The 288358-nt window shown below is 29.1% G+C and overlaps 2 protein-coding genes and 1 long non-coding RNA gene across 4 annotated transcripts; 1 reads left to right on the forward strand and 2 right to left on the reverse strand.

Annotated features, from left to right (window-relative positions):
* Nucleotides 1–42966: 42966 nt before the first annotated feature.
* LOC129958540 (sodium/hydrogen exchanger 3-like) lies at nucleotides 42967–189781 on the reverse strand. The gene is made up of 12 exons (XM_056071083.1): nucleotides 188920–189781; nucleotides 100880–101337; nucleotides 86623–86879; nucleotides 86142–86359; nucleotides 81020–81222; nucleotides 77896–77985; nucleotides 75240–75313; nucleotides 73066–73269; nucleotides 58665–58818; nucleotides 51485–51683; nucleotides 50007–50102; nucleotides 42967–47263 (listed from the first exon to the last, which is right to left on the reverse strand). The coding sequence occupies exons 1-12, from the start codon at nucleotides 189227–189229 to the stop codon at nucleotides 46704–46706; spliced, it is 2823 nt and encodes a 940-aa protein (XP_055927058.1). The 5' UTR covers nucleotides 189230–189781; the 3' UTR covers nucleotides 42967–46703.
* Nucleotides 98708–139275, forward strand: LOC129958541 (uncharacterized). The gene is made up of 3 exons (XR_008783239.1): nucleotides 98708–98839; nucleotides 114344–114443; nucleotides 138883–139275. It is a non-coding gene; the product is annotated as an uncharacterized LOC129958541 (long non-coding RNA).
* Nucleotides 189782–226203: 36422 nt separating the features above from the next.
* LOC129958735 (1-acylglycerol-3-phosphate O-acyltransferase ABHD5-like) lies at nucleotides 226204–252812 on the reverse strand. Of its 2 annotated transcripts, none has more exons than XM_056071391.1 (7): nucleotides 252394–252812; nucleotides 251463–251614; nucleotides 249368–249652; nucleotides 245808–246065; nucleotides 243717–243831; nucleotides 227858–228044; nucleotides 226204–227695 (listed from the first exon to the last, which is right to left on the reverse strand). In XM_056071391.1, exons 1-7 carry the CDS (start codon nucleotides 252444–252446, stop codon nucleotides 227504–227506), a joined length of 1242 nt encoding a protein of 413 aa, XP_055927366.1. In that variant the 5' UTR covers nucleotides 252447–252812; the 3' UTR covers nucleotides 226204–227503. The 2 variants fall into 2 exon arrangements, with proteins under 2 accessions (XP_055927366.1, XP_055927367.1); XM_056071392.1 differs by having other exon boundaries at nucleotides 226205–227695; nucleotides 251463–251539.
* Nucleotides 252813–288358: the final 35546 nt, after the last annotated feature.

A 288358-nucleotide genomic window follows, 5' to 3' on the forward strand; every position in this document is an offset into this window, starting at 1 on the left:
AACCCGGAAAATTGAGCAAAATAAAAAACGGTTTGCAGGTTTAGCATGTTTTGTTAGTGGTTTAGCATATAGCACGGGATGTTTTTTTAAGATAGGAAAAAATAATTAAAAAACAGCCAATAGGTGGCGTGTCTTACATAAGTGAAGCAAAAACACGCAAATATCAAAAATATTAAATAATTTATTATAGAAATATGTGTTCCACATGTCCATTACCACAGGTGATAGCATATTGCAAGTCAGTCACAAATCCAGCAACGGCAGAGTGCAGTGTATTCGGCTGCATACATGACAGCTCTCGGGTATTCTATCTTTCAATTCCGAACAGATTGGATGGACGGGATCGATACACCCGGGATTTTAAATTTCCCCATAACCAAAAGTCTTTTGGTGTCAGATCTGGAGACCGAGGAGGTCATGGAAACTTGCAATGTCTGTTAATGATTCTCTCTTCTCCGAAGATCTATAGCAGGAATTCCTTGACTGGAGTAGCAGTGTGACTTGTTTCTCCATCTTGCATAAACGGAACAGTAGAAGGCTCTCCTTTTCACGCAAACATGGAACAACTTTTTCGCACAGAAACATTAAATAACGCTGAGCATTTACCTTTGGCCGTTTTCAAGCCATTTACTGAACATTGTGTTTCAAAGAAGAGGGGCCCTATCATGAAGGAACCTATGAACCCACACCACACTGTGACTTCGGCGGAATGCAGTAGTTTCTCATTGTACACTCTTGTGTATTAACGTCGCCATGGAGCTACAAATGAGCATCAGTTGCCCACAAGATTTTATAAACCCAGGAGGGATCTTGTTCAATTTTGGAGCGAGCCTACCTCTCAAATTCTTCTCTCTCTACGGTATCTGACGGTAAAAGTTCATGGCAAGACAGTTTTTCTGGATCAAGATCGTAGGTATTTATAATCGCCTGCCTCATTTGCATATTTCCAACTCGTACCAGCTCCATCTGTGAACTGTTTTTTTTTTCTTTTCCTCATCTTTAAAAAAAATCTGTGACCTATCAATGCTAAACCTGCAAGCCGTTTTTTATTTTGATTATTTTTTCCGGTTTTATGAATTTTTAAAGTTTTTACGGATTTTTTGCCCACCCTATATTAGTGAGGAGTTATATAATTGAGATAAAGCATATGTAGATGAATATTTTGTCATTACAGAGTAAATTGTATTTCAATTTTTTTTGTGTCTGATTTTTCAAAATAAGAAGCATTGTTCATTTCAGTTTGTTTTAATTTTTACATTGCTTCTCATTCAAAATAGTTAACTTTTGTGCGATATTTACAAAAAGCAAGCGAGTGAGGTACTGACAATGATTTGAAAGAGTATTTTGGAATGTGGTTCCTAAATACAACTTACAGAAAGGAGCAAATTGTTTCAAACTACGCTTTTAAGCAATGCCGTCATAATAAAGTGGCTAAAATTTCATGTTCCACATGACTTTTTCGTTAATTTTTTAGAAAGTATCCATCTGTTAGTTGTCTTTTCTTTAATTCAGTCAAATAATATAGATGTGAAGTCTCAAAGGGACTACAATCAACAAAATCTTCCAACAGTCGAAATGATGAAATTTATGAAGACATAATAACATTCTGAAAGCCAGTAACAACTACGCTGTGAAAATAAACATATTTCCTGTATTATTTCACATATCTATTTATCAGATATCAATGATGTGCGACTCTCCATCAAAAAACATAGCTGCAAAAACTTATCGGTAAGCCTTATGGCATAGATAGAATAATTATTATGCTACTGAAAGTTACCCGCGTTTTTTTATTCCAACTTAGTATATAAAATGCGATCCCATGAAGAATCATCAGGAATAATTCTGGATATCTCAGAAATGATGAAAGAACTTACTTTCAGATTATTCAACATTTGCAGATATAATTTATTGAAAAATAATTTCTATCATAAAATATTTTCATTCAAATTTAAATGAAATGAAAGATTTATTTTTATTTATCTTTAATTATATCTCATTTTCGTTTTATTTTCAAATTTCATGCTCATGAAAAATAACAATTACCCATCACATGTTATTTCAAAAACAACACAAATCCATCACATTTGGGTCTGTGTGTCATAGTTCTCATAACAAGCAGATTTCCGAACACGATACTTTCGAAGTTTTTATATTGAGTTTCACTAACTATTAACTACCTTATTATGTCCGTTCGTGTCTTTTCAATTCACATAAAAAAATACACCAATTATGCATAGTGCTTCTTACTAAAATTAAAATTTTCTTTCAATTCAAAATTGTTATTTTGTGAAGTAAAGTAATGTTTATGAAATAGTGTTTATTTAATTAATAATTCATTCCTTTTTATAAAATTATTCAATAAATAGTTACAAGAAAAGAATATGGTGTTAATTTATTAATTAATTTAAATACCTCAAAGGTTTTATCCTGAAAATCAGTCGCACCTTTAGTTTTTAAAATCAATTCTTTTAGACAATCGTTTAATTGTACTTGTTTATAATACAACACCTTCTAAGATGCACAATTGTTTCATTGTCACGTTTTCATGCATAGTGTTAGATCATGCAATGATACAGCCATTCGACAAAAATATTATAAATCTACCTTTTATCTAACGCTGTGTTACGCCGTGTTGTTATTCAGCGTTACATGCAGCTAATAAGATTTCAAAATTAAATTGGAACGGTGCATCTATTGTGTATACCGGGATTATGTATTATTAAAAACCTTTATTTTCTCTAAGAAACAGATTCTAACTACAGATTTTTAAAATAAAATATTCTAGTATTTGCTCTTTCCATATTTGGAAACTTACGCCAGTGGAGTTATAAGTACACATAATAAACTTCTGTATACTTGTAATTGTTACCAGTGAAACAAACAATCACTAGTTGTCATAATATTTACTTATTTTACTAATTTGTTTTAAAATGAAGAAACGTTCGTCACGAGAAAAGCCTATATGACATTTTTTTTTTAAATTGTAGAGTCGATGCTATCGTTTGTAATGAAAATAATATTGATTAAAAAAAGGATATATTAATCAAACTTTTATAAAAAAAATAATAACTTTCTATCATTCAACTGCTTATTCTATTATTTTTAGAACTATTTTGCAGTATTTTTCTCACAATATCCAATTGTGGATTTCAACGAAGAGTAATTCCATTACTTCATTCACTATACAGTTACAAAACGTTAAACTTTAAACCTAAACGTTTATTGAAATGGAAACAAAACAAAAGACAAGTAAAAGGTAATCTTCAGTTTATTTACAAATGCCACAACATATACATGCATGGGCAAAAGACTGTTGCTGTTCGTTAAAATAAAATCTGAAATCAAACCAAAAACCCAAATAACGTTAAGATATTGAACATCCTGTCGTACAACAACACAGAAGAAAGCCTTAAAAAACGAAACCTGATAGTTAATTTCAAGAATCTTCGTTATCTAATTCTAAAACGTTTGCTTTGTAGTATGTTTCATTTAATATTTAAAAATAGAATCATTAATATTTAAAAGTCATAATATTTATGTTTTGACATTTGTGTCCCTTCGTAATAATAAATAATTTATTTTATGGCACTTAACAGAAACCACTTATTTATTATTTTGTATTATTATCCAAAGAAAAATTAAGTATTCACATCTTATTCAGATATCTAAAAATATCAATAATATTTTTTGTTTGGAAATTATGAAACATGTGTGATTAGAAATAAATCATGTTATACATTTTTTTACAACGAAATTGTTTGATTAGAGTGCTTTATCACACAAAAGTATAAATTTACAATCAAAAACAAAAATCTCAACACCAAGAAAGATAAACAAGTTGTTGGAAATTCCCATGAACTTTAAAAATAAGAGTTTCCGAGAGCCCAAACACAAGAATACATGGATTCATGATTAGCAAATTTTCAAAAGCGTTTAAAGTGAAGGAGATATAGAATAAAGGGAAATTGTTTCTCAAAATCGTGTAATCACCATTTTGCTGAATGCAAATACTAATGCTTGCATGAATTTGATTGTACAGAGGTAATTCTATGAGATACTTGTCTATCCTTTTTGTAATCATTTTAGTAAGATGAGAGCAAATTTGTCGTCATGATTTATTCTTGTTCAATAATTAATCGTTTTGGTAAAAGTAGAGTGGTGACATCCCTCAAGGCAAAATATATTACGATTGGGTATGTATAGAGCTTAACGTTTCCATTCTCCTGATATTTAAATAATTTTACAATATAGAAAATAACTGATAATTTGTTTTAGATAATTTACGCATTTTCTTTTAAAATTCTCGTAAAATTTTAATAAAATTAGGAGAAATAAAATATACAGGGTATTTCAAAATGAGTGAAAAGAGTTTTAACGTTTTACATATTGGAGATAAGTAGGCACTGTAAATTGCGAGAATGTAAAATAATGTAAGTAATTAATTTACGATAATGAAGCAGATCTGTTATTAATTTTTTTTTTTTTAAATTAGTTTTCAGATTTTTATACAATCGCTCTGCGCAAAATAGGGTTATTAGTAAAATTTCTTTTTTCTGCAACTTCATCATTATAAAAAAAACTGAATACTTTATCTTGGAAATTGTTTCAATTATGTTTTATTACAAATTATTCGGGTCGTATGTTTAATTATAAATTGAAGTACATTAAGGACTGAAAGCAGAAACTGCAAGATAAGACATAAGAAAAAGTCTTGTGGATTAATTCTGTCTAGACTGACAATGCATTTTTTAATTTTCTGTACTTCCACATTAAGGGAAGCCATTTTTAATTGAAAAATTACATTTCATTCAGTTGCAAGTCATTAAAAGTTCTCGTAACTGAATTTACTGGTGGTTTATACATTTAAATATAAAAACTGCATACTCACAATATGAAATTAAAATGAAGGCGACGATTCAAATTTCGACAATACGGAGCATAGATTTAATTTTTCTCGAAAAAATTTCTTTCTTAATTATAATGTAAAAGATTTTGTTAATGGAAATAATAATTTATTTTTTTACTTACTGTCCTACTTCGGTAATTTGATTTCCTTTCCATGCAATAATTTTAATTAAGTTTTGTGGCATTTATTAATTCTGAAACGTTATCTACTGTTTAAAATATATTTTTTATGTTGAATTCCTTTATTTCAGTCATATTATTAGAATAAATCAAATTTAAATTGCGGCAGAAATGTTTTAATTAATTATAACTTTAATTAGATTTCCTTCCGTTTTTAACAGACTAATTTTTATTTTAAAAGTTAATTAATGATAATGCATTTGACTATATTGTAACTGCCTAAAAAAGCCCAGCGTAGTATAAGATTCAAGAAATTATTATAGAAACTTCATATTTCATGTTGATTCAGGATCGTATAACGGAAAAGTAAAACCTTTTAGCTTATTAATTGTTTTATTCTCTCACACTATTGAAATCAAAATCCTAAGAATAAATTCAGTATTTTCTACACAAAATTATTATTCAAGGGCAGACATGTTAGAGCCATAAAATGGGGATACATTGGTTAAGACCTACCTGCACAGCTACTTTCGCCGTTGGATTATAACGCCATATGAGATAATTGCTTTCAGTTTTATATATATATAAAAAAATTTTACATTGCAAAATATTTTTAAATAAAAATTAACAATAACGGCAAAGGATCAATTAAAAAAAATACTTATTCACATCTGTAATATTCCATCGAAATGCATTTTTCTACTGTGAAGATATAAAAATAAAACATATTCATTCAGAGAGCTTTCGGTATGTGTGCTTGTTATTCGACGGATCGATGAACAAGCTATCGAGCAACAAGTCATGAAGTTTTAGCGACGAACTGCATTCCAGTAGACAGAACGTTCTTTGGAATGAATGCATGTTTAGGGCGGATAGAATTGAGTCAGAAATCAGAAGCATGATAATGGATTTTTTTTTTTTTTTTTTTTTTTTGTATTTTTATGTTAAGTGTTTAATTAAAGGATTTCTTTTCCGGTCGGTGGGATACTTAAAATGAAGAATTCCGTGATTCATTCATTCCTAAATGCACTCTTGCAATTGGAAAATATGATAAAGAAATGTACAATTGTCATGCAACTGATCTGAAAATCGCCATTTTAATAATGCTTACTGTTTTTATTTTAGCTATTTCAATTTCGATACAGTTTTTTTTAAATTTTTTTTAATAATGATGTAGTTGAGAGAAGATTAATTATTTTTTAATTGGGCATTTTTTTCCCCTCTCAGCTTTGTATAAAAATATAAAAATGTAGCCTTTTGTGAATAAAAGCAGGACAATTTTGTGAAAGTGATTTGATTTCTTATCGTATTTTGAAAACTTTTGCAGTTTATAGCGTCTACATATCTCCAGTAGGGGAAAAAATAAAATGCGTTTTAACCATTTGAAAATCATGCTGAGTCACGTGCTGCTTCGCTATCGTTGTTATTACGTTTTTTAAGTTGCATTATACCAATGTGCTAAATGCTTTTCGAGAGAAAATCCGCTGTGTATCTAAATGCTTTTATTTTATTTAAATGTGCCCAAAACTTCTTTCCCAAAACTTTTTATTGCTAATAAATTTTATATATTTTGCAAAAGTTGCAAAAATGCTTTATATAAGCTATGTGATTCTGAAAGTGTGAAAATTAAATATCATTTTTTATGTACCATGTTACAGTGAAACACCGAATACATGTGAATACATGTTACAGTGAAAGACCGAACTTAGAGAATTTTAATATTTCCCGACTGTAAATTCTCATATACGAAAACTCTTCGTGGCTTTGCGCATGCTCAAGTAAGGGTTTATTTTTCCAATGCAGATGTGGCATGAAAGATAATGCATCTAACGGGACGGATGTCTAGGTTGAGGCCTCATAAAGAATTCCGGAAACGTGCATAGCTTACTGCGTATCCTCCCTTTGCGAAGTTAAATCGTTCTAAAGTGGAAACAAGGGAATCCTGATATGAACAGCAGTTTAATGAAATTTCGAGTATTATCCATCTGAACCATCCCACGAGGGGGGGGGGGGCACCTCGTAATTGAGGATGAAAAGCTTCTGGCATGGTGGTTGCTTCTTGCCACCCTTGTGGATATACAAGAAGACGGAGATTGGCTACCTCCCATCGATGACGGGACATACTTCCTTAGAGAAGGGTTGTATCGTGGCCAGTAATGGCCATTAGGACTCAACCACTGTTGTCGCTAGTGTTGCTGTTGCGGCGGTCCGGTCATTCAAGTTTTTCCGTGTGCCTTCTGGCGGGTAGTCAGATTACACATTCGAGCCATCGCCAGCATATACCGACAAGCACAAATAAATTTGGGTCGAGAAACAGAGAAAACACAGCCAAGGAGGCGAACGTATCAGTTTAAGCTGTTTCAATAAACAAATTGTATAACAATAATCGCATAAATTTCTGTGTAATTTATTATTGGAATTAATTTCTTTTCTGCCCTGTTCGCATGTGATTTTACTTCAGCTTTCTCCTGTTTTGATAATAATTATTATACATAATATGTTGAAATGTTAATTATTCACAAGGTTGCAGTTTTGTCTTAACAGAGCAAAAACCTTTTTATTCAACATTTATCAAAAGTTCATGTTAAATATCGATATTTGCCGCTATTGATGAGAAATAAAGATATTAAATAAATAATTTGGACATTCGCCAAGTTTAAGAGAGTGCTAACATTCTCCGGAGAATATCATCATTTGCCGGATATCGGTGTAACATACATTTCCAATGCACATACCCATCTATTTTATAATTGAAACCTTCCATAATTTCACATTTTCTTTTAATCAAATTCATAATTGCAGGAGAATATCATGTAAATCGCATCTCTAGATATTTATCTAAAATCCATTTCAAAACAGTATTTTTATTTTATTCCTTCAAAACGAACGTGACATTAGCATACAAAACAGCTTTTCCAACCAAATAGAGTTGTTTACCCACCCTCCTTCAATCGAAGTTTAGAAGATCGCTGTGCATTCTAGCTGTAAGTCTTCCTGCAATCGTTAAACGCCTTCAAGGCGAATACGAAAAAGGAAGAAAAATTGTTTGGGAATTTCAAGGATTTTTTTTTTCTTTTCTAGAAATACGACCATCATGGGAAAGAAATGTACAATAAATTTTGCTTAAGCCCCCGGGAATGGGAATAGTTCGAGTCAATTTTTTCCCTCGAATACAGTATCGGTAAAAGAAGTGTTACGTTATTTACATACATTTCCATGCACTCACGCAATACATAATAAACAATGCAGTTTAAAAGAATCATAAAAATATTTGAAAAAGTCAATAGAGAATTACCAGGGGATTCTTATGTAACACGCAAGAATGAGAAGACTTGTGGATGACAGTTTTTGAAAGAAAGTAAACTTTTATTTATCATTGCGAAATAACTTTCTGCAAAGAATAAAACTATTTTATTTCTTTGTTAAAAATATGAGAGAAGTGCAAGTAAATAAAATAATAAAATAAGCATATGAACTTTTTACGTTCAGTGGGTAAAATTTTGAGTTTTAAGGAAACGAACCGTTGATATACATGGTGTATTAAAATTAAAACTAAGAAATGTTACGTGAAACAAAAAACGCAAAAAATAAGCCAAAATCACATAGAAAAATATCACTTGAAAAGACTACTGAATGAAATAGAGAGGACTATTTTCCAGAGCTATACTTGGTTTTTATCTCCCATAAGTTAAAACTTTTACTGTTTATGAAGAATAAAACTTTTGTGATGCCTGTCATGCTGATTTTGCCGCTAGAATTTTCATCGCTGTTGCCATTTTACGAGAAATGTCCGATATTTTAAAAAGGTTTCACCAATCAATGTACAGTCTCATAAAAAAGTCATATTTTTCGCATATAAATCAAATCTACTGTAAATTAAAAAATATTAAAACATTCAATACTGAAATTTCGATAAATCTCGCATTGTATCCTGTATTTCTATTTAGACTTTTACTTTCTTTATTAGAGAAAATAAAGAAAGTTATTACTAATACCAGAAATATAATTATTTTAATCAAATTATCTTTTTGTTAAAGAATAATCCTTCTAGGAAATTTTGCAGTAACTAGAAATCAACAACCTGAGTTTGTGTGTAAAATTTTGCAAAACCTATGATAAGAAAGAAAGAAAAATTTCTTTTACAGTAAACAAATATTTTAATTGTTCTAGCTATTGAAAATATATTCAACTGAGGAAGTATTCCGCTTAGGAACTGGTGATATTTTAGAAAAAGTCAATACCATCGGTTATTCTCCTCAGGGTTTACCGAGTTGGTATCCAAAATTATCGATTTGATGGCTTATTCTTAAGGAACCTACTTACGGATCATTAATTTCAATTAAAGGATGTCGAATTATCGGTTTCTTGTCTTAGCTACGTGACTTGTAATGAGGGAAAACAAAAGAGAGTTAAAGATGATTAAAAGGGTCTCTTCACAGTGTGGTATTCGGTTCTGAACGGAACCGAATACCACACTGTGAAGAGACCCTTTTAATAGAAGAAAAGAATAAAAATATTTTGTTTTCCAATCTTTTTACGAATTCTTTCTATCACACATACTGGCAATGTTGCAAATTTTTTAAACTCATCCCGGGCGTTCTGCATTATATAAACTAAGGAGGTTAAAAATTTCCCTAAATTCATTAATGGCTTTTGATATTTTGTAAGTGATTTGTTACAATAGAAACAATTGTTAATACACTTGATTTTCATTATATTGAGCACTAATGCTCTCAAATTTTGGAATTACATTCAGTTACGCAACCAATATTGTTAATTTTGTGGGCAATTAATTAAATGACAAGTTTTAACTAGAAGAATTAAGCATCGCAAGTTTTTTAGACTTTTTGTAAGAAATATTTTAATGCAAGAAAAAAATAATGTATATTTAAAAAACAAATTATAAAATCATTTAATGAATAAACATGTCACATTGCATTAAAAATATATTAATTTCATTCAAAAATATGAAATTAAAGAGTTGGTGGAGAGATGATTTTTATATATCTTTAAACCAAATCCAAAAACCAACTTTAAAAAGACTTTTAGACTTTAAAAATCAACATGACACAAGATATAATATTTCCAACATAGCTATTAAAAATAAGCAACAACAATTCCCAACACATGGAATTGTGAATCAGTATATTTTATTTATGAATTAAACAATGTAGCATATATATTTAAAAATATTTTTAAAAGTTTTTCAAAAATATTTAGCAATAAAATTTTGGGAAAAAAAGTCAAAGTGACTCACTCATTAATTCTTATGTTAAGTATGTTTAAGTAATTGTTTTTTTTTAAATTAATGACTTCTTTGGCTTAATCATAAATATAAAAAATTCTGTAATTCGATCAATCAGTCAGATATGACGTGAAGTGTAGTGGAGTAAATGATTCTTCGGTTGAATATTATATTTACCCAGATATTGCACACTGTGGTATTTCAATAAATAAGTTTCTTAGATAATTCATGGAATGGATATACATCAATTAAAAATACAACTTTTAAAATACAGAAAAGCATAATTAGCTTTTAAATTTGGCAATCTAAAACTCTGTTTTTATTATAGATTTCCCATACATGCGTGTTAAAAAAATTGCTCTGATTAGGAATGAAGTATCTAATAATAGACTGGAGTGCAACTAACCATCGATTTTACAACATCAGAACATGACATTCTTTCTCTTCATATACAACAGCAGCTGGAAATGCACCGTTTTTCATTTCTATGTTCTTCCAGACAGAAGTAATCATTAAAGCTTTTCCCTTAATGATCACTTCTGTCTACATTGCTTTCAAAATGGTTGTGATGTCTTAAAGAAAAAAGCCAATTCTTCTGTAATAGTTACTATTTCTGTGATTATTATAAATGATTTTATGTATTTCTTGAAGTAAAAATCAATTGAATAAAAAATGGAATTTACGTCAGACGAGCTATTTGGTATATAAGATGTACAGGGATTTTTCATTAGAGATATTAGCAATGAATAGTAATTATATTTCTAAGATCAATATAATAGATATTTAAGAAAGTAGTTTCATTGTTATTACTTTTTAATTTTCTTAAAATAAAAATAAACAAGAAAAATAAAGTTTATATACGAGATATTTTAATATTTTTCAACATTTTCCATTCTCAAGGATTAATTAGGAATTTCTAGCTAGCATGTTCCGATTCATGAGTATATTTTACACAAATACATTTCTTATAATAACCAAAAACAGTGCTAGTTATTTTTCTTTCTTATTTATTTATATATGTGTGTGTGAGCGCAGTAATTTTAATTTATCTACATTCTTTAAATTAATCTTTTTTTCCACATGAATTCATATTTCATTTTAATTTCTGAGCTGTGTGGGCATCTAGTTTTCCAATGCTTCTTGGAACGTAATTTCTATATTTTAACGATCCAAATTAGTTGGATCGATCCAAATTAATTAATAACGATTAGTTGATTTCTATTAAATCCTCTTTTGGCACTATATAAACTCTGAATGCTTTCTAACACTGCTATTCCCCTTGTTTTTTGTCTTGCTTTCCTAGGCATGTTGCTTGAATTCCCGGTCATAGCTTTAACAAAGAATTTTTAATTGCGAAAAAAATTGCTATATAACGTAAAAAAAAAAAACAAAAAAAAAAACAAACAAAAAAAAAACCGAATAAGGAACTGATTTAAAGTGAGAAAGATTAAGATAAAGAACTGTTTTTATGTGCTTTTCTCTTCTGCTTATGTACCTGAAGTATTATTACAAAAAAATCGAAAAGATTAAATCCAAGTTTGAAAAAAAATCAATCGGATTATGAAAGCCACTGATTCTCCTTGTCCGTTCTTCTTGCTGGAATTCATCGTAAAATTGTGTTGTTGCTTGTGCTTCGGCTGCCCCCCTCCGAAAAAAAGCTTGCTCCCCTGTTTACTTGTGTTTTTGAGTTTTCGTCTTTAATTTCATCGTGTTTACAATAATTTCTTCATTTTAATATCTTCATTATGTACAAATTCTTGAGTCTGTGCTGTTTCTAAGCTAAATAATAAAAAAAATGTCCAGAAATATTTCGATAACAAATTCCTTTGTCTTTACTCGCCTCTACTATTTTCAAAGTACACAAAATCAAGAAAATATATGTGTGATAAAAGCAAAAGATAAATACAAATATGTTTTACGATAAATATCTATAAAAAATCCCCACTGTATTTGATTTTCTAAAATCTTCGAAAGATTTAAACAATTTCTTCAAACATTGAGTTGTGCGAAACAGTATAGTTATAAAGTGCAACTGCTAAATGGTGATAAAATGGTGTTGCATTTTACCGAATTTGGAATTATTTTCATTCAATATATTTTTTTTGGAAAAGTATGACTAGTTTGATAGCTTACTTTTTACAAAAATGGTTGATTTAAAATTTTTCTATTTGAATAGTTGCTATTGTGTTATTTTGTTTTCAAAGAAATTTTCATTGTTCACTGTTTTATGAGGCTGCGCATTGACTGGCGAAACCATTGCTTTAAAAGAAAAAGATTTTAATATGAATTGTAAATTTTTAAAATTCAAAAATTTTAAAATTAATTTTGAAATTTTGGAAAATCGGAAATTCTTTAAAATGTATCTTTATATTTTGCAATTGAGATTATCATGAAAATTTAAATGCAGCTTTTTAAGGTTTCGTGTTATAAAGAATTGCAGATTTATTTATTTTTTAAAAAAATGAACATTCTGCCTAATTATGAAAAAACGAATAAAGAAATGATTTTCGTCAAAAATTAAAAGAATGTTTATTTTATAATGTAAGGCCTCATTCTATGCATCAAGCGCTGCAATATCATGGATCTTTATTTTAATCATACACGCTGGCGGATTTTGGTATTTACATGCATATTATAAACAGAGCTTCAAAATTAATTTTAACGGCAGGAAAACAAATGTTTGTAAAATTATTTATTTGAAAAAAGCTAAAATAATTCTCTAATAAAAAAAAGTTTTTTTAATAAATTTTACCAGGATATCACATTTGTCAAAGTGGTGGTTTTAGTTGATTTTGTGTGACACAGTATACATAGTATTAAACTATTAGGATAAATATTTTTAACTTCAAAGAAACAAGCATTTATGATAATCCACGCTGCGCAATTTTTTCTTGTACAACATATATTGGAGGTCTCCAAAAAGTGGAACAAGTTTTATTTAATAAAATATTGCACTAAAGCATATACTTCTAAATGCAATGTTTCATTACATGATTACATGAAATGCGCAATTGTATGAAAACACTCTCGCCTCTGTGGGTGTTGATTGTAAAAAGCTAAGAAAAAATCAATTTTTTATACCATCCCATAATATCAAAGTGTCGTAAAATGTATATCTTATATTCATGTATTCACATTCCAATTTACAAAATGTACAGATAGATGTTTATTTCTGAATTTAGGGGGACCATTTAAATGTAAAAATTTATTTCATAAATTCAACTTCATTAAATGTCGAAAAATTGCTATATGCAAATATTTGTCATCATTAAATCAACATGACAAAAGAAATTTTATAATCATGAATAATGTTGTTCAATTTGATTGGTCAATACTTGCAGCTTCGACTTCATAAGGAAGGGAAGAGAAACCATTTAAGATTCCCAAAGAAATACTGGAATTTCGAATTAGAAAATAGAATAATTTACTTGCAACGATACACTTTCTAAAAGAATAACATATTCATAACCAGGAACGGCATGTTTATGGTGTATGTAATCATAATTCTAATATTTCAACTTAATAATGGTATCCATACAGCATTCGTGGAGTCTATGGACAGTTATAATAGTTATACGAACAATCACACAATCGATGTGTAATTTTACAGTTGGTCCCAATTAGTAGAAAAATCAGATCTTTGTTTTCTATGAAATGTAATTTGGATCGACGAATGTCACTTTAATCGAGAAAAAAGCATTAATCCCCAAAACGGTCACTTTTGGAATGTTAAAAATCCACCCAGCTTACAAGAGGCAAATTTTCGGCAAGAATTTTCATTAATCTATGTTATGGCATTTTTAAAAACTCTTTGGTTTATCCCATTTTGTAAAACAATTTGCTGAATGGTTACCGATATATTCATTTAGATTTGATTGGCATTATATCTGAATTAAGGGATGAATTGCTTTTGACAGTCCAAGTCTACAGATCTTTGCCGAAAAATTGAAAAAGCCTGTCTTTATTTCAAAAGTGATGAATTGATTGCATATACAAAAGCATTGTTAAAAGAATGCAACTTTGTATATATGTCGAAAAATGCATTATCATTTTCTGATTCTTTCGTGATATGTATATTTAAAAATTATTTCGCTTTAAAATCGTTTAAAAAGGAAAGGTTCGCATTAAAATTGCGAGAATTGATGAGAGACCGGTATGTAAAAATGGTATAATTCAATAAATTTGTTTGTTTTAATACCTCAGAAAATTTTACAGATAGAATAATGAAACTTCGTGTCCCTATATGTCCGTAAGAGAAACATTTTGCTCCTTCATAATTTTATGTTAGGGGGATCGACTAAAAATTTAATTTTTAAAACTTTTTATTATTGCCCTCTACAGAATTCAAAATATTTTCATACATTTGAATATTTTATTTAATGAAAATTTGTAATTCAGATATGTGTGTAATTATAATAGTTAAGTGAGTTAAAACGCTTGTTACACTTCTTCTTGACATCTTATATACTTTCATGTATTAACTGGAATTTAAAAACAAGTAGAAATGACAAGTGCTGTTACTACATTTTCTCATTCATCTACAAGACACTTTGCTACCAAATGGACCTGTTATTATTGCTAAATTTCAGTTAGATTTTTTTTAAAAAGTTACAATGACTTTATTTTACACTTATAGCTGCGGTTCAAAGAGCAAATACAAAAAAAAAAGAAATACAAGTTTTTCGAAGTGCAAATAATTCCTGTTTGGCCTGTAATGTATTTGGCTTTCCCTTCAGTGGGATATAAAATCAACAAAGTTTAAAAATTTTTCCTTCCAACAGGCATACTTAAAAAACAATGAGGAACGTGATATTTCTCATCCATGTATCATTGTTAATTTACAGGATTAAATGTTATTATACCGTCTTCGTGTAGGGGTTCTTATGCATCATTAAAAGGAATTAAAAATCTATCCAGAACTTGCGTGACAGCAGAAAGTGACCAAAGTTCTAATCTGCAGGATGATCAGAGTTATTCAACCCCACCCATGGATAAACGATTTTTATCACAAAAAGTATTCCGGTATTTTTTTATGGTGAGATGAAATTAAACGTGTCCAAAATTAGATGCTACACCCACTTGAATTGGTTGTTGACACTATATAGCACACCTATTACTATATAACTATTAAATAACATTAATTTAAAACTATGTATCAAATGCCCTATCATTTTGATCCTTATCATAATCAAAAACAAATATATGTCTTAAAATTTGAAAAAAAAAATATGATGAAAGTATGCGTAAGGAGAAGATAAGAAAATCTCAACTTAAATTAGTTTTACGGAAACGAGTGTATGCTACAGCTGAAGATCTTATATAAATACATAAAACTTATTTATAATAAGAGATAAAAATTATAAAAACCCACTTTTGTCAGTGTATTAAAAATAGATTTTTGTTATTTCAATTATTTTCTTTTATCTCAGAATTCAATTAATAATTCTTTAATTAATAGTTTATTAATATAAATATTAAGTAAGCAATTTTTCTCAAATTTTCTTGTGTGTGACTCGGGAGATTTAATCAAATAAAATCATTTGCTGATAATTAATTTAAAAAATGTAAAAGTAGTATATCGTCATAGAGAACATACAAGTGTACAAACTTCAAGCAGATCAGAAAATCAGTGAAAAATAATTAATAAATTGTTAATTTATGATGCTACGCATAATAAGTATTTAAAAACAAAATCAGGGTACCCCCTTCCTGCCAAATCATCCTTTGTAGTTGAGTAACTATCGCCGAGCGGCAGGAGAATCCTAATAGACATAACTGCCCAAGATACAGCTCTTACCCGTAGGTAATGCATCTTGCCATTGGAATGGAGAAACACCTTTGAGTTGACGATACTGGATACAAGAAAAAAGACATATCTTATTTCTGTTCAGCCGAAATTACAGAATTACATCTAACTGACTTTAAAGAAATTCATACGTGCTTAGAACAAATATATGTTACCTTCGAAGAGTTATTAGTCCAAGTAACAATAGCTCGGTGATATTTGAAGCTAAAAGTGTCCTGAATTTATTATAAGAAATGCATTTTATTTTAAATTTACAAGGAAGACGTACAATATTGTCAAAAAGTGATAGAATCAACAAACTTTGACAAGCAAAAATAACTGTTCTTAACTCTGTTTACAGTTTATTAAATAAGATTGAATCTAGAATCCAAAGCTTACGATAAAAATGTGACGCTTTTCTAGACAGCTAAAAAAAAGACAGCGCAAAACTTAAACATTTCAGAAGATTTTACTGAAAAAAGAATTCGAAGAAGGAAAAGGAAATGGGTTTGAGCTGGCAGAGTTCCGAACCAGCAGACAATTGAAATTCGACAAAGACCAAAAAAGGAATTTGAATGTTTTTAACGTCGTGATTTATATTATTATAGTACGAATAAGTGAAAGATTTAAAAATATGCAAAATGTTATTTCCAATTACAAATTAATTACAGATACAAAAACAAAAGGGAAATATATAAAGGAAACTCAATCAAAGAATTTTTTTTAAAATTTATAATGATGATGTAAATGAAAATCTAGTCCAGAAAAGGAATTTGTTAATTGATAATGTAAAAAAAGACTTAAATAGCACGTTAAATATTTTATAATACAATTAAGCAATAATTATCTTGAGCTTTTTCTACAAAATTTACTAATAGCATTTAAATTATTTTTTATACCAGTTATCATAGAAAGAGCAAAACGTTCTTTCCGTCAATTAAAATTAAACAAGAATACCCTCCAATCGAGTATAAGTGAAGATTATTAAATTATCTGACTATATATTACGCATTTTAAATCAAAAATTTCAGCCTTTCAAATATAATAAATATACGAACGAACAAAATATAACATATTCAACTAAATATCTTTTTTTTTAAATCAAATAAACATAGTGGCTATTTTGAATACTTTTATTTCTGTTTTTCAAAAAATTATTCTAAAGATCACAAAGATTGTTTTGCATAGGGATCCGGCTACAGAAATGACAAATCTTGTTCTGGAGGAGTGGGAAGGGAATCAGGTCAATGAATTTAGTTTAGATATATTAACCTCCAGTTTTAAAGCAACACTAAGGCTATTTTGGGATGGACCATTTTTGGAGCCGCGGTGAGGTGACGAGGAAAACACTTGAGTTAGCGTCCCTTTCTCCAAGCTTCCACGGCACACCAGTGAGAGGGCGTTTGGTCCCGTCTGATTTAGCATCCACCAGACCCACTTACACGACAGTTCTTCGGTAGAATCAGGTCTTGTACTCGAAACCTTCTAATTCTGAAGCAGAAACCATACCGCTAGGCCACCGAGTTCCAGGAGCATTGAGAGTGTTTTCCTTTTGAATGAAACTGTAAAATTCTCGCACTTGAATACTTCTGTTATCTGTTTTCTCTTCCTAGCCCCACCCCTATTTTGGTGTCAGGGACGATTCGAATTTTGGGGTAATAAAGGTGGGAACATGCCAAATGGGATTACTTTCTCTTTGACGGTGTTATTCATTTCAGGATCTCGAGACTAGCTCTTTTGGATGATTTAACTCCGCAGAAGGAGGATACACAGTAAGATGGGCGCGTTTCTGAAATTCTTATCCGTTTGTTACCATTTTTGTTCTTATATCCACCCCTCAACAATTAAGATCCATAGAAATTTCGAGCCATTTTTGGACAAAACAGGACCCGTGGAGGTACGTTAACATTTTAAGTACACGGATACATAATCCCACTGCCATGCTCGGAATGCGATGATAAGTGCATTCAAATTAAAATTTGTATAAAAATACGATAATTGAAGAATCCACAGGGAAGTGAAATTCGTGAAGACACTATGCAATGTTACTTTGAAATGCATTGATTTCTCAGATAAAAATATTCATCTCGGGCGGAATAGAAAAAAATTGAATTTAAGATATCTTTCGAAACGTTGTACCTGTGAAGACTTAGATCATTGGCAATTATCCAATTGACTCGTAATTTTTTTTTCTTTTTCCAAAAATATTTCACTCTTTTTTTTTTCTTTTGAGTTAACTAAATTTATTATCCTGACTATATGCATGCGAATTTATGCAATTAAATTATCTTTTTTCCATAAAGAAACATAATATTTCAAAAATCCACATAGAAATGAAATTTACGCATGTACCTCACAACACTCTATTGAGCATTCCGATAAGCTAGTCTTCCGCCTCGAATGGTATATTACGGTTGAGTGAAAAAAGCTAAATTCACCACATCATTAGAATCGAAATATTTCTGGTCTAGATGATAAAACCGTGTGATTCGGAGCCGATCGCAAGTCATTTGTCCTTATTCAATATTCTGATGTTATTGTTCTCTTTTATTAAAAAGACTTTTACATTTTTTTTGTGTATATGTGTGAAATCTAACCAATGAATTCATAAATGTAATCTGACGAGGTCACTTTATGTTAGACATTCAAATTAATATTTTTCCTAAAAAATATATATATATTAAGAATTTATCCAGAATCGGAACTCGTGCATCGAGTTAGAATTTTTCAGTTTGTACATTCTAAGAAGCTAGAACTCGAGGATGAAAAAGACAGGTTCGAATAGAAAAAGATGTGTTCAAAACATTGTTCGAGTTTATGTATCATTTGTCGGGCAGTTAAAAGTGTTTGTTACCTGTGCTTCGGGTATAATCCACTTCTCACCTAATTTTTTTTTTCATTTTTTTTCAAAATTTTTTAATTTTTTTCATTATAAAAATCCAATAGGTATTTCTTTTAATAAATATAATCTGGCGATGATCTCATAATTTTAGATATTTACATCAAAATTTCTCATAAGAAACCACCGAGACTCACTCATTAAACCACCGAGAAATGAATTCGCGCCCATTCGATATAATGTTCCATTGAAATATTGTCCATTTAGTGAAGTTGCTGTTCTCTGACGGAATATGTATGACCGTTGATTAGAAAAGGTTAAGTGCTGGAATTTTATTATTTTAACATTTTTCATTAATTTTTGCGAAAACTTAATTATGTTCATTTCATAACGATTTTGGTGATACTAATGAGATTTAACCCTTTAGCACACGTACCAATTTTTAGAAGATTAGCACAACTGTGGGTCAATTTTTTTTCGAAATTGCCAGTTACTACACCTTATTTTATTCCCTATTTGTAGAATGGTTAGTGTATAAGAATATGTTTTTCAAACAAATATGTTCTACTTAAGACACAAATAAGATTTTTAGTAAGAAGGAAATTGAACTTTCCAATTTTTTTCTATATTTATTTCTTTATTCCTCAGTCTATTCATATAAAATTTGCTATCTTTTAAAACAAGTACGGTTTTTTTTGTATAAAATTAATTGGTATTGTATATACATTTTACTTTTGAGATTTTTTGTAAAAATAAGTTAAACATTCAAATTTGAAAATTCACAACTTTAATTATTAATTTTAGATACCTGCACAAAAGAAACACTTTTATCTTTCATCTTTCAAAATTAGATGTATTTTTATCTTAAATTTCTAGACATAAATATTTACACATTTTTAAGAAAATGCCGATCAGAAAATGTCGATTTTCGATCAGATTTTCCAGGGAATTCAGAATTCTTCAAAATCTGTATAATGATCCCTTTCCGAAATTCAGACGAATTTATTACAATATTAGACGAATCTGAACTATAATTTTCACTTTCGATAGATTCACTTTCACTATTCACGTTTATGAGCTATCACAACCATTGTTTTTCTGGTTGTCGCTTCTCCTCCTTTCTTCTTCTAATTCTTCCATGAAGGTACAGGAAATAACAGGCGCAAACTTTTATGCATTCTTAGAATTTCTAAGCAAAAAAGAAATATGGAGTCAAAAATATGTTTATGTGTGCTGAACAGTTAATACCGAAAATTCGAATTTGTATGCACTTTAATATTTCCAGAATCGACCGAGGGCTGGAAATTACATCATGCAATGTTATATAGAAATCCACTATGCTTTTAGAGCAGGGGGGGGGGGCAGACTTTTCCAGAGTACGGGCTACTTCTAATTTTTTCAAGGTGTTGTGGTCCACCCTGTGACGTAAGTGTGGTGAGCTAAAAAAAAGTCCTACAATATTTATTATAACTTAATAATAAATACGTAATATATGCTGACTTACATAACTACAGCCATAATAATAGCCACAAATATAATAATATCAAATGATGCATTTAATATCAAACAATTCACTATACAATAAAAGAAAAATCATTTTCATATAAAGTTAGGTTAGTTATAGTATTTGCATACTGTCTAACAATCTTGAATATTTCGGTATATAATTACTAATTGCTAATCTTACTCTGGATTCAAAGAGGTCGTCAGTGAGAAGAGACGATATATTGCCTTAATTATACTCATCGTTGAAGATGCAGATTCACACTTGTAGTTACGATGTTAAATGATATGCAACTTTTTTTTAAATTATGATAATTCACTTCGTACATTAGATTCCATAAGTTATTCTACGTGGTTTTAAAATTATGCCATTTTGAAAGAGAAAATCTTCGTTTTCCTCAAGGGATAAAGAGAATATATAATTTATATTTTCAGTTATTTTTTCCACATCAACATTGCCAAAATTGGATAACACATAATTGTAACAACTGGCTCCAGTCAAGTAAATTCCTGAAAACGTCCTTGAAATTCGGAGTGAAGTTTCATTTTTTGATCATAATATTTCTCTTTGATTAATGTACCTCCTTTTTTAAATAACTAGTCAGAAATATTTTTGTAATTTTTCGTCGGGGCTCCATAAATATGTTTATTTTAGTATGTGCGTCTTAGGTCTTAGTAAAAGTAGTCACCCCAAAATGTCTTGACTGTCCCCTGGTCGATCACGATCGATTTAATGCCCACCCCTGTTTTATAGAATCTAGTGGTCTCTGATCCAAAAGAAAGATCCAAATTTCAAGCAATGGAGTACGGAGTACTTCTGATGGAGCAGACAAAACCGTATGCTTTCGGCAGAGCTCTTCATCACAGCTCCTGATTTTGTCTTCTCTTCGAGATATTTTTCTTTGTTTTTATTATTTTTAAAACATTTTTCTTAAAATTAATTTTTTTTTGCGATATAATATTTTAAAAATTGATTTGAAGCTGGTATTAAATCAGATATTTGATCTGATTGTGGTGATGGAATTATGTATTTTTAGACAAATCTTAGGCCGTTGATTGGAATCTATTTTCTCACCAAGTAATATTTTTTCAAAATATTATTATTTATTTTTTTATTAGAAGCTATTTCCTTTATTTGACAAATTTAATCTGTCAGTGTTCATTTTATTTCATTGATTAAAATTCAAATTTTTCATAAAAATAATATTTCCAGAATCATCTGAGAACTGGAACTCAAACCATTCAGCATTCAAAAAAGTACATGTATTCAAAAAAAAAAAAAAAAAAAAAACCCTACTCACGCATCTATGGCGAATGGAAATGGCTGGATTCAAAATGGCATTCGGATCTATATATCCCCGGATAACACGATAGAATCATCACTTCCATTATGGTCTTAGGTTGTTTTTATCGAATGTTTTCTACGAATTGTTTATTCTTCTGATATTTTTTTCTTAACTTTTCTATTTCATTTCTTGTTTATCCAAAGCAAATCCATTTCGATTCATAAATATATTCGAACGATGTTCACCCGATATTATACATTCAAATCATGATTTTATGAATAAAAATAGTTCATAAATACATTGAGAACTGGAACTGCGTGCGTGCCATGGAATGTTTCGCTGAAATAAACTGTGCATTCGGAGATGCTACTTCTGACGGATGGAATAGAGTGATTCAGTGGAAAATATTTTGATCAGGATATCAGGTATCTTGGGTCGACCAGAAATAAGTGTGTATATGTAAGGTAGACCTAGAACAGATCATACCTAGAACAGAGCTTGGAGGTTTTTTTAACAATTTTTTATTGTCTTGTATTTTGACAAAATTCATTTAATTTCATGGGTGTATTAGATTCATTAAATTCATTTAATTTCATGGGTGTATTAGATTCATTAAATTCATTTAATTTCATGGGTGTATTAGATTCATTAAATTCATTTAATTTCATGGGTGTATTAGATTCATTAAATTCATTTAATTTCATGGGTGCATTAGATTCATTAATTTCATGAGTGTATTAGAGCTATATTAACATGGTTTCATTCATGAATATTAAAATTTTTCACAGAAAATGTAATATTTCAGTAATCTACTGAGATGTGGAATTCGCTTACGTGCCATATACTGCTCCATTTAAATACATTGTGCTTTTTGAACGAAACAATTTTTAAATCAAAGATTTTCATAAGAAATTATATACCTCAGTAATCAAGTAAATGGACTATTCCTTAGCATTTGGAGAATGTGCATATTTAGTCATCTACTCCTAACAGTTGATTGAAAATCCACCATAATTTTTTTAATTCTTAGAAAAAAAGTAGCTCTAATAAAATGCCACTTGTAGTAATAATATACTAATGAATTAAAAGTAATAAAACACGCAGAAAGATAAAGTAATGGGATATCATTCAGAAAGTTAATCAATACATGTAGTACTTTGTACTAATCAGTTTAATGTGTGTGGGTTTCAATTCATTAAGATACGGAAAGAGAAACCTCGATTAATTAAATTAAAAGGATGAGAGATTGCTTTATTTAATTTGACGTCCTCTAAAGTGAGCAGCAAATGAAATTGACTGATTTCATGTCGAAAGTGATCGAATCACAAATGAATGATAAAATGCGTATTACTGAAAATCATGGAAAGAACTTCATAAAATTATTCCTGTTTTTGTTTTACTTATAGAGTTTTATTAAGCAGAATGTCAATCTTATGTGTTTACATTGTAATAAATTAATATATGTTTAATTACATTTCTATACGTCAGAATCAATTGAAGTCTATGTATTTGAACACAATGATATTTCATGCACCTGTCGCCTTGAGCTCTTATAGGCTGTAGAAAATTACCTTTAGTGAGATTTTTTTATCACTACTAAGACATTTTCATCTATTGTTCTTTAAAGAGAATGTAAACCAGTTTCTCCTATATAGTTCTCCAAACAGATATCCTTTTCTTTAAAAATATTGTAATATTTTTTGAGATAATAATTCTTAAGAATATTTTTAGTGGCACTTTATTCAAGAGTCAATATAAATATATCGTCGGCTTCATTTTAAAACTATGCAAATCGAAAAATGGAAATTGTTCAGGAAACAGAAATAATTGTTTAAAATGTCCATTAGGAACATTAATTCGACGAACATTTTTATGAAGAGTTTAAAATAATGTTCCTAGATTTTTTTCCCTATTAGAATTCAAATAATTCTCATTTTCATAAGTATTTGGAATTACAAGGTTCTGAAATCAAATTGACGATTATTACTTCCATTTTCCATTTCGAGTGAGGGTCGCATGTGATTGAGGACGACATTGGAACACAGTAATTTATTTTAAAAATTCCTATATTAATAAGACATTCAAATGCAAAAAATTTAATACCAACTAAGTAAAAAAATTATTTCTTTAAGATTACTTGTAAGAAAGAAATTTATTCAGCCATAAATTCAACCAACTTATTTCAGAACCTAAGATGAATTTTACCGTATTATTTTGCCGCAAAATATCTATTTTACACTAAAGAGTAACAAATATGTTTAATACGCAGAATTTCCGCATAAATAAATACACGTTACCTGTTTAAAACATAGGAATCTCTGAATAAATGACTTTGTAGGAAAAATTTCCCAACCGATAACTATTCGTCCCAAAAAAAGTTGTAACTTTGAATATCCTTCAGCAATAAATGAAGCATGAATTTCGACGGAACTTATCTTCAGGAGGATAAATGACACGATAAATATTCTTCGTATCGGAAACCGATACAGCTTTCGACTCACATTGTGAGACATAAATGACTTAGTGGAGCGAAAGCGGAGTGAAAAAAATACATTTCTATGCTATTAACCTAGATTGGAGCGAATTCTTAAAATTAGCGTGCTATGTATTTAATTGTTTGCTTTCCTAAAAAAGCATTTTGCCTGAAAGTGTTTCAATTAAACAACGATTATTGAACTTACCATTTGAACTCCCAAAGCTATTGGATTTCTCTAAATAATGTTCTATGCTTGGATGCATTTACATTTTGTAAATTCACTGTTTCAATAAACGGAGTTTTAATTTCATTACTGAAAATATGCGACTGCGAATTACATTTGTTGTTTTATAATGCCACCAGAAATGTAGTTATAAGCTCTTATTTCCCTATCCATTCCATGAGAATATATAGTGAAATAAAATGCAAACTCTGTTTGCGAAATTGGAGGTTGAAAATAATAAACATTTTATGTGTCAAGAAAAATTCAACCATCTTTTTTATTTTAAAGTACCAAATGATGAATGTATTATAATGTAGTCAATGTGAACAGTAGTTAGTAGCACTCCAAATCAGGGGCTCGCAAACTTTTAAGCAAATGTATAGCAATCCACTTCAATCTCAGCACACAGAATTTTTCGAAAACAAACAGCACACGTTCTTTCTAAAAGAGATTCTGAGGCCCAAAGAAGCACTTTTGTGAATTAAAAAATAATTATTATTAAATATAATAAATGTTTTTACAAATAATAACGAAACGTTTCAAAATTAAAGCTTATGTAAACTGAATTCAGCATTTATAGAAAAAAGAAATTTCTAATTAGATGGGCAAGTATGGCATGGAAACGTAATATCAAGTGAATCCGAGGATTAGATTTACAAGCGAAGACTCAAATGGATCGTATGAAAAAAGCCGGTTATTTTTATAACTCATCCACATGTTTAAAAGACCCTTGTTTTGTTTTTTTCCGTATCATTTGATACGAGTCGCTTGTTTCTGTATTGCGTTTTTTCCCCGTGTTGCTACTATGTGGCTTCGTAAAATTTCAAACCTACATAGCATTTTTAGAAATTGTATGAAGTTAAATATACATTCAAAATCTTATAACGGTCTGCCCATGGGTTACGAACCCTTCTATAAAGTAGTTCATAATAGTATGTAAAAAGATCGATTGTGTGAACAACCCTTTGCTGTTGGCCAATACTTTCGTTTTTGCTGCTAATAACATTTACCATTTAGAGTCCTCAGTTTCTATAAGAAGGTAAATGGAAAATGTCAGAGTGAGTTGAGTTCAGTTAAGAAAATTTCAGTTCATTGCGAGTATTTTCGTTAAGGTTTCAAGTTTGAAGCTGTCTGAGGGCAACTTTGGGGCGGTCCTCATAATTTATATTTGTGTCAGATAACGAAAGTTTTATAAAATCCAGAGCCTTATTCCTTAAATTTCCATGCCAAATAAACCATAAGATGTTTCATTCATATCTGCGTTTAACATGCGTGAGGCAACATCTACGGTCGATCTCAGAGTAAATATGCAAAATAAAATAAAATTCGTCTTGATCGCAACATGACATTCGTTTTAACCATAATATGACATGCTTTTGAATCATAACTCGATATTTGTCTTGATCATAACTTGCACAATAACATGAATTAGCATCATTCCTTTTAATTAATGTTGAATAATCTATAAATTGTTTATCACGTATATGGCATGAAGCAGGAGATATTTTTAATAAAGAGTTTTAATTCAACAATTGATTTTTTTAATTTTATTTTTAAATAGACTTTTATTCATCCTTACTCTAATTTGTGTAGGTTTACGCAATATTTAAAACATAAAATTCGTCGATTGCAGGATTTATGATTTTATTCTTAATTGTTATTTAAGACAATTGGTCAATTTAAATTCAGAGTTGAATAAATGATCAATCCAGTTTAATTCAAGCATCAGAAAAATCTAAATGACTCACAGAATACGCATTTTCAATGTTTTTAAGAAACTTTTTTTAAGAGTTAGGCTTATTCAAACTCAATGGCAAATAGAAATGAAGTGCACAGACATATGGATAAAATAAAAATATTCCAAGAGTTTTTAAATTAAAGAGTGTTTCATTATATCATGACGAAGATTATGTTTGTGATATAAGTAGGTATTATTTTGTGTTCCATCATGACCGGGTTATGCATCACATCTGAGACTACTCTTAAATTTTCCATATCAATAAAATCAAAACACCCACAGTTCGTAAACCGTCGCAATAAAGAAAATAGTATCGTCCGTTTAAATTGTAACACTCGCCTTTCACATTTATTAATCACTTTTTATTACAAATATTATCCAACAAAATGAAATGATGCAATATTAATATTGAAACAGTATTATTGGTCTAAATCATATCAAAATGCCTTTCCCAAACGAAAGGATTTCAATTAACATTCCCCTCTAATTACTGAGAGTCAATTTAATTTACACAGGTTCTGGCAACTTCCAAAGATTTTGTGCTCTCCTTTCTTTTCTTTCTTTCTTTTTTCTTTTTCTTTCTTTCTTTCTTGTTTTTTTTTTGTTTTTTTTTTTGCACTTACATTTAAATTGTAAATTTATATACGCATCTGAGAACTGATGCAGACCAGCGATACCAAATCAAAGACACGCTGTTACCCAATCAAAGAAAATCAGAGGGTGGTATTTTAAAAGATGTGAACTGTTGTATATACGAATTATTTTGTCTGGGTACCATAAGGCCTCTGGTGGATTTGAGGTAGCACAGACTTTTAATTTCGTCTCCATAGAGGGCTCACTGTAACATAGTGTTAGTTCTGGATTGCAGCTTCGTCGGAACTATTAATCGAGAGTCATTCATTGAAATTTTTGTAGTCTTTATTTAACGTTCACAAATGGTAATTCGAATTTCGCGAGAACATTTTAAGAATTTTTCATACTGGAATATTGAATTTTGAGCATTACTTGGTGTATCCGGGGCATTTCTCATTGCATCATGTAAAGATGGATTATAAAAGCGGCAGAAAGGTATGTGTGAGAAAGAGAGAGGGTTGAAACTCCAACGCCACTGTAAACGATCAATTTCGCTCACCAGTTACCACAAGAAAAGCATCTTCCCACTGTTCAAGGTCTGCTTATAGGTCTCAAATTGGTTCAAGGTTTTCAAGTTCTCTTATGGACACTAAGAAATTTTGTTCCAGAAAGGAGAATACACCGTCACAAAAGTAGTTCCCATTGCTTCGCCCTAAAATAGTCTTCATTACAAACATTGCAATGGTCTCCAATGCATACCTTCAAAAATTATTTCGGGGCAAAATTGTATCTAACACTGAAAACGTAATTCGTAATTGCTTGGGAAGTATACCTCAAAGGATATTTTAGGCCCCAGTTTATAAAATAAAGAAAGCAACGCTTTCCCATAATCCATAAATATAATACAATAATAATGCATAACTGCAAAAGGGCTACTCTAATCTTGTCATAGAACCTGGGATAAACTGGATGACCCTCTCATAGGAGATATGTCCCATCCTCAGCATGGAGTTAATAAGCGCCGCATCATTGCTTTGCTCACAAGAACATTGAGATCTAACCACCACACAGGAAGCGTCTTATTTCCATTTTTGGATGTCCTCGGTGGAATAATAATAATGCATAAATGAAAAATATCTGTCACAAATAAATCAAAAGAAAAAACATAGTAATAAAGTCGTCTCATGTTAGAGTATATTACACTTAGACAACAACTAATTCCCCTATCAGCGACACCATACCAATGGAATCAATTCATATTCCCATTATAAGCATCAAATAATAAACGCTAATTTAATTTCAAGACCTTTTAAGCATCTCGCAAGAGGAAAACTGACGCGACGGTGCAATGCAAGACAACCTTTAATTAAACATTAAATGACTTGAGCAATTACATTCATTATGTCAATCTGCCGTGTCAAGTTCATTGAAGATGAAAATAAGGTTTCAGACTGTTTCAGTCTTAAAGCTTGATTTCCACTTACAGGATTATCCACTTATAGGCATTAATGCGATTATTGATTGGTGAAGACTGATACTATGGAATGGTATTGTGTTCCCAAAAGGATTCCGTGCAAAAAACAAGTGGAACGCAAAATGTCAATTATCAAAGCATATTTCATATTCAACAAATTTCTCATATTGTTTTTCTCAGTAGGGTATATAAATGAATTTATTGATAAAAATTCCTTTGTTCATTAAAAGACTGATTAGGAAAATATGTTGCAAGAAACCTTTAACTTTTCTGAAATCTTTTTATACCGCGTTTTACGTGACAGATATTTTAGTATCGAAATCCTAATCAAAGGATTTCTTTAAAATGTTCAACTTTCAATGTTTGTTTCAAATTTATAATCGCAGGTGTATTCATGAATTTTTTTTTAAAAATTAGTTATGCAAGACTTTCCTTTTTACCGAATCGGGTGAATAAATTTATCTTTTTCTCGAATTTAAAAATGTAAATCTAAATACGTGTACGTACTCATTATTAACAAGGTCCATTGTATGCATTGCCCTTTTTTCTGCTTATACAAATGGATGGAAAATTTCGATCGATTGATTAATTGGAAATTATCTTTTTAAATTTAGAATTACTAGAAAATTTCCGAAATGGGCTTATTTTCATTCCTTTTACTAGAAATTATTTGAGAGAATAAATTTTCTGTATATGTATCATACAAAAAATTTAAAGCAGAAAGCAAGCACATATAAAATAAAAAAAAGTGATTATGGAGCCAGTGTTAACCCCTTCATTCACTATTGTTTTATTTTTGGTTAACGTAAGGAAATATTTTTGTTGAGAAAAAAAAGGGTGGGACTGATTTAATTTTTAACTGTTCACTTAGATCTTAATAATTCAAAAAGAAAACAAAAGTTTATAAAATATTAAATGACATGCGAGGAAAGCAAATGTGTCTGATAAGGAAATTCACCATTTGCTGAGATCTTTTGTCAAGAATATAAAGCCTTGTGTTTCCTTTTAGCTTTATGCAAAAGTATAAAAACCGTATTCCTAGCGCCAGGGATAGTGCCCTGGAATCATAACATTGCGTAAATCTGTTGCAGATATGCGCCTTGAGGGATAATAACCAGGTCAACAGAGTTTGTTATGTGAGTACTGATGGCGTAAACGAGGCATTTCGTAGGAAGCTGATGCAAAGAAATCGAGTGCATGTGAGGAGTAATGATGTAAATGGAGTCATAAAAGCTCGCAGCCGAAAGCACTCATGAGAATAAGCCTTGGAATAAACTCCCTATATTTTCAGATTACAGAAAGAGAGGATGAATAACTTTATGAATACTGTCTAGATACAGAATCATGAGACCTTGTAGATAACAAAATGCGGTATGATTCCTTAATCTCATTCAAATTTTAAATCCTTTGGAGAATTATATTCTATAGATTGGTTTAAAAAGTAGCCACGTTGTTTGCATTTTTTATTTCTGTGGATACATAAATAATTGTATTATTTAATTATATGAATTCAATTCGATCCGCTTTCTATCTTCGGTTTGTTATTACATGCATATATTTTTAATTTTTTGGAGATTTTAATTGAAGTCAACCATTTCTCATATCCCATATAGTATAAATCAATGGTGAATACACCAACAGTTGCTAAATGTAATATGGGTTAATGCTAATGTATATTATACATTTTGCTTCGTAACCATGATGATCGATTGTTTCCTATTTTTACATCATTCTTTTCTTCTCTTTAATTCAATAAAAAAAGTAGGCTTTGAATTAACGGTGATTCTTCGCCATTCTTTCCATGTCCAGGAAAGAAGGGAACGCCTAGAGATGAGTTAATTCGAAGAGGGCAGTATATATTGTTACGAAATTTCCGGGGTTCGTTTGGATAGTGGGGGGTTATATGGTGTGGAGAACGCTCAATCACCAGGCGGCAGTAGAAAATAAACAATGACGTTTATTTACACGAAGACACACGGGACAGCACAAAGACGACACTATATACAGCACAGAAGACGATTATCTTCAGCCGAGACGTGCAACATACAACAGTATACACAGCAGCTCTACTCCGTCGCTGCTCCGCTAGTCCATAGAAGACGAGTTCTTCACCGTCGATTCCGACTACTCTTCGACTCCACTGGTCCAAGACCACTCTTCTCTGTCGCTTCCGACTACTGAATTCACCACTGGTTCACACTACTCTGCTCTGCCACTTCCGACTTCTTCTCAATTCACCGTCCCGGTTCACGACTGCCCGGCAGCTGCGGCTGCTTCCTTTTATAGGTCTCAGGAGGCGGGGCTGGACGCCTCTCAACCAATCAGGAACGAGGCGTATATCCGTTCCTACTCGACGGATAGGGAAAATTCTCGATGTTTCGGGTATAATCTATTTTGGCGCCAAAGTCGCCACATTCGTCGCCAAGTCGCCAAGTTTGTCGTCAAGCTCTGGGACCTCCTATGGAACCAGCTATGCTGGGAAGCCGCATCACAGGTTCGTAACAATATTGTGGTACTTCCACTTGTTCTGATGAAACCAATAATCTAGTGTAAATCCATCGCCACTTTATAATCCATCTTATAGTTCCTTTCTTCATAGAGTTTCTCTATTATTTAAGTTAAAACCCTACTATGGTATAAACAGTGTTCAGTTATCATATAAAAAATTTGCTGAATATGCATTGACTATAGCTGCATTTCTATTTTTTGAAATAAATAGTCATATTTTACCTCCGATAATACAAATTTATAAATGAAAAGGAAATTTAACTTCTCTAGTTACTGAATTTTTAAACTGACTCACCATATTATCAATTATTGTTAAATTACTGAATTTGTTTAATTCAGCACTGAAGCATATTTTTTTGTTAATAAAAATTTTGGAAATTTTTGAAACTATTTGGAGTGCATAACGCTTATATAAATTAAAAATTGATCTTATGAATCAATAGTCTGAATCTCTGAATATGAACAACCTCTGAAGAAAATATTTTTATAACTTCCTATTTTTTTAGAAATTAATTACGCAATATTTGATAAGATTTCACATAAAAGAAGATCATATAAAAATACAAAAATGCCAGCTTACAAATTCATAAAGAAACTACAAATAAAATTAAATCCGCCTACGTTGTATCCTTAAAGTATCCGCCTACGTTGAAAAACCATTTTGGCTGTAGTTAACATTTTTTTTTTAAACTTTTTATTTCAAAGCCTGCACCTTTACATTTTCGAAATTGTTTTTACTTTATTTCTGCGATAATTAGGACTTCACTGCTGAAAATGGAACTGTAAAAAATGCTATAAATAAGCTCTTTTCATCGTTTTCATTCATGTTATTTAAAAATTGTTTCTTTATATTTCGTTTTCTTTACTATATTTTAGAATATATTTTGCAATATTTTCAGCACAAATTTCTTTGTTTTTGCTGAAATTATGGCCGGTGTTGTTCAGAGGCGTAACGATGAAAGGGGGCAAGGGGTTGCGACCTTCTCGTAAGAATGACTATGTACTGAAATTTTAAACACATAACTTCTAATAAATTTTTATTTAAATGAAAAATGTGTTCATTTTTGCAATAAAGGGATTCGCTTTTTTTTTAAATATATAAGTTTCCAAAAATTACGGAATTGGAAAAAAAAAAATAATGAAAAATTATTTAAATATCGCTAATGAATTTGGAAAAATCAGTGAAATATTCTTTGGAAACTTTGCATGTATGTAATGTTGAGCAATTTCTAACGCATAGAAATCTTATAAAAATCTTAAAAACCCTTTTTATATCTAAAGAACATCCTTTTCACTTCGATTATTGAAGCGAGATTATGATTGGTATCTGATAAACAGAATGAACCAAGATATAGTAAATGCTGAATTATATATACATTGTGATATTTCTGTTGATGCCTAAGATATTTTTTTCTTTTTAGCTAGGAACAAAAAAGTGCTCAGCAATTAGTTTGTAGGCTTACTAAAATTTTTGTTCTAAGATCTGATTCTTTTACCCTAATTTTTGTAAAAAATAAATTTATAACTTATATCTCCATTTCAAAAAAATTAATATTCGAAATCTTGTACTCCGCATAAACATTTTTTTTAACCTTGAAAATAAACAATGAAATTTGAAATTATCTTTGAGATACGAGTTGAAGTAGAAGATAAATGAAAAATTTCTCTCTTCGTCTTTGGCATTGTAGCAAATTTAGATAATTCTGAATCATTGAAATAGCTTGATTTTTCAGTGATGCTGTGGTTTCTGGCAATTATCGCATGGAAAATATTTAATTGGCACTTAAGAAATATTAATTGATAAAAGTATCTCCTTGTTACTTAGAAGAATTTTGAAGGTAGATGGCAGCAGAAAATTGCTTCAAATACCATTATTTAAACGAAGCTTCTTTATATTGAAACTTGACTTTCTGATACAAAATATTGACATTTTTTAAATTCATACGATATTAAATTTGCTACGAAATGAAGGATGTTATATCTTCCCAATTCTTCCATAATTTGTAAGCAAATTCTTTAAATTCCTTTCTTTCTTCGCTACCATCATTTAGAATTTATAGATCTTCTTTACTTAATCAAGGATTTTTCATGGTTTTGAAAAGATTATTTAGACCTTTGATTTACAATTTGATTACAATTCTTTTTAAATTTCGGAAACAAATAAATTACGATTTTGAAATCTGAGGCTTGAAAATTTGCTAAAAAATGACATTCTTGTTATTACAAAAGAAGTAATAAAATGGAAATAGAAAATTTAGTATGCATAACAATATAATTAACTTTAATTGCGGTGATGAAGGATTACATTATCTTCTATAAAATTTGGAAAAATTAAAAAATAATCATAAAATTTAAAACAATTTAAAAAGGAACAGTACTCTTAAAAATAAGCAGCATCTAATGATTTTATTTAACGTGATGTCGTAGTTCTGTAAACTTTATTAATTATCCATGATTTCCCCAGAGTGATGGAGAAGTTTGCCGGAATATTGAGTTATTTAATTAGTCAATCACGTCATGGAGCATGTTTAACAAAATATCATAATTTCATGAATACATCATAATTCATCATCATAATAATCATAAGCTTTATTACCATCCATGATTTCTTCCGACTGACTGAAAATTTTATCAAATTATTGAGGTATTTAAACAACCAGTTTACGTGACAAAGCCACAAGTCAAAAGTAATTGTTAATATCCGATTGTAAATATTTTACGTGGTGCTGTAAAGTTGCCTCCATTTCCCGCCTGCAATATGCTCGTTGAATTCCGAAATTTAACTGTATTGACGCATTTGATGTGTATCACAAGAGCATCAGTTGTCTCTAATACGAAAAGAGTTGTATAATTCTCCGAATCAATGTATGGAATACTCTAAAATGGTGGGAAAATATGTGTTAACTCCGAATCCAAAAAATTTCACTTTCCCATTCATCTTACTGCTATATCTATTCACGTCATGGAGCCTGTTTAACAAAACATCATAATTTCATGAATACATCATAATTCATAATCATAATAATAATAAGCTTTATTACCATCCATGATTTCTTCCAACTGATTGAAAATTTTATCAAATTATTGAGGTATTTAAACAGCCAGTTTACGTGACAAAGCCACAAGTCAAAAGTAATTGTTAATATCCTATTACAAATATTTTACGTGGTGCTGCAAAGTTGCCTCCATTTCTCGGATGCAATATGGTCATTGAATTCCAAAATTTAACTGCTATGACGATTTAAAGTGTATCCCAAGAGCATGAGTTGTCTCTAATCCGAAAAGAGTTGTATAATTCTCCGAATCAAAGTATGAAATACTCTAAAATGATGGGAAAATATGTGTTAACTCCGAATCCAAAAAATTTCACTTTCCCATTCATCTTACTGCTATATCTATTCCAAGGAAAAAAGTCTTACGATTTTGTCTAGTAAATTTTATAAGCTATAGAATAATTATATGGAAGAATACTCTTTTACATCTGGCACTACATATTTAATTTTTGTCACTTTTTTTTTACAATTCAGTATATTATGTACAGTCTCAAAAAAAATCTTCCAGTTTTATTTTGCTGTCTATCATCCTATGTGAAAACTAAAAGTGATATTTCAAAGGCAATAATGAATACTGAAATTTGCTGTGCCTAAACGTTTCTAAGGGGATTATCTACATATTTAAAATCGTACAAACGTTGAATGTTACGATTTATTCATATAATTTATTTTCATTATTTGACATAATACAAGTGTAGAATTTCTCAATGAACTATATTAAATAGAGTAATAAAATCAATAAAAGAATTGTAAATCGTAAAAAATTATCTGACTGAAATCTACTAAAAAGATAGCCCATACATTCTTAAAAATTTGAGAATATATGTAGGTTTAATTTTTGCTTTCGTTCTTAAAAGTTCGAATTTCTTTTGAAAAGGATATGAGAACAGCTCTTCAATAAGTAAACAATTGCAATTAGTAAACAATTGCATCTTATTTTTTCATTTGATCTACTTCTATTGTTCATTTAAATATTAAGAAAAAAATGCGTAATTTTATGCTGACAAAAGGAGAAATAAACTAGAATATTAATCAATATTTTACAAATGATAAAAATTATTTGAAATTCTTCGTTTTACATGTGTAGAGAATAACTGCAAGATATATTTTACAACTAAAATATTAATACTAAATACATTATCTAGTAATGGTTTGAAGTCTGAACTCTTTTACACCGTTTTTGATTATATACAATATTTTAATACAAATTAAACTTACAAAATTTGGGAATCGTGTAAGAAATATCGAACAAATAAACAATCATCAATATATTTAATCAAATACAAATGGCCCTTGTCTTCTTACAAAATATGAAATTCGTTATGTATTAATTATTTAAGAGGAATAATTAGTCAGAATGTTCTTAAATTGAATTCTACAAATTATATATTAAGAAATAAAATTCCCATTTTTCGAAAATTTCTTTTTTACTGAAAATGACATTATATGAGTAGGCGAGTAAAAATTCTATCTTGATATAAGAACACAGCTTTCCTTCACGTTTAAAAGTAGTGACTATTAATAAATTACCATGGCAATTAAAACTTTTTTTCTTTTATTTTATATTTTTTGCCGCTGATGAAATTTTCCTTAATGAACTTATATTTCAACAACGTGGAAAACGATATTTGCTTCCAAAAATACGTGATCAGTAGCATTTAAATGCCAGATTAAATGCTGATGCCATTTTGTGAATGTGCCCCAAAATTCATGGTTTTAAGAGCAATACAGAAAACTTAATGTGATGGAAAAAATACTCATAGAATTGAGCTAAAATTTTGAATGCGCCCATAAAAAAGGGCTTGCCTAAATGGAATTTAGGTGTATTTGCCGTTTAAAAATTTCTAAACTTTAATTTTTAAATTTTTAAATTAATTTTTAATGATAAATATTTGTGCAAAATGTGTAAAATAACTTATATTTTCATAACAGGAAAAACTGAGGATAATAATTATATAACTTCTTAATATATGAATAAACAAAACTTAATTTAAACATTAGAAAGTTAAAATTTTGTTACCTCATAATTCCGAAACGAAAAGACCTAGACTAACGTTCCGAAAATAACTTTTGATGTAATATCAAAATTTGGTGAAAAAGTAGATATTATCTTTGGAAATTCTGAAATTTGTCCCTATTTAAATATATAGATGGCTTCTTGTAAGATTTTTTTAACCAAGAGTACATTATTTCCTTTAGAATGATACTTTTCTATAATTGTGCGATGAACAATGCTTGAATAAAGCTCTTTTTTCCGTGACTGTTCATTTATTTAGCAAAAAGTACAAATTTTTTATGAAAATTGTCTTATAATAAATACCATTATTTAAAATTTCCCTCCTGGAAAATCAGCTCTTTTGGGAAAATACCTCAAATTCCTCAATCTCGGTTCTCGGAACCAACTCTCTATCACTAGATGACAACACTTTTAGGGATCGGAGAATTACCAAACATATCTTACGATGTTTTTATCCACGAATAGGGTTAACTTATAGTCTAAGGGGTGGTAGATGTAAAAATTCTTTTAGTGCATAAGTTGTTTAGTGTAAAGGGGCAATATTCAACTTATCTACATAATCCTTCTATCTCCAATATTTAAGAAATTACAGAAAAAGGAAAATTTTACCACTTCTTCTCCCTTTTAGATATCATGAAGTTGACAAAGTATTTCACCTCACCTTCAGCATATCTCTTCGCTTCGAATCCAATCAAAATTACTTTAGTTATCTTGCTCACAAAGTAACGTGATCCGTGAACGAAGGATGATTTTAAGTTCTAGAAATCACCCTTCACTCATTTCTAGAACTTAAAATCACCCTTTCTTCATGATCGGGAAGATATGCAAAAATATTTTGGAAGTCGTGTCATGAAAATCCTTATAATAAATTTATTAGAAGTTTACCCAATAAGTATTTTCACATACTGTTATCTTCCTTTCAGTATGTTTTTAAATTCCTGTGACTGTCATTCTTCTGTTTTAGAGAGTATCGAGTCCTTTTCTCTCATAGAAATTTTTACATTTTAATTTTTATTCCCAATTATATAGAGCTTTAATTTGTAATTAAATTTGTTCTATTAAGTTGCTTCTTCACTTTCCAACTTTAATTGTTGCTATTTTAAACCGGATCAATAAAAAATTATCCCGTTATTACAAGAATAACGTTTAATTTCTTTCTTCCTTTATTATTATAATGAACTTTAAAATATTAAAAGAATCAAGAAATGAGATCAAATGATTTAAGAATAAATGATTTCATTTTAGCCGAAAGTATGATTGAATTAAAACTAACAGTGTTTTGCGCATATGTTGTTTTAAAATTGTACAGAAGTCGATATTTATTTTAACGCAATTAATTAAAAACAAAATTTCGGGATATAAAACATTTTCTTAAAGTGAATATGGAACTTTCTCGTCCCCCGAAATGAATAATAGATTGTCTCTCAAGTACTTTGGGTTTCTTTAACGGGAAAAAGAGGGAGACATGACAGCATACCATCTTTCTTCATTATAAAATGAGAACAACATTTCTTGAGCTTCTAGCAGAGGGGTGTTGTCTATTTGTTGGTTTCACTAGTTGCGATCGGTATACGACGCTTTCTTTGTTTTTCTTTTTTTTGTGACAAAATATTCTACAGAAATTAAACTCCTGCGAAAAATTAAATTTTGTACTTTAAAATGATTTAAAACTATTTTCCGTTCGGTAACTTTTTCGGAAGCATTGGTAAAACAATGGCAAAAAATGTCACAATTTCACTTAATTTTCATATAATTAAAATGCATATAAAAAAAGGCTCTGAAATGTGTTGAACCGATGTGCGGTACGCTATCCTCTTTAACAATCTGATAATTCTTAGAATATCAACTGCCATGTTCTGGTCATTTAAAGTCTAATTTGAGTATTGAAAAAAAAAAATTATTTATTTTGTAACGTCGTTTTACTTTTAGTTGTTTTAAAGTATTGGATATTTGTAAGCAAAATTACATTCAATATGTTGATTATTATTTGAGATATGCATATATTGTGCATATTAGTCATTTTTCGGACATCGATGTATATCAGGTTTAGAGACACCATGACTTTCTTGGAGTTGATGGACAGTCGGATTGCGAAATAAAATCCTCGATATAGTGGCTTAATGACAGGAGCACTGGAAAAATATAGGTGCCCTGGAAAATCCTGGCTCCTTGTATCCTTAAGGAATACCAAGGAGACAAAATGTTAGTATGTTTATGTCACATTTTAAAAAAAGTATGATGAGGAGGCGAAAAAATACCATTACTCATGTGACATAAATATTAATTGAACTACTATTGATTGCGGGGTGCGAAAATTTAAATTCCCTTGTCTCTAGAGAAAAGAGAAATACTAGCGATGGCTACACTAAAGCCAATATCTTCTTTTTAAATATTAAGTGTAATGTATTTAAACTTTCATATTCCACCGCACATCCTGTTTCCTTTGCACATCCTGTTTCCTTTAACACACCGTGTAAAAAAAAATCATTAAAAAATATATATTTCTCATATCAGTTGAATAAAACGATTCATGCCAGTTTCCTGAAATAGTTTATATATGACAATATTGCCTTACTAATATGTTAAAACTTGTTTTCTGGATTAGCCCATGAAGAAATCAATCGATCTATATTCGTTTCCGATTCTATCATGCTGCCATCTATTATGAGTTATGAGAACTAAATACTATTGGCATTGGAAGTATTTTAAGATGTATCATATTTCATTTTTGAATTGAAATGCGTATATCTTAAATGAAAGATATATCTTCACATTTAAAGTGAGTTCATATTTTAGAATACGGCACATTAAAATTTTACTTGCACGGAATTAGAATACGGCACATAAAAAATTAAAGTATTAATTATGACTTTTCATTTATTTAGATTATTTTCTTTTAAAATAACTTTTGATTTAACGTTTTGAAAAGTAACATAAAAATCGACTTTTATCATCTACCATTACCTCTGATAAATAATTGGTTAATTAAAAGCTTCCGAACAATCGCAATTGTCGTAAATACTATTATAAGCTAGTTTCCCACTATTATTTAATTTCTTTATATGCAAATAAGTTCATCAGATTTATGGAAAGTTGACATTGAATGTAACTGAAGTTTAATAGATAAAACAGTATGCTACAAAATTTTTAGTAAAAACTTCACGTCTTAAGATTGGTTTCTAAAATTTATAACTATGTCTAGTTTTACATCAGGGTTATGTACAGCTGCATCATATGAAAAATGCACTAAAGAAATTTTAAAATAGAAAATTTTGCATAAAACACAAAACCCAATCTTACAATACATACTATGTCCATATACAATATAAACATTTATGTAGCTGTTTTACTTGATAATTTTCATTGCATACTTCTGAATTAAAATGGCCTTCTTTATTTATTTTTTCATTTTAATTGATATCGTAAGAATTCCTGGCAATAAAAAAATATGAAAAGAAATTTTAGATGGGTTTATTACCTTTTGATATATTTTTACCATAAAAGCTTTTAAAAGATGAAAGATCGAGCATGTTGGATGTACTGGTGTGTTAGATGTGCTGCCATCTATCAGTGTAATTTTGTAATAGAGATCATATGCAGACATTTATTTAGAATGACAAACAACTGATCATAACAATTATAAAATAAAAGATTATAATAAATTCTGTTATTCAAATATAATGTAAATTTCGTGACATTACATCTTAATAAAATTTCTTGTTAAGTATTTGAAACGTATTATATAAAAGTAATTGTGTTCATAACTGTAATATACTTGAACACATCACAACTTTAATTATTTTATAATATCCCATATAAGTTAAGATTACATCATTAAATTCAAGTTAATTTTATTGATGGTATCAATGATTTTGGAACAGTATATCATAACAGAGTAAGCTTTTATTCGCCTGTTAAATTCTCCTGTTTTTAGATTACTTATTGGACAGTGGCGGCTCCTGTGTAATATTACTGAAAAAAATTTAATTGAAATACAATCAAATTTTATATTGTTATCTTATCTTATTCTTATTACTTCTAACTAAAAAAGGCCCCAGAAATCATTATCCAGCCGCCTCTAAATTCAAGAAGAGGAAAGAGACCTTTTACTTTCTGATCTATCATTCAAAGGTACATAATAAACTAACTTTGGTTTTCAGAAATTAAACTGACGTGCAATCCCAGACCTTTATGCTTCTTAGATCTTCAGAGATTTTTATTCTTTTTTATTACTTTTTTCTCTTTCTAGTCGTTTATAAAGCTTTCAGAGTAAAAAATAATTAAAGGAGATAAAAAATAAAATAAACGAGATAAAAAAAAGCAGAATTATATCACGGATCCTGATGGAAGGACTGCCATTGGATTTTAAGTAATCTCGTATTTCTGATTAAGTATTTGATTCTGATTAAGTATTTTTTGCAACTTATTGCGAATTAGTTGTCTCAAAATTGTGCTATTTTATATATTTCAACCGGATTTTTAGGCACTTAAGGTTATGAAATAAGGAAATAAAATCTTTAGCCTACATAATCGATCATATATTTCTGTGTTTGATTACAAACTGTTGCCTTGAATACATACATAATAATGTGAAGGAAATTAAAAGTAACAAAACCCTTACAGATTAATTTAAAAAATATTTAAAGATTCTTTTCAAATACTTATATTTTGTTTGATAGACGCCACAAGACAATCGTAACAATTTTACAAATTGCATTTTAGCAAGTGCGAGTGATAGAAATAATCTAGTAGGTTCAGTAAAAAGTTTTTCGCAATTTTTATTTTGAAATGAGAAATACATACGATGATAATGGGGATAGTCATCTCTGTTCGAATCTTCAATCGTCTGTCAACATTTTGGCAACTTTACAACCCCTTCTGCGAAGAGCTATATCGTGTGCTAGTCCAGAAAGAGATTGACTTTCTTTATGACCTCTTCATTTGAATTAAAGATAGCGCCAACAAAATGCTGCTACAGATGTCAAAACAGATAGAAATTTAAAGGGCCATGCCTATGCTGTATACATGAAATCTCAATCCAGCTTGCAGAGCGTCCAGTCGGTCATCCTACTAACATATGACCGGACATTACCTTGATGATAGAGACCCGCCTTCCTACCTTGTTTCTTCGTTCTTCGCGAATGGTATCACGAACTTTGATTAGCGTGATCCTCTGTTTAATAATGTTGATAGTCTGCCCGGTTTTCAAGATCTCTTTGTAAATAATTCCATGGCAATCCCCCCCCCAAAACAGAGAAGCACCTTCTTGTTAATTAGAGCTCATCTTGCAACCGAACCTCTTGATTCCCGAGGTACTGAGCTCCTTACCTTACAGATTATATTTTTAAAGTAAACCATATTTCATCACAGATTACACTTCTATTCAGAATTTTCTTTTTCCTTTGATATCAGAATAGATTCAAAGAAGACATATTTTCTTAAGCTTGTATTCAGCTGTGAATTCTTCAGGCACCCAACATTTGAACTAAAACGTTAGATTTATGAGCTTCAGAGCTTTAACTATTGTTTTTTGGTAAACATCAAGCTCTAACGTAATAATTCGTGTTGAAACATTTCTGTCTAGATCAATGATTTGCTTTAACTATTGTTTTCTGGTAAACATCTAGCTATAACGCAATAGTTCGTGTTGAAACATTTCTTTCAAGATCAATGATTTGCTTTAACTATTGTTTTCTGTTAAACATCTAGCTATAACGCAATAGTTCGTGTTGAAACATTTTTGTCTAGATCAATGATTTGCTTTAACTTCTCATAAGCATCATCATTAGGCTCGAAAGGTTTTATTCATATCGAAATTTCCAAATTTAAACTTCCGAAACCAAACTTTGATTGTGCCATTAGAAATAGTATTGATACCTAAACTTTCACACATTTTTTGGTGGCATTTAGCCACATTGAGCTTGTTACGGACCTCCTAACACATAACCGTTCTGATCTGTACCATTTTTAATGTACAAAATAATAAATTTTTAACAAAAATCTACAAGTCGTGAGATTTTTCAGTTTTCTGCTTTAGAATCGAAAAACTCATCAATTGAAAGGCTACAATATCTGAAATGACAGCTGTTGGAATAGAGATATCTCCTCTTGGCGGAAAAGATTATACTCAACCCGATATTTTTAGCTCGAATGCTTGTATTCTGGCGTGAATTCCATGAAACATGATATCAATTCCATTACTTGAAGCGAACATGCAATTTTGCTTCACTGACAGATTTTTTTTACGTATAAACCGTTGTTGTGTAACTCGATATTATTAGATGTAAGGATCGAGAAACAATTATTTTAAATTTTAGATTCAAATTTAAAGGAATTAATTAAAAGACGGTGATTTATTAGTTTATATATTAAAAAATGCCCTACTCATACTCAAATTAGTGGAAAATTTAATAAATTATTTTATTAATCAATTAACAAAATCTTCAAAATTAATTTCGTAAATGGAAGAATATATATATATATATATATATATATATATATATATATATATATATATATATATATATATCTGTGTGTGTTTATGAAAGTATGTATAAGTTTATTTTTATATTTCCTTTATATTTCGTTTTTCCTCTTCCTAAGCAAATATAAATTTTTCATCCTGCTCTATATGATTAAAAATATAAATGCATCTAGTTGCAATAATTAAACTAAATACAATTAATTTCTAAAAGGATGTACAGAAACTTTTTCAGGATATGTAAATTCACTGCTGTTACTGATTGCAACTATTGGGAATCATTTTTGTGTGAATCAAGATATAAAAAAAAATATCACTTGTAACAATACTACTTAATCTTTTTAAAGATCTCTAGTGATATAGAAATGTGTGCAATATTCTTGTTAAACATTCACAGTATTGTACAATTCCTAAAATTCTCATAACAATGCTATAAATTATCTTAAAATTGGCAATTTATACCTCTCATTTCATATGATGAGTCTCAATTCATGATCATTCCTTTTTCTGGAATTTATTTGGAAAGGAAAACTACTAGAAAAAAATTTCATTTCCGCATTTTATTTTTTGATATTTCTTTTGAATCTTGAATTATTATAGAATTTGTTTAAAATTACAGTACGAATATTTTGTGTGCAACAGTTGAAAATAATTGTCACTGACACCGTTCTTTTTATCACAGTAATTTTATTTTAAAAATCATACAACACCTTAAATGGACATTTATGTAAGTTTGGTCTTCAAAATACATTGAACTGAACATGACTAAGAATTTGATATAAAATATGTTGATACAAAAATTATTCATTAAGACATTCATATTAAATAAAATTGTTTTTCTACCTTTCTTTAAGTAGTTTATTGAAGGTTTTTAATTTGTAAGTAAATTTCAATAAATAATGGCTGCTATATGTAAAAAAAATGGTTCTTTAAAGTAAATATTGATTAATTATAATATATGATACTTAAATTGATACGTTCACCATATTATTAGGATATTATTGAAATAAATATTAATACTCCTCCAACACGAAGGACATAGAACTCCATCAAATAAAATCAATTACAGTATCCATAATATGTCTTATTTTTACTGTGACATAAGACAATAAGTATACACTGTAGCAAGCACAACATTAATGACTTTTATCATCTATTACATTTATAATATTAACCGCTACGATAATACTTTGACAAAAAAAAAATGTTTTTAAGAAATACATCAATACATGAATTAAGACATTTAAGGGAATACATGCTTCAGTCTCACATGTTCAGGAAGTACCTAAGTGAGAAAAACCATTTGAAAGAAACATTTTTATTTTAAAATATAAGTTGACATGTGAATTATAAACGTTTTTCATTTCGCTAATGGTTTAGTGATTTGAAATGGAGTCAATACATGTTCAAGTGACACACGGCAAAAGTGCAATGCCATTTTTTATTTCAGAATTCACTCTGCTAATTTCAGAGTGGAAACGAATATGAATATGAAAGGGAATTACTACATAACATCAAACTACTAACATCAAATGCAAGGTGGCTATTAAACGGCATTCCTAGGTACATTTATCATGTGATTGACACCACCTGAATTGACTCCATTGCATATCTTTTGAAGTGTTTTACACAATGACATACCGTGACACGAAAAGAAAATTACCTTTGCCTCAAAATGTTAAAATTAAGGTTCATGCAGAATTTCTCTTAGCTATTCTTGTACCTCTAGGTAAATGCTAGGATTAATGAATTTATCATATAAAGGAAAAAAGTTGCTGGAAAATGACAAAAATGAGAACAAGAAAAATGAATAATAAATGCATGAAAATCTCTTTTTAAATTCTTGAAAGGAAAAAAGAAAGATTTCAGGAAAATTGTTATTACAGAAATGATAACGTCAGTATTTATTACAGGAAACAATGATTTATTAATAAAGTAGATTTGTAAAAAGTACAAATCTATGATTTGGAACTGATGAAACTCATAAATATTTATATTATTAGAATACTGATGCTATAGTCTGTGTATTTTCTGTAGGTGGTTCAAGGTCACATTTTCTACCTCGTAACCAGTTGTCTGCCTTGCAACGCTCAGGCAGATAATAGTGTCACTTTTTTTTTTTTTTTTTTTTTTTTTTACACAGCTGTTTAAGGTATTCCGAAGGTAAGTTATTCCCAAAACGTACTGGCGTGGGAAAAAAAAAAGCTTTATCGAAACCATGGCAACGGAGAAGAAGAAAGAGTGAAGAGTAGGGAAAACGAGTGTCCTTGAAACGCCTACAGAAAGTGCACAGACTATAGTAATTCTTTCAACCTTTCGCTTAAACCATTAATATTTAAAATTGTAATGAAGACATTCTCAAAAACGAAATATTTTGTTGCGAAGAGTAAAGATTCTGATTTGATTTATTTCCATACTTGTAAAAAGGAGAATGTTTAATTCTATCAGAAGAATGGCCAATTTTTCAAATAAAAAAAAAGATTCGAAGTTATCTTATAAACAGTGGAAAAGGGATATAACTTATTAATTTATTAGAAAATTTTTATTGATTCAATCAATAGGCTGGCAAAATTTCAAACTTTGTATAAAAGGAACTGGATTAATTTTACGTACTGTGAACTAAAAACAGTTTTAATATTTGCAGTTCGAGAAACGTCAGAATTTTTACATTAAACAAAGACTTAATTTCTTAAAGATTTTTGTTTAATTTTTAAGACCATAATTATTTTTTTTATGATTTAAATCTTGGAGAAATTTCATTTAAGAATTTTTGAGGAAGAATCAAATAATAAAGGGGGAGTTTGAGAATATTCTTCAAAGCAAGGTCAGTTATTTTGAAAACAGAAGATGAGATTAATTAAAGACAGTTCATTTCTTTCTGAAATAAATTTTGTGTTTCAAGACTGCAAAAAATATATGATTTCTAATAATCATAAGATATTAAAAACGGATAGTAGTATTACCATTTTTTTTTTCGACATACGAATCATTAATTTGAAATTTTATCAACACCTGCTGAGAGTACTGTTAATTTAATTAGTATAAATCCAATATTGAAGTAAGACAAAGACTTTTTAGTGCGAATCTCGCAAATTTGGACAGCGGTGAAATGAAGAGAATGACATCTGCATTCTGCACCCCATGTCCAAACTTCCATACCCTACCAGCCGGGGACACCAAATACCACTGACCATGAAAGAGAAGGCAAAGTTAAAGAAAGCTTGCCTGTTTCTCACAATACGGAGTGGAAGATGCTGTAGATTAATACTGTTTACGTTCATTATTTGCAATTTTTTTTTTGTCAAACTATGCAGTCATTTTAAAAGGTCGGAGCAAAATTGGCAAATAAAATACTGATGTTAATGATAAATAAATGTAAAGTAAGTAAATGATAAGTAAATGTAAATGTAAAGATCATTGCAAGTAGCTTCATTCTGAATAAATATTTTAAAGAACATAAGAAATATTCCATGCAAAATTCAATAACTACAAATAGGTAAAAATATTTCTCAGAGAATTTGAGTTTTATATGAGCTCTATACTAAAAAGTGAGTTTGTTATAAATGCATTTGAAATGATAAAAATGGAACAATAAATAATGCACAAGATGATAAATTGTTTCTTGTAAAATATAATTGATTCTTTGTAATGTATGAAGTACTGAATATCAAAATATATATATAAATACGTGAAAATGATATAAAATGGAAATAAGGAATTTGAGGAGAAAAAAAATGTAATGTTATGAGTGCATGTATATGCATGGCACTATAAAACAGGTGGTTTGAAATGATGGATTAACAAAATTAGGCATAAGTAACGTTCTGATTTTGTTTGCATTTTAATATTTTTTTTTTCAAAAATGATATATTTGAAACCTTTTCATTTCTTTTTTCTTATATTCTTCGTTTCGGTTTCCATTTTATAAATGTGCGAGTTACTCAGGAAAAGTAACTTCAACAAGTAATTTAAACTACCCTCTATGATATGGAAGACAATATTCGGGTCATATAATGCCCTACTTATTCCCTATCATACATCACCGCAATAATTAAACCTCATTTGTTCTATTACTGTTTCTTTGGCAAGGAGTTTTCCATAACTACCTAAAATGCAAAATCATTTCTAAAATGAGTTCTACATAACGACCTTTAGGAACTGTTGAAGACAAATGCAATTATCTTGTTTTAAAACCTGCGTTATTTAAATTTCATCTCTGTCTGTTAGAGATTCGATTTGATTACTTTTATCTGCAAAAAAATTAAAATTAAGAACCATTAAGCTCCTGAAACAGAGAGACATGACACTTTTTTCGATGATACTACAGGGGGCAAGACAAGGAACCACACACACACCTGACAGTAAGCTGAAGGTCACACCACAAATACAACAAATATAATATACACTGATCAAATAACACGGTCTCCTCGTCCCTCTTAAAACACGAAGAATAATACTGGAGAGAAAAAGAAAGTCAGAGTTTAGTATTCTTGCTCTCTTCTTCATTCTCTAAATCCAACACGACGTCTGGGCATTCAATGCTCAATTCTGAAGTGGGCCTTGAAAAATCTTCAGAAGGGACACTGGTCAAAGAAAATCGATCGGGCGATCTTCGTCCCAAGTTACGGAACATTCTTCTTCTCTCTTCATGAGTAATAGATGGGCTTCTGCTTTGCTGTGCTTCCTTCATTACTTCTTTGATGATATCTTCTTCCACTTGCCCGAAGCTGTGCTCATCAAATGCTTTGGTTGGATCAACAGACTTGGGCTTCTTCATCTCAGGCTCAAAGCAGTCATCCTCTTCTTCTTCAATAGAATCGGTGATGACAGATGCGCCTGGTTGATGATCTTTGATACTTTCCAAAAAGGTGGGAGTGGGGGATAAATACCCAGGGTAGTAATCACGATTGTTGACCCAAGTGGGAAATTCTTCTTGAGGTTTTGCTGGATCATTAGCGTTCACATCCTGATCTCTTTTCCAAGGTAAAACGGTTTCAGTTAAAGTGCGTTGATGCTCTTCAGTTGGTGGTATATCTGAAAGAGATAAAAAGACATAAAATAAATGAACCAAGGAAAAACATTTCTTAAAAATAATATTCTTAAAGCCAATGCAAAGGAAATTTCAATTTTTTCGATATGCTGTAATACAATTAAATGTGTACACTATTTTCTGCAAGAACAGATTTTCTCATGTATTTTGTCTGTAAAGATTATATACAAGTTTATATAATTATAACTTTGGAAGTATATTTGAAGAACAAGACTGTGAAAAATGTTGGAAAGAAAAGTTTTTTTCGTTTCTCGCATGTCGTCCATTAAGTTCTTTTTTTTCCTCTCAATAAATTTAATTTTAAGAAACATAACATGAAAATAACTTTTTTTCAGAAACACTGTTGTCACATGATTTTTATGTAAGAGAAAATAAATTATTTTCCTTTATTGGTCCAACAGAAACACACTACTACAATTGAAAGAAGATTTAATTTTCAGAAGAAAAACATACAAGGCTGTGAGGGTTAACAGTTTTGTAAACTAACTAAATCTACACTACTAAGTTGTGATAAATAGTCTCCTAAACTAATCAGAATTGGATGTGCCGATAAATAAACCAATATATATATATATATATATATATATATATATATATATATATATATATATATATATATATATAAGTTGACTAAATATTTAAAGATGCAAGACAAAGAAAACGTCAACTTTCTGTTCTAGGCAGTAGTGGTTCAACAGCGAAACTGAAAAACGAATAGTTTATCTGTTAAATTGCAAACGATAGATAGATAGATAGAGAGAGAGAGAGTGGAAAGCTATAAACATCTAGTTATAGAATTTTCTTTTCATATTCTTTTTATCACATACAGCTATAAGGTTACAACTATTTTTAACTGGATATGAGCTTTACGGATATTCATTTATTAGTATCGATATATATGGTACTGAATGAACCTTTTGAGAGTTTATTACGGTTATCAAAAGACAAGTATATATTAGATTCATAATGCTTAATCAAATGTACATTTTATTCCTTTTTATACATAACCAAAAAAAAAATACAAATTAGAAATTGAAAAGCAAACCATATAGATGTAGAATTAGTTATATGATATGGATACATTTTTCATATATCGATAAGTTCCCCAACTTAATAAATTTTATACAATTCAGCTTTTGTATTTCTTCTTTCCTTAGATTTCATCTGGTCTTAAGAATGTACTTTACACATTTACATGTATGTTTAATCACTGATGGATTTGTGCATGAATGTATAATCTGACGAAGTGTACAACTTGTGGTTCAATAATTCCAAAACACTGTTATTCATATTCAAAACTTTTGCAATCTTGATGAAAAAATTTAACTATATTAATTAAAACTTTTGTTTAAAAAGCAGAAAATCAGGAACTTATAAATTAATAATTTTGCTAAATGCTTATGAAATACTAAGGAAGTTTGTGAATTCATAATTGGATTACCCGGTTTTAGAAATTTATATTTTCAATATAAAATTAATAATATAAATAGTTTATTTATTAATATTTATATAATAAATTTATATTAAATAGTGATTCATGAAAATAAAGGAACACATCCGCTAATTTGGTTTTTTTTAACATCATTCAACAGGTGGCAATTATCTGGGCATATTTGAAATATAGTTATTTCCACAACTGTATGAAGATAGTACGGATTTTATTTTTATATTCAGATATAGATAGATTAAAATATTAAAGCTCATGAAATCAGTTGCAATCACTTATAGTGTATACTTTTCTTTTTTTTTCTCAAAATTTCTTTTTTGCTTTTTTTCCCGATGAATTTGCAAGAGGTCGTTGCTTTTCAATAATCAGCAATCATATTAATATTCCACCTAGCCTGATATCGCTTCTCAATTTCCTGTAAATCATGGTGTAATCTTGCATCATGTTGCATGATGGTACATAAATTTTTAGAATAATAGCTCATGTTCAAATCTGGAAAATGAACGTTTAAGATCACATTATATTCTAATTTCTTGAAATTTTCTAACGTGTCTCCTATATTTGATTTGTAGCTTTATTTCATTGACTTCCAAGAAAATTAGTTACTAATTTAAAAGATTTCCATTTTTTTTTTCCATTTTGAGTGCAAAATTTTTATTTTTAATCATATTTCAGATGTCAAGTCCTCCAAACAACATTTCCTTTAGCCTTATTCTGAATAAACTCTGGAATTGTTCATTAAAGTACCTCGGACATTTTCTGTCAAACCAGTGGCGTACCAACTCGCTGTAAGAGAAGTAAAGATCATCTTTAATAAATGCCGAGATGTACATTGTAGTTGACGGAGCGTATTTCAAACACATATAAGAGCAAAAACTTATACTGCTCGAAACACAAAATGTTTGTTTTCCACAGTCAAATTCATGAAAGCCACTGGTTATTTATGAAAGAACAGATATGATGATTTTCAAAATTATTAACTTCAAAAGTGCAAAAAAATTTATTAGTATTTTAAGCTTAATTGCTTGTTGAAAACGGAAAGAATTATTTCTGGAAAACATCTCTCAATGACTGACTGCTTAAGAAAATTGTGCGTATATAAACTTTTAAAAAGATAGTGTATTATGTGATGACTGTGATTCAGAAATATAAAATAATTGAATTAATTGAAATCTAAAATTATATTAGGAAATGCATATAAATTGATAATAAATTCAAAAAAATAAATATGAAATGAATAGTTGTAGTAATAGATAATGCGCAAATGAAGATTTATTTACCTTCAAATGCTGCGTTAGTAGCACTGAAAGTAATTCCACCTTCGTCATTGTCAGAATCCCCTGCTGTTGTAAGTGTAACTTGTGGGTGATTTGGTCCTAAAAAAACAGTAGAATTATCAGTAAATAAATATAAAAAACATAAATAATATGAGATGCATATAAATATGCACTAATGCAGCATAAAAAGGCTGCTTATGTAGGAGAAAAATTAAAGTCAGTTATTTAAACGTGTATAAAATTGATAATAAAATTTATAAAAAAAATTAAATTTAAAATGATTAGGTGTAAGTTTAGATTATGCACATATTAAGATATATTGATGGTAATGTATGGAGAAATCTTTCAAAAGGAATAAAGAGCAAACTAGCATTGTAATTGTATGTGTTTTAATGAAAGGTGAAGAGCTTTCCAAAGCTCTTCAAATTACTGTCTTCATAAATCTTAAATACAGACTGCAAAAGCTTTGTTTTGTATTCATTAAAACAAAAGTATATTATCCCATTAAAAACATAAAGATGTATCAAATTACTTCTGGGCTAGCTTTGTGCAGTTGCAAATTGCAGTATTGGATTGCGAATCTGAATTCAGTGACCTGAAATATTAATGAGACAGTGCTCCAAGTTACATCACTTCTAAGTTACAACTATAGTAGTAAATTTTATAGTGGTTTCTTGTGATCACATCTGTATGGCAGTTTATGATAATGTAGTAGTATTGAAAAGCTCTATAGTTAACTTCTTCAAGTATCAAATGCCAGCACAAGAATTTGCATGTAACAGTAACGATCTGCAATTTTGATATGACTGTTGGGACAGTGGCATCACTTTGTTAACATGAGGAATTAACCAATTCAATAAAAATAGTAGACTATCATGTGCACGTGTTCACAAAGTATTCCTAATTGCACACATTTTATCTCCGTGACACTCACTAATGTCAGCACAGCAATGTTACTAAGCATACTGTATTATCAAGACTGCAGTTAAATCTATATTCTCTCAAGTTGGACTTCTAAAGAATTGTTTCTGGAAATCAGATTTACTAGCGTAAATCATTTGTACAAAATTCTACCAATATTGCACATATTTTTAATTGTGGAAGATCAAGATTAGACAGTGTACCGGCTTCTAATGATTAAGAGGACGTATTTTATGTTAAAAGAATGTAATGAGTTCTGCGATTAGATTAACTTTCCCAAATTTTCCAAGTTGCATACACAAAGATATATTCATTCATTGCTTGATCATTCGTATTAATATATTCATAAAAAAATATAGAAACGATTAAAAATGGATAATTTTAAAAAGAAAATATGACAAGTTATATATTTTACATATCATGTTTAGCATTTTGCAAAATTGCTGGAAATTGGCGTATTTTAATGGCGCTTTCTCAGAGTATGAAGTTACACATTGTGATGATAGGATTGCTCATAATGAAATGATTAAAGATATCAATTAAATCAACGCGGCACTTACCGGAATGAAGATAAATTGTACTTATTGGCTGAATTTTATTGTCATTCATGGGACCATTATTGACTGTCAGAGTTCTATACTTTTTTCGGCGTCTTTTAGATTCGCTGACTAATCGTCGTATCTGCATACGCATATGATGATGAAACGGAGGGTGCCTGGGTTCATTTTCATCGAATTGTGAGTGACTATAACGGCGAGACTGAAAGAAATTCGTTTATTTAGATAAAAAGCATAAGAGCATTTTATAATAAATGTTCCAAAGATTAAAATATGTAGTAAGTAATGTGACATTCCAATAAAATAATATATATTCATGAGAAAACATTTTTAATCTAAAAGCATTAGTTGAATCCCTTTTTTTCGTCCATTTATATATGGAGTCTTAAATTATTCCCATTTAATTATAGATTCACCCTGCTCTTCAAAATGGAGGATTGGGAATTTTACTGATGATTTAATTAAACTTATTGGCAATTCTTTAAATACGTAAACCAAATTTTCTTCTACTTACAAAGATATTTTCCTTAATTTATTGTTTTTTTTAAACTACGAAAATTGCAAAAAGTTTTAATTTAGAGTACACAGGTTTCGAAAAGAAGTGAAAGTTCTATAACAGGGATTTTGTAGTTTATTCAAACTATTGTACATGCATCAATAATTATATTATTTGTTATATTACTTTTGATGGTGTAAATTTTACACAAAACATTTGAAAGAAAATTCGAAATAAAAATAAAAGGGTACTGCTTTTCACATTTTATTTTAATCTTTATTATACAGGCATATATTTTTTTTCCATTTTTTTTTTTAAGTTGATGCTTATTTCGGGGGCCACATTAACTATATGCGCCTATGGTTCTGAGGTTAACTACTTTCATAAAGATTTAAAAATGGAAGTTGGATAAGAGATCCGTTTTCTGTTTTGAACAATATACTATATAATATTTCAGCTCAAGAAAGAGATCAGGTTTTAGACATAGATCACGAGACAGAAATCTCATGAATAAGTTCAAAATAGATAACTTATGCAAATTTGGTTTCAACAGAAAAGACGAATATAAAAATATTTCAATGAAAGTGATTGAATTTTTAACACCTTTCAACACATCATATCTTTGAGGAACAGTATTTTCAGTCACGCTTTTAAATAAAATTAAATTTAAGACATGATTGCGACTTGAACCAGACTTACGCTTGAAATAAATAAAGGTGAAGTCTGATATTAATAAATTCGTTTCAAAATAGGCTCATTCGTCGCAATAATTTTCATCAATTATAATTTTTAATATTCGCTTTTATAAAATTATTGCCCACCAATTATTAAAATAGATGGAATATTTATTATTTATTATAATGTAAGCGTTTCATCTAGGAATATAAATGTGAAATGTTTTATTGATACATTGCTTTTATGATGAGCCGAGTATTTTTAATTCTTAATTACTATATAAAACAAAATTTTAAAAGTTTGGAAATTTATGTGTTACAGGTTGACGGCACGGCATTAATTAAATAGCACTACTGTCTCTAGATCCGGGCCTGCTGTATATAGATTTAAACCATTATTTTAATTTTAAATTAAATTAACGACCTTCTAGAGAAAAATGGCAATAAAAAGTTGATCAAATTACTAAATTACTCTTTCATATTGTTGATTTGTATGTTAATACAAGATCTATCCAAATATATATACACTATACATATGCAAAAATACATAAACTTTCAGAACTAGATAATTTTTTTTAAATGCAGAATTTTCCCAATTATCTAAATAATTCGAGGTTTGTATTGTAATAGTTAAGAGCTGTCACAAAACCACCCAATGGAATTTCAGTGACTGGTTAATTGCTGCTACTGTTATCATATAATCTCAATCACTTTCAGTAATGGTTTGAACAGTTGATTAAAATTGACTTTCTGCTATAAACTATTCATGCATGACTACAAAAGAAATACATCGGAACGAAATCCAGTGATTGAGAGTTCAATGATAGATCATTGCCCTAATCATTTGGCCACCAATAATCCATCAAAATATAACCACATGTTCACAGTAGCAATGTGGAGGTACTCCATCCTTCTGGAATTTCCAGTCATTATATCTTGATTGAGTGGCGCAACTCATTTCAATTTAAGTTTATGTTAACATCAGCAGTCATATTATTCTCAAAGCAGAAAATTTACCAACTAATCCTTACGTTACCGGATTACCTAAAATTATCAACTCCTGGCTAGCTCATATAATACGTATCCATGTCAGCTATCAAAATAATATTATCAGTTGTCAAGTAACTGAATTAATGACATTTGTTTGAGCCGTTATTTATGAAAGATTAAGATAATAATGCAAGAAATTATAATGGTACAAAATGAAGAATTATTAAATTAGCTTAAGTCGTAAAATTTCTGGTATCTCACAAGATTCTACAATTGCATTTATTAATTTGAGTAAGAGACTTTGATTAATTTCATTAATTACTTTGTAGCAGTTATTCAGAATATATATTCATTTTTCTTGTAATTAAAATTTTACTTAGTTTGAGTTTTTGAATTATTTCTAAAATCTTTGCATCGACTTACTATTTTTGTCAGTATTTAAAAATATGCCAATGAATTAGCTATCAATATGAATGCTTTACATGAATGCTTTACATTTTATTTTTTAGCAAATCCATAAAGAAATCTGGATTTAAAAAATTAAAATTTTCATGAACGAAATACTATTACAGAGATGTTATCCTTACGAGATAGATATGGTGTTGTTGTTGTGCTTTGGATCACTTTTCCATTATAGTACTAAAAACAAACAATTTACATTTTTAATTTATTTATAGATAATTTATTATATGTAACAATGATTAAAATTTGGCTTTTACAATTAATAAACAGTAAGAAAAGGAATATTAGTTAAAAAAGAAAAATTACAATCGCATGCAAAGTGATCAATTGTACAAAATGATGATCTTGTACTTTGGATCACATCCTCTTGTACTTTGGATCATGTTGTTGTTTACGTTATTTTCAATTCTGTTTCGCATTTATTCCAGATGCGATGGAAAAAAAAACCAGCTTTATGCCTTCAAAATTTGTAAATTTTGTTTAAATATTGGTAGTGCTGAAAGATGTTGCCCTAACAAAATATCTTTTTTGGCATTGTATTGAATAAATTTGAAGGATATCTGGTCATAAATAGACTCACCTATTCTAATGCAGCTGTTTTTTCCTACGTTCCACATAACAGATTTAATTTTATTATTGAGCTTTGGAAATTTATAAACCAGACACCGAACTCCTCTCTGTAAATCGTCTATACCTCTTTACTCACATACTCTTTTAAACAGAGCTCTTATTTTTTAGAAAATACTTTTCTACTGACGTACCAAACCTTACCTAGACTTCTTAAAAGCCACCAGAGGTCGATTTAATTACGTAAATTTAATATTTATGAATTTAATTTATAATTTCAAGACCGATATTTTTACTTTTCCTCCCCTCTTGTTCGTGGCATGATATATTATAACCTGAAAAAGGCCAGGATGATTATCATTATATATTCAGTGCATTATACATTTCGAATCAGTGATCTATGGCATAGGATGTGTTTGTGATCCATATTACAAGAGGTGATAATCTACAGATCTAATGCATGCTAATATTATGGAATACATTTGAACTTCGAAAATTATACTTACCGAAGTACAATGTGTAAACTAAAATAGGAAAAACAAGTTTTTAAAATAAATTTATTCTTCAAGTTTGTAGATAAAAAAATATAATGCTTCAAAAATGTTATTCTTTACATGTAAAAAATAATTTCACTTTTAAAAAAGACCTGAATGATAAACAATTATAGGTTTCTTCTAAGCACTTTAGACTTCTCTAAATTCAAAGATTCTCTATTGCTTTAGATAGTTCAATTATTTCGCTACCTAATAACAGTCCATAATTAGATTGAATTACCAAATTTCATTAAAAAACGTGTGCAAATGTAGAAAAACCTTTGGTTTCTGGAAAGACTAATAATAATAGAAAATGTAAAAATTAAATTCATATACGACCCCATAGAACAAAAGTATCGGTAAGTGAAATGTTTGTTGTAGCAAACATACATAAAATATTTCTTTAGCAACACAGGTTATCAAAAATTTAGATGGTGACATTTTTTTAGAAATACAAACTTATTCAAGATAGAAAAAAGTCCAATGGATACTTTGTCTAGTAATATATCATCCAATCAGCACGAAAAAATTTGTTAATCATGTATACTGCAATTGATCTACAGCTGCAACCTCTACTTCATAAAGAAATTTAGAAAAACTACAGTAATTGAATATATTTTAGAAAAGTAATGCAATACAGAACATGGAAATAAAATTCTTTGCTTACAGTTATGTGCGTAATATTACATAAGTGTACCTTTGCTACATATATGTTACATAGCTTTTTTTGAGAATGATATATTTCAAAAACGAAGGAAGTCTTGAGATGCGTATGATATATGCTGTATGCAATCGTAATGCTGGTCTAGCAACATTAAAATACAAACGTTTCGTTTTCTGAATTTCCATCAATTTTTCTATTTTCGTATTTGTACATCTATTCAGTAATTTAGAACTACAAGATTCTTACTTTTCCTGGGATACATAAGGATGATGAGGCATTATGTGATACAGAAACTGATATTTTGATTTATTTTTCAATATACTCTCATGCTTGTGTTCGAACAGTCAATTTAGAAGTCAACATTCTCAAAATTGTCGTGTAGAGAATACTTCAATAAAACGACTGGCAGACATACAGCATTTATTGACTCCATGGACTTTTACAATAAGGTGATTACCGAGGTCTAGAATTTTGCATTTAGGTCCTACTTCAGGTAATATGAAATCTTTTGTCCTGATAAATGTAACTTGGATAGATAATGTCGATTTAATACAGGTGGAAGCATCAGTTGTCACAACGATCAATTTGTAACGATAAAAATTCAATCTCCACATGAGATGTTTACCATCAGTGGCAGTTATATATACTATGTGTGTGTGTGTGGTGAGATATTTTCAGAAACTCATTGGTTGGTCTCATTTTGTGCTGTAGTATGCTAAAAAAGGGACTCATATATTCTGTTCGATATGAATGGCATTGTGTTTGAAATAATAGATGAATTGCCTTTGGCAGTACTTCCACACGCGTATTTGCTTTTAGATGGTGCTACTCCTCATCACACATTAATTGCAAGAAGATTGTTGAGTGCGAAATTTTCTGATAAATTGATATGCTAATTTTCCTTTTATATTACTTAACTTGACGCATCTTGACTTTTACATATGGAGTCATTTATGTTTTGTGTTTAACACTCCTGAATATGTAACAGATCTTTGTTGAGTAATTCAAGAAGGCTGCCTTATGCCACAAATGAAGTATTAATTCGTGTGTATGCAAGTATTATTATATCCAGGGTGTCCCACAAGGTATGCAGCGTCTAATATTTACATATTCGGATAGAACACGTCAAGACGAGTATTTTGATGTATAAAATGTGGTGGCCCCGAATATAGCGTCATAGTCCAAATATACGAAGAACGTTAATTACGAATCCGACAGTTTATATTCCACATTACGATGCATACGACCATTGCACCCTATGGGAGTTTCTCTAGGTGACTATGGAAATTTCTCGTAACAGTGAGAGGAAACGCTAGTCTGTAAGTGAATATGTAAATTCTTATGCGGCTCTGATCTCTTACAAAATTTAAATGAATTACCATTTACAGATTTGGATGGTTTAAGGAGGTTTGATTTTACAGACACGATGATTAATAAGGTTGAATGTATCGAAATTGATTTTAATCGGATCTGTTTCAGTGACGAGGCGTGTTTCCATCTCCAAGGATATGGTAGCAAATAGATTCTGATCACTGAAAATCTTCATCATGCAATAGTTCGACCTCTACACCCACTTAGGCTCACAGTTTGATGTGCGTTATCTGTCGAAGGCGTCATTGGACCAGGTTTTTCTTATCAAAAATCACCGGTGAAGCTTATTTTGACGTGGTGAATGAGGTGCCATCCCATTCTTGCATGGCATAAACTAGATAAGCAATTATTGGTTTATGTAAGATGGTGCTAAACCTCACCACACTCAGCGGAACATTTTCGCAATAAACTGTTCGGGTTGGATTCCGTTATGAGAACAGGCAATGGTAAAAAATTGCCACCATACTTGCCGGATCTTAAACCATGCGACTTTTTTTTTTGTGGGGATGTCTGAAAGACACAGTGTATCTCACATAGCCCTCAACATTGGGCAACTTGAGAGCAGCAATTGAAACCGAGGTCAAGGAAATTGGAACAGATGTTTTTCAGAAAGCAGTTGGTGGACTATTCCAGACTTCACCATGTCATTTGTTGGAATTGCCGATATTTCTAAACTCTGTTATATTGAAAGTTCTCAATAAACATTGATCTTCACTTGGTTTTTTTCTCATTTCTTGAAGTTTTCATGGCACAAGCTTCTCGCCTTAATTAGACTAAGACGCTATATTCAGGAGCCTTACATGCTATACATCAAAATACTCATCGTAACGTGTTCTATCCGAATTTTTAAATATTAGACACTGCATACCTTGTTGGACACTCTGTAAATGCAAATTTTGGTTAATATGGAAGGTGTTCACTTCGTACAGATTTTTTAAACATTTCAATTAAGATGTTATTTAACTATTTTTTAAATTAATAAGAGTTTATAAATGCATTAATATTTTCTGATTTCTTCCACCCAATCGATTGTGATATTATTGTTTCTAGAATGAAAGCATGGTCGTCAATAAATTTGCCTTTAAATAGTTAGACAATTTTTCAGGTAGATACATAAAACTGTGTGCTTATGGATGCGGATAATTAGAAATATTTTGCTAACTGACCCTTTTCAATTTGGAGGCCGTATAAAAATTTACTTCACGTAATTTTTTTTATTATTACCATCTATAGAACCCAAAGAAATGTCATACAATTACCTACCTTATTTAATGAAACATTGCAGTTAGAAGTATACGTCTAATTACAATCGTTAAGAAAATAAATACCTGTTTCACTTTTTTTGGGTACCTTATGTATCAAGATAAAAAATCCTAGCAATGTAGCTACTAAAACTAAAAAAACCGGGAAATAAAACGAGGCTTACCCTTTTCATAGGCTTAAACATTGCATCCTCCAAGATATGATGAATCTCCGAATCATTCAGATCTTTGAAACTGGGATTATAGGTTAGTTCTCCCATATCAAGATTCATAAGAGGCGAGTGATTCACAACACTATTCACCTCATCTGGAGCAAGACTATAAAGAGAGATTTTTGCGTTTATTTTGTAATTTAGGTTGAAACATAAATAAAAATATGTGAATGAATACATATGATAAATGACTGAAACTATTTTTAATTAAATGGAAGGTGAAATGTTCAGACGTTAATTCTGTTTTTCGGTATTATATTCGAGTTCTCAGATAATTTTCAGCAGGGAATAATAAAATCCTATTAATATGACATCATAAATACGTTTTTTTAACTATTTGAAGGATATGAGCTTATATTTTAGGAAAGATGAATCCTTCTTACTCGAGGTCTTATAGATTTTTTATGACATTGAATTCAATGTCTGTGGGAACAAATTTCTCTCAACTACTTGAAGCAAACACAAAAATCTAATTGTATCAGATGCTCATTCCAGATATACTCAAATTTAATTCCACAAAATTAAATTTTATGACTGACTATTCAGATTGTATGATATATTCAGGGAAATTAAAAAAATATGATCTGCACGAAAGAGTTATGAAGCGTGATCGTTTATGCAGTGTTGAAATATACAAGTATTTATTCAGCTTTTCTTCAATGTAAAGTTCAGTCTCGACGAAGGTGAAGCATAATACCTTGGTTAAACGTCATTATGCTTTTAAATATGTACTATATTAAAGTCACGAACTCTTGATATGCAAAGAATCAGAAATAACATTCTGATGATATTTCGTTATTGTAATAAATACATTGAATTTTATTAAACGAATGTTATTAATTTAACAGTATGTTAAGTCAATTTATCTAGAAGTATGTTTATATTGTCACGAAGATGCAGAGAATAACAGGTCACAAAGTAATACTATATCAAGTTTATCAGCTTTAAGCAACTCGTAACATGTAGGCGAAGAAATGACTCCATTGCTTGTTTAACTCAGAATTTATACCTTTACAGAATAAAGTAGAATTATGAAGAAGGTTATAGAAAGTTCTAAAACATTAACAAATGAATAATAAGAAATTAAAATTAAAGTTCAACCTTTAAATTAAAGCGACTTGACTGGGATTCGAACCCCCGACCTTGTACTTCGCAAGCGTGCACTTTATCTCTGAGCCACACCTACAGAGTGTGAATCGTCCTTATGTATTTCAATTATGTATTTATATATATCGGCAATTTTAAATGCAAACGATAATGGACGGACTGTTTAGCATTGCTTCCTGGCGCACGCCAATATCAGCAAGCAACACATTTACGAATTGTGAGGCGTTTTACTTTTTTCTAGAAGCATCAGTAAATAGCGAAACGTCCATGTGACGCTTATTTTCAATATTCATGTATGCGTTGTTTCTTATTTTAGGGAATGTTTTATTCAACATAGACTTTCATCGCAACGTTTATTCTTAATGATGATTCCCTAGTTCATAAAAAGGTCAGCACACATATAGGCTGGCTTATGAATGATTTATTTATATACCTTTATAAATGATTACCTACTTATGAATGATTTATTTTATATCTTTATAAATTATTATTTACTTATGAAAGATTTATTTTTATTCACATCAGGTATAAAAAAGTTTTGTGATATCATGTGTGTGCGTAACTATACGAATAAAATAAAATAAATTATTAATTAAAGTTGAAATAATAAGGTTTGTTCTTCATATCTATCTGAAAATTTTTAATGAAATCCTTGTCATTAAGACTGAATTGTTTTCGTTCCTGTAATACTAAAAGCTACATAGCGGAAACATTCTCTATATTCTCGTGACCACAGAAGTTAGTCATTTCTTCAAACTCTCTTGAGAGCAGAACACATAATTTAAGAAAGCCAGCATGAGAAAATCTATTTTTGATAATTATTAATTAACATTTTATGAATAATCTTTCTTTTTCCACACGCAATGATATTTTGCAGGCATGTGTCTAAAACAACCAAAGCAAATTTTAACATTCTACTTGTACACTCTGATTAGCAAGGCATTTAATGCATAAATTGAAATCTATCAAGCATATTAGAATGTATGTGAAACAACATCCAGAATGTAAATCAATGTATTATATGGTACATACATTCTCACTATCGGATATCAAAATGCCACTAAAGAGGATCTTTTTACACTTTTAATTATTCAGGCTTGTTACAAGATGGATTTTGATAAACGATTTTTCCCTCATTTTATAATGTGCTAGAGTTCTGCGATTCTGTACATTTACATTTTCTCGACGATAATATGCTTTCAGAACTTAATTTTTAATTAATCGTGGAATTTTATTGAATTTTCATTCCACACGCGTGACGTCATTTGATAGAAAACTTGAAAAAATTGATTTTGAGACTTCACAATATTTATAATAATAAATTATAAAATAAAAAAAAATGGAAAATAATTAAAATAAAAAAATCAGCATTTTGGTATTGTAATAAGCGCTTGATATCAAAAACTTTTTTTATTCGATATTTTTAGGACACTGATTAAGACTTCTTAGCCAGAATTTTTTTTCACTTGCATGAGGTTTTTGTAGATCTAGCTTTTTCCCATTCTAATTACATATTTTCTTTATACCGAAACGAAAGAGATTGCATTTAATGTAAGCATAAAATTGAAGGATTAAGAAATATGCACCGTAACATTTAAAATGAATTTTTTTTCTCGGTATGGAAATTTCTGATAAGAAATACCCTCCCTCAACAAGTAAATTATTTATATATTAAATAGTTCATTAAAAATCAATAATTTATTAACTAAGCCTTTTTGCTTGCTTCTATTTTAAAGTTATATTTTATTATGTTTGTAATCGATTTTTCCATCGATACCTAATGATATAGAGTAGTTCTGAAATTTTGCACAGCTCTGTATTGCAAATCGCTATACAGCATTTTAAAATTTTGAGAACTTTACTATAAATCACTCACACTTTATTTAATTTTAATTCAGTAAATATATTTATTATTAAACATAGAAAATAATAAAAAATTAAGTTTTTAAAAGTTAAGCTTACATTTCCCAAATGCCTGCTTTAAATATCAGAAATCTCTTCTAGCTCTTAATTGAAACCTTTGTCCAATGTCCTCTGCTGTCTTTAAATACCTATTTCTCAATCCCTTACATCCGAATAACCTCTCAACAGAATGTTAAAATGTATGAAGACGCCATTTTTGGTCCATTTCTGAAGTCTGTTATATAAAAAAATTCCAGAAACATCTATCTGCCTAATCTTTCTACAAAATAAGTTTTATATTTCGCTCAAATGTAATTGTAAGTTTAGACTAAATGATAAAAATATCTTAAAGGGAGACTCCTTTTCATGAAATTGCTTTTGCATATTTCTTCAACGAAGATTTGTAAGAAAACATATATAAGGTATCCATTAAATATGTGCAAAATTTTAAAAATGTTACGAGATTGAAAATATATACGACCGAATGAAATCATAAAAAGAGATTAAAAAAACTCAATCTATCGTATTTTCCTGTTCTATGGAATATATTTTAGAAATTTGATTAAAAAAATAACTTTTTTCAACATCTTTTGTTTTGTGAGTGATAAACTTTTGTTTCTCTACTGAAGCCATGAAACGACAAATTTTAACAAAAGAAGTAAATTATATGAGTTCAAAGTAAAAATAATGAAAATTTATGAATGGAAATAAAAAACGCCATACATGAATCTCTTAAATTTCGTTTAACCAATTTTTAAAAAACAGTTTTTAGTTCAAAATAATTTGAATTGCGCAAACTTAATGCATATATTACTGAATAGTTCTTTGCAAATCTTAATTATTTGCAGTACTTGTATCGCATGTTTTTATGTTTTAGGCGAATTCTAATAGAATTTCAAAAAATATTTATTAAATGGTTGCTAACTGAAATATATACCGATTTTTGGAAGCTAAAAGAAAAACATTTATAAGAAAACAACATGTCTGAAAGGTGTATTACGGGATTTTCGAAGAAAACTGTCGCGAATTTCGATGCTTTCTGAGAATAGCTTTTAGTGGAGATAAGATAAGTTAAAAAGAGTAGAAAATAATCTAATCCTAAGGAGAAATAGAAATCGTGGATTAAATAAATAAAAAGTATTGATCCATAAATTCGACTGCAGTGATGGTAAAAGATCTGTACAATTTTCAGTTCCATAAGAAATATTTGTTCCGTAAGAAATGTTATTCTTCGAAATAATAGTTATGCTATCATTTTGATTTCGTTATATTCGAAGCGAACGGAACATAGTATTTTTACATGTTCACTTGAAAAACTTGACATGAAAAATGATATATATTGTCTTCATAATTCTACCTTAGGTGTCATTCAGGTAGGTCCGGATTTTTAAACAAGCAAAGGAGGCAATTGACTATGAACCAACAGCATACAAACCTCGAAGTTTTAATACATTATTTGTGACATTTTCTGAGTGTGGAAGTTGGCCTTCTCTTCATTTGACCACTGCTCCAAAATTCCGAGAATCATCTTAAACTTATCCACGTATAACTTAGCCCACGTAGGACCATAATTTAACTAATCTAAAGTACATGAAAATTCTCGGTTGACTCGCTAAATTACTGACATCTCTTGTCTTGGGCAATGTCGATTTTTTGAATACGAGGCAACAGCTCTAAGATTGTTTTCATAAGGTTGTCATAATTTTTAGGTTGCCATAATTTTTTTAGCTTAGCACTGTGGTGCACGTTGAATGCGTTGAATATTAATATAGCATTTGCGACCGAGATGACCAATTTATATGAAAAAACTTCAGGCAAGAAAGAAATGGCTTTTATTATATCATACAGTTTGGCATCTACTTTGCTGTATCATTTCATATAAATATCAGTTAAAAGATTTAAACAGAAAAACTCTCCCTCCCTATTGGAGAGTTGAACTGTCAGCATATTTCGTCACTAAGCACGTTTATAAATTGCATAGTTTGTGAAGTTGGCTTCCCTGGATTATAAAGACATTTAAACCGTATGCAAATATTAAAAAACCACAGTAAATAAAATTCTGAATTATCCATTTAGAGAATAAAAAATCGAAATAATTATTAAAATAATAAATCAAAATGTTTGCTTATTGTACGCGTAATGAATAATGGCATTGAATCCGTCTTTGAATGAACTAACTAATACCAAAATTTATATGACATGCGAAACACTGAATTTTCTGCTCATCCTTCTCTTCTCCATCAGAGTCTTTATCGGTTTCCAAATCAGCTTCCGGGAACTAATTGATCACTAGAAATATAGTAGTCAGAAATAACATACATATATACTGTTACGAACTTGTAATTTTGCTTCCCATCACGAATAGTGTCATCGTGAGAAAAAACGTTTTAACGATCAGCCTGTGGGTGCTGATCGGGCGACGCATCAAGACCTCAGAGCTTGGCGACCATTTGGCGACGAATTTGGAGACTTTGGCGACAAAATGGATAATGCTGGAAACTTCGATAATTCTTACGATCCATCCAATAGGAACCGAGATGCGCCTTGACTGGCCCTGAAGGATTTCGGCCCGCCTCCCGTTAACTATAAAAGGTCTGCACCCTCAAGCTGTAGGCCGTCGTGAATTAAATTGTAGTCGGAGTCGCCGACAAGTAACGAGTCTTCGAGAGGATAGCGAAGCAACGGCGGAGTGCCAGCGTTGTGTGGAGCTATTGCTGAACTGAGCATCGAGTCCTGTTGCCTACTGTGGAGGCAGCGTCGTGTTGTGTGTAGTAGCCAGTTGTGTGAAGTAGTGAGCCGGCAGCTAAAGCGAAAAGAGACAGAGGAGTGTTTCAGCCGTCTGGAAAGACCGTAGAACGAAGCTTCGAGGATCCCCTCACCTGCTGGATTCTGTCTGGTCACTGTCGGATTCTGTCCGATTACTATTTGTGGGCTACTGTCTGTTGCAGAGTGCTGCTGTATGCTGTTCTGTGTTAGTATTGACTGTAAATATTTGTTGTCCGTGTCTTCGTGTAAATAAACGTCGTCGTTGTTTTCTAAGAAGGCCTGCTGATTGTGTTCTCACACCATACACCCACTATCAAGAGAACCCGGTGGTGAAATCCGTAACAATAAATTCAACTATGGAATTAAACTGTTTCCAACAGGAATTATAAATATATCAAACTGCTATATGATGAAATTAAAAATATATAAGTATTTAGGATTTGTTCTTCTTTACTCGAATTGCGTTCCATGTTTAGAAACTATGTAAAGATTATTTTGAGAAAGACTTTGGAATATTGAACCTCAGTTAATATTCTATGTAGACATTGGTTTAGTTTAATTATGTTTATGTCCCGCTTTGAAGAAAAAATCGAATGCTATTTTGGGACGTTCTAGGAATTTTACATCGAGGTTGGATGGCAAGGGCGACGCATTGGATAGCACCCCGTCCAATGGGAAGGCACATACATGATAAATCTTTATTGGTAGCAAGTCTCGAGTTTGCAACCTTCCGATTCCGAAACTTTATCACTAGACCACCGCTGCCCGTATCCTAGCTGAGATCCTCTTTCTCGAGACTTCCTTCGTGCAATAAATTTCAAGAGTTCAGATAGAGTACAAATCTTCAGCAAAACTGGCTCTGTAATCCGCAATTTTCTCGAACTCGTAATTGGGGTTCGTACAGGAAGGGAAAAATCCTAAAAGTTAGGGTTCGAGGCAAAGGAGGGAGGGTACAGACGTTAGATAGGATGAGAAAGAAGAGGGGTCGGTGTTATTAGGGAAGTTTCACCTGTGTGTGCGTATGGGGGAGGGGCACATGCCAGTTTTTTGTTCTGTGATTTGGCTCAGTTCTTGGTGCCCTTAACTTAGACTACGACCAGGCCACACGGATCTTCGGTTTTTAAGTAGAAATGTATGAATTAGACTCGAAGAAATGTCAGAGGAAGAAAACTACAGTTTCTTTCCGATCATATGTATTTTTGCCGATATTTGATCCATTCTTTTTTTTTTTCATTATGAATAAGTAATGTTAGTAATGCTATAAATAGGATGCAGAGTATTCGTGCTTGATTAATTCACTCATTGATTTACAATTATCTTGTTTGCTGGTGATGATATTTTCAAGAAATAGATAGATCAATAAAATCGTCACTAAAGATCTATAGAAAAGTAGGACATATTCTATCGATTGATATTGTTCTCATGCTGTCTTTTGTACAAATGCAATTATCCAAACATCCATAAAAAACACTAAGGCTAAACCGATGAAAGGAAATTAATTATTAATGGCATGCACAATCAACAACACGATTGCTGGAACCTCAACAAGATTATTGGTTTTGTCTCCAATGAAATTGTCTTTTTTAAATTCAATATAAATGCAGCAAAATATGTATTTTACGTAGAAAGTTATAGGCCATTTAGATTCAGTTATTTTTTCTGAATCTTCTAAAAACTGGTATCATACTGAAAATAACTAGTCAGGAGCATTTTGCTCATATTCGATAAAAATAAAAGAGAAGCTTCGTAAATAATGAGTAAAATGTCCACCCCACTCCCTATTTTAAAGAGTGTTCTTTGAAATCGGAGTTGTTTTTCCATGATGATTAAATCTGTTGTTTTCCCATTTTTTTTTAAATCATAAACATAATACCGTCTAGTTGTTATACTTTTAAAGATTCCCCCCTTCAGGCTTCATATTAAATATTTATGACGGTAAACAACAATGAAAATTATGACGAAGAAGCAAATTATTAAATTGAATAAATAAGCAGGGGGAAAAGAAAAAGTTTTAAAGAAATTTTGTTCAGAAAGCATACGTTCTTCACTCGCAAAAAGCGCAAATTCATACGAAACAAAAGAAAGTAACAATTCTGGTTCATATTCCCAAAATATGGGTACGTTTTTTTTTTTTTTTTTTTTTTTTTTAAATAATGCTAAAATTCTGTTTCAAGTTTGGCACTTCAAAGAAATATTTTAGCAATTAAACAGGTAGAAATTCTCATATATTATTTATATAAACAAATAAAAATGGTTATATTAAAATATATTTATTCTTAAAGGTTTTATATGGAAAGATTTTTTCTGGATTTATTTTAGAAGTATAAAAAAGCCTTTTGTAAAGTTATCTTGAACTAGAGATTCACTCATTTTTATCGTTTTACTGTAGGGTGGAATTTTGGAGTGAGGAGGATTTTCTCGACAGTTCATATGTCATCCAGGTCTTTTAACCCCAATTCTAAATTTTAAGGCCTTGTTAAAATTAGTTACTGTGCAACTTCAAAACGGCAAACGTAACCGGAAGCACTTGTCATTTGAAAATATATGAATTTAAAAAAAAAGAACCAGAAAAAAATTATTGGAAAAAAAACGAAAGAATATTTACAAAAATAAAGCGCTACACTTCATCTTCATTCTACAATATTGCAGAATATATATTGTTTATTTCATATTCTTAAGTACTTGCATTTCACTGTATATATTTCTTTTGAAAAAAAAATCCTCTTTTTGCATAATGTGTACAGTTTTATTTGCTTGAAGTACTTGTGTTATACTTTACTTATTTCTTTTGAAAAATTTGCCTGTTTTCGTATAATATGTATCGTTTAGCTTATTTCATATCTCTCATGAATTTATGTTAATGTTTTTTATATTTTAATTATTATTCTACCTGCTGATAGAGAGTAAATGAGCAATTTTAAAATCTGTTATAACATGTAACTTATAATTTTTTTTTTTGGGGGGGGGAGCTTAGTTAAAATTCTTAATTTAAACTTTTTTGAAATTTTATGTTTTATTTACATTCTATAAATGCACATTTGTTTCCTTTTGGTGTTCTTTTTTGGCACAATAAATACATTTAGATTTGGTTTATTTCATGTAGCTGATACATATGTGTTAATACATATTACTTTCGAATTACTATATAAAGAAGGAATTAAAAATTCTAAAATTAAACATTATCTGGCATATAATACTGAATAATTTTACTAATAAAATCTGATCCTTGATTAATTATTCTTATTAGAAACCTGTATAGCTCATTATAATACACAATTTTATCGGCTAACCAATTTTCTAAGCTTTATAAGCAATTTGTTTTCACTTTCACATGAAAATCGGTTAGCCTATAAAATTGTATAATATGATGAGCTATACAGGTATCTAATTAATAGACAATTAGTTACAAGAATAATTAATAGACACAGTGTGCCATAATTTTATAAAAACCGAACACGGTAATTAATTAAAAAATAATGAAAAGCCTTAAACTGGAAATCTTGTTTTTTACATATTATTTCATTTGCATTAGATTGCAATCCATGTACAGAATTTTCTTCCATTAAATCTGTTCACAAAGAGTTAAAATTAATACCTATGAAAATCAAGATTTATTAAGTATTAAATAAATTTTTCGTCCCTTGATATGCGAAAGAATACAGAATAATTATATATATATATATATATATATATATATATATATAATATATATATATATATATATATATATATATATATATATATATATATATATATGTGTGTGTGTGTGTGTGTGTGTGTGTGTGTGTGTGTGTGTGTGTGTGTGTGTGTGTGTGTGTGTGTGCAGTGAAGAGACTTCACTGAGATAGTTAGCATTAAGACTTAACATGGAACCTTAAAACATTATAAATGCTGAGTAAAAATTAAATTTAAACAGTTAAACAGATAGTAACTCAAATTCTTATACTTGCACTTTTAAGAATTAAATTTGACCCATATTTATTTTTATATTTCATTGACTCCGTACATCTCCTTTAAATTTACCTGCTCTGAATTCAACTTCATCTCAATGAAAAATAAAAATGTGTTTAATAGAAATTTTGAATACCCGATTCTCATCTCTATAAGTTGAAAACTCTAACGCATGCCACGCGCGCAATCTCCATTTTCCTTCTTTACCCACCTATGGTTTTAATAGACAGCCAATCTCATAGGGAGGTACTATTGGAAATATCCGCTAGTTTCTAATCATACCATATAAAAACAACAATAACACTCAATGTCGGCAGCGAATCTCGACAATCATTTCCGCAGACGTCGCCAATGGCGGCCAAAAATTACATCTTACCCCCAAGATAACGATTAATCTCAATTTAATTGTTATCTGAAATTAGAACATTTTGTCCACCATTGTGACGAGATGCCGAAACGTTATAATACAAATATGATACATATAAATTCAATACTAAATGATAAAATTTAACAATTGAAAAGAATTATAATAAAATGTACATACATATGCTAAAATTATAAATGAAAACACTATTTAAGTTCTTCAGTAAAGGCAGGCAATCTAGACAACGCATCTGCATTCACAAGTTTGCTTCCCGGACAATATTCTATATCTAGGTGATACCTCTGCAGGGCAAGAGTCCATCGTTGTAACTTTGATGACTACGGGATATTCTAAAAGATGTAAGTTAGGGGATTATGGTCACTGATGATCCTAATAAATGCTCCAAAAATCCATGATTCGAATTTCTTCAGGGTCCATACTATTCCTCTTCTAGCCTCCCTCTCTATCGTTGGCCATTGAGTTTGTGCTTGAGTCAATTTCTGACTCGCATAGCAGATAGGATATTGCTTTCCGTTGTAGCTCTGTGATAAACAAGCTCCAATGCCTTTTTGAGATGCATCTGTATGGATAAGGAAAGGCTGCTCCAGTAATGGCATTTGAAATTCTGCAGTTTTCGACAATTTATCTTTCAGTTCTTGAAAGGATTCTTGATGCTCTTCTTTCTAGTCAAGGACTTTCGGTGATTTTTTTCTTCGTCAATTCTGTGAGGGGATGAGCAGTTTCCGCGTAATTTGGGATATGATTTCTGTAATAGTTCAACAATCCAAGTGCACTTTTAAGCTGAGTTTTTCTTCTTGGGACTTCTCAACTGACAATCTTTACACGTTTTACAGAAATTTTCCACATCCTAAGAAAGTCCAGGCCAGAAAAATGAATAACGAATCCTCTCTTTAGTTTTTCCCATTTCCATGTGAGCACCAAAAATTGATTCATGAGCTAGCTTCAAAACTTGTTTTCGTCTATCTTTAGGAAGTACAAATCACCGGCTGTCCTAAAATTTTATCCCTATGATAGAGGAGATCATCCAAAAAATATCCATTTGTTTTCTTTTTCCCTTGAAGGCAAGTATCCTTTAGTGATTCACAAGTTCACCGAGCTTTTCGTAGATTTATTACTTTTCATTAGTAGACTCCATTTCAGCTTCCGGTGTTATGAAATCAATATTTTTATTTTCTTCTCCGTTTATACTGGCATGATTCGTACTGCTCCTTTCCTTCGGCGCGTTTAAGGGTGCACATTTAAGCTGTTACCTCGCTTGGTGCTTCGTAATTCACATTTGGCGCTTCGGTTTTACTACTCTCTTCGTTAAAACAATACTGATTAGCAATTCTTCCAACGAACTGATTAGCAATTCATGAACATCTGGTGTTATTAAGCAGGGAACATTCAATTTGTCGGTCACTGCAATTAGAATATCCACATTATTAAATAAATTTGTTTCATTCCTATAGTAAATGAGGATTCTACAGACTCTCGTCTCTATTTGTTTACCAAATGTAGGAATGAACAATAGAAATTTGTGTTCCAGAATCAATAATTGCTTCAATTTTTTTGAATTAATATAAACATTGATCGTCTTTAGAGGTGTAACCAGATTTTGATTCGGTTCCGATTGCAAGTGTGAAGACTCCACTTTAGCTACACTGCTTGATTCAAGGGGCTATTATTCCTATTAGAAATCAGATTCCCATTAGAATTTCTATCATGTTGTCCTGTAATTTTATTCCTTCTTCGATTATCCACATAATCCCTTAACAGATGCAAATGACTTCTACAGGAATAACAATGCTTTCGTTTTGGAATACTATCATTAACTCTTGTAATTTCTCTTCTGTGGTGAGGAGGAATATATTTACTAAATGAAAAGTTCGGCCTTCTAAAATCACTTCGGACCTCATCGAATGGTTTCTGTTTTGCTCCAAAGTAAATGTCACATTCCTTTGCGAGATCCTGTGGTTTGACCATTTTTCTCCCTGTCATACGGAAATATGAGATGCAGTTTCATTGTCCAGCGTGTCAAACAATTTATCCGAAATTATAAGTTCTTTCAGGGCCTGAAAATCTTTTACTTCTCTCAATTTACAATAAAATTCCCACATAGACTATAGACCACATAGGATATGAGTTTCTCCCAAGTTTCTCTTTGCTCTTCGGAAGTTTTCCAGACAAGCCTGAAGTGTTGGTTCGAATTCTTTGAAAATTAGAGTTTTCATTTTTGCAGAATCCTTCATATCTTCTTCATGAATATAGATCAGCACATTCGAAGCCTTGTCACCAAGTAATCTCAACAGAATTTACGCGTGAAATTCTTCTGAAACTTTCTTATGTCTAAAGGCGCGTTCAGTCGAATCGAAAAATATATTCCAAGATTCTGTCTCTTGTGGTACAGGAATTGTCAAAACTTCCACTCCTTTAATAAGTTTATAGAGGGACATTCCATTTTCATCTCCGTTGCGATCACTATAACTCAAACTTGCGTTTTCATTATTCCGCAATCTGACTAGTTCCACTTCGCATTGTAAGTCCTCCATGGTTCTTCTCCTATGGTTTTCCTCTGCCTGTTTTCGATTTTTTTCTACTCTTTTATTTTCCTCATCTTTTCTTCTATTTTCCACTGTCAAAATCAAATAATTTCTAATAAACTCTTCACCTTTCTTATATTCTTCACTTTCAATTAGTTTATTCTTTAGCTCAACTAACTTCATGTCAATCCTCGCTACTTCTCCAATTTCATTCAGTACAAACACTAAATCTTCTTTTCTAATGTTCTTAAACATTTTTTAAAGTCAAAATTCAAACTAGCAACTACACTTTACTAACCTCTGGTTGTCGAAATAGAGCGTGTTGTAACGACACGAGCGTATTCTTAAAGAAAAGACATATCTCAAGTAAAATGAAGCACTCAGACTTTTCGTAAAATTATCTATTCAAAACCAAAACATATACATAACCATCCTTCTCCCTCCGCTATACAAGCTCCTCTAATCATATCATATAAAAAAAATAGCCCTCAACGGCGGCGGTGAATCTCGCCAATCGTTTCCGCAGACGTCGCCAATGGTCGCCAAACATCACACCTTTCCCCCTTTAAATTAATCTCAATTTAATTGTTATCTGAAATTAGAAAATTTTGTCGACCAATGTGACGAGCAGCCGAAACGGTACAATACAAATATCTACATATAACTTCAATACCAAATGTTAAAATTTAAGAATTGAAAAGAATTATAAAATTTACATACATATACTAAAATTAAGAATGAAAGTACTATTTACGTTCTTCAGTAGAGACAGGCAGTCTAGACAACGCATCTGCATTCACAAATACCTCTGCAGGCCAGATAGATGCTTCAAAAATCCGAGTTTCTTCATGATCCATACTATTCCTCTTCTAGTTTTCCTCTCTATTGGTGGCCATTGAGTTTGTGTTTGGAGATATTCTGTGACGAAAGAAAGAAACACTCGCATAGCAGATAAGATGAAGTTCTGCAGTTTTCGAAAGTATTCTTGATGCGCTCAACGGCGGCGGCGAATCTGCAGACGTCGCCAATGGCTGCCAAACATCACAAACGCGTTATATTTTTATTTTTCTAAGAAGTCATTTGTTGTCATTTCCTTGTCATTTTTATAATATGTCAACAAAATGACATCTGTAACATTAATTGTTCTTTGAAATGCATTATATTAACCCGTAATATACTCATGCATTTTTTTACGATAATTTTTATTTACAGATTTTGAATATAACATTTAAAAAAAATTTTACTAATAATTATCTTTCCTCCTGTTGTCGTAAAACTAGTCGTAATTATGTCATTAAGAGCTAGTCTTCACCTCGGCAACATCTGAGGTAAAACTATACTTAGCTCCTTTATATGTTGAAAACATAATCGTTCTAGATAATTTTCAAAAGAAACTGGTTCACATTTATATTTTATATCGAATGAAATCAGAAAAATCTTCTATTACCAGCCCAGTCGCAGAAAAAAGTTCTTTTCTAAAACACAGGTTGGATTATCAGTTCTGAATAATGCAGTCAGGAGATAGAAGCCATAAATCTCTTCTGCGATTTATGCTTCTTAGTCAGACAATGTTTTATCTTATTATCTGACTTGTAGGTGATGTAAGTTCATACACCTCTCTTACTCTAAAGAACGAATTACTTACCAACCGACAATTCGGTTTCGCTCTTATTTTTTATTTACAAAGAGTAAGTTTTCATAATTCAAACTGTTTACTTACGTATTCAGATTAGCTGCCGTATAGTTTTTCAAAAGTGTTGAAAACGATACACCTGGTTCCGGAGTCAGTTTTGAGCCATTGTTCACCATGTTCATTGCATCCATCAAATTTAATTTGGAGTGAGTTTCAAAGATTTTTGGCTCATTGACTTCGGAATGGTTGGTAAGGTAGCGTCGAAGATACTTGTTATTAAAATATCTGAATCTGAAATAAATAAAAAAATTCAAACTAATGTTACAAAAATTGCACTGGCAAAATATTTATAATAATTTATTCAATTAAATTTTATAGCAATGCAACTTAAAATTCGAATAACTGAATCAGCAGTAGATGAATCGGTGATTTAATAAAAATGGCTTGTGCTTTACAAAAACAACCATGAAATTAAAGAAAAACATTCTTTTCATACACATTCATTGGATTTGGATTTCCAGAATTCAAAACTGAATTCTGATCGAAAGTAACCCTTTTTACTTTTAACAGACAGGTTGAAACGATATTTGTGACACTTTTAACTAGGCATAATAATAGTGTATATTAAGTGCAGAATGTTCGGAGACATTCATGCAATCCTCCTTCCCAATAAATGTGTCGTAAAAAAACTTTCTAATCATCTGTGCTCAGAATTGGTAAATTTACCAAGATATTCATTAGTTCTCCCATCACAATATTCATGAGAAACATTCTTTCAGTAAAGCAGGATTTAATTTAAGCCATTATTGTCAGTCCAGTATGATCCTGCATGTGCATAAACAACATATAGTTATCCCATTGAGACATGTACTTGCTATTTCCCGCTGTTTTTGTGCATGTGTGATTTTACATGAAAGTCAATATTGGTTTAATGTAAATCCTGATCATCTAGTTCTATACACCAAACTGATGATTCAGTCGAATGGTTGAATGTTCTGGAACATCCATTCGTGCTAGCATCCACTATCAATGATTTTTCTATTACTATTTTATTTATTTTATTATTTAAAAAATCTTCCTTCTTAACGATGCTTTTAATGCAAATCGCACCTCCATATCCTTAGTTTTTTAAATGAATTTTTTAAACGTTTACGATTTTTTTTTCAATGTATAGTAATATTTTACGAGATAAATGTGTATTTCATTTTTGGTTTTCATATAAGTATTGTCAGAGCTTATTTTAATATATAATGTTAAATTTTAAATTTTAAAAAAAATTAAGTACAATTTTCCTATTTTAGGGAAATTTTTCTGCTATTGAACCCTGCAAACATTGTTAAAATATTTTAAAATCTGAAAACAAAATTGCAGGAAAGGTATTTATTTGGTCTATCATTTTAAAATACATTTGATATGAAACGTGCTTATCTATTTTAAATATTTGTAACATATAGAATTATGTTTTCAATAGTTTATCATTGAAATTATGTTCTAACTACATAAATGTTTTGAATTTCCTATGAAAAATGAAAATATAATATTATCTATTTTATAGTAGTTTTTACTTTTTAATATCAACCAGAAAAGATACAGTTTTATTTAGGAAATTGAAGAGACTTTTTGAAGCTTGAAAACAAATTTATAGAAAAGATTCTCAATGGAGAACAATGGCTTAGACATATAAAATATTTTACATACATTTTAAAGGAAAAATTATTATGAACCATTTTAAACTTTTATTTCTCATTCGAAGAAGTTTATTAGATTAATATGGCCTCGTAAACTTCTTGATAATAGCATTTCCGTGATTAAATTGACTGTACTGAGATATGAATCGGATTTCATATGGCTTTTTTATTCAGTGAATTTTCGTCATAATTACGGTATTATATCTAAAAAGAACTCGAAATAGGGAGTTAGAAATATTTATACCATATCTGAAGTACTGTGATTTTCACTACTATTTGAAAATCATGGGGTTGCAAAATATCAATTTCTTTAATTACTGAAAATGATTTCTTTAATGGTAATACTATTGTATTGCTGTACTATATACTATATAATGATATACTTTATAAAAATGGTAATATTATTTTCAGTTCTAATTTGTTAAAAATATAATTCATTTAAAACAGTTTCAGTTTCATTACAATGAATATTTTAGTATATTTGAAATCATATTATTCATTATCAGATTATTTTGAAAATTCATTCTATGGTACAAAATGTTATATTTTTATCGAGAAGAATGCGATATATACCTATCTCTCATTTTATAGTTTCCGAGAAATTGATCAGCTACTTCTTCAATGCCACCCATCACATGATCTATAACCTATGATATAGAAAATGAAAGAATTATAAGTTTAATAGCTATATTGCATAAAAAAACTGAATACTTCCGTGCTACTTCAAAAATTAATAATTACATTATTAATTTTAAAAAGTGTTTTAAAATGCTGAAATCGTGAACAAAACATTTATTATTCACTTCTTCATAAAAAGAAATATTTTACTGACTGATGAACATAATAATTTAATGGCGAATGACATTTTCAAAGTAAAGATACAGACGTTTTGAAATATTTTCAAAAAATAATATCTCAAATATTTTCTAAACATGACTAAATATATAAATATTGAGTTTTGGAAATTTAATTCGGTGTATTAATGCTTCAGATTGATAGGCAATACTCGATATGAACTCTAATTATTAAGCGATTCAATGAAAATATTTTCGATTATTTTCAATTATACTGCAAAGATGCAAGAGTTGAAATCTTACTAAAATTCATACAATTTTTTCCACATTAAAAAATCATTTTTTTATGAGGATATTCGATCTTTAGAGACAGGATATCGGAAATGGATATTTTAAGAATGAAAAATCCGCATATTTTAGTGACTTAAACTCACTAAAATCCCTCAGGATTATTCGTGGAATCGCTCGATAAATACTTCATTTTTAATTGCTGTTCCACTGAAGTATAACAAAATGGTGCGTTTATATTTCTTTGCAGAAGTTGTTTTGAGGTCATTAAGGATTTATTTCCATTCATTTAGTATCAAACATAGAAAAATAAATAATTATCAGAATGCTGAAATATAGTACCTCTCTATAAGCGTGGGATGATCATGTGCTTGATTTTCTCAGAATAGCATAAAGACATTCCAAATTGCTATTAATCATACATTTCTGTTCTATTGTGTATGATTTATACGTACTGAGTTGTTTCATTGTGTAAAGCAAATATGAATTTTAATCCTTAACGTTCCTTTAACATCGAAAAATTAATTAGATGATTATAATGCTTTTATGGTCGTATTTGCTGGTTAAATTCCATAAAAGACAATGTAATTTATCTTATGAGCAACCAAAATTAGTTGTTGAGATCCCAGTAAAGGTGTGTCTGTATTGTTTGAATAAAAAAGTTGCATTACATGGGCTTTAAACCTAAAGCATTATTGCTGTAGCGGCGCCAGTGGAGTTCTAAAGATTAAAGGCAAAATATTTCGTTCAGAAGCTCGTAAATCATTTAAATTCTCTTCTATCTTTGCCCTAACTAATTATTAAATCCATGACAACAATATCCATGACAAAAATTATGCTTGTATCGGCACCGAGGAAATACAGTTCCCCAATTCTTTCAATATATAAAATCGATTTGAAAGAAAAGTAATCTAAGTTACATTTATTATTTATAAGAAAATATTCTGAATAATAAATAAAGTAATAGCCTGGATAATTCATAACGCAGTTCTAAATATGTTTAAAGAGATAAGTAATGTTATTATCATTGCTTTAAAAAGTTATTTTGAATTCTATGATAAAACATGGTTATATATGGTCCTCTATTTCATGCCTATATAATTTTTAAATGTAATTCATTTTACACAGTTTCAGTGAATAAATCTTCTTAAGACAGACCTGTATTTTGTTATTGTTTCTATTCGCATAATAGTTAATTTTTCAACTTCAGACGAATTTTTTTTCTTTGCATGGAATCGTAAAATCGTAAACAGTTTGTCATCACTATTTATATGCTACGATTGCTAATAAATTCAAATACATTTGCTATACAAGAAACTTATTTTCACCGCTATAAGAGGGTAAATGTCTGAAATGATTGATAAGCAATTTCTACGTTTGCAACATCAATTCACTTTTGGATTATGCATTAAAAGTGTACGAGTTTTTTTTTCCATGAAAATGACAATTCATCACTATCTGAAGGCAGCAAGAGTTAGTTAAACAGCTAAAAATAATCTAGTATTTGCAATTCAAATTTAATTTCTAAAAATTTAAATGGTAACTTTAATATTTTATTACGATGTTTTATTTTTAAACTTAACCAATTGCCACCTTGAAATAAATATTTAAAAAAAGTTATAGTTTAAAGTTTATACTTATTGAATATAATTAAATTAAAATCTAAAAATTTACGAGTAAATTCGAATTGTCATCATGAATAGTTACCTGATCTGTAGAATTTATTTCGTTTCTATGATTTTGATTTTCAGAATTAAAAAAATAACATTTATTTATGTTTTAACAGAATACATCATTTCATTGTCTTCAGTCTCTATGTTTTAACTTCCTCAAAATGTAAAGTATGACTTATATCATTGTTCTTTATAATGCATCACCTCTTTTCTGTTTTTTGCCATACAAGATCAATACAACTGCATTTCCGAAGTCGCTGAACTTGATTTTAATGTCATCCATCACAACACTCGAAAGTAAACACAAAAGTTCATTTGGACAAAATGAAATGGAAAAAAAATATGACAAAATATCAATAGAGCAATTTTTAGAATTGCATTGACTCGTAGTGGACTACCAAAACAAATATCCTTTGTCACGCATTCGCCACAATAAGCAATTTCCGAGCTGCGAGCTAAAAATTAGATACTTACTGTGCCATGAAGCCTTTCATTCATTGTTACTTCCTTTTCACTTTTCTGAGGAACTTTCAGAATCCGCACAAAATATTTTATGGTCATGCCCTATAATAAATACCAAAATAAATTTGATATTAACAATTTTTTAAAAAACACTTTTATAAATGTAGAAAAAGATAGTTTTCTTTTTATATTAACCCTTTTTTTTCTAAGTTTTTAAGATCTTTCATTTCAAATATTATAAACTCTTAATATCATTTTATAAATAAATTCTCTAAAAGGTGGCGCACCCATATGAAATCAAAATTGAATTAAGTTAATTCGATTAATTGCGATATAAGGGTCTGAAAATATTAAAATTGTGCATTTTTATCGAGAATTCTCTTGCACAAAATTTCAAAACAGCGTGCAAGGTAGTTATTGAGAAACCGATTACAAAATTCCATCTTCACAAATGAATCAAGTTAAATAAAAAAAGAAAGTATTTAATAAAGAATTAATTGAAAAAAGATTTCAAAAGACAAATGACTTTCAATGACTTTGAAAGCTTAATTAAAATGTTATATTTGAAAATTGCGTCGCTGAGATCTGCTTACAAAACTTGACATGATTTTTTTTCTTTTGCTTGTAAAAGAATTACACATCATATATTTTTTAAGGGATTAAAGGACTTGATGATATGACGAAAATTCGCAGTTTATTTAATATTTTTTACTCTAAGCAGAAAAGCTTTGTTTCTAACTCGAGACAAATGATCAAATAAAAAAAAAGTAGAAAATGATTTCACAGTTCTAAAAATAATTTTATCTGAGAAACATTCTGAATTTACTTCGACCATTTCTTTCGAAGGAAAGAATTAAAAAAAAAAAAAAAACAGCAACCCTTTTGTACATGACAGATGATTAAGAAACTGAAATTTATTGATTTAAATTAAGCGAAAAATGTTTTTGAAAACTTTTTATTTTCCTACTTATTAAAATGTTGCAATTTTTTACGATTTGAAATTACTCTAGTATATTAAAAATATTCAGTACCTGAAAATGGAAAAGAATTGAATGCATAAAAAATTAAATTAATTGCAGCAATGATTCAAAAAATATTTTAGGAAGTAGAATTTAGATCAAAAGATTTTAAGAATAAAATAAATAACTAAGCATCTAATAAAAGCTTTCGGTAATTATGTTTTTTTTTAAAGGAAACGTTGATAGAGATGTAGAAAATTAATTTTGTAGAAATATTATCAATTAAGTTCTCTATTTCCTTTGTATCGATACATTTAATTAAAAAACTTTTTGGAAGAAATTAATAATTCCAGGAATTTAGATTAATAAAAATATTTAATTCGTGATATTTAGAAAAAACACATTTCCGTCAAGGTTTGTTTACCATCCGCTGAATTACCATGGCGCTGAGATTCTCAACACCTTAAGCCTGAATGAAAAAAATATATATCTACTATATTTTTTCAGATATCTCAAAGATTTTGCTTTTGTTACGAACAATCAAAATTTGAAACGTATATAATGAATTTCCTATAAGGGGAAAATATAATTTCGCCACACTGAAACATTTGAGACATTTGATTTGTTCATTGTTTCACCGTTCTAGATGCTAAGATTATTCAATATTCTGTTATTTTTCTTTCTCAAAATTTAAATGATCAGTATTAAATCTTATTTTACGTATCAATTATGTGATATTTGAGAACCTGTCATTTCGTTAGGCAGTACAACATAGACTGTTCCTATTTATCAGGCTTCTGAATCTTATTTTGGTTTCTCAATTTCGTTTGTTTGTTTGTTTCTTATGGCACTTGCCACTGACAAGCCCACTGTTACGAAGACAGCGATTTAAGCCTGAGGGGGAACGTCTCTTATTTTTTATAGCAGCGCCAACTAGGGCCAAGAGTACTTGCACAACCCCTTTTTACAGGAGGGCACATTCACACATCTCACAGATAGAACAACAGAAGAACAACCATGCCCAAACCGGGACTCGAACCCGGGACGCCCAGATCACGGGGAAGACGCGCTACCCCTATGCTAGGACGCCGGCTCAATTTCGTATTATGTTACAGTGGCCCGTCTGTACAGTTCTCAGTTGCCGTAAGTGAATAATTCTTTAGGAACTCATTAGTTATCGGATGGAGTTTATTGCTGTATAAGGAATTCAGATCAACAAGCAATAATAATTTCATAAAATCTTCAAACATGGGAGATGTAAATTGAGAGATGTAACTGAGATCACGTGCGCACTTATCGTATTCGAGGCGTTTTATACTATTCGCTTATTAAAATTACATACTTGTTTATTAAACTGATTATTTATAAATTCATTACAAATTTTGCAATGATAAAATTAATAATTTATTTATTAAAACGATTGACTGATTTTGTTTAATTACCTATTGTTAACTAAAACTATAAAATACCAAAAATAAATCTTTACTTCCATTTTTTGTTTGCCGTTTTCTTTTGCTGTACTCATTTTTAAAACCAGTTTTTTTTTCCACGTGTGCGAATTATATTAAGCAAAAGTATGACAATCATCAAGAAATGCGATACACAAAATTTTAATGAATTTACATGTTTCAGAAATCCATAATATATTTTTTGAATTAAACTGTGAACGCGATGAGTCAAAAAAGCTTTAAAGTTTGAGGGATAAAATTTGGTGTACGGTCTTGATACCAAATACGTAGATTTCTGTCAAATGTTCAATGAAATCTATTCTCATGAAGTTAGTCTGAGAGCAAGTGAATATGATAAATATAAAACATAAAGAACTAGAGGAATGAAATTCGGTTTACAGTTTTACTATCTAATGTGCAGCTTCCTATCAAATTTTAGATTTTATCTGCAAAGTGTTGACCGTCTACCAGTCAAAAGGTCCCGCTGGATTTTCATTGGAATGTTCTGATCAATCGAATTTTTATTGTGGTCCCGTGAATTTCTTTCTGATACACTTATATATATAAGAATTCGTTCTAGTTACACTTTATTGTATGTAAGGATACGTTTCAATACTTTTTGTAAAGCATTTAGTATGGACATAAAATTGTAAATTTCTTTTAATCTGATGCAAGCAGGCCTCTAGAATTTAATAAAGGGCCAAAATTAAAAGTTGGAGACTTACTTACTTGAGCAAATACTGTAAAATACACAACAGCTATGGTAGTTGTTACCATCATGTCTTTACTTGGAACGATTTTTTTGTCAATAATTAAAGCAAGAGCAAAAGCCACAGCACCACGCAGTCCTCCATAAGACATGATGAATTGTTCCACGCCATTTAATTGGTGAAGGCGGAATTTGTTGAGAAAAGCGCTCAGTACAACCACGCCTGGAAATTAATAATAAAAAAATAGACTGAAAACTCTTTAACATGAAAACACTTGGCAGAAATTTAATATTTCCAAAGCATTATGACGCTTCTTACAATGGAGAAATACTTAGTTCAAATATTTGATTTTAAGTAAAGAAATAATAATCTAAGAATCTTTAGAAAATAAAAGGAATCTCCAACATCAGAAATGAATAACAACAACAACAATCTACTCCAGATCTGAACAAATAAATAAATAAATGGGAGATTGTTTTTTATTCTTTTTAAAAGATCTGCTTCGACTACTCAGTAGGCTGCTATTGTGTCTACCTTCATCTAACTACAGGGTGTCCCAAAAAAATGTATACACATTTTAGCAGCTGATAACTAAGTTATTTCTTCTTTCTTTACTGAACCCATTGAACCGAGTGATGGCAGACAGACTTGAATTTGAAGAAAGGAAATTTATTCTAAAATGCTACTGGAAGTATGAAAATGCAGTAGAAGTGCAAAGACAATTTTAGAGGGAGTTTAACAAAGAACCACCTACACGAGTTACCATCACTCGAATTAGAGATAAGTTTGAAGCTGATGGAACTGTTCAGGACGTCCATAAACCTGCAACAGTTGTTCAATTGAGGGCACCATTGAACATGAATGTACGAATATCCCAAGGGAATTGTTCCATCATGTGTGCTATTCCATCGCTTCGCGTTGTCAGCAGTGTCTGGAGCAGAACGGACATCAGTTTGAGAGCATGCGATAACAAGACAATAGAATGATATTTGTAGAATCTTTTACATGTTGAAAATTATTTGAATTATAATAACCCCCAAATTTACAATTATTTAAAGTGTGTATACATTTTTTTGCATATATAAAAATTAAAATATTTTTGTTTGTTTGTTTGAACCTTATATCCTTATTCTTATTACACCACATCGCTTGAAACATTCGAATAAAATTTGGCACACATGCTTCTTAGCACCTAAAAGAATTAATTGTAATTTTTAAAAGCTTCTACGACCAAATGAGAGTTTTACTATCAAAACTATTGAACAAAGCACCACACAAAAAACATTTTTACACCAACGTAAAATTCGTTTCTAGTGACATCAGTTTCATTGCCATACTATTTTCTTTTATTTTATTCAATTTTTCAAAGTGAATTTTAACATAATTTTTATTAATTCAATTCCTTTCTCGAAATATTGAACTTATTTCACTGTTTAATCATATATACCATCAGTGTGATTTTATTAATGTCAAATTGTTTTCTACAGACATTTTTAATTTAACGTTTAATACTTAGAGTAAAAGCAAAATTTTAAAATGCACGTGCTGTATTTCACCATTAAATACTATATTTAAAAACTTTTGTAATTTCTTTAATAGTTTGGCGTGATTTTGCCTCATAGTTTATATATATATATATATATATATATATATATATATATATATATATATATATATATATATATATATATATATATATATATATATATATATATATATATATATATATATATATATATATATATATATATATATATATATATATATATACTCTTCTGTTTAGTTTCAATTCATTGAATGAGATTTTGTTTCTCTTGGTAAGTTTGCGAGTTTTTAATGTAATGTTTTCTCTATTTCCTCACACCTGCTTCTATTTCCTACTTTTTAAAATGCATTAACAAGAATTTCCTTTTCGCTTTCCACTTTCCAATTACGAACTTTAGGTCTTTTTAATTTCTTAATATTTCATGCCTTTTTTTGCGCCTATTAACCATTGTTGCCATATCAGTTAATCCCTGTTACCATGAGATCAAGTTAAAAATCTAAGTATTGAATTATTATACTAAGAATCTATTATACTAACTAATACTAAGTATTTGAATATTTGAATACATGTTATAGAAAATTTGATTATTAAGGTTCTTGATATAGAACAAGTATGAACGTGGATCATAAAACCTGCACCAAATCAAAAATATTTCTGCAAAAAATAGTTTTTAAATATATACTTATTTAAATAGTGGTTGGAATTCTTAAAGGTTTCATTACATTTTACCTGGTAAATATTACTAATTAGTTCATTATCTGAATTTCTAACTTCTTGAACTGTCTGTTTAGTTTCAGTTTATATTAAGACTTCTACATGCGTCATTAAATCAAGTATTGAATCGTAAACCTATTATTTGGCACCAAAGTGCTTTCAAGTTGCTTTTTTTTTTTAAATTATTTATCTCTCAAAATAAAATCTAATTTCTTAAGAGGCTAGTTGGAACTTAAAAACAGAAATGTATCTCCAATGACCAAATATATGTTATAACTCCAAGTAATGTTTATACATATGTATAAAAATTGATATTAAGACTTTATTTACCAAACTCTTTAGATTTGTAATTAATTATAGCTGAATATCCTAAAATATTAAGGGTTCGAATACAAAAACTACGGAATAAATGTATTTTTTTTTCTTATCTACATATTTAATAGATAAATGCTGGCGAAGGCGCTGGTAAAGTAGCTAGCATGTATGAAACGCAATTCGTTTATAAGTGAATGCATATTTGTTTTTAAATTATTTCAGAACGTCTTGATTAAATTTGTTATAGTTTTGATTAAATTTGTTATATATCTGCTTCATTAGCCGATGAAAACACCAGAGGACAAATCTATTCCAACCCGATCCTTCAAGTAAGGCGGAAGGAACAGTTTATATACTTATAACGAATGCACCTATTATCATGAAATTTGGTTCAAATGCTTTAGATTTCTCGATTTAAAGATTTATTTGATGGGATTAAATATTCTTTAATCAATTTTTTAAGATAATAGTGGGAATGGGGAATAGGACTTTTAAATATCTATAATAAATGGACAGAATGAAATGAAATGAACATTTAAATATCATTATTTTTTTATTTCAAATAAATGTCACAAATAAAAGAGAAGAGGCTAGTGTCTTTCTAAGATGGTGGGAATGACTTAACTCATATTTTTGTCTTTAGAATCAATGGCATTTCAAAGATAAATATTTTGTTCATTTTCTGCGATAAGATTTTTTTTTATTTGGAATAATTTTCTTGTGGAAATAATCCGACCAGATAAAATCATTACAATAGCAGGGAATTGTTATATTCTGATGTTTTGTATATTCAGTCATTGAGATAACTAACTGGTGACAAAAGGTGACATTTTGTATTGCTTTTCTATGATGACATTTTTTTTAAAATTAAAATTATTTACTCATTATGGGAATTGTCAACTACACTAAAACATGCCATTAAAGCAAGGAAAGGATATAATTTTACCAAAAAGAATTTTTTAAACAGTAATAAGAAAATAAACACATCATCTCACACCTGTTATCATAAATAAACTATCATCTTACACCTATTTACCTGTGGAAATTTTCTGGCCAAAATGAATCATTACAATATTAAGGAATTATGATATTTTGGCGATTTAAACCTTCAGTCATTGACATCAGAAGCATTTGAAAAAGGGCAATTTTACTGCCTTTTAAGGTGAGAATTTAAAAAAAAAAATAGAAACGATTTACTCACTGTGGGAATTATCAAACTGCACGAAAAAACACCATTATGAAGAGGCAATGAAATTATATTGTTTTATCGACAGCTGTGTTTTTTTTACGAATAATAAGAAAATAAACATATCATAACACAAACTGCTATTTATCACAATATGCGTATCGCTGCTGTATATAAACGAAGGTTCAACGGACTTGACTGGATCGAAATTGCAAATTGCTCTTTGAATACCCAGAAAGATGTCATTAAAAGTAAAGAATACATTAAACATTCTGCAGAAGCAGGTGGATTGTACCAACACGCAACGAATATTTTTATCTGTGTGTTCACGATAGTTCTTGTTTCTAACAAGGAAAGTTTTCGACGAGATTAGTCTTTTTGGTAAATAAAATCTATACTTGTTTCTAAAGATTTTTATCGCTTTTTAAGATGATAACGACATCACTTAATACCATTTAATAGTTTCATTAAATATACGTAGCAATGTGAAAAAGTTGTTCTGTTTTTATTATTTAATATTATCCATAATGATATTTAAGAATATATATTTCTATTATGCTGTAGATCCCATAATTTATGATTCAAACGTCTGGATGCCGAACACAGACGTTTGTCCTGAATATAAATGCAGAGAATATTACAAACAACTAAGGTTTCATAAAATAATAATATTTTGTCTGACTGCCATCATTTGGATGCGTTTTAGACTATATGATCTATAAAATACCATTTGTAAAATACCACTTCCTAGCGCTTGGACCTTCTTAGTGGTACAACTTTGTTTTTGTGATTACATTTAATAACGTGTCTGATTTCCAACTTCTGACTCCATTTCTGACCTCATATCATTTATAGAATATTATTAGACCCGGCTTTTTTTTACCACTTCTTAATTTTTGGACTATGAAGTCTGGGACACCCTATATACATATATTTGTATTTTTTTTAATATATATGTGTAATATTTTAATAATTATAATCAGAGAAAACTCTGATTGATAGTACTGAAAAAGATGACGCCATGCTTTTCTACACCACTAAAATAATTCTGAGTCTGACCCTAATATATTGAAAATAATTTATACATTTGAACAGTATTTAGTTACAGCTACGGTAAATAATGTTTTTTATATTGAATTTCTTTATTCAAAATTAAAACTCTTTAAATGCAGATAATTATTTATATAGGTTTTTGGTTGGATATAAATATATATGTGATGTCATTATCTGATACAGTTGTACCTTTCTATGTGTTAGTAATTGGAGTTGTCAATATCTACAAAGTTACTCAGCGTTGATAGATGAAAAAAATTTCCAGAACGCAAATTACTGAATTATTTATATAATTTAAATGTTTGGCACAAAATAATTAATACTTACCAATGGCTCGATAAATAGTGCAAAACAGAATACTGAAGAAGACGAACCAAGTGTTCCATTCGTGGTTGTCGTTCACTGTAGAGACTCCCAAGACTACAAAGATTATTGTCTCCGACGCTGTTGCTAGCATTTTCGTAACGTACTTGACAGTCACATGGCTTTGGGCTGATATATTCTCCTCTACGTAATTTTTCATTGTGATTCCACAGAAGATAAGACTGGGGAAAAAAATTCGACATTGTATTTTTTCAAATTCATTATCAAGTTATGTTTCTTGTATAAAATGAAAAATTATTTAATTCAATCGATCATTAAATTCTGAAAAGATTAAAATAGCATTTTGTCATTGGTTATTCTAAAATGTAAATTTTTTTATAACTATAGCACATCGGGAAGGAAGTTAATAATCTACCACAAAATTCCAACTAAAGAAATATGAAACAAATCAGTTTATTTAAAAGAGAAAGAATGTAATACTTACGACAGTATTCCAGAGAGGTGGAACATTTCTGCAGAGAGATAGGACATGTATCCCATAATAAATGGAAACATGGGCTCGATGACTGGCACCGAAGTCGTGTGCTTAGAGAGAAATGCCGTTAACAGTCCGAAGAGAATTCCTATCATTGTTCCTCCAACGGAGACTACAAAAAAGGAGGCCACTCCCGAGAAGTAGTCGATTGGAAGAATATTGGGAATACCCATTTCGGTATAGCCTTCGAACATATGATACAGCACCTGTAAAAAACAAAGAAAAGGCATTAAAACTTGGATGCGTTTCTTACATAAAGTGTAATAAATTGTGTGTAAATAATAAATAATGTGTAAATAAATTGCCAATATACAGAGTGGGTACAAAGACCTTCTCTGTCTATGATCGGAGAGAATGGTCTCCATACAATTTTCTCGCGTGATCTCTAATAAAGTGTTGCCTCATTCCCCCGGCATAAAATTGTAGACCTTGTTTAAAACGGGGAATACCTTGCATGGCATTGGCGAACAATAGTAGAAAAAATATTGATCTTTGGCGAGAATTTAGCATTTTTATTATACCGAATCTGTGATCTTTGACGATTTTTTTCAGCGATTAATCCCTGGCATGCAGTTAAAACACAGGTTCCCTAGAATCGAATATGTAATTTAGATGTCTTTTTTCCCAATCAATTGAAACCAAAACTTGATATAGAACTAAATGATTGTCAGAAAATCCCATGCCAAATTTCATATATTTAAGTTTTTGAGTTATTTTATTTACATACATGGGAAATTATAGCCCGACAGACGGTCAACCCGTAGTCAGATTTCATTCAAAATTTGGAAAAAATCTGTACTTCAAATGCTAAACTTTGGACGAAATTTCATTCACCTAAGTTGTTATATTTTTGCTTTAATGCGACTAGATGTATGGTAAAGTACAGACAGACAGAATGTCAAATCCTTAGCGATTTTTTTCAAAATTTTATACGGATTTACATTTTAGATACCAAACCTTTATTCCAAATTTTATTTATCCAGCTCTTTACGCGTTGTGATTACAGTGTTCACTTGTACTCAGAAAGCCAGGTAGACAGACTTTCCCGGAAGAGATTTTGTACAAAATTTGATAGAAATCTGCAAATTTAGTGAAAAATTCATATTTTAAATTTCATTTACCTAGCTCAAAGCTTTTTTGAGTTAAAGTGTTCACTGGCAGACCGATGTGATTCCAAAAATATATTTTTCATATTCAGGGTGGTCAGGAATGTGGAGATTCTTTCAAATGTCAAATTTGAATATCTTGACGATCACAATATTTTTTATTCGTATATTTCGTATTCAAGAAAGTAAAACTTTATTGTTCAAAATTTTTTATACATAGATAGGTGTTACGTCTCATAAATTGCAAATTCTTTGATTAAATTTGTAACTAAACCAATTAGCTTAGCAAATTTCACCTATGCCCCTTTTGTAGCTCAAAAATTGCTAAGTGCTATTTTCATTTTCACCATAGGTTGTCTATTATTTGTCAGGTAATACTAGACACATCATCTGCTGTCTAAGCTTTCAAGGCAAGGTTTTATGTCAAGGAATTACGAAAAGTAAACGCCTTAAGCTTTTTCTCTCAACTCCATTCCTGTAAAAATGAACGTCCTCCCCTCTGGTGTGTTGTGGTGTAGAGAGGGGGGTGGGGGTGCCAGCTCAGGTGTCGTTCTCGTCATCTGACCGCGGTTTAAAATCTCAAAATAGCCCTAGTGTTGCTTTCAAATGGGACGTTAATATAACTAAACTAAAATAAACCGATAAAAATAGAGATTCCATGTACGGATCAGTTCTTACATGTACGGATTAGTTGTTTTATACAAAAGTTTGTAATCATGGCATGGTTTTGTACTCATCCTGTATGATACCATTTTTCTAAAAGCATCCTAAATCCTTGTTTGTTTCAAAAACTCATAAAGAAAAGTCATTCAGAAAATGCGAAATAAATTAATAATTAATGGGAGTATAATTTTTATCGAATAGAACCGACTTTCTTAATTTTTTTTCACATTATATTTACGGTGCCTTCAAAACCTTTTCCAATTCTTTTCTGTGTCTTACACTTTTGCGACTTTTGTTTTGATCTCCGGATTTTTCATAAATATTATATTTTTCTCCTTTTAATTCTTCGGTAAAACAATTTTTAAAGAAATCCTTTTATATTTATTATGTTCAAATTTTTAGTCGTTATTTCTTCTTATATTCATCGTGGCTTTTAAAAAAGACGCGAAACACCTGATTTTTTTTCCAGAAATTCAATCACTTGTTCTGCACCCTCATACGCAAGCCATTATGTCGAATCAGAATGATCACTTTAAATTTATATCCGTTTTTTAAGCAATCGTATAACATTTCATTGGGAAGAAAATTACCTACTGTTCACACTAATAACATTTCTGTTTTAAGAATAAATTTTTTGAATCTTATATTTTTCTAAAATTCTTTATCTTTTAATTTAATTAATTTTTTAATAAAAATATCGATGTCCAAACAAAAAGAGTGTGATTCTGGCTGAAATCACACGCTGAAAAGGCAAACTGTAATTTTAATCGCATTTACAATATATTTTAAAGTTAGATGAATATCGATTTTTTTCTTAGGATTTCGTTGTGTTTTAATCTCTTTATAATATTTTTTGATATTCGATAAAAACAATATTATTTCCTACTTTTTACTATAATAAAATCGGGTTTAAAACCATTTTTATTATTTACTATTTTTTATTACTTTTTTTTAAAACATTTTTTATTATTTGCTTTTTATTTACCATTTTTTATTGTTTACTATTTTTTAACTTTAATTTATCATTTGGTTAAAAAATTATTAAGGAATCTAAAAAATAAAATTTCTCAAGTTCTAGAAAGCGCAATTTCTTTGAAATAAGTTCTTAAGCATTTTCATATATTAATCAATAATTAAGAGCTCTAAACTTATTAAATTATTCTATTATCATCAAGAACTAGTAGCTACAAAATTCCGGAACTCTTATATATGAAGACGTGAGTGAGAATTCTATTTCAAAATTCCATGCTTATACATTCATGAAATTTCTAAAAGTAAAAGGGCATAAAATTTCAAACTAGGAAAAGACAAGCAAATATCAACTTCAATATTACACACTATATTTGCTTTAATTTAATTGATGTTTGAAAGAAATATATTATAACGCGAGTAAATCTTAATAAAGGATTTAACAAAAGACGTTTCCATAGCAATTAAGCATGACGGTGAAACCAATAAAATTTAAGTGAATAATAGAAAGGTATTTTATTTGAACTTTTCTCAAAAGAAGGAGGTGAGGAGAAGTAGACTGTTGTTCCAAAAGGCGCACTGCAGATTGAAAAAATAAAGATCTCTAAAAGATCTCAAAGATCCTTCAGAAAAAAGACATCATTTTCCAATTATGTTTTTTTCAATTGTGCCAATGTAAGAGATGTTTGAAAAGGAGGGAAACCAAATAAATGAGGAAGCCATATATATAATAATAAATACAATAGATATATATTATAGGTGTTTGAAAACTGTATTATTCCTACATCATAGTTTTTTTTCCGTCGCTTCTCAATGTAAGAAGGGTGATTTTATAAGGTTTGCAGTTTCAATACGTTTTCTCTGTATAGAAGAAAATAAGAAATAATTACGTATTTTTATATTATAATATCAATAATGTTTTTTCATATTTATCCGTTCCTTACTATTCTTGAGAGTATATATGGAAATTAAGGAATTTTTTTCTGAGATAATGGATGACTTCTTATATTATACCAGTCAACAAAAATCATAAGGAAAATCATTTTTTCTATACATTTTTTTTTTACTTTCTAGTACACGAAGTATATAAAGAGAAAATATTGTAATCATCAAATAATTCCGTCTCGAGATTTGAAGGAATTTCTACGTTTCAGACATTTTCAGAAAGACAGAGTCCTCAAAACACGTTTTTAGAATTGTTTCTGTCTATCTATCTGTCGATGAGCATGATAAGTTCAAATCGCTTTAAGTGAAATCTGGTATGTGGGCCAAACATCACATTTTTAAATTTTTGTTAAATTTTAAACGAAATCCCTTTACCGTAATTTTGTATGCCTATATGTGCAATTGAATAAGATAAATTAAAAGCCGTATAGAGCGAGATGAATAAAATTTGATACTTCCAAAGTGTTGATCAGTATAAAAGTTTGAGCCAAATGCTTCAAAGCATTGACCATCTGTGGGTTTGTTCATTCCCATTCATGTAAATGGAATAACTCAAAAACGCGATGACATGGATAAATGAAATTTGATTTGAAATGCAGTTCTGTGTCAATATTTGGTTTTAGTCAGTTAAATGTAGGCGTCTAAAATGCATACTAATCTTTCTTTACTATATTACGAAGTATAAAGCCCTCACCAGATCCAAAATTTTTGCACGGGGGAAAGGGGGATATCACATTTATTAAGATGAGTAAAAATAAAAAAATCTGAGCACTTGTAACATTCGCGGCCTTGCACCAGATGCAAAATTTTTACACGGGAGAAAGAGGATTAACACATTTATTGGGGAATATGCAGAAAAGTGTCTGAGAGATAGCTTCCGCTGGTGTCTTCAGATTAGTATATTTATAAAAGAAGTAACAATGGGAAACTACATTAGAGCTGCTTTAAATAGCTTCTATGCACAATAGAATAATCCTCATGTATATAGGAATTATCCAAACGTTTCGCTTTCTTATATCACAGGGAGAAGTGAAAGTTTAGGAGCTATTTTCAAAACAGACTGAAAGGAATAAAAAATCTTTCAGTAGGAATTACGATCAGTATCGGATACAAAAATAATGAGATCTATTTTAAATGTACTTATTCCTAATATCGCTGAAACTTAATTTACTTATGTCACAGGTTCCATGGGGATATGAGATGGACCTATTAAGAGACCTACAAAATTTACCTAATGGACCTACAAAAATGAAGTTAAGAAAAGTAACGGATTTTTGTTTCCCTTCATACATGTGAAACCTGAAACTCATGCAAAACTGAAAGGTCGTTGGGTATCAAGGAAAAAGGATTGTCAAGAAGTCAGTTTTAGATCAATAAAATATTTAATCACTTTCAGTAATACATAACTTATGGAAATAGCAGAGTCATCCTATGCTCATAATAATACCGAAAAAGGCTTGACGCTGCTCTAGATTTGATATTTTATCTATCTTTATTGGTGCCTAGTGTTAGAAAATTTCAACTTTTTGCAACAAACTCAAAATTTATCAAAAGATAAGATATCCATCAATTTTTTTTTAAGTTCAACTTACTTCCATTCAAGGTTTCGATTATGTTTTATTTAAATTTTATTTCATCTATTAAAGAATAGGCTTTCAAAGTAACATTTAATATAAATTCCCTTTGCATCCTCTTATTAGGCTTGGATTGAACTGAATTATAATTCGGTCATTCACTTGCTCAGATAGAATAATATCGATTCCCTTAGAGATAATCATTTGAACTACGACTGCTTAAACTACTTGATCACGCAATTATTCTAGCCGCTGATCGTTTATACACCACTTCACAAAAGCAGTTGATGAAAACAGTGTTGACATATACGCAGTCGTTATAATTTACAAAATAATCCGCCATTAATATTTTTTTCATATATTAGTAATTACTGCTGTTTTCTTTTTCCAATTATATATACGTATTAGATCCCGAAAGCATCTTTGGATCGAAAAGGTATCAAAATAAGAAATTAGCTAGAGTAAATCCTCTTCTAAGTTTTTCTCATATAATTCCACAATATGACGGTTTTCGAGTTATAGTTTCTTCGCATATTGAAAAGAACAGTATATCCATTTACAAACTGCAATTCTTTCAATTGGTCGATCTGTTTTAAAATAAAAAAATTTTGTTTACAGACTACTTGTTAACATTTTTGCGTTTTTGTGTTATCACAATATCATATACACGGATAGACGTACTAGTAGACAGTCAATGCAATGATGGGGTCTACCCAAATTTATTACGCAGCCATAATTCTGGATCATTTGATGATTTTATTTCTATGATCATTTGTTAAATTTATTTCACTAATTTGTTGTGTTTTTAATTGTCGTATTAATTGTTCGTATTTCAATTGTCGTATTACATGCACATAAACGAACAGCCAGGCTTAACTCCTGACAAATTTAATTCAAAATTTAAAAGAGTTTTACCATTTTGGTGCAAAGACAACTTACATATTTCATCCCCCTAGCTACTAAAGTATTCCTAACTGTCATGTTCAAAGACATACGAAATTCCATAAATGTTTTTTCGGGCTCAAAGAAGTATAAAACATTCAAATTCATCAAAATTTCAAGACTGAAATTTGTGATACTTCGTGTAAGAGACAGTAAAAATTTAAATGGTTCTGATTCAAAAATTAAAATCCTGAAAAGCTTTGGAAATATCAAATCAATCCTTTTTACAGTTTTTAATACAACACATACTTCTTTTTTATTCAAGACTTATTTTAACTTTTTCCGTTCGCCAACCGTTTAGATTATTTCAGTTACAAGAAAATTCCACGATTCCTTCTAAGCAAAAAATTTTTTTCTTTATCCCAAGTTGCACATAAATAGGGAAATAATACAGTTTAACGAAGCATCAAATAATGATAAATATAGATAAATTTATTTGAATAGCTTCATTTAAAATTGCTTTTTCATCTTAAATTGAGATAATTTATGGATTTTTTTGGCTGATAATATTAAAAAAAATCTGGCAGAAGTTCATATTGGCAGATCCATTTTCGTCCACTTTGGTTAAGGACCCGAAATTGAAAAAAGATTTTATCCAGTTTTTATTAAGCTATCTGATAAAACACGAAGAATAAATCTAAAAGAAACAGAAATATCATAATGATATAGATGGATGCTATTTAAGGTAGATTAATGGAAGCCGATGGGTCAAGTTCACGCTTCAGACTAATTGGCAAATAGGTACCATAATCTGTGTCTGTTCAACCGAATTTCTTCATCTATTATCATTGCCGAATTTATTGATCCATTTATCAATCATTACATATATGGCGTGTTCATATATGGAATGTTTCATTTTGAAAATAATTTGAATAAACAAGAAAGAATAATAATCCTAAACAATAGTAATTAAAAACTCGAAGTTCTGAGAATGAGTATTTCCACATCTCTGTTTCGACATTAAAATAAGGGTTACTTCTAAAAATGATACTTGAGAGATAACAATGGAAGTATCATAAAAAAGAGAAAAAGAAAATCGACTCATTCGAAGAAGCAAATCATTGTATCATATTATCAATAATCGGCAAAAATGTTGACATAAACATACGAATTCGATTTTATTTTATAAATGTTAATATCATTAATATATAAATATGGTTTATAAACTTTAATATCATTAATATTTTTAAATATGGATTATAAACTTGAAAATCCTTAATTAAACCAGAATGCATAAATTCAAAAGTAAATGAATAAGCTCATTTCCTATATTTATTTATAAATTTCTAGAACGAAGCACAATATATATCTGAATACGCTTATTCTTGGAAAAAATTATTATTTGATCAAACTTTTTTGGAAATTACTTTTTTATTCTCGGTCTTCTTCATGTATTCAGATGTAGATAAATAATTTACTAATAATTAATAATGTATACTTGTTTTATTTTTAAAAGAAAAATAACGCAAATTTATATTAACAAATTATGAACGTTAATATCGAAAAGATTGCTAAACATCAGCGTTTTTAAATCTCATTTGAAAATAATATTTAGAAGATATTTAATACGTGCAGTCTTTGAAAAGCTTTAATGAGATATATAGCATAAAAATTTAAAGCATTTTTTGAACTTAAAAATATTATTTATCTCTGAAATGATTTCATAATTATTTCTCCTAATTAGCTCCAATTCTTTTTATTAATTAAAAAAATTGCATTGGCCACTCAAAACATTCATCATTTAAATTATTATAAAATTCTTTGTTATTATAAGCAATTTTTTAATTGTTAATAATAGCAAAACTTTTTGTTATTATTAACAATTTTTTATTACATTAACCATATACTATAACATTATGCCAGATACTATACTATTATATTAACCATATTACATTAACCATAGTTTACTGTGGAAGTCTCTTATTTCAAATTCATTTTGAACCAACTCAGAAAATTTAAATTAAGAGATACATATTCCCCGCACATTTCAGTTGGGCAAGTAGGGCATAATCCTTGGCCGAACGGGCACATCATCGATGATGGGGCGCGCCTCCTTATGATTTCTACTTAGGCTATTCGAAATACGGCTTATTTTGTTTATATCATATTACTCTTATTATTTGTGATAATCCAGTTATTCAAGTGCCCTGTTGCGTAGATTCATTTAGAATTATGTGACTATGACATCATGAGATGTGACTCCATAAATGCTGATAAAAATATTTATTGCCAATTAGAATACGAAGTCGATTCAAAAATGATATTGATTATTGAAATAAATTTATTTTTTACCATTAAACTGAATTGAATCTGATAAACTTAATTTTTGTCTAAATAAAATAACATTTCTTTATTGGATAGTTACCAAATAGCGATAAATTGTTTAAACTTTTGTAAGGAGAATAAATAAATGTCACGAAGAAAGAAAGTTTTAGAGGTAATTAAGTGAAAGTGTGTGATACTATTCTGATAATCAAATAAAATGGGAAAAACACGATCCAGTTTCCAAAAGAAAAAATAAAATAGAATAAAAAGAAAGGTCAAGAACAGATCCTTGCCCTTATTTAATTAAAGAGTTCAAATCTAATTTGAAAAGCTGAAATCCATTCTAAAAATAGATTTATAAAAATCCCGTAATCAATTGAACGAGAAGCAAAACATGCTATTGAGTAAATTTCATTAATTTGCACGAAAAAAAAATCGGAAAGATTTTATACGAGTCATTTTCAAATTAAAAATTAATAGACAAACACTTGAATAAAATTTACCTCAGAACGAATTGCTACATTGTGTAACATTTATTGTAATCAAAGAATGGAAAGAATTCCAACTTATTTGCAAGTATTAAATAAGTCCTAATTTATTTTTTTTTTATCAATCAAAGATTAATTCTAATATTTTTTTTCTTGTCCCTATAAATGCTTTTTTTTTGTCTTTTTTTTGCGACCACGTTTCTAATTAAGAGTATTTTTCTGATCCTAAAAATAACTGCAAGATAATGTGCAAATGATGTTATAGGTTCCGGCAAATGAAAGATTTGAATTTATCCGCCAACATTTGGAAATATTTTGGGTTGTGAATGACGCCTTTTTTAATGCTTTATTTGAAAGCTTATTCCTTTGAGATTTAAAATTCCTTTTATTTTACTTTTAAGATAATCAAAAGGGAAATTAAACATTTTAGTAGATTCTGACAGCTGAAAATGGAAATGTAAACAAACTGAGCCTAGGAGACTTGGGTTTTGGTTATAGTTTCGGTTTGTCTTTCAGCTTCTGCTATGCTGCGCTGCTTTCATGTCGTGTATGTGTATTGGTGAAATGCTTGTATTAAAGATGTTGTTTGTTGTTTACAACAAACCTGTTGATTAGATTTTTAATATTTTATTTTAATTCTAAGAACCTGCTTAAGTAAATCATTCGGCAAAAATATTGCATCAAACACATTTTTCATTTTTTTTAATTTAATTTTTAAATATTGACTTTCATTACTGTTTGGAATCACTTGCTAGATACGAACTATATTATTTTCCCCGTAGTCATCCAGGCCCTAGAGCAAGAAGTTGTCATATAGGGAAGCAGGTTGGTTCTCAGTTCTTCTGAAAATACAAAAATGCTGATGTTGACTGGTTAGAGGTCCTAATTGATTCCTTGTGAAGTTTTGTCCATTCTATCCTCGTAATGGGGGTCTATTACATGCATTAATAAAAACGCATGGTATCTATTACATACATTAATAAAAATTTCAAGCGAGATCGGAATATCGGTAAATTTTACATGATTCCCTTGGCAAATTTATATGAAAATAAATAGTATTCTGAACATAAATTGTTAAAAAAAAACAATTTTGTAACAGATCATAATATTTTTGAGCAAATAATTTTTCACCATAAGAAGAATTATAAAATGTGTGATTAAATACGTGATCTATTTCTCAACGTGTTTTAGAAGACAACCAATTAGAAAGCAGAATTAATCAGCCATTTCATATCCGAAGAGAGGTCTAATTTTTATACAATTTAATCTATCCATAGAAAAAGCGCTTTCAGATTCCACATTTGCAAGTCTAATCATTATTAAAGAATATTATATTAGTGGAATATATTTCCTTCTTACATTATTCAGTCGAAATATTTTAATATTTTTAACAATATTTTGTTTGTGTCATAGCCCAATTATCATGTTGCATTTCTTTTCTGATTTTTCTATAAATTTAATTTATCTCCTTGGGAAACGTAATTGCAAACGTGGGAGGAGTTGTACATATTGAATTTTTGAATTAGCAACATTTATTATTTTTGTTTCAATTTAACTGATTGAAATATATGTATCGCTTTTTTTGTAAGGATATTTCAGGCAATTCCATGATTTTATTTTTGGTTGTAGCTCTAGTTATTTTATTAAAAATTGCATAATTGTCATTAGTATCGAAAAAGTATCGAAAAATGTTGAAATATATCTGAATAAAGAACCTGTCGGTTTTTTTTTTATCTGATGCATCGAGTCCCCCTTATATTCATTTTCCCTACAAATTGTATTCTAATTTGTTAGTTCTTCCAGCATGAATTTTAGTGTAACCATTAAAGAAAACTGCAACTCTGCCACAGCATGCGGGGAGAATTGAATGACTGCGCCGCCGCGACACGCAGCATTGGACACTGTAGCCGACACTTTTATAATGCTCATTATGAATAACACATGCGCCAACCTCTCGCACAGAGATATGATCTTTCATTGGCGATTGTCCCAGAAAGAAACACTATCATTTTTGTACCCACCAGAGTGGCTAGAACCAATCACCATTCTGGAAGTTTCTCGTCCTCTCACCTGAGGTGCCTTTCGGTAAGACTGAATTTTAATATAAATTGGCATTACAAAAATTAACATTTTAAGAACTAAGTTTTAATAGTAACTTTTAGTGGTATTAATGTTAACATTGTATGATTACCATTAATATATACTTTTAAATCTATTAGATTTTTTTACTCAGCTTTCAATTTTAGAAAGCCTTTTAAATAACATTTAAACTATTCCATCGCATTTCAGAATCATAAGTTAAGGAATGCCCCTTATCCATTTCTTCTTTTACATGTTTTTTTATATATCATCATTTTTTACGGTAATTTGCTTAATATTTGACAAATTACTTATTTTATTTACAAAAGTATGAAAAAGGGCACAGAAGTTGTTTAAGAAGTAGTTACTGTCTATTTTGAAACTAGTGATTCTTTGGTGCTAGTTTCTAAGTTTGTTGAATGCTCCCACCATGGTGAATAAATACAAAATGTGTATTATAGTTATGCTCATAATATTCTGAATAATCGGACATTGTAATATAGAATAATCTTTTTATTAATTCTTAGCATTCGAGATTTAGAAATTTTCATGAATGCAGAGGCATATTTTGCAATCAATTTGCAATCATTTTCTTATTCAATATTATATCGAACTCAGTTGATTTGGAAACATATTCATAGTTCAAATTTAAAATAAATGGATTAGTTTATATTCTATTAAGCAAGATCTGTATCATATTAATAGCTAGAAGTAATCTTTCAAAATGAAAGAATTTTGTAATTTAATGTACTTCCCATGGCAAACAAGTTTAAAATTAATCCATAAATATTAGATCTGAATTTCCTTTAATAATTCTGCTTCATTTAAATTTATAAGTATACTTTCAAAACAGGTACTTCTCTAATCAGAAGCGTAATTAATCGTTTATATCGAATAAAAGTGATGTACCGGACTAACTAGGTTGGCCACTTTTTTGCACTTTTAAAAGAAAAAAGAAACTCGGTGCCACAAATGATTTAGAGCAAGTGTAAAAACGAAAAGTCATCTACGCAGTGATTCTAGCCAAGGTTAGAGACGTGAAAGCGATGTCAAGGTCATTTTGGAGAGTATACACTAGAAGTCTGCGCCCGGAAACGCTGAAGTGGTTGGGAGTTCGAAAAAGGGCGTTTCAAAGGTACTATCATTTCTTTTCCTTTGTTTCAGTTGACTCAAGGCAAAATACTATATAATATTTGTAATCAAATTTCATAACACTGTTTGATTTTTAGCTGTGCTCTGTAACCTTTTATTAAAAGGTTTTATATACCAATTGCATACTAGGAATAATCCAAATAGAGGCGTAACGAGTAAATAGAAGACATTATTTGCACATTATAGCATTTGAAAATGAAATACTTCAGAAATTCTAATGTTGATTGTAGATAATGTTATAAACTTTTCTTTAGGCAATTAGGTTGTTAGAAAAAATTGTAACGTAATTACTTTAAAAACGTAAAGTTATATCATCTTCTATAAACGTAAAGTTACATCATCTTGTATAAAAGTAAAGTTATATCATCTTCTATAAACGTAAAGTTACATCATCTTGCATAAACGTAAAGTTATATCATCTTGTATATCCCGCTATTGAAGCAAGTAGAAGATGATCCATTTTCACTGCATTTCCATTTCCCTTGTCTAAATACAATTACTCCTTAATAATATAGCGTTGCATGTGAAAAATTGTTATCTTTGTTTCAAAATTACATGGTAGACTTTGCGAACTCTGTATCGAAATAATAAAAAATTCTGCTATTGGAAGGTTAATTTTATCTATCACATTTCAGAAACAAAAAAAAAGTATTAGCTAAAATATAATAAATGAAATCTAGCTACATTCTTATTGAAATGCGATTTTGTGTCATTATAAAAGTTTATTATTATTGTAAAATAAGCTCTTAAAATATACTTATTTTTAGATACATATAGTCTGAGGAAAGGATTGTGACTCAGTATCAAAAATCTGGGGAACTATCTCAGATAAACAATCTAAGAAGATTTCAAATAATATCAAAAATTATAATATGGCATGATTGCAATTTGAAACAGTATCATTCGGAAAGCTAATTATGTTTTTCAAATCCTTAAAAACAAATTGACGGCTTATGATATCATTTCCGAAAGCTACTTATTTATTTTTTTAGATTTCAAAATTAAAAAAATATGTGGCGTGTTTAGCTTTCTTTATGAAGGGAGTTTGTTCTAGTAATTTTTAGGAATTTATTTTTCTTTGCTGATGATAGAAAATGGTGTAAAATCGGCGAAACATTTTAATGTAGACTAAGGTTCAGATTATAATGTGACACTTAATCCTTCAAGTGTCAGATTATAATCTGATGTATGCGTGTTAACAGGTGTTGTAACTGGCGGGCAGCTAGTAGAAAGAATGATAGTGAAGAATTTTGAAAGAGAGTTATGAATGTGAAGAATTTTGATAATCTGTCTAGTTATTCAGTAAATTATGAAATCCTAGTGATATTCCTCTTGTATAAATACAGTTCTAACTTTCTTGCTAAAACTAAATTACAACGATTCTTATAGTCTTAATGCGTCCAGAAAAAATAGTTTTCAAGAGATCTGCTGAATCTTATCTTAAAAGAAAACTCTTCCTTTGTACCTTGAACAAAAAGCCACACATAAAAAAGACAAATTCTAAATCCATTCAAATTTCATCTCTAAATATATTATATGGGATTTATAAATTAAAAAGTTATATGCATGAACTTCTCCGCTCATTTTAGAAATTATTGTTTGATTGCTTTGAAATTGAAAAATATACGCTATGTTTAAAGGAAAACTTAAGGAATAACAAGTCATCATGCTTTTAAAGAAAGTGACCAAACATCCCGGATTTGAAATAGTCCCTTGAAAATACCCAATTGCCCTGTATATTGCACAAATTAAATAATTCTGTATTAATCAGAGAAATTCCATTTTTATTCTTTTTTTTATTTTATGCATTTCTTTTCTATTTTACACCCGTCTCTCCACATTTCAAGCGTCCCTGCCTAAAGTTCAGAAATTACAGTAATGGTTTTTTAAGTAATAAAAGGAGCTATCCATTTGCATCAAACTTTAATACAAACGATCATTTTTAAGTTCAAGATTAATATCATACCATATCAATTTTTTAAAGAATTTTTATTCCCTCGCAAGAATATCTTTAAAATCTTACCACTGTAACTGCATCATTCAGCAACGATTCCCCAAACACTATGATGTAGAGGACTTCATTCACATGAATTTCTTCAAATACAGCTAATACTGCAACAGGATCGACAGCGGACACGATTGAACTGAACAGCAGCATTTCAATCAAAGATACTTCGTATCCAAAAATGCCAGTCAAACCGATAGCCCATAAGGATACACCTATACTCAGTGTGTTCCAAACGGTACCAATAACGGCATATACAAGAATAGAAAAGATATTGTCAAAAAATAGTCTGTTTGGCATGAAATATCCAGCGTCGAAGACGATTGGCGGTAGCATGAAGAGAAAAAACACTGTTGGCGTCAGGGGACCGACTATCATTCCGCTATGGAATAGCACCAGTCCAAGGATCACACCAACTACTAACAGCATGCAGCTTTCTGGGCAGAGGTTCGCCAACCTCGGAGTTACGTGGAATACTGGAATAAAAAGAAAATGACTATTACATAAACGAAACAAAATTTTCATCACAACATTTTAAAGTAAAGCGTAACTTTATAATAAATAAATAGCTTTCATATTTTAATTAAATTTTTATATATACCTATGAATACTTGGGAGTTAATTATATTAAATGAATAGGTAATACATATGAAAGGGTAAAGTAGATTTTATTTAATTTTTTAAAGTGTAGCTTTGATGAAATAAATTCAATCAGACAAACTGTTAATTTGTGCTTTTATTTCAACATCTAAAAAAAGTAAATATTGTTCGCTGATTAGGATTCGGTTCATACACAGTTTCGCTGTATTATTTATAGATTGATACTTTTAACCTATTATGTATAGATTGACAGAGCAGGAAAACCTATTTTTTTTTTCCATCGGAATAAACCACGCACTCGGTGGGTATAGGTTTTGGTGCTTGTGTCTAGATTAAGACTTAATTAGTACCCTGTTTTATAGTAGAGGAGCAGACTACCAGTAGCAGATTGATACTGATACTCAATTGCATCTGATTCCTTTACCTGATTATTTTATAATAAATACGCTCAGTTACTGATCCCTTTACTATCAGACTTAGTATCAAATGGATTTAGCATCACGCGATTGAAAACGGATGTGGCCAAGAAAGTTTCATTCTGTATCAGTGGAGTCCAAATGCTGTTACCTGGTACTTGATACTCTTAGTCTGCATCAGTTTTTGTACCTAATACTTTTGCATATCTGATACAAAGTATCAAGCTGATGTAATATCATCCAGCCCTATAGCTTATTAAGATCTTACCGATTTCCTGTATGGAAATCTGATTCATATTAAATATAGACATAAAACATTTCAGCTGAAACAAGGATTTTAACATTTTCGTAGTCAAATTTTATCATTCTTGAGATCGATTAATTTTCATTTATGTAATAATTCTGCAGTATTTTTAATATCTTCAGTCCTTTTTACATAAACTTATTCATTTTATTACCTATTTAAGAGCACTCGCTTAATTTGGTGTTTATGTTTGGCACAGTTCATTATTTGATGAAATTCAGATCTATTTTTTTTTTTTTTTTTTTTTTTTTTTGCTCCAAGCATGTATTTTGTCTGTATAGACTTATGAGGTCATGCTGCATTGACTGGAAAATCATGATTTCTTCCTTTATTTAATTAAAGTAACTATGTCTCAATTTAAAATATGGTCTAGTAGTTATATAGTAAATAACTAAGACGTATTCTTGGCCCTAGATGGCGCTACTGAAACAAAAGAAAGTAAAACGCGGCTTAAAATCGTTGACTTCGTCAGCGGGCTACCCTATGACAAGTTCCATAAGCAATTACAACAGCATATGGTACCGGCGTCCTGGCATAGGGGTAGCGCGTCTTCCCCCATGATCTGGGCGTCCCGGGGTAGAGCCCCGGTTTGGGCATGGTTGTTCCTCCGTTGTTCTATCAGCGAGATGTGTGAATGTGCCCTCCTGTAAAAAGGGGTTGTGCAGTAGCAAAGTCGTACTCTTGGCCCTAGTTGTCCCGACTATATAAACAAGATGCGCTCCCCCTCCGGCCTAAATCGCTGTCTCGTAACAGCAGGCTTATCCGTGTCAAGTGCCATAAGAAACAACAACATATGGTCTGTGTAAGGCGTTTCGAATACATTTGGCTCCAAATATTGAAATGAAGACAGAAATTTTCAAATCGTAGAATAAGGCCAATGATATTCCGGTTTGATGTCAAAGCATGAAATCAAAGAAATAATAGTAAGATTTATTTATTTTATGAATAGGTGTGTGATATTTTCAATTAAAATACTAAATAATGAATCAGGAAAATGTTCATAAAAATATTAAAGATTTTTTTTTCTTAAGGTTTCTATTCATTTTTAATATTGATTTAAATATCGAGTTCTTTCGTTTTATGATTTTATTCTTTAGGGTCATTTTAATTCCTCTGAAACTTTTAGGTATTTAATTTCAGAAATCTTTGCTATTTACAAATAATAGAAATATAATTATAAAAATAATAATAATGCATTAAGGTACAAAATGATAATCTATAAATAATAAAATGTTCAGTTTGTAAACTGACTCCTTAATTTTACGAGCATCCACTTAATACGAATCACAGTTTATTTGACTATTACGATATTCCTTTTCTCAATTAACCTATGGCTCATACTATTTTGTCAAAGGCGTATAAAAAACTATATTTATCAAAAGGGTAGTTTTAATTGTAAATGTAATTTATAAAACGTTTATGATGCTTTTATTAATTTATCTAGTCACACTTTATTTAATATTTATTCGTTACATTTTTCATTCTCATTTATTTAAATTCTCATTTATTTAAAAAAAAAAGAAACTTTGATTTCTATTTAAATAATTAGATTCGTTATGAATAAGCTCACTGTATATTTCATGAACGTTAGTCCAACACGTCAAATCAAATCAATCAAATGAAACATTCTTAATGACGTACGCATAGTGAATAATCATGAACTCTTTAGCCCGCGAGTTCATTCAGCGAAATAATTTTTCACGCTTGCCAAGGCAAACATGTGTTGACTCGTAAAAAACAACATGTTAACTCGTCACAGCCGCAGGTGAAACATTTTTTTCACTGACTAATTAACTCATTATTCTGCTTTAATTGATGAATATCAGCTTGGGAGAAATAACTGATAAAAAAGAAAAAAAGATTTGATATCTAAACTATGCACTATTAATTAAAGCATTAGAAATTATTCCGAGTAAACACTAGTTTGTTCAATTAATTTCGGCTGTTCTTTTACTTGATAAAAAATAATTATTTAACTTCTTAATTATAAGAATTAATTTACAAAACGTCACAGTTATAGGAGAAACGGAACTTCGCAACCTCATTTGGCATTTGTGTGTTGCCACGTATTGTTATGTGACATCATGCTCTTCCTATTTCTCGAATAATACAAAATATAGATCCAAAATTGTATTAGCTTGATGTTGTTGTGGATTTTAGAATTGCGCGGCTTTAAATATTGCCTTCTTTATGAGGTCCTTCTTTTTGGTCAGTTATTTTCACGTTTATGCATATTTTAAATCTAATAAACATATTTATATTTATTTTAATTTTTTAACCTAAGCTTTGTAACATTAACTTTAAAAATACATTTTTGTAACAACAAAAATAATTTTTAATAATGCTAAATTTAAATTACCATTAACTTTGTAAAAATATATATGTTTTTATTTATTTTATCATTACTCAAGACATTTCTAAACCACTTTTGTACCCAATATTATTTAACCAGATGCTAGTATTACAAATACTATAATAAATGACCAAAATGAAACAGATAGAAACCTGATCAATTATACTAGACAAACTACAAGTGCCATCCTTATGTTTTATAGTTCAGGGAATTTATATTTTTTTACAATTTTATTTGGCTACTAAGCTGATAGCAAATTTTTTATCGTCATGCCTACAATCCCACATCAATCAAACAGTCCTAGGCAGTTGTCTAGTCGGAAATCCTCCACTTAATGGATTTATCGCAACACGCTAACGAAAAATAGTTTTTAACCGCATATAATGGGTTCGTGAATATCAATAAGTATTATCGATTTTTAATTTTAATTTTAATAAATTTAAAAATAATAAATTTAATTTTAAAAATTAATTTTAATTAATAATAAATTAATTTTACTAGCGCACGAATAAAGGATGAACTTCGATAACATTACACATTATATTCCACATGTGCTTGAATGAACTATTTTTATTTATTATTTTCATCGATAGAGCCAATTGGTGATGTTTAGACTGTTTTTCTGATTATTATATTTCCGATTGTAAAAAACTCAAATTTATTGTATCAGTCGTTATTCCTGATATATAAATTAAAATGAAGGAAAATGGAAAAGGAATCAACAAAATATCTGTCTGCTAGTCTGTCCATCTCTTTTTAACTATACACAAATTATAAGGAATAGTTAAGAACACCTGCATTTTGGAATTGGGATAAATGTTAAATTCTATTTGTTGAATGAAAATCTTGCAAAGAAAGTAAAAATGTCATTTTTAATGCGAATTCCGATTCGACACATGAATAATAAAACTAATCGATACATTTACTTTCTAGGTTAATAGGTTAATGTAACGTTTACTAGGAACTTTCTAAATTTTATATTTTCGTATGTAATAAAGTGAAATTGGTTGCATCAATCAAGTGTCTTTTCTGATATCCTAATTAGTGTCAAAGAAAGAAAGTATTCAGTAAAACATATGTTTGCAAATCTATCTTTTTTTTTTTTTTTTTTTTTGTAAATATACTCGAATTATAAGATATAACCAAGAATAAGCGTTGTTTAGAATCGGAATAAATGGTAACTAAACAATTGAATAAACATATTATAAAGAAAGCTCTCAATACAAATATCAATTCGACACATGGATCAATAAAACTAATAATTTTATTCTGTTTCTTAGTTAATGTTACAATTTTTTAAAAGAATTATATTTTGTTTTTTATCTCAGGCTTTGATTTTCCATGTATTAAAGAATACTACATTTGATTTCATTTATAAAGAAACGCAGAGAATATAAGAAGGAATTGTTTTCCGTGATGCAAATAATTTGGAGTTTGGACTGATAGAATTGATTAAAGGAAACTTTTGGTGGTTTTGTTTGTTTGAAAAATCAATCTATCTCGAAATACAGTAAAAAAAAATTTAAAAACTATTTATCAAACATAGGGAAGATAAACATTCAACTAAAGAATTCTACTAAAAAAACATTTTTTTCTTTATTATTTGCATATATTTACATAATTTAAAATAAATTTATGTAGCTTGAGAAATAAAAATAATATTCTTCTTCTCAGTTAAAGGACAAATGTTGCAGTAAAGTGCAAAAAATAGGCGACTAGAATTTTTAATCAAAGTCTGGAATAATGACAGAAAAAAAAATGCCAATCTTTCAAATACAATGGCTATAATATAATATGCAAATAAGGCAAGCAATATAAAGGTTTTCTTAGTTTTTCTAATCCTACTGAAAATGCTTTCAAGAGTTCTTAAGAAACCAACATTAATCTACTTTCTAGATTTGATAAGCATCCTCTAAATGAACTCCTAAACGAGTTCTTACAATAATCTTCACGAATCTACAAGTATCTTTGGATGACCCTAGATGAAATTATTCGTCTTAAAGAGTCATGGACTTCTTACTGCAAACATTTGCATTGCATCACTTTCTATTGTTTATAATGGAAGAAGATAGGGTTATATTTAATCGGCGAAATAATTAGTTCCATCTAGTGTAGAATAGGTTAATAGTTATGTTCACATGAACAGATCTCAGTTTTAATTTATTCCTCTATAAGAAGGGATTTCCTTGTAATTTATTTTATGGCTTAGTAACATTGTAAGTGCGTTTGTGTCTATCATAATACAAGTATGTTGGTAACTAAACATCTTGCATCTGGCAACGTAAAAATTCCTATTTTAATTTTGATTTCTCTTTTACAGTTATAGTTTTAATTTATATTAAACTATTGTATCGTTTATTTATATTAAATTATAAATAACTTTGCATACAAATAACAATCCGCTTCATTCCAAAATTGTTTCCGCATATTCGCTTTTCTTGCATATAAATAACAATTCAAAATAATTCGATAGTTTTGTATGATAATAATGACAATAAAAACTTTAACTCTTGCTTATTAAAAATTATTAAAATAAAAGAATTTTGCATTTTAGAACCATTTTCTGTGGATTAATAAAACTAATCTTAGCTTTTGTGCAAGGCAATGTACAATTTAATTTTACAATTACAATTTAATATTTACAGTGAGAAAATTCTGAGAATAGATGCAAAAAAAAAAAAAAAAAAAATGAAGATACGAAGGAATTTCTTTTTCTGCACTGATTTAAAAATAATCAAATTTCTTCAGCGTGTGTTTGAGAGAAAATCGATTTTTCGGAAGGTTTCCTGGAAAATTCTAACTTTAATACCTAGAAAGATGTTTCTATGACAACGGAAATATAAATGGATGTTTCTTATTTTGGCTTAGATTTTTCCGTGTCTTTATCAAAGAAGATGAAAATAGCTGTCGTTTTAGTTGGATTTTAATCATCTATTGTTTCTTAAATGTTAAAGAGACACAAGAAGTAAATTATATCAAGATTGTTTTATACAATATCTGATTCAGAGAATATAATTATTAAACACATATTTATAGAAGATAATTTTCATGAGAAAAAATTCCGAAAATAAGTATATCACACAAATGAAAAAATAAGTAACAAATCATGTTCAACGTTTTTAAATAATAGAATGCACAGACAAACCATTGTAATAGTCAAAGAATTCAACTCGTAATTTTGACGAATCTCCACATTTCAGATCTCTCTGAGCCCGAAAAAAACATTTTTAGAATTATGTCTGTTCATCTGTCTGTATGTCTGTGAACACAATAACTCTAAAAAGCTTTTAGCTAGACAGATAAAATTTGGTGTATGGACTTAAAAACAAATTTGGAGATTTCTATCAAATTTTGAAAAAAAAAATCCATGTGTAGAAATCTGTCGGTCAGATATTTTAGCACAAGTGAACTCAATAATTACTAAATGTAAAGAAGTAGATAGATAAAATTCGGTACACAGGCTTAGAATATATAATGTTGATCTGTATCAAATATAGAAACAAATCCATCAAGAAGTTCAACTGGTGGTCTGTTCTGTAGCATGTAAATGCTAGAACTCACAAATACAATGACTTAAATAAATAGAATTTGGTATGTGATCTTGTTGCAGTTCTATGATCAATTTTGGTTCCAATCAGTCGAAAAAAAGGCATCCAAAATACATACTCTATTTTCTGGTACTTGTGTATTAACCATATGTGAAAGATAAATCTCTCCAAAAAATCGCCATAGATCGCTTCCTCAATTCAGGAAAAATACTGGATTCGCGCCTCCGATAATAGAACTATCCTTCATAAATACTGTTCGACAGTGTCTTGCAGTCAATGCAGAAGTGCAATTAAAAAAAAACTCAACTACGAAGCAACACCTCTCATATGTGAAAATAAAAATCTTTGCACTCATGTGTTCACGGTCCACAGTTTTATGCAATAAAAGGGGAATAATTTCTTTATTGAGAGTCTGTCAAAAAATATAATGCCGAAAATTCCCACTGGTTTTGTTAAATGTCAAGGCCACATTTCTGATTAAAATTACTTGACCAAAAGTTTTACTGCATTTTTATTATAATTTCGAGTGTATATTTTAATAGGAATAAAAGAAGTAGCATAGTTGATTGATCATTCAGATGTTGAAGTTACAAATTGATGACAGGTTCAGATTCGTGTTATTTTCGTACTTAATTCATCGCAGTAAATTGTGATTTTTTTTTATTTCGGTAAAATTGGCGCTATTGAAAGTTAAAATATTTATGAGGTAATTGTTGACATAACTAATACTATAGAAATAAAATAATAAGCTCATAAATTTTTGTTGAAACAATCTAAAATTAAGATAATCAGTATGAAAGAAAAAACTTTAAAACGCGAACAAAATTCAATTAATTTAAGAAAAACATAGCTATTATAGGTTTAGCATTTATGATATTAAAAATTTTGAAAACCGACTTATGTATAAGGAATTTAGGGAAAAAATTATTTCGATATTTTTTTTCTTTGGTTTTTTAATTTTAGATTAAAAGATTTCATTTTATCGATTTAAAGATTTTAATTAAAAATTATTCTACTTTTTAAAATTACATTAAATTTTATATTATTTATTTTTCATTTTACAAAAAATGCCACTTTTTAAAATTTAAAAAAATTCTTTAATCGCAAGATCTAGATATATTTAAAACTGATTCATTAGAAACTGCATGTCAGTTTTTGAGGAAAATATGCAGATATTCCAACAGAATCAATATTAGAGCAGGTATGAAGTAACCAACAAACTTTCCTTTCTATTTCAACATAAACTTTTCCGTCTCATGTTTAAAACTGTAAATAAATTCTTCTCTGTTTATTTTTTCATTTCCCTTTCTTACCTTATTATTTACTTTATGAAGTAAGAAGGAGAAAAGATTAAACATGGTTGCACTTTCGTCGTCTGAGCCTTAATTTGTTTTTAAAAAGCGCATGCGCATTTCTTCTTACTGTCCCTGAGGATGATTTTGGGAAATGCAAGGGGATTGTTTCATTTCTTTAGTGAGAAAACCTTTAAACATCTAACATTTATAACTAAATCATTAAGATCTCTGGTCTATAGCCATGTGCTTTCATGCTATGAAGTTCTCAATTCAGTTTATGATCTTGATCAGTCTATGATCTTAATACGTTTCAATTGGATACACGGCAAAATCGGTTAGCAGTTAACTCGATAACACAGACTTTTTTACATTATATATTAAGCTAAATAGATAATTAGTAAGAGAAATATTTGAAATGTCTATGTGATCAAATTCTCATACCAATAAAAAAAGATAACGTTTTCTGGTTTAATAACACAAGAATAGGAACGTAACAACAATAAAATAAAAATAAAAACGAATTAGTTGCAAAATAAAGATAAGGTCGGAATAATTTCCTCAAAGAGTTTTAAGTATAAATCATACCTCCTTCGCGTACATATCACAAAAATCCACCGTACAGCCAAGCAGAATGCAAAGAAGCAGATACGTACAGCAAAAAGAAATATCTCAAAACATTTGCTGATTTTCTATATGTCATTATATTCACTGAGAACTACAAGTGAAAAAACAGAAACAAGTACGCGATATATCATTATGTCCCGTTAAATAACCTGAATATGATCCTGGACCATTCGAAAGCAATTGTGCATTTGAAAATAATTTATTTTTTAAAAGCATTAATCAATAACTTTTTAGAGAAAATGAATGCTGCTTCATTTCATCGAGATTTACCTGTAGATATACGGATTCATATTTAATTATCCACAGATAATAATCCTCTTAAATTTCTTTATGTTAAATTTGGTTGTCACTGATTACAGTTTAGAAATCATGGCTAGATTTACTTCCGGAATTTTACCTAATGGTATATAGAAATTACATTTAGTTCCCCAAGCTCTTTTTTAAATATCTAAATACAATAAGGAATTTATTAAATTACAACACTATACAGCTCACAAAATTTGGAGATATTTAAAAATGAGTATAGAGCTGCTAAAAAAAGAATATTTTAATTATTTGATTAAATAAGAAAACCAGAAAAGCAAGCGACATATCAAGGGAAATTGTTTGATTATGCAGATGAGATGCAAAACTACCTCTTTAGTGAAAAAGTAGAAGTAAGAAGAATCTGCACAATACATGATCTTAAAAATGGATATCCTACAATTTTCTAACACTTGCAATGCCCCTGCAATATGATCTGATCGAATGCGATTTCTGGACAGTCATAAACACATATTTACAAAAATAAAAACTCACATGACAATGACAACAACACTTAGAATATCTAAAGAAGCGATTAGCAAATTGGGAATTGTTTTTAAGAGATTGCACAATATAAAAAAGTCAGAAATAAGATAGTACTTTCAACACAATAGCTTTTCTGATGTTCTTATTTCATTAAAAAAATTACATGCTTTATTTTATTTCTTTTTAATATACTCTAACAGTTTTGAACAATGTATTTAAAATGTCTGTAAAAAATATACTATTAATAAAAAATACAATGCATGAATTTCTTCTGAAATAGTTATTGTACATACATACACGCTAGGTATCATCATTACATAATAACTAATGTTAAGAAATTATTCTTATATGATATTAATTCTATGAAAAACAATATAATCATTATATATTTAAAATATAATGATCCAGTTTTCTATTTTAAACTCCAAATTGATTGCCTGAAAGCTATTGCGATAAGAAATATTCCATTAAACTTTCTATAAGCATTTTATCTCGTTCTTTCAATCGATGAAAATCGTTCAAATTAGTTAAAAAGTTTTCCTTCAGAATCAAACACATATACAAAAAAACTAGAAATATATATATATATATATATATATATATATATATATATATATATATATATATATATATATATATATATATATATATATATATATATATATATATATATATATATGAACACTAATGAGATCCATCATGACGATAATGGTTTTATTTGCGCCTTGAAGCATTACTTTCAATTCATTGAAATGTTGGCATGTGTCTGTAAAAAATCAATTTTGAGAGCCACATAATATGCAACAACTGTGAGTATTGTTCAATTTCCCCCTCATTTTGCAGAAACAGTCTGATTTCTTCCAATCAGTCAACAAATCTTTGAAGTACGTTCCCGCGCTCAACTAGCAAACATTATTCTACAATAGTAAGCCATTATACACCGAGTTGACTTCATCCACAAAGCTTCATTTAAAGTCTTTTCGCGTACTTTAAACCTATTCCATTATTATTACTTTCGCTTATTTAAAGCCTACGACGATATGAGGTTGACTATTTTTGTGACTAGCGCCTTTATATTATCAAGAAATGTTAAACCACTTTTAGAAGACAAGGCTTGTTGGTGAATAATGCTGTGGAATTCAAGAATCGAATGCCCTACGTCTATTTGAAATAAACTAATGAAAACATTTTTTTTGCCCACCATATTTGAAGCACTATCAGTTACTGAAACAATTCTTTCTTTTCAAATCAATTTCTTTCTCAGCAAGCGAATTTTTAACAGACGTACAAATATATGTATTTTTAAAAAAATGGAATAGAAACACTCACGTTTGTTCGTAATACTTTATAGTGAACTTTGTTATTTTGGACTAAAATACAAAACGTTTTGATCGGCTGTGTGCCCAAAATATTGTGTCGCGTGCCATCAATGGCACGTGTGCCACTGGTTCGCCATCCCTGGCCTAAACGCTCCACATTAACGTATTTGTTCGCATGCACAATTTTTGTCGCATCATTTAACCCATCTGCAAAACAACTCGTTTAAGACCTACCATTAATACGAAATTATTGATCCCGATACTTCAAACAAGTTCCTGAAACAAGAGAAATCATTCAGGTCAAATAAAAAAAAGACAGAAAGAATAATATAAAAGAAAGATTTCGCTTGTTTTCGACCAAAGTAATCAATATTACGTTTTGACTACTATTTTTGTTCTTTTAATCCTATCATGAATAGAGAATAGATCGGATTCAAGCTTGAAAATTATGTTATACAAATCGAGTTTGTTAAAAGTTTACTCTAAAATAAATCTAAAAATAACAACCAATATAACAATATTTCAACCCTACCATATTAGAAATCCTTTAATAAAAATGGTTTAACAAAGATATTTCACTAGAAGAAAACATTACTTTCTAAAAAAAAATTGTTGAAACTTTCTGTATTGATTTCTTACTAAACGTAATGATTGCTTTTCTTGCATGAAAATATTTTCTGCGCTTAGATAATCTACATTTCATGAGCCAAAATAAAACAGTCGTCATAAATCTTATGATGGATTAAAAATAAACTTAGAATACCCATGATCTTTCATTTCCGAAAAAATATTTACTTGTAAATGTCCCAGTTGTAGCTCCATACAATAGATTCCTCCGATGCAATAGAAATTTCTTTCCATATCAACAAAAATAGCGAATTGAAAAAGTTAATAGCTTGTCTGACTAAAACAAAATTATATTTTTTGATACACAAAAAATATTTTTGGTTCATAACAGGTTTTGATAGCCAATAAATAAATCAAATCACATAAATTGTGCCAATAAATAAATATATATTCTGCCAATATATTCTTCCATAATATGCTGCTAATAAATAAATCAAATCACATAAATTGTTAAAATATTATTAGTTGAATAATAGATACTTCTTATGATGTTTTTATACTTAATATGAACCCTCTGCGCACAGGTTACTTTCATGCGGCACGAGGGATTAATTGCAGAAAACTTTACTTTTTATGATATAATAAGATTAGAAGTTAAATAAATAAATAAATGATACACAAGTAAAGTAACAGTTTTTTTTTTTTTTTTTTTTTTTTTACTCTTAAAATTGCACAAACATTTAAAACTCAGAAAATAAGGCTTAAATCTCAGCAGATTTTTTTTCTTGGAAGAAACGCATACACAATTTTAACCATAGTAGATTCCTAACAGAATATATTGTGAAATGCCGGTTTACTGTATCTTTTTTATTTCAAAAAATAAATTGCTCTTAGGAAATGCAGAAGTTTGCATAAAATTCAAACTTGCAAATCTTACAAAAACAGAAATCAAACAAACGAATACGGTATCAAATAAGTTACTAAAAAATCACGTGATATTATATAGGAACTTATAAAACTTTCAAACTTATTAAGTTATCAAAACTGAGAATCAAAATATATACGAATACATATTTTCTTGTATTCGTATATGCATTGGAAATACATATATCAATCTTTATTATTTCTCTTCTGTCTCTCACTGTATGTTTTACATGTATGTATCACAAAACTGATATGTATTTTATTAATATATTTATGTATTTTATAATGATTTCGAACAGGTGATAGTGGCGCAATTATTTCTAATTGTACCAAAGAATTGCACTGCATTTCTTCAATTTTTTTTTATTTTGAGATCTTGTTTATTGGCATAATTAATAGGGGCAGCTAGTTTCATATTCAAGCGTTATTGAGAGGATAAATATTTTTCGTAAGCAAGCTTTATGGTTGTGTAGGCAATGTTTAAGTTTACAATATCCATAAGTTTGAATAAAATATCCATAAGTAAGTTTGAATGCATTATCCAAATCTTCTAAAGAAAAGTCGTCTGTGATCTGGAAAGAAATTTTTTTCCTTCGAATAAAAGCATATTTTGGGCAATTATGATACCTGTATTCTTAAGAGCATTAGATATCCCCATTAGCCATCCATAAATACTTCGTTAAAGCCACGTGATATTTGTCCCGAATTGGTCTATTACATCAACCTCTTTATTTCTATTTTAGCTCATATTAATGCCAAGCGTTTGAATCTGCTCATCGATTTTGCTGCCGTCCTGTCCTAGGCTGATAACAAGAATATGACAACTGTAGTTTGATGAGTGAAGTAAGAAGCCAACTTAATAAGCTTTTAATATATCACTTTTCTGAAATTAATCTTAATTCCAAAAATATTTTAATATACCTTTATTAATGAAATGACTCTTCAAAGGGTTATTTTTTCCAAAACAGTGGCATATTGGTTTGGAGAATAATTATCCGGAATCTGGCGTATGGAATGCATTACAGAGTGTCTCAAGTAATTTCATTTCCGAGCAGATCGAACAAACTGTTTCAAGTTCACCGAGAGCTACGGAACAAGTGGGAGAAATGCTAATTAGTGGTTAGTGCGTTGGTGGCCTTTCCACATTCGCCGTATTTATTTGGGTTAACAGAACATACCCATTGACGCACTCTATTTCGCGGATCTGTGAACAATGGATCTGTGAATGGCTTAAACTTACTTTAAAAAATTGTCAAACTTTATGCCTTATTTCAGTCCAAAAGAACTTCCATTTTCAAAGCTAAGCATTTTAAAAATAACTTTATTTACGATTATTTAGGATTAAACTTTTTTTCCCCATATTAATGATTGGCGAGCTATTTGAATCATGTGTGCAGTAACTTAAACATAGGTATGCTTTAAAATAGAAAATTACTAAATGCACAGAAGGACATTCAAGAAAATGGTAATGGGAAGTATCCTCAGAGGGTGAATAAATGTAGAAATAAAAAAAGCAAAATTATTAGGCAAAAAACGTTCTTTTAGCAAGCCAAACTAAATTAAACTACTATTAAAGAAATTGCACTGCAACTTTTAAAGAAGAGACATTTTAAAGAGAGAAAGAAGAGAGCGTCTTTTTTATATCCTACCAATACGGCTTTGAGAACATCATATTTAGATAAAAGAAGCTTATAAATAACCTTCTACCATTTTAGAAGGGTTAGAAATGATTATAATGATCCAAAGAATAAAATTAGTAATTTCGATAGGACAAAAAAGAAAATATACAAAAATCAAAAAATCTTAATACCTTATTGCTAATATTATATTCGCTGAATATATTTCTAGAGCTAAATTTGATTTCCTTCATATAAAAGTTGTATGCTATTTCTCGTTTCATACCAAGTGTAAGAATTTCTGACAATCTTTATTCAAAAATGTCACTTACAAAATTCTTTATTCACTTATAGAATTAAAATTTCTCAAAATGGTTTCAGCAAACTTTCAACAAAGAATGTTTGGAGATCAATGGAACTTAAATATACACGATGACATTAATAAATAAAAGAATTATTTTAATCAATCTAGCGTATTTATTTAGTTATTGTTTATAATTTTTTAATTTCTAATTTATCAATAATTAAAAACGAAAAACTAAACTATTATATATAAAAAATTGGTTCAAGTTGTTTCAAAGAAGGATATTCTCAGATCAATTATGTTCTAAAATTTAAATGTATTAAACCTTCTCCTACCTTAGGATTAATTAATAATTATAAGAAAACATTAAACAATAAATTTCTTTGAGCATAGTCTTCATAAATCTTTAATAGGATACGACCAGACACTGGACTAGAGAGTTCGAGGTTCTTGACCCAATTCCACCGTAGAACCGTCGTGTAAGCAAGTCTGGTGCACGTTAAATCCGTTGGTCAAATGCCCTCCCGCTGGTGTGGCGTGTAAGTTTAGAGAGAAGGGCACCATCTCGGGTGTCGTGCTCATCACCTGATCGAGGTTCAAAATTACGAGGCCCGTGCCGAAATAGCCCGAGTGTTGCTTTAAAACGAGATGTGAATATAACTAGACTTCACTTCCTTCTATTTCAACGGTTCATGTGAAATTCTTTACAGATCTATGCTTCCAGTCGACAGTTTTGAGTGCTTAAATTCTCTCATGTCGCTTAGAGAATAATATTATATTCTCAATCTTGCAAAGTTAGAACAACAAGCAAAGATAAATTTACAATGATATTTAAACTTTGCAATATGCTGCAAAGAAAATATCGGTATAGATAAATGTTATGAGTTGAGTGAACAAAATAACTGTAAAATTCTCTCTATATTAATACTTCGACCATCTTTTTATAAAATTTTCGAATCAAGTAAAGGAAATGTCTCCAAAAGTTGTGTAGAAATATGACAGCAAGACAGACAGAAACTTTTCTTTTACAGAAAATATAACATTTATTTGCTGATGATAATATTTTTATTAAATTTTTTTTAAAAATATTTTCTAAATATTAATTAAATTTTTATTCTCTCAAATTGCTTCCTTTCTTTTAAAATTTTAACCACAAAATTTCTGTATTAAACATGTTTTGCTTGCAAAAATCCTTCCGGAATTGAATCTTTTTCTTTCTGACAAAACATTCTACTTTCTTGTGATTACAGGATTGTTTGATATTCTCCAGAAAGCAAAATTTTTCATACAAAAGTAGGCTACCCACATACCTGCGATTTCTTAAATGACTCAGTAGTTAGTTGGGTTATGTGCGCTACACAGTATCATCTCGACTAAACTGTATAGCCGGCAGGAAAGACCGTATAGACGATTTTTATTCGTAAAGCTATTAGATATTTGTTCATGACAAGCACACTTGGCATACGGACATGGATCCCCACACATGAGCTTGAATCTATTCACGAGCGTGCTTATTAAACAAATGATTCCCATGGGTTACACTACAAGTATGTGGATAAGTATGTTTTATAATATAAAATTTGTTTTATAATATAAATAAGCATAGTTTCGTTCCCCTGGTGAGTAATATGGTTTTGACATCGAGTTACCACCATCCCAATGAAAGAGCTTGCCCCATCAAACAAATAAACAGTTAGAAATAATTCTAGGAGAAATGTACAAAAAAGAGGATAATCTGAATTAAAGTTACAAATTTCAGAAATTCATTGATTTCCATTAATAAAATGCGAAATAAAAAAATGAAGAAAAAAACATGTATCTTCGTAGTCAGATAATGTGTTTGTTTTTTATTTTCTACTAATTAATGATTTCGAGAAAATTTTATTATCTAAATTAGAGAGAGAACCTGGTTATTAGATAACCTATGCTATTTAAGTGTGATAGTGAGATAGTCAGTATTGATTATCTGTTGCCAAGCTATGTTTTTGAAAACATTTCTCGCGTTTCTCACTGGAATCTGTATAATGTCTTTAAAACATTTTCTGTTGAAGCAAAAGAATCGATTTTATTGAAAATGTAATTGGTAAGTGAAAAGGGATTTCTGAGTAAAGAGCTTAGAAATACAATTTTCACTGATTTTACTGTAATGGTTTCATTTACTGTATGCGTGATCATACCAATTTCTGATACAACTCAAAAAAAAACCCAAATAAAAGAAATCAAACAACACGACATTACGATAATGCTGTGTGAAGTATCTATATATATAAAATTGAATATTCATGCTTTCGTGTGTTGTTTATTTGCTTGTTTGTTTGAAGCTTATAGAATTCCACAGCCCTTGTCAGAATCAAACAAAATTTGGCACATATGTCCCTTAATATATAAAAGGATTAACTGAGCAATTATAAAATTGCTATGTTCCCTAAAATGGGTGAATTGGGAACAAAAAGATTTTATGTTCTTCTGAAATAACTTTGAAGCAAATAAGGGCAAAAAAATTATTTTTAAATCCTTTTAAACTTTAACAAATTAGTTATTCAGTGATATAGATTTCTATTTTTCACAATTATTTCTGTACTTTTATTTGTAGAACAAAAAGACGCAGCCGGAGTCACGGATACAGCGGCTAGTAATATAATATAAATTTTGTGACAGCCGTTTCACAACACGTCTCACTGATTACCCGGTTTCCTCCTAACGAAGCTTAATATTGATAATCTCACGATATTTATTCTTTATTGGAAAATCAATACTGAATTTAGTGATTGTTTCAAAACTGAAAACACAAACTAATTTATTCTTCTTAAGACCTTGACCTTGAGTCAAAATTTGCACAACAAAAGATTAAAGTGCATGCTTTACATAAATGACAACAAACTTTCAATGTTGAACTTTTTTGCTCTTTTGTCAAACTTGCTAAAAATTTTATCTCACATGCTTCAGACAGTTTAAAGAGCAAAGCTATTATAATGCTGCAGATAAAAAAAAATACTTTGTTGCTTATGGATGGCATATATTTGCAAGCATTGCATATAAATAACGTTTTAAAACAAAGCATCATTTTAAAAGGAAAAAGTTTTTAAGCTCCAAATTGAAAGAATAAAACTTCAAGTGATGTTGGATTATGACTGCAATCATTTGGGGGGAGGGGAGGAAGGAAAATGTCAAGCATTAGATTTTCATCTACACCTGCTCCTTTAAATACAATTGTCAATCTTTATTTGATTAAAAAAATTAGAATTTGTGTGCACAAAAAGTGTTAAACACATATTATACATAACGGCAATAATGTAAGAGTATCAAATTAAAACTAGCTTCAATAGCAGTTAATGAGAATGGGTATAAGTGACATGAGTAAAGCGCAATGATAGCGATTACGAATAAAATGCCGAAATTAATCACTCAACTATAGTAAAAGAAATCCTCTCAAACTGCCCGAGGTAGCAGGAGGCGTAGCAAAATTGCATGCTTGTCGTGTTAATTTGAACTGACAGTGGAAGGAATGAAGAAATTATACTTTCATGAAAGAATTTGGAGAAAAGTAATGAGACTGCACCTGGAGCACATTCGCGCATTCTTTTTGAATGATTATTTGTTGAGAAATAGAATTTTTTGAATATGAGTTGTATATTCATATTAATTTTACACGCATGCTAGAAGTTATTTGACATTGATTATTAGCTCTTTAATATGCCATTCGATGTTTAATCGAAATACCTAATGTAGCAGTTCGTCTTATTTTAAAATACATATTTTCTGATAAAAAATATTTTCATCGGGAATCCCTCTTTTGAATAAAAATAACAGATTACAAAAGGGAAGAAGGAAATTATAGGGATTATATACCATTATATACTTTCTTTCGTTATTAACGCATATTGCCAAATGCAATCATACCTAGCCAAACTACTTTTTAGGTTCATTAATTTTATATGCATGCTAGAAGTTATTTGACAATGATTATTAGGGCTTTAATATGCCATTCGATGGTTAATCGAAATACCTAATGTAGCAGTTCGTCTTATTTTAAAATACATATTTTCTGATAAAAAATATTTTCATCGGGAATCCCTCTTTTGAATAAAAATAACAGATTACAAAAGGGAAGAAGGAAATTATAGGGATTATGTACCATTATATATTTTCTTTCGTTATTAACGCATATTGCCAAATGCAATCATGCCTAGCCAAATTACTTCTTAAGTTCCACCATATCTAAATAAAATTGGTAATGTAAATACTATTATTTGCTGAACTTAGAAAGATTCAATGAAGAATGTGGTAAATAAAGCTTAAATAAGTATATAGGATTAAGAAATATCACCAAATCTACTTTCGTCTGATTAGTCTTGTTCCATACATTAGAATGATAGTTGCATGATTTTTAGGACAGTTCACAGACTTGTCTGTTGTTAACCCATTATCGAAATCTGATGAATAATGACCCTTTAAGAATGCTTCATTTCAAGGGAGCCATTGAACTTATCTCGGAAATTATCTAGAAAGATTATTCAGAAAAAAATTCACAGTACTATGTATTATTTTGATAAAATATCTTTTACGATTGCCCTAATACCCCTACGATTCTAATCATTTACGATTTGCAATAAGCCATATACAAGGATGGCAATTAATATCTTCAGACATTTTTTGTAGTTTGCTTTATTATAGAATGTTAGATTTAAAGAAATGTTCAAAAAAAAAATTGTAGCAGGCACTATATGTTTCAAAGAAAAACTTTTCACGGTTACGCCTTATACGCTTACAATCTTTAATACCTTTTGTCATAAATTGCCTTTACATTCTTTCACGGTTCCTCTTTTGCTGTTCATTGTGGTAAACTACACATGCGTGTCACCAAACATTTCATTTCATAAATTCATTATTTCATCATCATCTTCATAAAATTCAAAATAGAAATTGGAGCATAAGCAATATAAGATGAAAAAGTTATCCAAGATAAATCCTATTTCCTTAAATTATCATCCTTTAAAACTGTTAAAGCCGGAAAGAAGGGAAAAGACAAAATCATAGTTTTTTTATTATATTTAATAACTATTATTTAAAGTATTCAGTATTATTTGGGGAAGTTACCTGATATCTGGCCGATGGAAAACTTGTAAAACATTTTCCATTAGGAGAAACAGGCGAAATTTTTTTCACTTCTTCCTTTTTAAACAAATAAAGAAAATTATTAGCAAAATTGCAGAATGTTATTGAAAAAAAAAATTAACGAGTTTACTTTTATAAGTTTTGATATCTTATTTTTATTAAGCTTTTCTAATTTAAAAGTAAGGGTTATTTTCAGTTAATGAATTTCTTTGTTTAAGTATAAAAAATAATTACAATCCCCTCCTAAACCTACTTAGCAAATAAAATATTAAGCCTGAAATCTTTCACACGAACATATATTGCATGCTACATTTCATGCAATATTTGGTCATACTCAAAATTTGTATTTTTCCGTTGAAGCTGAATAAATCAAAATATTTAAATAACATAGCAAGATTTATCGATCATGATTATTATTATAAACATTAAGCCCGCTCCAAACCATAATCAAGAAAGAAATTGGCCTTATCGCAATTTTTGAAAGATGTATAAGTGGAAAAACATTCATTCATGAACCGACATGCATTATGATGAATGGAAATAGAGCTACTGTTTTACCTTCCTCCCTCGATCATAGTATAACCACACCCATCGTTGTAACGACCGAGACTTCTAGCATTTCGCCATAAACAGATAGTAAGACATGCAGACGGCTGTTAGCAATTTGAACGTGCACCTCTTAACACACTGATTCCTTATATTTTTAGACACATATTTATCTGGTATTTCAAAGTTCTCTATCTGCCCTATAAACATCAGCAATATGATCGTAAAATATTTCAAATAATCCGTTTAGTAGCGATTCAGTTAGCACCAATTTTTCGGTAGAAAGTAGCAAAAAGTAAAAGAAAATTATTTTGTCCTTTATTTAAACTTTTCCCACGTGCAGGAAGGTGATAATTAATTAGATGCTGATTTATCAAAAACAATCCTTCTGAAAGGGCAAAGTTTCAAGTTCACGAAACCAGAACTTGATATTTGGGTCATAACACTCGATTTCATACGAGACATTAATAGTTAATCGTGGAACTATTTCATCAGAATGAATGATGCACGACAAAATCTTAAATCTGGTGCGTGCATTTTTGTATGATTATAAATTATTTTTCGGATTCTCCTTAATTATGTTCGGAGTGTGCCGATCCGATTTAAATTTCTGTTTAATTAGCTTATTTAATTATTTTAAATAATATTCCGATCATTCGTCATTGAAAATAATTAAATAAATGAATGATGATAGTAGCATATATTCATAAAAGAAGATATCATTTCAGTTTTCTTATGAAAATATTATTCGAAATGCTAAATATATATGCATATGATTGCTAATTTTAATTTTAGAGGTTTATAACTCTCTTTGAAGCCTTTTTAATAGAGTTATTCAAATGATAAGAATAATATGTTTTAATTTATCCAAACGACACTTACACTTTTCAGTAATCACACACATTCAGTTTGATCAAGGCTCAAACCTGAAGGGTTTATTTTTAAAAAAAATTCAAAGAAATCAATGCTGTTTAAAACGTTTTTTCCCTACATTTCAATCAGGCAAATGCAATATCTGTAAACTATTTGCTATTACAGATAATTCTTTAATTAAATTTTTGTTATAAAAGCACAGTTGTCTTTTTGAAAAATAAAAAATTTTTTAAACGAAATAATATCAGAAATGAAACTTGCCTGCAGACGTATATTTTTTTCCCAGGAAAAGGCCTATTTAAAAGTTAATACTTTTAAATAGGCCTTTAAAATTACTTAATTATATATTAAATTATATACTTAAATTTAATGAATTTAATACTTTTAAATTCATTTCATTAAGAATTCAGAATTTTTTATAGTTAAATTACAGATTTACTCTTTCTTTTAACTCAAATATAATGTTCCTAGGATTCTCAAACAATAGAAATGTTCTTTCCAACAAATTGTTTACCTTTTGTTTTATAGCGACAGTAGATATCGTTTTCAAATATTTCTTCCTGAATCATATGTTAGCATTGATATAAAATTATATACATTCTAATGTATGAATATATAAGTATTAAGATTTATATTTATATTTATTGAATAGTTTTATAATTTGAATAACACTCGAGAAGTAAAAAAAAGTTTTGAACTCAAAATTAATATATTTATCTCTTTACAAAATATGAAAATATATTTTTGAGAGAATATTTTCATTTCTTATTAACTATTAATTAGAGTATAACTGTTTGATATCTCATTAATTTTATTAAACATTTGTTAACTAGAATTTTAAAAAAAAATTCATATTCTCAGTATTTATTACATTTTAGTACAATATCAATTGCTGTTAACGAGTATAAGAAGCTTTTTTTTATCTTAATCTTAGTAACAATTGTTGTAGAAACATATTATTGCATTCATATTTTTCCACATTTATTATTTCATATATTTTGTTAATCAAATGTGTCTTTTTTTCATTATTTTTATTCCAAATTTTTTACTTCAGAAAACAAAGAGAAAAGAATTTTTTCGTTTTTTGATGATAATTTTGCAATATAGATATGAGACATAACTGTTATCAAAATGCAAGGAATTATAAGGCATCGCAATTTTTTATATATGATGAAAGCATAGATGTATCGTGACAACATTGGCGGGAACTGTGGTTGAATCCTAAACTCATCAACAGCCCCGGTACAATCCCTTCCGTTGAAGGCATATCCCGTCATTGACAGGGAATAGCCAATCCCATCCCATTTATGTAACCACCAGAGCAGCGAGAACCAACCACCATGCTGCTGCTCATCAGCATTTTTGAGGTGACCCAATATGTATCACCTCGGAGGGATATATACTTGGCATAAATAAAATCAATATAATATAAGAAATAAATAAAACATGTTTATTAAAGTAATTTTTTAGTCATATAAAAGTTTCGATATCAATTCAATCTACGCAAAAGAGCATAAAATTATAAAATATGTAGTTATAATAAAAGTAAAAATGATACATTATTAAAGCGTGGTTTAAATAAAATTGCAATATTTAAATGCGAGAGGAGGAAAAGACGAGAAGAATTTCTTTTTATCGAAGTTGGTGCTTCAAAATGATCATGAATGATGTCAAAATGAAGCAAAATATAAGACTGTATTTTTCTGGTATAGTAAAAATAAAGGTGAACCAATTGTAACCATTTGATCTAAATGATACGAAACTAATTTAACACAAAGAAATATAAGAAAAGGTCATCAAAACTCATATTTCAATGAGGTAAATCTTTAAAGTCAAAAAGACCTAGTTTGCAACAAGAACCATTAAGCTTTCTCCGAATGTTTCTTTGCCGTAGAGAAAGAAATCAAAGAAAAAAAAATTCATCGAGAGTAATGATTTAATAAAGCTGCAACGAGTTAATCAACACAAACAGCAAAGATGAAAAGTGAAACCACAACATCGTGACAACATATCAATCCGCAAACCCTTCGGGGATTATTAGTCGAGATTCACCTAAGATGCTGCTCAATTTCTGTGATCCGATGAACACAGATGTCGATTGCAAAACCGAGAAACCTCTTTCGAGTCAATTAATATGATGTAATTCGAAACCAAAATTAGTTGTGCGTCCCATTGCCCTACATTACAAAGAATCCGGTCCTTTCACAATAAAAAGAGCGAAAGTGAAATCCAGATTAAAGAGCAATTTGAGTCTGCTCCTCCCATGTGAGTCAATCGAAATAGTCAAGTATTGTGTATATTCCACACATCGTACACTTTTTAAACAGTAACCTCATTCAGGTGCAGACCTTAAACACACCCCAACGATCTTGACCTTCAAGGAAAACCACTTCAGGTCACGGCAGTAGCTTCGACTTTCAATAGAAGCTCGTTAGATCGAATCTTAGGCAATGCTGTCGGGAAATCAATTATAAAAACGAGATCTATTTTTAACACTCATTATGCATCTGTCAAGATGGACTTCAATGAAATAAACAACACGGAATGAAGGAATTCCTTTAATGTATTCAGATGTTATTGCCAGCATTTGCATTTTTTTTTCGGATAATTATTTGAATAAAAGAGCTCCGAAATCATTTTTCAGAAAGTCTTTCAAAGACATATACAAAATATTACATTCAGTTATTCAGCAGTTTTTGGAGTTACTGCGGGGAACATGTAATAAATACAAAATAATGGGCATAGGATTATATTCCTGTGTCTAGACTTAGAGGTCTTTAAAGTTATAAAATTTGGTATCATGTGAATAGAAAAACTTATATTGCCATTCTTGCTTCTATATGAAAAAAAAATTGATTACAAATGAGTAAAAAAAATTATCGATTAAAATCATAAAAAGATATTAAGAAAGTTCAAAGTTTCTAAAGTTGGAACAAAAATAATACAGCTTTTGGGAAAGGCAATTGCAGCATATTACATTCAGTCATTTTTTGAAATGATGATCTTCATAGTTTATTAAATAAAAGGCTATATACCTAAATTCCTACATCATCTGCAAAAAAACTTTCATTTTCTAAAATAATTATCACAGAAATAGCAACTCTTATCTTTAATAGTTTTTGTTTGTATATGGAAAAAATTAACTGTAAAAAAGAAAATATTTCTGTTTCAAAATCATAAGAAAGTATTGAGAATATATTTTTTCCTCCTTATTTATTTTCAATTATATCAATATTTTTTTCCTCCTTATCTAATAATTTTTATTACAGTTGGTTTGTAAAAGAATGAATATCAAGCTGAGAATTTCAATGTTTTCAGATGAGTGCATAAAAATGAAACTAATAAATATTAAAGTAAAAATGATGCAAAGGCATAAAAAGAAGAAACAAAATTCTCAAATAAACGAAGACTGTACTTGTATATTTTTTAGTTTGTGTAAGAAAGCTGATTCCTGAAACCATTTACTACATTGACATCAAATAAAATAGAAGATCATCATATACCTTTCTAAAATTAATATTACAGGAATTAAAAAACTGCATTTTTAAGTCTTTTTTAAAAAAACTTATTGAATAGTTCATTCAATTAACACCTCTTTTAAAAATTTCGGCAGAGTTGAATGCGGAAGATATGAGTAAAAATAATTAAGAAAATCTTTTTCAATTCTTATACAGGATTTATAGCCAACAAAATAATTCGAAAGACAAACATAATTTTAAGTAACATTCAAATATATCAAATTATATTCATGAGTTTCCTCCTTTATATGCCACTTAATACAATAAAGAATTTATTTTTTTTATTTTTCCAATATATGAGTATCAGTTTAAGAATGTTTCATTTGTTCAATAAATACTGTGTGTTTAAATTATTGTAAAATTCTGAATATCAGAAAGTAATAGTATATAAAAATAAACATAAATGCTTGGATGTATATTTATAAAAGTTTTTAACCATCCAAGTGCCTATAAAATGCTCCCTGTGCTTAGTCAAAGCTGTTACCATTCAAAAAGCGATATAGATCTTTAAAAAAAAATATCAGTAATTGATTGACTTGATTGGCGAAATTAATAAATTATCACACCGCTATTGAAAATAATAAAAAATAATCAATTGTAAAATTTAGCAATATCTCCAAAATACAAAAGTCTGAGATGGAATAAAAACCAAGTAGCGTTTTTATAGCTTCTTGGAGGTTAATTATTAAAAAAAAAATAATTTTAAAAACTCCATGAATTACAGTTTTGTCACATATCTAATGCGTACGAATTTTACATATTTAACAGTAACGTAATAGGGTTTTTCTTAAATAATATAACATATTTATATATTTTAAACAATAATTTGATCTTTATAAGTTCCACTAAAAGAAACCTATTATTTATCTATTATTTTCTTTTTTTTTACTAATAAAGGTTCTGTCAAACACAGCAGCAAAGGAAGAGAAACTGGATCACTAGTTTGTTGCTGCATGTCTGTCTTGGCCCTTCTCTTTCGTCATGCCCTTTCCATTTCTTATTATTTTTTAACTAATTTCCCATCCATGTCTTCCTTGGTTTATTTAAATGTGAGAGCTATGATAAATTTGGATTGACAACAAAATTTCGTATTCAGAGCACAAATGGGTCGTTCCGGCGACTTGAAGGTGATATCTTTGTTGCTTACAAAAAGTAGTTACACGATATTCTCGCATTTTCTTTTTGAAAAGAATAGCCGTGATAGAAAAGAAAATTATATAAAGAAAGAATAGCCAAAAAGGATATTGGACATTGGGATCAATGATATTCTCAAAAAAAAATTAATTGATCCAAAAAAACGGTTTTACTTCCACCGAAGCAAAGCAGGAGGAAAAGGTATTTGTAGTAATTAATATCATAAAATTAATGAAGAAAGAAAATTTTAACTCAAAATGGAAACAAAAAAGAGAAATGCCATTGAATCTTTCAAAAGAGATATTAGCAAAAAAAAGAGATATTTCAGAAGAGATATTAGCAAATTTCAAGATGTTAAGTGCAATATAAGTTTAAACGTTCATTTTCTCCATTAGTTCCTGCTCTATTACCTACAAAATGTTGATGATGTTAGTGCGGAGCAAAGTAAAAATGTAAAGGCGATTTTAAAGATGGAACATCAGCATGATTATCATTGTAACAATCAGCAAATGATCATGCTTCAGAATACCATGATTTTGTTTTAACTTATGTTATACCTGGGTTAAATATAAGTATATATATCGTAAAGTACAAGAAGTGTTCTATTACACATGAAATATATTCTAGCAAGTGTTGAATTCATCGCTGTCATCATTCGGAGAAAACTACACCCAGTCTAGCAGTCATGCTTTTGCTTCACGTTTTTTCATCACACGCGCACAAAGCCCGGTGCAATAGAAATTAAATACCCTAAAGATAATCCGATTTCTCTCTAACGTGCCGAGTAAAGTGATAACAAATTTCTACTGGTTGTGCAACAGAAACTATTCTTCTCAAGTTCACTAAAAGGAAAGCAGGAAAAGAAATTTTGAGAAAAAAAGTGCTAAGGTGAGATTTTTTATTCTTTTGCATAAACTCATTTATTATATAAATCATGACAGACTTAGGATGTAAATGTAAAGCATGTACTTATGATGTGATAAAATAAAAGTAAAAATGGGAAAATATTTTTATTTCTGTTATTTCCTTCATAATATGAAATCCTTTTGTGAAAAAAAAATGAATTGCATTTTTTGAATCAGCACTGAAAATACTATAAAAATTAGTAATGAAAAATAAAACAATTTTTAATGAATATTTTTTTGTAAATCTGTGTTTTTTTTAATGAAAAACATTTATTGCACTTCTCATACGAAATCTTTCTTTTAAATGATGATTCATAATTTTTCTTTGTCCGTCTGAAGTTTCGTGCGAGACTGATAATATAAAAATCAATATCAATGTAACTTTAACCTTCATAACTTATAAATAAATAAACATGTATTATTCTTACTTTATTGCCACATCAAATCAAAAACGTTTCATCACAACTTTCATTTATTTCAATAGTAGGAGTTCCCTCTTGGAATACAAATTCAATTACTCGTTGTAAGAAATTATTTTCTATTAAGATTATCTCCATGTAAACGTTTAAGACTCTAAGCAATGAAATATATCCTGTATTTATGAATTCTCATTTTTTTCCACAGAAAGCACAACAATTTTTGCTTTAGATATGCTAAACATTTTTTTCCACAGAATAAATAAATAAATAATAAAAAAAAAAGTTCAAAACGCTTGTTTGACCTGGTTTTATTACTATACATTGATTTCACTTCCTCATATGAAAATGAATAATGACTCAGTCTATCGTTTCAACATTTTTTATATCGGCTGGGTTTCGTTTATATTGATCTTGATTGTATAGCATTAGTATAATTGTTATCGAGTAAGCTATGAATGCGATATTTCCAATATAGCTTGTATGCTGATATTAGCTTTAATTTAATAACTACTATTACGTATATATCTCAATATTGGTTTGAATAATTCTATGGCGGAAGATATAAATATATGGAATTGCACCATATAAAAAAAAAGTAGCAATACTATAAAAAAGTACTGCCTATTGTAGAACTGTTTTTTTTCTTTTGTAATTTCTTGAAAAAAAACTTGATTTATATTTAGTCATGGACACAATTCGTGCCCATGACTTCCACGTCAAATGCGTAGTGCGGATTTTATTTAGGGATCATTAGCACATTCTACAGGCAGGAAATTGACGTGAAGTGATTATATCCAGTGCTCTCCAAACATATTCTTAATGTACCGTGTTTGAAATTCCAAAGGCAATAATTCGCAGAAAAATATATCCTACGCTGATTTAACTTCTATTCACAATATCTTTATTTTAACAGCATTTTAAAGCAATTTTTCAAGAATATAAATTTTTATAAGTATATTTTTAGGAAAAAAAGATAACTAAATAATTTCTATACAAAGTTCATGAAAGAAGAAACCTTTAAGGAAGATCTATTCAAATTTTTAGACATCTCTTTAAAAGTGTAATGATTATAGAGTCGATTCATTTTACATCGCAGTCACATGATAAACTGAATTGACAATGCCATATGACTTATAACTGAGAGATGTCTTACGCTATGACGTCACAATTCTTTTCTCATTCAAGATTTTTAATGTATATTATACGCGGTGACTGGAAGGTGTCACATGAACACCAACTTCTATTATTTTAAAAGTTTCAAAATCAAATAGCAATCAAAGCTTTAAAAACTTCCGAGTTCAATTACCTCAATTTATAAAGAAGTAGTATTTTCTTTGCAAGGTTACACTTCAAACAATCCGGGTAGACAATCGACAAGTTAGAGAAAAAAAACTTGATATTAATTTACAACCTAATTACAAAATATTTACGAAACGCGGTCATGTTTAGTAGTAGTAGCACTGGTATATGCGACCGAAGATGACAACAACAAAAAAAAGCATCGCAATTATGATGAGATGACCTTAAGAGGGCTCTTTCATTCCCTTTCTTTTCTTTGCTTTCGTTGTATTTTATTTCTTGCATTCCTTTGTAGGTTGTTAATTACCATACACAAGTACTTTTTCTCGTCAAGGTATTTCTACCCGTATCCTGGTTCTCATTTTGATCTTCCAATATTGCTTGGCATTTCCGGAACTAATCCTTAATTATTTTACTACAAAAAAAGTGCATGATTAGAAAAAAAAATCTACCTTTTACACTAATTGGTAAGGAATTTTATTTGAAAGTTCTTTTAATCCCTAGTATTATACTTTAAATAACAGTAAATTTCGTATAACTAAGACCAACAAACTACAGCTCCTATACGTAAAACTATCGATGCGTAATGAAATTTATAAAAAAATATTTATATGAATTATTATTACTTCTGTTTTTATACCTTTTTAAAATGGATTTTAACCTTCATTAAAATTCAGACTGATTACCCATGTTTGTGTGTAATAAAAATTGCATAATTTTGTATAAATCTATTTGTATTATTCTATAATGAATTTTCTGATGTATATCCACAAACTCAATGCAATGGAAACCAAAGCTAAATATAAAATTTAAATTATAATTTAAAATTTTTGAAAAAAAAAAACATTTTTTTTGAATATTTTCATACTGGAATATTTTTTTTTTCTTTCATTTCAAAAGGATTTGTTCATGCAAAAGAGTTTTATGTATTATTGATAATTATTTTTTCTGGGTAGATTTGTATAAAAAAATTAATTATTAAACAAAGAAAAATGCTAAATTATTATTGTATAACTTTGAAGAATAGTAATTTTGATTTTCCAGTACAAATAATGAAAACCTGTGATCATCTCATCATATTAAAAGATCCTCATTCCAGGTGGGGTAAATTAAAAGACCTCCCCCAATGAAAAACTCCACTTATATACATACTAAACTTAGTAGTATTATGCAGTTCAAAACATTAGAAATTAATGACATAAAATAGTTCCATAATTGACTAATATGTGAGGGATGGGAAATCCTCTTTAATGGAAACATAATTTAATTCTAATCGAATACTAATTGAAGATTTAGAACGGTAAACGTCATAAGAGCTAAAAGTGGAAATGTTGGGAAATCGCAAAATGCCAATCGAGTAGCCCATAGGAACAAACTATTAGCGACTTCTTTATACACTCTTCTGAACTTCTTAGAAAACTACTTGCTTTTACGTTTGATATATTTTAAAGTAGTTTTTGCCATATTTTAAAGTGTTGTTTATTTGATACCTTAATGTGAAAACTTTTCTTTAGATTTTTAAAATTAAATATTGCTTTTAAATCAATTGCACTTGTTATGTATATTAATTACGAAATGTAAATGGTATAACGATAGAATAAAAACTTATGATTGCCTCAGGCACCCACATTTCAATTTAATGAATGTATATGAAGTAAAAATTCGATCATTTTAACTAGATGTTTCTTTTATTTTTAATTTTTCACTCCTTACATCAAACGCCTCCCAATAGTTTGAAAAACATCAGTTATTCAATGCTGCTATGAGGACTGGCATTTTATATTCAGTTATTTGAAAAAAGATACTTTTATTCTAACCAACTTGCCTTGATTCGCCTTGAAAATCTAAAAATTCATTTTATTCATTCGTAGATTATTTTTTTTCTGTTGAGTCTAGGCACTTTTGAAACACAAGAATGTATATTTAACCTTCTACACATAATTGTTAGAGACCCGAGATATTTATTATTACCTTCGAACCGCGATATTCTTTTCTAAATGTTTCTACTGAAAATACCTTTTCAAGAATATTTCAGAAGAAAAAAAAGGAGAATGAAAATGTGATTTGAGAGGTTTGATGAACAAGCGCCCCGCTGGCGCCTCTAGAGAATCACTCAGAGCTACCTAATGTAAAAACGGGCTCTCTCTCTCACAAAGAAAAAATAAAAACCCTCCTAATTGAAATTCTGTGTCTTTCTTTTATCAACTGGTTAATCGCCACTTTCGCATTTACAGCTTTATTTCTAGTGACAACATACATCGGATTGTGTCGAACACCGTACTATCTAATTAGTAGATAATGAATTCTTGTTCGAATAATTCTTATTGCAACTGCGAGAAATTTGGTTAGATTGAATGAAGGTCTTAGTTTTGGGAAAGTTTTTAAACAGGTTTTTGTTATATTCAAATCTCAAAAATTTTACGACCTGGAGCAAAATTACAAGCAATGAAAACAACGAAGAAACTACAGACACATATTATTGGCGAGAACTTTCACAAATAAAAGTGCCAAAGACTCAGTAAAAAAAAAGGAAAATATAAGGAAACTGAGATAAACTTCATTAATTTATTTGTCTAATATCATTTATAAAACTGGTAGTCTAATTATGCAATGTATCAATAGTTTTAGACTGCAACCTCGCTGTTGAAATTATGGCATTTCACCCGTTTTCTTAAAAAGAAGTGTTTGTTCTCCAGTTTTTCAATGAAAATGTATAGCAGTATTTCAATCTGAATATATATCGAGAATTAGTTATTGAAATACAAGGACTTTTAATGTTAGCTAAATTAGATGGCAAATATTAACCAGGACGTTCCAACATATTTGATTCATTGTCCCAATTGGCAAAAACCTACTGAGTTTGTCCAGCATCAAAATAAAATACATTAAAATATTGTATTTTTTATTTGCTAATTGTTCATATTTAAAAAAGTGATAAAATTAATTTAATTTAATTATAAAATATAAACTTCTAATATTTCTAATTTTGATTTATTCATAGAAAATGGTCCCGTTACTTTAGCGAGAAATGACTTTTCAGAATCGTAGTTCTCGTTAATATTTGTAAATTAAGTTATGGATCGACTTGTACTATCATTAGTGGTCATTTTGAATTCGGGCAGGTATCGAAGTAAGCGATACAATATATTTTTTTTTAACTTTTTGTCCCGCCTCATCCACCCTTTTTTCAAAGCCTCTCGATTAGAATATTTAGTCACTTGAGCTTATAAGGGTATCACTTGAGTAATCAATTTAGCTTATAAGGGCGTTCCCTTCATTATTCAATTCATTTTCGTCCATGGCTAGGCCATGACTTGGACTTAAACTGGTTAATTTATGAGCCATGGTTTGCCGACCATTCCGAAAAGAATTTCAAAAATGCAGGCGAATTTATATATTCAATATGTTTCCATTTTTCTGCGTACTCCTAGCTCAGTGGCAACCGTTGTGTTGTATAAGAAAGGGGTTCCCTGTATCGAATCGCGCAAGTGGCTGTATGGTTCTTTTTCAGCCCCAATATTATTCTAAAAAAGAATAATATCGGGCAAATTATTACTATCAAAGAATGAAATTTGACTGAAAAATCACTTTGTTATTTTCACAATATTTTTTCTAAAAAATCGACTTTTCTATGAAAATCTACAATACTTTGAAATAATACATAAATTTTAAGCAATACATATATAGGGTGTTCATTAATTATTGTCGGGGTTTCCGTACCACATAACTTTCGAATAAAAAATATTACGCAAAAACCGATTACGTATTCTTAAATTACAACTCAAAGAATTTTATTAATGACATTAAAGTGTAAAGATTGCACAATTTGTACTTTGTAGGCATTCAGCAGAAGGTGATTATGTATTCGTAAATTCGCTGAACAAATTTTGACTCGAATTGAGGATGATGAAAATTACCTTCGGAAATGGTTCTTCAGTGACGAATCCACTTTTCATGTGTCAGAAAAAGTGAATAAACAGAACTGTAGAATATGGGGCTCGGAGAACCCGCACGATTATCAAAAGTCAAAATTTGTTCAGCGAATTTACGAATACATAATCGCCTTCAGCTGAATGCCTACAAAGTGCAAATTGTGCAAGCTTTACACTTTAATATCATTAATAAAATTCTTTGAGTTGTAATTTACGAATACGTAATCGGTTTTTGCTTAATATTTTTTATTCGAAAGTTATGAGGTACCGAAACCCTGACAATAATTAATGAACACCCTATATTTTAAGCATCCTAAATCACGCTGAAGCTGGTTTATTTATTATTTATGTTTACAGCAACAAATATTGTGTATTTTCGTCGAAAAATCAAAAAAAGTACCTGCACTCCGATTTAGTCTTGATACATTTGTTTTTAGAGTAATGTAGAGGGAGGACAATTAACTAGCAGCCAGAATCGATCCATAGACCTCTCTGTTATGGAACGCAGCTTGTACCGCCAGGCGACTGGTGGCGTTGCAGACACGAAATGTAGTAATAAACATACTTCGGAATTGTCTGCAAAGCGTCCCTCACAAATTACACCTGTTGAAGTCCTTATCATGGACCACATAGGTAATGAAAATGTATCGAATCGTTGAAGGAAGGTTGAAAGGTCTCTCTCGTTAATAAAATTAGCAATTACAAATTGTTTGGAAATGTTACAAAATGTTTTCATTAGCAATAAATGTAAATGAATTATCTCCATTCTTAAGTAGTTCTCCTGGTTTTATAAAATTCCATATTCTTTCCAGTTAAGAGCATAAATTTCAAGATCATTTCCTTTTTTTAAAGCCAAAGTAACTCTTACAATGATAACTAAGCATCATGTTTTTGTTAAATAAGGTAGATGTTATAAAATGTTTTAAAATATGCCTTCTAATAAGAATACTTTAATACACTTCGCACCTCGCCTGCTATTCTTCTTAAATCAAAACAGATGTCTCATCAGGTACTGAGATTTTGTCATCAAAAACTACAGAATCCAAATTTTCTGTTGTTATAATCAGAAAAAGCGTGGGTACTCACATCAATACATACATAACATCACTCCATGCTTTTGTGTCTGTAACCTTAGTGGGTATTTAAAGAATGTCGCAAACATAAAGAGATACTGAAAGACACTTTCCATATATGCAGCTGCTGGTCTTCATTAATAGAAAATAAGGAGGGTGGGGCGAGTTTTTGCATCGAGTTGTCTAAATCAGCTTCCAAAAGGCTAGACCTTTTAAACAGTTTAAAATAATTTAATTCTTCGGTATTTGAAAGAATTTGTAGAAACGTCATTCTAGTGTGAAACGTTGTTCTAAAATCCTTACAGAACAGAGTGCCCTGCATGAGAACTGAAATGAAAAAGTGCAAATATGATGCAGAAATCCTGGTTGTAGAACAATAAAAAAAATGAAACAGAAAGTTTAGAATTATACAAACAAAGGCTGTCAAATACAATTGCACTTAATAAAATTGGACACAGGTCAGACAGGAAATGGATTTTGAAACAAAAATACTATCAGCGCAATATAAAAAAACATTACGAAATAATAGAAAAAAAAACTATTTTCATCAGCCCGTTACCTTAAATGAAGGGCAAGTTAGACATTTTATATGTATGTATGTCCCTTTGATCTTTAGGAAGTGGAAGAAGGGTGGGGATGTTTGAAAACGTGCCAAAGGAAATATATACTAGACTTCAGAATAAGACAAAATAAAATAAAACAAAACAGATTTTGATTTTGGGATACACAAGAAGAAATTTAGAAATGATAAAATATGCGCCTATGGGAGATGTATAGATGAAAAATAAAAGTGTTCATCTAATCAAATTCGCGATTTTTAAGACAAAAGTGCTAAAAGATAAATGAAACACTAAAAGTGACCAGACAGTATCACTCATCCATGACATGTCATATTTAACATTATTCCTTTATGAAACATGATATATTTTCAGAATTGAGATATGAAAATGTATGAATAGTGGAAATAAAGTACAAAAATGGTTTATGTATCAAAATTGTGTGACTAGTAGAATCCTATTTTGAGCAGATTCAGTGTTAATCTTCAGTGTAATGCTGAGCCTTTTGTAATCTATACATTTGTACTTTTCAAAAACAAAGTTTATAAACACGTGCATTCAAATTCTTTTTCCTTTTTTAGCTATAACTTTGTATCAAGTTTTAAGTCCTTAAATTTCACAAAATTAAGTAAACCTAATAAGAAATACAGAAGCTATGAAAATTTGCCTTCGATAGAATGTAAATGTCCGGTTAAATCTTGAATCCTATTTATTACTCAGCATTTCAAAAAATAATTTTGCTCGAGTTAAAATTATTACTGCTCAATATTATTCTTATATAAAACGTTTTTAGGTAACGAAATTTAGACGAAATCTTAGGTAACGAAACGATTTTTAGATAATCTTGTATTAGCTAAATTTTACACTGAAAAATGCAACATACCGATTTGTTAAAAAAGAAGTAAAAATGTTTTAAAAGGTTTGCTGTTCTTCTTTTTTTTTAATATCAGACTAAAAATGCACGTAAAATCAAATTCTTTAAATAATATTGCTTTTATATGTATCTTATTAGGACAGATCCAGCAGTAGTGATCTCTACAAAATTTTCTAGCATGCTATCTATTTCTAGCATAGGTATTATTCCCTCTCCCCCTCCCACCACATAAAATTACGAACCTCAAACAATGCCGTAAAATCCACGAGTGTTCATAATTTTATTTTCTGAATCCCACGCATGACAGCTGTGTGCTACGCAGTATAGTAAAGAAAACATTTACTTAATCAGTACGGGTATTAATTGCAAGGTCTTTGCGAACAATAGTTATGAAACACCGATCTTTGTCATTAAACTAGTTTTTATCGAATCTAGTGGGCGATCTTTAGCAATTATTCGTTGGCATGTGATTAATACTAAATCGAATGAAAATTGGACGCTTTATTTCAGACCAGTGTACACCGAAATTGGACTTAGAACTACAATTGAAATCACAAGATCAAATACCAAATTTCATTTATTTAATTCACTGTGTTTATGAGTTATTACGTGTATATGCATTCGAAGGTACAGACCGACAGACAGTCAACTTTTTTTGATACAGACCGACATTATATATGTTAAATCTGTGTACCATATTTTATCTATCTAGCTTTTTACATTTTGTAGTTATTATGTTCATTTATACTCACGCAGACGGACGAACCGACTTCCTGGCAGGGGTTTCGTTCAAAATTTGATAGATATCTGAAATTTTGACGTTAAGTCCATATATCAAATTTTTCCGATCGTCACCTTCTTATATAGTCTTCATACTTGGAGCAAAATAGTTTTGTCCTTCAGTAAAGTTCGTAATGTTTCTAAATGTTGTATGATACGGCTTAATTACTCTTTCCGGTTCTTACGATCAGATACTAAGAAAAAGATTTATATTTCCTCTTCTTTCTAATTATGAAGATAATACCAATGTATCCAATGAATACACATCTAAATACAAATAAGATATATATCTAATGAAAGATAATTTCAATATTGGATTAAAAAGAAAAAGAAAATTTTTGCTTTGTTTTTAAAACACATTATTGAGCTTTTACAAATCTTTCCAGAATTTTGCTGCTGTCTCATACGAGAATTTTCTGTCAGAACTTTTAACATTTAGCGAATGTTCCTCCAGGGAGCGACGGATATTTCATTACTCCCATTTCAGCACTTATTTTCCTTGAGGTGAGATAGCAATTTAATCCTTACGAAACTAAATCTTTTCCTCAAAAGTATCCAAGCTTTTCATATGTTCGGTAAAAAGAAAATAGTTTACACAATGTAGCCGTTGGTTATAAAGAGATAATTTCAGTTCTAATGATCAACAGATGTTACTTAATTCCAGTGAAACTGACTTAATAATTAACTATCCAATCTAGGCGGGCGTGATCTTTTTTGTGTGCTATTTTTCGAAAAGTGCAGCATTTAAGAAATTTATTTGACTCTTTCAAGGTGTCTTATGGAATAGACTGTCAATATCATAAACACAAATAAAAGTTAATCACTCATTAAACAAATTTCAGTAGCATTATAATAGTATGTAAAACACATTCGCACAACGAATTCTTAACCAATATGTTATAAGAAATGGTTAAATAATCCTTTAAATGTTTTAAGACTATTTAAAGTAGATCGTAAAAGGGGACATCATGCATACTACTGAAAATTAATATTTAGTAAGCAATTAATATATTCCTTATACACTGCTGAAATATATTATATTTCAGCAGTGAAAAGACAATTGATTGGTGATGCTAAATTAAAGCTCATAGATAAATAATGAACGCCACAATGAAATCGGTCTGATTTTCGATTTCATATGTAATAATAATTTTCAAATATATCATTGAGATATGATCAATGAGAGCTCTGTCAAGAAACCTATCCTATATCAAATTATTTAATATTTTAGGATATTATTGTGATAAATATTCATCATTTGAAATTTATATCTTGAAAAGTTTAAACTGAAATCAATGAATCATTTTTCTCATCATTAATGCAAAATATGTCATTCACTTTTTTTGGGTTACTTTTCTATGTTAATAATCTGTAAAATCATATGCAACTTCCGTATTCCTACATATATTTATTTTATATAACTGTTACCGTTTTTAACGGTTGCGTATTCCTGGTATTTAACTGGAATAAAATATTAACAATTCAATTTCCGTATTTCATTTGTGATCTGCTGCAAAGACTTATTTCATTTGATTTTCTTCTGGTGGTCATGGTAAGACAACTGACGAATTTAAAATTTCATGTTAATCTCTTCGCCAATTATGAGTCCGAGTCAAATGTAAAAATTTTTAATACTAAATGGTGTAATTAAGATATAGTTAGAAACTGATTTAAAAATACAAATATTCGCTTTCAAATATATCAATTATCTTTTCTGCTCTTAGTCTTTTAGCTTCCAACTCCTTACTCGAAAATATTACAAATTCTTCCATCAAATGAGTCTTCTGAAGGTAATGCTATTCTGCCTCGTAATCTTTCAAGGTACAGTTGTCCCCGAGAAATTATTCCTATCTCTTTACACATACCAGGAAAAAAAAATACCAATCTATAGAATATTCATGATGGACTCGAAGAGATGTCCTGTCAAACATAATCGCCGTAAAGTAGCTTCTTAGTTATTACGATGGACAACATTTTTAAATAAGCAATCTGTACAGTTGATATAATAAGACTGAGTTAGAGGAAGTATCTTAAAAGATGTGCTTTGTTGTTAAATGCTAAATTGTAATGAGAAAGTCAAAACCTGGAAAATAGAAGAAATATCTCTGAAAAAAGATCGAAATTATAATAAATTCCCCAAAGTGATTTGTCATCTAATAAGATGGCAGAAGTAATTAAGCCATCAATAGGGATATATTAAAGAAATCCAAGTATGCGAAAATCACCTCTACGAAAACATGAAAACCTATAATTTATGAAAAACATATTTCTTCAAATCTTGAACAACCTTTATGCTTCTTCCCTGTCCTAATCTATTTACATTAATGTCTTTAGCAGTGATCAAGTAAAGAAATCACTCTAGAGAGCTCCTAACCTCTAACTTGGGAAAAAGTTGACACACTCCTCTACCAAATGAGTCTCCATGACGGCAGTACCAGGTAGCGTGACCAGCTTCTCAGCCTCGTAAATCTTTCAAGGAACAGCTCCCCTTACTCCCCGTGAACGGTTGTTCCTATCGTTTTACGCACCCAGACAAGGAAGAAAAAATGTCAGCCTGAAGAAAATTCATGATTACCGGAAGAGTTGTGTTGTCAGACTTAATCACCATAAAGCAGCTTCTTAGCTATTAGGATCGACAACATTTTTTTAGCAAACAATCTGTGCAATTATTATATGATAATACTAGATTGAAGGATTTATCTTATTATAGGATATGTTTTCTTCAGATGTGAAATGGGGATGAAAAAGTTGAGATCTCTGGAATGAAAGAGAAAATATTTTTTTGGAAAATACTGGATTACTAGAAGAATCATCCTGTCAATTCTGTCACTTTAAAGGAACTTCCAAACTGTCAATGCAGATAAATGGTTATAACGTTGTTGTTTTTTTTCGGCAAGAATATTTGTTTTAATAATGAAAAATTATTTTAAGTATTAAAAAAATTTATAAACAAAAGTTAAAATCAACATCGCATACTACTGAATAAAAATCAATTTATCCACTGAAGAAGATGATAACCACTATAATGTTGTACCACTTTTGAGCCGGTATCCTGGCCAAGGGATAGCGCATCTTTCCTGCTATCAGAACGTACCGGGGTCGAGTCCCGGTCCGGGGATGGTTGCTCTTTACCCGATGTTCTCTCTGCGAGGTGTGACTAAGAGCTCCCGGTATAAAGGGGTTGTCTAAGTGAGTGTCATCTTCATATTAGCTAGAATTCGGACTTCTACCCTCGGGTGCTCAGGGGCCTTTACCCTCAGAAGCTACTGCACAAACTCAGCTTAAATCGATGATTTGATCAGCGGACACGTCTATGGCCAATGCCAAAAGTAACAACAACAGCTGATTTTGATCCTCCTCATAAGCAATTATTCTAATTATCTTCATTACTCTGAGAAGAAAAAGAAAATGACATTCGTCTGAAAACTGATGATTATCGAAGGGCTGTGTCATCAGATTTAATCACCGTAAAGCGACTTTTAAAGCACTAATAAGGTTCTTTAAAAGTTGTCAAAATCTTCACTAAGCATTTTTTGAAGTTAATAAGATCTAATGAGATGACATTATTTTAAAACATTAAATTTTATTGGATGGATTAAAGATAAAACTGAAGCAAATCATCTCAAATGACAGGCACAACTCTTGGTGACGAATTTGCCATTTGTTTGGGTTTAACCGAATCTTGAAATACTTTTTATATGGTATGCCGGTCAGAACATCATTTGTTTATGGGTTTTTTTTTAATAATTTCATTGTGAAAACAATGGAAAAAAGAAAACTAAGAAGAATTAAATAATAAAATTTCAATAATCTCAAGTTCAGTAAAAAAAAAAAAAAAAAAAAAAAAAAAAAAAAAAAAAACTTTAGAAAAGCACCAAATATTGAGGTTTTTTGAGCAGGATAAAGTTGTTTAGTATATTAAATCTAATTATAGAAACTGTTTTTATATTAATCCTATCTGAATTCAGAAGCATATTCATGTTTTCTTTACCATGACCAAATGGTCTTGGTTGTCAACAGCTTGAAATATCAAGAATTTGAATATCTATAAGTTAATTTCGTGCTTTACTTGAAATTCGAAAAGGTTTTGAATTTTTTGGACCCAATCAAATCAGAAAGGTCTCAAAAAAGAATTTATGCTGTTAATTATCAAAAATATCAGAATAATATACATATTTCAGCTTTCGAAATGTAGAAGACCTTGATAACTTTCGCGGTTTTAACTATATTTTATTTCAAAGAGCGTGATTAGCCTTTTAATAAAGAAACCTATTTCAATGATCATCAATTTATACAAATTACATTCAAAGAATTTTCCACATCCATTAATTTTTAATTATAATTTTATGAAGAGAAAACAGAATAACGGTACACACCGGGACAAAAAAAATCTAGAAACAAATCAAATACAATATCAAGATGAATAAACCTCAAATAAAAAGTTATCATAGAAATCTTAACAATTAGATTAAATCCTTATTTTAGATCATTATCAAGAAAAGTTTTCATTGAAACATACTCCACAGACTATATAATGAAATCTGAAAATTATTAATGATTTTGCTGAATTTTAGCAAAGAATGCTGATAATTGGTTTGTCTTTTACAACACGAGCTGTGGATAAAAATTACATTCAAATCGGATAACTTGAGTTAAAATAATGAAAGGCATTAAATGTTTTTGCTCTAATTGCATCTAATATAAGGAAGAGCACAATTATTTGTCAGGAATTCAACTTGCACAGTAAGAAAGAATTAACATAAATTCATAAATCCTATTTATCTCCTCTCATTTTAGTTACAGCTGCTAGTAGTACAAGAATATCTAAATGAAATAATAAATTTTTATATTAAATATTTCTCCATAAGCGTAAAGACTCAATTTAGTACAGATTTATTTCAGACCGATTTTGAAGTTATTTTTATTGTTATTGGAGACTCGAAATTGTATCGACTATTTTGTAACAAATTACTGATTAACCCCTTTTGAAGCTAGATTAAATATTAAGCACAAGAAGCAATATTATATTGCTATTGAACATTACGCCGAAAATGTTCAACAATTAAAAAAATGTATCTATCATTCCTATTGCTAATAAACATATAATTATTTCATGAATCCCTTAAACTATGCAAAAATCCTAGGTGGTGAATCGATATAATGAATATTTACATGTTAGCTGATTATGGAAAACATGAAAATATTGTTTACATTAAAAAGTTTATTGCACATTTTTAATAATTGTTGTTGTAGCTGTGGAATTTGGGAAGAAAATTTTTCAAGGCCGAATCTGTTTCCTAGAATAAAAAAAAGAATAAAAAACTAACAAGATGTTTGTGTAGATAGTTGGAATTCCACGAAAGACTAATATTGCAAAATATTAAAAAATGACGATATAATGCCCCAGGAAAAAATTTCTAATGAATAATTATATATCTGATCAAAATAAAATTTCGTTAAAATAAATAATTAATGACTACACATACAGTATTCACTTTGTTGCACATTGTTATTGACCTTTGTGGAAGATGTAGAACACAAACTACTAATGTGAGAAGAATTTTGAAGAGGTTGACTCTTTTCCCTGTTTAAAAAATAATGACAAAAACAAATAACGGGACAAAATGCTTTTGAGCTGTAATTGAATCAAATTCCTCTACTCAATATTTATCTTTCAAATTTCTAAAGGTATGTAAAAATTCATTCAATAAAAAAAAATTCTACTCTAATGAGAAAAAAATCTAAAAATAATTACATATTAACTTTCCCACAATTGAAAACATTGAATGTTTGATTGTAATTTATTGGGTGCAGTGGGTTTAATTTTCACCTTGCATAAAGTTAATGATTTTTGTAGGACGTGTTGAATGCAATTCTCTACAGTGGGAAAACAATTTTGAGGTCAAACTCTATTCATCTAATTCGAAAAGGGCAATAATAAACAGAATACAATCACCTCTGAGTCAATAGTTCAAAAGTTTACAAAACTTGAAGATTTTTTAAGGAATTTTAAAAAATCCTTTTGCATCCCTCTTAGGAGAGCAGATACAATAAATAATTATATCTTAGCTTGAACTTTTCGGGCATCAAGATTTTTTTTCTGATAAAAAATTATTTTACAGCATATTACACACAATTAATGACTTTTTCAGTACCACCGAACGCAAACACATTATTATAGAAGTAAGTTTTAGAGGTCAAATCCTTTTAGCTTAACTCGGAAATAGCGTGAGTAAAAACTTGCGTGAGCGTCCAAACTGTTTTTACAGCGACTGTCTCGTGGTAGGTTCAATAACTAGGGGACATTCAATGCTTTCTAGACACATAAAAATTTTCCTAAATGACTAATATTAATAGTAAACACAGTGCCCTAAAATACCGAATGCTTCACTATTTCCTGAAATATTGTGTCTACTTAGAGTGGAAAACAAAGTCGAATGTAAAATTAGGCAGAATTTTATTCAAACCTTTTTTTGCTGGACTGATTTAGATTTTGTATAACTATCCTAAAAACTACTATATTTCTGTATTGTTTCAATAAAATATTTTATTTAATTCATTCATTTAAAATTTTGTTTTAAGTTTCAATAACAGTTAATGGGGGACGTATCTAAAAATTTTGAATACGATTTTGAAAAATTTGAAGGCCGAAAGCTTATTCTTCAAATTTCTAAAAATGTTAATGATGTTTTACCAGAATAAATGTTCTATGAATATGATATAAAAAGCCTCAAGGGCATTTTTTTTTGTGTTAGAGAATCACAGGCGTACATTTTTGATTTGAGCAAGATTGATTCCATTGATCCATCAACCAAGACAAGAAAAAAAATACTTCACAGACAAAAATGAAATTTTACAATATTTTTCATCCAATATTTTTACTTATTTTTCTGAATAATGGTTGCTGAAATTAAAATTAAAGATATGTGAATATTTTTTAATGTCACTTTGCTTCCATGGGTTTTTATTTCTCTTTAAAACGTCTATACTAATAACAAAACATCACTTTGCATGATTAACTAACAAAATATTTAGAGTTCTATTGATATTTCAAAGAACTGAAGTTAATCCTCAAAATGAAATGGCCAACCAAAATTACATTTTACATATTATAATTTTAGAAACTGGAAACTAATATCAATTTAAAACTGTTTAAGATGATTCTGTGAATCCATTTGAGTGACGCTGTAAAAGCTAAAGGTTAAAGGAAAGAAATACAACAACGAGACAATCAGAACGTTGCGAAAAAAGAGCTCGTAACTTATTAATATCCTATTTTTTTCATATTAAAATCCCTATATTTTTTTTCCAAAATGTCGATAAAAAAACATTATCTGTTCATAAACACTTCCTCAACTTAATTTTACTAAATTGAAGTCATACGAAGTTGCGTGTGAACTTTTCATTTATTATTTTCTACATTATCTTTTTCACGCATAAACGTTGACTTTATACCCAAGTAATTGAAATACATCCAAATCCAATTTTCTCAAATTTATTCTAGGAATGACTAATTCGTATGTTTCTACTTTTTTCCTTCAGTTTCTTTTTTTTCCTTCCTCTTTGCAATTCTTCATAAATTTATCAATATACATATAACATGGTTATTGTTTGCTATTTGCTTTCATAACATAACAAGCCTCTTTACATACAGAATCCCTTGCTCAGCAGTATATCATTAATGTTGTTATTCGCTTAGGAAATTGATTCATTTATACAGCTTTTATTGAAAACACTATTCGACATTTTTCTGAGATATAAACTACATAAAAATTTTGTACGACTTTAAAGCATAATAACTCTTTTTTTTTTTTTTGCTTTTATATACAATTTCTTAAGTTTTAAAGGGAATTACGCTGTAATTCGTAATTTTTTTTTATTTAATAGATAAACAGAAATTAAAATTTTTTTCTTAAAAAAGTAAAATCTTATTTCTGCTATAAGAACATTTTATGCACATCTTTCATCTGAATAAAATTTTTCATTTTTGTCGTTTGAAAAAAGAACAGTCTGTTTGCTTTAATCCCGAATATAATTTTTGAAAAGATACTTGCTCGATTTGCATTTTATTTCCTCACATGAAAAAAGAACTTCCCAACGAAATCGTATTTTTGAATTTTTCGCTATCATTTGATGTTTAGTTGATTTTTAAACCTTTTTCAATCACTTTTCTGTCATAAAAGAACTTTTTGTATATATATATATATATATATATATATATATATATATATATATATATATATATATATATATATATATATATATATATATATATATATATATATATATATATATATATATATATATATATATATATATATTGAATAAATTCTGAATTGCAAATAAGAATTTGAAGAAAAGATTTTCTTCTAACTAGATGTCACCAGATCTAAATCTCTGCAGAATTTTTCAATTTTTAGACTCCTAACTACCTTTTCTCCTTTTTCTTTTACCAGATAAAAGAAAATAAAGCAGCATGAATTTCTATTTGTGCGAGCTTTATACATGAAAACATGTGAAGATATAATTTAAAACTTAATGAAATTAACGTAGATAAGCATATTTTATTCTTTTTACTTTTTTTCAAAAATTAACTTTATTTTAGAAAATGAGAAAGATTGCTAATCAAGAAATTTTCATTAAGTAATTATAACTTTTAACATATTAATTTTAATAAAAAGAATGAAGTTCAAAATGATATTTGCAGTTGATTTTTTCCTTTATTAGTACTTAGATGCATTTATCCTTTCATATTGAAAAATAAAATGCTATTAATACCCCGATAATTCTTTTAATATCAGGTGTAGGGCATTAAGTATGCTTACTTCCATTTATAGATGGATTATATATGAAGTAAAGTGTCATGTTCATTTTGGAAATAATTAATAAATAACCAATCAGATATATAATAAGTTGGGTATGGATTTTAAAACACCATAAATTGATTCTGAGTTTGAACATTTCTATTAGCTATAATTTTACTCTTTTATAATATAAAGATGCATCAAAATGTGAACTTTATCCTTTAAACTGGAGTATGAAACCTTTCAAACTGATTGGTTGTTTAAGCGCAAAAAATAATTTATAAATGCGTAGTCACAATTATCCAATTTCCTGTTCCACTGGGATAAGTGATCATGCTTCCTCTAAATTTAAAATCAGTAATTAGAAATAGTAAATAGCGCGGGGTATCTTTCTAATATATCATTATATTTAAATGCTAGTTTCACGGTTAAAAAATCTGAATTTTGATACTTTTATGGTAGGTGTAAGTGAAAGGGACACTGACCTCTAAATGTGCTGTAATTTCGAGTGTCTCAGATGCTCTTTCAACCAATTTATAATGAGGCAGTTCTTTAATCTACTGTAATCCTTTTTCTATTATTCCGTGCGCATGCACATATGTGCTTTCGTATACTCATTTGTAAAACAGAGAGAAATACAATAACTTTGATTATGATTACCACTCTATTTACTGAAAACTCTAAAATTAGTATAACTCACTATTTTCAGAAACAGCTTGCAAGTGTAACTTGTTATTTATGTAAGTTATTAAGTTATGTAAGTATTATAAATTTAAAAAATAAATTGAACTCTTTAAGAGAGTTTTTTCAAGCTAAATTAAGAGAAAAAGATTTAAAACAATTGATTATAGTTCGAAAATTTTAATTTAAGTTCAGTTCTCAAAACTGTTTTATAACAAAAATTCAAAAACTAAATTCTCGATGATAGAACAATATGATACAGAACCATATTGTCCTTTCTCGTGATTTGTGTCAGGAAAACTTAATTCACTGATCAGAAGATAGAACTTAATAACATTTACAGTAAAAGTAAATAAGAAAATTCATGCATCCCATGTTTATTAAATAAAATAGGAAATAAGTTAATCTTAAATATTTCAGAATCATTATAAAAGGATACTTTCTTCAGCTTCCAACGTGTTTACTCAAAAAAGTACAACAAATATTTAATTTATCAATCACAGTTTCACATTTCCAGGTAAATTTTAATCTTGATACAAAACCATTATTCTACTGTAATGGTTTTCAGCGACGCCCTTTGATTTTAGAGAGAGAAAAAAAAAGTACCTGGGATGGAAAAAAGGGAAGGAAAAAGTACCTTTTCGAAAGAAAAAAGGGATGAGGCTATCAGTAAATTAAAAATAAGTGAAAAAATAATATTTTTATCTTGATACAAGATGGGACTATACAGACTATTTATTCATATCTAAGTAGTAATACTTAACCCTTCAGTATTAATTAAAAAGAGAAACTGAATATAACTATTTTCAGTTGCTTTACTGTTATTTTCAGTTTACACTTTATTATATAACTTGAATATAACTGAATACAGCTTATTCAATATCAGCAAATTGTTTTGTATTGTTTTATAAATCTTATTACTTAATGAAAGAGGAAAATCGGGATATAAATGTATAAATTATTGTTTCGGCCAAAACTATTGTACGTAACAAGAATTCTCTTACAAATAGGCAAAATTGAATAGGTTTTATTCGAAGTGGAAATATTTCCAAATTATTAAATATATAACCCATAATTTTTCATTTTGAATTTTATTGTTATAATAATTCAGTATTTATCCACGCAACTAATACTTATTATCATTTCTGTTCTGTCTTTCATTGGTCTGGGGATATAATATATGAAATTGGTTAGATTTCGTAATCTCATTACAATTTCTGATATACGCATAAAGTAGATCGGCGTAGAACCCCACTAGTCTCCGCTGCCCTAGTTATGCATTTTGACCAATTTTAGGAACACTTCTGACTGATTGAGTTTAAAAATACTGTTTGCTCCTTGACCTGTTTGACAGGTCTTTAATGGTGGTTGCTGAAATTCTGAGTTCCCGTAGCGCTCACACAGAGGGAACCGAAATGTTTTTTTTTTAGTTAGTTTGTTTCATGGTATTCCTGTTTTTGCCTTATGTTTAGTTTCCAAGTATAATTCGAGCCATCTTTTACTTTTAAAAGCCTTTTTTTTTTCAGTTTTCTTTCTCTTGTATGTTCCAAAAAGTCTTGCGATATTTCTTCTTTTTTGAAATGATGATACCAGCTTTTCTATATTATATATATTCTACCTACATTTAAACAAAAAGGAGAAAACATACGTTAGAATTTAGTGTGGTACTACGCACTGAATAATTTGAGCTCTTTCAAAAATAACAACCTTTGAAAACAAACTGAACAAATGCCTATCTCTCTTCGGAGGTCGAACTTATCTCCTGTTGGTTTAGGAGAAGCAATATTTCGCAGCTATAAGTCTGCTGAAACATTTTCTCAGCCATCGTAATTAGTAGTCAGACATCACAACTCCTTAGATAAATAATGTAAATAGACAGTACAGATTTCTTTGCAAAAAAGGGTGGGATCCCATTTTTTAGATCTTGAAACTAGAACAGTAGTGCCTTTACATTTACCATATGTGCTTTGCCGGCGTCCTGGTATAAGAGTAGCGGGTCTTGTCTGTGATCTGGGTGTCCTGGGGTCGAGTCCCGGTTCGGGCATGGTTGTTCTTCATATGTTCTATCTGTGAGATTTGTAAATGTGATCCCTTGTAAAAAGGGGCTGTGCAAGCGAATGTGATGCGTGAGTAGCTAAGACATACTCTTGGCCCTAGTTGGGGCAACTAAAACAAGAGACGCTCCCTTGGCTTACAATCGCTGACCTCGTCAATGAGCTTGCCCATGGCAAGTGCCATTATAAACAACATTATGTGTCTTTATAATAGTAAAATCTTGGGGCGGGATTCTGCCTAAGACTGTAGAACCTAGCTTTTTGCCAGTCTTTCCATCCTACAATACGTGGTTTCCATAGATAAACATAAATGGAAAGATTATAATTAGTTCAGTAGTAAGGGTTTAAAGTCTAAGGAACACGAAATATATTAACTTAGGGAACCAGGGGCAATCGGGTTCTCCTTTACCCAGTTTCCCAAACATTTCTACTCAGTCGCTCTAAACTAGTTCTAGAAATAGAGCAGCTACCTACTCCATATAACCATTTTATTATTAAACGAAACAAATTATAATTAAATTGAACTTAACGCTATTAATTTAATCTTTAAAATGTTTTAGTTATTTTGGTAGTAATTATAAAATTGCACTTACTATATCAATTTGAATACCCTCAAGCTGCAAGAAAAATATTTTTTTTTTCAAGAACACTTTTTCTGCCAAATTTTCTTCTACGGCTGAACATTTGACCATTGTTTTGGAAGCAAAACATATCAGGTGTTGACAAAATCTAGGGTAGAAATTTCTATAATCTGCATTCTAAAAAATACAAAAGAACTGCCCATATGCTCTGTTTACCCATTCACCTTGTTTTACTACGTAACACATATACTGCGTGCACATTATCATAGATTAATCCCTAGTTATTAAATTATCTATTTTAGTCGCATTAAAAAGTACTAGTCAAAATTACGATTTAGAATACAATTCAAATTTACGATTTAGAATACGCATGCTCACAATTTTGCATGCATAATCGTATCAAATGAAATAATGCGTCATTATTCTTCCTAACTGCAGAGATGATTTTGGTTGCTCAAAAATATTATGCAAAAATGAGTACTCGTGCATTATAATGGAATAATGCAGCAATTTAACATAATATCCACCCATTATTTAGAGTTTTTATTCAATAATTCTGCTTTGTCCAATGAAATATTATAGTTCAAGTCAAATAAATTCAAAGTGCATTTTTGATTTAACCCTTTAAAGGGCCATTTTTTTTAGTCATATTATGTTAAAATATTTTTAGGCTTGAAATTAGAATAAGAAAAGGTATTTATTTAGCTTATTAGATTAATTTAATTTCCTTAATTAATTAATTTGGTTAATTAATAATTAAGTAACAAATCAAGACACATCATTTTGTGTGAGATAAAGAACTGAAGCATCTAAGTTTCTGTCTTTCTAAAAAAAAATTGTCAGAAATTATGCCAATCTACAAAATTTCATACAAATATTGATAAATTTCGTGGGAAGCATAATTATCGCGACCCTAGAAAGGGTTAAACATTTTTTTTATATTTACATTTCTGTTTATAAATTCCAGAGACTGTACACCAATAGTAGAAAAAAAGATAATAATATATTAACTTAAATCATACATCTATTATTGGTAAAGCCAAATTAGTAGGTATATTGCAACATTGAATCAAAGTCTAAATTTCTTATCAATGTCAAATATAGTAATGAATTCAGTTACTACAATACCGTAATATCGTAAACAGAACAAAATAAATATGAAGTTTGATTATTTAGGATAGAAGCTTTATCAGAAAGACAAACTGCCGGAAATATGAAAAGAAAAGTTATCTATAATTCAAAAGTAGTAGGAAAGGGTTACAGCTCTGTCAATCGTCACAGCAACCGGTTTATGCTTGGCAGCATCCATATTAGTAAATAAAACACACAGATTTTAGTTGTGCTGAATCGTGTTCTGCGTGACATCTGAATATAATAAAATGATTTTCATTCAAATTCGTGACAGATTCGTCTCGTGCACATTATTTCACCACTATCGGTTCATTCACTTTCTAATTCCTGGGGATAAAAGTCAATCCATCCAAATCTGACCCATGAAGACAAATTAAAGAACTTGCAAATACAAGATTACGAAGGATTGTAGATTTCATGTGGAGCTGAAATCCTATTCATTGCAAAACTAAGCCTATAGCTTTGTTAAGAAAGTGACCATGAAAATTAATTCTGTTAAGATGGAAACCAGATGTTTTTAATTCAACAGTTTGTTAAAGCGCGGATGATGAAAGGATGAGTGTTACGCAAAGTATTAAATATATTTTCTTTTTTATTTGAAAAAAATAAAGGCTCTTAGTAACTCCATCCAGACCACCACGGCTTTCATAAAATCAGCAGTGAATTTTTTTGCTTGATGTTTGATGACTGGTTTCATAAAATTAGAAAATATATACCGAATTGTTTGCTCCTTTATCTTTAACGTGATTCAAAAGTGAATCTTAAGATATTTCTTATATTATATAACATATTTAAAATCGCATAATTACCTCCCATCGGTATGATAATAATAATTACGTATTTCAGCTAAATTTTTGAAAATTAAACCTGAAGCACGCAAGCGTGTTATTCAAAGCCCCAATACCTCTGTATCATCCTTCCTTCATACATTTCCTCTATTAGACTTGGACTGCGCCTTTTGTAAACTCTTCAAGGGCATATCCTTTCCTTCACAAGTAACTGACACTTGGTACCTTTTATTTTTCAGTTAATCCCCCCCCCCTCGCATGCTTGCTCGTGTTTCTCGTTCGCGCTTTGTAAGATACGTTCTGAAATGTCTCGTTTATTAATTTCGTGCAAGTCACCCCGTTTGTATAACACCAAATGAAATAGAGTTTATGCTTACTGAAGTTTCATCAGATGAAAATTCAATTATTGAAGAATGTGGAAGTATTTCTGATGAAGAATATTGTAGAGATCAGGACTAGACTGTTAGACTATATATATATATATATATATATATATATATATATATATATATATATATATATATATATATATATATATATATATATATATATATATATATATATATATATATTAGAATTTTATTGATATTAGAATTTTTTATTGATATTTCCTTTATTTATGCTTAATCCACAGATCAGGGCACAAAGATATAAAATATTTGCGGTGTCTTACAGGAATTTTTTCATGGTAATGTCATAATGATATGTCTTTTTAATGAGAAGTTTGAAATTTAATAATGCTAGTGCCATGAAGATAAAAAGAAATTATATAATTTAGATTACATTAGAGAATTTTTTTGACATGCTATTGAGAATAGCAGTCAAATGCACATTGGAAGTATGTTACAATAGATGAAAGACTGTAGGCGCTTCAGATCGATTAACTCATTCCGGTAATATATGGCCCTAAAATAATATATATATTTCGCTTGAAGTCTTCAAGCATTCATTGTGAATTAACATTTCAGCAGATAGTTGTTGAATCAAAATATTAAATGCTTGATTTAATAATTTTGTGATTATACAATGAAACAAGGTGGAGATGCACATAAACTGACTTTGAATATGAAAATTCTTTTTTTTGGGGGGGGGGGGATATTTTTAACACTGAGGAAAGGACTAGGACTGGAGCTATCTCCAACAAATGAATTTCGTCTCTAATACGAATAATCAAAGATACTGTTCTAATTTCTTTATCAACTAAATAAATATTTAAGATCTCTGCGGAGGCTTCATCTTCACTTTAAGTTCTTCACTCTCTCCCAAACACTTGAGATATTGCCATGATTTTATCTTCCATAAGAGATAAAAGCATGGTATTACCTCATTCATTGTATTATCTTTCTGCTCCTAAGGAGCAATTGTTCCGGTTTCAATCGGATATTACTTTCGCATAATACTTAAATAAAAATCAAGCTTATATTAAAATTTAAAAAAAGCACCATGTATAATTATAGTAAAAAGTATAATATTTTATTATCAATATTTTTAATTTTTAGATTTTAATTTATAATTTGTTGTTATTCGATATGATAAAATCCTGAAATAAATTTTTCCTTAAATTCACTAACGAATGTACCATCGGTATGAAATTAATTGATTAGTTTTTTAAAATGTTCTGAAATTATTAAATAAATGCACCGTCATCGAAAATGCATTATTTTAACAATTTCAAAAAGTGTAGAAAATTTCAATCCTCTAGCACAGAACCTTCATCCAGTGGTGACAAATCAATTACTACAAAATTCTATCTTAGCAAACATGAAACAATCAGATTAAATCAATATATATATATATATATATATATATATATATATATATATATATATATATATATATATATATATATATATATATATATATATATATATATATATATATATATATATATATATATATATATATATATATATATATATATATATATATATATATATATATATATATATATATATATATATATATATATATATATATATATATATATATATAGGATTATTCTTTTTTTAATTTGTTGTTATAATAAATAATTTTGCCTAATTATTATAAAGTTTTTCGAATAGCATTAATAAAATATTTTACAAATAAGTACAATTATCTTTTCCACTGACGGATTCAGTTATTTTGATTTACTTTGAAGTTTCTGGGGGAATAAAATATCTATAAAAATTCAATAAATTCAACTGGTTGTCGTATTATCTCTGATTTCAACTATGTTTTAAAATTTATATTTTTTAATATTCTCTTACATATACTTCAAATCGAACATGATGTCTTTTTAATATTTCAAGAAGCATGTTAAAATATTTTGTTAATGTAATATGAAAAATGGTTTCATAGCACAAAACAAAAAAAATCCAATATGAATTTTCTTAGCCGTTAACCCGTTAACGGATCTGACTTGAAATTAGGCACTGATATACTGTTTTCATATAAAGATCACATGCTAAATTTCATACATCTATTCTTTTGCTTTTTCTTACGTTATCATATATACAAACACGAGACAGATGTACAGGCATGATTGAAAACAAAACTTATTGCCTAAAGAGAAGGTCTTAATTCATTTTATTTGTTGAAATCTTGATGTCAAATATTTTAACAGTTCCTGCCTATGAGAATGTGATCATTATATCGCCCAAATATTAATTTACAAAGCTTACATTTACATTTAATTTGGCAACAAGTTAAAAAGAAAAATTATAGTTGGTAATGAAGCAAGATTTTTTTTTTTTTTTTGTATTACTATAAAATAACTGTTCAGTAAAATAATAAGAGCTCCATGCCAGAAAAAAACGTACTGCTTCAATAGAGATTCATTTGAAATAATTAACGTTCATTGTGTTGTACTTTTCAAAAGGTAGAAAAGTTGTGGAAATTAAGAATATTTTCTCAGAAATAGATCTTCTCTATTGTATTACATTGTAAGAAAAATGTGTCCTTATGTAGAATAATTAGAAATTGGTTCATCTTAAGAGCATCAATTCCTTTTATTTTATAATATATTTGTTTCTTATCTTTAATACTTGGTTCCCTTTTAAAAAGATTCAAGAATTTATGCATTTTAAACATCTTTTATCATGTTTTATCTTAATAATTCCGTGATCTTCAAGTATTATTTCTTTTATGATTTTCGGAACTTTCTTAAACTTAAAAGGGATATTTGTGCATTTCTTTAAAAAATTAATCGATTACAGCCCACGACGACAAAGAAGAATTTATAAATAAAATAAAAAAACTCCTTATCAAATATCTTATAAAAAATAACCCCCCCCATCAATCATTGTAAAAAAAACAACGCAAGGAAATATCATTTAGGCCATCATATTGTGCAATATTATTTTTTCAGAGTCAAGGAAACCAAAAAATAAATCCTTCTAAAATTTATTTATCCAACCCAAAGACTAGAAATGAAAATTCTGATGAAAACAAATGAGAAATCTGATACTTCATTTTCTGTAGCAAAGAATTTTTCGCCACTTATTTTCTCCTAAAGATAAAAGCTTCTAAATGTAAAGCACTCTCATTAAACAAATGAAGTTTCCAAAATGAATCAATATATGATTCTGTTCATCTTACAGAAATACTAGAATATTTGCTTACATAATTGCAATCATTTGCATGCTTTATTGATTCGATGGCAGGTAGTTCTAATTATTTCACAAGCAGTTCGAAGAATGAAAACGTATGCTCATAACCATCTTAAAATAAAAATGCGAAATCTTCTCTTGAATAAATACATTAACATTATAACACATCATCCACAATATTCATTTTTGAGCAATAAATCTGAGGATGATGACATGCCAAATTTTTAATGTGCTTTAACAGTTACAAAAGTAAATATTTAGAGCAAATTTATGCTTTCTTCCATTCCATAGCAATATGTTAAAAATTTTGAGGAAATAAATCTAAACAGCGCGCCATACAAAATTTTTTAAGATTTTTCAATAAACGTCCTGTTTTCTTCAAGTTCATGGTCAACTTTTAAACTTTTTTAGTAATATATATGTGATAAAATCATTCAGTAGATTCAGATAGTTCAATAAATAAATGGTTAAAATGATTTACTTCCTACATTTATAACATAAATTAAGAGTAGTGTTTAATAAATTTTTAGTTAAAGAAATATTTTGGGGTTAATTAGTTTGAATTTAAAAAGTAACTTTAATTAAACTTTTTAATTAGCTTCCTTGCATTTTGGAATATTTGCATTAGTTTTCTTGCACTTGAAGTGTAAAATATTTTGCAGAATATCATTATCAGACAGTAGAGCACACGATGATAATTTTTTCCGATACCGTATTTCTTTGCATTCTTAAAGAAAGTAAACACGTTATCTTTCTAGATATTTTTCATAGAACAAATAGATCAAAATCAAATAACAAATATATCAAAAAATTTAAAAATATTTATCTATTCCAATATTGAATCTCAAATCATAAATATTTGTTTTGATATTAAGTACGGGAAACACATATGTGAGCTACGCAGACATTTGAAATTTTTTTATTTGAATATAATTTAAATCTATGAAAACTGAAGCCATTTAAACACAAAAAATATCCCAAAGAATGATTTTAATTTTATTAATTGAGATGAGTCTTTATTGTTGTGTTTTGTATAAGAAATTCCATAATATTTCGTAAAATTTCCATAATTTCTTTTTCAGAATATCCAAGAACTGAAATCGATCAGAAATACCACCACACCACTTATCCATTTAAATAAGTTTAAAAATAGAAAAACATGAAATAAATTTAATTCCACCTTTAAAGTCATTGCTCAATTTTTTGAAAACATTTAATGAAAATAAACGATTTTTGGCTCTAACCCAAGTGAAACTGATATTTCAAATGATAATTTAAAGCGAATTTATCTACTCACTTCAATTCAAACGGCGCTATTTTGAACTAATGCATACTATTAGAAATACTAATATATTTAGTGAGGGATAAATGACTATAAGCAGAAAATTAGAGGCATATGTTGAATAGCTTCTAGGAATTTAAGTGAAATTATACTTCTATTACCAGTTTATCATTAAATGTATGCTGACCGATTTAATATAATTGAAAACTTATCTCATTTCAAATGGATAATGGATGAAACAACATTTATCTTTTAAAATAGCTTTAGTACTATTCGAATCAGATGGAAGAGCTGTGTCTATTTTTTTCATTAGGACAGGAAAAAATGTGTTCATTGTTTTGGCATGAAATTAATTAATATAAAAATTTACTTAAAACTTTTAACAAACTTTTTTATTATTTATCTTTTACAGCTCTGTCTTATATAAAATAGCCTTTTATTTTATGAAATTTGCGGTATAGGACTCAATGTATAAATTTAGTAAATAATAAAATTTAGTAATCATCACTCAATTATAAATATTCCACATTCACTATTTTTTGCGATATTCTGTAGGATTTCCTGTGCATTATTTCCTGATTAGAAGTTTTATTTTAAGTTTATGGAAGTTCAATCTTTTCTTATTTAAACTTTTTATGCTGCTAAAGATCTTCAAAAGTGTGAAATCTGAAATTTTTTTATGATTTCTTTTCTTTGATTATTTGAATACACAGAGTTTTATATTAATGATTAAATTTTGGACAGATTTATGTAACTGGAAAAAAGCTGTAAAACAAATTCCATTTGTTTTACAGCTCTTATCATTGAAGAAGTTTCTTTTAGTACGAAAGGTAGTAAATATATGGAAACTTCTGAGGTTACTTTACAATCGAGCATATTCAAAATATCTATACTGTGTTTATAAAATAAGGATATATCCAAACACTTGCATGCATGCTAAGAGATGCATGCTAAAGAAGATAGTATTTCTTTGCAATGCCTTTTCTGGAAACAGCTTCATATTCGCTGATTATAATGCGAAATCAGTCAATCATTTTAAAGTATCTGAAACAAGACCGGTAAGAAACTTAGCATTGCTCTTAGCACCGGTAAGAAACTTAGCATAAGCTTGCTGTGCTACAGAGGGCTGATCGATAATAGAAGATCTAGTACTGTCATTCACTCTCTCAAACACTCTCATTAATGCATTCTTTCAAATATTCTTAGAAATAATATTTCCAATTAAAGGAAATATGAAGAGAACATTTAGAAATTAAAGCTTTCTAGGAAAATAGCCCCTTCCTGCGTTTTAGTAGAAATTTCATATTCTGGATTATATTTACAACATTTAAAGATTTATATACATTTCTGGATTTTCACGATAAATTTGGGGCAGTTTTAAACATATATGAAATACTTGTTGGATTTTTCTGAAAATTTGTCTTATCTCATGAAAGATTGTATGTATGTATGATGTCTACGCTAATACTATCAACATGAACGATGCCCTTACATTCTTAATGATGAAGGTTGGTGATAATTACGCTAACACTATCTATCTAAATTTTATCTTTGTTTTTTATTATAGGTTATTAGTTATTTAATCAGAGGTTAGATACGTATTAAGTAAATTTTGGAAATATTCATGTAAATTTACTTATTAGGGGTCACGAGAAATGAAATATTTTACATCTGTTTTTCAATAACATGGCTCATCTGCTGGATAAAATATTTACGAAATCGTTAGTGCTATCTGATAGTATTTAATGATTTTCTTTTCTTGATACTTCCATCTCTTCTGTGGTGTATCAGGAACAATTTTAACTTTTTGGCGGCCCAACTATGCATTCATTTTATACAAATATGTTAGCAATATTTTTGATTTTCTTCGTAAGTTGCATTGTTCCCAATAAACGCATATTTTATATGATATGTGCATAATTTCTAATGCTCTTCCAAAAATTCCGAAAGCTAATCCATTCTTGAATAACAAAACTTATTGTATTACAATTGCCTTCAAATCATTTCTTAATCAATCTGTTGCTATTAAAAATTATCCATATTTTCAGTGTTTTGGCTTTACAAAACTTTTTTGAAATGAAAGTGCATTCTTTTAAGGAAGTGGTTATTTAAGATCTTTAAAGGTAACAGGGCATGTACTTTAAAAAGGATAAAAACTTCGGATAAAATAAAAATAAAACTCCTAACGCTGAATCTTAACAGTTAAACACTTTTGCTTTTCTCTTAAGATTTATAATTGCAAAATATTTATGCAAATGTAGAGTTATTAAGGGAGAAATATCTTTAATTTCTCAAAAACTGCACGTTTATTTAAATATTTTGACGGTGGCAATAGAGATTTGAAGTGATATACGCAGTTTGTTTTCTTAAATTAAAACAAATTGTGTTTAAAAATAGATTCCTCCTTTCCAGTTACTTATTCAAGTCTCATAAACCTCGCATGTATTTTTCGAAAATCAAAAAGAGCTCCTTAAGTATAATTTGAAAGAAACCTACTATTCCATTTGGCATACAACCAAAAATCACTTCAGAATGACAGTGGGGTTGAAGCCAACTGAGAAAATGAATTTTGGTTAATATCTAAAATTCTCCTAAGTAATTTGACACATTGGGAATTTTTAATAACTGATAAGCTTTTTCTGGAACGATTAGACAAGAAATTTATTCCATCAAAATTTCGAAATTTGTAATATTTTAGCTTTCATCTCAGAGTAGTCGATTTCCAAGATGTAATACATTTTTAGTAATCAAACAGATAATACTAAGTACAACATTTTCCATTTATTCTTCGTAACTCGTCGTGTACAGCATATATCCACTTTCTAAGGTGAAAGGAAAATTTTGATTGAATGCATATTTAGCATGTTTAGAGAATAGAACATCTTAATGGTGATATTAATATTAAGGTAACACGCACAATTCTGCTATGTGTGTGAGACTAAATCAGAAAACCCATGTCAAGAAAATGAATTAGGTGCTGGGTAAAGAAATCCGAAAATGTTCGAAAATAGAGCAGGCAATCGGAAATGAACTGCCGACATGAAAGCAAATAAGACAGCGAACCATATCGCTAAAGATTTTTATGTTTGGGTTTAGAGTCCCTCACTGAAAAACACAAAAAGGAGCTATGCAGTTCGTAATATTTATGGAGCTTTATCTTTGACCATCTCCTATTAAAAATAAATTTTACATAAGGTGGATACAAAAAGGCAATTTTCAATGAAAGCAGGTTGAAGTCAATAGACTTAACGTTTTTAACTACAGTGAAAAGAAATCGTTATTGGACAGATTGTTAAAGATACTTGTAATTTGACTGATGAAAATACAAAACGACATTATTTCAATCCTATTGATCCTATCCTATTAAGAAAAAAGTATTGTTCCTCTAACTATATTAAACTCTATTTTACTACTGTAAGAACTTCCTGGGGCTAATTTGCATCAAAAGCGAAAGAAAATAAGAAGTTTAGAAATGAGTGTAAATATCCCGATCTGAATTAAATTTCAATATTTTCACACATTAGAATTTTCCATCTGTAATTTAGTTTATATCTTACCCAAAACCAAAACAAAAACAGCGAATAAATTTATCGTGAAATGAATCGAGGTATAGAATTTATAAACACAATTTTGAATTTATCAGACAAATCATTATTTTCTATTGTTCAAATATATATGTTGAATCTTCGTTCACACAGGCTTCAATGAGATTGTATTAAAATTTTGTTTGTTTTTTAACTTGTCACTGCATGACATTTTGTTATATATATATATATACTAGCCGCCTTTGGCGACCAGCCGGTTCGCCAATCTTAATGTTCGTTAAAATTTTAATAATTAAATATTTTATGCAATTTCTACTTTAATAGCTTCTTCATCAAAATATTTTAAAACTTCAAATTTTGATTATCATATAATTCATTCATAATATTATAAAGGCCTTCAGTCATAACGTAATATGTATCTCTCTCATTTCCTGTTAGCACCCGTAGAATTTATGCTTTAAATTAAAGTGGAAAGAATTTATCTTCAATTAATATAATAATATTTTTTACTGAAACAAAGCATTTTTTTATAATCTGATTACTGAAAATAGAGTCACTCAGCGTTTAAACTTTATGGGCACTAAAGAATATTTTTTTAAATTTATGTAATATCTCAAGAGTTGGTCAACAAAATTTTCTTAGATTCATTATGAGCAGATCGATTCATTAACAATGTTTAAATTTAAATGCATCAAACACTAAGAAAATAAAACGAATCGTTTAAAATAAACGGTTGAAAACAGGTTTTAAAAAAACTACTTAAAAAACGTTGTACTTAAAACTATAAGCATATACATGTTGTCATGGCAACAATCAGAACAGAATGCGCATGCGTGAATTTTCTTCGCCGGTTACGTAACGCAAATACGTGATTTTTTTCTACGCCAGTTGGGGTAACGCTATGCGGATTAGAAATTTTTAATTTCCTTTATTCTGTTTTATTTTAATTCAAAAGTACTTCAGAATGAATCTGAAAGATTGATTCATTAACAATGTTTAATTTTAAATGCATCAAACATTAAGAAAATAAGCAGAACCGATTGAAATAATCCGCCGAAAAATTTTAACCCTAGCCTCATTACTGTTGGGAGAAAAAAACAACGGAAGCTTTTCTCGTTTGGCGCTGGGGATAATGGAAGATTTTTTTGGCGGAAAAGTTGGCGGTGGGGAAAATGGAAGATTCTTTTGGCGGGAAAGTTAGTTTTTAATTAATAATTAAAATTCTAATTAAAATTTCAAAAAAAAGGGACCCCAGGTGCACATTCCCGACCTCTAAGGTATACATGTACCAAATTTGATAGCTGTATGTCAAATGACCTGGCCTGTAGAGCGCCAACACACACACACACATTGAGCTTTATTATAAGTATAGATATAGATATATATATACATTTTCCTGCTAATTCCTGGGCATCCAGATTTTCCACTCCATTTCTCTTCATTGTTATAAAATATAGGTTTTCGTAAATTAAATAGATTCGGTTTCTTTCATAAACATGAAACTAAAAACAAGCTGATTTGAAAACTTTTAATATATAATTATGGATAAATATTTATCAATTAAAATTTATTCCCACACTTCCCTCTGAAGCCATCCATCAGAAAATAAAAATTCTAAAGTGTGAATCCTCTCATTCATAATTATAGCTAATGGTCAAATATTTACATTATTACTTGCATAATAAAACGTTTATTGTATTTTAATACTTGTGTTTTCGAGATCTTCAATTTTGATTGAAACTTGTTGATAAACTTCAATATAATCGATTTTTCTACAGGTATTAATCATAATATTTCTTATATATACAATAAAATATGTATATAAAATCGTGGCTAGAAAAAATTTAATTATGTATTTAACAGTTTATTTATAATTACAAAGGTGAATACAAAAGTTCACACGCTGTTTACTGTTCACAGGATTCACGTGAACTTCAACAACATATTTAATTGGAAAAATAATTTAAAAACTCCATGACATACAGTTTTTATCACAAATCATAGGTGTATTTTATAAGAATACATAAGATCAGTAATATATTTAAAAATAATGTTTATATGAAATTATTACTTATATTTAAAGAACAATATGTTTAATATCAGTTCCATCAGAGAAAGAATAATATATTGCTTATTTAGGATTTTCTCCTAAATTGATAATTTATCAATGCTGTACATGGCTTGTACAGTGTACAAGTCATTTTTCCTACTCCTTCTCAGTGTATTTCTCACTTCAACACTGTACACATGTATATAATTTCAAGTTTTTAGAGGACTTTTAGTTTGTGGTGTTAATAATAGAAATGACTTCCAGAAGATGGGATAATGCATCGGATTATTTTTACAATTTATGTCGAAACTGTTCTCAAACGAAAAAAAAGCACTTCATATTTAGTAGAAAAATCACTGCTTATTTTGTAAAAAAATTGAGGTAAGAGAAAAAATTTTAGAGCATAAAAAAATTCAAGAGAATGTTTCAAATACATTTGCGAATAATTCCCTGGTTTATCAAAAAATATAGAAGAAAAAGGTATTCGTAGGACCCTATATGAGGAAAACGATGACGAATAAAAAATCTTAATCTTGGAAATTTTTCAAATTTGTATTAATTAGCGTTCTTACAAAGCACAGAAATTCAAACTAAAAATATATTTTAGAAGAAATGCTAACAAATTTCAAGATATTAGATCTAATGTGAACTTAAAAGTTCATTTCTGTCATTGGAATTTTAACTATTGTATTGAAAAATTAAGTCCAATAACCGAAGAACAAGATAAAAGATTTCACCAAGTCATAAAGGAAATGGAAAAGCGATATCTAAAAAAGGTGGTGTAATAGCATGATAGCTAATGCACCAATCAACAGACGAATGCGTGTCTTTTAATGCATTTAATATCTAAGCTAAATATTAGTTGCTTATATATATTGCTATATACAAGAAGCATTCCACCACAAATCAAACAATTGTTCAAGGTGGAATGCTGAATTCTTAGTTGAAATGTCAGGATGCTGAAATGAGACGACCTCCAGTAAGTTCACCAGAAGCAAAGAGAAAAAGACGTTTTTGAGGAAAAGAAAAAACTGTAACCTTTTCATGAACTCAGTTATCATTTAAATCGTGGGAGAGTGCTGATATAAAAGCTAAATATGTGTTTATGAATCGATAAAATAAAAATGTCAAACTGCTTTGGTTTGATTTATTTCCACTCGAATATGAAATCATTTTGTGAAAAAACCTTACTTGAGAAACCTTACTTGAAAAGAAGGATTTCATTTTTTGAATAAATACTGAAAAGCTTTTAAAAATCAATTGTCGAAACTGAAACAATTTTTAAAAAGTACCTTTTCAAAGACCTGTGAAATTAAAATATTTTTTTCCTGTGAAAAGATTGATGAAGCTCATATGGTTTCACAATAATGCCAAATAACTAATCAGACGATCCTCACAGGAAGACATTAAAAGTTGGTTTGCTTGGATAAGTTTGACAGCTTCAGCAGTTGTATAATTGATTCAGTTAGGTTTTATAGAGAAATTACGATTGCTCATATGGTTTGTCATAGATTTGGATGTAATAGCTAGAAAACATTTGGATTATTAATTCAAATGATGTCATTTGCGTAATTTAAATGGTCTGAATATCCTAACGTTTCTGTGTTTTGAAAGTTTTAAGAAAGATTAATATGTCAAACAAAATCACACTCTCGTACTGAAAAGCTACTCCTATCAGCTACTGACACCCTATTTTGTGAACTTCAAACCGGGAGGCTCTATATATAGGGGAAGATAAAGAAGTTAAAATTGAAGCAAACATTTAAATACTGGGATTCGCTAATTCTCGAGTCCTTGTCCTTTCCGGCTGGCATTATGACAACTGGCCATCATAATGGAAATTAAAAATATTTTAAGAAATTATGATACCGAGTTGATATAATTTATTTAAATAGATGCTCTAAGTTTGATAAAAGTTGAAAAGAAAAGTATTTTTAAATTATGAAAAATAAATTTTAAAAAGTTTTTTTTTTATTATTATTATTATTATTACGGCTTATCTGTTCATAAGAAAAACGAGAAATCAGAGACATTTCCTTCAATTAGGGTCATTTAGAAATTCTGACAACAAATAAAAAAACGAGATTGTCTGGACAATTTAGAAGGTCAGGTCATTTTATTTACGCACAAATTAAAAAAGGAATCATCAATAATATCTTTCTTGAAATTTTATTGTTATGATATTCATTTCTATTTTACAATATATTGGTAAAGCTGTATGATGACTGACAAGCCTGACATTTCATAATAGTTAAAACTCCTTGGATGAAATATAGTGTTTCACCCTTAGTTACTGCATTTTTGACAAACAAATACGTCGAAATACTTTACACCTGCTTTATTCCTTGCAAAAATGGAAATGCTGTATAGATAATTCTTAGGTTACAAAAGACATCGCAAGTAAATGACTACTTTTATTCAACAGAAGTTCACAGAAGAGAAAGTGTCCAATCACTTGAAGAGGAACAATGTTGGATTGAATGAAACCAAATAAACATTCGTTGCATAATAGATTACGAAGTTAAAAGTCTTCTTCATTGAATGAAATAATGGAAATATTGTAAGGATCTTAAGGCATAGAAGACAATGGAAGTTAATGATTGCATTCATTCAACAGAAGAGCAAATATAAAAATGTTTGCCAATGTTCTATTTATGTGAATTCCAGTAAACCGATTGCTATCTTCTAAAGAATATTTTATTACAATGAAAATTCTCTTCTCGTTTGAAGAGGTGGAACTAAACATTTCATAATTTGCGAAAAAGGCAAAAAGGCATATACCATTTATTTATTTTTCTAAGATATTTTGTTTTTTAAAAAAAGAACTTCTAAGATAAATGAATCAAATACATGATCATTTTCCAATGCTTATTTTGGATTGGATACTATTTTTCTATAAGAAAGAAGGCAACTTTTGTATACCTTTAAAAAAATGTTCTTAATAAAAATTTGTGATTACAAATATTGTTGGCATAATTGAGTAAAACGTTTATTCGTATTTGACGATATATGCACTAAGCGATGTAAATATATGAAAAGAGTTAAAACAATCAATTTCAAAGTTAACTGCTAATAAAGTCTTTTATTCACGGCGCTCATTTTTAAAATCTTCAAGAAAATATTGATAAGGAGCATTGTTTGATATAATACTTATATATAAATGAGGAAAAAATAAATCTTTTTTACATATAAATGGGGAAAATAAAGGTTTCGAGGGATAAATTAACTGATAATTTCTATCAGATATTTCATGATAGTAATTTTTAAGCTTTATGAATTTAATGGGATAGTTTTTAGTTTTTTAAACAGATTCTACTGCAAATTTTTTCAAAAAAAGGAATTTCAGAAATTTCTGACTTATAATCCGTGAATGTATTAAGTGGAAGTATAAATATTAAATTCAATTTAAATACTGAACTTTCCTAATTTAAGCATTTAAGCGAGGAAAGGTTTTATAAGTGATACTTTTATTGCAAAGGAACTTGAAGTAGTGTTTGATCAACTTAAACAATAATTCTAAAAACATCAAATCAAAAAATGCAATTTCTTTTTATTTTATTTGACTTAGCTTTCCCATCGACTAATTTCATTAGCATTAGATTTTTAATTCACTGAACTTAAATTACAAATGACATCCGAATATAACTTTGTGTCTAGCATTTACTAATACTTTTTATGTACTAAATAAATTTCATATATATAAGTAACTTTTTCACTTAGCATGCACCTCTTATAATATTAGAATAATAAGTTATAAATGCTGTGCATGCTACTTCAAACATTTAGTGTGTAGTTAATTATAGTATGCTATCTGGTTCTTCATTCTTTATGTTAATGGGCCATGTTAGTGTTACAGCTAATGTTATTATCGGTTATTATTAATGCTAAATGAATTTTTAAATCGGTTAGTATTAATAATAGCCAATTCATCACATTGACAATAGCATTAATATTGACATGCGCATCGCTTTATATAGCCTAGTTATCCCTTCAGTATAACTCTCAGTATAGCCTAATGCTTTTGTAATAAACCATATTTTAGACTTGGTCTTTCCCATAAACTAATTCATTTTGTTTATTTTTATGGAATCTAGAAAAAATTTTGTAAACATATTAACACTGATAAAAAAGTGACAAGGCTTTAAAGTAGCGGTAAAAACTTGTTGTTAATTTTTCACGTTTAATAAATACTAATCTTAATATAAATGATCAACTCTCTATAAATTAAGAACTTAAGAAACATCTAAACATTTTATTAGGAAATTTTCAAAATATATGATTTTTTTTATTTTCCATGGGCAATAAATAACAAATTTTTCATTATATATGCCAATTTTCATAATTAACACCGATGTGAAATTAAAACTAAAAATTTTATAAAAATTCAATTAGCAAAATTTTAAATTATTTAGATGTTTTAATAAGTCGTTGTTCTCTCACAATTTTTTTTAATATGAATAAAAGCTATATTTACCTTTGGAAAATACACATTTGTTTATCTGCTACTTGTAAACGTATAAAAACTGAGAATACGGAAATCCAAATATTTTATCGTTCTACTCTAGACGAAATTAGTAATTTCTATATTTTATTGCTCCTAAAACAACCATTGACTCAGATATCGTAGTACATGCTGTAGGTGCTTAGCAACGTCCCGTCGACCGAAACTGTGCCTCCTGAATTCGTAATTTCTGACCTTCGTCTGACAGAAAATTAAATAGGATGGAATGTTGAATTATAATTTTTAGTACTCAACCTAATAGATTATTTTGAAATTTAACATTTTCCGCAAACGTCAATTCTGTTACCTAAATGTTATCATTATAAATCAGAATATTATTTTCTGACAATGTACATGGCTTGATGTTCCTACAACTAAATCTGGGAGGAATAAAAGAATATTAAGGGTTAAATTTCTAAGCTGCAATCACGTTTGCATAGTTTGTTTCATTGTTTGATTTTGGTATTAGATCCAATTCTGACATTTTTCATAATATACCACTAGAATGAGGGATTAAATTAATTTTCAAACGATAAACCTAAATTGTTTTTCAAATTTACTATTTAGCTTAACGGAATAAAAGTACAGAACCATAATTTGCAGAAGAAAGAAAATAAATTTCTCTGGGCGTTTAAAATTTCAGACTTTTAAAAATATTTTTAAACAATATTATTTTTTTCAAAATCAAAGATTATTTAAAATTTTACATATTTTTGGAAATAATAAATTTTAATATTCATTATTGGAATTTTTAATAAACTTTCAATTGCTTTAAATATATTATTTTCATTAAATATAATTTTAAATACTTGTAAATACAAAAGATAAATGAGTAAATAACTTTTGAATATACGAATTTATTTTAAAAAATCTTTTATTCATAGTAGAAAATTGATAAAACAGAAATAATCTTTTAAGACTACATTCTCTTGAACCGAAAAAATACATGTCATGAAATATCTAGTTTAGTTATTAAAAATATATTAGGTTTCAAAATAAATAAAAAAGAATATTAAAATTTTTCACCTACAAATATAGTTACTAAAATTTAGACATACATGTATGTTAGGTTAGGTAGAAAAAAATAATTTCGCTAATCGTAAAAAAAAATGATGAAAGAAAACGTATTGTTTCTGTTTATCTTTTTATTATAAGTTATAAAGTACTCAGCTTCTTAAGAATAATAAAATTTATTTTATCGAATTCGGTCTATACTTTTCGGTCGCACACTCCTTTTAAGTTAAACAAAAATGCTCAAAATGATTTCCGTGTATAATTTTTAGTTTTTGATCATCACCGTAATTTTCATACATATTGTTTATGAATTATAAAAGTTATTTTCTACGTTCAAAAAAGTACATCACAAAACTATGCTCTGAAACAGGAATATATTTACTAGCAAAGAACGATGGCAAAAATAAAGAAAAAATATCAAGAAACTTTTAAGAAATCACTTCATCTATTTAAATATCTTTACGTTTTAAATTTTCTGCATGCCATTTCTTCTCACCAGATAATACGTGGAAGTCTAATTTATGGAAGAAATGATGCATTGCAAATTCCCTCTTATGCAATCCAAAGGGTAATTAATAAAAAAGTATATTCAACATATTTTAGGTGCCATGAAATTGGTGAAATGTAATGAAGAATTAACTGTCCACAATTCTGACACATTTTTACGTTCCAGACGATTGACATCAACAAACTTATTCAGATGGTAATAAAATGAAAAAAAAAGAAAAAGAAACTATTTTGAAATCATTCATGCCACAGTACTAAAATATTAAAATGAGTAAATACTTGATAGAGCCCAAAGCACGTGTACAAAATTATTTAGACAACTCTACTTTTGTGAAAATTTGCTTAAAACTATCAACCTTGTAAAAAATACAAAGCATTTTTCCATGCTGAAACTATTTGGTTGATTGCACTGATTGACAAAAATCGCATACTAATTTTGACATCTGCATTTGCTAATAGCTGCGTTTTATGTAAATATATAAACATTTTCTTCCAATTTATTACAAATTGTCCTGACTTTCATTCTCATTTTTCAAGGCTTCACCATATGAAAGTAACGTATTATTTGTTGCACAAATGTGTCCCTCCCCGAGTTTTATTATCTTACAAAAACATTGTCTTTTAAATTTAATTTTTTTTGTTTTATTTTTGCTACATCAAACAATTATAGAAAAAATCCCTGTAATTATAAGTCAGTACGGCGGAACCTATAACATTCATTTTTGAAAAATCATTTGAAAAAAAAAATTGCCATATTGGTAAAGTAATCATCAAAATAAAATTAAAAATACATCGGAAAAATGATTTTTTTTTTTGTATTAATTGGCAATAAAACCTTAGATGTTATTGCATTTTACATATTCATCCTTTAAAATTATCAAACGAATGGTACAAGATTGTTTATTATAAAAATTTCTGGGAAAATAAAATCCGTATATCTGTAGTAATATACTTATCTAAGCTATTTTTCTTTTCGCAATCTTTTGCAATGTGTGAAAATTCCCTTGTATACATTTTTTCTGTTAAATGTGTATGAATTCTGAAACACTCATTCACAGTAAATATGTTGTTTTTCAAAATAAGACACCCAGTTGTTTAAAAATATTTTAAGATATCAGTGGTAAGTGACACAGAAAACTTAGTATACAGACAGACTACAACCGCAAATTCCTAATAATTTTCGCAGAAAGGAATTTAATATTTAGCAATCACTATCATTTATCTTGGTTACTTTTATTTAGAAATGAAAAAAGAAGAATTTTAAATATTGTTAGCTTAAAAAAAAAAAACTATTTTTTTTAAATGAAATAAAAAAATGGAGTTAGTTTTAAAATAAAATTATACGAAAAAATTCTAATTAAACTGTGCATTCAGATAATAGTTATAAGGATTTAACAACACTGAAGAATAGAAAAGAAAGAAAATCCTCAACTTAGAAACCTAAGAAACCTTTAGAAACCTAATCCTCAACTTTTCTGATTGAAATCTGACTTCCTCAAATTTTTCAATAAAGGTGATATAAATAACATAAAATCGTTACAATAACTAATTCATTATTATGGTATTCTAAAACAATTTTCTCTTTGCTTTCTTTTTGAACAATTTGCCAAAATTCAGCTTTAATATATTTATACCCACAGGCACGACCGCAACTTAATCCAGAAACTTTGTGAACATTTAGTTGTGTAATTAAACTTGTTCTTTCCCAGTTCCGCTCCTCCTACTTGGGGTGTGGTGTATGTCATCATGCACCTCTGACGTTTAAATAGATAGCATATTTTTTCAATATAAAATTGCAAGATGTTCTATATTACAATTCTTCTTATAAACATTATTTTAGCTTCGCCATTTCTTTAATAGCAGAAATGGATAACATTAACATTTATCTTAGATTCAAATCCAGCTAAAATTTAACGAGAAAATGTTTTTGAAAAAAAGTGGAAACGTTCTGTCTTTTGGTATTCCTCCACAGAATTCTCTGTTCAATTTAGTTCGTGATAAAAATAAACTGGTATCTGTTTCCGTTAGCTGATTTTGTCATGATTCGATGCAGATTTTCAACTATGGAGCTAAATCGATATGTATTAAACATCATTTGTACAGTCTTTTTGCAGTTTTGAGCTGCCCCGCGTTTCTCTGCACAAAGATAGACAGACAATCTAGGCTTTGTAGGAATTGATGCAAAATTTAATACAGACTTAAAATTTTTATGCAAATTTCATATATCGAACTTGAGTTTCGGTGTAATCGTATTCGAATGGACACAAACGAATAGATACGCAGATATATAAACAAAAGTGTAAAAAGATAAGGAATGTTAAAATATTATGATCATATTTCTTAAGGAATACATTATCTTTATTTCGTACACGAGAAAGTAGAAAGGGGAGATATTATCTCTTAGATTTTGAAATAAAATAGTCCGATTTTAATTTAGATCGCGTTTCAACATTTGATCGGTTTTATTTTATACAAAGTCTTTCATTTTTATTATAAAATTATAAACAAAGCGTGATTGACAAACAATATTCTACGACATCCAGCTTTCCACAACAACTTTCCATATGCATGTAATGATTGATGAATTCGTCATGAAAAGAGAAAACTTCTCACGCAATGCAAGTCAAATATGTCGCATCAATTAAATTTTGGAATACATTCCACATTTTGTAGGAAGGAAAAGTTAGTTATGTACGATAACATGCAATCACATGTTAGACAGTTTGAACAATTACTTATTTGTAAAGTTCTAAATAAGTATGATTTCAAATAAATAAGGGAAAGGGGGGAGGGGAACTGGATTATATTTAAAGTAGAGTAACAAACACCAGACAATAATCGGAATTTGAACAAATTTTCAATATATTTTCAAATTTACAAGAAAATTCTTCAAAAATTAAACTATTTCTTCATATCAAATTTTTAAATAATCCTTATGTCTCAAAATCTGATCAAAATAGGAAATAAAGTAGATAAAATGCCAAAAACTGCGATTTTTCTAAAACAAATTTAATTGCGGAAAAGCAAAATCCTCAAGAAAGCCTAAGGATGATGTGTTTGACAGCAAGTCAGGAAACTTGATGTTGAACAGATAAGAAATAACGACATAAAATGTTAAACTAATTTTTTTTCATCTGTCAATCTTTCACGTTTGTTTTCTATGGGAAGCATTTTCTTTTGATTTTGGTTTGAGCTTTTTGGTATTGAATTCCCTAATGCCATACTGTTCCGTATTACTAATAATGACCATTAACTATTTTTAGCAAAAATTAATTTCTTCGTAATATTTGTTTTTTAGAATAGCACTAATTCCGTTCTGTAAATGGAATCAAATAAAATTATCAATAGTTTCATTAAGAAGGAATCATCAAAAGGAAAAAAATGTTAATAAAGGTAAATATTTAATAAATCTCTCAGATTTGATCTGTTTTTGTTTTAAAAGTATTGCAAATATAAAAATCTAACGCTGAAAGAAGTTTGAATCAATTGGTCTTTTCGTTGCAAGTAAAATTGAAAAAAAAAAAAAAGACAGATTTTGTAAGTAAAAATTAAAAAGAATAATTTTTTAATAAAACGCTCGAACATACAGTAGTCGATATTATCTTCCATTCCATATGAAACTAATTTCAATGGTTGGTTTTAATTACTACTAGCCGCTGTTGGCGACCAACTGGTTCATCGAATTAATGGTTGCTAAAAATTTCAATTAAATTTTTTTGTAACTTGGCATAATGGCTTCCTGTCGAAATAATTTTAAATTTCACATTTTGATAGACATGTAACCCATACAATTTGTGAAGTTTTACTCTTCTGTTGCGTATTTTTATCAATGTTTTATACATCCAATTATATGGCAGAAAAGTGTACAGTATAAAAATGGCGCACTTTAAAAATGTTTACCTCTGAATTTTGAAGACACACCTTATTTGAAATTAGAACAAGATTTCATAAAATTTATTGAAAGCATACTATTTGAAGAAATCTATTCATCACGGAAAAATAAATTGAATCTTTATACCTTGACTATCGACAATGGGAAACAGCTAGAATGAAATACGTTTTTCTTGAACAATGAAATACATTGTTGTAAAATACTTTTTTAATTGGTTAAAAATAAAAATAAAATTACAGCAAAAAAATTGGCATTATTGAAAAGATTTTTTTTTTTAATTTTAAAATGATCTTAAAGTAATTTTGTGTTTTCCGGAAGTAATTACGGAAAAGCGCCCGAAATTTCGCTTAAATTTAATAAATGAAAATTCTAAATAAATTTTTTAAAAAATATTCCCATCTTCTAAAATACATATGCACAAAATGTGGTGACTCTAAATCAAATGATCTGACATATAATTCGCCTATACACGCAGACACACGCACGCATTCATCTTTAGTAACCTAATTTAGTTATTCATTTACAATAGAGTAGTAATCTAAAAAATGTAAGCTGACATATTGTAGAACTATGGCTGATACAAGAAAAGAATTTGGGAAAAAAACTGATTTTTTTTTTTTTACTTCGTTTTCCTTGTAAACATGACAACATTTGATTAGTTGATTTAACATTTAATACTGTGTTTTCTGCAAAAAACAAAGATTGCTGCAAATATTTTTTTTATGTTTAACTTCCTTTCCGATACAAATCTTTATTCACCAATATTCTATACATAAAAATGTCATCACCGGACATTCATACATTTTTTTATGTTACACATTTATCCACGCTCACAAACCTCAAATACGTTTCGCATTTCACATTTGATTAACCGCGATAGGATACACGAGCAGAAATGAATCACGCATGTGATCGAACTGCTTCATCATTACAGATCTATATATCATTGTAAGCTCATTCAACACGCCAAGTGTTTTTTAAACAGATCCTTCCTGGTTTTACTTTAGAAAAATATGCGCTGTAGTTCAGACGGTTGTTGAAAACATAATACGATCTGAAATAATGGTTGTTCTACGTATGCTTTGCTATTATCTTACTTTATTATATGTTTTAACAAAAATTGGATAAAATCTATATCATTGAGTGTAAAGAATTTATTTCAAAACAACATTTTTAATTAAGTTATTTAGTTTTATAACTTAAGTTATTTAATTTTATAATTTTATTATTTAATTAAAATTTCTTTATTTAAAAAAAATCTGTATATCATGATAAATATGTAAAAAGTAAATTATATCATAAATCGATTATTAAATCATGTGAATAAATTTCAGATTCAGAATCCTTTACGTAAGCACTTTGTGCTACGTAGTATTGTAAAGAAAGCTAAATATGGATTTCAAAAGGTTTTCTTTCCGACTGACATAAACCAAAATTTGCCTTCGAATTACAGTTGCAGTAACAAAATCACATAACTCATTTCATAGATTTAAGTTCCTGCGTTTATGAGTCGAATTATCGCATTTATGCATGCAGGATGCGATATGATCAACCTTTTGATGGATTTATTCAAAATTAGAGGATTAGACTCCCAATTAGCTCCGCTTATTAACCCCCAAAAATCACATTGTGATTCTTTTGAATCCCCGTTTGCTTTGCCATCTCGACATATATTTCTATATTTCTATTAGTAATACGAAATTATAAGTGCAGTCATTGCTAAAAGTAAGATTATTTTAAATTTTATGAAATGTTAATGTCAATTTTTAGCAATTAGTATAAATTAAATCATCAGTTTCTGAAATTCAGATGGCAGAGATATGTAAATGTTAGAAAGCAGAAACATATAATTCCATGATGTTTAAACATCAAAATTACTTACATTCATTTGAATTCAGTCATTTAAATCGTCTTGGTGCAAACAATTGTCTATTTCTCTACTTGGAGCGACAGCAGACCATGCATCAAGAAATTGAACTCGTGAGAAATTCACATCCATGGCTAAAACAGGATTTTGCAGAATCAAATAAATTTTTCTCTGCTCTTATAATTCGGAAACACAAAAACTCCATACACAACAACGCTTCATTTCAACCTGATTCTTCAAAATTTTCATTTGCTCGAACTCTTGTTTTCGGTGACTTCAATTTCTTATTGCTTAGTTCCTTTTTTTTTTATAACTCAACTCCAAATAATAACAATAATGTCATCTGATTTTGAATACACATAAAAATTTTTGATATATGGATTTGATACGAGTCTGAATTTTAGATGCTAATCCTTAGTCAAATTTTATTCATCTAAGTCTTAAAGATTTGCAATTATCGGGTTCACCTGCACTTGGAAAGTCGAACAAGTAGATTTCTTTTGGATGAATTTCGTTTATAATTGGACAGATATCTAGAAATTTGGTTTAAATACCACATATAAAATTTCATTTGTCTAAGTCAAAGCGTTTTCGAGATGTCATATTCACAAACAAACTGATATTATTCTCAAAATGTGTGTTTTTAACTCAGAGAGATATGAAGCGCAGAGATAAATTAAGATTACGAGTTCGAATTTTTTACTGTTTATAATAATTTGCTATTTCGTATATGAGAAATTAGAAAAGCAAATATATAACTGTCAAAAATCGATTCATTTACATTTTTATTTAGGCAACATTTACAACTGTTCAGAGAAATTTATAAGGCATATTTCGGCTTAGTTTTCTCTTCATTGTTTATTTTAACTTAGATTAATGGTCATGCTAACACTGAATAATGATGAGGCCTCTTGAAATACAATTGTAATAATTATGAGCTTTTACTAATGAGATAATTATGGTATATTCAGAAGGTTGAGGAAAATACGAAAGTATAAAATATTTACAAAAACACTGATGTCACAGTTGTTCAAAGGAATCTAAAACATTTTTGTCACGAGTTTTGTAGTCCAACGAATTAAAATGAGACATTTGATTTATGACAAACATGGAGCCTCGTGCAACACAAGTAAGATAATTGTGGTAGTTTAATAATGCTGAAACACTCATCCTTGGCATCAAATATGTATGAGACGCTTAAACAGTGGCTTTGATTTTTATAACATCGCAAAGATATTGATAAAACAAATTTTACTTAATTTTTCAATTTTAAATTTTTATCACAAATTACAAGTGAAAAAATTACAATGATAATTCTTAACTCATGGATTAGGCAATCAAAAAAAACTCAAGAAATATAGTTTTAGTTACAAAAACATCTGAAAAACGTGCGGGTGTATATGCTTTAACTATTTACAAATAGATGATTGATAGTTTTACAACTTTGCAAAATATATATCGTTATCATTTCTTTGTCGTAAAATATATAATCAGATGAATTACTACTGGGCCTCTGACCTAAGATAACCATGGAGCTTTATATAACCCATGCGTGACAATTAAGGAATTTTAATAACATGAAGTTCCATATTCTTCCACATCAGCCATTTATCGTATGTATAGGCTTGGTTGCTATGAGTCGTAATGTTTCCTAGGCAAGAGTCATTCTGAGCTCACCTTGTGATGCCTCATAAGGAACGAAGGAAGAATGAACTTCAGTGGCCTAAGATATTATTGTGTACTTACATTTTCAGTGAGAGACAAGGAATTGTGATAAAATAATTGATAAGACACAGGTAAATATACAAAATCGTGACTCACATTCGATAATGAATCAACCGCCCGATTTGCAAACCTGCCACTCAAAGCGTATTTCTGCACCATAAAGCAAATAATTCTCAGAGGTACAAATAGGTGTTTCGCAATATAATACTATACTGAGAAATTTCACGATTTAAGATAATTTTATCGCGATATAATATTTGGGAAACAATCTATTTGTGCTATATTTCAAATATTTTTTAAGTTAAGGAATGCGGAAAAAGATTTATTATTGTGACCTTGCTAATGAAATTTTTTTCCTTAAAATGCATGAACTCGCAAAAAGACTCCAGGACGATGAACGGACTTTCAAGACGAATGTTCGTTGAGCAAAGGAATCTTGTATTTCGGATGATATTCCTTTTTTTTCCCAAAAAAGGGAATTCTATATTAAAAAGTTTAAAAATATATTAACACTATTTAATTGTAGAAATGCAGCTTTTAAAAAATTATATTCTTAATCTTCTATCACTAACTATGAGTCAACAAACACTCTATTTCACTGAATAAAGTCAATTCAACTGGAGTTACTTTGAATATTGTTTACTCTTATATGTAGACTCGCATTAATAATAGAGTTGAATCGGCGTATCAGTTTATTATCAGTTTTTTTTATTATATTACTTATTTTTTTCATTATATTATTGATTTAATTCCATTTTTATTATTTTATTTTAGTCAGTTTATTATTATTATTATTATTATCAGTTTTCGGTGCAAACATAATAATCGGTACAAACATTCCCAATATTTGATTCTTTACCATGCTTTGTCCACCGCCACCTTATTTTGAAAGCTTACCATTATACCATTTAATACCATAACTTTTATACCAACCCTATTTAGGTTAAACAGCTATAACTCATTCAGTTTTAATCATAAAACGATGGAATGTTTTTATTGTATGTTTTAGAGTCTCGATAATAACAATTGAAAAATTATTTATAAACAAATATATTCAAACTGCAAGATTTTTAAAAATTACATTTTAACGACATTTGATCGAATAAATATAAGCGAAATAAAATAGAAAAAACGTTAAATTTCGAATTATGCTATTAAAAAGTTTTATTTTAATTTTTCTATTTCAAATATTTTTATTTCATTCGTTGAATATTAAATTATTCAAATTCATTTATAAAAACGCAAAAATGTAAAACGCATTTTTTCTATGTGAATCGTTTCATAATTTTATCATGATCATATACAGTTGCTATCGATTCTTTATAAAGTAATTCTGAATTCAACCAGCGTACGCGGGTAATTATCGTTAAGTAGAGCATGTAGAATTTTTGATAATTAATACTTCAAATCTATTTCAAGAATTTTAAACACAAAATTTAGATAATGAATAATGTGGAATAATAATAAATAAGAAAATAATGTGAATTTTATTTCAGTAGAGAAGTTCTTCATTCTCTAGTAGATGGAAGATGGCACTCTGGAGCATTTAATATTCCCAACAATTTGAAAAATTTCGTCTTTTAACAATGAGATAGATAAATCCAAATTTTACCAAATGCAATAAGAAATGATTATTTAACTAATACTTTAAAATGTAATAAATACAGAGTGCACAGTTTTATCGTGGCACAATAGCTAATTTGTTTATCGCAAGATAAATACAAAGAATTGCAATTATAAAAATGTTTATATGATGGAAAGAATTATATTTTATGCTGTTTAACATATTTCTCAAAATTTACGAAATCGAACCTTTTATTCAGTCCTCTGATTCTATCAATCATATTTTGCAAAATATTTTTTGATGCTCTAAAATATTAAACAAAAAAAAAACATTCTTTTGTGAGTAAAATTGATCTATTTATGAAATGTTGAATATCTCTCTTTTAGACGAATTTTACAGACTGATTGGGACCTCGAGAAAAACATTAATGGATCATTTGCAAATTGAAATTATGTACCGCTATGTTACTTTTTCTAATTCTTTCTTAAAATAAATTGTTATACCTACCCTATTTAGGTTAAACAGCTATAACTGATTCAGTTTTAGTCATAAAACGGTGGAATATTTTTATCATATGTTTTAGATTCTCGACCATTTTTTACAAAATATGATTGATAGAACCGGGAAACCATGTAAAAAAATTAGAATTCGTAACTTTTTCCGATATACATTTACATAAAAGCATAAAATCTGAAACAACATAAAATAGAATTCTTCCCATCCTAAACCCTATCCAGACTGTAAGGGGGGGGGGTCATGATTACAAGATGAGTATATAAGAATTATTGATGAATGGAATTCTTATTCAAATTACATTTCAGTAAGATAACAATCTCTCTTTCAATATTCAATGCAATAAAGAAAGGGAAAAAATTGACATTGTAATCAGATTTCAATTACTTTTATACGAGTCACAAAAACATATCGTATTAAAATCAATTTGAACTTAATACTTTAAAAACAGAAGAAAAACTTCAATTCTTCTATTTTCCTCTAAAGAAAACGGCCAGAAAAGAAATTAGCGGTGCAAGAATATTTTTTCAACTATTTTCAGAGAATTTATAATTACTGAAATTGATCTTTTATGAACAGCTGGGAAAAATATTCAAAAACGAATTTTGCAGAAACGATTTAAGTGTTGACAGTTGCATTTATACTAGAGTGATACCAAATCAGATGATTTTGAGTTTTTTAAAAAATTTTATAATGGAAAAACAGCACTTCAGTTTTTCCCTTTTCTTATGAATTTAAAAGTCAGAAAATGTCACAAAAATAGATTATCGATTTTGTCCATTATATTACCCACTATTGCGAATAACAACTTTATAGGGGAGGACTTCACAATTTGAGTTGTATACAAAAGAATAAAAAGAATTTAATGATCAGTTTTGGGGGAACTAATAGGCATCAAATATTGATATCCTTCTCAAATGACTCACTGACATTGATTCGGTCATTTGATTCTATACAATCTTGAATGCTTCAGTTCAGAAAAATATAAATGGTATATCTTTATAAAAATACTTTAAAATCTAATTATTTTTTGAGCTCAAAATAATAGACATATTTTGCAATAATGTCTGCAGTCTAAAGACATGATATGTCCTTACTCTGACCCGTCTGCTCTATGAAAAAATAAAGAATTAATAACAATTATTCTGTTTAATTCAATGGAAACTGAAATTCAAAATTCATCTCAGAAACTTAAATATAAAATAATTATTCATACACAAATTAGGAATACTTGAATTAATAAGCATGACTGATTATTTTAATGCAATTTCATCAAATTGAAGGAAGCAAGAAAAATCATTCTTTGTTAAAAACAAAAGAAAATATAAAGAGGAAGTGACAAGTATCAATGCTCTCTCTCACCAAATAATTAAATTAGATAGTTCATAACTTTAAGAAACGAAAGCAAATTCATACTCGGATTTCAGAGCATTGAAGTCATTCGAATGTTTTCTGCAAATAGATTTTTTTATAGGAATGAAGAGAAAAAATCAATTAAGAGAAAGGATAGAATTCGATTTCGGAATATAAAATACGATGAATGTGAGTATTGCATGCGTAGTAGGAGCTAATAAATCTCTTAAAATGTGGCCTCATGCAGTGCCTCTCAAGAACGCGTCTATCATATGACAAACGGGACTACTCCGAGGTGAAAGAGATAGAAATTGGTCTATTGGTAAGGCAATATTTTTACAAATTATTCATTTTTCTTCAGAAAAGAGAATTCTCTTGGAATTCTGTATTTTGCATATACAGCAGAATAAACGGCATAGCCTGATTTTTTTCTTTTCAATCTCTTCTGGCTAACAGAAAACGAAACAATGTTATAAAGATTCCATGTTTATTAATATTATTTTTTAATGCATTATTGCTTCAGTTCTAATAAAATACAAATAAAAATCATACAAAGTAAGATCATAATAAGCAATTTATGGGCATCATTCTTTTTAGAAGCTTTGAAAACATAAATTTCATGTTAATTAATCAATTTATTAACTATCTTTAAGTGAATCATTCTCACCAAATTTGTAAAGGATTAATTTAAGGATCATTTACCATCACAATAATTTTATTTGAACTGTGAGAAACATGTTTATCAAATGTTCCTCAAAATTTTAATTAACATCTCTTCATGCCTTTAGGATAGTTATTAGGGGCAGAAGAGAAAGAAAAATTAACCTCGTCATGTTACTAATTTGGCTGGTTGAATTATGAGAATCAAATTTCATGCTAGTTGATGCATTTATGATTTGCATTTTACACGCCTCATATCTACCCTAATTAGAAGGGTATTAATTGGGGGTTTATTTACCTCTACGGTATTCTAAGTTTGTTAATTAAGAACTTACAAATCTAATTTCATTAAATCACCCAGCCGTTAAGAAATGAGGCTTGAATAACACACACTCACATGCGTGGTGAATTTTATACATGGAAAGAGATTTACTTTTAACCTTTTCAGTATTAATGGGAAATATTAATCTCATCAAATGTTTCTGTTTTTTAATTAAAATTTATATAAGTAAAAGATAATATGCACAATATAATAAGACAAAATACAAAAGATAATATAAAAATAATATTTGGTTCAAAGCTTTGTAGAATGAATAAAGCTTTTGACAATAATAAAGCTTTTTTTTTAATATAAAGCTTTTGACAATAATGAATCGTTTCATATCACTCCTATTTAGTGCATTTACTTTACCATGAAATATAAAAAAATGTCGAATATTTTACTTACAATATTACCCTGCACTCTAATTTCTGTTTCACTAAAGTATACGAGTTTTCTTCAGAAATACGAATATCTACTTAAATTTGCATTATTACATGATATTAATATAATTCCACAAATGACATGAAAATTAATATTATTTCTCAGAATCTATTAAACTGGCAAAAGATTTGATAGCTCATGTTTGTACTGCAAGGATTCATCCTTGTGAGGGCAAAGTATTTTAAAGATTTCAAATGAGAGTTTTAGATGAATTTTCAAACAAAATTTTAGGCTAAACATTTCTCTTTAAATTGAAAATTTTAGATTTTCAAATAATATCGTATTTTAATTTTTATTCTTAACAATGAATACATTTCAGTATGATTCAGACCTAAGATTATTAGTAATTATTCTTGTTTAATATACTTAAATATATAAGCTGAAAGACAATTACAAATATGAAGGTACAAATATAAAATTCATACAAATATAAAGGTGCATGTTTCCAGAGGACATACTATAAACTAATTTGACGATTTCAAAATATACCATTATAAATTTTACTGACCTACAATTGAAATTATGTTCTATAAACTATATCGATCCATTAGTTAGTCTATGAAATATTAACTTTCAAGGCAGCTGAATATCACGGATTTAGCTTTCTCATTTCGGGGCATGAAGTAATCTCCCTCGTTTTATTATACACAGCGATGCTATTATAAAGCTGGATATAAAAAAATTCTCTTTGCTGTATTTTTGTATTTGTATTTTTTTCAAGCGCTGCATATAAATAAAGTTCACAAATAGTCCGGAATTTGATAAAAAAGAAATACAAAAAAAAATGTACGAAGTTGCGAGATTAAAGTGTTTGTTTCCACTATAATAAAATATCCAACAAATTGATACACATGAAAAAAAAAAAAAAACGTTGGCAGAGTTTATAAAAATAAATCGTCAAATGGATTTATTTAAATACTTTTGAACTTTTTCACAGTACAATTGCTGAATAGCTCATGCAGTTTTATATCTTATTAATCGCAATTTTGAATTAAAAAAAATCAAAGCACTTTTACGCATTATTTGACAAAAACCAATTCCACAAAAGCTCTCCATTTTATTGACTTCAGTGACAATTAGAGAAGAAATGGCCGAAATGCATCACATTTCATTGAGTGTGATAAAGATGATAAACGATTTATCTATTTTGGGGTAAACTGGTGTTGTGCTGACACATTGAGGAGAATTTGTAAAAGGATATTTATGTGTAGGAAACATTAATAGCATCCATAAAATTTCTAGCTTACTTTTCGATACAATGTTTATTAAATACAGAATTTATTTTAAGATCATTAGATCAGATTTTTAGATTCAGATGAAAGTCATTTGTGAAATATGATCAAGCCTATTGACTTAATCGGCAATACAAAGAAGAAATAGGCCTCAAAATATCAGATATCGTTGAGGGTGATTATGTGACAAACGACTCGTCTATTTTGAGCCAATAGGTATAAAAAGTAATTTATTGGCAGTTTCTGCAAGGTAAAGCTTTTATCTCTAAATAAGTTCCCTTTTCATGATATTTCTTTCATTTTTTTAGATTTCAAAGGGTATGTTTCTTCCGAAATTACAAAAATACAAATAACAAGAAAAAAAAACCCAAAATATTTATAAGGTATATTCCTTATTTTTAATATAAATTTAAAAAGTATTATTCTGACGCTAAAGATATCTTGGAAGAGGAAATGTTTTTTATTATTATTATTATGCAGTAATTATTTGGAAATTACACTTGCATATTTCTGAAACACGCGCTGGAAATTGCCAACTCATCCTGATTATACCTTTTATGAGTTATAATCAAAAAGGTAATGCATTGTTTTTTACATTAATGTACAGTTAGCAAACAATATACAGACACACAATCCATGGTTTATGTTTTAGAACTTCTTATGAAAATCTTTTTCTATAAAATGGATTTTTTGTTCATATGAATTGCTTTTAATATAAACATATGAAATTTTATGTGATTCAACGACATCTAACAATTTCAAAAACATTTTCATTTATCTTTTCATACTGGTTTTGACTTTAAAATCTCTTTGAATTATCAGCTCAAAGTGAACAAATATCAGACTTTGATTATTATTCAATATCTCATGCTAATACCCTATCAATTCGATGAATGTTATTAAAAGAATTTCGGGAAAAAAATTTCAAAATAATTAGTTTTGCTTTTAATACGTTTTAAAAAATGTTTTTCAATGCTGATGGGTAAGACTGGCATCAATTGACTTTCTAGCAGACGTGCATGTGCGAGAGATATTCTAAAGAAGAATTCTTATCCACAAGGTATTACGAAAGCAGGACTTTAACTATTCTTGCAGCTCTTTTTAAAGAACTGTTAGTCAACATTTGGAATTCGAGACATTAATTGAACCTTGCGAATCCAATATTGGTTTTTCAGAGATGCGCTCGACCGTTGACATAAGTTTTTGCTGTATCTTCTGTTCTATGTTGTTTTAAGAAAATTAAATTATTTTAAAATTAATGTTGCTGCAATCAGCAGTTATATTATTCATTCGATTAACAATAAAGAAAAACTACTTAGAAGGAAATATCTTAGACTGCTGGAAAACGTTTTTATGAAATACATTGAAGAAAGAGCGTCTACCTCTTTGTAATGCAAGCTAAAACTAAATATTAAAAAGAATCAGAACTAGAAATTGAAGAAATTATTGATATATTTGCATGTGAAAAAAGATGCAAACGTGACAAAATAACAAGAATACTAGAATCTCAAGGTTGAGCTGTAAGATTTGCCAGAAATTTATATGTTTGGTGCATTCTAAGCATATTTGTGCTGCTGCAACGTTACAATGAAATGAATATGAAACTTGTTTTTAATATCTAAATATCAATTGTATTTTTTCTTTTATTTCCATAATTATTCTTTAGTTTTGTATTACAAATGAAATATTGGCGATTTCATTTATTTTATTTTTACGCCATTAAGCTAATATTTTGGTCATTTCATATTGTTTTAATTTTTTATTATTACATTTTTCCATTCCTTTTTACATAAAAAAAATGTTTAAAATAACTGTCCTTATTAACCTTTAACCATTTACTACCTAATTTTAATAGATAACCGCTTAAAAATTTATATTTTATTCTAGCATCTCTAGAAAATTCGCGCGAATTTTTATGAGAGTATCGAGGGCAAGCCCGTTGGAAGGTTAAAGATATTCAACAGTTCAGCATGCGACTGAGAAATTTATTTATAATTAACATTGATTTATTACTTAACTCTCTGGTTATTTATTATTACAATTCATATTAATTGTCTTAAGCCTACAAATGATTACATTTTTCAATAACTCTCACATAATTTTTAATGAATCAAATTCTATAAAATTAGTAAATCAACGCGATTAGAAAATCTCGAAGAGGCAAATTTAATAGAAGTCTTCGCAAGACGATTTACTGTTTTTTTTAATTCCTTTCTGACTTCTAATCATTTGATATAGAAACACACCAACCTTCAAATTATTGCGCGCTCGGGATATTTGCTTATATACTATTGTATCATATTCATCATGCCATTACTGTACAATAACATTTAATACTGAGCTATATTGTAAAACACTGTGTCCCACTTTTGTGTCATTGAGTGTCAAGCGATGCCATTGAAGAATTCAAGAAATTCGTTCGCGAACTCAGTGGCGAAGTTTTGTCTGTGAGAAGCCGCAACTGTTTATGATACGGATATTATAAATAGAACTCAATGCTTTAAGCTCAATGCCTCGTTAATGCTTAATGCTCAATGCCTCGTTAATCTGTATCTCCAAGACATAAATCCCCCGGATTTCGAAATTGAATCTCAAGGCTGACGCTTCCCAAATCTCCCATGGTAATGGATTGTTTTTAAAGAAGGGAGCTGAGGAAAGCTCTAAAAAAAAGTAGGTATGGGAAAAAAGGGCATAACAGGAAAAATATGTAAAATGCACCGAAGTATTCTCGCTTCCAAACAGTGTATAAACTATCCCGGTCAAATCTACTATTTTCTTAAACTATTTACTATTTTGTTTGATATTTCTAAAATGGGTTTCCAAAATCTGTGGTGTTTTTCACCCAGAGAATATTTTAAAGGTATTTATTCTAGATACTTTAACAACTGTGAGCAGAAATAGCTAAGAAAATCATTCTTAATTTAAAAATTCCCATTGGTTTTTCTAACTAACTATTTTTAATGAATTTTCATTAATTTGTCATTTATTAATCAACCATTTTCTTTTATATTTTTCTATATCTGGTGTTTTTGAAAAATTTTAAATGGAAAGGTTGTCTATATTTTCTATTTTAATGTTTTTTGTTTTTATTTTGAAGTAGCTAAGAACGAATAAGTTTTTAAAAACTGCTTTAGAAATTGCATAGTATTTGATAGATTTTATTCACAAATTTATCCTTAAGACCAATTTTTTTAAACAAATTTCCTCAAAAAATATCATTTAGTCACAAGAAAGATCATTTCTGTCCTTTGATAACTATCAGTTTATACAAAAAAATATGCATGTATGAAAATAAATCTAAATTAATAATGAAATAGAGGAGAAAGACCTCTCCTAAAATAATCGGTAAATTCCCTTTCTTTCAGAAAATTTTTCACGACAGTAAAAAAAGGAATTTAAAAAAAAGGGTTATTATTTATTCATATTTTTAATTTAAAAAAAGATTTAAGTGGAAAAAAACGTAAAATTTTCCTCATCAGGAACTGAATTGAAATGGCTCTTTTGAGATTAATTTGATTATTAAACACAAGTATGAGACCATTTCCTATTGTTTTGAATTCAACAAATATCTTTTATAAGCTTAAATAATATTTTTCTGCTCAAGTGCTTTTTTTCTGGCCACAAATGGAGTTATTAGTTGTTTTCTGGTATTAATTTTCTTTTCATTGACTCTGTTGAATTACTCATACTAATAACAAGTACCATTTCTGAATTCGTATGGCAAAAAATAAGCATCACAAATATGAAACAGAACAAATTTTGAAATTCTAAAAAAGCGCTTTCTCCATCCAAAATCCCTTTTTTCCTGACTTCGAAAAATTTCAGAAATTCATATATGTAATGTTATTTTAATTGAAACACTTTATTTCAAGAAATATTTACTACACTTTCACGTAAAATTGAAGTATCACAAACTTAATAGAAAATACTCATTTGAGTTTAGAAATTGAACCGAAATTTCCCTTAACACTTTGTGTGGGCAAAATACAAAACATTCTGCATTCTCTTAGAATTTTAATATCATTTAAGTTATGGTTCAAAATTTAGTTTTAATGTATTTGTATTTATGTGCCACTTCGAAGCAACACAATAATTATTTTGGGACAGATAGTAATTATAAAATGCGATCAGATGACGAAGACGATTCTTGAACCGGCAACACTCTTTTCTAAATTACCGTCACATCAGCAGGCGATCCTTTTACCCTGGCGAATTTGACGCGGGCTAGGCGTGTTTTCAAGGCTATTTTTAGCGGGATCAGGTTTCAGACCCCGAACCTTCCAGCTTCGAAGCCTGGACTTTATTATCAGTTCACAGAGGCCTCTATTGTTTTTCAGAGAAAAAGATTGTTGGTACTGCTGTCTTTCTTTTCGTCTGATAGAGATTTAAAATTAATCACCCGTCTCAAAATGGACTTCATGTTGCTTCAAAACTGGGCAATAATATAACTACTCTCGAGGAGCAAATTACTCTTCTTTGACTCAGTCAATACATAAGAAATAGAGTTGAATCAAATTTGTTTGATGTATTTAGTAAACAAGATATGCAAATGAGTCATTCAGCAAAATTCAGTGAAAATTAAGTATCAAAGCAGTTAAATTAAAAATTTAACTAAGAAAATCTTATTTATGATAAGATCAAAATTGGTTTTTTTTTTTCAAGGACGTATTGGATCTGAAACAAACGTGACTTGCTTTTTTTTCAAGATTCTACTTCAAAACAAATATCTCATATTCTCTCTTGCAAAAAACATAGAGAGCTAAAATCAGCGCAAAACAAATTAAAATTGAATTAGCAGAAAATTTGTTCCAAAACTTTCTCTTAAATTAGCGTAATACAATATATACATAAAGTCATATAGGAACTCTAATGTTTTTTTTAACTCTATATTTTGATTTACAATAAAAAAATTGTTGGTTCTGGTGTCTTTCTTTTCGTCTGATAGAGATTTAAAATTAATCACCCGTCTCAAAATGGACTTCATGTTGCTTCAAAACTGGGCAATAATATAAGTATTCTAGAGAAGCAAATTACCCTTTTTTGACTCAGTCAATACATACGAAATGGAGTTGAATTGTATTTGTTTGATATCTTTAGTAAACAAGACATGCAAATGGGTCATTCTGCAGAATTCCGTGAAAATTAAGTATCAAGGCAGTTAAATTAAGAATTTAACTTTGAAAATCTTATTTACGATAAGATTAAAAGTCTGCACGTGCCGAAAGGAATAATAATAATAATAATAATAATAAAAACTAACAAGCTCATTTCAAAAGAAGAATCAATATAACTAGCAATTAGTGAGTTTTACAAGCTAATCATTCCGCTGAAAAATCCTCATTTAAGGTTTTCAATCCAGCAAGGCTAAAGATCACTAGGAAGAAGAAGTTGAATGACATATAGATTAGGAAAGAGTAACTTGTTTTTTCTTTCCATTTACTTCAAACTCTAAGGAAATAGACAAAAAAAAAATCGAGAAATTTCCTAATTGCTGAAGGTACCAAATTCCATCATGGGACTTGTTATTGTCTTTTATACGATTTCATTTTATTACTAATAAGACATCTGAGAGATTGTCATATTTGAAACCATAAGCATTTATTTTTTATCAATGAAATTATCATTTTAGAGCTATCGGCTTTTGAAATCCTGTATTTTAATAAAATAAATATCATTATTAAAATTGTTTTGAGGAAGAAATTAAAACTGTTAATAAAATCGACATATTATAATCGACTATAATAAATGACGCAATAAAATTTAAATTTATATTAATCATTTTGATTAAAATAACACAATATGTCAAACAAGAACTTCTAATCAATTTGACTAAAATATTATTTAATAATATTTTAGGCGATGCTTTCGATTTATTTTAATAAATAGAAAAAATATCGAGATAAATATTTTACAGCATTTACTAGTGATAAATTTCCATTCTACCTGCAAATTTTAAATAGCTATAAGAATAGTTAAAGTTTGGTTTATGTCGATTAAAACATCATTTTATTTAAAAACTTAAAATAATAAGCATGTTTAATGATGAATTTATATATTATGAATTTTTATTCATATAAAAAGAAGGAATTCAAATATCTTCATAAACAATGTACGTAGCTTATAAATGAGATTTCACTCCTTATAATGTTTATGTAGTAATAGGAATTATTATTTATATGTTTAATTCTGATACCAAAGGCAATAAAATAGCTGTCATTGTCTTTAAAATATTTCTTTAAAATTTCTCATAGTTTCTTTGTTTTAGCATTTAAAAGTTCATACTAAAAATTGATTCATAAAATTCAAAATTTTTGCATTCAAAATGAAAAAAATATGTAAATGAACATTTTGGCTGGCTTTTTAAAATTAATTGTAGTATTTTTTTTTTATTATTATTATTATTCTTCAAATTTTAGTGCAATGTTGTCTACTCATAGAATAAATTAGGTGATTCTTTTTCTTTTTCAACAATAAGAAATCTTTTATTTATTCTTTTACCGAATGAAAAATCTCAGAATAAAATTAAATCAATACAACTATAGATAACTAAATACAAAAAAATATCTTTCATTTTCCATTACACTTTTAAAACAATTGTGAGGATTCATTGTGTAAACAATTGTGAAAAACACTGGAACGATAAATAAACTTTCACAATGAATGAATTTTTTTAACATAGTATAATTGAAAATATTCAATTCTTTATCATCTATTTATTTTGAAAAATATTGCATTGCTTGTATATTTTTACTTCAATATTAATAATATTTTATTAATTTGGTTAATAACTATTAAAACTTTATACTTCTGTAATTAAAATGATTTTTCTACTTTAAAGTCAAATTTTTATTAATATAAATTTTTAATATTAATCCATCGTGTACCGTCTCCAGAAAAATAAGACAGAATTTGACGTTTAATCCCCTCCCCATATACATACAGACATAAACTAACACAAAAGCAAAACATCCTTCTCATGAAAATCCTTGAATAACAAAATATTTTCCTTACTTTATCGACAAAAACAACTTAAGAAATTTATTTTGTTTTCAATTATAATTTAAAAAACATTTTAAACTTTTTTACACAATTTTAGCATATTCTTTTAGTTTAATTATTTGAAATATTCACGAACAGACACTCTTTCCACTTTATCGAATTATTTTAGCTTTGATACGAAAATCAGATTTCAAAGTAAAAATATATCAGATAAAACATCTATTTGTTGCAGTTTTTTTTTTACTTTGAACGATTAGCTTGTTATTTTATATCTTCATCAATAAATTCAAAACAATTATTTATTTTTGAAAACACCTAAATTGCCAATGTAAAATAACATTAGAATAAAAAATATATATATTCAGTTAGTAGAAGAGACAATACCGCATAGTTTTAATTTTAAAAAATATATTGAATATTAAAAATACTGTAATATAACGTTAAAAAATTGTTTACTAGAGTACTTCATAATTGTATTATATAAATATATAGTGTATTATGTACAAATTTATTTCAAAATGATAATCCATATTTCAGATTTTCATGTGATTTTGAATTTTTAATGCAATACAAGGAAGTCACAGACCATCTCAATGGATTATTACCATCATTAACGAAATAAGAACGCTCTGATTTAGTGCTTATACAAATATCATTCTAGTTGCATTATCAATCATTCAATATATATGATATAAATAGAAACAACAGTTTATAAGAAATACAAAGAAATCTGGAATGTTATCTTATAGTACTCGGAATTAATACTAAAGGAATTCCACGAATTTAGGCATATGAGTAACGATATAAGATCACTAACGTTATAAGATAATAATATGATATATTATCAATAACTTTATGAGATACGAATATAAGATCATTTAATTTAAGAGTATTATTGTGAGTATATATATATATATATATATATATATATCTTGGATAAAATTGAGCATTTTTAATTAATCTAAAAGCTTCAAAAATTCTTTCGTATTCAAGTAGTAACATTAATGATTAATTAATCATGAAAATTATTTAATTATTAAGATAGCTTTAATAATAATTTAGAATTATTTAAACTTCTATAATTATTTTGATTCAAAATAAGATATACACACATAAGAATTTTTAAATCCACATGAATAGGGGATTTTTATAAGAATTTAAATAATTAAAAAACAACTTATCTAAATCAACTCAATTAGAAGAAATCTGTAGCAATAACTAATAAGATTTTTTAAACAGAAAAAATGAATACGCGGGAATAAAGCGAAGCTTGCTTACTTATTTTGGCACCACATGCGACGAAGATCCATGCTGTTATAATGAAAGGGGCTGCTACATGTTCGAAATCAAACGAAGCGACTGGGTATCTTTTGATTTCACGAGCCTTCTCACCCGATCCCTCGCTTGTTGTTTCTGTTGGTGTGTTGGGAGGTTGAAGAGAGGGATTATTCAATGGATTAGAGACGACTTCAGACTTTAAGTCCAAATTTCCAATGCCTTCTATAGGTACTGTAGTGCTTTGCTCTCTGGAAACATTGATGATGGCAAAGATCACGGCAAAGATGATGTAGATGTTGATAAGATGCATCTTTCTCTTACTTGTTGACAACGGAATCGAAAGGTAGAGAAATGGCTGTAAAAATTTCGAAAATAGTTCTTTTTCTACTTCAAAAATAATTCATTTTCTTCGCCTCCGTCTGAAGAAGTTTGTGACAGATTGCGGAGGATTTGGCCACTAAAAACTCTCTCTTCATCGCCGAAAAAATTCAGTTTCAGTGGCATGGAAAAAGATAATTTTCTTGTTGGTAGATAGTTAAAATACTTCAGTACATTATTCGTACAAAAATTCCGAAATGGAAACTGATATGTACGCTAGCAATTTACTAGGTTCGTAACACTATGATCTCCTTGGTTAGTTCCGAAGATGCAGTGAAACTAATTCCAAATTGCGAAATAAATTTACAAAAACGGATGCGCAAAAACTCTTCATTTATTTTTTTTTCTATTCTTTAGTCCGGAACCAGTCCTAAAAACTCACGATATGCAAATTCGAGAACTACCGAAAGAGTAAAATAAAAATCAAAGAAAGAACGAAACAAATCTAAGTTCCAACTTGATCACAGTCCCGCGCACCTTTCAATCGCTCACTACACCGGTTCAATGTAGTTCACTAGGTTATACTTAAGCTCTGAAGTGCGGCATGTTTCTCCCAGAATCCCTCATCTTCGTGACATCACAAATCAGAAGCTATGTCATTGGTTGCTGCCTAGCAACGGTAAGAACGCACCTCTCGGGCGTCTGATTTAAGAAGGGATTGCGCGCAGCTTCGTTTGAATATGAGAGGCGTTCGTCTGCCATTTAGTTGTCAGTTTGGCAAATATTCATTCATTTATTAATTAAAATGAATGAAAAAACAATTTGAATTTAAACGCTTATTTATATTCTGAGAAGTGATATTGATATTAAATAGCAAATTTCAAAGCGTTATTTATCGTTCTAAATTATTTGCTCTGCTTTAAATCATGGAAAATTTAGAGATGTAGCCAGTTCAAATATATCCAGCTTTCCATGATGTATTACACTGTCTTCTGCTTTTCCTTATATATCGCACTTCTTGCAACTCTCTCTTACACATTGCACTGTATATACAACTCCATCTTAAGCATTTTACTGTGCAAGTCTCGCTTATGTATTCTGCAGCGGTGCAGCTCTCCCCTATGTATTATATTCTGTGCAGCTCTCTCCTATGCATTGCATTGTGTACAGCTCTCCCTTACTACATTTCCGACGTTTAACGAAAAATAACGACCTCCAAATAATAAGCATTTAAAAATGTTTTGTAACTTAAATGTAAGCAGAAAATAAAAATATGCCTATCAAACATATATTAATAATCTATATTAAACAAATTCAATCAAGTATTTCAGAGATAAGAAATAGTACGTACGATTTCACTTTGTCAATCATTTTTGGCTGTCATAACGTAAAAATGACAGTAATTTGATTCAAATTTAAAACAAAAATTTGATCACTTAAATTAACAAATATATTACCCCTCTTTGAAGTCAAAACCAAAGGAGAAAAAGAAGTCGGCTTGCTACAATTTTTATTTCGCAGTGCAGTGGCGAAAATACGGATTTCCAGCAGAGGAAAAAAAAAATTCAGTTATTTTATAATTCGAAACCAAGTAACTCGTGAATTTATCACTAAGCAGAATACATAAAAATTGTCAGATATGAATGTATCAAAAATAAGGGGTCAAATATTGTGATTGAGCCAAAAGTCGCATATATTTATTAGAAAGATTGAAATGAATATTTTTACCTTGAAATGACTTTCTAACTTACGTAAAGGAACCTGCCAAAATGGACCGTTTTCGATTTACTGTCGGCTCCATTTGGTATAAGCACTCATATTTTAAGAAACCTTGTAACACTGTTTAGGTATTCTGGGTGGACGTGGGAAATAAAAAAAAAATTAAGAGGAAGAACATTAAAAAAAATGAAAAATGAAGTTCTGAAAATATTAATACAAGGATGGCTTACAAATTTAAAATTTTGAACACTTTTTATTAAATATAAAATATATTCATGCAGTATTTCATAATAAAAGCCGTAAAACTCAAAAATGGCAATAGAAAGTCATCGGTTGATTAATTATAGTTATATTTTTACCATGCTCCTTTTTTATTATTTTTTATCAGGAATTTTTATGTGTAATATATTTCAGTTGTCTTATTGCGTTATAAAAAAAGAGAACAAATATTTTGAATTAAAAAACGAAAATGATCCTTAATTTTGTAACATCTCATAGATGAATACTATATAAAACTCTTGCACATAAAAAAATGTTATTTATACTGTACGCCCTTTTTTATTGATAAGATTATATTCTATTAAATAAAAGAGGTATTGCCATCTGAAATTTTCGTAATTTTGTAACATCTCATAGATGAATACTATATAAAACTCTTGCACATAAAAAAATGTTATTTATACTGTACGCCCTTTTTTATTGATAAGATTATATTCTATTAAATAAAAGAGGTATTGCCATCTGAAATTTTCGTAATTTTGTAACATCTCATAGATGAATACTATATAAAACTCTTGCACATAAAAAAATGTTATTTATACTGTACGCCCTTTTTTATTGATAAGATTATATTCTATTAAATAAAAGAGGTATTGCCATCTGAAATTTTCGTAATTTTGTAACATCTAATAGATGAATACTATATAAAACTCTTGCACATAAAAAAATGTTATTTATACTGTACGCCCTTTTTTATTGATAAGATTATATTCTATTAAATAAAAGAGGTATTGCCATCTGAAATTTTCGTAATTTTGTAACTATAATCGTAATTGTGAGGGATGATTTTTTTTTTGTTTTTCACATCAGTCTTGAGCATGTATTTTAAAATACCTGCATCCAAAATTTCATTCCATTTTAATGAATGGAATGATTGGCAGATTCTGGAATAAAGGCAAAGCTCTTTTATAATCATCCTATAATTCAGTAACAACTTCAGTTCCCCCCTTTGTAAAAGTCACTCTCTATGCGTGCCACATCATGTTCTATTAGAGAAAGGGTTTATTTTTATGCGATACCTACCGTTAAAATTTGTCCCATCATTTAAAAAATGCACTGTATATGTTACCATCAATGTATGAAAGCTGTCATTTTACAGAAAGCCGAAAACTGGCCGACATTGTATAAAAAAATTAAACATTTCACACATCTCTTAGACATTCTAAGAAAACCAAACATCAAACTTGGGAAATATGAAATCCATCTCTGATGTAAGAAAAAGGATTTGTTTCAAAATCATGCATGAGATTATATTCTACGGTGGATTAATCTAACATGATGACATGCTTACAGAAGAGATTTTCACTTTTTTTTATCTGCTGTGTGTGTTTTTAAAGGAAACAAGTGATACACATGCATGCACAAAACGTAGTAAAAAATTCATACTTTCTGTGATCATGCTTGTAAAGACGAAAAAAATAATATTTTGCACATTTTATTTCTAAACTTATAAATTTGAATAATAACGTTATAATGATCTTTTTTTTCAATACCTAAATAGCAATTGTCATTCCATAGAATACCGAGGTATTATATATAATGCCTAGAGACTTTGTATAATATTGCTCATATTTCATACTTTGTATGTCTGGTATTCTATAAAGTGTCTAGGTATTCTATAGAATGCCTGCATTTCATACATTGTCGGTAACATAATACATTATATTTTTTCCAATTATTTACCATTTTCATAAAACTGTATCTTGGATTTCAGAGAAATAAAACATTTTTGCAGGCTTATAATTTATTTTAAATGTGTAGAAAGTCTCAATAGGGATTTAATCTCATATGAAGTACCAAGAGTTCCTTTGCGGTAACAGCAAAATTATTTTTAAAAAGATCAATAATTGTAACAAACGCTGTTTACATTTTTTTCAATACCCAGAATTCAATCTCAACTAAAATAAATCTATTGTTCTTAAAAATGCATTTTCTAGAATAAATCGCTTTTTAGAAATCAAATTAAAAAAAAAATTGTTTCGCTAGTATAATTAAATTTGTTACAAAACTCATCGCTTATTTACACAATATTAATGATTATGAAATTTTATAAATGGCGTCATTTTTTTAAAATGTTTGAATTTTCTTGTGTATAGGGCACTTTAAGGTCATATATATTCTTGTTGTGTATAAGACACATTTCATATTTTACATTAAGGTCTTCCAAGACGCGTTTAGTAAATAAATGTCACAAAAAATATGACATTTCTGCAAAAATTAAGAATTTTGAATATTTTTTATTTATTAAATGCTATCCTTAAAAAGTATAATTTAGTAAGTTTCAAATTTTTAACTGTGTTTTAAATTGTCCAATATAATGAAAGTGATTTATTAAAACAGCTTCATAATATTTGAAAGTATATTATGTATGTAATGTTTGCTATACCATACATGTCATGCTTACTCATGTAATGTAATGCTCATGCATTTCCTAAAAGCAATGAGTTTCAACATGTCACCATGGCGTTGTCTCATGATGCTAAGTGTGCAATTTTGTGTCTTGAAATGCTTTGCAATTTGTATACTGTACGATGTAATCTTTGCGAAGTTTTCCGTTTTAAGAATAAATAAATACTTCGTTATTCTGCCTCGCCCGATCTTAATGACATGTCCTTGATATGACTTTGGGCGTTGGAACAAGAAAATAAATAAAAAAACATGAAATTATAAGATAAAAATTTTATAATATTTAAATATTTGAACAATATTCACGTTCTGACCTTTACACTTAATTACACTGAAATGTCCTTTTCGTAATATTGATTATTGATTTCTATTTTAAATATTGCCTCAAGTAAGGAATGTCTTCATTTGAAAGTAAAAGAATTCTATGCACACTTAATCTCTTGCATTATAATGACATGCTTTGCAGGCTTCTTTCAATTAATTTGTAGTGCAAGAGATTAACTTTTGAAGAAAATTCGACGATTTTCAACAAACGAATGCATTCGAGATTAATTTTGTTTAATTGAATAATTGTTGATTTAAAGTTTAATTAATTAATACTTTATTTATACTTTTAATTGACTCATCATTTTGAAGACAATCTGATTGAAAAAAATCCAAATTAAAACACATGCATGAAATATATTTCCTGGAAAACTGGACTGACGAAGAGCTCTTTAAATAATAGTTTCATTCTTCTTCTTCATATCTAAGGAAAAGGTTAAATTTTCAGATACTTTAAAACGTTTTTTTGTCATATCCATTCCCAGTATTAGAGCAACAAACTCAGTGCAGTAAAGGTAGAAAGCAGGTAGACCTTGCGAACGAATTCGTGGTTTATATAGCTTTAAAAGAGAACTTGCCGTAAATCTAGCAGACTGAGCATTTATTTTACGTGCCAGGCTTTTCACATGATATTGTGGATTCTTATGGAAAAACTAATGTAACAATGAAGTTTGAATTTAAGTGAATAAAAAATTAATTTTAAGAATGCAGACCAATCTGAGTTTATTATATGCGTGTAAGCTATTGGCACAGTAATTGCAAATGGCTCATTAGATGGATGGTTAAAGTATACGATGGCAACGAGTTTTAAGCTTTGGTAAGATTAGCTGTGGAATTGAGGAAGGAAAGTGGCTACATGGCTACTAAGATGACTGATTTATGGTAAACGTTACCTCAAAGGAGTTCCATAAAAATAAGGAGAGTTCATCTAAAGCCCTGATTCAGTTATCTGTTGTTGCTGACATATGTAGAATTATATGCATAAATATTAAATTCCTTGAAGAAAGAGAGCAATAATTCCATCATTTTTTTTGCATCTTTTGCATAAAAAATTCAGGAATTTATATTTAAAACAAATGCTTAATACGTCTACTGCCATAGTATTTTTCTCTAACCAAAACTAGAACCGAAAAGTAAAAACAGAGTTTATTCAAACATTTAATTGATACTGTCGTTTAGCAGAGTTTTAGTAGTAGCGGAATTTTGACTAAGCAGGACCGCTGGACTTAATGTAGCCACAGGCAGGTCCATTAAAAATGTTATTATCCTACTTACCAAATAAGTAAATTTGGGAAAATACATGTTCTATAAATTATAAAATATTAGGACTACAATGTGCATTTACATTTAATTATTAAAATCATTATTAAATAAATTAAAACTTACTTAATAACTTATAACAGGTTATAATATTGATTATTTATCTAACTGATAATATATAATTCCGCATGATATGCTCTGTAAAATAATAATTGCCAATGTTATAATTGTTTAATGCTTATTGTTTCTTTTTAATCTATCCTAATAATTAAATGCTTTTATTCGTAAATAAAGAAATAATTAACTAATGATTATAGTTGATCTTCCGAGATTCTATTAATTTAGTAATTTTTCCAAGATAGGCGCGGAAAAAACAAATAAAAACATGCATACTTTTATAAAATTATTAAACTAAAAAAATCAAACTAAGATAAATCATATTAATTAAATTGAAATGTGATTGGCTAGAATTAATTATTAAATAAAAGACTAGTTATTGAAAGAGGATTTAACTAGTACGTTTAGCTTACAAATTATTAATTACAAATATGTATATTTTGCGTTAAGAATAAATATAATATAGTTTGGATAGATATAGAAGTAATATGAAATAACATCTGTATGAAATATTTGAATTTAAATAATAATAGAATAAATGTCGTATGTAAAACGTCTATAAAATATTCAGAGGGAAAAATAAATGCAATTTGTTTCCGTTGCTTTGAGAATATTAAAAACAACCCTCAAAATTAAATGAACCCGAAAAATAACAATATATAGACAGTTTAATGTAAAATTCAGTACCTAAAAATGGAAAAAAACTTCAAGAAATGTTTTTAATCCAGCGGAAAGAGTCTTTTTATGATATTCAAAATATAGTCTTTCTCTACTGCCGTTCAACAATTTTGACATGCTTTACAACTACATATATGGATATCGATATAAATATAGTTGCCTTTTATTTCAAATTTTATAACAGTGAAAGAGTAAAGTTCAAAAAGTAACCTTTAAATTACCAAGAAAATCGCCAATTTACGCCAAAGTCATTTATAAAAATTATCTGAAAAGTTTACTATACAGTAAAATAATGACATTTAAATTATTTATTTAATTCATTGAGTATTATCTTAAATTAAGTTTCTTTGTTTAATATTCATTTTCTAAATGACAGAAAAATTTATTTGGAAATCAATCTTGCATTATAATTAAATCTCATGGACAGGTTTCGCTTCATTCATTGTATCTTCACAGCACTCCAAAGGGAGTTTGAACTACAAATACTTCAACATGTGCGTAATTCCAAGCATGTAGCGAATTTTAACGAAATTCATACATTTCCATCAGTCCCATGGTAGCCATATTTAAAACTAAAAATCTAGTCAAAAATTAAGAAATTATATTACAACTCTCAATTTTTAAAGCTGATATATTGAGATTTCATTACTTATTGATACTGTGGTTTGACTAAAGTAAATAATTAGTTTGTTAGGTTGTTTTGTAATAAAAAAAATAAATTTAGAAAAATTATTGAAGCTTAATGTGAGAAGCTACAAGATTTATTTGAAAATAAATAAAATATTTCTCATTTAAAATATTAATTGTTTTCAAATATTTTTATTACAAAATTGGAAATCATCATTACCATCGGATCTGTTTTTAGAAAATAATACTGAGTTTTCTAATAATATAGACAGCAATACAAAAATATGTCAAATATTTATATTCAAGCGCATACTGAAGCGATTATTATTATTATATATAAATCGTATTATATATAAATTATATAAATGCAACTTTTTTCCATTTTCTTCATGATTCTTTTCATTCATTTAGGATTTTATATTGTAACTGAAATTATCAATTTATTTAATTTTGAATTACATGATTATTATTTTCTGTAAACTTGCTTTCAAAGTAGTAAATTAATAAAAACAGAATTATCATCCATTCTAAATGTAATGAATCACTGGTTGCTTTGGTGAATTATGTCTATCTAACTCGAAAAGTTCTTTTGGAGCTCAATTAAGTTGACAGAGATGTGTTTTCTCACATAAGACAAACTTTCGATCATTTTCTTTTTCAATCAAGCTAATGTTGTTTTAAGGAATAGATAACGTCTTGATGGAAAAGAAACAGCATCATTTATTCTAAGCTAAATTATGCACCACTTATAAAAAAACGTCCAATTCAACTTCTTCGAAAAGAGAAATAAAGCGTTTATTGATTTCATGATTTTGGCCTGCAACATCAAGTTACGATGGCTGTCATTTAATCTTCGTTGCAAATGATTTTTTTCCAAGGACATATTGGATCTGAAACACGTGACTTGCTTTCTCTTCAAGATTCTAATTCAAAACAAATATCTCATATTCTCTCCTGCAAAACGCATAGGCAGCTAAAAACAGAGCAAAACAAATGAAAGCTGAGTTAACAGAAAATTTGTTGCACAACTTTCTCTTAAATTAGAGCAATACAATATATACATAAAATCATATAGGGACTCTAATGTGTTTTTGTAACTCTATATTTTGATTTACAATAAAAAAAATCGTACAGGCAATAAATGAATAATTTTTCAACTTTTCTTATTGTAATTTATCGATATGCGAGTTTTTTAATGTGACGAAAAGACAAATTTAATATTAAAGATAACTCTCATTCAATTTTCTTCTTAAAAAATTTTTCTCATATTGCATCAATCTATGTTTAAAACGGTGAATATCGAAATTTTTGCTTTGTATAAAATTTAAAGCCCTTTTCCCCCTAAATAATAACTGTTGAGAATACTCAAAATTCTTCTATAATACCCTGTCCTTACAGACACATATTTCAATTCTTATTTTTATTTAATTTTTATACACTATATTATGACATTAATAAGATATATAATTGACGTTGATACAATTTTTCATAAAGGTTATCTAAACTAATTTCTCCATCTTACTGTGCCTCTCGTATCCTTTATGGAAGCATTTTTTCGACAATTTCTTTCTTTCTCTATTTTAATATACACATTTCTTAATTTTTGAAAAAAACTATTACAAAATAAAATTCCTTAACGAATTTATGCACCATCAAATTTAAGTAAATAAAAATCTTAAAGTCTTAAATATATGTCATTATAAGTCGGTTTCTTCTTTTGTTCCATCTTTCGATCATAATTTCGTATGTAGGAGCACTTCTACTTAATCATATATTAATTCACTCAAATTCATTTTTTTTTGCATTGAAATATGTGAATTTCATTAGTTTCAGCTTTAATTATGGGTCCTTTCTGCTTATTCTGCTGTATCATTAAAAAAAATTCATATCATAAAATGATAAGTACCGTTTTTCACTACAGCGCTGAAGATTTTTTAAAGTAGATAAAATAATATGAAAGATTTTATCAATATTTGTGTTGAGAAATTAATTAACTCCATTTCAAGATATTTTGAGAATATTGTGCAAAAAATAACGTGAAACATCAAATCAAAGAAAGACCCCATCGAAACAGCGGCGGAGCCTTTTGCACCTTCGAAATGGTGAATATCCGAAATTAGAAGAGCAAGTTACTAAGAAATTGCCAAAGTGCATTTTTAAGAGGTTCGCACAGCTCATTGGAATAGCTGATTAATTTAAGATAGTAGAAATTGAAGTAATTGCAATTTAAGGCGAATTTAGGAAGGATTCCATTGTTGTTAAGAAAAGAAAATGAATTTTATTTTCCGCGAAATGCTAATTGAGAAAACTATTGAATTCGTTTTTCATTTATTATAAAAGTTAAATTTAAATTTTCTAAAGGAAACTTAACGATGTTTCTGTATAGAAAAAGAAATTTTAAAATTTCTTGCCAATGGGCAAAATAAATTTAAAATCTTTATCATTCTTATAATTGCAATACTAAGAGATGATTTTTTTAGCTCTACAGTTTCGAATCTCATTTGAAAATTATCAATTATACTCTCATCTTTTTAGAAAATAAAACTGAATTTAAATTAAGAGAAATGTTTATTTTAATTTCAACAAATACACAAGTCTGGGATGAACAAATTGTCGATAAATCAAGTCTGTTTTTTATAATTTTTGAATTACTGGGGAAATAATTAAAAAATTTCATCACCCACAGTTTCATTCCAAATCGCAACTTATTTTTCTTTTGGAATTTGCTATATTTCGGCACAAAAACCTATTTTTCTTTTGGAATTTGCTATATTTCGGCACAAAAACATATTATTTATATGAATTCGATAAACACATTTATGGACTTATACTAGTTGGGGGATTAAACTACTAAAAAAGAAAAAAGAAATTATTTCAATTCAAAATATTCTTCTGAAAATTTTGATTCCACCCTGAATAAATTATCGTATTCAGAATACAAATGGGCAATTTGTAAGTGACTTTTATATTACTCATTCAGTAGAAAGCATACATGAAATTTCTCTGTTTTTCATATGAATAGGACATCCTAGACCGAAAATAACGCAACATTAAGAAAAAATGGCCAGTCAGGAAACCTTAGACCCTGAAGTCAAAAACATTCAAAACTGGTTAATCCAAAAAAAGTGTTATTTCACTGTTTTACATAAAATTAGGCCCTTTGAAACAATTTGTCAAGGTTTTGCTGAAAGTAGGTGAATGTTTCAAATACCTTTATGACCAGTCCCTGAATTTATCAGAAGTAAAACTGAAGGAAGATATGTTTGTAATACCCGACATTTAGAAAATGATGATAAATAAAAATTTTGAGACTAAAATATAAAGGAAATGAAAGAAAAGCCAGGAAATCTTAAAAACTAGTTATTGCTTGCTTTCTTGAAGACAAAAAGGACTTAAACCACAAATCTGTTATAGAGATAATAAAAAAAATTCAAGATATTAGGCTGTAGTATGAGCTTAAAAATTCATTTTCTAGATTCACATCTGGGCTATTTTCCTAAAAATTTTAATGCAATTAGGGAGGGGCAAGATGAAAAATTTTAACAAGATATAAAGGAAATGGAGAGGCGATATCAATGAAAATAAAATGTAAGTATGACAGCCGACTACTGATGGATGCCACAAAGAGACAATTCCTATAATGTTCACAAGAGGAAAAGTGGCAAAACAACTTTTGAAAATAAAAAAAAAACTTAATATAAGGACTTGTAATTTTCTATATATACTTACAATTACTTGAATTAGGATATAAATGTAATTTATGTGAATTTATGAAATAATGAAGTTTAAATGGAATGTCGTTATGGAAGTTTAAAGGGAAGTTTCAAAATTTCAACTGTTTTCTTCAAAATATGCAATCACTTTGTAACCTGATTACGTAATAGAAATATATTTCATTTTTAGAATCAGTCTTACAAATAACATAAAAATCAGTCATCAAATTAAAGCAATTTTCAAAACGTATTTTTATTTTTGAAGGTATGTGATATGTATAATGATTTTGCCTTGAAGGACATTTTCAAAAGAATGTATTTAAAAGTTTGAAAGTATTGTTTTGTTTTCTATTTATTCTATTTCTTTTGTCCTAGGATTTTTCCAAACTAAGAAATTTATAGATTCTTAAAAAACTGACAACTCATCTTGGCTTTCACTACAAGGTTAAAAGGAAATTATTAATGTGAGAGACTGGCTGAATGCCAAGTGTAACCTTGTAGTGATCAGATTCAGGTAGTTCAAACCAGATTTATAGCCAAGCTATCATCTAAGAATTTTATGTAAATATAACTGACGTCAATAGAGAACTAATTTTTACTCTTGAACTGATGCATTTTTACCGGAATTTTTTTTAAAGGAAAGGCGTATTTAGGAAGGACGATGCAAGACTATAAAATCGATGTTTAACATATAAAGATGTGCAATATATTAACGAATTAAGTTCACAGATTTGCAGATTTGGAAATATATATTTATGACAGGAATTATAATTTCCATGTTTCCAAGTTTTTCTACTTTCCAAATCCAGGCAACTAAATTATAAATTCGAAATTTTAATTTGTCCTCATTTGAACGTTTTCGATTTTTTTTAGCATATAACCAAGGCAGTCTGTTCAACATTTGGTCAAGAGCAAAATTTGAAGAACTTATAATAAAACTCGGAAAATATGCCTGTGTATTGGCTGCACTGATTGAAAATTCAATTTTAGCTGCATTATTTGTAATTGTTTTTAAAAAATCATTAACTTTCAAATTCTGTTACTTCTTTTCAGTCCAATGCATTTTTAATATGAAGAAATTTGAAAGTTATCTTTTCTACGAGAAAGATATAAATCTTTTTTTTTTTTTTTTTTTGCGTTTTTGCGTTTTTGAATCATGTGATTTTCTTCCTTTATTTCAGATTGCTCAGCAAGCTCGTACAAATCTCCTTTTCATTCAAATGAATTTTCATAAATTTATTTCATGTTATCTTTATTTTTAGTAATGAACTAGACATCGGTTGTAGAATAAACAGTTTTACGTACGAAGTTTTTCCAACATTGAAATTTTAAGGTTTATCCAAGCGTTTGGATGAATTTAATTGAGGAATTGAATTTTTTGGATGAATTTAATTTGAATTGCACTCCAGTGGTAATTTATTGAGAAGGGCATTTTACAATTTTAGTTTTAACTTAATAAATTATTTATAATTCTTATTTGTAAAGCCCTACAGCTATACACGGTGTTTATTTGGAACAAACAGCTCTTTTTAAAATTTAATGCTGATATAATGTAAAATATTTAAAGTCTTCCCATCCATTCCATTTATATTAGCTAGCATATATAAATTAACAAAAGGGTAAAGAATCAACATCTTGACTACAATCTCTGAATAATTTTGGATTCTATATTTCAAACAATGAAGAAGTAGTGAACTATGAGTGTATTGAATAGTGAATAAAATTCTAATGAATATGGGAATAGTGAATTAATGAGTCTTGATAAAAGTTCGCTGAAGGATACTTCAAATTTGAAAATGAGAAATTGCTTAAATAAATGCGTAGACTCTCTTTTTCCCGGATGGCACATAACGATGTTTTTGATGGTTGGCGGCTTACTTATAAATAGACGACATACTCCATTACTAGAGGTTCAACGCATAAGACATTGGAACAGGCTCAACAGTTCACTTCTTATTGTGGCCACAGTCCAATCATTTTCGTTCAAAATGTGGCTTACTCTGAATCAAGATACCTTATAATATCTGTTAGAATATTTTCTTACATTCTATCTTACATTCCAGAAAATATGTAACCAGAAAATATTACATTGAATTATCACCGAGTTTTACTCCCAATAATAGAATAATCGTCACAGTCCCATATTTCACTGTTTTTTCAAAAATACATCGTTTCTTGCTATGTGTCTTCTTTTTCTTGCTACAAGCGAAGACAACTAAAGTTGTCAGAAAGAAGGACATACATGATGTATCATTACACATAGTTAACTACTTTTTTAAAATAACCAAATTATATTTAAAAATAATTTATGTGTTATTGTGTGAGTTTATTATTTCATTTAACAATAATAAAATAATAAACTCACTCATGGCGGACTACACAGAGTGTGCAGAGAATATCATTGCATTCTAATATCTCCTGATCCTCATTTTCCCGTCTCAAATGAGTTAAACAGTAGTTATCAGTATTCTGTATAATCAGATCTTATTTTAATAAGAATGTTCTTTTATTCCAAATAGATCTTTCTATAGTTCTAATTATGGAGTTGAAACGTGTATTTCTCCATTCATCAGTGATTAGATCCCTCCGTGGTTTCTAAGTGCTGTCAACTTGAGATGTCACTGATCAAACTCGTTACCGTGCATCATAATTGTGATAAAAAAAAAAGTGTTTAAGATAGTTAAAAAAAAAAAGTTGCGCTGTCAACTTGAGATGTCACTGATCAAACTTGTTACCGTGCACCAAAAGTGTGATAAAAAAAAGTGATTAAGAGAGTTCTAAAAAAAATAGTCCCTTTTTGATATTCTAAAAGTCATCACCGACAAAGGCCTAATCTATCCCAAGCAGGTACGTTCCATTATCCATATCTCGGCTTCAGGAACTGGGTACAGGAATATCCAGTTACATCTAAATTTCTGCGTTAATATATTTTATATTTCTCAGCCTTCAAGTTACCATGAACTAAAATATTCATGGAAATAGCATAGTTATAGGGCGTTAGAATTATGAAAATGACTAGGAGCTAAGGTATTAGAAAGTCCTGACCCAAATCGTTATATTTATTAAGGCAGTTTGGTATTAGTAGTGTCCTACCTTTCAAGACTAAAAAATAGGGCTTCCATCCTAAAATTTTCCAGTGAGGTCCATTCTGTCTGTTCCCACTTCTAAATTAAGAACGCTTTTGAAAAGGAAACTAGAGGAGAAAATGAAATTGAAAAAACATTTTAAAAAATAAAAGAGTGATCAATATATACTTTAAACTATATCCATATGACTAAAAACGGAACGCTTTTAAAAACAAGGGCAAAACATTCAGATATCTTTCATTCGAGGGTCACAACTGCTGAGATTTTCCATATTCACCATGAAAATCACGTTAAATATGTCGAAGATACGGCGGTAGTTACAAAACCAGTCATTAGCGTCCCGAAAATCGGTTGGTCACCGGTAGTAATGGGGCTCCTCACTGAACTGCTTGTAACAGTAATCTATACTTATAATAAAGCTCAATGTGTGTGTGTGTGTTGGCGCTCTACATGCCAGGTCATTTGACATACAGCTACCAAATTTGGTACGTGTATACCTTAGAGGTCGGGAATGTGCACCTGGGGTCCCTTTTTTTGAAATTTTAATTAGAATTTTAGTTATTAATTAAAAACTAACTTTCCCGCCAAAAAAATCTTCCATTTTCCCCACGGCCAACTTTTCCGCCAAAAAAGTCTTCCATTTTCCCCTGCCGCCATATCAGTAAGGCTTCAGTTTTTTTTTTTTTTTCTCCCAACAGTAATGAGGCTAGGGTTAACATTTTTCGGCGGATTATTTCAAACGATTCTGTTTATTTTCTTAATGTTTTATGCATTTAAAATTAAACATTGTTAATTAATCCATGTTTCAGATTCATTCTGAAGTACTTTTGAATTAAAATAACACAGAATAAAGGAAATTAAAAATGTATAATCTGCATAGCGTTACCCCAACTGGCGTAGAAAAATTCACGCATTTGCGTTAACGTAACTGGCGAAGAAAATTCACGCATGCGCACTGTGTTCTGATTGTTGCCATGGCAACCATTATCAACGGATGATTTAAATTATTTTTAGGTTAGTTGCATGCTTTTGTAAGTAAATTGTATTTATGTTAGTTATATATTTTTTGTATATGCTTATAGTTTTAAGTACATCGTTTTTTAAGTAGTTTTTTTAAACCTGTTTTCGACTGATTATTTTAAAAGATTCATTTTATTTTCTTGGTGTTTGATGCATTTAAAATTAAACATTGTTAATTAATTGATCTGTTCATGAGGAATCTGAGAAAATTTTTTTGACAAATTCTTGAGATATTACATAAATTAAGAAAGATATTCTTTATTGCCCATAAAGTTTAAACGGTCAGTGACTCTATTATCAGTAATCATATTATTAAAAAAAAATGCTTTGTTTCAGTAAAAAATATTATTATATTAATTGCAGATTAATCATTTACACTTTAATTTAAACCATAAATTCGACGAGGGGTAACAGAAAATTAGAGAGATACATATCACGTTATAACTGAAGGCCTTTATAATATTATGAGTGAATTATATGACTATCAAAATTTGAAGTTTTAAAATATTTTGCTGAAGAATCTATTAAAGTTGGAATTGCGTAAAATATTTAATGGTACGACCGGAGTTTAATCCCCTGCTTGGCGCAATTTTTAAAAATCGCCAACAACGAAATGTTCAAAAGCAAAGGAGCAGATGTTCAATTATAGTGCATAATAAAGATTGCCAGCTTTGGCGCATTATAGCAACTTGGCGGAGAAGAGGGTTAAACTCCGGCTCAACCTACTTAATTATTAAAATTTAAATTAACATTAAGATTGGCGAACCGGCTGGTCGCCAAAGGCGGCTAGTAAAATAATAAAATTCAACCCAATTTAATTCATCTGTTTAAAATCCTACAAAAATTAAGGCAGAGAAGAAATAATAATAAATTTAATCAACCTGTACTAAATATAAGAGCTAAATTTGTATAACAATAGTTATCACAATGGAAAGTTATGCTTTTCATATTTAATCTTTTGGAATATTCCTACTATGAATAACGCTGCCCTATTCATTTTTTTAAATCTTTTTTTTGCAAAAGTTTTGTTTGCTTAATATAAGTTTTTGTAGATTTTAATAAATATTTTTTTTCTTTTCATATCTCAATAATTTTTTTGTTTATGATTCATACCTTCATAATTTGTTTTTTTCTCTTTATTCAGATTAACTCTCACCAAACGCTAAAAAAGGAATTTAAGATTTTCAATATATTAATTTGTTAATTCGTCGAATATTAAGTATTATGTTTCAATGCATTCTTTATGAGCTCTCAAATTAATAGGTGTCAGCTAAAATAAGTTATTCAAAATTATTATCGCTTGATTCTTAAAAAGTTTGTAAATAAGTTAAATTTTAAGACCCTTTTACTTACTTATATAACTTACACTTGTTTCTTAAAATTTTGTGATTCATTAATTTTAGAGTTGATTGCTATATTTTCTGCTGTTTCCCCGACAAACACATACATATACGTATATCTATTCGTGTTCACTCAGAATAATTGAAAAGAGATTATAAAAGATTTTAAAAATACTTCATTATAAGTCAGTTGAAAATATTTGAGATATTAAATAAATTGTAGAGATAAAGACCAGTGTTCTTCTGCATACAGTTTCAACAAAAATAAAATATATTTTTTTTAGTTTTTAATCATAAAACTTGCATTATAATATGATTAATTAACAAAAAAACGCATAATATATTTTTAAAAATTTTCATTATTATTTCGAAATTTTAAAACGAGTTGCCTTTTCTTCCAGTAAAATGGGAAACTAAATATATGTTAATACATATTAATAAATAAATTTGATGTATAAAAATTAATAAGTGAATGCATAATTAATAAATGCACTAAATTTTTATGCATAATTAATAAATGAAATTCCATAAACCAATTCGAAGGGTAAAGTTCACAAAATATTTTGATTTAATGCAATAGTTTATAAGACTTTTTGATTGTCATAAACTTTTCAATTCTGAATCAATTTGCAATGTAAAATTAGTAAACACTTACCTCACCTCACTATAGTTTTTAGCAAATCAAAATTCAGTAAGCAATAATAAAAAAATAATTTTATTTACTATCATAAAGATATATACATCATTTAATTATAGACTTTTTCATCTTTCATTTCTCTATTAAAAATTACTAACTATACGTGGAAATTTATTCAGCGAAAAAAAAATGTACAAAATGTAATGTAAAGGATTTTTATATATAAATGAGATATATTAGACGTTTAAGCATTGCACTTCCTCCTTCCTTTCCTGGGAGAAAAAGTGACATTCCAATAGAAATATGACTTCTTCAGTTGCCAAGATTATTATTATCAAAGGTTTCACATTTCCGTCTTTAAATCACGAAATCATCGATGTTGATTTTTGGAATAAATGAACATCGCCCTTTTTTCGAAATTTCTTTTGTATCCCACGTCATCGGAGATAGGAATTCATTTCGCGTGTTTATCCAAAGCTTTCTAGGCATTTTCAATGGAATTTAAATCCGAGTAATGTATCTTCGAAAAAATGATTTTGATCAATCTCTCCCTTTCTGTAGCTTTTACTTTTTAATGATGTACAATACGTATCTTAGAACCTTGTGGGGATGAATACTGTACAATTTATCTTATCAAAGTAGTATACAGGGTGTTCATTAATTATTGTCGGGGTTTCCGTACCTCATAACTTTCGAATAAAAAATATTACGCAAAAGCCGATTACGTATTCGTAAATTACAACTCAAAGAATTTTACGTGGCAACAATGTGATCTTAGCGCATTTGCAGTCTGGGTAATTATGACGTCATAAATAAAAATGGCGACCGTGCAAGAAAAAGCAATGTGTGTATTGTGGTTTTTCGAAACTAAATCAGTTATAACTACTCAACGTCGATTCAGGATCACGTACAAGAAAGATCCTCCTTCGGATAATTCTATCAGACCCTGGTTAACACAATTTCAGGAAAGTGGTAGCGTTCTACACCGAAAGGGAGCGGGAAGACAGAGCACTTCGCAGGAAAATGTTGATCGCATCCAAAAAACATTTACTCGCAGTCCACGAAAATCAACAAGATAAGCAGCTGTGCAGTTAGATATGCCGCATACGACGATATGGAACGTTCTCCATAACTGCCTTCATCTGAATGCCTACAAAGTGCAAATTGTGCAAGCTTTACACCCAAATGATAAACCGCGTCGTTTTGAGTTCGCTGAACAAATTTTGACTCGAATTGAGGATGATGAAAATTACCTTACGAGAACTTTCCCGACAGATGGTGTGGAAGAAGTAGACCAATCCCATGACCTCCAAGATCACCAGATATAACACCGCTGAACTTCTTTCTATGGGGGTTTGTCAAGAACATTTTGTACGAGAACCATGTGCCCTGCCTTGATGAACTGAAGCGCAGAATTGTTACTGCGATCCAAAATGTTACCCCACAAATGCTGGAGAACACTTGGAGGGAAATCGAATTTCGTCTCGATGTGTTACGAGCCACGAAGGCAGCCATGTGCAAATTCATTAATCTTTTTAATATCATTAATGAAATTCTGTGAATTGTAATTTACGAATACATAATCGCCTTCAGCTGAATGCTTACAAAGTGCAAATTGTGCAAGCTTTACACTTTAATATCATAAATAAAATTCTTTGAGTTGTAATTTACGAATATGTAATCGGTTTTTGCGTAATATGTTTTATTCGAAAGTTATGAGGTACGGAAACCCCGACAATAATTAATGAACACCCTGTATTCGAAGCGCGTTATATGCAATCCACTATCAGAAGAAAAAAAAAGAAATATATAAATTCTAATAATATTTTGTTAAACAAAAAAATACAATAATTATCGAACGATGCATATTAAAAAGTAATTATAGACCTTCACGTCATTAAATTATTCAAAAGATAAATTATGTAATTTTAATACTTTTAGTATTCTTTTTGTAATATAACACTTGCTTCTTTTCATTCGAAATAAAATGGCTAAATGAATGGAATTCTAGACAAAATTTAAAAAAAAAAAATTAATGAAAGCTCATATTTATATGTGATGAAAATACCAATATCTGTCCGTAACATTCTGCTTTGGAGTTACAGAGAACTGCTGAAGATGAATCTCATAATTTTAAGTCGAGGCCAAATGATGAAAATAATATTTTAAACAGCACATCTTTCTGAAAATTTCCACACATCAGCATTTTGAGAAAAATGGCTCCTCCACTTAATCTGATGTATTCAATCGAGATTCGAAATCGCCCTTTCCAATGATAATTCGGAAATACAGCGGCCTTTCTAACAGAAAGAAATTTCTATAAAAATTTACCCAAACGTAAATTTTGCATGAAATTAGTTAGCATCTCCACCAGAACATTAAATATATCAGCGCTCATGCTAATGATTACGGTAACATGCAAAATATACCAATTTTAAAAATTTTATTTAAAAGTAAACATGTAATATTCACCGTCAAAATGAGCCAAATAAAAATTGTTTCAGGTCTGATCCATCTGATTTCCTTAATTTGTTTTCTCCGCCGAGATTTTGTTTATGTAAGAAAATTTGTTTTACAGAGAAAGCCAGTTGAAAAAAAAAAAATTCGTTCAAATATACTGTTGGAGAAAATGTGCGCCTTCTGATCGAAATGCATTTGCTTTACAGACTTCAGTACTTATTGATGGCAATTTGTTTTAACAAATATTTTGAAAGAAGTGTATAATTAATTATTTTCCAGGCGCTGCATGAAACAGTGCGTCAAAGGATGGCTCCAAGGACAGCCAGTTCGTACAGTGACGAACGCGCTTCGATATTAGTGACTTAAATTATTAAGTTGGTTAAATATATCTGATTGCCTCGGGAAAAACTAATATTAAGTTCGAAAAATCCATCTTTTAGAATTTAAACAGCAAAATAAAATGCAAGGTCAGCAATAACATCACTAACCTTGAAGAGCAAAATTTTTCGTAATGTCAGTTTAGCTTTAACAAACAGTCACAAGGATGCTATCTATTCTCTGAAAAGATATTGATTATTTTATATTACTACTAATTTAAGGTGCATCTATATATAAATTCTACTTAAATATATATCTTGTCTGTATTTGTATCTAATAAAGACATAAGCCTATGATGATTATAGAGCCCTCTGAATTGCATTAATTTTTTTTTTCTAACTTATAAATTCATCGAATGTGAAATTCCCAAAAGGGTTTTATTTTTCATTTAGTTTTTGACAATTTTTTTACCTTACTAAAATGTATGCCATTACAATCGAATGTGCAAAAGTATCCATAGAATAATATTAACTTTGAAATTTTTTAACTGGAGGCAATTCATACTCGCATAATACATATCACATATGATGGGCCTGTTTAATTTTGGAATGCATTGAAGACCTTTCAGGAGACAAGAGCACGGGACATACCACAGCACAAGGCATTGTATAGCTAAAAGTTAGGCGATATACGAAATCACATTTGTCATATGACTGCTATATTACGAAATTGGCCCTTATTGAATATTTTTTTCGCTCATCGCGAGAAAGTTTGAAGATTGTTATCACTTTTGAGCTATAAAATTTTGATGGAGAATATTAATGTCATTGTAAATGGCATTTTGAGTAAATTATGGAGCTTATGGCATTCAGAATCTAAAATCCCACTCAGTTTCATTCATTTTTTCCAATTTCAAACAGTCTTTCTTATTTACTCACAAATGGAACAGGCTTATAAAAAGCAGTGATTAGATATTAAAAATATTCATTAACCCTTAACTGGAGACGTGCGGTCTGTGAGACCGCTAGCGATGGATTTTCGGTCACCCCTATTCTATTTTTAGCTCAATTGAATGGATTGACCCTGTAGCTTCCTGTTTTGTGACCTTCAATACGTGCACTTTTTCAACCGATTTCAGTGGATGCTTTTTAAAATAATTCAGTTATTTCTTTAAGCGTGGTCTCTAAGACCGCACCTCCCTGTTAGTGTCCCAGTGATAAACAAGGCTTAGCAGATGGCGCTAAAATTTGGGCCCCGAAATATCATCCAGTTTACTGATCCTATTATGAAGCAGTGTTCCAGACACTTTTAAATGAAGCAGAAAGTGATTTTAGTGATAAGGATGATTGTACAAAAGAGTTTTTCGATGAAAGATCGCATTCAACTGATTCTGATATGTATGTTCAAACATAATTAACTTTTCTAGTGATAATATATTTTGAAAATTTATAAAATATGTTAATATACCAAGAGATATATATACAGAATTTATAGGTTGATTTTTATACTAGTTCTTAACCTGTATGTTTAAAATGCCCTAGAAAAACATGCTATGAAAGTCACACAAGCCGATAAAAAAAGGACCAATTTTACCCATTGTCAATTTTTTTTTTATTTTTCATATAATTGTTGAATTTTACATTATATTGTCTTCTATATGCCTTCATATACTGTAAAAATAAATATGATTTAAAAAGTAAAAAGTAACATGTTTTTTCAAGAATATTATTTATTGTAACATGTAATTTGAGAAGAAAACGTATCTTCCAAAGCATTTACTTTTTTCAATGATAATATATTTTGAAAAATTTCTAAAACAAATCTATATATCAAGAAAAATATCTGCAAAATATATTGGCAGTTTTTCATACTAATACATTCATTAGAAAATTTAATTTGAGTGTAAAGGAAATGCGGTCTCGTAGACCGCACCTCCCCAGTTAAGGGTTAAAAAAAGAAGTGATATTTTCCAAGCTTTGATCAAAGATAGAATATTAACTTCGAAAGAAATATTTTCCAATGTGATTCGATTACACTACATACATATTTACTGTGTGGACCGAGCACCTGTGTAAAACGAAATGTTGTTAGATTCAATTCCAAACAAGACGTTATCAGTTTATTATCGAACAGATTAAGTGTTTGGTACTAATAATCCTCAAATCCACAACAAAATTTACTTAAAATAAGTAATGCTTACTAAAAGTACATACATACTAAATGTGAGTTTTTACTTTTTTTACTCTCTCCTATACATTGTAGGAAATTATTATTGAAAAATTACTGTAGTCGTCAATAAATTCGAACTAGAGATTTTTGCGAATCATCACATTTCAGTCATCCTTGAGTCCGAAAAAATATTTTAGGAACTATGTCTATCAGTTAGCACGATGATTTATAATGTTTTGAGGTTTGACAGATGAAATTTGGCATGTGGATTTAACTGCAAATTGTTAAGTTTTTACCAAATTTTGAATGAAATCAGTTTAAAGAAAGCCTATCGGCCCGTCTGTCCGTATACCATAACTCCAAAATAAAGAGAGCTAGATGGATAAAATTTTGTGCATAGATTTATCATCTATAGTATAGATATGTGTCAAATTTAAAGCAAAATCCGTCAAAGAGTTGACCATTTATCGGTGTATACTTTTGCAGGCATGTAAACGCAGTGACTTAAATAAATGAAATTTGATATATGATCTTATAACTACAATTGTATATTTATGTCAAATGTTTGTTTCAGTCGGTCAAAAAAGGACTTTTAGAATGCATGCCAAAAATTATTATTTCAGAACTATTGTTTGCTAATGCCATTCAATTAATACACAATTAATTAATATTTTGTTTTACTATTCTGTGAAGCACACAGCTTTCATGTGCAGAACCTGAAAATAAAAATCTGAACATTCGTGGCATTCATGGTTTTGTCCAATGTTCACAATTTTATGTGAGAAGGAGACGGATAGCACGTTTATTAAAAAGTATGCGAGAAAATTTTGGAAAGACCATTAACGCTGGTTTAGCTTCAGTTACAAATATATGGGCTAAAATTCTAACGCTGGTTTAGCTTCAGTTACAAATATATGGGCTAAAATTCTAAACAGAAAGATGAGAACAGATGCATTCATTTGTGGTTTTGTTAAGGAAAATATATTAAAGAATGATGAGTTTAGTGAACAAAATTCGTTTTTAAAATGTTGCAGATTATGTAAATGGCACACAATTTGTGATATTTTTACTTGTAATAATCATTTCCATTTGAGAAAAATTCATATATAAAGAGAAAAAATGTAAAACTTCAGAATCAAACTATATTTTAATTGAATTTCAAATTAACAATTCAAATAAACAATTTATTTCAAATTGGTTATAATCAAAAGCTACATAAAATTCATTTCCGTAAATTAATTCTAATTTATTTGTTAGTTTTAGCTATAAATATTGATAAAATCCTAGGTGGCAATATGCGGAAAACAAATTTCTGCCTACTAAATTTTTCATGAATTTAGGGAGAGGAAAATCACAGAAATGTATACTCCAGGTGATGGCGAAGAGCAAATGATTTAAGATTCTATTTTATCGCACGTTTTTTGTGTCTTACCGCGTACAAATGTCTAAAATTATTTAACAAACCATACTCACACAGAGATCATTTTGAGATTACAACAGACTATTCTGCTTTAAAACGTTTTTATTTATACAGAAAATTGCCGGCGTTTAGAGCTCTAAAATATTCTAAACCACTCGTAAGAAGAGATTTAAAATTTACAAGACATATCTTCTTTGCACGGTTCTTTTGTCTCGACGATTAAATAATCTTATAAAGATAGAAATGCTCCATCATGATGTAGGTTAGAAAAATATAATTATATTTTTTTACATGCATAGATCAAACTGAGTGTTAATTTGTGAGGAATTTATCAACGACTTACGTAAACTGGCCCAACCACGTCTGCAAAATTTATTATCTATAAATTCATGTAAAATAATCTTTACACATGAATTTATCTAAATGATCGATAGAAGGTCTTTTAAAATTGTTGGCAAGCACTCTCAATCCTGGATTGTCATGTTACATTATTTGTGGCAATGTTAATTATATAATTTGAGGCTACAAGCCAAGAAGGTTTTTCATTCCTTTCATACAAACATAATCCTAGTTATATTTAACACTTTCAGTTTTGGAAAAAGGCATTCTACATGCGAAGTTTCTTTCGGATAATAAATTCAAGTCATACTTGAGTAAATTTCAGAACATAGATAGTGTATATAGGATCTCTTACCATTTTTAACATACAGATGTCTGTACTTAAAACACACACAAAAAAAAAGAGAGAGAGAGGGAGGTATACAGACTTAAAAAAAAATTCCGTAGTTAAATGAAATTTTTCCCGTAAACTTTATTTTGAAATCATCTATTTTTTTATTCTAAACCATCTATATTCTTTTTAATGCAGTGCATAAAAAAGACACATCTGCTGAAGCTCCATATTTAGTATAAAAGCAAAACATCTAAGTAAATAATCTACTTCCGGATTCTATTAAACTCTTTTTATCTGGAAATCTGTTTTATAAACGTAATATTTTATCTCTTCAATACCTTTTAATCATTCTAAATTTCGAATGCTTCGAATGACCTCTTTTCTAATAAAGAAGAAAACTTCAGTCTGTTATTATCTAGGGCTTCTGTTTTATCTATGACACACTCATGTAAAATCAATACGTAAAGATAATTGTCCTGTCTATCAAGTTACTTTGTTTAGTTGTACTTAGATTCTGGCATTTTCAGTAAGTGGTGAAAATAATCAAATGTTTCTGACCCAGAACACTTTTTTTAATTATTTATCTTATGACTTTACATCTACTGCAGCGTATTTTAGAAATAAGGTCAAAGATATTTTAATTTTCATATCTCAATGTGAGAATACAAAATCTAATGTTTAGATTTAAAAATTAGATTGCAGAAGTTTCTAAAAATCTTGAACAGGTATTGCAGAACTAACAGATTTGTGTTATTTTTATCAGTTTTTGATTTTTTTTAAGTACAGATTAACAGATCAGGTTAGTACAGTTGCTGAAACATTCGCTTTTTTTATATACTTACGGGCTTACAAATCACTGTATTATAATGTACTGCAGCTAATTTATTCCTTCGCTTTGTGTAGCTAATCAATTCGCGCTTAATCATTCTACAGACAATTTTTCTCTCTTCTCCACTTTTAATACCGAATGTGAGACGTATATATTTGTTATAAGTGAGAAAAGACAAGAATAGGTAACCCCAAAGGCTGTTGAAAAGGACGAATATCTTTTCTTCATATGATTTTAAAACGGGGGCGGAAAATACTTAATAGCTCCTTCTTCAAATTTCTCGTCTTTAAGAAAAATTTTAAATTTCGTTTAGTTGTAATTATTCTACAGATTAATTTGTAAGGCATTTTGTTATTATTTTGTACTCGAAACAACTAGTAGGGAAAACGAATAAAGTTTAAATCAACATCCTTGAAATCATTATATTGATTTTGATTAAAAGGCGGTAGATGAAAAGTATTCCTACAAACGTATGCACTTCAAGAACCGAGATTGATTTAATCTCTACCAGAACGTAGAACAATGATCTTGCAATAATTTTTCCAAATAATTCTAGAAAACCTTTAAGAAAAGATTTCCAGTTTCTAATCATTTTTAGGGTACGTTAGCTTAAGAAATCAAATAAAGCCTGGAATGGAATCTGTTATTTTTTTCCTTTATTCCGCATTTTTTATTTTTCCTCACAATCAAAAATCTACATAATGTAGTATTAATATCATAGGTAGAATAATAAATGGAATTAATACATATTTATTAAAAAATTGTTTCATTTTAAAACAGAAATAACTGTTTGTCTGCTGGTGGAAAATTTGTTCATTCTGTTTACTGTTACTACTGAGAAACGGTTGCGTTTAACAAATGAACTTTTTTTTACTCGTCACTAATTACTTAGTTAATCAATCATTAGTTATTTTTAGTTTGGTCTCATTAATTTCTGAAAAAGCAGAAGCGTTTCGTCTTCATTTAATTCTTCTTATGCTTTCTCAGTTACATCTTCGAAATATTTTTTCTCTCGCAGACAACATTCAGTAGGTTTCCACATTCGTGTCTGTTAATTTACAACTCATTTATTTCCCCCTTCTTCTTGTTTCAAGAATCCACACTGCTTTTATTACATGAAGAAACAGATGTCCTAGACATGGTTTACACAGGTGTCAGTTTTCTGAAAATGACATTGACTACAGGTGTGTCACATCCTTCTATCGATCCTATCGACATTCAGATGAAATGAAACTTTCTTAATTAATGTGGAATCGGGATTCAAATTTATAGGTGTAGATCTCATACATGTATATGTATTAAAGCAATACCTAAACGTTTTTTTTTTTTTTTTTTTTTTACATGCAGCAAATTTGACTCCCTATATAAATAACAGTGATTCTGAATCAAAATAGCAATTGTATTATAATAAGTGTTATCCTGAATTGTCATTTTCTTACTACCCGTTTGTATCTTTTATAAATTATCTTAGTCCAAGCGTTAGTATGTTTATTTTTAACTAGAAGTAACTTAACAATTTTATTCTCTCTCTTTAATTTTTATCAGTACTTTATAGGGAAGAGCATTAAATTTAGCATCCTTTACGATAATTTACCAGAAAACAAAATCCTTTTTTTTTTTTTTTTTTTTTTTTTTTTTTTTGTCTCAGTGTTATTTCGGCATTAGTATGTATAAGATAAAATAGCTTAACATGAAATACTTAGTTCTGCATAGTGTTTTGGAAAGTATGCGCATATTTAAAAAAATATTCCTCAAATATTTTCAACTTAATTACAAAGTTTATAAAATCGAAATTGGTATAAAAGAATTCAGCTTATTCCAGCAAGTCATAAAAGAAAAAAAAAATTTTTTTGAAACTTTCTGTTTTATGAGCTTTTATATTCATAGTATTTTCTTAATAAAGATATTGTATTTGATTCATTTTTTAATCAAGTCAGTTTTATATCACTTAATATAAATCTTGGAAATCTAAATGTATATCTAGAAAAATTTCTTCAAATAATCAAATAGAATGCAAGAAATAAATTTAACTCATTTAGTCACAATTTTAACTTCATAGTTATAGCCAGAAAGAAAAGAAATTCGTTGATTTATGAGTAATGTGCTTTAGTTTGTTTGAAATACTAATCGTTGGGTGAATTCTTGCATTTTAAAGAACAATATTATTAATAATTCTTTTGTAGAAATAATAGATATTTTGGCTATCATTATAGTCTACAGAAACTCCGCCTCATATAAAACCATCGAACGAAATGGAAAGAAAAGATGTATTTTAACTTTTACTTTCTCTTATACGAAGTATACAGATAAAAAAAAATATGAGCGAAACGCAGTGTAAAATAAAGGAGAGTGTGTGAAATCGCCAAAAAATTCAAACTCAAGATTTTAGGAATTTTCACTTTCCAGATCTCCTTGAGACAAAAAAAAAAAAAAAAAAAAAAAAAAAAACTATGTCTGTTTGTGAAAACGATAATTAAAAAACATTAAGCTAGATGGATGAAATTTGGGGTATAGCCTGTACATCAAATTTGTACATTTCTGTCAAAAGTTGAAGAAATTTATTCACAAGATGTTTTTCTGCTGTATGTTCGAGTGCAAAGAAGCATAATAATTATAAAACGCAGTAAAAGGGGTATAAATTTTTAGCATCTTAAGTGTAGATCCTTATCAAATTTTTAACCAAATGATTGACCGCCTTTCGGTCTGTATATTCACATGCAAGTAAACTCGATATTTAATAATGCAACGATTTAAATAAATAACATTTCGCGTTTGATTTTGTTATTAAAATTACAATTCTGAGTTACATTTTTCATTAGGTAGACTAAAAAGTGAACAAAATGCATAAGCAAAAAACGCTTATGTATGAGACTCCGAAAACAAAAATCTGAGCACTTGTGGCATTCACAGTCTGTTTAAAGACCCCCAATTTTTATGTGGCTGGAGGGGAACAACGAAACGTTTATTTGAGAGTAAACAAAAACGTTTCCCTGAGATCATTTCTAGTGGTTTCTTTATAAAATATCCATTAGAAGGTTTCGTATTTTGAATATGCAATCAATATGAATATGAAATAAAGATCGGATCTAAACAATTTCATATAAGTATCAACTGAACTTCTTTGATGTTCTTTTTTTTAAAGTTAACTAAACTATTATTAGACCAAGTAAATGAGGTCTTTTCTTGAATGCTAATACTAATTTTTTTTTTTCAAATTAACTAAAATTTATTTCTCGCAAAATTTTATATTATTTGACTGACTCATTTAACAACATTTTCAAAATTCTGGGAAAACATCTTCATTACTTTTTACGCACATGTACGTGATTATGTAGTTTTCACAAGGGATTTTCTAGTATCCGAATAGTTCATAAACACTGTTTATAATTTTATGTCTTACAGGTCATGTCAGCAATTATGTAATATTTGATTCCGAAATCTCCGTGACAAATCATTTTCTCCATCCCGTTGTGTGTTGACCAACTTGGTTAAATGCCAAGAATCATTGTTACCTTACAAATGTTTTGCGGATTGCTTAAAAAAAAATCAGCAACACATAAGCTTTCATAATACATCTGTGTCATGTAATGTAGAGTATGATAAGCATCGTCATAGATCAGAATGTTACTTTCTTTTTTAATACTCTAACATTCCAGTGGATCATGATTTCTAAGAATTGTTTAGCCCTGACGGCAAGTTTTTACCCGTAATGGGTATAGATATGATACTCTCGTTCAGTTCCGGAGATATAGCTTGAAAAATATTGTTAAACGCTTAAATTTAAAAACTTAATTCTCGGCAATAGAATATAACGTTGAAGTATTGATAAACTTTTAGTTAAAGGCTCAGCGGAATCCCGAGTATTATTGACGATTATTCTTCCAACACAGTAAATCTAAACAATGCTAGTGACAGTTTTACCTTTCTTCGAACGTTTAATAATTTCAAATTTCTAATTAAAATTTCGCACGATATATTCTTTTCAACCCGTTTTAAAATTATTTCACAGAATAATAAAATCAAAATATTAAACCTTACTTTTTAGGCCTAAAAGCTCTGAAAATCAAAACTTGGCATAAAAATATAGAACATGACATTATAGAAAATATATACTATCATAACGTTTTTCCAAAACAATTAATCGGTGCACTATGGAACAAAACATTCATTCGAACATTCAACAATTGAAACCAGAAGCACAATAGCGACTAGTTAATGATCAGTTTGGTGTGCCAAATCGTTAACTCCTCGGTCACCGATGATTAGTCACTTCGGTATCATACAATACAGCCACTTCGAGCTCTATACATTAAGATGAAGATAATTTTAAAGATAACTGAAGTTTTGTTCATATTTTTCAGATGAGGACGGATAACATAAACTGACGCCTCATTAAGATTTTACTGTATTTATATTCCTAATGCAAAAGTATAAATAGTTGTTATTTTGGAGTAAATTTAAATTTAATGTAAAAAATACTGTATGGGTCTGAATCCATACTAGATGAAGCCTTGTAATAAAGCTAGTATTACATAAGATATTCATAAAATATCATGCACAACACAGCATGAGAACATTATTTTTGAAGTAAAATTATTTAAAATTATTCTTCGCGGCTGACGCCCTTTTCATTTTGAATCTCCATGTCCTGAATGTTGACTATTACTCTCGCAAAAGAAATGCAAATGCTTTGCTATATTTACTCATTGATTCATCAAAGAAATCTCCCGTTTTTACGATAGGCATAAAAGTTAATTATTAACAATTGATTCAATTATTCTGCAATTAATTAAAGATGAATTCATATTTTAAAATGATGAAATCCCTTACATCGACGTTTTCTGTTGAATTTCTGTGACTAAAGTTATAACTTTAAATTAGACAGATTTTATTGAAATTATTTTGATCAGTTTTTCTAAATGCATTTATTGTAAGTAGTTTCGAAAAAGAAAAAAATAAATGTGTGCCTATTTTTTACAGAAATTATAATATAATGTCTGTTTTGAACGTGAAATTGGTGAAGAAATACTTCTTGATGCAGAATGTCTCTATTTTTCTTTTTCCTGGGTTTATTATTCAGTTGGGGAAAAATGGATAATATTTAATACAGAAAGCTTTATTTAACAAATAAAGTATGTCATACTTAACGGGGAACTACTATTAATAAAAGAAATTTTTGCAATTAAAAAACATATGATACTTTTAAAAAATTGGAACTAAACTATGGATTTTACACTTGTTTCGTACAAAACGGCATTTTTTTTTTTTTTTTTTTTTTGCAAGCAAACAATTGTTATCCTGAATTGCAAGTATTTATTTACATTTCTGAAACTAGAGGGAGGCACTATTGCATCATCTGACTTTGTAAATGATGCAACTTCAGTCTATGATACGAAAGAAATTTAAGATAGGATATATAGGTAAAAGTAATAAGTCTAAGTTTTACGCAATAAGTCCATAAATATCTTGGCCTAATCATATAATTAATACAAAGAAACTATATAATTTCCTTCGTCTCGGGAGTAAATTTAATAGGTTGAAAATTCATTAATTGTTTCTGTAACACTGGCTTGTACAGAGTGGTTATAATTAAACTTCCCCTATAAACAGCATTCTACAACACAAACGGATGAACGGATTGCAGCGAAATTTGGTATATAGGCTATACACGAGATGTGCTCACGGAATTTCGGAAAAAAAAAATTGTTCCAAACTGTCCACCAGAGGGCGTCTTTATTGGAAAAACATTAAATTTAACACAATAAACGACCAAAACGGAATGCAGAAACAATATTAACAATCCAGAACAAGAATTATGAATAATAAAATTTAAAACCGGGAAAAGCTGTCAATTCTAGGAAAAAAATGCCGAGTTTTGTATGCTTGCGAAGATTTGAAAGCTTTATGCAAAACAGGTTAGGATAAGAAACGCTTGCAGTCGTTGTCATGTTTTGTATCGATGTTTCCGGCTATAATGATGGCGGTATCTTGTTGCTACATTGAATGATTTAAAGAACTGCGCAACGATGCATATGCGAAGCATCACAATTGATCAGTTACGATCTGCTGTTGAACACACTGTTCATCGACTTGAAATGTTGCAAGTGAATGAGGGTACTCACATGAAGCACCTATCCCTACATCATCCTGAACATGATTAACACCTGCTCCTTTTGTGCAATTTCGTCCTAATCTGTTCTTGTTTCTGCAAACTGAACAGTTTTTCTCAAATAGCATACTGTTATTTTTTTCCTTACCTTTACCGAATATGGTTCGATGACAAGGTGATCAGAAATTAGTCAATAAATGTTAATATTTTTCTGTATTCCGTTTCGGTAGTTTATTGGGTAAAATTTAATGTTTTTCCAGTAAAGACGCCCTCTGGTAGACTTTTTGGAACTAAAAATCTTTTTTCGAAATTCCGTGAGCGCATTTCGTGTATAGTCAGTCTATATACCAAATTTCGTTGCAATTGGCTCACCCGTTTGCTTTGTAGGATGCTGTTTATAGGGGAAGTTTAATTATAACCACCCTGTATATATAAGAAAGTAAACAGTTTTTCAGAATTAATACGATTTCAGTGAAAAGACAAATATAAGAAAACATTTTTAATGATTCAGAAATTTAAAATTGAAAAATATTCTTGATGTTTATTAATAATCTTTGTTTTATTATTCTAAATATTTTTATCATTAATAATTTCTTCATTAATTCATCCATTATGCACCTGAATGTCTCATTTTCATGTTCTCTTGCTGTAAATCATATGGTTTTTATCACATTAAAAAAGAAAAAAAAAAATCTTAGTGATGTTTATTGTCGTATAACAAATAGGATTGTGCTGTTTGAGACCAATTTTAACTTTTTCAAAAATTAAGAGCAAATAATTATCATTGTAGAATTTGAAAAAAGACGTTGTTTTCCTAATCAGTATTTGTATATATTTATGGGGGGAAATGGATATAAACAAATATTCTGCTTTCAATACCATTCGACTTCTCAGAAATTTTTAATACTCTCTCTATATATATAACGCTTATGTGGACGCAAAATCAGGCCGAATTTGCTAATCGCCGTTTGGCAAAACTTGACACCGCCCGGGAACATCAACACGCGGCTTGATGAGATTTCAAGCTAACGCTATTTTTGCATCGGGTTGAAAAAATTTTCAACAAAAAATTAACGGTCAAAAAACGGATAGAATTTTTTACGATGAGTTTAAGTCGTGCCGTATCGATTTTAAAACAAAATTGTCGAAAGAGAAAAGACATGTCGAATGAAAATGGTCAAGAATCGTTCATAAGAAGATCCAGTCGCAATGAACGAGATAGGGTTAAACGTTTATGTGTACGGAGCGAAGTTTCCGAACTACAGGAGCATAGCTGTGGACTTTTTGCCAGGCTCGTTACTGGAAAAAAGAAGTAAATTCAAGAGGCAAATACACGAAATGTTGTCATGATAAAAAAAAAAAAAAAAAAAAAAAAAAATTGTTTTGGAAGCATCTGTTGAATCCACCTGTAAATATTGAAAGACTTGCTGCTCAGTGACTCAGTCGAAGGAAGAAATTATCGGAAGCATATAACAGAATATAATTCTGCTTTAGCTTTTGCTTCCATGAGAGTTTAAATTAAACCTCCTCCTGGAACAGGGCCAAATTTCTACCACATATATACCATATGGCTTCTCCTTTATACAGTGGTCACAACAAACCAGGTTATGGTCAGTTATAAGTGTTTGATACCAGTGAAGCCACTGAAAAACGCATGGAGAGAAATAAAGGACGTTTGTTCGCTGTGATGGAAAGATTGGATTCTATGTTGAGAGCAATCAATCCGTTCATCGATTGTTACCTGCAGCTGCATCGTATAATTGAAGAAAATCCTGTTACAAATAGCAGGATGGTTTTCATGGAAACTAGAAACTTAGATATACATATATATAACCAACCTATTATAAAAATAGAAACTGCAATTTTATTCGTTGGAGATAATGGCGAAAGACCTGCTAATTGAGACACATGTATTTGATATACCTGTAGGTGATAGCTGCAAAAATTCTCCATTAAACCAATGTTGTGATTCCATGGTCTATCCCTTTCTGTTTCCAAGAGGAGAATTAAGTTCAATTTTCGAGTGTACTTTTTGCCTTACATTTTTTTTTTTATTTCTTTCATTATTTTATCTTATTTTGGAATGGACTAAATTTGAATACAGCTGCTTTCAGACAATTTTTTTTTTTTTGTAACTATCAAATTCTTATTCTGTTTTTGTAGTATAGCTTCCAAATTTGAAGAATTGTGAGAAAAGCACAATTATTTTTTAAATTTCTTTCTTTGGTGGATGTTATTTAAATGAAAGGTTATTTGTGTTTACAAAGAATTTTGATGCAGGTGATTTTTGCGAGCGTACTTTTTTACTTACATTTTTTATTTCTTTTTTTGCTTTCTCCTATTTTGGAATAAATTAAATCTGAATATATCTATTGCTAGACTAAAGTGGTTTAGTAGATGGCGAGCGAGCGAAGCGATCCAAGAGAAACTGCATTAACAGTTCCTGGGGGTTGGCGAGCATAAGCGAGCAGGGGGCGGAGCCCCCTAGTCTAGAGCCCCCCAGTCTAGTATAATTTTAACTATTTCAAAAATTAAGAGCAAATAATTATCATTTGTCATATTGCAGGTTTTTCAATACTAAGTTTGTAACAAATAATTAAGAACAAATGTCATAAGAAGTAATCACTCATAAGTAGAAGCAGCAATATTTTCATTATTTTTGCTCTTTATATCCAGATTCAAAAGTGTGTTCAAATGTATTAAATAAATATAGTTTGCTTAAAAAACATCTATTATTATTATTTTGTATTTTATCTTCGATGAGCATTTCATAACTATAAAAAGACATAAAACCAAAAAGTTGATCTATTTTAATTCTCAGTCACTGAAAATTGCTGCGGCAGCTTTTTCATCTTAAAATAATCATGACAAAATCAAAATTTGATGTCCGATGCTTAAAGGCTTGCAAATAGTCAACGATTTTGAGAAAATGAACAGCCTCCAAATAGTATTTTTGAATTCGGAATTTATTACTCTGCATCAAGGGGTTCCCAAACTGTGGTTCGCAACTCAGTTTTTAGTGGGCGCGGCATGATCTTGGATGTATGTTGTAGTTGTTTCTTATGGCACTTGCCATGGACAAACCCGCTGTTACGAAGACAGCGATTTAAGCCGGTGGGAGAGCGTCTCTTGTTTTTTTAGCAGAGCCAACTAGGGCCAAGAGTACGACTTCGCTACTCACGCATCACTCATTCGCTTGCACAACCCCTTTTTACAGGAGGGCACATTCACACATCTCACATATTGAACAACGGAAGAACAACCAAGTCCAAACCGGGACTCGAACCCAGGACGCCCAGATCATGGGGAAGACGCGCTACCCCTTTGCCAGGAAGCCGGCTCTTGGATGTATGTCTACTGTGATCAAAACGGACCCGGAATGTTTCATTTAAAATATACCTAGAGTATATATCATCTGTAAACGTTTATCAAATATTTTTACGACTTTTAAACATTTCGCAACAGCCAAAAAAATTATTTCAGTTTATCATCCGAGAATAAATTTGTTTCAAATGAGATAGAATTTTAATTGTCGAAATTTCCATTTCCGCTATTACACTTTCGAAAATGGTGAATATTGTTAAGGATTTTCCTCACCCGACGGGTTCTTTTGATAGTTGGTATATGGTGTGAGAACACAATCAGCAGGCCACAGTAGAAAACAACGACGGCATTTATTTACAAGAAGACACTAATACAAAGACGACGAGTACACAGACGACAAATATTTACAGCCGAGACGAACACAGGACAGCACACAGTAGCCCACAAGTAGTAATCGTCCACAGCACACGAAGCGGCCAGACAGAATCCAGCAGGAGAGGGGATCCTCGGAGCTTCGATCCACGGCATCTCCAACGGCTGAACTTCTTACTGTCTCTTCTCGCTTTAGCTGCCGACTCACTACTTCTCACAACTGGCTACTACACACAATATACGACACTGTCTCCACAGTAGATAACAGAACTCGATGCTCACATCTCAGCTCAGCACTCGCTCCCCACAACGTTGGCACTCCGCCTTTGCTTCGCTATCCTCTCGAAGACTCGTTACTTGTCGGCAACTCCGACTACAATACACGACGACGACACCACACCTTGAGAGTGCCGGCCTTTTATATTTCCTGGGTGGCGGGCCTAGTCTTCTAGACCAAGCAGGCGTGTCTCGCTTCCTAATGGACGGATCGACAAAATTCTCGAAGTTTCGATCCATTTTGTCGCCAAGCTCTGGGATCACTGGCTCGGCATCCGACAGCATCCAATACAGATTACTGTAAATCAGTCTTTCTTATGATCACATTATTCGCGCTGGAAAGCAAAATTACACGTTTGTAACGATATTATTAAGCAAAGAATATGCATTAAATATTGTTTACGTGATGAAATATCTGCTACAAAAGCATTTGAAATGCTGCAAAAGGCTTCTAAAAACAACTGCTTATTAAAAAAAAACCAACAGTATTTGAAACTTTTAGATGGTAGAGAATTCATCGCATGTTATTAGACACATCTGTTAGACCATTCACTTCGATTAATGATCAAGATATCGATGAGGTCAAAGAATTGGTATTTAGTGGTTGTCATTTGACAATAAAAGATATAATTAAACAAATTCTTATATAATTTGGTTCCTATCAAGCAATTTCAAAACATTATTAAGGGTTGTTGCATCGTGGCACTTCCCGAGTTGTTCCGAGAACTTTAAATTTGTTCCAGAAGCAACCACGTGTTCAAGTGGCAAGAGACGCTTTTTCTCAAGGAGATTCCTCTCTAAAATGCGTTATTAACGATAATGAAACTTGGATATATGCCTCCGATACTAAAACAACTCAAGTGAATGGTGCTCAAAAGTTGAAGGAATTATGAAAATGCCATGTCAAAAGTCAAATAAATGTTTAATGTTTTCTTTCACGCACATGGTGTTATAAATTGCAATCAACTGATCAGACAGTCAATAAAGATCATTATTTGAGGATGTAGCGCCATTTGCGTGAAGCAGTTCTTCAAAAACAGCTTGAATCAGAATAATACGCCTTCTCACAGTGCACTTATTGTTCATGAGATTTTAACCAAGCATTCAAAAAATAGGCTCCGCTAATTCCTTATTCACCAAATAAGCACCATGCGACTTTCTTATTTCCACGGTTGAAATCGCCTCTTTGTGTTCGCCGTTTCGATTCTATTCATTCCATAAAAGCAAATTCGCTATGAACTCTGACGGGATTTCACAAAATGACTTTGAAGCATGTTTTGAGAGAGAAACGCGGGCAGAAGTACATTGAAGTCAGAGATTACTTTGTAAGAAATCCAGTAACATTGGGTCAATAAATTGATGCTTTCTGTTTTATGCTACAGATTACTTTTCCACAGAGGGCAAAAATGTAAAGTGAGCAATCTTTAATATATATATTTTTCAGTTAACAGGCATTTACTTCTAAAAAAATTAACTTTCACACTTAACATGAAAAATTCTCGTCATATATAAAATTGTCCTGTTTGGACGTCCTAAAGATTTATTAAAAAAATAAACAAGCAAATTTTGTAAGATAAACAAAAGAAAGGGTCTGAAGATTGTTTTCCAATTTTGGGAATTCATATGTGATACTGCTGCAAGAGGAGCAATTCTTGAAATGAAATACTCAATGATAATACATTATTGTGCATATATTTTATTTTTTTTTACAGAAAATACAAGCTTAAATAAATAGAAGAAAAAGTAAACTAAGGTACAACATTCTAATAAATAATTTACCATTAGACATAGCAATTTTGAATTTTATGAATATGAAATTTGTCACAGATTACATTGTTTTATTAAATAAAGTATGTTTCAAATCTACACATCGGAACAAAAAATTTTAAGTACATCTTACAATATATAATTTGCAAAGACTAAAAATTTACATACCTAACTGAAATTTTTTAATTAAAAATAAAAATTTGTTAATTGATTCTGCAAAAAAAAAAAAAAAAGTCTAATAGATAAACGTTACTTGAATAAAAAAATTATGTTATAAATAATTTTTATTATATTCTTATAAGAATAATAGTTTAAAATTATGAGTGAACAAATAATAAATTTACCTAAATTAGAAGTTAAATGAATATGAAGTCTGCATCAAAGAAACTAAGTAACAAAAAAGAAATGTAAGATAATCAATAACAATAAACCAACACATGAGAAATATGAAAACAAGTTTTGAAAGAAAGCTCGCATATCAACACTAATAATCAAAATATGAGCATAAAAAATAAATCTACAAATGTCTAAATTCATACAAATATAATAATTAACAGGTAGAGATATAACAGAAACAAATCTCAATAACATTTTTTCCCTATACATGTAACTACAGCAACTAACAACCATTCTAAACTTCTTTATGCAGTGGTAACAAAATAATTTCCAATAAGTACTATCAAAAGCAAAATGCTATTTGTAAATAAAGAATACTGCTTTGACATATTATCTAGTTTGCCATTTCAATAAAACAGTAAAAATTATGATTTTTCTTGCAAAAAAATTGATAAGACATCAGCACATCATATGCATTATTTATAAAAATAATACACAGATTGCTCCAAAAAGTTGCAAACAAGTTTCATAAGCTCATAAAAGTCCATAATGTATAAATTCATTAAAATTTTTATATAAACTCTAATGAAAGAAAGCCTTTTCTTTAAATTTCTTTCAAATTGCTGCAATTTTCATCCAATATCAAAAAAAAAAAAAAAGTCATTATTGCCATTGATTCACTTGAAAAATTGCACTTTAATACAATATAGATACTATAAGCATAAATAATAGTATACAAAAATATTTAAAAAATCTTACGTTTTCAAATACTCCGACTTATGCAGTCATTTTTTAAAATTACACAGAATTAAATAACACTGCACACACAGAAAAAAATTATAGATGTCGATATATGAATATCATATTATATAAATTCAATTTATATGATAAATTAATACGTAAATTACATTGAAAATGCAAAACATGAGTGAATTAATGTTTCAGATAATCTTTCATACAACACAACATAGCCTTTTTTTATTAAATGTGTGATAATACATGAAAAATTATAGAACTTTATCTAAAATTATCTTTTCTTCACCACCATCTACATTTAAAGTGGCACTGGAAATATCTGTACTTTTTCCACTATAAGTTGATACCCTTCTTACATCAGCTTTTTTGCATATTTTAGAAACAACTTCATTAAATTCATCAGCTTTATCTGCATAAACATGGTGACCAGCGCCTTGAATAAGCTAAAAAAATTTAAATGCATATAAATCGATTGAAATATCAAATAAGATAACCAAAATTTTTTTTTAAAAAAATCAGATTTTTAATAGTATATATTTTTTAAAAGTTGATTAGAATAATGATTAGAATTTTAAATTAACTTTAATTAGAATTGAAAAAAATACCTTAATTTCAACAAAAGAATTCTCTCGCATTTCACGAATTTTGTAACCAGAACTGCTATCAATCCAAGATCGAGCTCCATAAACAAAACTGACAGGGATATCTTGTCTCAACTGAGAAATTCTTTCTATCATAGGACGGTTGGCCCAGCCAAAAGGAGCACTCATAGCTTTGAATGCTACTTCACCACTGAAATATTAAAAGATTTTAAAACTTTAAAAATCACATTTAAAATCTGCATAATTTATCATATTCTATAATAATAGCATCTTCTTACAACAATACTGATTATACTCATTATAATTTCAGAGTCAAAATAATCAGTCGATATTTCAACAGTAACAATATATAAAATGTAAAAACATTGACATTTGTTAGCAAAATATTATCTAGATCAATTTAAAATTAAATAAACATTAAATAAACACAAAAAATTTCCATAATAAATAAGGAATATATTATTCGAATTCTCCTATTTGAAATTTTTTAAAAACATACTTAACAAACCTCCCGAGACATTATTTTTAGGATTTATTGCCAACATAGAAAAAAAAGCAATTAAAAAAATACTCTTCGTGCAATAGATTTCATCAAAATATACATCACAAAAAAATGTTGCAAAAATTTTATTATTTTGGTACAAAAATCACGCGAATGGTATTTATTAATCAATAGAATAAAACTAATTGTTAGCTAAATGGTGGAGTTTTTATTAAAATGAATTCATTCAGGCGAATGCTACCATTTATTAAAGTCAAAGAGTTGATAATTAAAGTTTCTGATTTAATCTTTTCTCTGCTGTGCTTTTCTTAAAAATTCGCTAGTTTTTTGTTTTGTTTTTTAAATTTTAAATTCATGCTATATAACTCTAGAAAAAATATATAGTTCCGACTCTCTTGTGTGTTCGCCCTCCTAAGTAAAACGTGCCACGTGCGCACGTGGCAAATAACATATTTTTTAATAATGTTCAGAACCATTGGCAGTAAACGAAGCTGAGGCAACGTGAGCATTTCTTCTTGTTACACAGGGCACGTTTACGAGCTGGAAGGATCTTGTAATTTGATGATGCCTCCCCATTTGTGAAAAAGGGGGTTAAAGTAAGCTGACCCTTCTAAATTTATGTTCGAGGGAAGCAATTATAAATATATATATATATATATATATATATCGTGACAATTTCTTGTCTAATACAACGTGCCACGTGCGCACGTGGCAAATAAAATATTTTTAATAATGTTCAGAAGCAATGGCAGTAAACGAAGCTGAGGCAACGTGAACGTTTCTTCTTGTTACACAGGGGCACGTTTACGAGCTGGAAGGGTCTTGTAATTTGATGATGCATCCACATCTGTGAAAAAGGGGGTTAAAGTAAGCTGACCCTTCTAAATTGATGTTCGCGGATTATAAATAAGCAGTTATAAATATATATATCGTGACGATTTGTCAAATATAACAATTTTAACTGTCGGAAATAAGATTTTAACGCACAATCATTTAAACAATTACTGCGATTTTGGTATAAATCAGTGAAATAATTTACATTAATGGTACATTTGATACATATTAACTCTTTCTCTTTTTAATAAGTTAAATTCCATGAATCTTTTAAAACGATTATTTTAATTATAAGTTTAATAACCAGAGCAGAACGGATTGTTAATATGGAAATAATGAACTTACATTGGCATGAAATATTGTGCATTGCAATTATATCATTTAAAACTTTATTAATGAAAACTTTATTAGCACAATTACATCATTTAAAACTTTATTAATGAAAACTTTATTAGCTTATCTTAAATTTTAAGTCTAATTTTAATTTTTAAATTTTAAGTTTTAAAATTATGTTTTCCATTTGATAAATTTATAACTATAATTTACGAATTTTTCGGTGTTAAAACTATTATCAAAATAACATGTTAATGCTTTTTATTAGTTTTCCTCTTGTAATAATAGCGGTAATTTATTTTAAACATTCTATTTTATTTTTAATCTTCTTGAAAATGATAGCTGTATGGTGCTCAACTCTCCTTAAATCCTTATCAGATTTCATATTGGAAGTCAGGAAAAACTTCCAAGATATTGAAACTGAAGACAATCAGATTACTGATACTAAAAGATATAAAGGAAGTAGAAAAAGGGAGAGAAAGTACCACTTTGATGAAAAGAAAGGACAAGAAGCTTACTTCGACGGAAAAAAAAATTCATAATTAATGTTCATAATGTAATATGTGTTACTCTTATTTCAGAAATTTCTCAAAAAAGTTCTATACATAACATATTTTAAATAATTTTCAAATCTTTTTTGACGTCAACTTAGAAGAAAAAGCTTTTGACATTTGCATAACGAACTTAACGACAAAATATGGCGATGATATTGAAATACATTATTTTAAAGATGAAGTACAGGATTTTATTAAATATGCAAAAAACGAAAACATTTCAAACCCAACTGATATTTATAAATTGATTGTGGATGGCTAACAAACAATACTTCCTAACGTGGAAATAATTTTAAGAATTTTCCTCACCATGCCAATTTGCAATGCAAACGGAGATAGATCATTTTCTGTTTTAAAATGCGTCAAGAACTATTTACGAAATACAATGAGTCAACCGCATTTAAATGAGCTTTCACTATTATTCATTGAAAATGAGGTAGTACAGGAATTAGATTATGAAAAACTTATCGAGAAATTCTCCAAATTAAAAGCAAGAAAAGTCATATTTTAAATTTTTTATGGCTTTCAATACTTGTTTCTGTTTTTGTAGAAATTTTATTTCCATTATTTTTGGCGTCTGTTTCTTTTTTTACAATTTATAATTTTAACATTACTTAATATATATTTTTGTTCTTCCTAGAAAAATATAATTTCTTGTTATTATTTAGCATTATAATTGTTATCATCAGCGTCCAAAAATATAAACCTAATTTTACTTTCTATATCAGAAAATATGTGAATGAACTGAATTTAGGATATCGGTGCATTTTGTGATATATTTTTGTTTCGTTATATTATTTTGGAACACAATGTCTTTTTTTTTTTTTTTTTATAATTTATATCATACCTTTTTAAGAACAGGACATTTTAGAAGAAAAGGTGCAAATGTTATTAATGATCGGTTTTTTAAGTTTCAACTAGATAATATTTTTAAGAACTATTTTAAAATTTCTCTAAATATTAATTTTTTAAAAAAAACTTAGAAGAGATAAGATTATCTCTTTTCTTGTCTTTCCTTTCTTTCTTATTATCTGCATTGTTAATAGAAAATAACACTTAATCCTTCGGTCAAAGGATTTTGACATTGTTTATACCAATTCAAAGTTTTGAAGAAATGTAAATAAGAATATTTTCTCCTTATAGTTACTGTATAGAACTGTCATTTTATCCTTTCATGTTAGTAATTTTTTTATATAAAAAAGGTGCAACTTTTTTCACCTATTTGATATATATATATATAATGTAGGAATTGCTAAAAAGTAAGCGCAAAGTTAAGATTAAAAGCTAAAATAAGTTTAATTCATATTATTTTCTTGTTATAAATAGAATTTACCTAGAAGAGGGCCTCAAAATAATTTAGTGCCTGTGGCCTCATGTTGTCAAAATCCGCCACTGACTAAATGCAGCAATGAAACTTTCAAAGAACGACGAATTTTTTTTAACGCAATGAAATTTAATTTATAGATGTAGCCTATGGTTAAGGTTAAAATAATAAAACAACCGTATGAAGTTTGCTTAGTACACAGTTCACAGTATGGATATTGTCCTATATTTATTCCATGTAGCACATGTCATATTTGCGCAAAAACGATATTTTTGTTTCATGCTGATTCATATCTGAATGAAGTACTTGTGGGTAATGGAAATATTTCTGTGATCTTTTAAACAAACTTATATCATTGGTGCATCATAATTAAAATTAACATAACAGCGAAAGATCTGAATTTTTAATTTTAATATAAATCATTAAAATGCATCAAATCAGTTTTCAAAAATTGAAAGCTTGTAAAAAAGGAAAACAGGCATAAAAAAAAAAGCTGAAATTATTAATAAACCACATCAGAGAGAACTTTATATAACTAAACAAGCACTAAATTACATCAAATATTAAATTTCCTAAACAATATAAATCTTTTGTAGTTTTTAAAAGCAACTTACAAAAATATTTAATACTAAAACAAAAGCAACTTACAAAAATATTTAATACTAAAACAAATTTAATCAGCTGGATAAAACAACAAATGCTTATCACAAGATATACAAGGGTAATAAATAAGTTTGAAATAATAAATTTAATAATAAGGTAATAATAAATTTGAAATTCTTGGTGCCAATCATATATGCACTCTTCTCAGAAAAAAATAGTAAAGAAAATCAATAAAGACCACATGGCGCAATTATAATTTATACATATCAAACCTAGACACGTTGAAAACTAGAAATTCCAATAAAAGCTTTTTTTCTTTTCTCTCTTGTATAGTTATTGGTCCTTTGCAATGTCTTTCTTTGCAAATTCCTTACGCCAGTTATTTTCACATTCACTTATTGTCTCAATAACATTTATGGTTTTTCAAAATGTTGATCAATTTGCGCAAGAAAAAGTGGATGTTGAGATTCGAATATTTCGAAATTCTTTTACTGTAACCATAACCGTGACCTCAATGTTTTTAAAAATAATTACAATCTCGAGCGCATACCTTCAAACAGCCATATCTTAAATTTTGGTTCGATTGGTTCAGCGGATAGATCGCCTGGTGTCCATGTATAGCGAAAGTTTTTTTTTTTTTTTTTTTTTTTCATTTTAGCAACTAATTTTACAAACTCAAATAATTTTTTTTTCAACATCGAAGTAAACTCCGTAAACGAATTCAGAAAAGAATAAAAACACAAACACTCTTCAATACCTAAAATATTTCAAACAGGTAAGTTTTAAATAACCCACAGTGCACTCATATCTGCAAGAGAACTCAAGATTGTTTAAGTGTGAAATCTCAAAAGTGAGACAATCTTTTTTCTATTTTCTAAACAAGTTTCTGTCTCATTAAGAAGAAATCCATTACAGAAGTACCATAAATCTCATAAATCAAGAAGACATTTTCACTATATAAACTGAAACTAACACTAACCAATCAAAATGAGAAAACAAATCAATTTCAGATTGCAATTATTGAAACTTATAGAAGGATATGATATTCATCTTTTGAAACTTAATTTTAAACCTCATACATTACTCAGAGTATCTAAGAAATAAAAGTCAGTGGACAAATTACAAAAGCATAGGGATAAATCTTTAAGCCATTTTTTTAACCATTATTTTCTTGCAGTTATTCACAAGATAAGCAGCTTCACAAAATATGAAATCCTTATCACTTACATGTGCATAGCTCAAAAAATCAGGATTATGTCTTATATTCAGCATATAACATCCATCCAAACATTAACATTTAGGGGAGACATGTGTATCTAGGACATTTTGTAGAGTCGTCACAAAAAAAAAAAAAAAAAACACCTTTGTAACTATGTTATTTATTATCGCATCTTCACAAAATTGGTGTCGATGGAAATGGATTAAAAGGACAGGTTTGTTAAGATAGACAAACTGATTAACCGAGTTAATCAACACAATTAACCACTACCTCTACATTTTTCCATTACGGAAATCCAGACTTTTCATTAATTAGACTCATCAGGTCTTTTTATGCATGAGTATGAAATTTCGTTCCGAAAATCGCAACAGTTCTAAAAATACACTAACTTTTGTGTGCCGAAAACTCCGCCCATTAAGAGCCAACCCATCGGAATTCATAAATTAAGTAAATCTCAACTTGTTAAGAGAAAAATAAAACTTCTTTCGCGAATTTTATCCCAGTAATTTCAGGGGAACAAAAAAGATTTATTTTCAATATAAATATGACTTTTCAAAAAATAATTTTTTTTTATTTAAATATTGAAGCATTTTCATTACTTTAAAAATCAATTCATCGGTTGGTCTTTTTCAGTTGATCCCGCCATTAAAAGTTGAACACACATCTTAATTTTTATGGCGAATGAAATACGTTGCTTTACCCTTTTATATCCCCCTTAAACAGTAGCTGATTGGTGAAACGCGCATACCGTAAAGACATTTTAAGCAAATGAAATTACAGGCATTTATTAAAAAGACGGACTTTTATTTTCAGGCGTAAACAATTATTAATCGGATAGAAGATTTATTAAATTTGCTACTGTAAGAATGATAGAGTGACGGACAGTCTTTCTGTTATAGAACGTCTGATATAATCAAGACAAATTGAGAAAAGTACATTATCATGCTACAATACTCGAACTAGAGGTGAGAAAAATAATTATATATATTTATATAAACGCAATTGCAAAGAGGAGATTATTTTATAACTCTAAGGAAATTATTTTAGAGATAATTTTAAAATATTCTCCACCTAATTAAAGAAATTTGAATGAGTGCAGCATTACGCCACTAAGTATATAAATAACAGGTGCTAATTTCCTTATTTTAGCATTAGTTAATTTATTGAATGGTAAGAAATGGTACGGATTTCCTTGGATCACTATTTTATTTACTTGCAAATGATAATTGCAAGTAAAAAGTAAAAATTAATTAAACATTCCTACAGTCAATCTGTCCTGCAATTTACTTTCATATCGTCTAAGTGGGTGAAAAAAAAACATTTTTTTTTTTAAGCAGAATTCATCTTACATTAAAATCTTCTGATCTGAAAATAAATTTGATATTTAACTGCGATATCATAAAGTATATCTATAAATACATATAAATTTATGATATAGTCTCTAAAAAAGTGGCCGTTGCAAATCAACTGCGGGAATTTTACAATTTTTGTGAATATTTCTAGAACCATTTGGGATATGAGCATAATTTTTTGGATCTCGCCATTTTAACATGTGAATTTTGCTCCCATGTAAAAATGTTACCATATTACAGCTCAATTTTTTCTCACATTCATCTATAAAAATTCATAAGAAAAATATTAAATTTGAGTTATTTATGTATTTATTTCATGACTTTATGAAATACAAAAATTTACTTTAGGTGAAAGAAAATTTTTTAAAGAAATATATTATAGTTTCCGAGATATCGCTGCAAGTTCATAAGATCCATTCAACACTGGAAGTGCCATTTTCAAAACCTTATAACTCTCAAAATTATCATCAAAATTCCATTAAATTTTATTGAGAAGTTGATTTCATTGCGGCAAATCAATTCATTAAAAAAATTAATTAAAAAAACTGACAGCCATTATGGGAAAATTTCGAGAAATTTAGTAATTAATTAACTCAGTTAATCAGTTTGTCTATGATTACACTTGGGTGATTATTTTATTTTTAAAGTTGACTGTGAGAATGAGCTTAACCTCACAGAAAGAAATCTACTTTTTGCGATCGTAAAGTTGTATGACCTATTAGTTTTACTTGGGTTTAAGTTTACTTGCTGCAAAATGAAGATTTTACTTCAAAAATGGAGTTAGAGAAATGTATTTTATGACCCTCTCCCTCAGGCCATTGCAGTCGAGTGGAATCACTTAGCTTCATCACTAAAAGACGACTGAGCAAATAAAGATTCCTAGAAGGATTTTCATCGACAGCCCGCGGAAATTACTGCAGCATTGTTTCTATGATTCATCATAAGTATATCGCGCGGTTATCTGCCTTCAGTGTGTCATGTCCAATAATAATTAAACAACTAAAATTTGGCAAACAAGTAACAAGTTTCCTTTCCCAAAACCATATCTATTCCAAGACTAGAACTTTATGGGTGTCTTCTCGCAGCTGAACTAAAAACCAGGTTGAGCAGATATTGAATCTTCAAAATAGCAATTTATAAAGCTATAGGACTTTTCAATTTATAAAGCTATAGATCTAAACTATATTTCTTATGAAAATATAAACCATTCTGCGCATTTTGTTTACATATTTAACAAAGTAATTTTTATTATGTGAAAAAATACAAAATTATAAGTTTAAAAATTTTTAAATTGCAACATACTTACATTTTGGCATAAATCGAAGGGGGGGGACCATTTTATGGGGTCATGCAAAATTTCAGGTCATTCCTACAAGTAATTTTCCCATTACATTAAGTTTTCTGTGTGCTCCTAAAACCATGCATTTAGGGGTGCATTCACAAACTTCAAAATATCGACAGTTTTTATTTGGTATTGAAATGCAGCTGAACAAGCATTGCTTGAAATAAATATAATTTTCTACAGTGTTAGAATATAAAAATATATTTAAAAAATTCGTCAGTGGAAAAAAAATATGAAATCAAAGTAAAAAAAAAAAAAAAATTCATTGTAATTATATTTTATTAACAGTCGCTACTTTTAAATGCAGATGAGTCTTCGCCCTTGTAATAAGCTTACTTCGTAATAAATACTTCGTAGGATTTAACTCTTTAATTTTTTAATTCATAATTTATGGATAACGAACTCCATATTTTCCAACAAGAAAAGAGTAATTTGTTTTAGTTTAAATTTACGTATGTTTGTCCACGTGCATAATATTTCTTTTACAGATTTCAAATTTCATAAGATTAATCTGCCGTAATTATAATTATTGTACATAATCACAAATGGAATAAGAAAGTAAGTAAAAAAAATGCAGGTATCAATACATAATTTATTAAGCATTTAATTTTGATACCTTGTAACAATACATATATATTTGTAAATTATACATATTATTACAATTTGTAATTCTTTTTATTTATTTTATTAATCTATTTCACATAGTTGACTCATAAATACAACATTTTTCATTGCTAGTTTAATTAACTTTATTCTGTTTAAGCAAATAGGTTGTAATATAAATTTTCGATTATTAAACTGGTTACTTCTTAAAAACTTCCAAAGAAATAATTCTTCTTATAATAATCTATATATAATAATTATTTTTATTGTTATATTTAATTAATTATTCTTATAATTACATACAATAATACATATAACTATATATAATAATTCATATAACTATAATTTTTTTTTTCAAATTTCTATTCATATAAAAAGTAGAAAGATATGTGATGAATTACAGCTTTATAAAGTACTACAATAATGGAAATTAAAAGTATGAATGAACAATTAGAGTAATATTCTTAAATTTTCTTTGCATGTCTGTAACATGCATATATCCTGTATACATAAATGAATACGATGAAATCTTTGGCAAACTAAAAGTATTTGCATAGAACATTAAGTTGCCGGTAAAGCATGAAAGAAAACTGAATGATAAATGAATGAATGAATGAAATGCTTTAATTTGCTTGTAAAATAAAGAGGTGCATCATTTCATATCTATTTATATATAGAAAGCAATGATAATAGAATAGTATATAGTAATAAAAAAATGTAGGAATAAAGTGCAAAAAAAAAGTTAATTTTTTTCTCTCTGAATCGGTAGGATATTAATTTTAACACTAAAATTGCTATTTCTTTTAAATAATAAAAATATATTCAATAATATATATATTTTGCTCATACAACATAACTCTCCAATTTGGTGCCATCAGCGTAACAAAAAATCATGCTCGGGTGCAATTTAAACAAAACGTTCAGTGTTCTTGAATATTCCTTTGCAAAAAATAATCACAATTCTTCCAAAAGTTGTCACTATGGATAGATAATCTGTCATGAATGAAATAACAATCCATTTTAACATGTAGATTGTAGCTTTACAGATGCTTTTTAAGTGTATAAAAATTTTAAAAAATGCTATTGCCAACGTGCAGAGATTATCAAAATATTATACATCTAAATATGGAAACTACCCCTTAAGAGAAAATGTCAAAAATCTCCCAAAGTAATTATTGTATATTAACCAAAATTTGCACTCCTGTTATTTTTCCCCATGAGGAATCTATTCATAATATTAAAAAAGGGTGCTGACGTATGAAACTAGAAGTTTGTATAATTTCAAACAAGTAGACAACCTCCTACGAAAATTTTAAGGCACAACGTTTTTTAGTATTCATAGCTACTTTTAAAATAGCACTTTTAGTTTTCACATAGGATGGTCGACTGCAAATTAAATCTGAATGGCTCCATTTTTTCCGCGACTGCATACTGATTCAATCATCTCATTAACTTGAATCCAGACATCACTTCACCCTCTTAAAACAGCTAAGATTCAACATATGACTGAAAACTGTGAATGGCAGTATGTACCATCGAACTTAAACACAAGAGTTGTGCTTTCATGAGAATTTATTCTGATGTGGTTTAAATGCCCACCATACCTTCTAGAATCTGTTCCTTTGAACTTTGATGACCAGAAACTAGCTGATACATTCTTAGATTTTCAATTTTTGTGTGTTAACCAAAATTTGCACTCCTGTTATTTTTCCCCATGGGGAATCTATTCATAATATTAAAAAAGGGTGCTGACGTATGAAACTAGAAGTTTGTATAATTTCAAACATGTAGACAACCTCCTACGAAAATTTTAAGGCACAACGTTTTTTAGTATTCATAGCTACTTTTAAAATAGCACTTTTAGTTTTCACATAGGATGGTCGACTGCAAAATAAATCTGAATGGCTCCATTTTTTCCGCGACTGCATACTGATTCAATCATCTCATTAACTTGAATCCAGACATCACTTCACCCTCTTAAAACAGCTAAGATTCAACATATGACTGAAAACTGTGAATGGCAGTATGTACCATCGAACTTAAACACAAGAGTTGTGCTTTCATGAGAATTTATTCCGATGTGGTTTAAATGCCCACCATACCTTCAAGAATCGGTTCCTTTGAACTTTGATGACCAGAAACTAGCTGATACATTCTTAGATTTTCAATTTTTGTGTGAACTTTCGGACATTACTATTCACAATTAATTGGCTCTAGATTCGTCTGAATTCATAATTAGATTCCTAAATATTAGTAATAATTATATAGATTTTATCAATGTTTTCAATTTTCTTCTTAAATTTATAAGCAACTGTAGAAATCAAAAGAAATCCGGTCCTTTATCAACCGCTGAAATTCAAAAAAGCGAGTACCGGCTTATCTTATTGATTCAAAAAGTTATTCTTGCAGAAGAATTTGTAAGAAGAAGTAACGAAAAGCAGATAACCTTTTGCTAGTAAATTAAAGTTTATGTCATCATTTTTGGATAATTCATTAAATGTAATTAAAATTGGTGGCTGATTGAATAATTCTGTTTTACCTTATCATGTAAAACAACGTATTGTTTCACCAAAAGGCCATGCTAAAAGACCAAGCATTTCTAAAATAATCATGCAAAATATTCACATTAAAAATGTCATGTTGGAGCACAAAAGCTCTAACTATAGCAAATTTTTGATCTATTGGTGAAAGAAATTTAGCTTTCAATATTGTACATAGTTGTTATTTCAGGGATGTAATTGACCAAAAGAAAAAAAAAAAAAAAAAAAAAAAAAAAGGAAATCTAAATATGCAACAAGAACCATGCGAAGGGAAAACATGCAACAAGCATGAATTAAATGGTCAATGTACATAAAAGTAATCAAAACAGCAGCCCAACTGGATTTTATATTCATTTCAAAATATTTATGAAAGTAAGAAAACAACAGCATATGATTTTCTCAAATTATTTAAGAAGTATATTGTTCAGAACAAATTCAAATATACATAAGACAACAAATAAGAGGGGAAAGCCAGTATTTTATTATAAATATGCCTCACTTATATATTTAGTTAACATTTCTTAATTCTCAGTGGATTTGTGCCATATATCTCGGACACATGACTGGTTTCCTTCACAGGACTTTCACTGGCGTGACTCAATTAGCGTTTTTCCAGAGTTTGCTTAGGAGCATTAATCTTTTGGATATGGGATCTAATTCTTTTAAATAAATATTTCTTTGCAATTTAGCTGGATATTTTCCTTGCAGCTTCTTCGAAATTAGCTTTCTCCTAAGACTTAATTGTTCATCAAAAACATTTTTTTTTTTCCCCTAAGCACTTTTGCTTTCTAGTTCCTTACTGCTTAATTCCTGTTCTTGCAGATATTTTTCATTATATATTTAATATAGTTCTTTTTTTTATACAATTGAACTACAAAATTCTTTTGAGACACTAGCTCACATTTCACTCTCTGAATGGTATCAAACGATTCTACATTTAGTCCATATGTTTCAGAAGTGACGTCCGAGTTTATGATAAAAACTCAGCTCAACCTTCATATCCAAGAGAATAAGCGAGCATGGCACATGCCTTTTTAAGCACTATAGGAAATTGACTGAAATTTTCAACTTCTATCCACCAGTTATTCACAAGTTCTTTCTGCTGTGGTTGCCGTGAATTGGTAGCAGGATATTCGTGTACCTCCAAGTCATATATACTTCTTTCTACAAATGACATTAGTCATAAGAATTAGGAAGACCTTTTATTGATGTCAAAGAGAATGCTTCTGATAAACATGATCAATTAATTTTCTATACAGATTATTATGGTCACAAACATTGTCGAAGATGCCCTTGAATAATTTGCTGTTACATCAAATTACCCAAAAGCATCTTCTGCAATATTCATGTACATTCATTATATGCTCTCAGTAAAGTTTTTTTGAATTTCTGCATTAAATCCAATCTGGACTTTAGGATGAAGTAGAAAGCCGTTTGACCTCCCACTGAAATACAGGTTTTGTGGTAGATGATTTTTTAGTAATAGAGTGCAGAATTTTTTTGTTAAAAAAGCAGAAAAAGGTTAGAAGATTAAAAAAAAAAAAAAAAAAAAAAAAACATAAAACTGTAGATCTGCAGAAGAATCACATGCCTAACTATATGTACAAAGCATAATCCACAATTTTCAGATCAGAAAATGTGTGAGTTACCTGAAAACCAATGGAAACCTTCCATTCCCTTTAATTTAGTTTTTGTGGTGCTTAAACATAAATTTCAAAGGGACCTCCTCAAAAATTTTTGTCCCAATCTTTGTAAATTACTGGTGATGTCTACTTTTACCTTCATGTCTCCAGCGAAGAAAAATATTATTTAACCTTATTTACAAAGAATCATTGTCATACTATTTAGCGAGCTAGGCCGAATATTGTTGTTTAATTCTCCTAACTGTAATTAATCCTGCATTTCCCCAGCATCACAACAGAGCAAGCCACTCCTATCTTCCTAAACATAATGATAATAAAGGACATAATAGTCTAATATGAATACTTTTATAGCCTAAATATGAATACTTTTACTTTAGATGCATTTTACTTTTAGCCATTGATTACACAATAGTAAAAAAAAAAAAAAAAATACGTTTATATAACTTATAAGAACATCCAGGTGAATGAGATTCTATCTTTATCCTGGTATCTAAAAACAAGGTTATGAGTGACTTCCCCAATATAATAAAATCCTGAGAACATGTTCATTGTTATGAGACAGTCAAAATACATGCAAAGAAAACAAGAGTAAGAAAAGAATAAGATAAACAAATGACAAGAAAAAGGTCCAAAGATTAAACATGATCAATCTAGAATCGTTCTGTAAATTAAAATTGTTGCTATCCTGCACGTCTTCAAAAGCCTTCTTGAGGCTTTCATTCTGAAAATGAGATTATAGATCACAGCTAGTGGCAAGAAATTCCAATCTTCCAATAGCAAGGATTTTAAAGCCTAAAGAGAGATTGACATCATATGTGTGGAGGTGCTTCTTTGAACATCCTATACATGATCGCCGAGATTTTGGCGCCCCGACTTTGATGGCCGTCCTAAATGGTGCATAGCTTCTTTCTCAAAAAACATTAAACTGAGATAGCGCCCATAAAAAATTTGGTTATAAAAATCCTCGGATAAAATAAGATTAAAATATTGCTTGAGGGTCTCACTCTTATAGTACTATGCAGTCATAATATTTCATTTAAAAAGACGTGTAGTAGCATACGACCATATAACTCTTTACCTTCTCTCTACACAAGAACTCTACTTCTAACAAATGATCGTTTTCTTTTATGTTGGAGTCCAGATTTTCTCCAAATGAAAATGAAAATCACCATATTAAATCTTGACTCATCAGTAAATAGTACAAAATCTACCCCAATCTTGCTGTGTCCAGAAATGTTTTTCCTGGCTCAACAAATTCCAAGGCATCTTCTGCAAAGTACTGAAGGCACATTATTGATGGTCACTGCTCATCTTTCATAATCATCATAAGGCCTTTTTCCACTTGCAATTGATAAACAGTTTTCCTCGAAATTATTCCTACAGGATATTGCTGGAAATTTCATCAATATCATTACAAATTTCTCTGCTTGTTATTATTTTCAATAGCAGTGTGCATTTAATGCCACAAGTCAATCCTCTGCTGGCAGCGATTTTTTAAATGGCCTTTCAGGTGATGACACTTGTAATCTGAAATTGGTCTATAACATTCACAACACTATTCAAGATACTGAACATCATGAAACTACTCTTGGTTAATAGGAAGTTTTACAATTGGCTTTCCATCTTGAAAACATCATCAACTGTTTATCAAACATCACCAAGGAATCATTTCAACTATAATCGACCTTGTTATATGGCTTATGAGAAACATAATAATTTAAATGAAATTTATGTATTAGAAAAATGCATGCTTTTAGTACTGTGTATATGTAATTTTTATTTTTCCAATAAATAAATCATAAAATATACCCATATTTTTTTTATCAGTTTATTATTCTTAAAATATACATCACATCAATAAAAACAAAACTAATTATTTCGAAAAAATATAAAATCTGCTTAACTCTTTGCAGTCCTCTAAGTATTACTAGATATCACATTTTGGTAAAAAAGGCCAATGTCCAATAACATTGGACATAAAATTATTAATTTGGTTTCTCTAAAATTGATGTTGTATTGTATCCCCCCCCCCCCCACTTATTTAGACTAACTCATTTCACTCTATATATTAACTTGGACTCGAACTTACTCGAATTTTAACTTACTGGAATAAAATCAATAGACATGATTAAGATTTCTTCAATTTTAGATACCAGCGTATAAAAAGTTCGATCAAACTGGATTTAAGTTCACTATACTTCGAACTTAAGTGATAGTCTATTCTATGTAAAGGAATCGGAAAATGAATTCGAAAATTTATCAGAAATCAGAAAATTAATTTTATTATATTTCTAATATAATAAAATTCCTTATAAGGGAAATAGTTTGATTCTATTTAAAGGTAGCCCGGGATTAGAGAGAACTTTCTAAAGCATAATACTTTACAAATCTTGAACTATGAATTAAAATATATCACTTATATAGCAAATGGACAAACCTATAAATATCTATACACATTAATTATGACCTATGTGCTGCTCCACAAGATAAAAACAATTAATACTAAACTTATATATTAAGAATATTACAGTTAATCATTATAATGAAAAATTAAGAATTATACATTATGAAAATATGCTCTTAGATTGAAATGAGGCAACTAAAATTGCAGTATACAAATGACTGAACAAATTGGTCACTCTCGTATACTTTTTTACAATTTATTATTCTTGAAGATCTAATGTTATTCCTTATTATAAGAAATGCAATAATAATTGATTTGCGTAAATTAATACTTTGATGACATTTTCATACACTCTTGTTTGACAATGTTATAGTTTATTCAAGTATAATATTTATTTAGAACACTTGATATTTCTATAATCTGATTATTTCCTTAATGAGGGAAAAACACGAAAAGAGAGTAATTTAGCTACTAATAACATCATTGTTTAATAATTGCTCAAATAAAAATTTTAACATGTACAACAGGATTAATTTTAAATTACATAATGAAATTTTGCATTAAAAGGAATTAATAATGAATTATTTAAATATTTAACACGTTTCTTACCTTGGATACTGAGCATTACAATGATAAATATAATTTCCAACATCTGATGGATCAGCAACAATATTTTCAAATTTTCGTAATATATCTGGTCTCAGACGTTTCACCAGACCTGGGCCTTAAAAACAACGAAAATAAAGCTAAAGAAAAGAAAATAACTCAGAAAACTAATAATTTAGATTTTTATTTCAAAAACTACACATCAATATTGTAATGAAAGTAAAAATTAAGGGGAAATATTAACTTAGTAAAACGGAAGTATGCAAAATTACGAAAATGAACAAAACAATTAATGAAATCTTTTTTTAAAAAAATAATAAGGGCAATGCAAATAATAAAATTTTACTAAATATCTCAAAAATTTTCTTCCAAAATAATTAAGCTGCATAACTCAAAAACTGAGTTTTAAGATAAATTGAATTAAAATTTTAGAATTTAATCATAACAAAACTAAAAATACATAAATATTTTTAAAAAAATGTAGCATCACATAATTTAAAAATTAATTAAAGCACCTTCCAAATAATTTAGAATTCTGCTGATTTTTATAGAAATTCGTTTATACTTACTTTGTATGTATATTAAAATAATGCTGAGAAATAAATTTATTTTTTCTGTAGGAGAGATTAGTTTTGGATTTAGGTGAAGTTCTAATTCTATTATTTTGATCCCTGATTCTGTGTGCATATTATTCTTTCAAGGCAATGTGCATATTCAATGCTTAGTCCCCTTTTAGCATAAAAGAAAAACCTTTTTGTAACTTACAAGCTTTTCTTTTCTTCTAATGTACATTGAAGGAAAATTTTCAGTATATAACTATGGGTGAAATAAAAAAAATCTTGTATGAAAGTTTGGAAGACTAACATTCTAAACTACTTTTATGACTTATTAAAAATTTAGTGATAGAAAATTTTGTTACAACACTTCCTGTTTCTCCTGCTGACTGCAATTAAGAGACTATAGAACATGGCTTTAAACTTTGTCTTATAGAATGAATATTTAATGCAGCCTTAATTATGAAATACTTACATGTCAACAATTTCTAAATTTTTGCCTTGAGGATGCTTCTTACTCGCATCATAATTATGAGATTTGAATACTTTATATGCAGAGCAATAAAAATATGTCAATTCAATAAACATACCACTGAATCATTTGCAAAAAATTCTATATATAAAAGAGGGAGAGAAAGGCGATGCATTTGATTTAATCATTGTGGATGCATAATAGAGATGTGTCACTGAATCCAGACTGGATATGACAAAATATCTTAGAAGCAATTTCTTGTCAAATTTCCTCTTATTTTTTAAGGGCCTTTTTTACAAAATTAAGCACTTTTAAAATGTTTGAAACTGGTTTTCAAATTTAAGGACTTTTTAAGTATTTTTACGACAATACGCATTCAGTAAAATGGCAAATCCTAGAGTTTAATTACAATTCCTAGAGAACCAAAACTCTGAAGTTCATAATCGCCTTCACTCTTGGCGAATGATAAAGAGTTGGAAAGTTTTGTTTTAGCTTTTTCTATAGCTGCTCTTCCCTTCCCCCCATTATAGCTGACCGAGAATGATGATTTGATAATTATGACTGTATATAACAAAATTGCTAATGAAAGATTTTACAGATTAGTTATCGATGTTCAATGTATTTATTTTTAAAAAGTTTAGCGTAAGGACCTAGTATTTCTTAAGTAAATTTGACTTAAGTATATTCTTTTCAGTTCATTGCTATTTTTACCCATTATAATCAAAGTTTAAGTGGGATTGCATTTAATATAATCCTCGTTCCTAATAGATGACTTTAGTTTACATGCATTTGTTTTATTTATTTTTTTCATTTATTCAAAAATTTATATAAATATTTATACAAATTTAAAATTTCTCATTTCAAAATACAAATACTATAGCACTAAATATAAACTTTACACATCATAACTGAAATTAATTAGAAGGTATTTTAATTATATTATAAATATCACATATAATGAATTCATATAAATGAAATTCAAATTTATTTGAATTAATGCAAGTTCAAAATATATATTTCATCTATGATGAATGAAGACAATTAATAATTTTTCAAGAATGAACTTACCCCATGGCCCAGCTGCTCTTAGACCTGCTAAAGGATTAAATGGTTTTAACATGGCGGCAATAGCTTTCACCCATATTGGCAATTCAACTTTTTTTGCACTTAAATCAGGAGTAGGAAACCCCCATGGATCGGCTAAGATTAAATGTTGTATTCTTTCTGGATACTTTATACTGTATGCAGTTGCTAGAAATCCTCCCATACTGTGACCAAGTAGAATAAACTTTTTTAATCCAACCTTTTTTCTCCATGCTTCGATACCTGAAATAAAATCAGAGTTGATTACAATTCATAATGACAATAGCAAAAGAATTATACACTGTGATAAAATGTTAAAGATACATTTATATTTTCTGCCCATGCAATTCATTTTAAGCCTTTCAAAAGAACACTTCTTATCCTTCCAAAAATGCAATTGCTATTCTAAATATTTGCTCGGTATTATATATGATTCATTAGAAAATTGTGAAACATTAAAATAAAACAGATTTCGTACTTCCTCAAGCTGTCTGCAGAATATCTGAATTTCTTACAATGCTGGTAATTTTAATAGGATTAAATAAATCATTTTAAATAGCATATTTTTTCTATTATAAAGATAAGCAATAAATATTATAACTAGAAGACGACTTTTGCATAAGGAATGCAAAAAGGCACAACTCTAATTTTTCAGTAAATATAATAGTATAAATCTTCATATTAAATTTTAGTTTATCATCAATATTAAATATTAATTCCTTATTTTGTATAAAAATTGATGAAGAAATTACTTAAATCTCTATCTGAAAGACAAAGAAAATAAAAATTAAAAGACGTTAATCAGACACTCAATTTCTCATTTATTTATGTGTATTAATATGCACACTACAGGCACTAGCTATTGCAGCAGCAGAGCACTATTCGCAAAACATTGCCAGATCTGAATGAAGTCACTTCCACAGCTTTCATTTTTAAAAATATAAGATATCTGCAGAATTAGTACATAACATCATATTGCTGTCAGTGACTTACAAGCTAAGATACAGAACTATATGTTGTTACATGATAATCCCACATGGCACATTTTTTAGTACAGAAAATTTACTTCATAAAAGACAATTCTTTGCTGTCAAAAACCAATAATATCCATTCCAATACAGTCAAACCTCATTTAATGAGCGCCTCCCATAATGAATAGTGCGAATAATGAGTAAACCAAAAAAAAAATGACTCATTTAACGAAAGACGTTTTGCAGAACAAGGGACAAGGAGACGTCGTAACATCACATGCAGGAATGGCCTGCATCTCAGGGATGAGTTTGTACTGAGCATTTGTCAGAAGATAATTCTTATTTTTGGATGGAAGAAGCTTTGGTTGAATAAACAGTTGCATGTAGGAAGAAGTATTCCTACAGGACAGGACCAAGCAAACACCAACTGTCCATACAGGCTGGCACATTTTCTTTCGCTAAGTCTACTGCACATTATATTTCATAAAAATGAACATAATAATTCGTAAAAAGTACTCTTTACATATAAATAAATCCATTTTAAATATCTGCCAAATATGACATATGTAAGATATCATACTTTCAATCATGATTGAAAATATTAATTAAAAATGCTTGATATTCTATAATAATTTTTTTTAAATGTGTATTTTATTATGAATTGATAATACATGAAGTAACACTAGATTATTAACGCAAAATATTAAAAATAAAAATAAAATTTTTAAATTACTTCATACAAATTGTATTAATTAATGCTTCAAAGTCATATGAAAATAACCCGAAATGCTGATCAGTAAAGACAGATTGTTCATAGGTAGTATCTCGATTTTTAACATGCTTTAAGCAAACTATGCACCTTCTAAGTTTTTAAGCATCTATTTTACCATATATAATTTATAATTTGATACTGTCATTGGAAAAAATCCATAGAACAATCATTCGTTAATTTATATACTATGACTCTCTCAAGAAGATAAGTGGTCTTATAGCCATGACTGTAGCACAAATGAAACTAAGAGAAGTAAAACCCTTGCTACAATAACATTTAATCCCAAATGAGAGTATAAATTAAAACAACCCCTTCAAAGTGAGCATGTTTCCCTTTACATTAGCTAAAACAGGTTTCTATTTATGTTCGTGAAAATCTAATGATTCACAGGCACTTGCCCAAACCCAATTTAACCTTCAAAGAATACTAATGTAAGGGACCAATATCTTCATAAAAACATGGATTATTAACATCAACTAATAGAAATAATTTCATTCCAAAAGCCTGCCGAAAGGATACAACATTCAACTTTTAGGAGAATCCAAAACAAATGCATATATATGCAGTTCATTTTGAAGCAGTTAATCGATGAAATGCAGGTCATCTTGAAGCGGTTAATCGACGAGATTATATCTCTGCCCAGGATTATGGGGCTAGAGGTAGACAGCAGCGGCACTGATGAGTTGGTAGAAGACCTTTAGGAGAATCCAAAACAAATGCATACATATGCAGTTCATTTTGAAGCAGTTAATGGATGAAATGCATATATATGCAGTTCATTTTGAAGCAGTTAATCAATGAAATGCATATATATGCAGTTCATCTTGAAGCGGTTAATCTACGAGATTATATCTCTGCCCAGGATTATGGGGCTAAAGGTAGACAGGAGCGACACTGATGAGTTGGTAGAAGAGCACAGCCAGCACCACCGAAGAGCCTATGGAGCATAACAGCAAAAATTTGCAGATGAAATTTGGTCAAGAGAGAAAGAAATAATAGCCTAAGAAGAGCAACAACTATCCAATGAAATAAGGTAGATGCTGAAATTACGAGAAATTATTGCATCAGGTGTTGAGAAGCATCACTTTAATCCGGCAGTAGCTATGCACATTACATATTCCTTTATCCTTTAATGATAATGTTATGTCTTATTTTCAAAAATTTTGAAATTTAGACAGCTTTTTTATAAAAAAAGCATACATTATGAATAAAAAATTACATATTTATAAATTTTTTTGAATATTTCTTGGGAGTGGAATATTTCTTGGGAGTCCTAGTTTATATGGATTCTTGAGGGAAAAAAAAAAAAAAGTTTTGCTTAAGAAGTGTTGCATTACGAGTAAGATTTATGGAATGAATAATGCTTGTTAAGCAAGGTTCCACTATAATTAATATTAGACAGAGATTTGCAACAAACTGTATTTCCCATTATTAGTTACTTGAAATAAGAAAATAGTACAAGCAAACAATGACAAAAAAATAATGCAAAGTAGACCAAAAGCATGCTGTAAATCTAATGTGCTTTTTAATCCAAATAAAGGTATACAAATACCTTTTTCTGAAAGCTAAATTAAAACTTATTACAATTAATGATTAATTTTAATACTTTAATAATTAATTTTAATACATTAATATTTAATAATAAAATTAAATAATTAATATAAAAACATATATAGAGAAACTGAATTGCCAATTTTTTCAATAATGTATTTTTTATCTAAAACAGGAGAGGTACAGAATTAATATAAAATATATAAGAATCAATATAGATAAAAACATTTTTATAAAATGACAATACTTACTCTCCACAAATTGATTTTCAGCTACCTCAGCATCCCTATTAAAAACAGGACGAGAACTCAGCCCAAAACCTAAAATATCCAGAGCATATAATGGCCTATCTTGCGATAAACTGTCAATGTTTAATACCCAAAGTCCAATTCCTGATGCAAACCCATGAAGAAGTACAAGAGGAGTGACTTTCTCGTCTGCTTCTCTATTAGCCATAAAAGTTCTTATTCTGTACTCTCCATCTTCTTCATTCAAATTTATTGGGACAAAAGTAGTTTCAGGAGGTTTTTCCAGATCTAAAATAATTAAAATAGAAGAAATGGTTTGAACAGGAAACAGAAATTCAAATAACAAAACCTTAATTAAATCATCAGATGTTTAAAGAAATTATTGGAAGGTGCCATATCATACAACTGGTGAAGTAAAACTTACAGTGACACACAATAGCTATCTAAAAATATTTATATCTTTTACATCTGAATGATTTTATTCCACACATCCGATGAAAAAGTTATTGGAAATATTTTTCTTTTATATATATAGTTTTAGAGTTCAAAAATATAAACTGTTTTGAATAAATTGAGAGGAAATCCAATTAATTATACAAAATCTTATTTAAACGTAAAATTTAAATTTATGATAGAAATGAGAAATTTTAGTTGTGCATTTATTAAGTATCAGCTGAAGTTCAAAACCTAAAATGTAAAATAAAATAAAAGTAAGCAACATGATAATTAAGCTTTTTCTTTGTCAGCTTATGACTGTACAAAAAAAAAAAAAAAAAAAAAAAATTACATCATTATTTAATAAAAAGGACTTAAGACAATTATTAACTGTATCTACTTTGAAACCAAAAAATGAGATAAGATACAGCATTCACGGATATCAGATGGTTCTGTAAATGTGACAGTTTCAATTATTTGCAAATGCATATAATGCAGCATAGTAAAGTTGTGATGTCATGTGTTAAAATTGAAAGGTATGCAATGAACATTAGTATGTAACTTTCTTATCGTGATTCTAAAAAATCTTACGAGTCTAAAAATTTGGGATGCATAAGAAATTTTTAAGTAGATGTGCTTTAACCCCTTTTAGAAGGATTTCAGAACAAGAATATTATGTTAAACTTTTAGCAATTCAAGTGACACCATGTTAAAATCAAAATTAGAGACTTATTTGTTCTTATCTTTTAATCCTATTTTGTGATTTGGAAAGATAAAATTACTTATTCTCAAATAAGCAAAGAGAAAAGAAAGAAAGAAAAAGAAACTAAATATTCATTTCAATAGCAGATGAACATGAAAAAGTTCATTGATAAAATATTACTAGAATATAAAAAAGCACGAGAACAAGCAATATCATCAATATAAAAGTAAAAATTCAATTTATGTTCACAAAAAATAGGTATTAACTAATTTTAACAGCAAAATGACAATTAGATGCAAAACTGATATGTTATAGTGTCTGGGGTATCCAAATGATTGAATTACCACAAAGATAAAAATAAACAGTGTGGTTAACTCAAATAATTAGTCCACATTACAGCACAACCCATGCATCCACTCCTCATACACAGATATGCCCCATCACTAGAGAAAGAGTAATGCAATCCCAAACCATTACTGTTCAAACTACAGACGCAAGAACCTTCTTATTAATATAGCAATTTTTCATCTCCATATCAGAAGTCTTCCTTGTGGCAGCATAAGTAAAATCTTCTTTTTTTATATACTACCTTACTAAGAATCATTACTTACTAATCAGTAACAATTGAATAAAAATTGATAAGGATTGGATGAAATAATAAAACATCTAAAATACATACATAAACTCCAAATAATAAATTAACCTAATCATGTGACAATTTACATTAAAATATAACATTTATAATAAAATTTAATGTGCTGTTCACTAATTAGCAATTAAATAATTGATAATGCATGATGTAAAGCATTCAGTAGGATTATAATTAAATTAAGTAAGAAAATTAATCAAATTATAAGAAAATATATCTATTGTATATATTATTAATATGTAAATAAAAATGTTCCACATATTGAAATTTTTATACGACATTTAAATAGGTAGCATTTAAAACTATCTTACATGAAAACATTTTTGCCTCCGCCTGTTCCAGGAGCTCAGTCGAAGTAGGACACCATCGCAACCAGCCACCTATCCAACTAAGGAAAGATTTATTGATTGTGAGTAGATAAGAAAGGCCAGTAAGACTAGAGGCAGTAAGCAATAAACGGAACCTGAAGGGGTGAAATTTTGACTTGTAAGTAACTCTTACTTTATTAAAATAGAGTACATACTGAGTTTTAAAAACAGGGTATTAAAAGTATAATTTAGAAAATTCACAAACTATAATAAGATGCTCAGTCTCTTTTAATACAAAAGGGGGGGAGGAAAGATATAAAAAGTTATCAAGCCTTAGAAGCTTCATTTTTTTAGTTCAAGAGGGAAATCCAATTTTCAATAAATAAATCATGATATTTTTGAAACTGAGATACAAAAGATAGAATCTTGAATAATCATAAATATAAATGATGTGATTTTTTTTTATGATGTATGAAAATAATCACAAGATTCTGACAAATATAAGTTGAGATAATGGCAGAATTTTCTACATTGAATAAAACAAGTTATAGAAGCATTGAATAAAACAAGTTATTATTCTAAACAAGTTATAAAAGCATTTTGTATTGCAATGAGATAATTCAATAAATACACAAAGAAATGCAAAGAGAAAAAAAAACTAATCCATTTAAGTTAACTATATTCAAAATACTGTTAATTTAAATGTGATGCAATAAAAATTACTACTAAAAGAAGATACTGTGTTAGGTTAAAATTTAAGAAGAAGAATTTACTACATTTTTAGATCACTGATATTTACAATGAAAAGGCAATAATAATAATAAACAAATCTATAATACCTAAAGGCAATGTAAAGCATACACAAATATACATTATGTCTAAACTAAATTTTCTTTCATAGTTTAAAATGCAAAGAAATAACTTTAAAATTTACTTTGTTCTTGGTGGAATGTCTACTGCCTTTCTAATAATGCCTTTCTCTGACATTTTAAAGACGTTTTTAACTTCTCGAAGAAAAACAAGGAAATGAGACCTCGCCAGCTTATTTGAAAAGGATAGTCGCACCACACTAAATGATAACGCACGCAACCGGGATCTAACAGAAAATCATAATAGATTATGTAACAATGACGCAATCAGCTTAATGATTGACGACTTAAAATTGCTGACATCATCGCATTTAGCACTATCAATAGAATCTAAGAAACTGAAAATATATCAAGAGTCATGATTATCCGTTTAAAGGAATTTGAAAAATTTTTTTGGAATGACTGAATAAAGGGATGTTTAGCAACATATGCCATTATTCCCCAGAATTTCCTTGTTTTGTGTCATTCACATTTGTATACAAATCGTACTGTTGCCAATTTTTGAAGTTGTTTTAACTTCTCTGATGTAACAGTGATCACCATCTTGCAGCTGAAGAGGCAGCTTGGTTGTAATGATCAAAGCTAGTGATTTATATGTAAAAATAGGGGTGGATACGTTCATTTCAAGTCTTACAAAATTTTCATAACAGCGATCCCATCTTGCTTTAATTAGAAATAAGTCAGCTCATACCAATAATACACAGAAATTCTTTGGATGGATTTAATTCATGTGATATAATTGTCACAACATCTACGATTGTGCATGTGGCATGCCTTCTTAAATTTCTCCTGCTCATCACTTTAGAATTATACAGACAATTGTTCGAGAGAGTTATCAACGCGAGACGTGCATTTAAATTGCGAACTTTTCTCGAAGTTCTTATAACATTTCATTCAGATTTTTGTATTTCATTTACACTTGTGAAGGGGAATCAAAGGCTAAGTGGATGCAATTATTAAAACAAAAGAAAAATTGATATTCATAAAAATAACATGTTAGATTTAAATATGAGTAAATATTGAAAAGTGACATGAAAGGTGCTTTAATATAATTTCAAACTGTATTGAAGTATTGTGCTTTAAAAGTCGAAAGAAATTTTGAATAAGATTATTATTTGAAGGAAGACGAAATATTATCAAGCTGATGGGAATTTATATTGATAAAAAGTATAAAGAGAAAAAAATTCATGCGGGATTATCAGTGGAAATAAAGTGCAGTGCGATTTAATGCAGATTCATACTTGTGTATAAATACAGGATTAATAAGAAATAAGCTTCGATGGCTGTAGGATACGTTCTGTTGGTCTAATTTGAACCACCGATAATTCAAATAATACGCTTAACATTTATTGAATAAAAAAAATTAGTTTAAAAATTCCCCAATTGGTGACGACTTAATACTCATAAAACATTTAATATGCTTTATAAATGATAACTAATATAAGAAAGTAGCATTAAAACTTCTTAATACCCCCCCTACTTCCTTCATGTTCAACAATGTGCTCTAATCACGGTACCATATTTTCCAAATCTGAACAAAGTCTGCTGCCGTAATATCAACAGCTTGGCGGAGAATGTCGTCCTTTAGATCTTGTACGGATGCTGGCTTGTGGTAGGGAACCCCACAATTAAAATTCAGGGAGAGGGAGTGATATCCATCGAACGGAATAGCCATACTATTGGAAAATGACGGCTAATCACCGTACATTTATAATCAATTGCTTCACACGACGATCGATGTGAGGAGGTGTGCCATCCTGCATGGAAATGATACTCTGAAGACATCCACATTGTTGTACGGGATTATAAAATCCTTCAGCATACCATGATACCATTGTCTTGTAAAGAAACAGGCTTAGATTTAAAAAAAAATATGATCCAATGATAAAGGTACTCCATAAAGCCATACCGTGTTGTCGCTTTTTCAGGATGCGAAGATATTTTTTTTGATAATATCAGGGTTTACTGGTGTTCCAATTAGACAATTGTGAGTGTTAACTTGCCTATTGAGGCAAAAGTGGATTTAGTCACTCCACAGAATGTACCACAGAATGTACTACAGAATGTACCATTGTCAATTGACTCCAACTACCATACTAGAAAAGAACTGAAGTGCAAAAGCTCTACGAACCTTTGATTCCTTGTCTTGCAATAAATGATAGGCTTGGTTTTTTTAGGGATACAAATGCAAAATTCTAGCCAAGATTTTTCATGCCTAGAATTTTGGAATGGAATATGGCATATCCAAAATACGGGAACAAATGGAACATTCACACTACCGTGCAGCGACTGATTGCTGGCTTCAATGACTGCAATTTCCATATTTACGAAGTTAGAATAAGAGATTTGCTTTCGTCCTTTGCCTGGAATAAAGCCAAGTTTCCCAACTGTTTCAAATTTCTGTATCATCTTGCGTACACTGGACCTCCTAACAGCTTCATGAGATGGAATTCTTTTACAATTTCTGACTCTTGTAAAACAATTTTACTAGTACTGCTTTTTTGCAACGTATGCATGATTTGCAGACACGTAACTGATGCTTGTTCAAAATTCACTTTCTTTTTTCCGCAAAAAATAATGCTAATAGGCGTCCGCTATAACCCAAATGATGTTTCAAATTTTTAATTCATGTAAGTCAACACAATTTGTGTTATAGCGCTAGTTAATGGTGAATTTTGGTACTAAATGTTTCCATTTAATAAATATCAAACGCAACATTTGAATTATCAAATGTTATCTCATTAGGACCAATGAAACAAATTCTAGAGCCCTCTGAAATGGGGAACTTATTTCTTACTAACCTTGTATTTTTTACATGGTCATTGATAACATTTTTATTAGAAATATGTAGGGTCAATTTGGGTAATAGGGAACGGATTTTGAAGTCTTTGTCCCTTTCTTCGATTTAAAATGAGAGCACTAAATGGAAAATAGGAATATAATTTATGTGAAGATAAATTATATTCAAGTCCTATAATATATGATAAATTATGTTCTCACTAAACAATGCATTTTTTACGAATTAATTTATTAATCGTTGTTGTTGTTTTTTATGGCACTTGCCACGGACAAGCCCGCTGTTCGAAGACAGCCGATTTAAGCCTGAGGGGGAGCGCCTCTTGTTTTTATCGTAAAGCCAAGGGGTCAAGTAACTAGGGCCAAGAGTACGACTTGACTACACACACGTCACAACCCTTTTTACGGGGCGGACTTATTCACGCATTTCATTCATTCATCCACAGATTGTAATTTAGACCTGAATCAGAGAACGATCATCCCTGATCTAGTACCCCCAGTGTTATCACTCTCGACGTGGAGTACTTTGTGACCACGACAGATTTATACACGCGTCAGCTAGGGATGACGAATATTTTACGAGCGGTTATCATGTAACAAATATCATAAAGTCACAAATACCAGTGATCAATACTTTTCAAATAGTGGTGTGATTCAAATCCTTGATACGATCTTACTGGAGATATTTCGATTACAGAATTTGGATCACGATAGAAAGTAACAATCGATGCGATATCACTGAAATTTACCGGAGCGGTGACTTCACTGGAAAGTAACAATCAATGCGATCTGTCCAATGGAAGCTTTCGAACAAAACAGAAAAGGAGAAATCTGTGAATGGATTGAAAAGTGAACGGACCGGTTATTGGAATTATCGTATCATTGAATTGCATATCACCGAAATTTATCGGAGCGGTGACTTTACTGGAAAGTGTGAAGTCGCCGCTCCACTTCATGAGAATAACTTTGACTTTCCGATATTCGCATTTGATGATGCACTATTCCATACAAATCCTTTTTTATTGCTTGTGACGTGACTTTGGATATATTCCATTTACTGGTGGCGCCATCTATTGGTAAAATATAGAACTAAAGTAAACAATTTAAAGAAATGATATATATATTTAATTCAAATTTTTCAGAAAATGGTTTATTACAATAAAGAAATTAAATAAATAGTTTTGAAAAAAAAATCAAATTTAAGAAGTAAGCTGAAATAGATAAATTAATTCAATCACACGTTACTTAAATTAGTAAATTAAGTATTAATTACAATGAATAAATTTTATACTTAATATGAAGTAATAACTTTTAATTAATAATATGATTGAAATAATAGACATTTGGAACAAATATTTAAAAATAACTATAGCAAAATTATTTGTTATTCGAAAAATCGTGGATTATGCATCTCTAGTGCCAGACACCAAGCAAGCGGGGAATCTTCTGCCGGCGTGTTTCGAACTCGCAACCAAATGGACACCAATCCAAAGCTCTACCATCCAGGCTATCCCGGTCTCGACTTATCAATTAACCGGTCTAAGTTACAACAACTTTCATAAGTAACCCGATCTGTTCCTAATTGCCTTGAAGATTATATGGTACTTGGGGAACAGTTATTTTGGCTTATCACAGTAACGAACTGATGTAATGAAAATATATCCCTAATGTTTATTGTCTCAGAATTTATTTTACCATCCGTTTCCAACTACCATATATTATTGTTTTTTGCTATCTTTTAACAAAAGAATTCGTTTTCACAAAATATCGCATATAAACTAACATAATTATTGTATGCCTTAATCTGCAGTAATTTATAATCATTTTATTTCCAACTTTGTCAAGAAAAGTCGGGAAATTAATTTTTATAATAGCAGAAATGATTGAATATTATGATATAGGAGAAGGAAATATTTAATATTTAGAAACGCACTTTAAGATGAGCTAGGACTTGTAGATCTGATTAATAATAAAAAAAAATAATAATAGATCTCCCATTTGAAGTAGAGAATTCTACTCATTTTTCTCTGACATTTAAGTTACATAAGAATTTACTTCAAAGGATTTTGTTATATAGCCTTAATTTAACTCTTGGAAATCGAAAATTATCATTAAACAACCAAAACAAATTTTTATTTAAAGAAACTGGTCATAACAAAACTAAAGAGTCAAATTGCTCTTCAAACCTCTCATATTCAGCTATAATTGATAACTGTATCTATTCCTCAGATGTATAAATAATGCATATTCATTCTAGTACATTCAATATAACCAATAAAAATATACATATTTGCTGAAAAATTTATTATTTACGATCTGAGATTTCTTCCTTCATCCTCACAACATCCGTTCATTTTTTATAATCCGTTCATCATCCGTTTTAACATCCGTTCATTATTTATATATATATATATATATATATATATATATATATATATATATATATATATATATATATATATATATATATATATATATAAGTCATACGTTTGAATCTTTAAATTTGTGAGTAAAATTAATTTGACAGAAAATAATAAACTTTTTGAGGGAAATGGACGTTATGATGTTTCTAATTTTAATATCACTTCATATTATATAATGTATTATTTCAAATGCATGAAACATATTGGTTTTTATTACATTAAGAGCCCATTCCTAACTAACTTATGATGAAAATTGTCAAGGACAAATGGTAATTCTATTTTATTTCCTCAGAAGCAAGTCCAAAAATGAATATTGAATTAAATATTACATGCTACAAATTCGAAATACATAACTTAGCAACTCACTCTGCAAATAAACGATATAGAGAATAAACATTGATACCTAGAAAAGTTTTGCTTTCATTTTTTTATAAGATGGTAGAAATTAAAGTAACCAAACTTTAGAAAATAACACTGGAAAAAGCGAAAAAGTATTGTTTTCTTGCTCTAGCTTGTCTTGAAGAAGGCACATATTTCCCAGATTTCTAAGGCATTATTGGTATTTACCGTTTCTATTACCTTTCTCGACTCTGTTATGATAATCTGCATATGATTAAATATCCTCCAAGTTTGGAATAACTCAAAGAAAAGCACCAGCTTCAATTAAAGAAAATTGAGGTGATTTAAAAAATGGATTGGTTCAAGAATGCTCGTATTGATTGTAAATTCACAAATTTAATTGGTACTCAAGATAAATTACTGAAGTCTAAATATGGTTTAAAGCAATCATTCAATCGAAAATAAGAATTCCCTTTCCAAGAATAATGAACGCAGTATGAGTATACATATGTTTTGTACAAATGTTAGTAGTTAAAAGTCTATTTTGACATAAAAAAAGTATAAAATCAATTAAGATCGGCATTAGAGCAAGATAAATGATTTAAGTATTTTATCCACAGAATATAACTGATAAAAATATATAGATTTAACTAATATTAGTGATTAGATTGCATCTGCATTTATTTCCAAAGATAAATACTGTAGATATTTATAAATCAAAATGAAGCTATTTATATCACTCAAATAAATCGAATATAAAACAGCTACATGCCTTTTCTTGCACTACACTATGAACCTTTTGCATGATGTTTGGTGGAGGAGTTTGGAATGTTTTGTTTTGTTTTGTCTTCCCCACTGCTTAAAATCAATAATAATTGTAATAATTAAATGCATTTTATGCTGTTTGAATTTTTCGGGGCAGATCAAAGTGCTTATGTTAAGTCTGCAGATGGGTACATTTCCTGAAACTATATTTTCTATATTATAAAAGTTGCGCCGGTGCGAAATTATTCTGTTTCATGAGGATTATTGTTGCACGAGACAGTATAGTATGTTTCCATGGTATTATTTATAAATTTTTCTTTTTCTCATTGATATATTTTTAAAAATATTTAGCAATAATTTTTCATTTTCTAAAGATTTTTGAGTCTTTGTATTTAATTTTATTTAAAAATTACTGCCTTGAATATTGCTTTGAACAAATATATTATTGATGCATTTTAAAAGCGGAATAAAAATTCAGACTTTAAATAATTGTAACCACTTTTTCAACGTTGTTAATTTAGCGAACATCGGATCAATTTAGCAATTTAAAAACTGCTAAATAAAATAAAAGTATTTATATATGTTATATTATACTAAAATATTATTTATATTGCTGCATTTTTCTTTAAAAACATAAACAATAGAAAAAATTCTACTTTAAACCTAACCATTAAAATTAATTATATAGGAAGCTAGTTCGCAAAATTTTATTTTGAAAAGGCTCTGATTTCTAAAATTGTAAAGCGTCAATAATAGGAGACTATTTTTATTTATATATTTTACTTTATTTGTTCAAATTACGTAAGATTGTCCTGTGTTTCCTTTAAACATTTTTGGTTAAAAGTATTTGTATGCTCTTTATTTTCTCCGTCCAAAAACAAAGTAAAGAAAAATTGCCAAAACCTTTTACCCATTTCTCATAACTTGGCTTACGAACAGGAAGCAGAGCCATGAAATGTAACCATCTTTCTTTTTACACTCGTGGAATGAGTTTTCCTTGATCCATACTCGAGGACAACTATAAGCTGCAACTAGACGCTAGAGGGCTCTTATTTCTGTTTGGGGCTTTGTTAAGGAAGATAATTTTGGGCAGTTTAATTCCATTGGATTCAAAATAAACTGACAAGATTTCTGAATTTTTACGAATTGTCTCATTTCCTTTGCTTATATATATGTAACCGGTATTTAAAAAAAAATGTAAACAACAATCTTACGAGATAGATAAAAATAAAAGATATCTTCTGTAAAATGTCCCTTTTAAAACTTTTAATATTCATAGGATTTTGGTCACCCGTATAACGAATGTGAATGAACTGACTTGACGAAATGCTACAAACTTAAAACACATTGCTTAAGTTTCTTCATTTCGTCCTTTCAACAACTTTTTTATTCTTTTTCGATTGCTTTTCCACGAGGAGAAGTACTATTTAGTGTAATTTCATTACATACTCTCTCCCCCCCACCCCCCCGTCTTTCCTGAATTTAGCATTCCGGAATGAAATTTAGAAAACTTCAATTAAAAGAAGGAGAATATTACTTTGTAGTATCAAAAAAATGAATAGTTGGTAGGGTAAGAAGAGCTGATTTTCAATTTATAGCTGCATCAACAAAATTTATTTTGAAAAGGAAAGGTTTTTAAATAACTTTATTAATAAAAGATGATTTGCAATCAAAAGGATTCTAAAGATTTGTAATGAAAAATAGTTCTAAAGAAATTTCTTATCGTAGAAGCATATGATTACCTAAATGGCTTAGTAACCTCGAAAATTAAAGCGGACAATGTCGTTAACCCAAAGCAGCTTCCATTAAGGCATAACCTAAACGTTAATTCTTTAAACACTTGTACAACCCGTATTCGGAATGAGAGTAAATCGACCCCCATCCAATTTTTCGACCATTAGAGAAACGAGAACCAACTATGATACCGGTAGTCTCTCATCCTCATATATGAGATGCTGCCAATGTGATGAACGCATTTGATAAATATATTGTAAGAATATTTTATTAGTACATTCTTCTCAAGGAAATAATTATAAGAAAAATAATCGAATAAGAAAAATTCTTTGCAAACTCTCCCAGCTTTTTTCCTGCAAAATATAACCATTTTTTTTTCTTTTGTAGAAATGTGAATAGTTTAGAGGGAAGAGATTATTACAAATATGACAATTTTACGTTAATACAAATAATTTTAGAGGCAAAATTTTTCTGAAGAAATCATATTGTGAATGAATGGAAAACGTAAAAACTGATGCACTCTTATTACAGGCTTATTTTATTTTTTATTTTTGACAGGCTTATTTTATTATTCGGTATTTAAAAAAAAACTTCGTCAGAAAAACTTTAAAAATTATAATGTTTGATAAAAATTAATCCTGATTTCTTACAAAAATTGTTCACTCATTTCAAATAATACTCTTCTACTCGTCATACAAAATGAAAGCGGCTTATTGCATTAACATAGAAAAACAGATTGTTGCTTTACCATCAAAAGTGATATTTTTATTCCAAAATTAAGTCACGTTTATGAAAGAAATCTAATATACTTTGTAGTAATGGATAATATTTGACCATGGGAAGACTTCACACAGAAAGCAATAATGATGCGGCAATATCAGTGTTAAAAATGTGGGAATATTTCTGGACTCGAACATGTTCGGGGAAAGTGGAAAACCCGTCAAAAGAAAATGCTGTCATAATTTTTTTTTATCGAACAAAACGCCTCAAAGCACAAGTGCTGGAATTATTTTCTTTCAACCTGTCATAATTTCGCAGTAACTCAAAAAGGATCCCCAGTGATTAATTACACATCGAATTAATCATTTTAAAGAAAAAATGAGTATAACAAAAAAAAAAAAAAATCTTGTGCAAGAAGATGGGTCTTATGGGAGTGAGAATAGCAGGCTTGAAACTTATTATCGAATCCTGCATCTGTTCTTATAGTATAAACAGAAGAGTGGAAAAGGGTCTGAAATTTTAAAACTCCGTCATTTCAACAGCTCATTGTTGCTCATAATAAAAAGTGTTTGTGAAAAAAGACTTACAAAATGAATTACTCACCCAACCGCTGACATATAGTAGCACGAATAAGAAATGTTTAGTTATAAGTGCTTTTCAATTACACTCCCAAAAGATATTTTCGGTTTCTTATAACCAGAAAAATAAATAATATGGATTCATGAAGCTAGATTCCAACGTGTATTATACATTATTAATTTTATTATTTTTTCTGTTGTTGCTTATTTTTCTAATTTCCAATCTCGCTAATGTTGCCCCGAAAGCTTCCTGTCTAGTAAAGCCCTGATAGAGCCTACGATCAGTTTCCTGATACTGGTCCATTATAATGCTATCTTTTGAGTTAATACTTTAATTTGCCTAAAATCTTTCTTACAATCCCTTTACTAGCACATGTGAAATTGTTTAATGTGTAGCTTTTTTTTTTGTTCTTTTAATTCTTTTTTTCATTAATTTCTTTTATAAATAACCCTGGGTAACAACCCATAACTACAGCAAATCGGTTTATTTCAAATTAAGAATGTCTTATCTGCATCATCATTTATATCATTTTATTTCCTTTCAGGTATGTAGATTATTTTAAGAAGAATATTTTAACCGTCTTTTGCGGTTTATCTTTTATTTCCGAGTTAAAATTCACACTACGTTAAAAATGTTTTTCAGAAGAATGATTAATACCTATTTGCCAAAATATATGGATAATGAAGCTTAAAATTTGAGTATTTAGAGATACATGTTTATTTGTACTGTTGTTTAAATCACCACTTGTGTTTTATTCTAAAGGCAATTATATTTATGATTTTCGGTCAAATGTTTATAAAGAAGTGTGCTTTAGTTTTGTGTTTGATTTCTTTTGCATATCTTCCAATCCGATTTCTCTACTTTAGTGCTAGACACAAAACTTCAGGGAATATTCTTGAAGATTTCATGTTATCTAATATAATAGTCAGTTATCTATTATTTTTCTAAGTCTAAATAGTTATGATTGTGTTTAATCCATCATAGACTGAGAAAATCTGTCATCTAATATAATAGTCATATATATAATATATAATAGTCATATATATAACAGTCATATATATATCATCTAATGTAACAGTCAGTTATCTATGGTTTTTCTAAATCTAAATAATTATGGTTGTGTTTAATCCATCATAGATTGAGGAAATCTGTCAATCTTTAACTTAATTTTTTAATAAAATGAAATACTTAATAAAATAATAATAAATAAGTCTTAATAAGTCTAACTAAAATAATCTTAATGAAATAATAAATAATCTTTCAAAATATAAATCATATCTTGACAACCAAGATGTTCTTAGTGATGAGGAATCACTTTTGCTAAAAGACACTTTTAAAACAATTTTTCAACACGATATTAGAAGCATATGTTTTCTATGGCAATGAATGAATAAAGGTTAAACGAAATGAAAAAAGAAAGTTCAAATATTCTTAAGAAGTTAATTTGTTTTGTCATTATTTAATCTGAAACTACAAATATTTCATTCACATAATTCAACTAGAATAAATAATTCAAATTAATTTTCATAAAAAAATAATAAAACCATGAAAATTACATCAATATCAACCATTTAGTTACTTGATATATAAGGTTTATTTGTAAAGCATAGCCGTTGATTCATTCTTTCGACAATTACATGATTATTTTTGCATTTCATGATGCAAAAATATATTGCTTAACGCAGTCGAGGAACAATCAATTCCCTATAAAAGCTTAAAAGTAATCAATAAATTGCGCGGGACTCGAGCAATATTTCTTAATTTAAGGAATACCGAACCCATTTTATCCCATCTTTTCAAAACATGCATTACTTTTATCCAGCCAAGATATAATAATTGCTGAGTTCACTCATTTATCAATTAATTCCGAGGCATTAATCGCGCTCTGTTCTGTTTTCAGATATACTAAGATATTAAAAGTGCTTTTTTTCGGAGAAGGTGGGAGAATTTTTATTTTAGAATCATATTTTCAGCGAAGAGATCAAATTATTAAAGCAGTGACCTTTTTCTTATTTCTTCTGTAATTATTTTTAATTACATTCCTTGTGAAAACATTAAGGCCATCAAAAATGTTTTAGAATATTGATCAATTTAAACTCGGAAAGAGAGAAAATATATTTCAATATTATTATAAAGTTGAAATGTTGATTAAAATGTCGAAAAAATTTGCCTGTGGGCATTAGATTATAACACTAAAGAAATTATGCAAAAAATGCAACGTTTAACTCTGTATAAATCAACCAAAAGAAAATCGGTATAATAATGTAAAAACCAATAATTAATTGTATTTTAATCTCACTGTTAGTTACAATAATTTCGATATTCTAACTTTATGGGCAATGCCATTTTTGACATATTCGACCTTTTTGAAATTGGTACCATATAAAATCATTCATGGCTGTTTTCATGTAATTTCATTAGCACAAATGTATCAAAATTATAGCGCTGAAAATAAATGCCTATTATTTTGACTACAATTTCCACAAATTCTCATTCGATTACGAATTTCATTCGTCTAGAACCACAATTTTATAATTCGTGTTCGATAGTTTCGATTCGTGTGCGCAGACTCATTAATTTGTTATTAAATCTATTTTTCTGTTTCCGAAAAAGTTTGTATACATATAATGTATACTTAAGTCTCCGAATGTATTTGAATACATTTTTTCAGAAAATAATCCAATAGCCTTCTTCTTCAACGAATTTAAAGCAATCGTTTATCGTGACAGATTCACCACCTAAGTGACATTTTGAGGAAATTTTCTCCTCACAAAGCTCTGAAGATTTTATTTGCAACCATCAGGACTATCAAAATTCCAAAAAGTAACCTTCAGACATTGAACATCCAAAACTTTCATTTGCCTTGCAAAATCCCAACTCCGCATTTTGTATTTGATCGGTAAAGAATATCCATGGAACTCTGCTCTGTAAGGGAAGTTTTTAAATAAAATAATAATAATGCTAACGGTTTTTTTACGACTTTTAAACAATTATTCTTATAAAAATTTTGATTAGAGCATTTTCCGGTTGATGTTAATTTAGAAAATTCTTCTATCAATGAAGAGCGAGAAGGTTTTAAGATAACTTGCAGCGTTTTCTTTTTTAACGTATACGAATTATGTAAAGAGTAGATATGAAAGAAGTATTGGGATGGTTCCTAAGATTCGAATTCCAAATTTTGATAGATCTCGAAATTTCAGACTTTCCTAAGTCCAAAAATACATTTTTGAAATTGTATCTATCTGTCCTTGAGCACGATAACTCAAAAACGATTTCATTTAAGCTGAAAAAATTTGATAAGTGATCTTTCAATTAAATATGTAAGAAATATTTATGCCAAATTTTCAGATTTCTATCAAATATAAATAGTTTCGTCCATTCTGAGGAAGCCTGTCTCTCCAGGTGTCCAAATAAAAGTTAATACGATAATTACAAATCGAAGAAAGCTGGGCAAATAAAATTTGGTAGACAAATATAACATCTATTTTGAAAATCTGCGTCAAATTTGGAACTAGGTTCATCGAAGGTGTTAAGAGTCTGTCCACCTGTACTTTCAGAAGCATATTAATGTTATAGCTTAAAATCACAACGACAACGATTTAAATATATGATATTTGATTATTTCATTATCTGAATTATAGTTCGGTTTCAAAGTTGGCTCCAATCGGTCAAAAAAATAGAGCCCAAATGTCATTCGGTTTTTTCCCCCTCTTCTTGTATATTATCTTCTGAGTGAATGAGTGAATGATTATTAAAGGTCGCACTTTAATACGCTATTTCGTAGCTTTTTGTTCGCTAATGGCATACATTTAATATTACATAAATATTTTATTAGAGAAATGCTAGAAAGTTTTGTGGAGTCCAGTCCAGCTAGTTATTACATATACATGTTTAATAAATGATAAATGACTATATTTTCATTTTTTTTTACAATTAGCCGTTTATTTATTCCTTTATTAATACAAATACTTAAATCTTCGCGTTTACAAGCCCAAAGAGTGTATTTGTTTCATAGCTTATATATTTTAAATATACCTAAAGTCTTAATAAAAATGTCAAAATGTTATGCATATCATTGCGTTCACCTATCTTGATCAATAATTACTTTAAATATAAAAACTACACTTATAGCAGTGGCCTTAAGAAATTTACTCGAAATAAAATAGTGTTAATTTTTAATAGTTGTTTTGTTTTCACAAAGCCTTAATGAAATGCATTAATTCTCATTTTTATTAGCATTTCAATTTAATTTAATGATATATCAAAACTTAAATTCCATTTTTTTAATTTTAATTTATATAGAATCACAAATTTTTGAGTGTTTTTGTTGAATGAATTATTGCTCTAAATTAGTTTTAATCATGTGCTACCCATAAGAACGTATTTATAAGCAAATCTTGTGAAGAATATTATTTAAAGCATGAAAACTAATCAAAAATTTGTTTAATATTATCTTTTATATAACAATAAAAAATGTCAGTAAAAACCAAGAAAATATGCCTACAAATATAAGAACAAAAACATATTATACTATTAAAAACGTTGATTAAAATAAAGAAATTTCACAAACTGAGGCCAAGCATGAAACAAGGAAACTCCCATACGTACGCGATATTTTTTTTGATAGATGCAAAAGAAAAAATAAACGTATGCTGATGTTTTTTATTGAACGATACACATAATTATCACCGAGTTTAAAATTGATATGAACACAATTCAAAAACGCCGGCCTCCGTCTTCTCCGTGACCTGGGAGTCCCGGGTTCGAGGCCCGGTTCAGGCATGATTATTTTTCTGTATTCGATCTGTGAGGTGTGTAAATGTGCCCACCCCCCATAAAAAGGGGCTGTGCAAGCGAATGTGACGCATGAAGTAGCTAAGTCGTACTCTTGGCCCTAGTTGGAGCTACTGAAAAAATAAGAGACGCTCACTTGGCTTAAATCGCTGACAGATAACTGTCGGCGGGCTTGTAATGTGCTATAAGTCACAGCACAACAATTCAAAAACGAAATAAAAATCAACAAAGGAAAAAATAGATTAAAGAGAGAGAGAAAAAAAAAAAAAAAAAAAGGGCGTCTTACACAGAATTCCGGGGAAGTGCACTTCTTTCTCACTGCGAATCCCCTCTCTGAGAAATAAAATCATCTAGATTCTAAAAAGAACACTATTTCAAATAATTTCATTAAAGATGTAGAACTCTCATAAGATTATGAATATTAAATGTTCGAGATATGTTCTTTCTTACCTGCTTATATTTTGAAGTGGGTGTAGTGTATACTCACCGGATACTTCTGTTGTTGTGACTTATGGCACTTTTTTTATAAGCACGCTGACATTTAAGCCGAGTGAGCTTCTCTTCTTATTTCAGTACCGCCAACTAGGGCCAAGAGAAGGGAAAGTTGATTTATCATATTGATTGACCATGCTGAAATGTGTGTTTCAGATGGCATATTTTTAGTCTGAGTATAATCAAAGTAATCTAAATTAACTGATAAAAAATAAAATTTCTTATCTCTTTATATTAGAATTTAAATTTGGATTATCCAATTTCAGTAATCATGAGAACAAGTTTCCTCCTCTTAAGACGAAGCATGATGACTGTTTAGACGAAGCATGATGAAATATAATCGTAAAGATTTGTGGATTTAATGAAGACATTAATTTGAAGAATTAAGAAAAAGTTTGTTCCAAACTTATATCGATTGATTTTACATAAATTCTTTTTTTTTAAACTTCCGAAATTGAGAAACGAATATTTTCTTTTAAAATTTTGTACTGTATATTATTCAATTTTTCACGTAGATATAATTTAAAAAAACGTATTATTTATAATTTTTTCTAGTGTTTCGTGATATACTGTTATATAAAATTCATCAATTAAAATTTATAATGGACGCACTCAGTTAAAAGTTTTAATCAAATTATGATTCAGCTCTTTTTTAAGTATAATGAATAAAGATTGATGGTTTCTTTTAAGAAAATAATTTCCACCATCAAATTTTATACATCAGAATATGCTTCAGGTTTCAATTGGATAAGCAGCAAATGAAATAATTTTTTTCTAATATTCATGGCAAAAAATCACAGCAAATTTTATAACCGCTTAAATTTATTAGCTAATTAAAAATACACTAATAAAGGAAAAATAAATTCGAAATTTTCAAAAGTAATTTAATTATAAAATAATATATTAAAAAGTGGCATTTTCAATAAGTTTATCTAATTCTCAGGATGTTTGTTTCCAGCATGCTTATTTTTGATTAAAAAATCCTCTAATTTGATTGTGAAATATTAATTATGCATTGAGTTCTTCGGAGTTAACAATTAAGATGCTTTTAGAAAATTAATGCTAAAAAGTTATAGTAAAATAAACTAAAGAAAACTATGTTTTTTAAGGTAATATCCTTCATATCGAACTGAAGTTAAATTTGCTGTCACCTAGTTTATTAAAAATTATAACGAAGCAACAATCTCTTCTTTTTTTTTTTCTTATGATGTCTAAATATTTAAAAAAAGAAATGACACTAATGAAAGTCCATAATCTAGCATATGTTCCAATCGGTTTTATTTAGAAAGTTTCTCCCTTTTATCTAGACAACATTTATAGAAATACCCGTTTAGAAATAAATGGCATTAGTTCGTAAATGAAAGGTAAAAGAAAGATGCATTGAGAAATATTAGTTTAAATGAGAAGGAAGGGGAAATGAAGGAAAGGAATGAAGACAGGGTCGCGCAATAAGCGAGAAAGGAATGAAGGATTTAAAGAAAAGTGTTCATCCCATTATTTCAAATAATGCTTTCGTTCTGAAAGCACAGGCCATTCAAGTGAATTTAAGTCATATTGAATTTTAAGTGAGCAATAAAGCAAGTATTATCGATATTAAGGTTATTATCGCAATCATTGATTTTCCAAGATTTATTGCTGATGATTGACAAGCATTTTTCGATTGAGCAATGTAGCGTTTTTTTTTAATTATTATTTTACTATTTTGAAAGAGAATTACGAATTATTGGTTATAACTTGATAGAAAAATATAAGTGATAGGTAGAAAATTTCAAATATACCCCCCCCCCCCTTCTCCGCCACCAAACAATTACTTAGCACAGTTTTTAATTTACTTCATTTAATACATTGTATTGCAATTTGTTGTACAATTGGTTGTATTTCTATTAAGTACGCAATACTATTAAGTACTAACTATATTCTATTCGTTATCAAATACATTGATAAATGGATTTTCCAAGATTTAGTATTGATGAGTAGAAAGAATTACTCGTTTGAGCAACGTGATGCTTTCATTATTATTTTTTTTAATATTTTGTTAAAGAATTTCAAAAGGGTTTCTTACAATTTCGAAGAAAGTTATAAGCAATAACTAGAAAGTTCAGCTACACCAACCCCTACATGACTAAGCAATGTTATGATACATTTTATAATTGACTTCATTTAACATTTTACATCGCAGTGTGTTGTATAAAGGAAAACAAGTCCATCAAGCACTTAGTTGACTGAATTTAATTCGTTATTAAATTTCTTGATTCATTGACTTTTCAAGATTTATTGCCGCTGAGTAACAAATGATAATCGTTTGAGTAATGTAGTTTCTTCTTTATAACTTTTTGTTATATTTTGTAAAAGTATTTTCGAAATTATTGCTTATAACTTGAAATAAAATTAAAAGCGATAATTAGAAAAATTCAAATATAATCCCTTCATCAGTATACCGATTTCATGAAACGGATTAAATTTTGTTTCATTTAATATGTTGCAGTGCAATTTGTAGTATAATTGAGTAATATTCCTATTAATCTCTCATCTGACTAAATTTAATTCATTATCTAATAAGAGGAATATAAGAGATAAAAGAAATTTTCTTTACTATAAAATATATTAGTATAAAATCGATTCTGATTATACGGAGTTGTTGATTTAATTAAGGATTTAAACGACTTAGAATCAAAAGAATACATAAATTCTAGTCAGACTCAAATAAAGGAATGACTCATCTCATCCAAGTCTCGATATTTATTTGACAGCGTTCATGGGCATCCAGAATAAGAATGAGTTATAGATTTAAATACAGCGAATATATTTTTTGTATACAGCTTTCAAACTATACATTTTCGAGCGCGTGTACAGAAAACACCCATTTCATCCAAGCATCACCTAAGAATGCCAGTCCCTAAAAAACAACAAAAGTTCAACGCTCTGGCTTTTTCATTGCGCCATCTGTTGGCGTTCAAGTGAATCACCACGAGTCTCCTTTATCGGTTATATTTGATGTATATCACTGTAAATTCAAAACAATAATAAATGCGCCAAGAGTCTCCATTAAAGAAATGCTTTCAGTATTACGATAATAATATGATGAAATTAAATGCAGTCTCAATTAAGAAATTATAACTCTAAGATTGCATTTATTTTTAACACTTGTAAGTAATCTATAAATTGTTATTTTAGATAGCATACCAAGCATGACTGATTTATTACATCAATGTGTTCTTGCATTTCTACAGCACTCTGTGTTTTGCTAAATCATTTCATTTTTGTTATTAATACTAAATATAACAAAGTATCTATTTAAAGCCCCATTTTTGCAATTAAACAGTTGATAATATTTCGTTAATTAGCATGAAATAATATTTGAACAAAAGTTGGTGCAAACTGCATTTCGATATCTATCTATCATGTGATTTTTTGTGCTATTAATACTATTTCTGACACTGGTTGTTTTTTTTTCTAATAAATGAGTAATTTTGTAATTAAATATATTTTTAGAGTCACGCATTTTGAGTTCTGCCCTATTTATGCCATTAATGAAATATTTGATAACTATGATAACATTTGAAAAACAATCATATAAACGCTTAAGCTTGATACACAGAAATTAAAGTCTCATAGATTTGACGAAAGCATCCAATTATATCATTTTTCCATTTTTTTTTTATTGTTAAAGTCAACGTGATTTGGAATAAATTTGAATGCGAATGACCTCCTCGAGTTTGGTAAACCAAATTGGAAGGATAAAAACACATAAAATATGTTTTTCAAATCATCGAAAGTTCTGAGAATCGTAAAAGTAAAATAACAACAACAAACAAAGAAAAAAATGTGCAAAGTCATACAAGAATAAAATGAAGTGGTAGACATTTGTCTGTGTCACAAAAGCAGTAATGCTCTGTTGTAGGTCACTAAATTCTAATCAATGAGATTTTTTTTCACAAAAAAAAAATATAAAAATGGTTGATAAGTACGTTTAAAAATTATAAAATGATATACCTGATTTTCTTTACAATTCCATGCATGCATTACATATTAACTGATTTTCATATCAACAGGCAATGCATAATTATAATATACAAGAATTGTATAAAAATGCATAATGTACCTTCCAAAGTATAATCTCTGTAAGCCAATGGCTGTCAACTATATGCAAACCGCGTGTAACAGCACATGATTTTTTGAACTCACGTTAAGAAAAACATGTATCCAGTGGACTACGGCAGGCAATACTTGTTGCATATACTATCTCGCTATTATTGTACTAATTATTGTTTTTTCGACTCCATCTTTGAGTAATAAAAAAATTTTACTCGTTATAGAGCTATTACTTCATGTCCAGTAAGCTATTAACGATGAAGTTTTACAACATGCTGTGTTGATGCAAAAGGGTGTTCGTCATTTTCAGCAGTTGCAAGACGAGTTTCCTGCCATTTATATTAACCTCTTGCATTCTGTGTTCACTACAAGACGTGCTTGTTTTTAAATACTAAAATTTAATGATTTCAGAAAGATACAATATTTTCCTCTACTCTATGAGTACGACTTTAAAAGTCTTATATTTAAACTGTTCATACAAATTTTTGAATAAGCATATTAAAATGTGGAATGGACTTTCGCCATTATGTGGTCATTAAACAGAAAGAGATTTCAACAAATTAAAAAAACAAAACTAAATATTTTGCTTCTTGGTTAATTTTGAAAACATGACCAATTTTCTACATCACCATTTGATATCTACGACATAACAGAAATACCAATTCAATTACTTAATTTCACGAATAAGGTAAATTTTCATTGACTTAATGAGATGTCCATTTAAACTAAACTTTGATTCATTCAGTTTATTGCCCCATTTCTAGAAATCACTGTCTTTGAATGTTAAATTTTGAGAACTATTCAGAATATTACCCAATTTATTTGAAATATACTTGCTACATTTCATTGCACAAATAAATCATGCAAACTTCGTGTATCACCTAAATCGTTATCACCATCACTTTCATACGGAAATAATTTTTGATTTCTTGAACTTCGTGGTTGCTTTGCGGAAGTGGTTCCTTCGACATTGAGAAGATGTTTCGTTTCCACTTTTAACGGTGGTTATGATCTTTCGGATCATTTCCTATCCATTCGTAATGGCTACTATTTATTTACTCCAAGTTTATCGGAACAGCCACCTTTACCTAATCTCATAGTTTTCTATCGGATTTAAATTTTATTTCACGGGAGTTACTGTTTTGTAGGAAAATTTTAAAGGTAATAGATAAACTTATGATTCGACAAAATTATTAATGAGAGTAAAACTTAGTAGATAAAAAACGTTTTATAGATAATTGATAAACGTATGATTCGAAAACATTATTAATAAGAGCATAATTTAGTAGATAATGCTTTTTAGATAATTGATAAACTTATGATTCGACAAAATTATTAATAAGAGCATAATTTATTAGATAAAAAAAGTTTATATAGCATGCTTTTATCTATGTTCTAAATTGAAGAAAATATAATTTTTAATCACAAAAGAGTGGGAAAATTGCATAAATATTTTAGGTGAATCGCCGATTGTATTTTCCTTATTTATTTTAATTTTGAATGAATATTTAAGAGTTTTCTTCCTTTTTAATATCCATTATGATCTACTTTCTTTATCATAGTATTTTCAGTGCATCACGTGTTTTCGAAACTCCAGTTCCTTCAGATTTTTGATAAAAAAGTTTCTGAAATTTTAAGCAGTTATAAAGGTGCTCTTTAAAAATCATCTTTTTTTAAATTCTATTTTTGTCTTTGCCGTATTTCACGTTCATCATTTCAGTTCTTACAGAAAATTTTAATTATTTTGATTTCCTCGTATAAGAAGTATAGACAAAGTATTGTAAGCGAGAAAAAATTCCGAGCTTTTCACGAATCTCCCTGTTTCAGACCTTCCTGAACTCAAGAAACAAATTTTAGAATTATGTCTATCTGTCTGTGAACATGATAACTGCAAACCGCTTTGACCTAAACTGATGAAATGGACCTCTGCTCCAAAGTTGTAGATTTTTGTCAAATTTTGAGCGAAAAAGAAAGTTTGTCTGTATAGCTGACCGAATATAAGTTACCATGATAACTAAAAAACGAAGATGAATAAAATTTGATACATAGATTTAGCATCTAAAATGTAGTCATGTAAGAAATTTGGAACGAAATCCTTCAAGAATATGACTGTCTATTTGCTTGGGCTTTTATAATTATATAAATGTGATAATTCAAAAACGCTGTGACTTAAGTATAATAAAATTAATTTGTGATTATGTGACTGCAATTGTAATTTTGTGTGAAATTTCGGTTTCAATCCATCGGAAAACAAGTGTCCAAAATGCACATTTGGTTTCCTAGTACTTGTGTTATAACCGTATCCTAGGAATGAATTGTCAAAAATAAATCACCAATGATCACATGGTAATTGGCTTTTCCAAGTATTTTTTGGCAATGTCATACGGTTAATGGTAAACATAGTTGCAGGGGAATGGAGTGGTGTTATGTCTGGTTAATTACACAAAGGTCTATTTACTAGAGAGTATGCGAAAACCTTTCAGGGAAACCAATCCATAGTTAAAAGTAACGAAAATGTGTAGCTTTAATTATCTAAATATGTAATTTGTAACAATAAAACAACTTGATTTGGGTTTTGTAAATAAAAAAAAAAGAAATCCTACTCTAAATATAATACTGAGCAAGTGTTCTCTTTTTCTGCTGCTTAAAATTTTGAAATAAGTACTTTTAACTTTCCTTACGAAGAATACTAGAAATTAAATTTACCACTTATGGATTTTAAGAAATAATTTAGCTTCAAATCAGTTAAGTGTATATGTCACTAAGCAATTAACAGTTATTGCAGGGGAAGAACAAAGTTTGTTAGTGGTTTTAACTGATAATGTAGTCATGAATGAGTCAGCAAAAGAATGCTCCGGATTATCTACCTACTTCATTTATCACGGACAAGCAATTAGAAGAAAAGTATCGCATGATTAATGCAAACATGATCATAGTTAATCGAATACATTGGAACACTTAAGAACAATTAAATAATCAATAAGGTGGGTTTTTTTCTAGTAGAAGTTTTTTTCTAGTAATAAAGAAATGTTTCTTTATAAATTGATATTATATATGAACTTAATTATCATAATAAGTTTCAGAATTCTGAAAATATTTTAAAAACAATTCTACGAAATGATATATATATATATATATATATATATATATATATATATATATATATATATATATATATATATATATATATATATAATTAAGCGAAAAAAGCAGACAAATTGTCACAAACTTGAAAAATATCTAATAATGAAGGTATAGAATCAAAAATATGGTAAATGTTAAAAAATTAAATAAATGAAGAACGTTCCTTGAATGAATGAATGCCAAGGGAGAATGCGTGTCTCGACCAGAAAAAAAAAAAAAAAAAGCATATGGTTAGATGGGTATTTTGCAGTATTTCTAGTCACTGATTTTGGCGTCAGTTTAATTTTACATTTCTTCAGATTTACATAATTGTTTTCGATTGAAATTCTGCTATATTAAAGAACTTCTGTTTTTTCAAAATACACTTTGTAATCAAAATTGTCCAGGCATATTCGAATTTACTCATTTTTCCAAATTCTCCAGAAAGATTCGATGCACTCTTTTTGAATTTCTACCATGTAAAATATAAACTTGATCGCTCATTTTACCGTGGCGATTAGTTTCGAGTATATAAGAAACTCGACATCATAAATTGATGGGAAAAAACAGTATCTTAGTTCACCCTTTTTTACAGATAGTAAATAATGATTTAAAACATTCAATAATAGTTTCATTTACTGTGGGCAACACTTACAACTATTTTCATAAAAAATCATGTCTATTTGGAACAATATAAGAATTAAAAAGATCACATTTTTTTTTCTCTTTTTACTCATAAGCTGTATAATTTTCAGTCAAATGCTTCGAAATTTACAGAATAAATGACCAAGTACTAATGATACTTTGTATAAAAATATGAAATTCTTTCTATAAATATTCGAGGAAATATGAGATTTTTGGAAACTAAATTTTAACTGAAACTGAGAGAAATATAACATATTTTCTTATTTTTTTTATTACATAAATATTTATTTACTTTTTAATCATAATTTCAATGCTGAATATATAAATCAACTTATATATAATTTCCATGTGAATATCATAAAAACGTTGAAGAATATCAGCATTGTATTTAACTGAATTTCGGTTGCTCTCCAAGAAAAACCAAATAAGGAAGGGCGTACCACGAATCGAAATTCTTTTAAACTTGAATTTTTGAATGGTAACCATCCTAGAGAAACATCTTCACATCACTTCGACTTACAAGTTTTTATTCAGGAGGAAAGATAATCGAAATGGGAATTTATTTTGCTCCAAATCAAGCAACTTGAAAATCTTGAACTGATTTTTTAAAAGTCATCCGATTCCTTTCGAGAATAATGAGTTTGTCATTTATAAAAAAATGACCATATTGTTTATCTGTTGATTCTATTAAAACGCGATCTCTGTTATATGTTTTAAAACGAACACAGTTATCAAAATTATTGTTTTGAATGTTAGTCTATTTGATTCAAGCACTAGGCAGAAAGGTGCAATTAAAAAAAAAATCTTCTCCTAAATAAGGATTGAGAAACGAAAGGAAAATAAAATGTTACTATAATTTACATTTAAAAGTTTATGCTAATTGTTACAGTAGTTAATTCTTAAAACATTAAAATTTCCCATAAACTTATAGTTAGAAATCACATGAAAACATCAAAACGAACGGTTTATCAGATAAAAGTCCGCTTTAATTAATGTTTAGGTCTAGGGTCATTTATAGGCATCACCATTTTTAATTAATTTAATTTTTTAAAATAACATATGAGCGGACATTTGAGAACGGCAAACCAATGTAATAACATGCAGTACTAAATCCAAAACACACCACGCTCTCATACAAGTCAGATTATTAATGTTATAGGATCTTGATATCGCGATTCTATCACCATGCCACTGTGGTCTACGGACAAAAAAAGAAGAAACAATTTTATGTAAATCTATTTCAGTACTCAGACTGAAAAAATATTCCGACAATTTGATTGGTTGAAAGATATTCCAAATTATTATAAAACAGATTAATTTGATATCGCTTTTCCTTTAATGGTATTTGTAAATTGCAATTATGATGCCTATGAGAATGTGTAATTGCTAAATTGTGTGGCTTCTTCAATTAGAATAAGACGACGAATATCTGCCGCAAGTCTTGTCAATTAAACTGTCTTTCTTTGGTAAGTGAAATTTATGTAGCATATAAGCTTTGGATTTTAAGGCAGTATTTTTCAATTGAATGCAAAATTATCTTCTAGAGGGTTGTTTTATATATATATATATATGTGTATTGGAATTCCTGGACTATGTTAAAATACGACCAGACTCTGGCATTATTTATAGGGGTCTGCAAATTATTCTCGGTATTCATGTGTATAATTCATAAAATTCGTAATTAGATTCATGTCTAATAACCATCTTGGAATGTTTCTTTTTCTGATGGCAAATAATTGCATAAACCTTTCATATTTTTATTGCTTTCGATTTTTTTGTTTGGTGCGCATATGATTAAACACTTACGTGCAGACTTCCAACTGTTACTTCAATGTGTTGGGGCTCTTGGTGTTATGTGTAAACCTTATTACAAAATCTCTAAAATCAAAGCACATTCAAATGGGAAGAAGTTTTGTGTCTTGTGACGAGCTGCGAAAAGCTTAAAGGAAAAATATTACTTATTACTAAGGACTATTAACAAAAAGTTTAGCATATGAAAGAAAGAAAATATATGTAAAAAATGGAAAACATTTATATTCAAAAAAAAAATTCGATGATGAATATGCTTTGAAGAATAAAATTAATAAATGTATCTGTGCAATTATAATCATAATTATTGCTTTGCATTAAAACAGTATTTGCTATTTAATAAAATAATGCATTAAAAGCTGATACGATTTCTGTTTGAAAGTATCGCAAGGCTGTGGATTCAGAACTTTTTATCTATGGATCTCGGTTCCTTTCAATTATTAGTATTCGGTAAGAAAGTCCATCTGTTTCTCTGTGAAAGTAGTTTTTCCGGCTTGTCCGCATTGTTAACCTCTAGCTTACGGCTGATACAACAGTTGTACCAGATTTTTTTACCTTTCCTTAAGGCTCAACTTTTACCTTTCCTTAAGGTACAACAGTTGTACCAATAACGAGTTTGAATTTCATTCCCCCGCTTGAACTTTCCATCTGAACCGTAATTGCCTCGTAAAATTGCTTCCCTTTTGTGTCTCACCCCTTAGGGTTAGGCGATTTCGTCCAGCAGTTATTATCATTTGTTGGCGCTAATGAGTCTTGTGAACCCTGCTTTGGCAGCATTTTTTTAAAGTAACATTCCTAAGAGGTATGGAGTGAGTTTGCATAATTTCATTTGTGGGAAATACTCGTTGAAAACTTTAGTCTTTCCCCATGTTTCTTAATTTTTTAACTTTATAAATTCCTTAATATTTTAACTTAATATAATTTTAACTTTATAATAATATATGGTTATAGTTGAGCCCATCTATTTGTCTAAATATTTGAACCAAGAATTTACTTGAAAGAATTCACTAATCATTTAAACAAAGAATTTCTGACGGAATAGTATTATGAAGGTAATCGGTACTCTAGACAAATTGTTACTTCTTCGCTGCCATTCGTCACAAATGATGCAGAAAAACTGAATGGAACCTCGGTTTTTTTTTTCACTGTCATTATATTTTATACTGAAAAGTGACAAAACACTTTGTTTTGTCTTCATGCTTACCCCTCCCCCTCTTACTGGAACCTTGGGCATATATACTTCCCAGTCACTAATGTATTAGTCTAACACAGTATTAAAACGACCTACCGTTTTTTCCAGCTTTAAATTTTAATACTTGAACTGGATATATTCCTGCTAAAAATACATTTTGGATTTGATTTTTAAGTAAGCTGTCGGTTTTACCATTAATTTTCAAAATTTATGAAATCGATTGATTTTATAATTAATCATTCATTAAAAGTTATAATCCTACTCTTAAAATATTGAAGGAGGTTGTTAAAATCTATCAAAAATAATGATTAGTAGTTCTTCTATATCAGAAAAGAAATATTAAAAACTTTATACCTTCATTTCAATCCACTGAGGCACTTAATTTATTCCAGAAATATTTGTATTGAAATCAAATAAAGTAGCTGCATAAAAAGTCAGGAATTCTAGATTTAATTTTAAGCATTTCTGAAAGATAATCTAAATCAGCTGCTAGTAAAACTTGTATTTAATAACGAATGCTGATCATTTAGAATGCCAGATATATTGTTTTAAGTTTTTTAAAGTTTTTTGTTAACTACTTTTGAACGTAATATTATCGCAATGTATCGAATTCTAAGTAAACCATATCTAATCTTACTTTTTAAAAATTGTCTTAAATCTGGTGATTACCTACGTATTAGTAAATTTTTCTGCAGAAAAATAATTTTTCGTTATAATTCAGGCATTTATTGTCTGCAAAATTGAGCATAGTTTTCAAAAATAATACACTGCAATGAGTAATTAATTTTCAGCAAAAAAAAAAAAAAAATCACTATAAATTGTAAGAATCGACAATAGAATAGGAAAACGTTACTAGTAATTATACTAAAAACCGTTCAAACTACGTTAAAAAAAACTTAGGAATATGAAGTTATAAAGTAACTTTTATTAATGCATTCAATTGTGCAAGTACCTGCACCTAAAAATGCACGCGATTCCACATTCTACGATAAACAAATGCGCCACTGATAATTGAATTGTAAATAATGCTAACCATAGTGAAAAGATAACCATTTTTTGATATAGTTTGTGCATATCTTTTTTCTTATAGGCATTTTTCTTTCTGTTAATACTCCGCTGTTTCATGTTCAAAGTGACAGATAATCGAATTGAGAAAAATCAGTTACAGATACTTGCCTCCATTCTTTTTTTAAAATATCTAATCTTATACTTATTATATCTCTCGTTGCCAATAAATAATTTGATACTATATACAGATAATAAATATTTATAATATTGGATATTAATAATTTATTATTCATAAAATATACCTATTTTATTCTCTGGGAACAGATGTTAACAATGTCGGTTTCATGAAATGAAACAAAATTCCTTAAAATTGTAACTATCCGCACAAGTTAATATAGAAATTCTTTACAAAAATATGTACAGATACTTACATCCCTCATTTTTATACGTAACTTTACTGATACAGATACTGGCTTCTTCACCTTGAAAAAAAGATTTAAAAAAAAAGTTCTATATTCCATACGTGTAGTTGCCATGATATTTATTGTGTCACTGATACATTTGTCTGTTGCAATAATTGAAGATTCATTTACAAAATAAAATCTTCAAGAAACATTAGTTAAATAATGATAAACATTGTAGCTTAAGTGAATGTTGCGTGATGATTGCTGACATGACTTGGTATGTACATGCAGTTTATTAGTAAAGAAATAAAAAACTTAAACGATTATTGTAACCATTTTTTATTATCATATCTTCAATAATTTATATAAAAAAAGATTAAATTTCATTCAGCATACAAATGAGTTAATATTTTTTTATCCGATAAGAGGAACTAATTATTGGCTCGTTCACTTACCTTTTTTAAGATATCCTTTACAAAAGAAATAAAATAATTTAGTTGAAAATTCAATGAAGGTAACGAATGTTATTGCCGTACACCATTTTCTAAGTAAACCGTAAGATAAGTAATCGGAATTCATTCGAAACGAAAATTATTAATTATCCGTGTGCACCTCCAAGCATTTTTCCAAACTTCTTAAAAAAAAATAAGAATTTCAGTATGCTGTATTAATCAGTGATCTGATAAACCGTATGAAATCAATCATTTTCAAATAAAATATCTTATTTCTGAGAATTGCCTCCTTGCACAGTAATAAAAAGTTCAAACATAAGATTGTGATACTTTATCCGTTGCAACGTACCAAATTTATTGTATGCATTAAAAAAATATTCTTTTAAGGGAATTGAGGATAAATTGAGAAATTCAGCAGGGGCTGTACGGAAGAAGCGTATTCGAAATTAGACAAATGGAAATTTACAGCATGGAAAAATAATAACATTGCAAAGCGATGCAGCTGTTAGAGGAAAAAGTTTTAGCACATTATTTCAGATGCACGCCTTTATACTCATGTAAATCTAATATATGTATAAATTTTAATGATATGAAATGAGAAACACGTTATGTAATAAGAAATTTAAACTTTATAAAAAAACATGCTTGGATATTTTTTCGGATTTCTTTCTTTAATATTAATATTTGAATTTAATTTTTAGATATTTTAAGTCTTCAATAATATTTTCAAATCTCTTTAAATAGAGATGTAATAATTAAAATACTTGCCAGAAATTCAAATACAATGAAATATAAAAATAATGTAAATTACCAAGCAAAACTAATTTCTTTAAGGATCCTGTTCATGTTTGCAAAAGATTATTTTTGTGTTTGTTCAGTTTTGCTGTGTTAAAAAAAATAAAAAAATAAGGTAGAAAGAAACACTCGCATTAAGAAAAATCCTGAATTTAATGCAATTTTAAGTAAGGAGGTTTTACTTTTTTACCGTTTTCATTTTTTTTCTTTCGAGAGCCATTTTCATTGCAAGAGATTCAAAAGAAATGAAAATGCGAAACGAAGTTTCTAGATGATGTCATTTAACGAAATGTACTTCCAAATATCAAGAGTAAAGTCATTCGAATGACAGAAGAATGCCATTTTTTCTTTCATTGCTTTTTTCCGAATTCGTATTAGTATGATTACGAATTAATTCAGTTTCCAACCCATCGATGGCCTTTCTAACTTAAGAGCTAAAAAATGAATTCCCGTGAATATGAAAACTTATTTTTTGTTACATGTACACTTTTAATCTTGGCTTACGAATTTCATTCTTTTTTGATACTCTTTTCTGAACGAAAATTTTCACATGACAGTAGTATTTGCAGTTCTGCAATAAACATTAATGTAAAATATTTTAATTGATTAAACTTTCCATGCATTCAGTTATTGCAACAGTAATTTGTGAACAGGTTTATATTCAAAATTTGAGAAATAAATTTGATTTCAATATTCTATAATATTTATATTAATGAGTTATAAATTAAAAACTAAAATCTAGAAAAAATTAAGATAAAAAATATTTTTTAGTATACAAATAAAAGCGTGCTTTTAAAAATAATGTATTATAAAAGTAAACTACGCCAACATTTTTTAACTATTGACGCATGTACATACTACATACAGAGTATCTTAAAGTACTACTACATAAAGAGTATCTTAAAGAATCATTTAATAACTTTATGGGGGGATTAGGCATATAAAAACAGGTCATTTTCGCTGTGAAACATGGTGTCAAAAATTCAAAGGGGGGAGCGACAGGGATATTCTTGCCATTGAATTAAATAGTAGAAAAGGATACACCAGATAAAATGTAGAATACAGATTTAATGGAATGAAAATTTGCAACAGCACAACAACACAGTTGCTTGAATAAAATACTTGAAGCGTATATCTTTTCAGCCATAACACCACTTCCTGCCCCTACAACTACAACTACAACCATGACAGTTATTTCAGAAGTTTGTCGGACATGAAGTGGAAGAGACAAACCGAACCAAGCACGAGGCCCCACAATAGTCTCGCACCGTAGCCGCTGTCGGGGATCCTTTATTGACACTTAACTGGGAAAACTTACACGGGGTACAGAACGTAATCCATCACACTAGACGGCTCTTTAAACAGTTGATTGATGTTGGCAGCATAAAATAGATAACAAACTTTAGGTTACAAAGGCAATTTTTGACAACAGGAGGTTTGCATTGCTCCTGTTTTGAGCAAATACAACAAATTCAATTAAAGTACGACAGAAATATCTGTGTTGAGGACAATTACACGGAAAGGACTTGGGACTTGGCCATGAACGAAATATTCACAAAAACAATTAATTATTCTTTACTACGGTAAACAGAGCCACCCACAGCAACATATGTATTCACACTTAAAGTATAAATAACAAAAAATACAATTAAAAAAATAATAAAAAATTTGAAATAAAACGAAAAACACATGAAGTACCAATAAAACCAAACCATTTCAGGAAATGATGGATTGAAACTAATCGGAATGGAGAAAATTAATTACACGTAAAAAAGGCTAGCGGAGTAATGAAGCAGTTCAGAAGAACAACATTGATTACATTCATTAATTAGGCATTGCACTTATATGTATAAGTTAATCCGTCATTATAAACTTATATAAAAGTGAATGAAATAAGTCGTTGTTACTAAATATTTTGAATACATTGGAATCCATTGTGCTATAATTTTTATTCGTTGGGTCGATTTTATCTCTTCAGACAGCAAATTCCTTGAATATTTCCGTTAAGTACTTCAAAGTTTTTTTTGCTGATACTGCGTTTTTCTTGCCATTAACGTATCTATCGTTCTATAAACGACTTGAATTATTGCAATTCGTGCAGTTGGATCGTTTTGCTGTTGTATATTTTTATTCTATAAAATTTCTGTTACTTATTTGATTTGATGAATTCTTTTCTTTTGCTCGCTGAGAAAGATATAGCTTCTCCTTCACCCCCCCCCACCTCTTGCATTTCTGGCTGAAAGTTCAATTGTAAAAATGACTTGTTCCTGTATGCTTGAATTATCCTTAAAATTTATAAATACATTTTTTGAATACTTTGTATTATTGAATGTATTTGTATTATTTCCATATTCTTTTTTCAGTGAAATCCCAAGCATCTTCGTTGTCAAAACATATCTTTCTCAAAGATGAAAACATAATCGCAATTAATTACTTAGAATTATAATCCTGAGATTTCAATTAACGTTTTCCTTAGCATCCGTTCATGCAAAATTCATTACTGTTTGTTAAAAGTCACCTTTAAGATACTAAGTCTGAATAGGAAATAGATAATTTCAAGCAGTAAAAAGTCATATTTCTTTTAGAAACTACAAAAGGAATTTAGTAACAAATCATTGGGTTTTATAAGATTGAATATTTTAATTGTAACAAAGTAATTTAGTTCAAAGTAAATATTTTTTTTATTTATTCAAGTCATATCTTAAGAAATCTTGGAGTTAAAAATGAAAGTTAAAAGAGGCAACATAGCAATCCTCAAAGCAAAAATGTTGGAAAAATGAAAAAGATTGCATATATATGGCACTTATAGTGTTTACGATTTCAACTCGATCTCAACGTTAAATTCTTTTTGGTACCTGAAATAATAGATTAGGACTGCTTCTCGAGGAAAATTTTTTGTCATCCCACTTGGCACTTACTCTTTCAGCAAATCCTACCGCAGAGATATTCACACTAGTGACCTGTTTGCACACTTTTTGAACTGCTTAGAAAAATACTTCACAATGAAATATCACAAAACATTGCACATTTGACTTTTTTTTTTTTTTTGGCATTTACATCGTTTACCATTTTCATTCTTCAAAATATGAAACCGTTATTTTCTTAATCGGCTACAGAATTATAATATCATTTCAAATGTGGATACTGAATTTCTTTTTTATATTTCTTTATGAACATAATTCTTTATATGGAATCCTACTTTTTTAAATGTATGAAGAGTAACAAGTTCGTTTATATTCACTCTGCTGCAAGAAGAGCTTATGAAGCATGTAGACATTTTATTTGTGAACAGATGTAACTATAATTACATAAGTAACATCTACACTCAGGAAAGTGAATAGGATTACAAAATGAAACCACTGGCAAAGCTCCTAAATGAGAAATATATGGATTTTGAGATTCAAGCATTTCCCCTCTAAATATATTGGAAACAGTGGGAAAATTCTCCCGAAACTTTCTTGCATATTCTCCAGTAAAGGTCTTAACCTTCCTTTCCTCCCCCGGCGGGCACCTCGAAATGAGGATGAGAAGCTTCCGGCATGGTAGATGACTCTCGCCACCCTGGAGGATTCATAAAAAGGTGGGGGTCTGACTCCTCCCATCGATGACGGGATGTACTTTCTTAGGAAAGGGCTGTATCGGGGCCGGTGATGGCCCTTAGGACTCAACCAAAGTTCCCGCTAGTATTGTTGTAGCGGCAGTCCGGTCTTCCAGTTTTTTTTCCGTGTGCTTTCGTGGCGGGTCGGAGAGTCAGTGGTATGACAAACCTTCCTGTTTAAAAGTTTAGACCTTGGGTAAAGGATGAATGCCTTGCATGGTACTGGCTAACTATAAAAAATATCGATATTTGGCTTGAATCCATCATTTCTTACTGAATCTATTTTGTTAATTTGTATTTTGGATGCCTTTTTTCCTACCGAGTGAAAGCCAATTACAGTTGTAGTTGCAAGATAGCATCCCAAAATCCATTAAGTCATCGTGTTTATGAGTTATTGTGTTTCCATGCGCATGAAAGCAGAAACCGATAGACAATTAACCCTTTAACAGATTTGATTCAAATTTGATTAGAATCTATACTTTATATGCTAAACTCTGTAAATTTTTTTTTTATCATTCTAGCTCTTTACGTTTTGTAGTTATTAAGTTCACTTGCACTCGAACAGACAGACAGATGTTCTCTGAATGGATTTTGTTCAAGATTTGATAGAAATTTATACATTTGATGTTAAGTCTATATACCAAATTTTATTTATTTAGCTCAAAGAATTTTTGAGTTATCTTGTTCACATACATACATAATGCAAAAAATGTATTTTTCGAATTCAGATAGGTATGAAACATGGAAGTTCATCAAAATCTGAAGTTCGTATTTTTTTGATATTACCGTACTTTACCTGTATACAAGAAAGTAAAAATGAAAGCGTTATGAATTAAAAAAATGAAAAATATTTTTTCCTTAAAAAGCACGCATATTTTAATGAGATTTAGGGTAGCCATATTTAGAGTGCAATATGATTTGGAAGGATAATTTTCAGATGCTAATTAAAAAAAAAAAATCAAGTTCTACTAATGATTTTCCGTAATTTATTACTACGGAGTATGCACTTATATTAAATCCGGTTCTTATGAATAAGAGAATATTCTATTCAAAATTAGGAAAATCCGGAGAGTCAAAAGCGAGGATATTTACAGTAAATTGGATGGACCATTTAATGGATGGGTGATCATTTTGACTGAATTTTATGATACATTAGGATGATTTCTAAAACTTCTGAAAAAGAAAAACATCGAAACCTGTATACTTACAGATAAATAAGAATAAGGAAAAGTAATTCTTAGACGTCCAAGTTAATGGTATAATTACGCTTTTAATCCGAAAATTCATCAAAGTGCATTTAGATAAGAGAAATAGAGCTATATTGGATTTCGAAAATATAATTACTTGCCTGAAGCAAGCGTATTTGCAGCTAATGTTCATATTACAAATAATACGTTATTAAGAGAATTAACTCTCTTCTATCAAAAACCGCTTAATAAAATATGAATATGAGTAAAATAATGCCTGAATACGTCTTACTGAGAGGTCACATATATAAAGTTTAAAAGCAATGCATTAAAGATTAATTGGTAAGCGAAGGGCTCTTTTATTTTTACCCTGTCGTAACCACAAGACAGTTAATTATTCACGATCCACACGCTAAGCGTATACTTCTCCCCTTTGATATATTTATTATACTTCAGGCCTTAAATTCCATTTACAAGAGTGACATATCCAATAATTTGCTCCCTAGGGGAATATTTTACCAAGAACATATGTGTTTTTTTTAATGGCTGATTGGATGGTTGGTCTCTTCGATTATTATTTGAGAAAAGGATTTTGCTTCTTTATTATTATTTCAGACTGAATTGATTAACTGTAGAATAATGCGGGGAGGATTTAACTCTGTGAAGATTTTCTGAAGCGAATAATAAATATGACTCGTAAGTTAACATGTGTAGTGACTGTTTTTGAATTCAGCTGCACTTCCGTGGTTTTCATTTGCAAATTTTTGTAGTCAAAAATTTTTTTGATGTAACTATTTCTTTAGATTTATTTCATATTTTAATGTAATAGATAATTTTGATTTCAATAAGAATGTCATTTTAAATATAGATTTGTAATATGTGCTCTTAAAAGTTTAATTTAGATATATTAATATTTCATTTTGAAATATCAAGGGAGTATTTGGGGATGGATATCGTATTTTGAACAGCCATCAGATTACGGTGAAGACACCCGAACCTGTACCCTCGCTTCAAAATTCACCACTACAATTGCGGGAAGATATCAGACCATCAAGGGCAGTTTTAATGTGCACCAAGCCGAGATACATAGTGGATATTTGGTGGAATCGGATTTTAAATTTTTTAATTCTCTACTTCTGAAGTCGAGGCTCTAGCATTATGGAACCGCGTCCATCTCTTAAAAGACACCAAAATTTGAAGATTCAAGACAAGGGTTTAGAAATCTGAAAGAAACATTTTTAAAAAGGAGATTTTTTTTAAGTCATAGGAATCTGTGGCTTCTTTCGGTCATCGCTTTGGTTGCATTTCTTTTTTAGTATCGTTAGGGTGTATCTTACTATACACCCTAACGATATATCTTACTATAGGGTGCTATAATAAGATAAATGAGTAAAACTACCTGTAGATAAATAGAAAAGATCTCCTTGAGTTCGAAAAATACAATTTTGGCATTATATCTGTCTGTCTGTCTATCTGTCTGTGACAAAGATGACAAAAAAAATCTTTGAACTACACGAATGAAATTTTGTATACGTTCTTTAAACCAATTTTATAGATTTTTGTTAAACATTAAACAAATTCCACTTCGTGGAAATCTGTCTGTCTGTCCGAATATAACACGATAACTGCAAACTGAAGATAACTAGATGGATAAAATTTGGTACACAGGTTCAAATTCTAAAGTGTAGATACGTATCAAATGAATTCGGAACCAAATCCATCAAGGAGTTGGCTTTCTGTCGGTCTGTACTTTCACAAGTATGTATTGCCATAACACAAAAACGCAATGGTTTAAATATATCAGACTCTTTATGTGATTTTGTGACTACAAGTTTTATGCAAACTTTTGGTTTCCAATCGGTTGGAGAAAACCGATCTCACACACCAATTCGATTTTCAGTTACTATTAACCGAATGTCAGGGATAATTCTCTAAAAAAAATTGCCAAGGTTTACATGGTGGACTTTAAAAATACTAAATTCATGTCAAATGCCCGTATTTCGTAACTATTATTCTCTAATGCCATGCAAGGCTTTCGCTGCCTTATCCAAGGCTCAAATTTTATGTAGGGTGACGGGGATAACATCTTTGTTTGAGAATATGCAAAAAAGCTTTGGGAAGGACACTCCCGTTGCTTTTAGAGATGCATTTCTTGATTCAAACAACATGAAAAATAGTTATTTCATTTTTAGAGATGCATTTCTTGATTCAAACAACATGAAAAATAGTTATTTCATTTTTAGAGATGCATTTCTTGATTCGAACAACATGAAAAATAATTATTTCATTTTTAGAGATGCATTTCTGGATTCGAACAGCATGAAAAATAATTATTTCATTTTTAGAGCATTTTTTAAATTGAAAGCGTATGTTAATCTCTAATGGCTTAAAAATTGGATATTAGATAACGATTAGAGCGGATAGTATGTATATATAGGTATATTATAAAAAATTGCATCGATTAAAAATGGCTATAACTTTCAAGTCAAAAACATTACGGAAGAAAATATTTGAACATAATAGAGAAGGAAGTCAATAGATTTGTGTGTTTGGGTATGTTGTAATTATCCTTGTGTGACTTCTCATGGTCACACTGACAACATCTACACAGTATTCCATTTCAGGAACGAAACTGCGATGATTGTTTGCAGATACTTAAGTGCATTCGATGCACACAATCAGAGCATACATGCGGCTATCTAAATCTTCTGAACTTACCTTTTTTTTCATTTCATTTGAGTGGGATGGGATGTAGACTCAGTCTTAAAATCTCATTTACGTGCAACACTGAACGGTTAAAGGTTCGCCTAGAGAATGATTTAGAAGTTGTGAAGTGGATTTCCGCTTGAATGTTGCCTATCTGACCAAGGAAAGTGACATAGGGCAATTATTATGTACGCAAACAAAACCTAAAGCTTCCTTCTGATGTTTTGTACTTACTATTGTTTTCATGAAAGTTGTGGTCATTTGTAGTCCGTGAAATAGTTTTGAATAATTTGTGAATATACAGCCGAAAAAATTTTTAATGAATCGTCAGAAGTATATGAAGAGAAATACTAGAATCCATGAAGGCAGGAGCAAAA

The sequence above is a fragment of the Argiope bruennichi genome, chromosome X1, assembly GCF_947563725.1.
Source record: "Argiope bruennichi chromosome X1, qqArgBrue1.1, whole genome shotgun sequence".
Taxonomy (NCBI): Eukaryota; Metazoa; Arthropoda; class Arachnida; order Araneae; family Araneidae; genus Argiope; species Argiope bruennichi.

Coding starts and splice junctions, on each gene's coding strand:
- LOC129958735 (XM_056071391.1), bottom strand. CDS start 252,446: ATGTCAGAGAAAGGCATTATTAGAAAGGCAGTAGACATTCCACCAAGA. Junction 251,615..252,393: donor GACATTCCACCAAGAACAAA/GTAAATTTTAAA, acceptor TCACCCCTTCAG/GTTCCGTTTATTGCTTACTG. Junction 228,045..243,716: donor TGTAATGCTCAGTATCCAAG/GTAAGAAACGTG, acceptor TTAATATTTCAG/TGGTGAAGTAGCATTCAAAG.
- LOC129958540 (XM_056071083.1), bottom strand. CDS start 189,229: ATGCATCTTATCAACATCTACATCATCTTTGCCGTGATCTTTGCCATC. Junction 75,314..77,895: donor ATGAAAGGCTTCATGGCACA/GTAAGTATCTAA, acceptor TCTATATCATAG/GTTATAGATCATGTGATGGG. Junction 73,270..75,239: donor AACTATAAAATGAGAGATAG/GTATATATCGCA, acceptor TATTTATTTCAG/ATTCAGATATTTTAATAACA.